Source organism: Vicia villosa, linkage group LG7 (genome assembly GCF_029867415.1).
Source record: "Vicia villosa cultivar HV-30 ecotype Madison, WI linkage group LG7, Vvil1.0, whole genome shotgun sequence".
Taxonomy (NCBI): domain Eukaryota; kingdom Viridiplantae; phylum Streptophyta; class Magnoliopsida; order Fabales; family Fabaceae; genus Vicia; species Vicia villosa.
This window is the reverse complement of record NC_081186.1, coordinates 100,248,149-100,522,097: the sequence shown is the minus strand read 5'-3', so window position 1 is coordinate 100,522,097 and position 273,949 is coordinate 100,248,149. Positions and strand designations below refer to the sequence as shown.

The 273,949-nt window shown below is 32.5% G+C and overlaps 23 protein-coding genes across 27 annotated transcripts; 11 read left to right on the top strand and 12 right to left on the bottom strand.

Moving 5' to 3' along the window:
- Positions 1 to 5,328: 5,328 nt before the first annotated feature.
- LOC131619830 (probable polygalacturonase At3g15720) lies at positions 5,329 to 12,591 on the top strand. The gene is made up of 10 exons (XM_058890880.1): positions 5,329 to 5,475; positions 5,597 to 5,728; positions 5,837 to 6,001; positions 6,141 to 6,348; positions 6,544 to 6,592; positions 11,618 to 11,647; positions 11,818 to 11,926; positions 12,178 to 12,279; positions 12,364 to 12,448; positions 12,509 to 12,591. Exons 1-10 carry the CDS (start codon positions 5,329 to 5,331, stop codon positions 12,589 to 12,591), a joined length of 1,110 nt encoding a protein of 369 aa, XP_058746863.1.
- Positions 12,592 to 25,172: 12,581 nt separating this feature from the next.
- Positions 25,173 to 27,410, top strand: LOC131619828 (probable polygalacturonase At3g15720). The gene is made up of 9 exons (XM_058890879.1): positions 25,173 to 25,319; positions 25,441 to 25,572; positions 25,681 to 25,845; positions 25,985 to 26,192; positions 26,388 to 26,469; positions 26,638 to 26,746; positions 26,998 to 27,099; positions 27,183 to 27,267; positions 27,328 to 27,410. The coding sequence occupies exons 1-9, from the start codon at positions 25,173 to 25,175 to the stop codon at positions 27,408 to 27,410; spliced, it is 1,113 nt and encodes a 370-aa protein (XP_058746862.1).
- An 18,385-nt stretch (positions 27,411 to 45,795) lies between these two features.
- Positions 45,796 to 49,117, top strand: LOC131618031 (probable polygalacturonase At3g15720). The gene is made up of 9 exons (XM_058889299.1): positions 45,796 to 45,939; positions 46,054 to 46,185; positions 46,307 to 46,471; positions 46,612 to 46,819; positions 47,043 to 47,124; positions 47,411 to 47,519; positions 48,665 to 48,763; positions 48,884 to 48,974; positions 49,035 to 49,117. The coding sequence occupies exons 1-9, from the start codon at positions 45,796 to 45,798 to the stop codon at positions 49,115 to 49,117; spliced, it is 1,113 nt and encodes a 370-aa protein (XP_058745282.1).
- A 9,450-nt stretch (positions 49,118 to 58,567) lies between these two features.
- Positions 58,568 to 61,067, bottom strand: LOC131618030 (probable polygalacturonase At3g15720). The gene is made up of 8 exons (XM_058889298.1): positions 60,855 to 61,067; positions 60,640 to 60,774; positions 59,933 to 60,097; positions 59,583 to 59,790; positions 59,362 to 59,443; positions 59,130 to 59,238; positions 58,924 to 59,028; positions 58,568 to 58,790 (listed from the first exon to the last, which is right to left on the bottom strand). Exons 1-8 carry the CDS (start codon positions 61,005 to 61,007, stop codon positions 58,575 to 58,577), a joined length of 1,173 nt encoding a protein of 390 aa, XP_058745281.1. The 5' UTR covers positions 61,008 to 61,067; the 3' UTR covers positions 58,568 to 58,574.
- An 18,724-nt stretch (positions 61,068 to 79,791) lies between these two features.
- On the top strand, positions 79,792 to 82,080 carry LOC131616166 (NADP-dependent alkenal double bond reductase P2-like). Its single transcript, XM_058887425.1, has 4 exons — positions 79,792 to 80,193; positions 80,739 to 80,916; positions 81,193 to 81,442; positions 81,578 to 82,080. The coding sequence occupies exons 1-4, from the start codon at positions 79,966 to 79,968 to the stop codon at positions 81,954 to 81,956; spliced, it is 1,035 nt and encodes a 344-aa protein (XP_058743408.1). The 5' UTR covers positions 79,792 to 79,965; the 3' UTR covers positions 81,957 to 82,080.
- A 1,197-nt stretch (positions 82,081 to 83,277) lies between these two features.
- LOC131618028 (2-alkenal reductase (NADP(+)-dependent)-like) lies at positions 83,278 to 84,904 on the top strand. The gene is made up of 4 exons (XM_058889297.1): positions 83,278 to 83,605; positions 83,695 to 83,872; positions 83,975 to 84,224; positions 84,359 to 84,904. The coding sequence occupies exons 1-4, from the start codon at positions 83,378 to 83,380 to the stop codon at positions 84,735 to 84,737; spliced, it is 1,035 nt and encodes a 344-aa protein (XP_058745280.1). The 5' UTR covers positions 83,278 to 83,377; the 3' UTR covers positions 84,738 to 84,904.
- A 5,717-nt stretch (positions 84,905 to 90,621) lies between these two features.
- LOC131618027 (2-alkenal reductase (NADP(+)-dependent)-like) lies at positions 90,622 to 92,392 on the top strand. The gene is made up of 4 exons (XM_058889296.1): positions 90,622 to 90,967; positions 91,205 to 91,382; positions 91,472 to 91,721; positions 91,856 to 92,392. Exons 1-4 carry the CDS (start codon positions 90,740 to 90,742, stop codon positions 92,232 to 92,234), a joined length of 1,035 nt encoding a protein of 344 aa, XP_058745279.1. The 5' UTR covers positions 90,622 to 90,739; the 3' UTR covers positions 92,235 to 92,392.
- A 4,191-nt stretch (positions 92,393 to 96,583) lies between these two features.
- LOC131616164 (2-alkenal reductase (NADP(+)-dependent)-like) lies at positions 96,584 to 102,881 on the top strand. 2 transcript variants are annotated; one of them, XM_058887422.1, is made up of 4 exons: positions 96,584 to 96,931; positions 97,019 to 97,196; positions 97,293 to 97,542; positions 97,678 to 98,228. In XM_058887422.1, exons 1-4 carry the CDS (start codon positions 96,704 to 96,706, stop codon positions 98,054 to 98,056), a joined length of 1,035 nt encoding a protein of 344 aa, XP_058743405.1. In that variant the 5' UTR covers positions 96,584 to 96,703; the 3' UTR covers positions 98,057 to 98,228. The 2 variants fall into 2 exon arrangements, with proteins under 2 accessions (XP_058743405.1, XP_058743406.1); XM_058887423.1 differs by lacking the exon at positions 97,678 to 98,228 and adding an exon at positions 102,250 to 102,881 and having other exon boundaries at positions 96,626 to 96,931.
- LOC131616163 (NADPH-dependent oxidoreductase 2-alkenal reductase-like) lies at positions 99,614 to 101,484 on the bottom strand. Its single transcript, XM_058887421.1, has 4 exons — positions 101,182 to 101,484; positions 100,846 to 101,023; positions 100,257 to 100,506; positions 99,614 to 100,151 (listed from the first exon to the last, which is right to left on the bottom strand). Exons 1-4 carry the CDS (start codon positions 101,407 to 101,409, stop codon positions 99,773 to 99,775), a joined length of 1,035 nt encoding a protein of 344 aa, XP_058743404.1. The 5' UTR covers positions 101,410 to 101,484; the 3' UTR covers positions 99,614 to 99,772.
- Positions 102,882 to 103,405: 524 nt separating the features above from the next.
- LOC131616165 (uncharacterized) lies at positions 103,406 to 106,473 on the bottom strand. The gene is made up of 6 exons (XM_058887424.1): positions 106,042 to 106,473; positions 105,879 to 105,955; positions 104,566 to 104,631; positions 104,362 to 104,436; positions 104,187 to 104,261; positions 103,406 to 103,999 (listed from the first exon to the last, which is right to left on the bottom strand). The coding sequence occupies exons 1-6, from the start codon at positions 106,361 to 106,363 to the stop codon at positions 103,634 to 103,636; spliced, it is 981 nt and encodes a 326-aa protein (XP_058743407.1). The 5' UTR covers positions 106,364 to 106,473; the 3' UTR covers positions 103,406 to 103,633.
- A 1,982-nt stretch (positions 106,474 to 108,455) lies between these two features.
- LOC131618026 (probable NADH dehydrogenase [ubiquinone] 1 alpha subcomplex subunit 12) lies at positions 108,456 to 111,201 on the top strand. The gene is made up of 5 exons (XM_058889295.1): positions 108,456 to 108,630; positions 108,824 to 108,850; positions 109,311 to 109,402; positions 110,571 to 110,680; positions 110,775 to 111,201. The coding sequence occupies exons 1-5, from the start codon at positions 108,539 to 108,541 to the stop codon at positions 110,931 to 110,933; spliced, it is 480 nt and encodes a 159-aa protein (XP_058745278.1). The 5' UTR covers positions 108,456 to 108,538; the 3' UTR covers positions 110,934 to 111,201.
- A 23,911-nt stretch (positions 111,202 to 135,112) lies between these two features.
- Positions 135,113 to 139,727, top strand: LOC131616162 (uncharacterized). The gene is made up of 9 exons (XM_058887420.1): positions 135,113 to 135,358; positions 135,447 to 136,041; positions 136,354 to 136,575; positions 137,320 to 137,386; positions 137,506 to 137,574; positions 138,099 to 138,190; positions 138,760 to 138,939; positions 139,077 to 139,213; positions 139,319 to 139,727. Exons 1-9 carry the CDS (start codon positions 135,234 to 135,236, stop codon positions 139,542 to 139,544), a joined length of 1,713 nt encoding a protein of 570 aa, XP_058743403.1. The 5' UTR covers positions 135,113 to 135,233; the 3' UTR covers positions 139,545 to 139,727.
- Positions 139,728 to 141,586: 1,859 nt separating this feature from the next.
- On the bottom strand, positions 141,587 to 142,400 carry LOC131618025 (uncharacterized). Its single transcript, XM_058889294.1, has 3 exons — positions 142,164 to 142,400; positions 141,898 to 142,041; positions 141,587 to 141,816 (listed from the first exon to the last, which is right to left on the bottom strand). Exons 1-3 carry the CDS (start codon positions 142,386 to 142,388, stop codon positions 141,640 to 141,642), a joined length of 546 nt encoding a protein of 181 aa, XP_058745277.1. The 5' UTR covers positions 142,389 to 142,400; the 3' UTR covers positions 141,587 to 141,639.
- Positions 142,401 to 154,487: 12,087 nt separating this feature from the next.
- On the bottom strand, positions 154,488 to 158,761 carry LOC131616159 (glutamate--tRNA ligase, chloroplastic/mitochondrial). Its single transcript, XM_058887416.1, has 12 exons — positions 158,454 to 158,761; positions 158,109 to 158,227; positions 157,881 to 158,002; positions 157,566 to 157,745; positions 157,115 to 157,233; positions 156,983 to 157,031; positions 156,772 to 156,873; positions 156,304 to 156,406; positions 156,143 to 156,206; positions 155,724 to 155,838; positions 155,504 to 155,604; positions 154,488 to 155,398 (listed from the first exon to the last, which is right to left on the bottom strand). Exons 1-12 carry the CDS (start codon positions 158,693 to 158,695, stop codon positions 155,017 to 155,019), a joined length of 1,698 nt encoding a protein of 565 aa, XP_058743399.1. The 5' UTR covers positions 158,696 to 158,761; the 3' UTR covers positions 154,488 to 155,016.
- A 1,043-nt stretch (positions 158,762 to 159,804) lies between these two features.
- LOC131616161 (uncharacterized) lies at positions 159,805 to 163,508 on the bottom strand. The gene is made up of 5 exons (XM_058887419.1): positions 163,289 to 163,508; positions 163,151 to 163,200; positions 160,401 to 160,506; positions 160,226 to 160,284; positions 159,805 to 160,139 (listed from the first exon to the last, which is right to left on the bottom strand). Exons 1-5 carry the CDS (start codon positions 163,418 to 163,420, stop codon positions 160,088 to 160,090), a joined length of 399 nt encoding a protein of 132 aa, XP_058743402.1. The 5' UTR covers positions 163,421 to 163,508; the 3' UTR covers positions 159,805 to 160,087.
- On the bottom strand, positions 161,144 to 163,126 carry LOC131616160 (cytochrome b561 and DOMON domain-containing protein At2g04850). Its single transcript, XM_058887418.1, has one exon. It carries the CDS (start codon positions 162,644 to 162,646, stop codon positions 161,441 to 161,443), a length of 1,206 nt encoding a protein of 401 aa, XP_058743401.1. The 5' UTR covers positions 162,647 to 163,126; the 3' UTR covers positions 161,144 to 161,440.
- A 2,866-nt stretch (positions 163,509 to 166,374) lies between the features above and the next one.
- LOC131618024 (uncharacterized) lies at positions 166,375 to 168,426 on the bottom strand. The gene is made up of 4 exons (XM_058889293.1): positions 168,221 to 168,426; positions 167,081 to 167,207; positions 166,884 to 166,956; positions 166,375 to 166,817 (listed from the first exon to the last, which is right to left on the bottom strand). The coding sequence occupies exons 1-4, from the start codon at positions 168,246 to 168,248 to the stop codon at positions 166,545 to 166,547; spliced, it is 501 nt and encodes a 166-aa protein (XP_058745276.1). The 5' UTR covers positions 168,249 to 168,426; the 3' UTR covers positions 166,375 to 166,544.
- Positions 168,427 to 175,359: 6,933 nt separating this feature from the next.
- LOC131619827 (hydroquinone glucosyltransferase-like) lies at positions 175,360 to 176,028 on the bottom strand. The gene has a single exon (XM_058890877.1). It carries the CDS (start codon positions 176,026 to 176,028, stop codon positions 175,360 to 175,362), a length of 669 nt encoding a protein of 222 aa, XP_058746860.1.
- A 1,456-nt stretch (positions 176,029 to 177,484) lies between these two features.
- On the bottom strand, positions 177,485 to 179,332 carry LOC131616158 (2-alkenal reductase (NADP(+)-dependent)-like). The gene is made up of 4 exons (XM_058887415.1): positions 178,936 to 179,332; positions 178,669 to 178,846; positions 178,330 to 178,579; positions 177,485 to 178,162 (listed from the first exon to the last, which is right to left on the bottom strand). Exons 1-4 carry the CDS (start codon positions 179,158 to 179,160, stop codon positions 177,784 to 177,786), a joined length of 1,032 nt encoding a protein of 343 aa, XP_058743398.1. The 5' UTR covers positions 179,161 to 179,332; the 3' UTR covers positions 177,485 to 177,783.
- Positions 179,333 to 181,364: 2,032 nt separating this feature from the next.
- LOC131616157 (uncharacterized) lies at positions 181,365 to 183,086 on the bottom strand. Its single transcript, XM_058887414.1, has one exon. The coding sequence runs from the start codon at positions 182,974 to 182,976 to the stop codon at positions 181,687 to 181,689; it is 1,290 nt and encodes a 429-aa protein (XP_058743397.1). The 5' UTR covers positions 182,977 to 183,086; the 3' UTR covers positions 181,365 to 181,686.
- Positions 183,087 to 187,976: 4,890 nt separating this feature from the next.
- On the top strand, positions 187,977 to 213,276 carry LOC131616155 (uncharacterized). 3 transcript variants are annotated; one of them, XM_058887412.1, is made up of 26 exons: positions 187,979 to 188,264; positions 189,023 to 189,103; positions 189,542 to 189,679; positions 191,171 to 191,281; positions 191,374 to 191,424; positions 191,512 to 191,612; positions 193,103 to 193,196; positions 193,848 to 193,979; positions 194,147 to 194,401; positions 194,502 to 194,580; positions 195,842 to 195,933; positions 196,039 to 196,122; positions 196,271 to 196,345; positions 197,091 to 197,138; positions 197,763 to 197,858; positions 204,536 to 204,765; positions 205,102 to 208,592; positions 208,701 to 208,777; positions 208,888 to 208,968; positions 210,190 to 210,261; positions 210,342 to 210,447; positions 210,612 to 210,666; positions 210,819 to 210,947; positions 211,040 to 211,157; positions 212,286 to 212,368; positions 212,530 to 213,276. In XM_058887412.1, the coding sequence occupies exons 1-26, from the start codon at positions 188,100 to 188,102 to the stop codon at positions 212,945 to 212,947; spliced, it is 6,462 nt and encodes a 2,153-aa protein (XP_058743395.1). In that variant the 5' UTR covers positions 187,979 to 188,099; the 3' UTR covers positions 212,948 to 213,276. The 3 variants fall into 3 exon arrangements, 2 of the variants coding, with proteins under 2 accessions (XP_058743395.1, XP_058743396.1); XR_009288016.1 differs by lacking the exons at positions 212,286 to 212,368; positions 212,530 to 213,276 and having other exon boundaries at positions 187,977 to 188,264; positions 210,548 to 210,666; XM_058887413.1 differs by lacking the exons at positions 187,979 to 188,264; positions 189,023 to 189,103; positions 189,542 to 189,679; ... (3 more) ...; positions 193,103 to 193,196; positions 193,848 to 193,979 and having other exon boundaries at positions 194,164 to 194,401; positions 194,495 to 194,580.
- A 1,911-nt stretch (positions 213,277 to 215,187) lies between these two features.
- Positions 215,188 to 217,951, bottom strand: LOC131616154 (uncharacterized). 2 transcript variants are annotated; one of them, XM_058887410.1, is made up of 2 exons: positions 217,681 to 217,951; positions 215,188 to 216,755 (listed from the first exon to the last, which is right to left on the bottom strand). In XM_058887410.1, exon 2 carries the CDS (start codon positions 216,691 to 216,693, stop codon positions 215,398 to 215,400), a length of 1,296 nt encoding a protein of 431 aa, XP_058743393.1. In that variant the 5' UTR covers positions 216,694 to 216,755; positions 217,681 to 217,951; the 3' UTR covers positions 215,188 to 215,397. The 2 variants fall into 2 exon arrangements, with proteins under 2 accessions (XP_058743393.1, XP_058743394.1); XM_058887411.1 differs by lacking the exon at positions 217,681 to 217,951 and adding an exon at positions 217,273 to 217,657.
- Positions 217,952 to 234,089: 16,138 nt separating this feature from the next.
- Positions 234,090 to 234,904, top strand: LOC131618023 (LOB domain-containing protein 9-like). The gene is made up of 2 exons (XM_058889292.1): positions 234,090 to 234,571; positions 234,656 to 234,904. Exons 1-2 carry the CDS (start codon positions 234,192 to 234,194, stop codon positions 234,786 to 234,788), a joined length of 513 nt encoding a protein of 170 aa, XP_058745275.1. The 5' UTR covers positions 234,090 to 234,191; the 3' UTR covers positions 234,789 to 234,904.
- Positions 234,905 to 273,949: the final 39,045 nt, after the last annotated feature.

Genomic DNA, 273,949 nt, shown 5'->3' with positions numbered 1-273,949 from the left:
AAAATAATTTTTAATTTTAACTTAAGAACAATTATTAACTACTCTAATTTTATCTCTAACATTATCTTTTAAACTAAAGTATATATGTATTACGCTTCTAATTTGGAAATTTTGAAAATATTGGACATGGCAAATTTTTCTATTTATATTTTCTTAAATTGTGTTCCATTAATCTTCATAAGAATTATCATGCATTCAAGTAAATACACCCATTTGAGTACACAACCTAAGTACCCAACATTAAACATTAGGTGTGCTCATAGACACGAGGTTTTGCATGTTATTGGGTCATCCACGGTATTGTTGAAGTTTTTTTTTATAAGCAAGGATATATTACAGAAGACCTAAAGATATTGTTGAAGTGATAACTGGATAGAAGAACGATAAAAAACTGATTTGGAAAATAATTACCATACACACGCAAGTTGAAACAATCAAACTTGAAAAATCACCTCAAATTCCTCGATTTAGTCAAAACAAGCTCAAAGGCAAACACACAACTATTAATATACACAAAATAAAGGAGCTGATGAAATTTTCTAAACAAATTTAAAAGTGAGATTTGAAATTTAACAACTGATCCTATCTAAATTTATTTAGACAATTGCATCACACTGCCTAAACTAAACAAAAAATAAAAAAGAATAAACATGCTTGTTTTATGTCGTAAGCTCGATGCCTGTTATTTAAGAACATTCCTTCAAGTTACTTCCGTTCGGCAATTCCTTACCACACACAAGAAAACGTAAAAGGAAATAAACAACAATATAAAAAATTCAGAAGTATAAGTATAAATATAAACAAGTAAGAATATACAATATGTGCGATATATACAAAACTCAAAACCAAAGAGACTATTACGATGCAAGTTAATAAACACCAATCCCCGACAACATTGTCATTTTGTTGAAGCGCTATAGCGGTAAGCAACAAAAGTTTTGAAAATATTTATCTGGAAAATTTATCGTCTCCATATGAATCTGTGGCATTGAACTGCCATTCAAAAATTTCTAAAGTTATGAGTTTGGATTGAATGGTTAAAGCATAAAAATGGAAAAGTAAATATTAACACAAAGATAATTCATTCCTCAGAGAGAAGCAAATTATAAGACATTGCATATAATCTACTTCTCACAAGTTTAAAATTATCCACGAGTTATACTCAACCTACAATACTCGTCAGTATCATCCAGTGTCGCTCAAACCTAAATAATATTTCAAAAGAACAATTATTAACTACTCTAATTTTATCTCTAACATTATCTTTTAAACTAAAGTATATGTACTTCTAATTTGGAATTTTTGAAAATATTGGACATGACAAATTTTTCTATTTATATTTTCTTAAATTCTGTTCCATTAATCTTCATAAGAATTATCATGCATTCCAGTAAATACACCCATTTGAGTACACAACCTAAGTACCCAGCATTAAACATTAGGTGTGCTCATAGGCAGGAGGTTTTGCATGTTATTGGGTCATCCACGATATTGTTGAATATTTGTTTTTATAAGCAAGGATATATTAACAGGAGACCTAAAAATATTGTTTAAGTAATAACTGGTTAGAAGAACGGTAAAAAATTTATTTGGGTTGTTTGTAAATAACACATACTCAAGGCTGATATATATGTCATTGATATATGTAACCCATGGAGTATTATATTTTCCTTAAATATTAAGGAGAGTCGACACTTAAGCTAACAAATATTTTAATTTATAGGTGAAAAAGAGAAAAACATGCATGTTGCATATTTGTCGTTTGTAATATCCATATATTTTTATATATAATAAATTTATCATTTTAAATAATTTTAATATTTATTAATAATTTGTTTTATGTATAAACTGATATTTTAATCATTTATTTTATAATGAATTTGTTTGATAAATTAGTAATAGTATGATTTATTCTAATTATTTGTGTATTTATTATTTATGGCTGTTATATATATATATATATATATATATATATATATATATATATATATATATATATATATATATATTCACTTATTTTTAAGAAGGTTTATTTTAACAACATGCACATGAGTGTGCATTTAACTATTTTTTTAGTTAAAATTTACTAAATCACACTTTCATAAAAATAAGTGTGTGGGGTTTGCTATAATACATCAACTTATTAAGATGCATTTAACTGTTTTATTGTTAAAGCTTGCTATAATAAACTTTTATAAAAATAAGTGGGTCTACGTTATCAAATCTTTATATATATATATATATATATATATATATATATATATATATATATATATATATATATATATATATATATATATATATATATGAGGAGGGATATTCTTACTCCAAGAGTAAGTTATCAAGACTTACTCCACATCTTGACCATTAATTCTACTCAATCTAATGGCTAAAAATAATAAACAATTAAATGTGGAAAGAGAAAATAATACTCATTAATTTTAACCATTTTTGTGTTAATATTTACTTTTCCATTTTTATGCTTTAACCATTCAATGTGAACAATTTTCATTTAAGTGAACTGGTGAGAAAAGAGAACACCGTTGAATAGATAAGATGGAAGAATTAAGTATTTTGGGTTAGTCATCTCGAAGTATGAGAATGGAAGTGGAGATTGAACAAGAACACAAATGTAATTTAATAAGTAGCATGAACTTATAAATTATCGTCAAAGAAGATAAATCTTTGTTTTTCTTAAATCTTGTTTTTCAAGAATTTTTTAAATTACAAGAAATGGTTAATAGTGGCGCCCATTCAAAGCACTACGACGCTATCAAGTGTAAGAGATAAAGCAGAGCACTTATAAGCCAACGACGATATCCAAACGTTCTTTTTAATTGTTAAAGTAAAAAATTCAATAAGGATGAATGGTTGGTTCTCTTAAATTTGGTTCTCTTTAAATTATTCAACGTTAAACATGTTATCTATGTATTCATGATTTTTATTGTAATGAATCTCAATTAAAAAATTATATGATTTTATATGCGTTTTATGCTTTCTTCTGTCTATGAAATTGGGAAAATTGATTTAGATGTCAATTGAGTCTTAACACATAGATTCACACATCTGATTGATAAACATGTGATCTATGTAATTCTAATGATTGCTCACACTGTGACATGAATAGTCTCAACTACTAGTCTAGTTTTATGCGTTGTAAAACCTTCTTCAGTTGCGATTGCATACTCCAATTACCTTGGAGGTTGCCTCCAACAAAGTAGGTTTTATTGCGATAAATACTCCTAATTTTTTTATAATTTTTTTTATTTACGTGATGTAAAATCATCCTCTGTTACAATTGGATATTCCCATAAACTAGGAGGCAGCGAGGCTATAAAATTATGTTTTGTAAAAGATTATAATTAAATAAGTCATTTTCGGTTTCAGTCATGAAATTTCTCACGTATAGGAGTAGATGATTCAAAATGGAACTTAACCATTTTTATAATTATATTTGTTACTTGACAGTATACATTTTTAGTTATATAAATTGCACAAAAACCAATCAATCGCACTCTGTGCATGCCCCGTTACTCATAAGTACATTTACATTGTCCTTATACAAAGCTAACACAATATCTTAGATATCATAGTGATTGTTTGGTTCTGTGTCCAATAACCTCTAACGCGCGTTTAGGGACTCTTTGGCCGTGATTTCCACCGCGATTTTGAACTTTTTAACACCCATATACTCATATGTATAGTCTCTCTGGTTTATGGTCTTTGGACACAGTATAATCTCTTTGGTTACTTAGTTACTACTCATATGGAAACTTTGGTTTCGCCTTTGTTTTAGAGGTTGAATTCATTTGCTTCTAATTCTTATTGCTGATGTGTTCCTTATATCATGTGAGTTACTGCTGCTGTAAAAATAAATGTTATTTTTTGTTTTAAACTCTTAAACTTAGGGTCCGTTTGTTTTGACTTTTTTAAAAAATGAATTTTATAGCATAATATAATTTTATGAAAAAAACAATTTACAAAAAAGTTTTCATAAAAGCTTCTGATAAAAATTTGGTTTGAATAACTATTCTTAAAATGTTATTTTAGATATTTCATCGAACCTTTTTTTGGATATCAAAATTTTAAAAAATCACTTACTTTTGAAGCTATTTCAAATAGTCTTTTATAAAAATCATTTTTGAAATACAACTTAAAAAAAAAGAGGTGATTTTGACTATATTTTAATCTTCAATAATATAAGTTTATGGTATAAGAAGTCAAAATTACTCTTTTAATTTAAAAAAAATGAATATAAAAAAACTTGTAATATTTTAAAAAACTGTGTAAAATTTAATTTTGACAATACAAAGAAAAATTCATTTTTTAAAAGCTAAAACAAATATTTTATTTTGACGTTTGGAGGAAAAATGAGATTCTTTAGAAAGTTTGCTTTTCTCATAACACAAAATCTACCTAATTTAAAAAAAGTTTAAAAAATTCTTTTAATAGATAATTATCCATACCCGTGCCTCTACTCATTTTACGAGTTTTTATCCTACCTACTATGAGCATTTTTTTGCGGGATTCATAAGATATGAGTCAAATTACCAACCCTAAATTCACGTGCTTCGTCTTCCTCTTCCCCTTAAAATTTAAACTCTTAAATTTTATTATTGAGTTTCGAGAAAAAGATGAGACATGGACTTAAAAAAAAAAAGAAAGATTAAGCCCTTAAAATTTAAACTCTTAAATTTTATTATTGAGTTTCGAGAAAAAGATGAGACATGGACTTAAAAAATAAAAAAAGAGAAAGATTAAGTGAATTGAATTGTGAAGTTTTAGAGTGGAGGACTTTAGAAAGTTTACTTTTCTCATAACACAAAATCTACCTAATTTAATAAAGTTAAAAAAATTCCTTTATAACACAAAACTAGGAGAATTTATTTTTCTTAACATAAAATCTACCTAAAAAATTATATTAAAAATTAGAAAGTCTACCTAATTTTTTATTTATTATGAATATAGTAAAGGCTACCATATATTGTAATAGAAGTAAAAATTTTTTAATTAAAAAGCAAATATGTTAAAAAAAATTTGTTTTTATATTTGAATATAATTTTTTTGATTTATTGACTTTTCAACATATTCTATTTTATTTTATTTTTCCTTACATAAATTTTTTTTTCATTTTATTTTATTTTCATTTTAAACACAAATATGTTTCCATTTTTTATACTTAAATTTATTATTTATATATTTAAATAAAAAAGTTGCATGCAAGTAATTTTCTATTTAACCTCCAAACCGGCCAGAACTATACTTCCATCACAAATCATCATAGTAAAACTTAGTTATTATCATTTGTTTCATTTCACTCTAGTCAACATGCAAGGATTCATTGTCTATGTTTTAGTTCTTTATTTTATTTCACCTTGTCTGTGTATAAGGTTCAATGTTAGAACCACATCTGATACTACTTATAATGTGATGCAATATGGTGCAACTGGCGATGGCAAATCTGATGATACAAAAGTATATGTTTTTATATTTTATCTATATAATTTTAATTTATATATACTTCATATGATTTTATAAATAATTAAATGACCTTATAAATATTTATTATGTATTATATTTATATATTGAATTGTAGGCATTTTCAAGTGCATGGAGCAATGCATGTAAAGCAGAAGGAAAGACAACATTAGTTATACCATCTGGAAAATCATTCTTGGTGAAGAAAGTAGATTTTAGCGGTCCATGCAATGCTGAAATTCTCATTCAGGTATATAATATGTATAATAATATTATTTATATAATAAAATTAATTTTAGGAGCTCTTTAAGATAATTAAATAAATCTCGTTTAATTTTTTTTCTATATTAAATTGCAGTTTGAAGGAAAAATAGTTGCACCTTCTAAAGACGCATGGGAAGCTAGACCATATTTGATTGAGATCGATAGTGTAAATGGACTCACAATTGATGGCAATAATGTAGGAGAAATCGATGGAAATGGTGCTACTTGGTGGGATTGTTCAGATTGTAAAAGACCAGGGGTATGTATATATTGTAATAATTCAAATTAATTATATTCTTAAGAAAATCAAGAGTTATACTTTAATATTTATAAAATAAATTTTTATCTTAAGTAATTGAGCTCTAAATTAAGACATGTATTTCTAATGCTAATTACAGGTGTTCCATTTTCATAAATGCGACAAACTTAATGTTAGTAATCTTGCGATTAGTAATAGTCCAAGATCTCATGTATCTGTTAATGAGTGTAATGGTGCAACAATCTCTAAAATATCCATTGATGCACCTGATTCAAGTCCTAACACTGATGGAATTGATGTTTCTGATTCCACTAATATCTTGATACAAGATTCCGACATAAAATCAGGTTATTAATATTATGATATTTTATTCTTTTAATATGTCTTAAAAAAGGATTGTGCTAGAAAAAATCATTTAAATATTTTTGAAAATTATTGAAAAATTATTTTCAATATCAACAACCATTATCCTTAAAATTATCTGGATTTTGTGTGTGTAATAGATCTGTATCTCTTTTATAAGCTTTGTTTCATTTAAACAGGTGACGATTGTATCGCTATCAATGGTGGCACCTCTTTCTTGGACGCTAAGTGTGAACTCACTACCTAGCAGCCATGAATGATAAGCTGAGAAGCTTGAATAGAGAAAGAGAAAGGCAAAAAACTTTATTACACAACTGAACTTACAACAATGCATAGAGCCAAGTATATATAGCAATACTGAGTTAGTTACAACTCAACTAACTACTATAACTAACTTAACTAACTATGCTTATGGCAGTTGCTAATACAATAAAAGGTGATTACTCTAAGCTTTCTTTACTATGCTTAACATCCCCCCTCAAGCTGGAATAGATGTTCAGCATTCCAAGCTTGCTCTGTAAGGTATTAAAAGGTCCAACATGCAGAGATTTTGTTAAAATATCTGCTACTTGATCTTTTGAAGCAATAGGGAGCAAGTGTAGGATTCCTGCCTGTACTTTATCCCTCACAACATGACAATCAATCTCTATGTGCTTTGTCCTCTCATGAAACACAGGATTAGCAGCTATGTGAAGGGCAGACTTATTGTCACAATAGATCAGAAATGGACCAGAATGTTTAATGTTGAAATCTTGCAGCAAGTACAAAATCCATTGACCTTCACAAGTAGCTTGTGCCAATGCTCGATACTCTGCTTCGGAAGATGACCTGGATACAACTGTTTGCTTCTTACTCTTCCAACTAATCAAGGAATCTCCAAGAAAAAAGCAAATTCCAGTTGTTGATCTCCTTGTATCTGGACATGCTCCCCAATCCGAATCTGAAAATCCTTTGAGTGTGAGAGTGGATGATGAGCTAAAAAACAAACCATTTCCAGGATTGCTTTTGAGATACTTTAGAACATGAATACCAGCAAGCATGTGTGCATCAGTAGGATTACTCAGGAATTGGCTAAGTTTACTAACTGTGTAGGAAATTTCAGGTCTAGAGTGAGTGAGGTACAACAGTCTACCAATCAGTCTCCTATATGCAGTAGGATCTGAAAGAGGCTTGCCAGATTCTTGATGTAATTGGAGATGAGGCTGCATAGGGGTATTACAAGGTTTGGCACCAGTCAGGCCTGCATCTTGTAACAAATCCAATGTATACTTTCTTTGACAAAGAGAAATTCCTTCTTTGGATCTACTTACTTCAAAGCCAAGAAAGTATTTGAGGGCACCTAAATCCTTGATGCTGAACTTGTTATGTAGAAGGGTCTTAATGTTAGTGATCTCATCAACATCAGTCCCTCCTAAGACCAAATCATCTACATAGACAAGAATGATAGTGAAGTGAGGACCATTGGATTTGCTGTACAAGGAATAATCTGACTTGGATTGGATGTAACCCGAGTGTAAGAGAGTCTCAGTCAGTTTTGTGTTCCATTGTCTACTTGCTTGCTTCAAACCATAGAGAGATTTTTGAAGCTTGCAAACAAGATTAGGATGAGGTAGTGTGAGACCAGGGGGAGGCTGCATATATACTTCTTCATTGAGATCACCATGAAGGAATGCTGTGTTCACATCAAGTTGAAACAAGGGCCATTGATGAACAGCTGCTATGGCAAGAAAAACTCTGATGGTGGTCATTTTAACAACAGGACTGAATGTGTCCATGTAGTCCAAACCTTCAGTTTGGGTGAAGCCCTTAGCAACCAATCGTGCTTTATACCTTTCTACAGAGCCATCAGCATGTTGCTTGAGTTTGAAAACCCATCGACATCCAATAGCTCTTTTATGTTCAGGTAGAGGAACAAGTGACCAAGTATTAGTCTGTGTGAGAGATTGTAACTCAGATTGGATGGCATCACTCCAATGCTGGTTACCTATAGCTTCCTCATAAGTATGAGGCTCAGGAATGGAGGAAAGATGCAAAATATATTGATTGTGAGCAGGAGATGTATGATGATAAGAAAGAAAATCAGAAAGGGGATACTTACTTTGGGAAGAAGATTGAGCATTGGCTGGATTGTTGAATTGGACTGTGTTCTCAATCAGATTGCAGTGAAAATCCTGAAGGTAAGTTGGAGCTTTGGTAGGTCTGGTAGATTTCCTAAGAGGGATAATGGGATCAGAAGCTTGTATAGGGAGATTAGGAGATGTGTTATGGGATGGAGAAGAGGATGGATGAGCAGAATTATTAGAAAAAGACTCATTAGTGGAAATATTGGGAGATGGAGAAATATTAGATGAAGGAGCAGACTCATGAATGAAAGGAAAGTCAAAATGTTCAGGTGAGGATTGAATAGATGGAGGAGAAGATGTAGGAGGATGTGGTGGATAAGGAAATAAATGTTCAAAAAAGATAACATCTCTGGACAGAAATATTTCTTTAGATTTTAGATCAAAAAGAATATGGCCTTTGACTCCAAGTTTGACACCTAAATAAAGACACTTTCTGGATCTAGAATCAAGTTTATGTCTATGTGCTGGTAAAGTAGTAGCATAACATAAGGAACCAAAAACTCTAAGGGATTTTATGTTGGGCAGGCTGGTATATAAAATTTCAAAAGGTGACTTGTTTTGTAAGAAAGGTGTGGGGAGTCTGTTGATAATATGAATAGCATGACTGACTGCATAAGACCAAAAAATTTTGGGAAGATGGGATTGGAAAAGAAGGGCTCTAGTGATGGCAAGTATGTGTTGATGCTTTCTCTCAACTATGCCATTTTGTTGAGGGGTACCAACACATGATGTGTGATGAAGAATGCCATGAGTTTGGTAGTAATCATGCATGAGAAACTCACTGCCATTGTCTGATCTTATGCATTTGATGGATTTGTTATGCTGAGTAAGGGCCATGGATACAAAATTTTTGATCAAATTTCTGGTTTCAGTTTTGTGTTTCATAAGGAAGATCCAAGTAAAACGACTCTTGTCATCTACAATAGTAAGGAAATATTTGTGGCCATTAATAGAAGGGATGGAGATTGGTCCCCAAATGTCCATATGGACCAAATCAAAGACTGCATTAGACACATGAGTACTATCAGGAAAAGGTAACCTTTTCTGCTTGGCATAAAAGCAAATGTCACAAGGAACATTAGAAGAATCAACATTGATAAAAGGAAAAGATTTCTTTATTTCAATTAACTTGGCATTGGAAATATGTCCAAGTCGTAAATGCCAAAGATTACATGCATTGGTAGGGCTAAGGTTTACAAAGTTATGTGGAGGTGCTAGAGAGTTAAGTGCTAGAGAGTGATGTGGAAAGTTGGGAATGACTGCAAGTGGCTGAGTGAGAATATACAGTCCTCCTCGCAATTCAGCTATACCAATCCTCTTCTTGGAGTAAGTGTTCTGTATGAAACAAGTAGAATTGTCAAAAAGCAGTTGGCAATCTAAATGTGAAGTGAGTTTAGGTACAGAAATGAGATTAAAAGTAAAGTGTGGCATATAGAGGACATTGGTCAGCACAAAATTATCATCAAATTGAATGGTGCCAGCATAATGAGTAGACACTAAAGTTCCATTTGGCAACTTTACAGTGATTTCAGGAATGCGTGTGATGCAAGAAAAAAGTCTTTTGGAAAAGCAAACATGATCAGTAGCTCCTGTATCTAGAATGAATGATTCATTCAAGTCCTGAGAAGGAATAGTACAGATAATACCTGAGCTAGAGTTAGGTTGAGCAACAACATGATTCACACTGTGAGAGGAGGAGGATTGCTGAAGCAAAGCCAAAAGAGCTTTGTGCTGAGCAGGTGTGAATCCATAAGTGCCCGATGCTGTGTCATTAACTTGGTCGTCAGGAAGATCATGTGGAGCTTCATCTTCAGGTTCTTGTTCAACTGAAACATTGTTGATATGGTTTTGTTGCTGCCAATGGGGAGGGTAACCATGCTTTTTGAAGCATGTGTCAATAGTATGATTAGTCATACCACAATGAGTGCATACCCTCATTCCTCTACCACGACCATTAGAGAATCTACCACCTCTTAAACCACGACCTCTAGTATGATTATGACCTCTGCCTTGAGATTGAGTAGCAGGAAAAGCTAAGACTTTTGATTCATCAATCGGAACGATCAACTGTCTTTCTTGTTGCACAAGTAAAGAGTAAACTTTGCAAATATTGGGAAGAGGATCCATTAACATGATTTGTGATCTAACAGCAGAATAGGTATCATTTAATCCTTTCAAAAATCTAATAACTTGGTCAGAATCATGGTAGCTACGCATCTTGTCAATAGCTATGCATGTAGAGGCACAATCACAAACAGGTATGGGGCGAAAATTATCTAGCTCTTGCCACAACATTTTCAATTTTGTGTAATAGGAAGATATAGAAGAATCACCTTGCCGAAGGGTGCAAATTTCTTCTTGAATCTCTGAGATTCTGAAAACATCTCCATGATAAAAACGATCTTTGAGTTCTTTCCATATGCTTGAAGCTGTCTCCATCCATAGCACGCTTTGAGAAATTTCTGATTCCACAGAATTGTTCAGCCAAGACATAATCATCGTGTTGCAACGATCCCAAGCAAGAGAGTCACGATCTTCATCAGGTGGTCGAGGTAAGGCACCATTGATGAAGTGAAGTTTGTTCTTGGACCGCAATGCCATTGTCATTGATCTAGACCAAGAATGATAATTGCTGGCATTCAAAAGAGGAGAAACAAGAACGAGAGCCGGATTCTCGTTGGGATGCATGAAGTAAGGATTAAGAGTGTCATTTTGATACCCTTTGTTGCCATGGTTGATCGGAGAGGAAGAAGAGCCATCAGAAGACATGATGCAAAAGAAGAAGAGGAAAGAAGATCGGGAAGAAGAAAGGAACTGAGTTGTGAATAAGATCGCAGCGGAAAAGAAGCAATAATGGGGTAGCCACAGGTCGATGATACCATGTGAACTCACTACCTAGCAGCCATGAATGATAAGCTGAGAAGCTTGAATAGAGAAAGAGAAAGGCAAAAAACTTTATTACACAACTGAACTTACAACAATGCATAGAGCCAAGTATATATAGCAATACTGAGTTAGTTACAACTCAACTAACTACTATAACTAACTTAACTAACTATGCTTATGGCAGTTGCTAATACAATAAAAGGTGATTACTCTAAGCTTTCTTTACTATGCTTAACACTAAGAGGATTACTTGTGGACCAGGCCATGGGATAAGGTTAAAAATATTGTTTCTAAATTTCATTTTTAATGTTAATATGATTTATTAGTAGCTAGAGTTTGAATTCATGACATCTCCAAAAAAAATTTTGTGTGCTTAAATTTTATATTGTTCATGTATTCATATTTTCACTGATATATCTTATATGTATTTTATGAACTCATCAGTGTTGGTAGCCTTGGTAAAGATGGAGCTAGTGATCAAGTTTCTAATATTTATGTACAAAATTGCACCTTTAAAGAAACTACCAATGGAGCAAGAATCAAAACATTTCCGGTGAGTATAATAATTTAAATTTAAATATATTTATACAGTTGATATACAAATATAAATTTAAGAAATTTTGTCCGTATTAAAATTTTATTTAATTCCTTTTGTACAAAAATTCGAGTCCTTTTGTGTCTATTGTTTAAAAAAATTAGAAACTATAAATAAATAACTTTTTATAGAGACTAAATTAAAAGAAAAATGAAATTTATAATAATTTAACACATATTTAACACCTTCATTGTGTCTTTTATTTATAGGGTGGATCAGGTTATGCAAAAAATATTACATATGAACAAATCATCCTTGAAAATGCTAAGAACCCAATAATCATAGATCAAGAATACAATAATTATCTGCAGGTACATATTTCACTCATATTATTTTTATCTTGTCATTTCAAAAAATATGTTTTAATTTCTTTTTTTTTTTTTTGTAAATATCAGGAAACATCTGTATCGGTGAGTTCCGTAACATTTCGAGGATTTAGCGGAACTTATGCTGGCAAAGTAGCTATTAATTTAGATTGTAGTTCATCCGGTTGTTTTGACATTATATTGGATCAAAACAACATTGTATCTGCTGAGAAAGAAAACGATGCTTCTGTTATTTGTAAAAATGCACATGGAAAAGCTACAGATACTATTCCAAATGTCCCTTGCCTGTCTAATTAATGTGTTATATGTTATAATGTAGTTCAAAAACTTCTTTATTGGATCTTTTAGGGGCTAAGATAAGACAATAAAGACTGAGTCACGATTTTACACTTAATGTTTAGCCTCATCTTTGCAGTCAATAAAAAATAATATAAATTTAAATTTATACTTTGTTTCATTGTTCGTTTATCGTTACTTTGTTCCTTTAAATTATAGAGTTTTTTTTTTTAATAAGCAACTGATATTAAGAAAGGAGTATTATAGATACTCCAACCGTCAAAAACAAGGCGGAAAGCTCCTCCTTTTCAAAATAATTGAGAAGAAGGATATTCCAGACATGAAAATTACAGTTATCCGAAAGAACATAATAAGATTGAAGCCAATACCAAGATAAATAAACTACTCCCGACATACACTCGGTGAAGCTATGCAGTTCATTTCTAAAAATGATCGCATTACGCCTAATCCAAATGTACCAAATCGTAGCAAGCCAAATGACCACTATAGTAGTCCTCTTGGCTTTAATCTTCACCCTTTTAGAAAAACCAAAGAACCCCACAAACTTCTCCAAAGATAAACCGTCTAATGAACCAATCCAATTGAACACTTTCCTCCATGTTCTATTGAAAACATTGCAGCCCCCTAAAAGATGTCCTAAACTTTCGTCCGTCACAAAACTCTACTTTAATTCAATTGTATATTATTATAAGGGTTAAATACGTTTTTAGTCCTTATAAATATGTGACCCTGCATTTTTAGTCCCTATAAAATTTTTCTTCAATGAATGGTCCTTATAAAATTTTTATGCATGCAATTTCAATCCCTACTATTTTCTAAAATTTTAAAAACTGTTTAATTACCCTTTAATTTTTAAATTTTTGAATAATTTTTTTTATATATATGTTTAGAATACTGTAAAATATTTATTTACCAAGTTTTAGAATTTTTAAAAACGAGAAGAATTAAATATGAATTTTTCAAATTTTGAAAAATAATGATAAAAGTAATGAAAATCTCAACTTAGAAATTAAATTTTGAGTTTCTTTTTTTTCCAAGAACTTTTTAAAACATTATGAACATGTTTGCAAAATAATCATTCTAAAATGCACATTGGTTTGACAGTAGGGACTGAAACTAGGTGCATGATAATTTTATAAGGACCATTCATTGAAGGAAAATTTTATAGGGACTAAAAATGCATGGTCGCATATTTATAGGGACTAAAAATGTATTTAACCCTTATTATAATTCTTGATAGAAATTATAAATGGATAATTATAATAAAAAATATATCAAAAAATGAAAAATGTTTTGGTACATAAAATGTATTAGAATTATATAATTCTTTCTCAAAAGATAAAATAATATCAATTTTAACTTAAGAACAATTATTAACTACTCTAATTTTATCTCTAACATCATCTTTTAAACTAAAGTATATGTATTACTCTTCTAATTTGGAAAATTTGAAAATATTGGACATGATAAATTTTTCTATTTATATTTTCTTAAATTGTGTTCCATTAATCTTCATAAGAATTATTATGCATTCCAGTAAATACACCCATTTGAGTACACAACCTAAGTACCCAGCATTAAACATTAGGTGTGCTCGACGATATTGTTGAAGTTTTTGTTTTTGTTTTTGTGTAAGCCTAAAGATATCATTGAAGTGATAACTGGATAGAAGAACGGTGAAAAATTTATTTGGGTTGTTTGTAAATAACACATACTCAAAGCTAATATATATGTCACTGATATATGTATCATATGGAGTATTATATTATTCTTAAATATTTATTTATGATTTTTTTAATTTTTTATTGATGAGGTTGTTCTATTTGACGAAATGATATATTTTAGTAGGTCGGAGTATTTGTGAAGAAAAGATGTCTGCAAATTTTTTTACTAACCCATAAAGAGAGTCGACAATTAAGCTAGCAAATATTTTAATGTATGGGTGAAAATGAGAAAAACATGAATGTTGCCTATTTGTTTTTTTCAATAGGCAATGAAATTAAAACCGGAGTATAAGGGATACTCCAACCACTTACATGAGTTCTACACCTCAAAACAAATGAGCGGTAAAATATTTCACACGCGGAAATTACAATTTTCCGTTAGCTTATAACTAGATAGAAGCCAATTCCAAGCATTAAAAATTACATCCGACATACATTTGGTAAAACTAAACAAATAATTTTTAAAAATAATAGTGTTTCGTCTAATCCAAATGCTCCACACCGTTGCTAACCAAATTACCGCAGTTAAGGATCTTTTGGCTAGACTCCTCACCTTCTCAAACACAAAAACAAAACCTTCGAACTCCTCCAAAGATAGATCGTCGACGGGACCAATCCACTCAAACACCTTTCTCCAAATACCCGCCACTACACAACAACCTCCTATTTATCGTTCGTAACATCCTTATATTTTTATATATATAATAAATTTATCATTTTAATTGACTTTAACATTTATTTAATAATTTGTCTTATGTATAAAGTGATATTTTAATCATTTATTTTATTAGGAATTTGTTTGCTAAATTAGTAATAGTATGATTTATTCTAATTATTTGTGTATTTATTATTTATGATTGTTATATTTCAAGAGTAAGTTATCAAGATTTATTCCACATCCTCACCATTGATTCTATTCAATCTAATGGCTAAAAATAATAAACAATTAAATATGGAGAGAGAAAATAATACACATTAATTTTAACCATTAGATTGAAAAGAATTAATGGTGAAGATGTGGAGTAAGTCTTGATAACTTACTCTTGGAGTAAGAATATCCCTCCTATATATGTATAATTTATTGATGAATAATTATATATCTAGTGCTACTAAAATAAGTGGTTGATATTTATAAATAAATAATTTTTAAAATAATAATATTGTTAATAATAAAAATAACAGCTTAGTTAAAAAAATGAAGAATACAAAAAATATTATTTTATACCACAAAGAATTGAAGAACTTGTGTGTGTGTGTGTGTATATATATATATATATATATATATATATATATATATATAATTTTAAGAAGGTCTATTTTAACAACATGCACCTGAGGGTACATTTAACTATATTTTTAGTATCAGACTTTCATAAAAATAAGTGTGTGGGATTTGCTATATTACATCAACTTATTAAGCTGCATTTAACTGTTTTGTAGTTAAAGCTAACTAAAATAAACTTTTACAAAAATAATTGAGTCTACGTTATCAAAAATATATATATATATATATATATATATATATATATATATATATATATATATATATATATTGTCAGTGTTATTTTTGTTAACTTTTATTCTTTAAGTATGAAATTGTTTTAATATAACTATTTTAAGAAATAATACTTTTATTTTATTTTTATTTTAACAAAAAAATCCATAAATTCAAAGAAGGAAAAGGAAATAAAAGAGGAGGGATTAGACCAAAACCCTTTTAGAGATTAACAAAACGATAACGAGGAGGTCCCAATTTGTTATGAATCACTAAAAGAATCAGGACCCTTGAAGACTCATCTTAAGATAGAGGCAAAGTAGAATTGATAGCCAAAGATGCTAACAAATTTTTAAATTGATTCCCTTCTCTGTATATATGAGATAAATAAAATCTAAAATGCCTCATTTTAGCTAAATAATTAAGTCAAATGCTATAAAAATTCCAAGGGACAAACTTAGCCTCATGAACAACCAACATCATAAAATAGGAGTTTGTTTCAAGCCAAATACTATTCTAGCCGAAATGATAAGCAAATTCATTGGCTTTAATAACCCCACAAAGCTCAACATGAATAAATGATTATCAATTAAACTTTTCAGCAAAGCCGAAAACAAAATCACCCAAAGAGTTTCTGAACAAACTACAAATGAATCCGAATCAATGGAGAAAGAGCCATTTGTATTGCATTTAAACCAACCCTCTGTTGGGTGCTTCCAAATAACTTCAATAATTTTCAGAGTCTTGGGCAGATGTAACTTAACATTGAAGGCTTTGATGATCAAGAACTCATGAATGGAGGAGCTAGCCATCCTGTAAGTAATGTTTCCTATGAAGGCCACCTCATTAAGAATTTGATTGAAAGTCTTCTTCTAATGCCTAAAGCCACTGCTTAGTCAAACATGATTATGGGTCATCCAAATGTCATTGACAATGTGAACAATGGAAGCTTGAATAATGACTTTGGCTTTACGACTCCAAATCTTGCCACAAATATCAAGAATACTTAAGATGTTAGACATAAGTGGAATCTTTTTCAGATTGAAAAACCACTGGAATTGATTCATGACGAGAGTTATAAAACGAAGGGATGTGACAACCACGCAACAAAATATTATCATTGGTTGGAAAACAATTATGAAAGAGCCTCCAGACAATGGAAGCCTTTGATGGGGGGATATCAATTTTCCATATCTGCTTGGGCCACAAAATAGGAGAAGTGATATCATCCTTGATGTAGGCATCTTTCAGAGTAAATTCACCAAAGTCATAATATGTTCAAACTTTGTTATCTGTAATATTATCAAGAGGGATAGTAACTTGTTCAACAATAAAAAAACAAATTAGGAATCATGTTGGTTATATGAGTAGGAAAATTCCAAGAACCATTATGTAAGAAATTAAAAACTAGAGTCTTAGTATTAATAATGTCTTAATCTTGAATGAGATTCAATAGGGGGAATGCACCGAGAATCCAGCCAAAAATAAGTGTTGCAACCATTAACCAAAACAATTATAGAATCAGAAGTAACATAGTCAATCTCACTTTTAATACTATGCCAAATAGAAAAAGCAACATGGTATTTTATGGGGATTCAATCTCTAAGCACTCAGGCCTTTAACAAGATAGCCTAATTTTTGCAAGAATTTAAAAGATCGCAGCATAATTTCATGTTGAAAGCTTCATTGAAGGTAAAAAGGGGCCTAAGACCTAAACCATCCTGCTCAAGAGGTTTGCACATTTTAGGCCAAGCCACGGTAATAAGCTTAGTCTTACTAATATCTCAGGACCTAGTGAAATTCTTAATGCTTATCTCTAAATATTTAATTAGAGACTGAAGCCAAGAATAGATAGTGAAGTTGTGAACAAGCATTGAAGCAATGAAGGATTTAACCATTTGAATTCTACCAGCAAAGATAAAAAGAGAAATCTTTCACTTGGCTAACTTAGACTTAACCTTGTCAAGAATGGGTTTAAGATTCCTAGCTTTAGGTTTTCCCTTAAAGATGGGGACCTCCAAATAATAAAAGGGAAGGTACCCAATCTTAAACCCCAACTGATTAGCAATGTGATGGATATGGCTTTTCTAGGGAATAAATTAGAAGAAAAAATATGTGAGATTTTTTAGGGTTAACAATTTAACCAGAAGACGTGGCTTTTCTATAGAATAAATTAATAACGGAGCCATTTGTTCTTTTATCACCTCTATAAAACACCATGGCATCATCCGCAAACAAGCAGAGAGTTGGCACTTCCAAAGCTCTGGGACCATGGATAAGCTTGATTTTCTTATCAATGACAAGGTTTGTTAAGATCCTGCTAAGGACCTCTTCAGGAATGAAAAAAGAGAGGAGAAAGAGAATCTCCCTATGTCACACCTCTTGCACACTCAAAGAACCCATGAAGCTTTCCGTTGAAATAAACTGAAATCTTAGAGGAATTTAGGATGATCCAAATCCAGTTGTTGAAAGTATCATTGAAAGCAAATTTTCCAAGAACCTGCATCAGAAAAAACCATTTAATAGAATCAAAAGCGTTTTTAATGTCCATTTTCATAACTAGACTACCACCATAGGATTTCTTGTGTATCAAATTAACAACTTTCGAGAAAAGCACAATACAATCTTTGATGCATCTTCCTTGAACAAAACTTTTCTGCTCCATGAAAATGATTGTTGACATAATGGGGGAAAGTCTATCTAGAATAACCTTAAATATAATTTTAAACTTAAAGTTAGCTAAAGCAATAAGCCTAATAAGCTCAATAGAGTCGGTTAGGGCTGGCAATGAACCAAACTAACTCGAAAATAGTTCGAAACTCGATTTGAAAATTAAATTGTTGAAATAGGTTCATGAACCAAATGAGTTGAGTATGAGCTAAAAACTAAGTTCGTTAACTAAATGAGCTGAACTTGAACTATACATAGTTCGACTCGTTAGGTTCATGAGTCAATTCGATTATATATGAGATGGATGATATTGTCTTTAAAAGTAGGTTTAAAGATTTGCTCTAAATCTTAGTATCATATTTTATTTTAATCTAACAATTTTAATTGATAATTTATATTCTCAAGTGAGAAAAAAATTTCAACAAATAATTATACAAATAAAATTAACATCGTATAAATTCCAATCTTATAACTTTTATTTTATTTTTATATTTTTTATTTAAAAAATATTAATTTAAAATGTCAAATATATATATATATATATATATATATATATATATATATATATATATATATATATATATGGAACATATCAAATGAGAACATTGGTTATTATGAGAACTAAGAACTTTTAATAATAACCATAATTTAAAATCAATGTCTAACAAGAGTCCGTGAAATAAGCGAGTTGAACCTAACAAGAGTAACCAAACGAGTTGAACCGAGATGTTCGTGCACTTCTAACAAGTCGAGTTTGAGATGAAAAAAAGTCTGTGATAAACTCGAACTCGAACTCAAACTCGATCAATTCTTAACGATTCGAGTTTGAGCTAAAAAAAGTCTATCTTGAACTCGAACTCGAACTCAAACTTGGCCAATTCTTAACGAGTCGAACTGAGTTGAGGCGAGTTCGACTCGACTCGACTCATTTCCAGCCCTAGAGTCGGTATTAGAAAATTTAGGAAGGAGAATCAGGGTATTAGCATTATAGTTAGGCATATTTCAAGAAGAGATAAAGAATTGTTTAACCGCCACAATAACATCCTGATGAATGATTGCCTAGTCATGCTGAAAGAAGAATGCTCCAAAACCATATGACCCTGGAACACCATATTGTTATTTAGATTGAAAATAGCTTCTTTGATTTCAAGGTCAGAGGAAACTTTGTGAGCATTTGATTAACTTCATGGCTGATGAGATTATGTATGTTATTTTTAAGGAAGTCCACACCAATATTAGTACCCATAGGAGAGGAGAATAAATTCTTGAAATGATCAACACATGAGAGCTAATGGCTTCTTGATTAGAAACAAGATCCCATCAATGATAAGAGTCGAGATATTCTTAGTAGCATTTTTTATCTTAGCAATTCTATGGAAGTACTTTGTTTTTCTATCCCCTACCAAATTTAATTTAACTTTAGCTATTTATTTCCAAAACAAGTTTTCCTTATGCAAAGCTTCCTCAAGATTATTCAAGTAAATACACCCATTTGAGTACACAACCTAAGTACCCAACATTAAACATTAGGTGTGCTCATAGACACGAGGTTTTGCATGTTATTGGGTCATCCACGGTATTGTTGAAGTTTTTTTTATAAGCAAGGATATATTACGGAAGACCTAAAGATATTGTTGAAGTGATAACTGGATAGAAGAACGATAAAAAACTGATTTGGAAAATAATTACCATACACACGCAAGTTGAAACAATCAAACTTGAAAAATCACCTCAAATTCCTCGAGTTAGTCAAAACAAGCTCAAAGGCAAACACACAACTATTAATATACACAAAATAAAAGAGCTGATGAAATTTTCTAAACAAATTTAAAAGTGAGATTTGAAATTTAACAACTGATCCTATCTAAATTTATTTAGACAATTGCATCACACTGCCTAAACTAAACAAAAAATAAAAAAGAATAAACATGCTTGTTTTATGTCGTAAGCTCGATGCCTGTTATTTAAGAACATTCCTTCAAGTTACTTCCGTTCGGCAATTCCTTACCACACACAAGAAAACGTAAAAGGAAATAAACAACAATATAAAAAATTCAGAAGTATAAGTATAAATATAAACAAGTAAGAATATACAATATGTGCGATATATACAAAACTCAAAACCAAAGAGACTATTACGATGCAAGTTAATAAACACCAATCCCCGACAACATTGTCATTTTGTTGAAGCGCTATAGCGGTAAGCAACAAAAGTTTTGAAAATATTTATCTGGAAAATTTATCGTCTCCATATGAATCTGTGGCATTGAACTGCCATTCAAAAATTTCTAAAGTTATGAGTTTGGATTGAATGGTTAAAGCATAAAAATGGAAAAGTAAATATTAACACAAAGATAATTCATTCCTCAGAGAGAAGCAAATTATAAGACATTGCATATAATCTACTTCTCACAAGTTTAAAATTATCCACGAGTTATACTCAACCTACAATACTCGTCAGTATCATCCAGTGTCGCTCAAACCTAAATAATATTTCAAAAGAACAATTATTAACTACTCTAATTTTATCTCTAACATTATCTTTTAAACTAAAGTATATGTACTTCTAATTTGGAATTTTTGAAAATATTGGACATGACAAATTTTTCTATTTATATTTTCTTAAATTCTGTTCCATTAATCTTCATAAGAATTATCATGCATTCCAGTAAATACACCCATTTGAGTACACAACCTAAGTACCCAGCATTAAACATTAGGTGTGCTCATAGGCAGGAGGTTTTGCATGTTATTGGGTCATCCACGATATTGTTGAATATTTGTTTTTATAAGCAAGGATATATTAACAGGAGACCTAAAAATATTGTTTAAGTAATAACTGGTTAGAAGAACGGTAAAAAATTTATTTGGGTTGTTTGTAAATAACACATACTCAAGGCTGATATATATGTCATTGATATATGTAACCCATGGAGTATTATATTTTCCTTAAATATTAAGGAGAGTCGACACTTAAGCTAACAAATATTTTAATTTATAGGTGAAAAAGAGAAAAACATGCATGTTGCATATTTGTCGTTTGTAATATCCATATATTTTTATATATAATAAATTTATCATTTTAAATAATTTTAATATTTATTAATAATTTGTTTTATGTATAAACTGATATTTTAATCATTTATTTTATAATGAATTTGTTTGATAAATTAGTAATAGTATGATTTATTCTAATTATTTGTGTATTTATTATTTATGGCTGTTATATATATATATATATATATATATATATATATATATATATATATATATATATATATATATATATATATATATATATATATATATATATATATATATATATATATATATATATATATTCACTTATTTTTAAGAAGGTTTATTTTAACAACATGCACATGAGTGTGCATTTAACTATTTTTTTAGTTAAAATTTACTAAATCACACTTTCATAAAAATAAGTGTGTGGGGTTTGCTATAATACATCAACTTATTAAGATGCATTTAACTGTTTTATTGTTAAAGCTTGCTATAATAAACTTTTATAAAAATAAGTGGGTCTACGTTATCAAATCTTTATATATATATATATATATATATATATATATATATATATATATATATATATATATATATATATATATATATATATATATATATATATATATATATATATATATATATATATATGAGGAGGGATATTCTTACTCCAAGAGTAAGTTATCAAGACTTACTCCACATCTTGACCATTAATTCTACTCAATCTAATGGCTAAAAATAATAAACAATTAAATGTGGAAAGAGAAAATAATACTCATTAATTTTAACCATTTTTGTGTTAATATTTACTTTTCCATTTTTATGCTTTAACCATTCAATGTGAACAATTTTCATTTAAGTGAACTGGTGAGAAAAGAGAACACCGTTGAATAGATAAGATGGAAGAATTAAGTATTTTGGGTTAGTCATCTCGAAGTATGAGAATGGAAGTGGAGATTGAACAAGAACACAAATGTAATTTAATAAGTAGCATGAACTTATAAATTATCGTCAAAGAAGATAAATCTTTGTTTTTCTTAAATCTTGTTTTTCAAGAATTTTTTAAATTACAAGAAATGGTTAATAGTGGCGCCCATTCAAAGCACTACGACGCTATCAAGTGTAAGAGATAAAGCAGAGCACTTATAAGCCAACGACGATATCCAAACGTTCTTTTTAATTGTTAAAGTAAAAAATTCAATAAGGATGAATGGTTGGTTCTCTTAAATTTGGTTCTCTTTAAATTATTCAACGTTAAACATGTTATCTATGTATTCATGATTTTTATTGTAATGAATCTCAATTAAAAAATTATATGATTTTATATGCGTTTTATGCTTTCTTCTGTCTATGAAATTGGGAAAATTGATTTAGATGTCAATTGAGTCCTAACACATAGATTCACACATCTGATTGATAAACATGTGATCTATGTAATTCTAATGATTGCTCACACTGTGACATGAATAGTCTCAACTACTAGTCTAGTTTTATGCGTTGTAAAACCTTCTTCAGTTGCGATTGCATACTCCAATTACCTTGGAGGTTGCCTCCAACAAAGTAGGTTTTATTGCGATAAATACTCCTAATTTTTTTATAATTTTTTTTATTTACGTGATGTAAAATCATCCTCTGTTACAATTGGATATTCCCATAAACTAGGAGGCAGCGAGGCTATAAAATTATGTTTTGTAAAAGATTATAATTAAATAAGTCATTTTCGGTTTCAGTCATGAAATTTCTCACGTATAGGAGTAGATGATTCAAAATGGAACTTAACCATTTTTATAATTATATTTGTTACTTGACAGTATACATTTTTAGTTATATAAATTGCACAAAAACCAATCAATCGCACTCTGTGCATGCCCCGTTACTCATAAGTACATTTACATTGTCCTTATACAAAGCTAACACAATATCTTAGATATCATAGTGATTGTTTGGTTCTGTGTCCAATAACCTCTAACGCGCGTTTAGGGACTCTTTGGCCGTGATTTCCACCGCGATTTTGAACTTTTTAACACCCATATACTCATATGTATAGTCTCTCTGGTTTATGGTCTTTGGACACAGTATAATCTCTTTGGTTACTTAGTTACTACTCATATGGAAACTTTGGTTTCGCCTTTGTTTTAGAGGTTGAATTCATTTGCTTCTAATTCTTATTGCTGATGTGTTCCTTATATCATGTGAGTTACTGCTGCTGTAAAAATAAATGTTATTTTTTGTTTTAAACTCTTAAACTTAGGGTCCGTTTGTTTTGACTTTTTTAAAAAATGAATTTTATAGCATAATATAATTTTATGAAAAAAACAATTTACAAAAAAGTTTTCATAAAAGCTTCTGATAAAAATTTGGTTTGAATAACTATTCTTAAAATGTTATTTTAGATATTTCATCGAACCTTTTTTTGGATATCAAAATTTTAAAAAATCACTTACTTTTGAAGCTATTTCAAATAGTCTTTTATAAAAATCATTTTTGAAATACAACTTAAAAAAAAAGAGGTGATTTTGACTATATTTTAATCTTCAATAATATAAGTTTATGGTATAAGAAGTCAAAATTACTCTTTTAATTTAAAAAAAATGAATATAAAAAAACTTGTAATATTTTAAAAAACTGTGTAAAATTTAATTTTGACAATACAAAGAAAAATTCATTTTTTTAAAGCTAAAACAAATATTTTATTTTGACGTTTGGAGGAAAAATGAGATTCTTTAGAAAGTTTGCTTTTCTCATAACACAAAATCTACCTAATTTAAAAAAAGTTTAAAAAATTCTTTTAATAGATAATTATCCATACCCGTGCCTCTACTCATTTTACGAGTTTTTATCCTACCTACTATGAGCATTTTTTTGCGGGATTCATAAGATATGAGTCAAATTACCAACCCTAAATTCACGTGCTTCGTCTTCCTCTTCCCCTTAAAATTTAAACTCTTAAATTTTATTATTGAGTTTCGAGAAAAAGATGAGACATGGACTTAAAAAAAAAAAGAAAGATTAAGCCCTTAAAATTTAAACTCTTAAATTTTATTATTGAGTTTCGAGAAAAAGATGAGACATGGACTTAAAAAATAAAAAAAGAGAAAGATTAAGTGAATTGAATTGTGAAGTTTTAGAGTGGAGGACTTTAGAAAGTTTACTTTTCTCATAACACAAAATCTACCTAATTTAATAAAGTTAAAAAAATTCCTTTATAACACAAAACTAGGAGAATTTATTTTTCTTAACATAAAATCTACCTAAAAAATTATATTAAAAATTAGAAAGTCTACCTAATTTTTTATTTATTATGAATATAGTAAAGGCTACCATATATTGTAATAGAAGTAAAAAATTTTTAATTAAAAAGCAAATATGTTAAAAAAAAATTGTTTTTATATTTGAATATAATTTTTTTGATTTATTGACTTTTCAACATATTCTATTTTATTTTATTTTTCCTTACATAAATTTTTTTTTCATTTTATTTTATTTTCATTTTAAACACAAATATGTTTCCATTTTTTATACTTAAATTTATTATTTATATATTTAAATGAAAAAGTTGCATGCAAGTAATTTTCTATTTAACCTCCAAACCGGCCAGAACTATACTTCCATCACAAATCATCATAGTAAAACTTAGTTATTATCATTTGTTTCATTTCACTCTAGTCAACATGCAAGGATTCATTGTCTATGTTTTAGTTCTTTATTTTATTTCACCTTGTCTGTGTATAAGGTTCAATGTTAGAACCACATCTGATACTACTTATAATGTGATGCAATATGGTGCAACTGGCGATGGCAAATCTGATGATACAAAAGTATATGTTTTTATATTTTATCTATATAATTTTAATTTATATATACTTCATATGATTTTATAAATAATTAAATGACCTTATAAATATTTATTATGTATTATATTTATATATTGAATTGTAGGCATTTTCAAGTGCATGGAGCAATGCATGTAAAGCAGAAGGAAAGACAACATTAGTTATACCATCTGGAAAATCATTCTTGGTGAAGAAAGTAGATTTTAGCGGTCCATGCAATGCTGAAATTCTCATTCAGGTATATAATATGTATAATAATATTATTTATATAATAAAATTAATTTTAGGAGCTCTTTAAGATAATTAAATAAATCTCGTTTAATTTTTTTTCTATATTAAATTGCAGTTTGAAGGAAAAATAGTTGCACCTTCTAAAGACGCATGGGAAGCTAGACCATATTTGATTGAGATCGATAGTGTAAATGGACTCACAATTGATGGCAATAATGTAGGAGAAATCGATGGAAATGGTGCTACTTGGTGGGATTGTTCAGATTGTAAAAGACCAGGGGTATGTATATATTGTAATAATTCAAATTAATTATATTCTTAAGAAAATCAAGAGTTATACTTTAATATTTATAAAATAAATTTTTATCTTAAGTAATTGAGCTCTAAATTAAGACATGTATTTCTAATGCTAATTACAGGTGTTCCATTTTCATAAATGCGACAAACTTAATGTTAGTAATCTTGCGATTAGTAATAGTCCAAGATCTCATGTATCTGTTAATGAGTGTAATGGTGCAACAATCTCTAAAATATCCATTGATGCACCTGATTCAAGTCCTAACACTGATGGAATTGATGTTTCTGATTCCACTAATATCTTGATACAAGATTCCGACATAAAATCAGGTTATTAATATTATGATATTTTATTCTTTTAATATGTCTTAAAAAAGGATTGTGCTAGAAAAAATCATTTAAATATTTTTGAAAATTATTGAAAAATTATTTTCAATATCAACAACCATTATCCTTAAAATTATCTGGATTTTGTGTGTGTAATAGATCTGTATCTCTTTTATAAGCTTTCTTTCATTTAAACAGGTGACGATTGTATCGCTATCAATGGTGGCACCTCTTTCTTGGACGCTAAGAGGATTACTTGTGGACCAGGCCATGGGATAAGGTTAAAAATATTGTTTCTAAATTTCATTTTTAATGTTAATATGATTTATTAGTAGCTAGAGTTTGAATTCATGACATCTCCAAAAAAAATTGTGTGCTTAAATTTTATATTGTTCATGTATTCATATTTTCACTGATATATCTTATATGTATTTTATGAACTCATCAGTGTTGGTAGCCTTGGTAAAGATGGAGCTAGTGATCAAGTTTCTAATATTTATGTACAAAATTGCACCTTTAAAGAAACTACCAATGGAGCAAGAATCAAAACATTTCCGGTGAGTATAATAATTTAAATTTAATTATATTTATACAGTTGATATACAAATATAAATTTAAGAAATTTTGTCCGTATTAAAATTTTATTTAATTCCTTTTGTACAAAAATTCGAGTCCTTTTGTGTCTTTTGTTTAAAAAAATTAGAAACTATAAATAAATAACTTTTTATAGAGACTAAATTAAAAGAAAAATGAAATTTATAATAATTTAACACATATTTAACACCTTCATTGTGTCTTTTATTTATAGGGTGGATCAGGTTATGCAAAAAATATTACATATGAACAAATCATCCTTGAAAATGCTAAGAACCCAATAATCATAGATCAAGAATACAATAATTATCTGCAGGTACATATTTCACTCATATTATTTTTATCTTGTCATTTCAAAAAATATGTTTTAATTTCTTTTTTTTTTTTGGTAAATATCAGGAAACATCTGTATCGGTGAGTTCCGTAACATTTCGAGGATTTAGCGGAACTTATGCTGGCAAAGTAGCTATTAATTTAGATTGTAGTTCATCCGGTTGTTTTGACATTATATTGGATCAAAACAACATTGTATCTGCTGAGAAAGAAAACGATGCTTCTGTTATTTGTAAAAATGCACATGGAAAAGCTACAGATACTATTCCAAATGTCCCTTGCCTGTCTAATTAATGTGTTATATGTTATAATGTAGTTCAAAAACTTCTTTATTGGATCTTTTAGGGGCTAAGATAAGACAATAAAGACTGAGTCACGATTTTACACTTAATGTTTAGCCTCATCTTTGCAGTCAATAAAAAATAATATAAATTTAAATTTATACTTTGTTTCATTGTTCGTTTATCGTTACTTTGTTCCTTTAAATTATAGAGTTTTTTTTTTTTTTAATAAGCAACTGATATTAAGAAAGGAGTATTATAGATACTCCAACCGTCAAAAACAAGGCGGAAAGCTCCTCCTTTTCAAAATAATTGAGAAGAAGGATATTCCAGACATGAAAATTACAGTTATCCGAAAGAACATAATAAGATTGAAGCCAAGACCAAGATAAATAAACTACTCCCGACATACACTCGGTGAAGCTATGCAGGTCATTTCTAAAAATGATCGCATTACGCCTAATCCAAATGTACCAAATCGTAGCAAGCCAAATGACCACTATAGTAGTCCTCTTGGCTTTAATCTTCACCCTTTTAGAAAAACCAAAGAACCCCACAAACTTCTCCAAAGATAAACCGTCTAATGAACCAATCCAATTGAACACTTTCCTCCATGTTCTATTGAAAACATTGCAGCCCCCTAAAAGATGTCCTAAACTTTCGTCCGTCACAAAACTCTACTTTAATTCAATTGTATATTATTATAAGGGTTAAATACGTTTTTAGTCCTTATAAATATGTGACCCTGCATTTTTAGTCCCTATAAAATTTTTCTTCAATGAATGGTCCTTATAAAATTTTTATGCATGCAATTTCAATCCCTACTATTTTCTAAAATTTTAAAAACTGTTTAATTACCCTTTAATTTTTAAATTTTTGAATAATTTTTTTTATATATATGTTTAGAATACTGTAAAATATTTATTTACCAAGTTTTAGAATTTTTAAAAACGAGAAGAATTAAATATGAATTTTTCAAATTTTGAAAAATAATGATAAAAGTAATGAAAATCTCAACTTAGAAATTAAATTTTGAGTTTCTTTTTTTTCCAAGAACTTTTTAAAACATTATGAACATGTTTGCAAAATAATCATTCTAAAATGCACATTGGTTTGACAGTAGGGACTGAAACTAGGTGCATGATAATTTTATAAGGACCATTCATTGAAGGAAAATTTTATAGGGACTAAAAATGCATGGTCGCATATTTATAGGGACTAAAAATGTATTTAACCCTTATTATAATTCTTGATAGAAATTATAAATGGATAATTATAATAAAAAATATATCAAAAAATGAAAAATGTTTTGGTACATAAAATGTATTAGAATTATATAATTCTTTCTCAAAAGATAAAATAATATCAATTTTAACTTAAGAACAATTATTAACTACTCTAATTTTATCTCTAACATCATCTTTTAAACTAAAGTATATGTATTACTCTTCTAATTTGGAAAATTTGAAAATATTGGACATGATAAATTTTTCTATTTATATTTTCTTAAATTGTGTTCCATTAATCTTCATAAGAATTATTATGCATTCCAGTAAATACACCCATTTGAGTACACAACCTAAGTACCCAGCATTAAACATTAGGTGTGCTCGACGATATTGTTGAAGTTTTTGTTTTTGTTTTTGTGTAAGCCTAAAGATATCATTGAAGTGATAACTGGATAGAAGAACGGTGAAAAATTTATTTGGGTTGTTTGTAAATAACACATACTCAAAGCTAATATATATGTCACTGATATATGTATCATATGGAGTATTATATTATTCTTAAATATTTATTTATGATTTTTTTAATTTTTTATTGATGAGGTTGTTCTATTTGACGAAATGATATATTTTAGTAGGTCGGAGTATTTGTGAAGAAAAGATGTCTGCAAATTTTTTTACTAACCCATAAAGAGAGTCGACAATTAAGCTAGCAAATATTTTAATGTATGGGTGAAAATGAGAAAAACATGAATGTTGCCTATTTGTTTTTTTCAATAGGCAATGAAATTAAAACCGGAGTATAAGGGATACTCCAACCACTTACATGAGTTCTACACCTCAAAACAAATGAGCGGTAAAATATTTCACACGCGGAAATTACAATTTTCCGTTAGCTTATAACTAGATAGAAGCCAATTCCAAGCATTAAAAATTACATCCGACATACATTTGGTAAAACTAAACAAATAATTTTTAAAAATAATAGTGTTTCGTCTAATCCAAATGCTCCACACCGTTGCTAACCAAATTACCGCAGTTAAGGATCTTTTGGCTAGACTCCTCACCTTCTCAAACACAAAAACAAAACCTTCGAACTCCTCCAAAGATAGATCGTCGACGGGACCAATCCACTCAAACACCTTTCTCCAAATACCCGCCACTACACAACAACCTCCTATTTATCGTTCGTAACATCCTTATATTTTTATATATATAATAAATTTATCATTTTAATTGACTTTAACATTTATTTAATAATTTGTCTTATGTATAAAGTGATATTTTAATCATTTATTTTATTAGGAATTTGTTTGCTAAATTAGTAATAGTATGATTTATTCTAATTATTTGTGTATTTATTATTTATGATTGTTATATTTCAAGAGTAAGTTATCAAGATTTATTCCACATCCTCACCATTGATTCTATTCAATCTAATGGCTAAAAATAATAAACAATTAAATATGGAGAGAGAAAATAATACACATTAATTTTAACCATTAGATTGAAAAGAATTAATGGTGAAGATGTGGAGTAAGTCTTGATAACTTACTCTTGGAGTAAGAATATCCCTCCTATATATGTATAATTTATTGATGAATAATTATATATCTAGTGCTACTAAAATAAGTGGTTGATATTTATAAATAAATAATTTTTAAAATAATAATATTGTTAATAATAAAAATAACAGCTTAGTTAAAAAAATGAAGAATACAAAAAATATTATTTTATACCACAAAGAATTGAAGAACTTGTGTGTGTGTGTATATATATATATATATATATATATATATATATATATATATATATATATATATATATATATATATATATATATATATATATATATATATATATAATTTTAAGAAGGTCTATTTTAACAACATGCACCTGAGGGTACATTTAACTATATTTTTAGTATCAGACTTTCATAAAAATAAGTGTGTGGGATTTGCTATATTACATCAACTTATTAAGCTGCATTTAACTGTTTTGTAGTTAAAGCTAACTAAAATAAACTTTTACAAAAATAATTGAGTCTACGTTATCAAATATATATATATATATATATATATATATATATATATATATATATATATATATATATATATATATATATATATATATATATATATATATATATATATATATATTGTCAGTGTTATTTTTGTTAACTTTTATTCTTTAAGTATGAAATTGTTTTAATATAACTATTTTAAGAAATAATACTTTTATTTTATTTTTATTTTAACAAAAAAATCCATAAATTCAAAGAAGGAAAAGGAAATAAAAGAGGAGGGATTAGACCAAAACCCTTTTAGAGATTAACAAAACGATAACGAGGAGGTCCCAATTTGTTATGAATCACTAAAAGAATCAGGACCCTTGAAGACTCATCTTAAGATAGAGGCAAAGTAGAATTGATAGCCAAAGATGCTAACAAATTTTTAAATTGATTCCCTTCTCTGTATATATGAGATAAATAAAATCTAAAATGCCTCATTTTAGCTAAATAATTAAGTCAAATGCTATAAAAATTCCAAGGGACAAACTTAGCCTCATGAACAACCAACATCATAAAATAGGAGTTTGTTTCAAGCCAAATACTATTCTAGCCGAAATGATAAGCAAATTCATTGGCTTTAATAACCCCACAAAGCTCAACATGAATAAATGATTATCAATTAAACTTTTCAGCAAAGCCGAAAACAAAATCACCCAAAGAGTTTCTGAACAAACTACAAATGAATCCGAATCAATGGAGAAAGAGCCATTTGTATTGCATTTAAACCAACCCTCTGTTGGGTGCTTCCAAATAACTTCAATAATTTTCAGAGTCTTGGGCAGATGTAACTTAACATTGAAGGCTTTGATGATCAAGAACTCATGAATGGAGGAGCTAGCCATCCTGTAAGTAATGTTTCCTATGAAGGCCACCTCATTAAGAATTTGATTGAAAGTCTTCTTCTAATGCCTAAAGCCACTGCTTAGTCAAACATGATTATGGGTCATCCAAATGTCATTGACAATGTGAACAATGGAAGCTTGAATAATGACTTTGGCTTTACGACTCCAAATCTTGCCACAAATATCAAGAATACTTAAGATGTTAGACATAAGTGGAATCTTTTTCAGATTGAAAAACCACTGGAATTGATTCATGACGAGAGTTATAAAACGAAGGGATGTGACATCCACGCAACAAAATATTATCATTGGTTGGAAAACAATTATGAAAGAGCCTCCAGACAATGGAAGCCTTTGATGGGGGGATATCAATTTTCCATATCTGCTTGGGCCACAAAATAGGAGAAGTGATATCATCCTTGATGTAGGCATCTTTCAGAGTAAATTCACCAAAGTCATAATATGTTCAAACTTTGTTATCTGTAATATTATCAAGAGGGATAGTAACTTGTTCAACAATAAAAAAACAAATTAGGAATCATGTTGGTTATATGAGTAGGAAAATTCCAAGAACCATTATGTAAGAAATTAAAAACTAGAGTCTTAGTATTAATAATGTCTTAATCTTGAATGAGATTCAATAGGGGGAATGCACCGAGAATCCAGCCAAAAATAAGTGTTGCAACCATTAACCAAAACAATTATAGAATCAGAAGTAACATAGTCAATCTCACTTTTAATACTATGCCAAATAGAAAAAGCAACATGGTATTTTATGGGGATTCAATCTCTAAGCACTCAGGCCTTTAACAAGATAGCCTAATTTTTGCAAGAATTTAAAAGATCGCAGCATAATTTCATGTTGAAAGCTTCATTGAAGGTAAAAAGGGGCCTAAGACCTAAACCATCCTGCTCAAGAGGTTTGCACATTTTAGGCCAAGCCACGGTAATAAGCTTAGTCTTACTAATATCTCAGGACCTAGTGAAATTCTTAATGCTTATCTCTAAATATTTAATTAGAGACTGAAGCCAAGAATAGATAGTGAAGTTGTGAACAAGCATTGAAGCAATGAAGGATTTAACCATTTGAATTCTACCAGCAAAGATAAAAAGAGAAATCTTTCACTTGGCTAACTTAGACTTAACCTTGTCAAGAATGGGTTTAAGATTCCTAGCTTTAGGTTTTCCCTTAAAGATGGGGACCTCCAAATAATAAAAGGGAAGGTACCCAATCTTAAACCCCAACTGATTAGCAATGTGATGGATATGGCTTTTCTAGGGAATAAATTAGAAGAAAAAATATGTGAGATTTTTTAGGGTTAACAATTTAACCAGAAGACGTGGCTTTTCTATAGAATAAATTAATAACGGAGCCATTTGTTCTTTTATCACCTCTATAAAACACCATGGCATCATCCGCAAACAAGCAGAGAGTTGGCACTTCCAAAGCTCTGGGACCATGGATAAGCTTGATTTTCTTATCAATGACAAGGTTTGTTAAGATCCTGCTAAGGACCTCTTCAGGAATGAAAAAAGAGAGGAGAAAGAGAATCTCCCTATGTCACACCTCTTGCACACTCAAAGAACCCATGAAGCTTTCCGTTGAAATAAACTGAAATCTTAGAGGAATTTAGGATGATCCAAATCCAGTTGTTGAAAGTATCATTGAAAGCAAATTTTCCAAGAACCTGCATCAGAAAAAACCATTTAATAGAATCAAAAGCATTTTTAATGTCCATTTTCATAACTAGACTACCACCATAGGATTTCTTGTGTATCAAATTAACAACTTTCGAGAAAAGCACAATACAATCTTTGATGCATCTTCCTTGAACAAAACTTTTCTGCTCCATGAAAATGATTGTTGACATAATGGGGGAAAGTCTATCTAGAATAACCTTAAATATAATTTTAAACTTAAAGTTAGCTAAAGCAATAAGCCTAATAAGCTCAATAGAGTCGGTTAGGGCTGGCAATGAACCAAACTAACTCGAAAATAGTTCGAAACTCGATTTGAAAATTAAATTGTTGAAATAGGTTCATGAACCAAATGAGTTGAGTATGAGCTAAAAACTAAGTTCGTTAACTAAATGAGCTGAACTTGAACTATACATAGTTCGACTCGTTAGTTTCATGAGTCAATTCGATTATATATGAGATGGATGATATTGTCTTTAAAAGTAGGTTTAAAGATTTGCTCTAAATCTTAGTATCATATTTTATTTTAATCTAACAATTTTAATTGATAATTTATATTCTCAAGTGAGAAAAAAATTTCAACAAATAATTATACAAATAAAATTAACATCGTATAAATTCCAATCTTATAACTTTTATTTTATTTTTATATTTTTTATTTAAAAAATATTAATTTAAAATGTCAAATATATATATATATATATATATATATATATATATATATATATATATATATATATATATATATATATATATATATATATATATATATATATATATATATATATATATATATATATATATGGAACATATCAAATGAGAACATTGGTTATTATGAGAACTAAGAACTTTTAATAATAACCATAATTTAAAATCAATGTCTAACAAGAGTCCGTGAAATAAGCGAGTTGAACCTAACAAGAGTAACCAAACGAGTTGAACCGAGATGTTCGTGCACTTCTAACAAGTCGAGTTTGAGATGAAAAAAAGTCTGTGATAAACTCGAACTCGAACTCAAACTCGATCAATTCTTAACGATTCGAGTTTGAGCTAAAAAAAGTCTATCTTGAACTCGAACTCGAACTCAAACTTGGCCAATTCTTAACGAGTCGAACTGAGTTGAGGCGAGTTCGACTCGACTCGACTCATTTCCAGCCCTAGAGTCGGTATTAGAAAATTTAGGAAGGAGAATCAGGGTATTAGCATTATAGTTAGGCATATTTCAAGAAGAGATAAAGAATTGTTTAACCGCCACAATAACATCCTGATGAATGATTGCCTAGTCATGCTGAAAGAAGAATGCTCCAAAACCATATGACCCTGGAACACCATATTGTTATTTAGATTGAAAATAGCTTCTTTGATTTCAAGGTCAGAGGAAACTTTGTGAGCATTTGATTAACTTCATGGCTGATGAGATTATGTATGTTATTTTTAAGGAAGTCCACACCAATATTAGTACCCATAGGAGAGGAGAATAAATTCTTGAAATGATCAACACATGAGAGCTAATGGCTTCTTGATTAGAAACAAGATCCCATCAATGATAAGAGTCGAGATATTCTTAGTAGCATTTTTTATCTTAGCAATTCTATGGAAGTACTTTGTTTTTCTATCCCCTACCAAATTTAATTTAACTTTAGCTATTTATTTCCAAAACAAGTTTTCCTTATGCAAAGCTTCCTCAAGATTATTCATGCAATTTTTTTCCTCAAACCTGAGAGTTTCAGAGTAACCATCAACTTGAATCTTGAGCAACACAAAATTCAACTTCTCTTCTACATTACTAACTAAGTGATGGACATTGCCAAAATCTTCTTTGTTCCAGACATTCCAGTGGTTTTAATTTTGAGTGGCTTTAGATATTTAGAAAGGATAAACATAGAGTAACCTGAAACTTACAAATTCCAAGCGGCTTTGATAACATCTAAACAAAGTGGGCGAGCACTCCACATTTGTTGAGATTTAAATTCACAAGCATTATGCCCTATGGTACTATTAAAATTTAGCATCATAGGAAAAAGGTCAGATCTTACTTTAGTTAGGGTGTAGCAAGAGTTATGATTGAAAAGATTCAGCCAATCCATGTTGTAGACAATGATATCCAGTCTCTTGAGAGTGCTAGTGCTACCAATTCTACCATTCAACCAAGTGTAATATGCTCCAACTTTGGGGAAGTGCAGCAGCTCATTATGATTGGTCTAATCTTGAAATTTCTAAATAGGCAGTCTAGCAGGAGAGGTAGATACAATGTGCTCATGGGCTCTAATGACCATGTTAAAGTCACCTAAGATCTCCAAGGAATTTTGCAATTCGAGATGATATCAGATAAATCATGACTGGGAAATCTTATCTTGATATAGCTAGTTGATGCATAGATGGAAATCAATCCAAAACATTTATTCTCAAAACTAGAAGTGAAAACAATATGTTGTTCACCTATATATAAGATAACATGATCAAAGGAACACTTAAAAAACACCATAAATTAGCAATATTATTATGCCTATCATTAACAGAAATAAGCTTTAAGCAAAGATTAGAAAACCAATTATCGGGAAAATCATCATAACTCATCCGAGGTTCAGAAATAAAAAGAAAATCAAAATTATTCTTTGTAATCAATCTTCTAAGAGCCAATTTAGTGGGATTATTAGCTAACCTTAGAATGTGTGATGTATCCACTAGTAAACTTGACCTTTTTCTTTTTATTCTTGCCTCTGATCAACGTGAAACATTAAAGACCAGAGGAGCAACGAGGTCAACATCAACCAGAACTCGATGACGTAGGAAGGCTAGAAGTGTGCATCGAAGAAGACATTTCATGTCGGAATGCTCTTTTATTATAATAAAGGGTTAAATATTTGGTCTTTAACCTTAAATAAGACTAACAAAATGTGATGTGGCAGTACACGTGTATATTTAAGTTAATTATTTTTTATTTTATTGTGATTAATGGCAATTAAAATTGAGCCATGGAGGATTAAACCCCTGACCTCTCACCAATTGGACATGCAAGCTACCCACCAAACTACAATGCTTCTTTGATAAATTAGACGCAATCATTAATTACTCAGCATTGCCTCATATTTTAAGTAAAAATGTGAAATAAGTTTGAGTGATTAATTTAAATCAAATGGTTATTATTAAAATTTCCCAGTTCTCATTTGATACGTCTCCATAAATCTTAACATCACTATCGTATTAAAATTAAATATTTGATATCATCAAGGTGTTTGAATTTATTGTTATTAAGGTTCTTCCATAAAACCTTTTTTCTTGTGTAATTTAAAAAAATTCTAGTAAACTTATCCTTTATTATAAGTTTGTTCTAACACTACTTTCCATATAATTTATTAAAATGGCAAGTCATTTTGAAATCAAATGAAACAATTTTAGAATTTAATGTATATAAAACTGAAAAATAAATCTATATCACCTATGAATCAATTTCTCTCTCTGTAAATTAGCAAATCATCGTTTACTATTTAAAAGGAAATCTTCCATAAACAAACCAACACGGGTAATTTCAGCATGATTTTAACCCCACAAACCAACACAGGTCTTTTCAGCATGATTTATCCTCACTCACACGCTTTCTAAGAAACTTCCCCGAAGGTCACCCATCCAATATTGCTCCAAGTCAAGCACGCTTAACTGTGGAGTTCTTATGGAAGAGACTACCGAAAAGAAGATGCATCTTGTTGGTATATATAGTACCCATCAATCCTTATAACCTTTCCTTCAACCTTGCAGTCACATATCTGCACGGCGTCAGGATCCCTCTCATTCTGATGCGGGATCCACTCTTGTCCTCTTCGGTCTCAGGTGTTACATGCGGCACAACCACCCATCGCCTTTTTCGACCTCGGGTGTTACAATTATTCTTTACCTTTTATCTATTTAAAATCTACCGTTGGATTGAAAATTATTATGATATAAATCATGTCTATAAAATTTGAAATCAATCTAAAATCATTTGATATGTCAACAAGATGCATATATAAAAACTAACGTCTTATAAAATTTTAACAAAACCGTTAATTTTGATCATTCTCTTTAACATATCAAACAGTTTTCGATTGATGTTGAATTTTATAGACATATATATATATATATATATATATATATATATATATATATATATATATATATATATATATATATATATATATCATAACAGCTTTCAATCCAAAGTTAGATTTTTTTTATACGGTTATGCGGTAAAAAGTTATTGAATGTGTCATGTTACTAAGTTTTTTATACGGTTATGCGGTAAAAAGTTATTGGATGTGTCATGTTACTAAGTTTGACACCTTAATGTCATTTGATCCTATATATATATATATATATATATATATATATATATATATATATATATATATATATATATATATATATATATATATATATATATATATATATATATATATATATATATATATATATATATTGAAAAATAATTAGCAGCCTTTTTTTGTTTTTTGGTTGGATCATATCCGATCGCATTAGTATAGTTATTGTTTTGAATTAATCAATATATTTTTGGTTTAGAACAATACAAAAGTTTTTTTTTCTAAAAGCAATGATATATTGATAGGAGAGCGACTGTTCTCAAATCTGAAAACATATAGAAACGAGGAACACCTCGAGAAGAAAGATAACAAGCCAATTAAAACCTAGGACATATGATAAAAATGATCTTTGTGAAAATCGTAAAAGTTACAATTGGGAATAGTAATTTTACCTACCATCTCCAAACCAAAACCTTCGAATTCCAAACCAAATCTCGAACATTCCAAATATCTTTGTTGAAAATGATATCGTCTCTTTATAGACTCCAAACCTCCCCATAAGAAATTACTTTGAATTTTGTTAGTCTCCTTAATAATCTTTTTCGGTGCTTTGTAAAAAGAAAGAGTGAAAATAGTAAGACTTCCCAACACTGACTTAATAAAAGTGATCCTACCGCCAAAACTTAGCATCCTACCCTTCCAACTAGAAAGTTTCTTCTTCATCTTGAGAATAAGCGAGCTCCACGTGGAAATCCTTCTAGGGTTGTATCCAATAGGAATTCCAAAAAGATTGAAATTTTTTTCTTCCAACCTACAAGAAAGAAAATTTGTGGCCATCTCCACAAAGTTAGAATTAATGTTGAAATTGATACCTAAAACCGAAACTAATTCAAACCCTCTTAACACCGATTTTAAGGCCCAAAGATGTTTCCAAGTTCCTTCCCCCACCATCAACGTATCGTCCGCAAATTGGAGGATATCCATAAAGCATTTATCGTTCACACTACAACCCAGATACTCTCCATTCTCTGCCGCCTTGTTAACTAACCCCTTAAAACTTTCCTCCACGATGACAAAGAGAAAAGGAGATAACGGGTATCATTGTCTCAAACCCCTTTCGACTTTAATCTCTTTAGTAGGACTACCATTAACCATAATCTACATATCGCTAGTAAATATCAAAGCCTCCATCCATCTCAACCACACATCCCCAAAACCCATCTTTTTCATCATAAAACCAAGAAAAGACCAACTAACCTTGTCATAAGCCTTTTTCGAAGTCCACCTTGAAAAGAAAGCAACCAATCGACTCCTTAGTCGCATAATCCAACAATTCGTTCGCCACTAACACACCATTCAGAAGTTGCCTCCCCGAAACGAAAGCGCTTTGACAACGCGAAATAATTGAGTTCAATACCTTTTATATTCTAACCGCCAATCATTTCGACAAAACTTTGTAAATACTACCAAAAAGACACATGGGCTTATAATCCTCCAAACCCAAAGGATTCAAATTCTTTGGAACCAAAGTAAAAAAAGACGATGTAATAGACTTTGTCCAAACAACCCCTGCATGAAAATCTCAGAAACAGGCAAAAAAATCTTCTTTTAAGAAATTCTAAAACTTCTTAAAAAAGAGGAGAGAAACCATCCGGATCCAGACTTTTAGATCAATCTCCTTCTCAGAAAAAGAAGCCTCTACAGAATTCCGATCTTCTAAACTCAACATCTTGAACAAAAATCCTTCCAACATCGGCCTACTCCTATCAACTTCGGAAAATTTCTTCTTAAAATGCTTCTTCACCTCTTCCTTCACCTCGACCACCGAATTTACCAAACCTCTGTTAGAGTTAATTGAACCAATATAATTACGCCTTCTCCTAGCTTTCATGATACTATGAAAAAATTTGTTGTTAACATCACCATCATTAAGCCATTTCATCCTAGATTTTTGTATTAATATGTTTTCCTTAATCTTTAGATTCAACCAAAATTATCTACAAGCCTTCCTTCCATTGTCTAAAATGATATCTCCCCCATCACATTGTCATCTGCTTCATTCATCTCTCTAACATTATCTTCCACTTCCACATCAATCCTTCCAAAAAACCAAATAGCTCCACCATTTGATCTTAGCTTTAATTAAATAGAGCTTCTCCTTTAGAATGAAATCCCCTCTACTGACCACATCCAAGTCCTTCCATTCCTTCTCGAAGAAAGGAAAAAAATCCTTGTTAGGAAATCATTCATTGTTAAATTTAAAAGGTTTTGGACCACAATCCTCTTTGTCCGCCACCAACCAAATTGGACAATGATCTGACATGTCTCTAGAGCCTGTGAATTGGCCGACCACCCCCATCTATTAATAATATTTTCATCCACAAGAAAATGATCTATCATGCTTTTCGCCTTACTATCCCCATTATACCAAATAAACTTTTTCCCTTTACAAGGAATATCCACCAAACTACTATCGTCGATGAATTCCGAGAAATCACTCCATTCTTAAGAACAATTCTGAACATTCCTCACAACTCTTTCCCTACTGTTTTTCATCGCGATAAAATCACCACAAAAGATCCACTCTCCATACTTAAACTTTGATTTCAAATCCAATAAATTGTTCCACTAAGCCCGTTTCGATGACATATCACAAGCCGAATACACATTCATAATATAAAACAAAGAATCCTACCATCTAACCTTCAATCCCAAAAAACCAAGACCATGAAAACTGCACTCCACCTCAACAGTATTCACAATTCCAAAGAATTATTAAACTACTTGACACTCCCGCCGACCTAGACGCCGTGAAATCTATCTCCTCTTTCCTCCAAAATCTATTAGCTCCCGCCTCCTACATAGAAATCATTTTACTTTCCTGAATGAGAAATAAATTAGCCTTCCCTTTGTGAATGATGCTACATATCCTCTTTCTTTTCACCTTACTTCCTCCCTCTCTAATATTCAAGGATCCGATAATCATTGGAACCATTTACTATTCACCTTCCATCCTTCCTTTCTCTTCTTATCGTCGATATCCATCTCGTCTAGCCTCCTTTTATAATCTCTCTTAGAATCCGTCGTTACTACCCCAAGATTGACTATGGCTTTCCAAAGGAAATCACCTGATTCTGAACCCAAGTTAACTAAATTCCTGCTATTACATCTTAAAATATTCGATTCCATTGAATTTTCGCCGTGCCAAGCAGATTTGGTGTTGGAAGTGAAACTTCCCTGTTGCAAACCTACAAAGGCCAAAATTAAAGCAATGGAAAAACCTCATTTTCCTACCTCAGATTTCGTACCAGCATTGCAAACTATACCATATTTCTTAAATAAATACTTAGGCCAATTATTTTGAGAATATAAAAGGACCTCCAAACTCCAATACTTTTTTATATTTCAGCTTCTTTGTTCTTCTCCTACTAACCACCATCTTCCTGTCAGTGGGATAAGAGTTATCATCCAAGGAACATACCACCCTAGTCCGTATTGAATCCAAAGACTGAACCTGATTCAAACTGGTGTTAACAGTGCCTCTGCCGCTGCAAACCTCCATTTGAAGATTTGACACCTCCTTAGCAAAAACAAAATCTTCCTCAAAATTCATCCTCACCTCATCCGAATCCTTCAGAACGGAACCAACAGGATCACTATTTTTAACCATGCTTGAGAAGAAATTAGAATTTTTCGGTGAAGAAAGCTTCTTGATATTCTTCCCCTTGCACTAACCCGTAGAATCTAGAGAAGAATTATGGTTGCCGCAATCATTATTCCCCATATCACTAGCACTATCATTATGAAGAGACCAATTATCATCAAAGCTAGAATCATAAGAAGCAACAGTCTTAGCTACTGAATTCCCTCGAGAAAGACAGATAGGCCCGTAAGTATCTTCTCTCAACACCAGATTAAATACAGCCCCATCGATCTCCACCTTTAAATTTTCTTTCAAGACGAAAGAAACCGAATTTCTAACCATCACCCTAGCAATATCCATGTTAGTAGCTTGCAACAAATTATCATCTACACAAACATACTCTCCCAAAAAATTGGCCAACATCACAAAGAAATCCAAACACCAAGCGTGGCAAGGAACACTATAAATTCGTAACCAAGTAACTCTAACATTGTCGACATCGTTATCCTTCCAAGGTCTAATAGAATGAAACCACTGTTTCCACCATGAATTATCCTCTATAATAGAGTCTCGGATAACACCTTCTTCTGATTCTTCTAAGAGACACAAGTTAGCCCCTAACGGTGTAACTTTAATAGAGAAAAAACCCTCAATCTCAAAACTTGTTTGAATGTTGTAATTCGATCCCGGGGAAATTTCCAGACCAACAAAAGCTTTAGCCATCCTCTCTTTGTCTTCCAACCTCGACCTATAAACCAAAGGAGGAATCTCTCCCACAACAGCTACCGCAGCCCCTTTAGTAACTACTTCTGCAACCCCTAAACCCCTCACCACTGATACCCTGCTTATCGCCCCCTTCCTTCCTGTCGAATCTAGGAGGATTAGCATGCATTTTTTTCAAGTCAATAATAACGTTATCCAATTTCACTACTAACAACCTCACGTCTCCCACGCCTTTAAACCTCACAAAGTTGTATCGCTTTCCCATTTTAATCTTCCTAGGTGGATTCACCACCTCCACAACATCCCCAATGCACCAAAATAATTCAAAAATATCTACAACTCTAACCCTATCCGGAATCTCAGAAAAGAAAACAGAAGAAATTACCTCCTCTCCGGCATCAGACCTGGCTCTCCCGACAGGGAAAGAGTCCCACCTTCAAACAACATGACGAAACTCTCTTTTGTATGCCTTCTGCCACTCCATCTGCAAAACTCAATTGACAAGTAACAATAACCCAGAGGAGGATGCGCCGTAATGGAAACGGCGACCGGAAAAACCCTTTTGATAGGAGGATGCGCCGTAATGGCAACGGCGACCGGAAAACCCCTTTTGATTGAAAGAAAGTTGGGCAGACGCAACACTAACTATGCTATTATCCTTAAAGACAATGTGAGTTATGGTTATAGTGATTATAAGATGAGTTGTAGGAGAACCTGTGGTTGCAATGGACTCCAAGAATATTCTTATAATGGAACTAAATGTATATTTTATTGATGAAAATCTACACAAGAAGTTGATTCGGAGAGTGTGGATAGCTTCTACATGTTGGAACCAGTAAAATCATACCCAAATCACTATAGTTAAAATCAATCAACACACAAATAATACCATTTTTTGTGCTAGCAAGCATTAAAAAAAATTAAACATGGATAAACATAGTCAATTTTAATTAAAACAATAAAAGAGACTCGTGAATTTGTTAGGAAAAAAAAAAGTACTCAAATATGAATAGTTATAGTCAATCTTAATTAAAAAATGAAAAACAAAATCAAACATGGATAATTAGTCAATCTTAGTAAAAATATAAAAACAAAATCAAACATGGATAATTATAGTCAATCTTAAATATGAAGGTTAAAACTATAATCATAATTTAAACCTGAAATGAAACATATGAGCATTCATACACACATAATATTAGGATCAACGACATATTGATTTATCAAGAATTATAATAATATTTGGGAGATCTGTCAAAAAAAAAATATTTGGGAGAAAACTCTTTATGTAGTGACATTTTTAATTATGAAATTTAAAAGTGTAAAGACAAGTTATTGAAACCGATTTGGATTCTCTGCAGCAATGTTCTCTGCCACCATTTTGTAGCTTAATAATAAGCATTTGATTGATTATTTATATTGAACAATAAATTCTATTAATAAACTAAAATAAATCTTAATTAAATTTAAATTTAATTTGTTTAATTCTTTTAATCATTAATAATTGCATAGAGAAAATACCTTTACATAAATTTATATAATAAATTTATATTCTTCTAAATACATTTTTTCATTTTCGAAATATGAGTTTTTATTTTTAGTTTATTTTGAAAAAAAATTGAATCTTTGATTTTTTTTTCAAAACTTTATGCTACTAATTTTATTAAGATTAATTTTTAAAAACAAACCCACATTGCATTTTTAATGGTATTTTAAGACATATTATTAGTATAAAGCTATATATTTATTTTATAATTTTATAATTTAATTTTATTTATTTCTCAAAGTACATGAATATTTAATTTAATTTAATTTGTAAAAAATTAAACAATGATTCCTTATGCTATTAAAGTTAAATTTTGTATTTTCTAAAATTTCATGATGCATGTGTCATATGATTTATTTATAAGTAAAATTTTACATTATATTTAGTTTATAGTTTAATTGTTATATATTTAATTTTTATTATTATGGCATTTTTATTTTTTTATAATGGCATATTATTTAAAAGAATCACTTGAAATGCATATAAACGTTTATAAATAATTGAGAAAATTTTAAAAACAAAAAAATTTAGAGGTATTAAAATTCAAAGAAAATTTTTAGATTAACTTTTTAAATAAGAGTTTTATTTCAATCTAAATAATCAATTCAGTATTTGAAATTAAATAAGGCTTATTTCAATTCTCTTAAATATTTTATTATTCAATCTAAATAACCTATCCAATGGGTAATATTAGAATGAAATGTAGAGATTAATATTAATAGCATAAGGATGGATGTTTATTTTTTTTAATAAACAAATTAAAATTGATGTATTTTGTGAAATTAATTAAAAATTAAATTATATAATTATAAAATAAATACATAGATTTATTAATGATATGCCATAAAAAATCATTAAAAAGTTAAATATTTATAAATAGAAAAATCTGATTAAAATTAATAGCATAAAGAAAAACAAAAAATCAAAGTTTAAATTTTCTTCCAAAATAAACTAAAAAAATAAAAATTCGTATAATTTCAAAATTAAAAAATGTATTTAGAAAATATAAATTTATGTAAAAATGTACAGTTTTTTTTAATCAATCAAAGTCTATTGGTTCAAAAAATATATATAAATTTATGTAAAAATACTATCTCTATACAACTTTACAATTATTAACTATTAAAAGAAATAAAAGAAAAAAAATACTTACAGATATGATAGTGTACGGAGTGTGGTATAGTAACAAGTTGAAAGAGCACATAGTTAAGTTGATATTGATGTAAGTGCTCTTTTTGATTTCATTTTTTTTAGGGATAAAACGAAACGATCGCTTTGTATTAACTATTTTTTGAAATAATTAAAGTTTAAATTTATTTAAAAAAAAAAGAAATAAAAGAATTACATTTAAAATTAATTAAGATTTATTTCAGATTTTTATAGAATATTTTATTTAATCTTATGGTTATCATTAGGCTGCAAAATGGTGGCACGGGAATATAGATATCTAGAATTCAAATCGTTACTGAAATTTACTGTTATGGATATTCCTCAATCAACGCTCTTAATGTCTTAAACACCCTTTACATGAGAGAATATATATATAATTTTTTTCTCGTACATTATATTGAAAACCATAATCTATATATTGGGTTACAACTAATTAGGGTTCTTGTTATTCTAAAGTGATCATATTAACATCCATTATATTTGAGTTTATATCTAAGAATTAATTAATTAATTATTAAATAAAAATATTATTTTTATTTTTATTTTTTTCACGACTTAATTGATTTAGACTCTTAATTTTATAAATCGTAGATATATTTAAATATACCTAATATACGCAAATAACGGCAGCAGAAACAATATACGCAGTTTGGATAAAGAGGAATAAAATTGTGTTTAACAGTGGTTATAGTGATAGTCATATAGTGGATAGTATTATATAGAAAATTGTAAATAAAATTTGGGTTCTATGGGCCGCTTTGTACTTAATTGTTTTTGGAAATATATATAATTATTATTTTTCCAAAAGAAAAAAATTAAATTTACCTTGATAATAAATATTAAAATATAAAACTAAATAATATTTAAATTTAAAATAATCCAAAAATATTTTATTATGATAGCCAGTTTTCTTTCATCTATGAATATAGTCAAGACTAAAATGATACTAGGCGAAGGAAAAAAATTTATTTATAAAAAATACAATAGTTTAAAAAAAATGTTTTTGAGTCTTTTATTTTTAATTTAAATAAAAATAATTTGACAAATTGACTTTTCACCATTATGTAATTTTTGTTCTAATTAAATAAAATAGTTTCATGGGTGTAATTTTCTATTTAACCTCCAAACCGGCCAACCCAATACTATACTTCCATCACAAAACATTGTAGAAACTCTTAGTTAACATGCAAGGATTCATTACCTATGTTTTGTTTCTTTCTTTCATTTCACCTTGTCTATGTACAAGGTTGAATGTTGGAACCACAAATGATAATTATAATGTGATGCAATATGGTGCAATTGGCGATGGCAAATCTGATGATACACAAGTATAAGTTTTTATGCTTTATCATTACAATTTAAATTTAAATTTAAATTTATTTCATATCATTTTATAAGTATTCAATATTTATTATTTGTTATATGTATATATTGAATTGTAGGCATTTTCAAGTGCATGGAGTAATGCATGTCATGCAGGAGGAATGTCAACATTCGTTATACCATCCGAGAAGTCATTCTTGGTGACGAAACTAAATTTTAGTGGACCTTGCGATGCCAAAATTTCCATTCAGGTATATAAAACTAATATATATATATATATATATATATATATATATAATAAAAATATTTTTAGGAGCTCTTTAAGATAATTAAATAAATCTCGTTTAATTTTTTTTCTATATTAAATTGCAGGTTGAAGGAAAAATAATTGCACCTTCTAAAGACGCATGGGAAGCTAGACCATATTTGATTGAGGTCGATAGTGTAAATGGACTCACAATTGATGGCAATAATGTAGGAGAAATCGATGGAAATGGTGCTACTTGGTGGGATTGTTCAGATTGTAAAAGACCAGGGGTATGTATATATTGTAATAATTCAGATTAATTATATTCTTAAGAAAATCAAGAGTTATACTTTAATATTTATAAAATAAATTTTTATCTTAAGTAATTGAGCTCTAAATTATGACATGATATTTCTAATGTTAATTACAGGTGTTCCATTTTCATAAATGCGACAATCTTACTGTTAGTAATCTTGCGATTAGTAATAGTCCAAAAGCTCATGTATCTGTTAATGATTGTAATGGTGCAACATTCTCCAATATATCCATTGATTCTCCTGCTACTAGTCCAAACACCGATGGCTTTGACATTTCTGATTCTACTAATATCTCCATACAAGATTCTATTATAAAAGCAGGTAATTAAAGTTTATATTATGATATTTTACTTTTTTTTTTGTCTTAAAAAGAATAAATAACCATAAAAGGTAAGTGAAACATATTATTTATGTAAAAGAGAATCGATTAAATACATTATTAGAACGACTAAATAAAATTTAAGAAATAGTAAAAAAAAATTTATTCTATAATTTTTTTTGTAATGATTGTGTAATTTGTTTTGGTTTTGTTTCTTTTAAATAGGTGATGATTGTATTGCTATCAATGGGGGCTCCTCTTTTGTGAATGCTATTCGAGTTACTTGTGGACCTGGTCATGGGATAAGGTTTGTAGTTTGATAAAAAAAATCAATTTTTATATATAAAAATTAAAAAGGTATACTTTTTTTAATACACATGTTTAGATTAAAAAACATAAAAACTAAATTTTTATTTTGAATTTAATTTAATTGTTATTTTTTATTTGAATATCAAATGTTTGTTTTTACTATGATATATTGGAGTTTGAAACAATTGCAAATTTATTTTAATGTGTCTGAATTTTATAATATATATGTATTTATATTTTTATCGAGATATCTCATTAAAACATATATTTTATGAATTTATCAGTGTTGGCAGCCTTGGTAAAAATAATGCAAGTGATCAAGTATCTGATATTTATGTAAAAAACTGCACTTTCACGGGATCTACTAATGGAGCAAGAATCAAGACAGTTATGGTGAGTAGATCTGACAAATTAAATGTGCTTATTGTTGATACAAATAGAGCTAATAATTTTTAAATCAAATTTTCACATATAATTTGACAATTAAAATTTATCTTTTTTTAATCAACTTTTAGTTCAAATTTTATGTAAATATATAGAGATTATTTATAAGTAATATCTAACAATATAATTATATATAAATTTATATAGTGTTGTCGATTGTAAATTTTAAAATACAATTGTTTTGATTTGATTTGCTATTTGGATATTCAGTGTGTTTTCTGTGAGTTGTTTTTTATTTATATTTTGATAACTTTTTAGATAACGTCTGCAGAATTTTTTTTTAGTGGGGATAAAATATTATATCAATACATAATAATAGTAATAATAATTAAATTACAGTGAATGAGTAACTCAACTTGTATGTGCTAATTGAGTTAAATATGTGTAATTTATTGATCAATAATTATATTTCTAGTGCTACTAAAATAAGTGGTTGATATTTATAAATAAATTAATAATTTTTAAAATAATAATATTGATAATAATAATAATAATAGCTTAATTAAAAAAATGAAGAATACAAATAGTATTGTTTTATACCCAAAAGAATTGAAGACACCTCCATATAATATATATATATATATATATATATATATATATATATATATATATATATATATATATATATATATATATATATATATATATATATATAATTGTTGTATGGTTTATTTTAATTTTAAAACTATCAAATATATATTTTCTTGTGCTCACACAATCATTAAAATTTATTCATCATATCATTTGTACATATAACCTTCAACAAGTAAAATAATTTAATATTCTTATTGGGGGCATTAATAAATTTTTAATAGAATGAAAAATATCAATTAGGTAAATAATATATAACAAGTTATCCTATGTTAGTGGGGGCAAGTGCCCCCAATGTGTAACATATAGATCCGTCCCTGCACGCTTGTGTTCTTTTGAATTATTTGTATTTTGGTATTTCTTATTTATTTTATTAATATATTATTTTGTAATTAAAAAACAGTTATATAATAACACTTTATTGTAAATAATAAATATAGTAAAATAAAAATAATTTGATCAAATTCTCTTATCATGTACACCTTGTGTCCATTTATTTGCAGGGTGGATCGGGTTATGCAAAAAATATTACATTCGAACAAATAATCCTTGAAAATGTGAAGAACCCAATAATCATAAATCAGGATTACCATGATTTAGAGGTACATATTTGACTCATATTATTTTATCTTGTCTTTTCAACAATGTGTTGAATTAATGATTAATTTACATACATAATTTTACAGTTATCTATGTTAATTTATTTTTCTTGTAATTATTAGGAAACACCATCATCTGTGTTGGTGAGTTCTGTGACATTTCGAGGATTTAATGGAACTTTTGTTGACAAAGTAGCTATTAAATTAGATTGTAGTTCATCCGGTTGTTCTGACATTCTATTTGATCAAAACAACATTGTACCCACTGAAGAAGGAGAAGAATCTTCTGTTATTTGTAGAAATGCTCATGGAACAGCTAGAGATACTATTCCACTTGTCCATTGTCTTTCTGAATAATGTGTTATTGGCCTTCCCACTCATATGTTGCAATGTAATTCAAAGCCTTCTTTATTGAGGCTAAAAGAATAAATACTAAGTCTAGATTTTACACTATTGTTTAGCCTCTTCATTATAATCAATAAAAAATAATAATATAAATGCATACTTCTTTTATCTATATTTTGTTCCATTCTTCATTTATCTCTATTTTGTTCCTCTAAATTAAAGTGTAACTCTACTCCAATTCAATTGTATATTATTATAATTCTTGATAGAAATTCTGAATGGAAAAATTGTAAATTGCAGATTAAAATATTTAAAAAATTATATTTACATTATTATAATTTTAATTATATAATAATATAATTATATAATAATATAACTATTATAAAATATTATTGTAAAATGAAAGAATAATATATATATATATATATTGCAGATTAAAATATTTAAAAAATTATATTTACATTATTATAATTTTAATTATATAATAATATAATTATATAATAATATAACTATTATAAAATATTATTGTAAAATGAAAGAATAATATATATATATAAAATTGGAGTAATAGTCATACATATAATGAAGACGTTGCGAAACCCTAAACCCATGGTCGACGGCGGCGGTGAACGGAGGAGGGGCGTAATCTATGGATCCCTTTCTAAGTGGTTTTGAGCTCACCATTCTTCTTTTTAGGTCAGATCTGTTTGCTTTCTTTTCTCTTCTTCCGGGTTACAGTAGCCAAGGGTCTTTCCAGTTCTGTGTTCTCCATTTTTGGTTTAAACTCCTGATCTTAGGATCAGGGACCTTGGTGGAGGGGCGGAATTTGGGTCCGTTGGTAGCTGTGTTCAGAGCTCTGGTTTGCCGTTTTGTTTTCGCTGTGGACTATTTTTTGGTTTTGTTTCTGTTCCGCTTTGGTCTGATGAGGCAAGCCGGTAATTTGAGGGGGGATGGTTGGGTGGAAGTCAGGAAGAAATCTTTTAGATTTTGGTCTGCGAGATGGGATGTGTTCCCATTCAACGGGGGTGCAAAGAGTGCGGGAATGGGGACAATTTCTTCTTTCTACATATCTGAGTTTCCGGACTCCATCAAAGCCAGTGACCTGTTTGGGTTGTTTGGATGCATTGGTATGGTGGTCGAAGTCGCAATCTCTCCCAGAAGAAACAAGTTTGGGAAGAGGTTCGGGTTTGCGAGGTTCAAAGAGGTTGTGGATTCGAGGTTGTTGGCAATTTCCCTGGACAATGTTCAGATTGGGGGGAGAAAGATCCACGATAACGAGCCCAGGTTTGAACGTTCTGTTTCTCATGCCCATGGTAATGTGGTCAATGCGGTTGGTAGGAGGAGATTCAGGGAACAAGCTATTGGGGAAGCAGATGGCTTCAAGAGGGCTCAATTGGTTACGGGTAGTAATGCTTATAGGAGTAGAAACAGATCATTCGCTGATGTGGTGATGGATAATAATCAGCGGCTGGAAGAGGTTTCTACAGGAACAGTGTCTTATTCTTCTTCCGTCGAGGCTAGACAGAGGCTCAATAAGGCTTTTGTTGGAAAAGTTAACATTCCCGGTTTCACTTATTGTTTGCAAACTAAATTTGAAATGGAGGGGTATTACAACGTAAAAGCAACACCGATGGGGGATTTTCTATGTCTGTTGGAAGAATCGGAGGAGGGTACGATAGATAATTTCATTTCGGATAAGGAACTGTGGTGGACTAATTGCTTTGAGTCGGTCTCCAAATGGGATGAGAGGGTGATGGATTCCTTCAGATCGGTGTGGATCATTTTTCGTGGTATCCCAGCTCACGCCTGGAATTTGGATTTCTTCATCTTGTTAGCTAATTCCCTGGGCAAGTTCCTATCTGTGGACGATCATACTGCCAGCTGCCTTTTTTTCGACTATGCCAGGGTGAGAATTTCGCTTCCTCTCGAAACTCGATTGCCGGATTGGATTTCGGTATTGGTGGACGGCATAGCATATCGTATCAGACTGTCGGAGGAAACAACCAGTAGAGTTAACCTTGCTGATTCTTCTGTCTCAGAAAAATCAAGTTCTGTTTCTACTTCTTCTGGTTCTAATATGTCGCATTTTGTTGTCGATTCGGAAGACGATATTGAAGAGTTTTCTTGCTCTGGGGGTATGAAGGGCAATGTCAGAAGGGGGGGCGGCAAAGACGCGCCTTTGGGTGGTTCTCAGCCGGAGGCGGTAGGGGATGTGAGGCTGCCGGCTGAGGAGGTTTCGGGTAAGGCTGCCCCGGAGAAGAGAGACCGTGCTGATCCCACTGTTTCTTTCGTTGCGGAGAGTTCGATATCACGCTCAGAACCGGTTGACAGAGGAGGGGCAGTACCTAGTTCCGAAGGAGATGCTGTTTGTGGTGATGCGATATGTTCTCAACCCGTTCTCGAGCCGAATCTGGATCTTAATTTAAAGGACAACCGTGTTTTGGTAGCAATCTCAGTCCCGACCGTGAATCCAGTGGGAGTTTCAAGCAAAGATGGCAATTCGGTTGGCGGGGTTAGATTGGCTTCTTTTTCCGATACTGTGTTACAACAGGGCAATGTCGACTCGAAGCGGGGGGCTGGTCTTGCAGTGCTTTCTTCGTCTTGTCCGAAGATTACTGGGGGCTTTTTAGAAGCTGGTTTGAATCCATTGGTTGAACAGGAAGGAACTTTCGACGACGCCGTTAAATTGATTAAAGTTAGTAAGAATAAAAGGAGTAGGAAGGTCATTTATAAAAATTTGTCCGAATGTGGGGGATCTCTTCACAGTAGAACATTGAAAAAATTGTCCAAGGCGAAAAGCAAGGTAGCAGTTCCTGTTTCAGCAAGTGGGATTAAACAGAGGTGTGTTCTTTCAATGGGAGGCAGCAGAGGATTGCTTCCTTGTAATTCTGGTGCATCTTCTGCCGGCACTTATGGTAATCTTAGTGGCAGCAGTGACATTAGTAGGAACAATGGTAGGCAGTGGGGTTATTTAGACAAGGAAGCCGGGTCGAAAATATGGAAAGACATGGCTGAGTTGGGGGTGGTATCGAAGGGGGGCGTTTCAAATGTCATTGAGAGGATTGATGTTCTGGAAAATGAGGCGGCGTTGAGAATTGACGGCTCGAAGGAGTTTAACAAGTTGTTATCATGATTTTAGGATCCCTAAACATTAGAGGGGGTGGGAATGCTCTTAAGAGAAGAAGAATTAGTTCTTTGGTGATTAAGAGCAAAGCGGATATTTTTTTCATCCAAGAGACAAAGTTAACAAATATGCATGACTTCGTGGCGAAGGGGTTTTGGAACGATAAAGGGATTGGGTTTTCGTATTCGAATTCTACGGGTAGATCGGGTGGCTTGATGACTTTGTGGAAGGAGGAGGGGCTAGAGGTTATTATGAGCTTTAAAGGTGATGGGTATATTGGTGTGAAAGTGAACAAGGATAACAATTTCTTTTACTTTGTTAATGTGTATTCATCGTGTGACATTGTTAAAAAAAGAATTTTGTGGAGTAAGCTGTTGGCTTTGAAAGAAGATTTCAACGATGGGGAATGGATTATAGGCGGTGACTTTAATGCTATAAAGTCAAGGGAAGAGAGGAAAGGTAGAGGAGTTTTATCCAATGCTAATGAGGTTATTGAATTTGCGGATTTTATAGAAAAAAGTTTGTTGGTAGATGTTCCTTGCAAAGGAAAAAAATTCACTTGGTATAGCGGCGACGGTAAATCTATGAGTAGATTAGATAGATTTCTTGTGTCGGAGAAAGTGTTGAATGATTGGGGGGTGGTTGGGCAATTGGTGGGGGAGAGAGATATTTCGGACCATTGTCCCATTTGGTTAGAAGTTGATAACAATGATTGGGGTCCTAAACCATTCAAATTCAATAATGAGTGGTTTTCTCATGACTCCTTTTTCCCTTTTGTAGAGAATGAGTGGAAAAGCTTCATGGTGGAAGGAAGAGGGGATTACATCTTGAAACAAAAACTTCATTTTCTTAAAAGTCGGCTTAAATGGTGGAATAAGGAGGTTTTTGGAAGAATCGACTTGGAAATTCAAGAAGAGGTGAATGAGATAAATCGGGGGGATGAGTTGTTGGAGTTGGAGGGAGAGGATTTCAACCCGGATACTTTATTTGGTAGGAAGGAAGCAACGAGTCGTTTTTGGATGAAATTGAGAATAAAAGAAAACATGTTAGTGCAAAAAGCTAATTTGAAATGGTTAAGAGAAGGAGATTCTAATAGCGGTTACTTTCACAAAGTCATGAAGGAGAAAAGAAGGTACAATCATTTAGGTCCCATCAATACTTCGGATGGGAGGTTGGATAAGGTGATGGAAATTAAAGATTTTGTGGCTAATCATTTCTCAAAAAAATTCGAAGAGGAGGAAGGGACGACATTGTTTTTAGAAGGCATTAATTTTGATCGAATTAGTGAGGAGGACAAGATTTGGCTTGAAAGACCTTTTCAAGAAGAGGAGATTAATGATGCTTTAAATAGTTGTGGGGGCACTAAAAGTCCGGGCCCGGATGGTTATTCTTTTCTTTTTATCAAAAGATGTTGGTCTTTCTTGAAAGAAGATTTCTTGAGATACTTTGATCACTTTTTTGAAGGTAAAGAATTGTCGAAGGCGGTTACTTCCTCTTTTTTGGCGTTGATACCGAAGACCGTGAATCCGCTTTCTTTGGATGATTATAGACCAATTTGTTTGGTGGGGTGCATGTACAAGTTCATGGCGAAGATGTTGGCGGGGAGATTGAAATTAGTGTTGAGTTCAATTATTTCGAAGTGCCAAAGTGCTTTCGTTCCGGGTAGGCAATTGCTCGATGGGGTATTGGTGGCTAATGAAGTGGTGGATTATGCTAACAAAGAAGGTAAATCTTGTCTCCTTTTTAAAGTTGATTTTGAAAAGGCTTACGACAAAGTTTCTTGGAATTTTTTGAGACACTTATTTGTGAAAATGGGTTTTGGAGGAAAATGGAGGAGGTGGATGGAATTATTGGTTTTTAAAAGTGACATGTCGGTGGTGGTAAACGGGAGTCCTACTAGAGAGTTCATGGTGAAGAGGGGTTTAAGACAAGGTGATCCTTTATCGCCTTTTCTTTTTGTTATGGTGGCGGAGGCTCTTTCGAGATTGGTTCGCAAATCCATCGAGATTGGTGAGTATGAGAACTTTGTGATCAACCGGTCGTGTTGTGTGGATATCCTCCAATTTGCGGATGATACTCTCTTAGTTGGGGAAGGTTCGTGGAAACATGTTAAGGCGGTCAAGATTGTGTTGAGAGCTTTCGAGTTGGTTTCGGGTCTTGGAATTAATTTTCATAAAAGCAAATTGATTGGGATTAATGTTTCATCCAACTTTTTGGAAGCGGCATCTTTATATCTTTCTTGCAAACTTGAAAGCGGAAAATTTTATTTTCTAGGTATTCCTATTGGATTTAATCCAAGGAAGGAGAGCACTTGGAATCCGCTTTTGGAAAAGATGAAGCTTCGCTTGTTGGGTTGGAAAAACCGGTTTTTGAATCTTGGAGGAAGAATAACTCTATTAAAGTCTATCTTGAGCTCTCTAGCTATCTTTACCATGTCCTTTTTCAAGATGCCGGCTAAAGTGGTGAATGAATTTACTAAATTGCAAAGCAATTTTCTTTGGGGAGGGGTAAGCGAGAATCGGAAAATTCATTGGGTTAGTTGGAGGAGTGTGACTTTGCCTTATTTAAAAGGAGGTTTAAATATTAAGGATTTAAATGACTTCAATTTAGCTCTTTTAAATAAGTGGAGGTGGAGAATTGCTAAAGGGGGGGAGGCTTTGTGGTTGGATATTTTGAAGGCGCGTTACGGTGATCTTAATGTGCAACTTTGCGGTGGCGAGAATTTAATCAAGGATTCTTCGTCCTCCTTTTGGTGGCGTGACTTGTTAAAGGTTAGTAAAACGTCTTCTCTTCATAAAGATCCCTTTATTGAGAATTGTTGTTTTAAAGTGGGTAATGGGTGTAACACACCGTTTTGGGAGGCTTGTTGGTTAAATGATGCTTGTTTGTCGGATGTTTTTCCGGAACTTTATGCTATTTCTTTGTTGAAAAATGTTTCCGTGGCGGTTATGGGAGGGTGGAATGATGGTATTTGGAAGTGGGGGGATTTGGGCATTTCGGAGGAAGAGGTGGTTGAGGTTGGATTATTTTCTAAGTTAATGTCTTTACGGAATTACTTAGAAACTTTTGAGGGGTGTAGTTCGGAGAAGGATTCCGTGTGTTGGAATTGTGAGAAGGATAAGTGCTTTTCGGTATCATCTTGTTATAGTCGGTATGCTAGCCGGCGTACTCCTTTTGGTCCTATCAATAGGAATGATGATGTGTTGGAAAAGATTTGGAAGATGGAGGTCCCTTTCAAAATAAAGGCCTTTGCTTGGAGACTTTTTGTGAATAGGCTACCAACCAAAGATTTATTGAAAGTTAGAGGTATTGCCTTGCCCGCTTCTAATTTATTTTGTGTTTTCTGTGGACTACATTTGGAAGATAGAGACCATATTTTTATTAAATGCAATGTTATTAAACTTGTTTGGAAAGACATTGGTGAGTGGGTGGATTATTCGGGATGGAAGGAAGAAGATTGCATTCCACTTTTTAAGGAATGGTATACCATGAGTTGCATGAGAAGAATCAAAGAAGGTAAATTGGGGGTGTTATGGTTGGCCACTTGTTGGATAATTTGGCTAACTAGAAATAGTTTTTGCTTTAGTCAGGAGGTATGGAATGTAAATGATATTGTGTGGAAAATCAAGATCTTAGTGTGGAGATGGTCTTCTTTTGGAGATATTACATATTCCAATTGTAACTTTTACGATTTTTGTAAAGACCCGGTGTCTTTTTTATCGTAATTGTAATTGGTTTGTAATATTGTTTTTTTTGTCGGACTTGGTCCGTTTTTGTGTATCAAAGTTGGAGAACCCTTAGTTCTCTCATTAATATATTTCTTGCTTACACAAAAAAAAAATATATATATATATATATAATATTGTAGAAATAAATTTAAATAAAACTACATCATTCATAATTAAATTTTCTCTAGAATATATACTTTCCCTAATTAACTTACTTTCTACAAATAATATTAAAATATATTACTAAACTATTTTATTATAAAAATATTTTATACTATGTTTTTTTGTAATTTTTTTAAATATATTGTTTTTAAACTGTTTTTTATTTCACTTATAAACATAATATTGTTCTATTATGTTTAACAGTATCTCTTCCTCTCTAACAGTGTTATATAGTGTAAGCGCCATTACCAACATGGTAGTGTTTTTATAAAAATAATAATGTTGAAAATATTAGTTTTTATTATTAAAACATAGTAATTTTTATTATGTTGTTTTAATTTTTTTTAATAATAATAAACCAACGAGACAGCATTAGGGGAAGCCAAGGATGGAATTACATGATGCAGCAGAACAAGTTCCAATGTACAAAGAATTTAATAAGGATCTACCACTAGTTCCATGGAGATCATTGTTCTACGGGAATCTGGTGAGGCCCAGGGCGAAAATTACTTTATGGATGGCGTGCAATGAGCGATTAGCTACAAAATCCAGGCTGCATCTGTTCGGGATGATCGATAGTCCAAATTGTTGTTTCTGCACAGAAGAAGAAACTCAACAACATCTTATGTTTGAGTGCAGCAGAACCAAAAGGATTTGGCAAAAAATTCTGATTGGCGTGGCTGCAACTCCAACACGGTTGGTGGCTGGAGTCAAGAAATTGAATGGATCATGAGATTTTCAAAAGGTAAAGGGGCGCGTGCAAAGATCCTCAAACTTGCAGCAACGGAGAGTATTTACGAAATTTAGAAGTATAGAAATGATATATGTTTCCAAAACAATGTACATACACAAAAAATAGAGGAAAAAGTTATAGATATGATAGTATATAGGGGGTGAACGAATAAGAAGTTACGCCAATACTTAGCTAAACTAATGTGTTAAGAGCTGAGACTTTATCATTAGGATTTCTTGGAGCTGGATCTTTTATGATCGCTTTGTACCTCTTGTTTTTTAATTAATCAAAAATTTCCATTGATTCAAAAAAATAATAGTTTTATTATAATAGAGAGAATGAAATATGAAACAAATGGAAGAAAATGGAGATCTGTTGGAAAATGAAGAGGAAGTAATAAATATATAACACAAATGGCGAGGGATTATCCCTCGCAAATTGTAAGCCCATTTTCAGACGCAACTGACACGCTGCACATGAAACGATTGATTGGACAAGTGCTCAGAATTTTGCGAGAGCTCTCCACGCAGGATTAACGTTCACATTTTTCTTGGGGCAATCCCTGTCAAAATATTAATTAATTTTCAGAGAATCTTTTAAGTTGGCAGTAGGTATAACATTTGCGAGGGACACCCCTTACTGATTATTTTTCAAATTTTGTGTTGTTAGGCCCTTGCAAAATGCAAAGCAGTAACAATTTTCAAAATTCAAAAATTCCTCCTTTTATTTTGTGAGGGGCACCCCCACACTGATTATTTTTTTATTTTATTTTTTTATTTGCATTTTACGACAGAATTACCTCCAAACAATGTCAAAATTTATTAATGGGTTATCCACCTCACAAATTCCCCTAACTGATTAAACTTTTTCTTGTAGTGCTCTTCCCTCTCTTTTCTTCAATGTTCTTACAAAACAATTGAAATTTAAATCTAAAATATTGCGAGTGCTGTATAATCATGTGTGAAATTTGATAGTTAAATGACCAATGGAAGCAAAGGTGCACTATAAAACATTATTGGGAGCATCTACAGAATATCAAGTTCACTTTTCATTAAACAACTTTACATTATTTATCAAAGCTTACTTTGAATGCAAAGGTTTAACATGATATATGCAATCAGATCTATGATAAGCTATTTAATTTTTTTTTTCCACTCATTTCTTCTTCTTTAATATCTTGTTCATATACTTTTCTACTCTCAATTTTTTTCTGTTTTAGTTTTGTTTTTTCTATTCCGAAATTAACCACCCAAGTTCAATCGTCACCTGTTGAAATCAAAATTTAAGAAAACCGAAACACTAACAGTCATGATTGGACATAAATTCTATAACTGTGGTTTTGTATGGATTGACATTTTTTCTCCGTCACCAACCGAAACCGACCGTTTCTCCACCCCTAATGTTATACTCTAATCAATATACTTGGCTTATAAATTTAAAAAAAAGACTCCAGAGAGTTTTCAATCAAAATATCAAATTAAAATGTGTTTGGTATAATATTTGATCTTATTCTGATTATCCAAACTAGTGATTGTATGAATGCAAGAAATTCAAATAATTAGTGGGTATAAAATATAATGAGAAACAATTTTTTTTGAGCAAGATATATAGATAAATTTCCTTATTACATTAACTTCATAATATTTTACAACTCCTATTGAAACAATACAAGTGATAAAAATTATGACATAACTTTTCACATAAAACAAGAAACTAACATTTTCAATTGCAATTGACTTTTGGAACAGTTGAGCCAATTTTTCCATGGAAATTTTGGCAGTAAGCCTGAGCCTCCTTTTTAGGTTGAGAAGAAACAATATTAATTTGATCCAATTCAACATTGAAGCAGCTCTCACACTTCAAATTAATAGCCAAGTCACTAGCAGAAGTTCCATTAAACCCATAAAATCTAACATCATTCACTTGCACAGCAGAAACCTAATAATTTCCACAAAATTCAAAACATAATTATCAATGTTATATTATCAAATCAAATTTTAGCAATAACACCTATAGTTGAAATCAAAAGATAGATATTATGAATGTAGAATCAAATGTATCAAATGTATACCTCCGAAAGTTTAATGCCGTAGTTTTGGTCTATAATTATTGCATTCTTAACATCTGTAAGTTGGATTTGTTCAAAACTAATCTTCCTTGCATAACCCGATCCACCCTATAAATAAAAAAATTTGATGAAGTGAGAGATGATTATAGAAAAAAAATTGAATATTTTTTTCATACATCTAGAGCATGATGTTAATATTAGTTACTTACAGGAAATGTCTTAATTCTAGCTCCATTTGTAGTATTAGTGAAGTTGCAATTTTGTACATGTACTTCTTCAACTATCTCATGAGAATTATCTTTACCAAGACTGCCAATGCTGATCAATTCACACATTTTTATGAGAATTTTCAAATATCAAAATAATAAAATATAACACTTCATAATCCTAAAAAAATCATATTAAGTTTAGAAAAAATATGTATATATTAAAGAAAATAACCTTATTCCATGGCCAGGGCCACAAGCGAGGCGAGAAGCATTGATAAATGACGAGCCGCCGTTAATAGCAATACAATCATCACCTATATATAACAACGTCAAACGGTTTTAAAATTATAAACATTTTTTTAAACGACTAAATATATCGGAAAAAAATTGATCCAAATACAAAAGTACATTAAAGAGAGCAAGAGAGATATAACAAATATAAATTTTGCTTACCTACTTCTATGGCGGAATCTTCTATCAATACATTTTTAGATAACGAAATGTCAAACCCATCAGTGTTAGGACTATCACCGGGAGATTGAACGTTCATGTGAGTGAATTTTACATTGTTGCAACCATTTATAGATATATGACCTCCTGGGCTATTAGTAATCCTCAAATTACTAACAGAAAGATCATTGCATGAATGGAAAAACACGCTCTGCACCATTAACATGAAATTAAAATAATTCATGTATTTAATCACTTAATATCTATATTTTGCGACTAAATTATTATAAATTTATTTTTTTTATAGGCAGAAAATATGAAAAAACATAACATTTATGTTATAGTAACCATACTGTAGGCCTAGGGCACTTTCTGCATTGCCACCAAGTAGAACCTTGGCCTGTGATTTCCCCTATGCCATTGCCATCAATCGTGAGATTGTTTATGTATTGGATCCTAATCCAATATGACTTATCCTTAAATCCATCCTGGGGAGGTGCAGTTATTTTTCCTTCAAGCTGCAATATGTATAAGATAGGGCAAAATAAATAAATGGACATGATAAGAACAAATGTATTGTAGAGCAAGAAAACCAAAATTTCTATTAAAAAAAAAAGTGACTATATTATATACATACATATTAGATTTTTATGAGATTTTTATCGTACATTTCGCCAAAAACCAAACCAATCTAATTGTTGCAAATTAGTGTGAATTAAACCGAATCAAATTTATTGGTTTGGAATACTGGCTCGGATTCAAAACTGCACCAAACCATTAGAAAATAGTTTTTCTTAAATCAAACCATTTGTTAAAAAATTAATCTATTATACATTTTTTTTAATTTTAATAAAAAAATTTAAATTGTTTTTAGCCTTTTTTTTAATTTTCAATTTCAATTCGGATTTGGCATCAATTTCTGTTCAATTTATTTATCATTTTGTTCAGTTCAATATCTATTTATGCAACAAATGTTCGGTTCTCTAACGAAACATAATAATTTGATTATTTTAACTTCAATTTAATTTGATTTTTTACTAGTGTTTGTGTGAGAGGATACCTGAATGAGAATACTTTTGGCCTTGCAATCACCACTAAGTACCATGTTGTTCACCAAGTATAATTTGTTTTGTGGTATAAGCAAGGTTGATGCACCTTCAGCTCCACAAGTATCACTCCATGCTTTTAAAAATGCCTACATTAATTCATTCAAATTATAAAAAATTAAAGTTTCAAATGATATTAAAATAATAGTTGAAAAATGCATATTCATACTTGTGTATCATCTGTTACTCCATCACCACGAGCCCCATAATCAATCACATTGTAGATATTATTCTTTGTTGGAGCTGCATTGATATTCCACCTATCACTTAAACAAGATGAAACAAAACCAAGAATCAAAATACAAAAGATTAGAACTTTCATATTTCACTAGAGTGGGAGATATATTTTGTTTTAGAACAAAAAAAAATCGTAGCAAGATCTTTTGTTATGGTGATTTGTGAATGGAGATAATAGTAGTGTAGGGGTTAAATAGAAGCTTAACTGGAGTATATTTAATTATTATTAATTAAGAAATTATGGAAGAAAAACATATATAAGCCAAGTTTTTTAAAATGTTATCTTTATAATAAGAAAGAGTATACCAAACAAAAGTTCAACGGGACATTTTCAATGGCACCAAAAGTTTCTGATTTATTACCATATGTGTTTATAAATTAACTATTGTTTGCATTTTATTCTAAAATAAAATAAAATAAAATAAAGGGATGCAATCAGTCAGAGAAAGAATATTCTTTTAATAAAAGGTTAAATATTGAAAAGGAAAAGAGACACATGAAAATAAAAATCAAAGGGATTATACCAAGACACTCTCAAAAGGAAGTAAATATGAAGAAAGAAAGAAAAAAAAAAGGCAACTCAGCCTATTGTTTACAAAGTTCTTTATATATCTTTCATAACGTACTTTCACCTTGGCTAAAGTTTTTAACATGATAAAATATATTTATTTAGGCGCTTTTCTTTCATTTTTATTTTTAAGTCATTTTTTATCATAGTCAAAGTTTCCAACTGTGGTGAAAAGTGGTGTATGGTCATGGGTTTGAATTTCAGTACCACTAGCATATTTGTGGTTTATTTATTTTAAGTCATTTTTAGGCACAGTTGGAATTTTTAACTGTGGTGAAAAGTGGCGTCTAGACATGGGTTTGAATCCTAAAAACAAGAGTTTTATTTATTAGGGTTAAATATGTTTTTGGTCCCTATAAATATAGCGGTTTTCAACTTTAGTCCCTCTAAATATTTTCTTCAATGAATGGTCCTCCTAAAAAATTTAATTTTATCTTTTGGTCCATCATGGCAAAATCGTAGCTAAAATTGTCTATAATTCTGTCGCTAAATAAAAAACCGTCGCTAAAACTGTTGCTAAAACTGTCGCTAATTGTAAAAACCGTCACTAAATTGCATTAGGGGACCAAAAGTTAAAATTAAAATTTTTAGGAGGACCATTCTTTAAAGAAAATGTTTAGAGGGACTAAAGTTGAAAACCGCTATATTTAGAGGGACCAAAAACTTATTTAACCCTATTTATTATTTATTTTTGAGTCAGCTTTCGCCACGGTTGTGATTTTCAACCGTGGTGAAAAGTGACGCCTTCCTATTTCCAAGATATATAACGCTCCATGTTCATTCACTTTTATCTTAGACGAACTTCTACCTCCAAACTTCATCTTCCATTTATGAAACTTTATTTCTCCGTTAAACCAAACTCGAAAACATCATTTCATCCATAAACGAAACTCAAAAAAATATCATTTATTTCATTAACAATATGTTTCAGAATCTATCATTTATTCTCCAACTTGAACGAGACTGGGAAAACATGGATTCAAATTGCCAATGTTTGTTGTTGTTATTGTTTTTTCTTGTTATTATTTTTGTTGTTGTTGTTGTTGAGATTTAATGTTTAACAATATTATCAATTTTGTTTTTGTCCTTGTAGTTGTTGGGATTTAATATTTAACGTTTCTATTGATTTTGTTTGTTGTTGTTATTGATGTTTGTGAGATTTCATGTTTAACGATTCTATTGGTTTTGTTTTGTTGTTGTTGGTGGTGGTGGTGGTGGGGGTGGTGGAGTTATTATTGTTGTTTTCGTTGTTGTTCTCGTTGTTCTTGCTCATGTTCTTGTTCTTGTTGTTTTTGTTCTTAGTCTTATTCTTGTTGTTTTTGTTCTTAGTCTTATTCTTGTTGTTGTTCTTGTTATTGTTGTTTTTGTTGTTATTGTCGTTGTATTAGAAATATTTAGTATTCTATATTATGATGGAAGTTCTAAATATGGTCAGTCAAAGCATGTGGCAAAAATGAAAAATTAGGCTGACTGGCTTTTCATCACGGACAGAACTACATAGTGGACTAACTGGAATTTTACCACGGTTGGAAGTTACAACTGTGGTGAAAAGTGGGCTGACTACATATCACTACGGTTGTTTATTACAATCATGGTGATATGTAGTGCGCTTTCTAGTTTATTCCCACAACCGATTACACAGTTGTTGTAAGTATCTCACTTACTACCACATGCTACTTTACCACGGACCATCAACTGTGGTTATATGTCTTTCACAACTGTTGTGAAATATGTAATTTGTAGTAGTAAGAATTGTCCCCTAAATTAGCCCCCAAAAATCAGCACACGTATTTCATTCTCTATATATGTGCGAAATAAATAAAAAATGAAATGTTAGACAATATGTTCATACACCGGGACCACCTCCGCCTGAGCTGCTAAGGAATCGAGTCACCCTTTAAGAGAGCTTGATGACTAAATGGAATATGTCTCAATCCACAACTTTGACCATGATTTTTCTCTAGCAATCTCAATGGCCTTCAGAACTGCAGAAATTTCAGCATGTAAGGATGAGTGAAAATTCATCGGGCATGTAAAAGCCAACAGCAAATCACCAAAATTGTTCCTAAAAATGCCACCACATTCGGTTGAAAAAGGGTGAGCCACAAAGGAGCTGTCAAAGTTACATTTAATCTGACCCATGATAGAAGGTTCCCACGCAACTTTTTTAACAGAGTAACACAACGAGGTCTCACAACAACAAAAATATCTTTCAAAATTCTAAAATCCTGAATAGAGCAGTAGTTGGCTTGAATAAAATTACTACCTGTTATAGAAACCAAATTAGATATGTGAGATATTGTACTTTGAACTTAAGTTGTTGATGCTTGGCTAACTTCCTGGTTTACCAAATGACTTTGATGGAGAAATTTATAGAAGTCTTAATAACTAGCACACTTTAGAGAGAAGAGCCATAATGAAAAGGAGCCACAGGTCCTCGGGACTAGAGATAGGAAAATTTACATTAAGCTTTTTGGCTAGCAACCTCCAAATCTTTGTAGCCAAAAAGCAGTGGAAGAAAATGTGATGCATTGTTTCTACCTAATAAAAAGAAGATCTTGCATCTAGATGCCATGTGACAACCTCTGAGCTGGAGAAAATCGCCAGTGGCCATTTTATGGTGCATTAGCCTCCATACAATAAAAGAATTAGAAATAGAGGGGGGATATCCAAGGCCCACGTGTTCACGGCCCAAGAAATTTTGCAAGAAGAAGGGGTTTTAAGAATGTAATCTTCTTTAAGAGAAAGGATCCCAAAGGTAGCATTAGTCCACACTATTTTATCAGAACCCCCATCAAAAAGAGATGAGTAAACTATTTGGAAAATATGGGGAAACCAGATATGCCAAGAATTCGAAAAATATCTCCGCCCACTCACCAAGTAATCAAAGAATTTTGCACTAGTATCAATTGAGTGTGCTTCCGAATCATCAGCTTAAACCTCTTGAAGGAAAGACATACCACACCAAGAATATCTCCAAAATTTGATGATTTTGACATGTCCTAGAAGCCATGAGGTATTGTAAAGGAGATTTCCAAACTCTAGCTTCAAGTTATTCCAAAGGGAAAAGAAAATGTGATGTTTGATGTGACCTTGATGCCTTAGAACTCTAGCCTACATAACACAAGCCCAAGGTTTTTGGCTACTTAACAGGTTCTAGTAAAGCTTCAAATTAGTGGAATTATTAAGATACGTGAGGGACTTAAGCCTTAAGCCACCATGAGACTGAGGCTAACAAACCTTCTTGGTATTGACATCACCACTCAAAAGAAAATTCCTAGCAGCCTTGTCAATGAGTTTGATAAGGGAGACTGGCCAAGAGTACACCATAATAGAATGGTTGATTTTATTTTTTAAATAGAGGAGATCAAGGTGCATCTTCCTGCAAAAGAAAACAAGGACCCTTTCCAAGTGCCCAACTTGCAAATCATCTTGTCTGCAATTGGTTTGAGATAAGAGGTAGAGCTGTGAAAATTGGCTACCCAGCCCATTTATGGCCAGCTCTGATGGGTTTGGGCTTTTTAGGGTTGGGCCAAAAAAGCCCTATTGTAATATGGGCCTCAAAATTACTACCCGAGCCCGACCCTAGATGGGCTTCGGGCTACCCGGCCCTAAACGGGCTTTTTTTAATAAAAAAAATAAAATAAAAAAATCCATTATATTTATTATAAATTAAATCAAAAATTACATTATTTTAAACATAATACATTTTTAAGTACTATATTATCTTTTATAAATACTATAATTTGTTTTTAAATACAATACTTGTTTAAATTGTAGAAAATAATACTCAAATATTTCATATAAGAGAAACTAATAGAATATGAGGAAATAATGTTGATTATATTAATGTATAATATTTAATAGAGAAAGATTGAATATAATAGAAACAAAATTTAGTGAAGTGAGAAAAATCAATGTTTTATTTTGGAGTAACACAATATAAAAACTAATATAATTTTTTAAAATGTATAGTTGTACGGGCCTTATAGGCTACCCATGGCCCATAAGGGCTAGCCCTAATAGGCAGCAGGCTTTTTAAGGCTGGGCTAAAAAGCCCTTAAAATATGGGCTCCAATTTGAAGGCCCAAGCCCTATGATTTTTCGGCTCGGGCGGGTCGGCCTATATGGGCTAGCCCAATTTGACAGCTCTAATAAGAGGCCATGACTCTACCTTTAAAGATAAGGACTCCAAGTTAATGGAAAGGAAGGTTACCTCTAGAAAATCTTATGACGTTATAGATAAAAAAAACAATTATCTTCTAGAGGACAGGGAGCCAGCAAAGAATATGGACTTAGAAGTACTAACAGACTGCCCTGATGTAATGGAGTGTTTTGAGAATAGGGTCTCTAGAGAGATAATGTGTGAGTTTGTGCCTTTATAGAAAATAATAATATTGTCAGCATAAAGAATATGGGAAGGAAAATCAATTTGTCTTATGGCCATCATAGGCTTGAAAGCACCAGAGCTGATAAGCCTAGCAATACTTCTACTCAAGACCTCCTCAACAAGGCTGAAAAGGAGGGGAGACAAGATATCCCCTTGTCTAACCCCTCTGAGACAGTATAAGAAGCCATGAGAAAAGCCATTAAAGCCAATAGAGAGCTTAGAAGAAGACAAAGTAGAAGAGATCTAGGTGCAGAACTTTCCATTAAAACCAAATTGAGTCAAGACCTTTATCAAGAAATCCCAGTTGAAGGTATCAAAAGCCACAAAGAACTCCACTTTGAGAGCAAGATTTCCATCAAGTGATTTAGAGTCAAATAGGTTGATTTCTTCAGAAGCCAAGCAAATGCACTCATGAATGTTTCTATCATGGATAAAGCCTCTCTGGTAAACAAGAATCAAGGACGACATAAAGCTAGCCATCCTTTCAGCTAAACTCTTGAAAATTATTTTGAATTTGAAGTTTGCAAGGGCTATTGGTTTAAACTTATTCATACACTCAGACTCCTTGGACTTAGGAATTAGAATGATGAGTTTTGTGTTAAAGTTGGGAAGTAACCATTGAATATTTAAGGATTGCCAAGCTGGTTTATAGACATCACTCACAATGATGGCCCGATAAGTTTGGAAGAATATGCCTCCAAAGCCATCTGTCCCAAGAGCACTGTCTTTATTAAAGCAGGGTTTGGTTACAAAAAACTTTGTCCAATCTCAGTTCAACTAAGGCATGGCCATGCCTACCATTAGACCGAGTTAAGTAAGCACCTTTGTTAAGAAGAACAGATCCACTGGTGGAAGTCATTTATGGAAGCACTATAGGGAGGGTAGGATCCTCTATGCTCATGAGAGCCAAGTATGGCATTAAAGTATCCTTGGAAACTCCAGGAGTGGATGGAATTGGAAAGAATATTGGAGAATTTAATTCATAAATATCTTCTTCTTAAGTAGCAAGTAGAGGAACCATGCTGGTCAGAAGTGTTTATGATAAAAGGATTAAGATCCAGGGTACAGATTATAACTGACCCAAAGGATTACTTGACAATTGGCCTTATTGTCAAGGAATCTGATTAGAAAGTGAAGGAAAGATGTTGGTCAAAAGTGTATGACAATAGGATTAAGATCCAGGGAATAGATACACGAAAGGTTTGGCAGGTTGTTTTGTCTGATGTTGGTGGCAAAAAGTTTTAGACCTAAGTTGTGAAGAAAATGGGAGGTAGTTTTCTAGACTCATTTAAGGCTTTTCAAGGAAGGAGAAGTCTATTTTTTACTTTTGTAGAATGTTTTTTAGAGCCAATATTATAGGGGCATTGGTTAACCCTCTAGCATTCTGAAAAATGCTCTTCATAATTGCTACCTATTAGGACCAGCTTGGGGTCTAATGAGGTAAGTTGATTTGGATAGGGGTTTTTCCTAAGTTTTTTCTTTTGTAACTTACAAATGACAATTTGGAATTGAATATTTTATGCCTCAATTCCTTCATAATCTTCAGAGTTATCATCCTAGATCAACAATATTAGCCCATGTCATTTGGAGAAACTGCTCATTTTTCTTCTGAGATTAGACATCTTTATCTTCCATTACTTGGGTGGCTTCTATAAACTCTGGTCCATCATATTTGTTACTTTACAAAGAGTCATCTGGTGATTGAGGGTTCAGTTCAATGTTTTCAACATTAGCATCAGGGGCGCCTGGGCCTATTTCTTGGTCAATTTCAAAGGGTATGCTTCCTACCCTAATGGTTGGATTCAATTTAATTGGAACCAAAATGAAATGTTGTTTTCTAATATGAATTGAATATTTTCTGCCTCAATTCCTTCATAATTTTCAGAGTTATCATCCTAGATCAACAATATTGGCCCATGTCTTTTGGAGAAACTGCTCATTTTTCTTCTGAGATTGGACATCTTTATCTTCCATTACTTGGGTGGCTTCTATAAACTCTGATCCATCATATTTGTTACTTTACAAAGAGTCATCTGGTGATTGAGGGTTCAGTTCAATGCTTTCAACATTAGCATCAGGGGCGCCTGGACCTATTTCTTGGTCAATTTCAAAGGGTATGCTTCCTACCCTAATGGTTGGATTCAATTTAATTGGAACCAAAATGAAATGTTGTTTTCTAATAGCACTGGTTTCCCCAACCAATCTTTCATTTTGATTTTTGTTACCAGTTTCCTCCACTTCTACTAAGGGTTCATTGCTTAGATGTTTGTTAACACATAAACCTTTTGGTTTAGATGTTTGTCCATCTATAGTTCATCAGTTCCACATTTCCTTCTATTGCAAATATGATCTTGGGCCTCTAGTATTCCTCAGAAAGGCTATGGATTCTTACTCAAACCAGGGCAGGAGTATAATGTACATCAAAGGGAACAAAGTCTCTAGACCAGGGAAATAATTTTAACACTATCGCATTAAGGTTCCAAGTTCTTCTGTCTCTAATTCTATGAACACCTTCTAAGCAAGTAAATAAAAACTAAAAAAATCTTTACCTAGAGACGTGACTCTTTGTTTTCCAATAGACTTCCACAGAACCGCAAGCTTTTCTCATAAGATGACCACCGTGAGCGGAGTGGTTCCTTTAGGCCAGATGATTCGGCCATGCAGATTGTATTTGCAAACTTCAAGCCCTAAGAGATATTCATCTTCCGAATTGGTGATTTCTAATTTGTCTCCTTTCAGGCAAAGAACTAGGAGCTTACTCGATGGAATATTTCAGACATTTGTTAAGGCTTCTACAAAGGATTTCGAGGGTGTTAGTATGGTTAGAGTAGGAGAAGAGGAGGTCGTACGTTTGGGATTAAGTTTTGTTTGGATTTGTGGTTGAACTTCAAGGAAAAGAAGGTTGGTGATTGAAATTCCAAAGCAAGGATTAAGGTTGAGGATGATTAGGTCAACAGCAATCTAAAATCCCTAATTGCTAGAGCATTTTTTTCTTTTTTCTAAAGAAAGAGTATGATAACAACAAACTTGAGGAAAATATATTGTTTCTAAACATGGATAATCATTTATGTATAAACTAAAAACATATTTAATTATTTCTTAAATGTTTAATAATGTTAATCAATTATAATTGGTATTTTCAACAAAACGTTAGACTTTGTTTATAACTATTTATAAAGTTACATACTCCATCCGTCTCACAATAGGTGTCCTCTTTCCTATTTTTATTTGTCTCAAGTCCATTTAGAATACCAATGTGATATTTATTATTTCTTTCCACTAACTTACCCTTATTTATTGTATTTTAATTTATTTAAGTACTTCACTACCTATTATTAATAAAGTTATTTTAGTAAATGAGACTCATTTTATCATTGAAATCAACAGAATTAATCATTTTCTTAAAAAGTGTAAAAATCTCTAAGAGGACACCTATTGTGACACGGAGGGAGTATATGATTTTATTTTCGAAGAATATCAAGTTCGATTCCTGGCGGAAACAACGTTTGGCCAGTGCACGTGCCTCCGTAGCACGAGCCGAATTAGTTAATATATTGTGTAGGTCGGAACCGGTGCGAAAGCAAAAAAAAATGATTAACTAAACCGTATACCTAAATTGAATTGCATTAAACTATAAAAATAAAAAACTAGACTTAATTAAATGGTTAATGAATTGAATCACATATTATAAATAATTTAGTTAACCAAACTTAAATTAAAAACTAGTTTAAACCATTAACTAATTGTTTTAAAATATATTATTTAAAAAATTTAATAAATATTTTTTAAAAAATAAGTTTTTTTCAAAAATAAAATAAAAAACTTTATGAAAATGAATAGATATATTTTTCTAAAAATTAAAAATAAAAAGGGTTAATAGCCATTTACTCCCTGTCATATAAGCGGGTTTTGATTTACCCCCTTTAAGAAAAAACAAAACTTCGAAATTTTGGGAAATTTTGAAATTTAAAAAAAAAACATTTTTTTTTTGAAAAAAATAGGTTTTCAAAATTTTAAAAATTTTTATTTCCTAAAAAAATACTTTTCTTAAAATAAAAATGACTGGAAATAAAATAATCTTAAAATAACAAAAAAAAAACATATTTTTTCTGATTACTTATTTTGAAAAAAATTTCAAATTTATTTTTTTCTGGAAATAAAACTTTATTTTAAAATTTACTTTTTTCCCAAAATAAAAACGTTAATTTTTTATTTATTTATCACTACCGATTTAGTCTGATTCGGGGATCAGTTCTGACATCAAATAGTTCGAGCCTCCTTCTAATTGAAATTGCAGCGGATCGAGTCTCCTCCCAATCGACTAAATCAATTAACGATTGGTAAAAATAAAAACGTTTAATTATATGGTAAATGTATATCAAACATAAATGGTATCTTAAAAACGTTAGACTTTAATTATACTATTTATAAAGTTACAATATATGTTTGATTATTATGTGCGCATATCATAAACTAAAAAGATATTTAATATTTTTTTATAAGCAATGAAATTTATTAATAGGGTGGAGCACAAATCATACACTCTCAATAATTACAAAATCAACTATTAAAAAAGTTGATAGGCGGATTGCACTATGGTATATAATTACAGTAAACATTTGTCAGAATTCCTAAAACGTTCTTAAAAAGATACTTAATTATATGGTCATTGTTAATCAATTACAATTAGTATTGCTTATTTTAAAAAAACTATACAATTGGTATCCTTAAAAACGTTAGAATTTAATTTATAACTATTTATAAAGTTTTATATATGATTGATTTTGATGTGCATACCATAATTAAAGTTGGTCTTAAAAAACATGATTCTGCTTAATGAAATATAAAAAGTTGATTAATAAAGTTATGAAATTGGTTAATAGACTGCCCAGACTTTTAGTATGTATGAAGTTGGTTAATGAAATTTAAAATGTTGGTTAATGAAATTATGAACTTGGTTAATCACATAATTTTGTTTGTGTACCCCTCAATAAAAACAATAAAATAATAAAATATGTATTTTTTTAATTTAAAAATATATATATTTTTATAATATTTTATTGTTCACTGTATTGATGAACATTAAAATACGATGTAGGTGTATGAAAGTGAAGTAAGAATAGCATTTTTCTTAACATTTAGAGAGATTCTAAAAAAAAAAAATCCCCTTGCCCCTTCACTATTTATCATGGTTGTTGAGAGTTTAAGTGGCGTGTTTGAGAGGGTTGTAGACCTTGACCTCTTTAAAGCGTTACTTCACTGTTTATCATGGTTGTTGAGAGTTTAAGTGGCTTGTTTGAAAGGGTTGTAGACCTTGACCTCTTTAAAGCGTTACTGAAGTGAACAATGTAAAATTTCTTGACCTAACTAGTTGTGTTTTTTTCTAAAATGCACTAAAAACATTAAAATATGATAGTCATTCCAATTGTTCCTTACGACCTACAGTCATTGCAAGCTTCAATTCAAAAGTGAGGAAGGTGTGTTTCTAGGTGTTTGTCCTCAACATAAGTGTTTTAAATGTCTCAACAGTTATGATAGAATCTTTATCTTCAAAGATGTGTTCTTCACTGAGTATAAATTTTTATACTCACTAGTACAAAAAGCACACTAGATAACTATTTTTTACTGCAGTCACACAACCAACTTAATATATGTTCATTAGACGTCTTTCATTTTTTAGTTACATATTAATTTTTATACTCACTACTACAAAAAGCATATTAAATAACTATTTTTTATTACGGTCACACAACCAACTTAAGTAATATATGTTCATTAGACGTCTTTCATTTTTTTTTAATTACATATTACCATAGTCACAATTAATAATCGTTGTGATAGGTTAACAGTGACACGCTTCAAAACTCAACACATACAATTTTTGTGTTTTTTTGTTATTAAAATGGTTTATTCCCTTAATTTCTAATTTAAAATAAAAATTAAAACATTTTCATCATGATCCTGGTTAACAACCGTGGAGAAATATCAGGACAAATTACCACGTTTGTTTTCAACAACCGTTATGAAATATATTACCTATATAAGCTAAGTTAATTCACTTTGAAACAGACTGCGTTGTAATGTGATACTCTAACTTCTCTCGTCTTGTCTCAATCTCTCAAAACTTCATCCTAACATTACAAAACTCCAACTTAACTTCTCAAACTAGTATGAATCAAGGTAAGGTGACTTGAAACAAGTAGATAGCTCATATCTTTATTTTTATTCTCCATGAATCACTACTATAATAAATACATTTAACCTAAGTTGGATATATGGTGTTACATCGGTTTCAAATGCGATTTAATGAAGGGCGTCATAAAAGTGTGCGACTTTACCTCTCAATTTTTGTTCCACCGATGGGTAATGTGTATAGATCACAGGTTTGATCCCCATGGAGATCCTTTTTAATGTTTAAATGGCGAAATCACTTTTCCCTCGGTTTCAACGTTTAACTGGTGGGTAAAACACGATTGAGTTTAATAAATCTAATGGTGGATTATTTATTTCACTAAGCCCCAACTTAACATATAACTTCTCAAATTGGTTTGGAAAATAATTATATGAAAATTATGTTATATTTGAATAACAGTTTATAGTAATCAATAATTTTCTAACATCCTATAACTCATCATTCATCTCACATTCTTGAATGGTTATAATTTCTTCAATGTTTCGAGTTATTTATTCAACACTTCTTTTCTACTAATTCATTCTTGAAAGCATAGAATTTGATGCTTTAAAAAATGAACATGTTTAGAAGAAAGTTGAACGAGGACTAAAATTATTGGTAACCATATAAGAACATAAGATGAATGAGGAGTTGAAAAATGGTAGAAAAACATTAATTCATGTAAGCTATGTTTCAAATACAATATATTTTTTCATATGATTATACCCAAAATTAATTTAATAGGTTATATGTTCAAAGAGGGGTTAGTTAAACAAACAATTGACATTAGATATAATAAACTTCACTGTATTTTCTATCACCATAAAATGTGCTTTTGACATGTTCGACGGGACAAGATGAGAGCTGCACAAATAATTACAAAAACATACTCTCAATCAGTGTTTTAAAAACCGGTTCAGACATCAAATCGGTGAGGATACTGGGTCACTAGTTTATTGGTCGAACCACTGGGTCACTGGTTGAAGCGTATGTCTAAACCGGGTTAAACCGAATAACTCGGTTGAATAGACTGATCGTTATAACAAAATTATATAGATATAAAACTTGTTGAACCGGATGATTTAGTCTCTATAAAATATAAATAGCACTTAAATTTTATGAAAATATCATATTAAAAATAAATTCTCAAGTTCATAATTTAAATTCAAATTTTAAACATAAGTATCACTCATAATAAAATAGTACAAAATTACAGGGTATAACTAAATTACAGGGTATAACTGCAAACAAAGTTTAATCGCAACATAATCTAATTGAATAATTTATAATAAAATAATTTCGTTGTTTACTAAATTTAATTTAAGAAAGGAAAAACTGTTTAAATATTGGGATCTCCTTCTTCAATATCAATCATCGGTAACAAAATCAACTGCATCTACAAAAAAAAAAATTATTTTAATTTTTCGTTAAAAATAATTAAAACAACGTCGCTTTAATTTTTTAAAATTAAAAAAAATTTAAAAAATGCATTTAAACCGCCGGTTTTAGCGGTTTTGACCGGTTCACACCGGTTCGATGACATTTCCGATCCAGCTATTGAACCAGACCGGTTACCTGTTCGGTTCCCGGTTCAATTGGTCCGATCGGCCGGTCCGATTTTTAAAATACTGCTCTCAATATCAACCTCAAACTCAAACTAAATATCTACAACTAAACTACAACATATATTTTTTCATAATTTTAGGAAGTAGAACAACTAAACAACAAAAAATATAACATCAACAACTCAAAAATAGCAACTTACATTAAACAACAACTCAAATACAACAACCTACATTAAGCAACAACTCAAAAAAATAATCTCTCAACAAAACTACAAAAACATCAACAATAAACCTATAATATTAATCTTAGTTTAAACAACAACAATAGGATTAAACCTCTAGGGTTTCGGGTCTCAACAACAACAACAACTACTATAACAAACAATGACAACAACAACAAACAGACAATAACAACAACAAAAACGTTAATGTAACATGAGTAGTGATGTTTAAAGTACATGATATGTGAAGGGGAAGTGAAAGAAATGATTTAGGCCTTTCATTTTAGTAAGTATCAAACGAGATCCCTAAACACATATCATCTTCATATTGAGGATGATATATGCTTAGGGCTTTTGTTGGTTAGGGCTCTTTGTTAGGGTTATGTGTGTTTAGTTTTAGGTTTAGGCATGTGAAATTGAAAGCTACAAGCTAAGCTATATACATCAGCGTAAAAAAATTCGTCTCGGTTGAATACCATAGCCGAGGTAGAAAAGGCTTATTTTTTTATTGAGAATAAAATATGTAGGAAGGCGTCACTTTTAGTGAAATAAAAACATAAACTGAAGTTGTTGGGATTCGAAACATGCACCCTTAATTAGTTTACCCCTCAATTTTAAACTAAAATCAACGAAATAGATTGTATATTTTTTAATGGAAAAAAAATATGGCGCGTCCAAGAATTATACCTTAATTTTTCTTTACGTTGGGTAAAATCGTTGTCATAAAATGTATTATTTATAGTAGTGAATATTTTTAAGTAAAGGTACATACGTGAAACATTTTATGAGTTATGATATCATGTTGTTGTTGTTCAAAATATTAGTCTTATTTATCTTGTTTTTATTGTTCAAAAGCTACGTCTAATATTTTTCTTTGTCCAACATAGGATTTATTCTTTTATTGTTGTTAAGATAAGATTATAGATTTAAATTATTGAGATAAATAAAGTGTTTAAGTTATTATTGAGGTTAGTTTATGATTTTGTTCATAAATGTTGTTGTTGTATTGTTTGTTCACAAATGGTTTTGTTTTGTTCATAAGTTTATAATTTAGTTTAAATATTTTTGTTGAAGTATGTTGATATTTTTGTTGAGGTATGATGATAAATGTTATTGTTGAGGTATGTTTGATAAATGTTGTTGTTTGTGTTATTGTATGACGTGTTTGCATAAGTATGTTAATGTTTATGTTATTGTTTATGATATTGTTAATATTATTACTTGTACATTGCATCTATCATTTTTTTCAGCCAACATATCCTAGAAGATTAGTTTATTATATCCTATGTGATTAGAGTGTTTTACCAACCCCTCATTTAATATATAACCTTTCAAATTAAATTAGAAAATAATACTATCTGGCCTCCATTCATTTTTATAAGAGACAAGTCACTTTTTAGGTTCATAGAATAACCAATGTATTTGATCTGTTTATAGATGAGATATATTGATTATTCAATAAACCTAAAAAGTGAGTTGTCTCTTATAATAAGGAACGGGGGTAGTTGTATGAAAAAATAAGTTATGTTAAAAAATAACTTACATTAATCAATGTTTTATGAGCTTTCTTCAGCGCATTATTCGTATGTCGCTCTTTAATTGTTAGAATTTGATTTGATACTTGTAGTTCTTCAACCAACACTTACTTTTATACTAGTTCATTATACAAAGTTAATACTTTTCATAATGAACTAGTAAAAAAGGAAGTGTTGACTGAAGAACTACAAGCATCAAACTAACTTCTAACAGTCAAAGAGTGAGATATGGATAATGCGTCAAAGAAAGCTCGTAAAACATTCATTAGTATAAGTTGTTCTTCTAAAATAACTCATTTTGTCATATTATTAATTTTTAAATCAGATTGAACGATAATATGTTTATTGACCAGTTGGTGAAATAAGCATTCCACATAATTTATAATAAACTTAAGTGAACATATAACAACAGTTGGTAGTTATAACCATGGTGAAAGGGTGTATGTTAAGTCTTTCACTACGATTGTAACTTTCAACTATAGTGAAATGTTGAAAAATCTCTATAAAAAAAATCGCGTTGGGTAACAATCATCTGACCTTCATATTTTACTACGTTAATTTCTACGATTGTAGTGATAATGTTTCGCGCTACAAGGTTTTTACGATGGTTACCAACTAGTGGTGGTAAATAGGGGCCATACTACCACACTTTATGTTACCACGGTTCATCATCTGTGATGATATCCCTTATTCAATTATAGTGAAAGACCCTTTTTGTAGTAGAGACTCCTTCATGTTTCCTTCTAAAATAAATTTCTTGCACTCTATCAATCTAATCTCCTCCCTAATTATGACAAAACCATGTAGTTCTATTGTTAACTTTCTCTTCCTCATATTTCTAGTCCAAACATTCCTCATATGAACCAGCATTAGAGTTACACGAGTCTGGTCCCTTCATGCCTAATAACACAAATTCTAACTCTAGGACCAATGATATGCCACTTTCCCTTGAGACCTCCAATGATGTTCCATTATCAAATATCAACTCACAACATTGTTTGTTAGGCCAAACATGGCTCTCATTCTTATTATTCAAATTCATGATGTGTCTCCCATGAACTTTTACCAGAGGTATTTAAGGGAACAACTCACGTAATGTGAGAATTTCGTATTATTTTTTTGTGAAATAAGTCATTAAGTACCAAAGTATTTAACAGAAATATAGAACTTATCAATTCTCCCCAACTTACCTTTTTTTTATGCTCCATCAAAATTATCACATGATTCAAAAAATTATGCATGTGTTTTTTTACAGGTTGACTGACCTTGGATCAAGAGTTTTTGAAATTGTAATTATGACATGGTGTTCTTTTTCACATGCAAATTCATAATCAATATCATGACAATTCATGAACCATATTATACATATGAATGTTTTTTCTTGACCAAAGTAAGATTTTAAAACAAGTTTAAATCAACAGTTAATAATTCGTCAGAATCATGACCTCATTGAATATATCTCAATGGTTAGTGTTTTCTTAATAAATTCAGACAATACATATATTATAGTAATACTTTGTATTTTTTTCTCAGCATTATCACAAAATATAACATCAATCATGGATCACTAAGGTCTTTCTTTAGGTTATAACGTGGATGGGCTTACAAAAATATAGGTTTTTTCTGGATTCAAAAACCTAAAGATAAGAAAGCATAAGGTATTTAATTTCACATATTTCTCCTTCTTTATTTCCACTTTCTTACAACCATTCTTTTGGTGCCTTTTTTCTTTATGCTTGACTTTTTTATTTTTTATTTTGGATTTTTGTCAAAGCATTTTTCTTTCTTTTTATGCACCAGTACTATCTGAGTTTTTCTTTGAAACTTTCGCATTTTCATTTTCTCTCCGACTTTCATTTTTGCAATACTCTTGCTTTTTTCTTTCTCTCCTTTCCTTATGATAAGGTGGTGCGTTTTTTTTCTTTTTAAATTTGGCTAAGGGTTGTACCTTTGAAAGAACAAAATAATTTCTCATTATACGGCTCAAAGGGGTTTGTCAAAGGATTCTCACCTTCACAAGGTAGACTTTTTATATCAAGTAATTTTTTTACTCAATACAAACAATACCTGGATCATATCCATGACCTTCAAACACATTGAGTAATTAGCAAGACTAATGCAATGTTTACTTAGTTATTATGCATTTCTACTCTCAATATTTAGTAAAACATGATGTTGCACACTTCTTACTTTGGTAGGCTTTACAATTCCTGACTCATGTCAACATATTTTCTCTAAATTGTAGAAAAATCAAACTTTGAATAAAGCATACATCTTGGTGCTAACCTCTTGGATGAGTTTTATGAGTACAACCAATCCCGGTTCCAATACGAAACATTTTCTAAGACTCGTCCCCAAATCTTCAACCTCTTATTTAAATCCTCTTTGAACTCTCCAAGTATACCATATGCAAAAAATATACATCTGAGTGATAGTTCTTGAATATGTTATGTGAGTACAATAGTGAAGTTTATGGTTGAACCTTGGTGCAGCTCTAGTGTAATGAGAAACTTGTTTGTCTCTCCATCACACACTAGTCGATATCTCCTCATATATATTTTGGGTAGCTCAACTATAGGAAATTCCTAACTTCTTTCTTTTCTATGACTTTCCACAAAATTACTTTAGAAATCATATGCTTCTCCTAATCGATAAAAATAAAATGCAAATCTTGTTGGTCTATAAATTATATTTTACTTACAATTTTTCTATTTTAAAATAATTGGCACTTTAAAATACTAATATAACACTTATTATTATTTTTTACTTATTTTACTTTTATTTATTAATTTCTGTTCTATTTAATTACTATATTTACTAAAATTAATAAAAAAAATATTTTAATAAATAATATTAATTTTAGTAAATATAGATTTATATAAATAATTATTTTTTAAAAACAGAGTCCTAATGGAAATAAAATATGACCAATATAAAATAATTTTCAAATTTAAAATATACTTTGCTTAAAAACAAAACACAAACAAACTAAAAAAACCATTGAACTTTCATATTGTGCTGAAAACTCACAAGAAAAATCCAACAAAGATTGTTAAAACCAATGTTATCAAACAATCTATAATTATTTTAGAGTGAATACCCATTTTGGTCCCTCACAAATATTACACGAGTCAAATTAGTCCTTCACAAAAAAATTGACCCAACTTAATCCCTTACAAAATTTAACCGGATCATATTAGTCCTTCTGCTAATATTTTTCTCAAATCGGTTTTTTTTCTAGTTTTAAACCGTGACTGGACTGCCACGTTGGATTTTACTTATTTTTCATTTTTTAAATACTAAATTGATTTTTATTTTTAATTTCATTTTTAAACAATTATAAATTAATAATATAAAAAAGCCAAATTGTTTCTTATAAGGAGTTGAACTCAGGCCCACGTGGTTAATCTTAAACAATTCTAAATTTAAAATAAAAAATACAAAATTTGTATCAATATGGTATCGAACCTAAGTCTCTTCAAATTAAATGACAATCAATTTAATACAATAGAAATTGATTTGTCTATTTGTAAATGATAGTCACTTTACTAACAATAGAAATTGATTTGTCTAGTTGTTATTGATAGTCACTTTACTAACCGTAGAAATTGATTTGTCTAGTTGTAAATGATAATCACTTTATTAACAATAGAAATTGATTTATCTAGTTGTAAATGATAATCACTTTACTAACAATAGAAATTGATTTGTCTTGTTGTAAATAATAGTTGATTTACTAACAATAGAAATTGATTTTTCTAGTTGTAAATGATAGTCACTTTATTAACGATAAAAATTGATTTGTCTAGTTGTAAAGTGAAAATCATTTAACTTGAAAGGACTCGGATTTGAGACCTCACAAGTAAAAATTTATGTATAAAATTTGTTAATATTAGTAGAAATCATGGAAATTACTTGTTTAAAAATTACTTTATAAGAAATAATTTTGGCTTTTTTGATATTATTCATTGATAACTGATTAAAAATGAAATTAAAAATAAAAATTAATTTAGTATTTAAAAAAAAATCTAACGTGTCAGTCCAGTCATGGTTTAGAAGTATGAAAAGAACCGGTTTAGAAGTAGAAAAAACCGATTTGAAAAAAATATTAGTAGAAGGACTAATATGATCCGGTTAAATTTTGTAAGGGATTAAGTTGGGTCAATTTTTTTGTGAGGGACTAATTTGATTCGTGTAATATTTGTGAGGGACGAAAATGGATCTTCACTCGTTATTTTAATACCATACAAGATTCTTTGTAAAATATAAAAATTCTTCCTTAAATAAAAACATTCATTTAACACCACACAACTTTTTCATTCATGTTCATACATACTTTTTGTTTGTTAAAGAAGGTTTAAAATTTGCAATTGAATGGTCCTCGAAATGTGGACAGATTAATATACCAGATTCTGAGTTTCATTTTCCCAAAAATAAAAAGAAATTAACAACAATTACATAAATGATAAATTGATAATTTTGGATTTTTCCCTATAACATCACATTTTTCACACGTAGTTTTATCTTCATAAATTTTTCTGAGTTCTGTGTTGTTGTAAACTGAATTCAGATTCAACAATCGAAAACCAAACATGGCAGAAGTTAAGAACAAGCGAGTGATTCTTAAGGATTATGTTTCTGGTTTTCCTAAAGAATCAGACATGAACATTGTTGACAGTACCATTGTTCTTAAGCTTCCACAAGGTTCTGACAATGTTGTTCTGGTTAAGAATCTTTACTTGTCTTGTGATCCGTACATGCGTACTCTTATGAGCAACCCACAAGGCTCTATCAATCCTCGTGCATATACTCCTCAATCTGTAAGTGTTATTATGCTTTTCTGGTTGAATTATGCCTTAAAGTTGGGTTTTTTATGTGTTAATTTGTCTCTGCGTTACATGGGTCTGCTTGATTTTGATATCATCCATTTCTTAACAAATTGTTGTACTTTTATATATTTTTTGTTCTGTTTGTTTTGTGAGATTTTGTTTTTGTTGACAATTTGAGGGAATTTTGATGATATTGTGAAGAGGTTATGTGATTTGTGCTAAAAATTCCTTGAAGTGTATGTAAGACCGACACCTCTGAAATAAGGCGTACCGTGTCCGTGTCAGTGTGTGATAGTGTCGTACATGACACCACACTCGTGATTACGTCTGAATTTATTTATTTTCTCAATTATTACCGTTGGTGACGTGTCAGGGTCGGTGTCGTGTCCGTGTCCATGCTTCATAGTTTGTTGAAGTGTAGTTTGTGTGATTGGAATTTGTGTTTTGTATATAAATTGAAATTGAATTTGATGAAAGAGTAGTTGCAACATTGAAATGGTATTGTGCAGCTACTGATGAATTTTGAGTAATTGCAGCCGATTGTTGGATATGGTGTGTCGAAAGTTCTGGAATCTGGGAACAAAGATTATAAGGAAGGTGATTTGGTGTGGGGAATAACTAATTGGGAAGAGTACAGCTTGATCCCTGCAGCTCAAATACATTTCAAAATTGTGAACAAAGATGTTCCTCTTTCCTACTATACTGGAATTCTCGGTATGTATTTCAACAATTTCACTTTTTTATGTTGAGTTATAGTGATGAATTCACTTGATTTTTGGATGATATGCAAGCCTCAAGTTATGTTTTCATGTGATAAATGTTTCCTTTTGTTTTCTATCATTCGGAAGCTATGAAACACTGACAAAAACTATGACACCCAACATGACATTGACATGAAGACGCAGTTACAAAAATGAAATGTCAGTTGCGTAGTTTTCTACCTCTCTGCTGTGCCTTTTTGACACATGTTGTATTTTTGTTTGAGCACAGGTATGCCAGGAATGACTGCATATTCTGGTTTCTTTGAAGTAGGCTCTCCCAAGAAAGGAGAGAATGTCTTTGTTTCAGCTGCCTCTGGCGCAGTCGGTCAACTCGTCGGCCAATTTGCTAAATTGCACGGTTGCTATGTCGTTGGAAGTGCTGGAACTAAAGAAAAGGTGGATCTGTTGAAGAATAAATTTGGATATGATGAAGCCATTAACTACAAAGAAGAGCAAGACCTCAGTGGAGCATTAAAAAGGTCAGTTTATAAGAGTTTTGCGGCGGAGATGTTTTAGTTCAATATGTTTATTTATTGACATAGAAAAGTATAGTTACCACGTTTAGTAATACAAGACACACTAATAACTGGTGGATATCGATTTATGTAATTCAGGCACTTTCCTGAAGGAATCGACATTTACTTTGAGAATGTTGGGGGAAAGACACTTGATGCTGTACTCCTGAACATGAAACTCAATGGTCGCATTCCTGTGTGCGGAATGATCTCGCAGTATAATCTTACAGAACCTGAAGGCGTCACAAATTTGGCACATATCATATATAAGCGGATTCTTTTGAAAGGTTTTATCGTAGCTGATTTCTATCATCTATATCCTAAATTCTTGGAGTTTGTCCTTCCTCATATCAGAGAAGGGAAGGTTGTGTATGTGGAAGACATAGCTGAGGGACTTGAGAAAGGTCCTGAAGCCTTGGTTGGCATCTTTAAGGGTCGCAATGTTGGCAAACAAGTGCTTGTTGTTGCTCGTGAATGAGTTTTCGTGCTGAATATCAAACCCTCTTTGTATGGCGTTTTGCAATAATTTTATGCACTCACCCTGATTGTAGTTGCTTACTTCAGTGACATTTTCTTATAAATAAAACCTCTACTTATGCTTCTTTGTAACTTGCATTAGTATATAGATAATTTATTTCAGTTTTAATTGAACTTAAGTATAATGGTATCCAAATGAAAGAAGAGAAAAAAAGCACAATGCTAGAACAAAGCATTTACCCAGAAAAGTATGTTGACTTACCGATTGTGCTCCTGCATCTGATATCTCTGCACAGTTACCGACTAAATTGGCTTAACGTGACAGATAGAGATGTTTTAACTGAACAAAATCGTTGGAACTTTATGGAAGCTTAAGAGTTATGGTACTGTCAATGATGTTCAGGTAGAGATGTTTTAACTGAACAAAATCGTTGGAACTTTCTGGAAGCTTAAGAGTTATGGTACTGTCGATGATGTTCACGTCTGATTCTTTAGGAAAACCAGTAACATAATCCTTCAGAATCACTTGTTTGGTCTTAACTTTTTCCCTATTATTACTTATAATTCAAAACTCAAAGAAAATGTGATGATTGTGATGTTAAAATGTGAAAGGATTATAAACTATTTTTTAGGATATAAAGTCTCCAAATCAAAAAGGATGAAAAAGTCTTAATTCAAACTGTTATATTCAAATATAGTAAGAAAGTGGGACAAGAATGTGCTGAATTTTGAAAATATCTAAATTGGAGGGACTAAACTACTCTCTCCCCATTTAGAGAATCACATTCCTTGTAACTAGGGTGTTCAGATTCAAGGTTTTTAGATAATGAGAAAGAAGAAAAAGCATTGGTGTAACATGGTGCAATTGCTTAAATTTGAGAGGGTTCATGATTAAAAATACATATAAATATTTATTCGGTATGAGTTTGAAAAGTTGAGAGGGTGTAGGCCCTACTGTACTAATTTAAAGTGTGTTTCAATACTAATTTAATAAAACTGTTTTTAATCAATATGAAACAAAACTCAAATGAAAGACTAATCAAAGAATAGTCAACAATGTTGAAAAAAGCTTCTGATGTTTTTTGAGTAATTGCAGCTAATAAATAATAGCTGGTGATTCTGTACATGAGAAGAATACAATTTGATTTCTTCATCTCAAATACTTTTTAAAATTGAGCATACTGATATCTCGTTTTCCCACAATAAAGGAATATAAAAGTTTAGAAGTTTTTCATCATTTTTTTGACTACGACACTTTTCATCCTTAACAATATTTTAAAATTCTTTCATAATAAATCCACACATGAAAGTTGACATTTATGTTCCTACTTTCTCTTTCATATTGCAACTTTTCTTTCAATTTTGTGTTATAAATAAACAGAAATCAGATTCAACAATCAAAAAACATACCAAGTAACTAAGATGGCGCAAGTTAACAACAAACAAGTGATTCTTAATGATTATGTTACTGGTTTTCCTAAAGAATCTGACATGACCATAGTTGACAGCACCATAACTCTTAAGATTCCACAAGGTTCCAACGATCTTGTTCTGCTCAAAAATCTCTACTTGTCTTGTGATCCTTACATGCGAGGTCTCATGAACAAACCACAAGGAACTGCCAATCCTCTTGCCTACACCCCTCAATCTGTAAGTCGATATACTTTTCTGAGCAAAATCCTTTTCTGTATATGCAAAATTAAGTCATAAAGTAGCTTTTTTTTTATGTGTAATTGCAGGCGATAGCTGGTTGTGGCGTGTCGAAAGTTCTGGAATCTGGACACAAAGATTATAAGGAAGGTGATTTAGTGTGGGGGTTTACTAAATGGGAAGAGTACAGTTTGATCCCTGCAGCTCAAATACTTTTCAAAATTGAGCACACTGATGTTCCACTTTCTTACTATACTGGAATTCTCGGTATGTATTCAACGATTTCAATTTATAATGACGTTGGTCGCGTAGTTTTCTGTCATTGTGTTGTATCTTTTTGACATATGTTTTGTTTTTGTTTGAGAACAGGTATGCCAGGAATGACAGCATATGCAGGTTTCTTTGAAGTAGGAAGTCCTAAGAAAGGAGAGAATGTTTTTGTTTCAGCCGCCTCTGGCGCTGTTGGTCAACTTGTTGGCCAATTTGCGAAGTTGCACGGTTGCTATGTGGTTGGAAGTGCTGGAACTAAGGAAAAGGTAGATCTGTTAAAGAATAAATTTGGATACGATGAAGCCTTTAACTACAGAGAAGAGCAAGACCTAGATGCAGCATTAAAAAGGTGAGTCTATAATCGTTTCGTGGAGGAGACATTTTAGTTCTATATGTTTATTTATTGACATAAAAAAGTATAGTTATCGCATTGATAACACCAGAGATGCTAGTGACTTATGGATACCAATTTATGTAAATCAGGTATTTTCCGGAAGGCATTGACATTTACTATGAGAATGTTGGAGGAAAGACACTAGATGCTGTACTCTTGAATATGAAGCTCAATGGCCGCATACCTGTGTGTGGAATGATCTCACAGTACAATCTTACGCAACATGAAGGCGTAACAAATTTGGCACATCTTGTGTATAAACGGATTCGTATGCAAGGTTTTGTTGTAGGTGATTTCTATCACCTGTATGCCAAATTCTTGGAGTATGTCCTGCCTTATATCAGAGAAGGGAAGGTTGTGTATGTGGAAGACATAGCTGAGGGACTTGAGAAAGGCCCTGCAGCATTGGTGGGATTATTTAGTGGTCAGAATGTTGGTAAACAAGTGCTTGTTGTTGCTCATGAATGAATGCTAGTGCTTTCATTTGATTGTTTTTATGTTGAATAAGCTCTCTTTATGGCTTTGTGCAATATTTGTTCTCCACTATCGTATTGACTGTAATTGATTGCTTCCATGACATCTAATGATATATAAAACCTCTGCTATATGTTTCTGTGTTACATCTAATAGTATTTTCCCAATTTAATTAAGTTTTATTTGAAACCATTAAGTTATTAACTATGGTTTTGCGTTTTTACATTAATTTCTCCCAAAATTTATGTAGCGCCAACACTTCAATTTAAGTGTGTTAGTTGTCTAACTTGTGTTGGCATTCGCAACACCGCCAGTGGTTTAGATTGTCCATTTAATGGTATGTTGGTCAAGTTCACCTTTGAAGACTTTGCTGAAGTTTTTTATCTTGAGTAGAAGGGACTGAAAGTGAATCTCACCAACCACACTCGAGATTTCAGATGTACTAGGTTTGTGGCCTCAATCTCCAAATTAGTTTTCAAAGCGCATATGGATGTAATGAATTTCCATATCAATCAGTTGAAATGTTACATGAGAATGTTGCATTAGATTACCTTGAAGATCCTTTATGCAAGTCGAAGAACTTTGCCAGAGGTGATGGCTCATCTAGAAGTAAATTAGGTGAAGTTTTTATTGACCAGATCATAATTTGCAAGCGTACCAAGAACAAGCCTTTGTCCCACACCTTCTTCATTCTACACTTGCATTATTATTCTATAACATCTTTTTCATCAATTGAACGATCATGTCATCTAATTGATACTCTATACTGTCAATAATTCTTGGCTTGATACTTTTCTCATTATTATTTCTCGTATATATAAAGGTTACAGGGCTATATCTGTAATTACACTAAATAAATACATTTAAACTAATTCCTATTCACATCCCCCCTCAAATTGATGCTGCTTGTCAATGAGCATCAATTTGCTAACAAGAAACTGATGACGTGGACGCGGAACAACCTTGGTAAGAATATCTGCAATCTGCAACTGAGTACTGACATGAGGAAGTGATATTATTCTGTCATCATAAGCGTCACGGATTGAGTGACAATCAACTTCAATATGTTTGGTGCGTTCATGAAAAACAGGATTCGCAACAATTTGGATGGCACTTGTATTGTCAGCATAAAGTGAAGTTGGCTCTATTTGAGGAAATCCAAGTTCAGCCAAAAGACCATGAAGCCAAATTATTTCAGAACAAGCAGCAGACATGGCACGATACTCAGATTCAGTAGAAGATTTAGAGACTCTCGCTTGTTTCTTACTTTTCCATGAGATCAATGAAGAGCCAAGAAACATGCACCAACCAGTGACAGATCGTCGAGTATCAGGGCACCCTGCCCAATCGGCATCACTATAAGCACTCAATTTAAGAGGAACGCCAGTAGGAAAGAATAAACCACGATGAGAGCTTCCCTTCAAGTAACGAATTATACGTCGAACTGCTGCCAGGTGTAGGTGGCGAGGAGAGTGCATGAATTGACTTACTTGTTGAACAGCAAATGATATGTCAGGGCGAGTAATAGTCAAGTAATTAAGGCTACCCACGAGTTGGCGATACAATAAGGGATCATGCAACAGATCACCATCATCACGATGATATTTAACATTAACCTCAAGAGGAGTATCTACTGGATTAGCCGATTGCAGACCAGCCATAGAAATTAAATCTGTGGCATACTTGTGTTGATGGAGGAATATGCCCTTGGATGTAGAATGAACCTCAAGACCAAGAAAATAATGCAAATTACCAAGATCTTTCATATGAAACACTGCTTGTAACTGCTGTTTAAGGCTTTGAATGGAAGCATGATCAGAACCAGTAATAATCATATCATCAACATACAGAAGAAGTAGGACAATTCCAGTAGATGTTCTATGAATAAATAGAGAAGAATCGTACTGAATCTGAGTAAAGGAAAACCCAAGTAGAGTGGAGCGAAATTTTTCATACCATGCTCTAGGCGCTTGTTTCAAACCATATAAGGAGCGTTTGAGCTTGCACACACCCTTAGATGACGGAAATAAACCTTGAGGAGGAGTCATATAAATATCTTCCGCCAGGTCACCATGAAGAAAAGCATTTTCACATCTAATTGATGAAGAGTCCACCCATTAAAAGTAGCTATAGAGAGTACAGTACGAACAGATGTCATTTTGGCAACCGGTGCAAATGTCTCATCATAATCAATTCCATATTCCTGCTTGTTTCCTAAGGCAACCAAGCGAGCCTTGAAACGGTTAAGGGACCCATCAGAATTCAATTTCACAGAATACACCCATTTGCAGCCAATGGGTTTAACATCAGGAGGGCAGGAGACAATATCCCATGTGAAATTCTTTTGAAGAGCTTGAAGTTCCTCATTCATTGCTTTTATCCAACGTACATCTTTAACAGCCTGTGAATAGCAAGTAGGAATAGATATGCTAGAGAGTGTGGCAGTCAGAGAAGTATGTGAGGAATCATACCTGTCTGGTGAATATCTATCTGGTGCTCGAGATATTCGACCAGAACGTCGTGGTTCAACCATTACAGGATCAGGTGGCGGTTCAGCGTCGGGAAGGGGTGTGGGAACCTGCTGTTTGTGTTTTCTGACATATACATGACCTGGTTTATAGCGTTCTATAGATTGATGCATAATAGAAAACTTAGGAAGAGTAACAATATCATTCATGACAGGAGAAACACATGGAAACATAAACTGATTATCAAAAAATGTCACATTCCTAGAAATACGAAAACGATGATTAGTGACATCATAACACACAAATCCCTTATGAGAGTGACTATACCCCATAAACGCACATTGAACAGACTGCGCTCCAAGCTTATGCCTTTCAAATGGAGGTAAGTGAACAAAACAAACACATCCAAAGGTATGTAAATCATTATAATTAGGCTGAATTTTAAAAAGACGAAAAAAGGGAGAATCGAGATAAAATAACCGTAGAAGGAAGACGATTGATCAAGAAGACAGCTGTGGAAAGAGCCTCCACCCAAAATCTGGGTGGTACAGAAGCTTGAAGAAGTAAAGTGCGGGTCACATCAAGCAAATGACGATTCTTGCGTTCTGCCATCCCATTTTGTTGGGGGGTATTGGGACAAGATCGTTGAGACAAAATGCCTTTTTGTTGAAGAAATTCTTGAAACTCACGAGACATGTACTCACCACAAGAATCAGAGCGAAAAATTTTAACACTTTCATGAAATTGAGTTTCAACATATGTCAGAAATTTCTTAAACATAGAAAACACTTCAGATTTAGACCGAAGAAAATATATCCAAGTAAAACGACTATAATCATCAATAAATGTGACAAAATATTTATAGCGAGCATGAGAAACTACAGGAGACATACCCCATACATCACTATGAATCAGTTCAAAACAAGAGGAAGCCCGATAAGCACCAGACGGAAAAGGAAGTGTTTTACTTTTAGCTAATTTGCAAACAGAACATGAAAGAGAGGCATTAGAAACAACACTTTTATTTCCCAATAAACCATTTTTAAATAAATGAGATAAAACAGCAGAGTTAGGATGACCCAATTTTCTATGCCAATCCTCATAAGAATCCAAGACATTTTTACAAACAAGAGATAAATGACTAGAAATAAACTGAAGTGGAAACAGTCTTCCCACTTTAGGCCCCTTCGCAACCACCTTCCCCGACACCTGTTCCTGCACAAGGCAACCATCACGAGAAAAATTTACATTACAATTATTATCAACCAATTGACCAACAGATAATAAATTGGAAGCAAGTCCAGGTGCTACAAACACATCCCGAAAATCAGAGTTGAGGTCACCAACATTCGTGATAGAGAGAGCATTACCATCCGCAATTTGAATTTTCTGATTACCATGGTAAGAATGTAAATTGTGCAAGTATTCAAAAGAGGCGGTCATGTGATTGGATGCACCAGAATCAAGAAACCACGGGCGGGAAACATTCGAAGACTTACCCTGAATTCCCAAGGTTGATAGAGCGGAAAGTACCATCTGTTGGATTATTTCAGGTTGGAGAGCAGCACCATTAGATGGATTGGTGATGGAAGGACCAACTGCAGAGCTTGTACTAGCAGAAAATGCTTGCACCGAACGTTGTGCTGATCGTGGAGGACGGGTGGGACAATCAGAGATAATATGGCCCCGCTTCTTGCAATAATTACAAAACTTCTTACTGCAACTCTGAGCAAAATGTCCAAATTGTTTGCAAGAGAAACATTGGACATGTCGAATATCACGACCTTTACCTCTACTATGAGGAGCATATGCAAACATAGCTGACTCAGAAATGACAACATCACGAGACATGGATCCTTGAGTAGCAAGACGTTGTTCCTCTCTGAGAAGTTCACCGACACATGTATCTAAAGAAGGAACGGGATTCCTATTCAACAAGGCACCTCTGACAACCTCAAATTCTGCACGAAGCTTCATGAGAAATTGATCTCGCCTACTAGTATTGTAGACCTCTTGGACATCCGCGAGAGAACTTTTGGGAACATCAAATTGCAGAGTGTTCTGTCCACAAATTCAAAAAACCAGAATAATATTCTTGAACAGACAGATTGCCTTGTTTGTAATTGGCAATGTCTAGCTCCAACTGAAAACATTTGGCCGCATTGTCTAGGTTATAGATACGCTTCAAGTAGTTCCACATTTCTTGGGCAGTGGAAAAAGATTGCAAATTATTAATCATGTGAGGATCAATAGTACCGAGAATCCAAGTGATAATCTGAGCATCTTCTATTTCCCATGCATCTAAGTCAGTTGTCTCTAACGGTGCCAAAGAGACATCGTCCAAGTGACTCCATAATCCTTTCCCTTTGACATACATCCGAAATTGAAATTCCCAAACAAGATAATTATTTCCGATAAAACGAACACAAATATGATCTATCTCTTCTTCGGAAGCCATAATATCAGAGATGACTTAAGAACAATTTTGTTAACGTAACAATTTTGTTAACGTGAAACAAGAAACACCAACGGAACACTGAAGAAAATACTTGTCGACACCAAATCAACACCCCAATTCAGGATACTCGCCGACACCAAGTCAAAACCCTAATTCAGAATAATTGCCGACACAGAGTCAAAACTCTAATTCAGAATAATTGCCGACACAGAGTCAAAACCCTAATTCAGAATAATTGCCGACACAGAGTCAAAACCCTAATTCAGAATATTTGTCGACACCGATACGATAACACGATCAAAGCAAACACGATTTGTAAGCACCCGAGATTAGAATCGCAATCTTGGAAGAGATTACCGAGAACCGAGATGATTTCAAGTACCGAGAAACGAGATCTACCGAGACGATTTCAAGAGCGACCCAGTGGGGTGTCGCTGAATAAAGCCAAGAGTAACCTAAAACTCACAGGTTTGATCGAAAACCTACTGATACCATGTCAATAATTCTTGGCTTGATACTTTTCTCATTATTATTTCTCGTATATATAAAGGTTACAGGGCTATATCTGTAATTACACTAAATAAATACATTTAAACTAATTCCTATTCACATATACTATTTCCAAAGAATTAATAACATTACTTTAATGAGATTTAAAGGGTCTTTGACCATCTGCATACTAAAGATCATCTATTCTTAAATGAGATTGAAAAGAAATACTTGCATGGAAACGCACGTAAATCATAAGTATTTTCCGAGATTGAAACTATTCGAAGAATAGTCTACCATGTTGAAAAAAGCTTCTGTTTATGACGCTTGTGATGATTTTATCTCGCTTTCCCACAATAAAAGTCTTGAGACTTTTTCATCATTTGTTTTGACTAGGAGACTTTCTCATCCTTAACAATATTTTAAAATTCTTTCATAATAAATCCACACATGAATATTGACATTTATGTTCTTAGTTTCACTTTGACAGTGCAACTTTTGTTAAACTTTTCTTTGAGTTTTGATTTATAAATAAACAGAAATCAGATTCAACAATAGAGAAAACATACCAAATAACTAAGATGGCGCAAGTTAAGAACAAGAAAGTGATTCTGAAGGACTATGTTACTGGTTTTCTTAAAGAATCAAACATGGACATGGTTGACAGTACTATAACTCTTAAGATTCCTGAAGGTTCCAACGATCTTGTTCTGCTCAAAAATCTCTACTTGTCTTGTGATCCTTACATGCGAGGTCTCATGAACAAACCACAGGGAACTGCCAATCCTCTTGCGTACACCCCTCAATCTGTAAGTCGATATTCTTTTTTGAGCAAAACTCTTTTCTGTATAAGCAAAATTAAGCCTTAAAGTGTGTTTTCCTTTATGTGTCAACTTGTTGGTTTGGGTATGTGATTTGAGCTAAAAACTCCTTGATGTGTAGTTTTTGTGATTAGAATTTCAGTTCTATTTTTAAACTGAGATGGAAATTAATCAAAGAATTGAAGTTTTAATATGCAGCTACTGATAACTTTTTAGTAATTGTAGCCGATAGCTGGTCGTGGCGTGTCGAAAGTTCTGGAATCTGGACACAAAGATTATAAGGAAGGTGATTTAGTTTGGGGGTTTACTAAATGGGAAGAGTACAGCTTGATACCTGCAGCTCAAATACTTTTCAAAATTGAGCATCCTGATGTTCCACTTTCTTACTATACCGGAATTCTCGGTATGTATTCAATAATTTCAATTTATATTATGTTATTTTGTCATTGTGTTGTGTCTTGTGACATATGTGGTGTTTTTGCTTGAGTACAGGTATGCCGGGGATGACCGCTTATGCAGGTTTCTTTGAAGTAGGATGTCCTAAGAAAGGAGAGAATGTTTTTGTTTCAGCCGCCTCTGGCGCTGTTGGTCAACTTGTTGGCCAATTCGCGAAATTGCATGGTTGCTACGTCGTTGGAAGTGCTGGAACTAAAGAAAAGGTAGATCTGTTAAAGAATAAATTTGGATATGATGAAGCCTTTAACTACAAAGAAGAGCAAGACCTTGATGCAGCATTAAAAAGGTCAGCTATAATCGTTTCTCGTAGGAGAAATTTTAGTTATATATGTTTAGTTATTGATATAAAACAATATTGTTATCGCATCTAGTAACATCAGACATGCTAGTGATTGATGTATATCAATTTATGTAAATCAGGTATTTTCCGGAAGGTATTGACATATACTATGAGAATGTCGGAGGAAAGACACTTGATGCTGTACTCCTGAATATGAGAATCCATGGTCGCATACCTGTGTGTGGAATGATCTCACAGTATAATCTTACGCAACATGAAGGTGTAACGAATTTGGCACAACTTGTGTATAAACGGATTCGTATGCAAGGTTTTGTTGTAGGTGATTTCTATCACCTGTATCCCAAATTCTTGGAGTATGTCCTGCCATATATCAGAGAAGGGAAGGTTGTGTATGTAGAAGACATAGCTGAGGGACTTGAGAAAGGTCCTGAAGCATTAGTGGGATTATTTAGTGGGCAGAATGTTGGTAAACAAGTGCTTGTTGTTGCTCGTGAATGAATTTTAATGCATCATTTTATTCCTTTATGTTGAATAAGCTCTCTTAGTATGACCTTGTGCAATATATTTTTTTCCACTATAGTATTGTAATTGCTTGCTTCTGTAACATCTTATGATAAATAAAACCTCTGCCATATGCTTATTTGTTATTTCTAATATTATATTGCAAATTTCATTAAGTTTTGTTTGCAGTCATTAAGTTATTAACTATGGTTTTGCTTTTTTACTTTAATTTCTGCAAAATTTATGTAGCAATGATCCTTCATGTAACTTATGGGTTATAACTTATAAGGTAGTGTGGTAGCAAATTCTGTCGAAGTCGAAGAGCTAGTGTAGTTGTCGAAATATGCTAGGTTGTTAGCATGTTGAGTTGGGTCACTCTGATGGCTCAATTGTTTAGTATGTTAGCTGAAAGTTAGGGTTTAGTTTTCTTATAAATAGCATAATAGTCCTCACTTCTTTACAATCCTGATTGAAGGAGAAAGTGGTGTGGTTGAGATTCAATTGTAAATATTGTTCCCAAATGTGTAATTGAATCAAGAATTCAGGGTTTTATACCACTATGAATTGTTTTTCTCTTCTTTTTTCTCTCTTGCTGATAAAGAAACCGATCATACTCTGTTTTTTGGGCATCGTTTTCACAACAAATTGGTGTAGTGAGCGTGATGGAGAAGATGTCGTCAACACAGTATGAGATTGAAAAATTTACCGGAGTGAATGATTTCAGTCTGTGGCGCTTGAAGATACAAGTCCTTATTATTCAATAGAGTTTGTTAGAAGCATCGAAAGAATCGGAAAAGATGGATGTTGCCCTAACGACGAAAGAGAAGAGGGAGATGATAGAGAAAGCCCACAGCGTCATTGTATTGAAGCTTGGTGATAAGGTTCTCCGGCAAGTTTCGAAGGAGAAAACTGCAGCTGGTGTGTGCGAAACTCGAAAGTTTGTACATGACCAAATCGTTGGTCAATCGCCTCTACCTGAAGAAAGCTTTGTATACATTCAAGATGAGTGAAGACAAAGTCTTGACTCAAAAACTAGATATGTTCAATAAGCTGAATCTTGATATGGAGAATATTGAAGTTACCATCAATGATGAAGATCAAGTGTTGTTGTTATTTGTTTTACCAAGATCTCGTACTCACATCAAAGAAACCCTCTTGTGCAGAAGAGAGTCCCTGTCTTTTGAAGAAGTTTAATCATCCTTGTACTTGAAGGATTTGAACAAAAGAAAGGAGTACAAGCCATCATCTATTGGTGAAGGATTGTCTGTAAGTTTGAGAAGAAAAATGGTAAAGGTCCACATAAGTCTTATGGTGGCGGTGTTTCTGCTATTATGTGTTACCACCATAATAAGGAAGGTCATATTAGAAAAATGTGTCCTGACATGTTGAAGAGTTATGGCGATGGCAAGGACAATGGCAATGCAACCATTGTTCAAGATTATTATGAACCAGCTGATGTACTGGTGGTTTCTAGCAAGGAATGGATTATGGATTCAGGTTGCACTTGACACATGATTCCAAACAAATATGTGTTTGAGGAATTATGTGACCAAGATGGTGGATCGGTGTTACTAAGAAACAACAAAGCCTGCAAAATTGCAGAAATTGGATCTGTCAAATTCCAGCTTCATGATGAGTCAATAAAGCTATTGACTAGTGTCAAGTATGTAATTGATTGTAATAGAAATTTGATTTCTCTGACAAGAAAGGATATGTTTTCAAAGGAGAGTAAAGAATCCTAAGGGTAATGAAGGGGTCGGAGGAAGTCTTTAGGGCAACAAGAGGCATGACCTGTATACCCTTGAGTATGAGGTTGTAAGTGGTTCAGCAGATGCAACATCCACAAAACCTGTGTCAAAGACTGAGTTATGGCATATAAGAGTTGGTCATGTCAGCAAAAGGGGCCTGGTCGAATTGCGAAAGCAAAATATGCTAGGTGGTGACGAGGTCGAAAAATAGGAGTTTTGTGAACCTTGTGTATTTGGTAAATTTTGTAGGGTGAAATTTAACAGAGGTAAACAAAGAACACATGGATTCCTTGACTATATCTAAGACGATCGTTAGGGACCTCCCTCACACTTAGGTGCAAGATATTTTCTATCTATAGTTGATGATTACTCACGAAAGTTATGGTGGTTGTGTTTCCGCTATTAGGTGTTACAACCATAAGAAGGAAGTTCATAATAGAAAAATGTGTCGTCACATGTTGAAGAGTTATGGCGATGGCAAGGACAATGGCAATGCAACTATTATTCAAGATGATTATGAATCAGGTGATGTACTAGTGGTTTCTAACAAGGAATTGATTATGGATTCAGGTTGCACTTGGCACATGACTTCAAAGAAAGATGTGTTTGAGGAATTATGTGACCAAGTTGGTGGATCGGTGTTGCTAAGAAACAACAAAGCCTGCAAAATTGCAGAAATTAGATCTGTTAAATTCAAGCTTCATGATGAGTCAATAAAGATATTGACTAGTGCCAAGTATGTAATTGATCATAATTGAAATTTGATTTCTCTGACAAGAAATAATATGTTTTCAAGGGAGATTAAAGAATCCTACGGGCAATGAAGGATCGAAGGAAGTTTTGAGAGGCAAAAAGAGGCAAGACCTGTATACCCTTGAGTTTGAGGTTGTAAGTGGTTCAGCAGATGCAGCATCCACAAAACCTGTGTCGAAGACTGAGTTATGGCAAATAAGAGTTGGCCATGTCAGCGAAAGGGGTCTGGTCGAATTGTGAAAGCAAAATATGCTAGGTGGTGACAAAGTCGAAAAATATGAGTTTTGTGAACCTTGTGTATTTGGTAAATTCTGTATGGTGAAATTTAACAAAGGTAAACAAAGAACACATGGATTCGTTGACCATATCTAAGATGATCATTGGGGACCTCCCTCACACTTAGGTGCAAGATATTTATATCTATAATTGATGATTACTCACGAAAGTTGTGGGTATTCATTCAGAAAACTAAGGATGAAACTTTTAAAATTTTCTAAAGTTGGAACACTCTGGTTGAAAACTAAAATGGCAGAAAAGTCAAGAGGTTGTGGACGAAAAATGGTCTTGAATTTTGCAATGAAACTTTTGACAGCTATTGTGTTGTGTATGGTATGGCAAGGCACAAAACTACTGCAGGTACTTACCAGCAAAATGGTTTATCTAAAAGGTTTAATTAAACCATTCTGAAAAGAGTGAGATGCACGTTGGTTAGTGCGGGTTAAAGAAGGTTTTTTGGATTGAGGTAGTCATGATGTCAAAAGGTATAGAGGTATGATTCGATCTCTCTTGTATCTTATTGCATCTAGGCGTGACATTATGTTTAGTGTGTGCATGTGCGCTAGACATCAATCCGCTCATAAGAAATTTCATTTAAAAGCTCTAAAGTGCATCCTTAGATATCTTCATGGTACTTCTAAGTATGGATTTTGGTATCCCAAAGGATGCGATTGCAATTTAGTTGGTTACTTTGATCTCGGCTTTGTCGGTTGCCAATTAGATAGGAAGAGTACTAGTGGAACTTGTCACTTATTTTCGAATTCTTTAGTTAGTTGGCATAGAAAGAAGCTAGTCTTTGTTGCCTTGTCAACTACTGAAGCGGAGTACGTCAGTGCAGGTAGTTGTTGTGCTTTAATTTTATTGTTTAAACAACAATTGCTTGATTTTGACATTAAACTTCAACGTATTCCCATAATATGCAATAATACTAGTGCTATTAACCTAATTAAAAATTTTGTGCTACACTCATGTACTAAACATATTGTGATACAATCATACTCAATCCAAAAAAAAAAAAAGGAAGATTTTGTCAAGAATATTTAACGGATATGCAATTAAAAAAATGTAGAATGTTGTTTAGTTACTTACTAATATGTTCACTCAAACATGTATCAAATAGTTGCATATTTAAATCATACAAAAATTGTTCTACTGATGGTATTAATGGAGAATTTGGAATGATGTTGAGATCAATCTCTTCTACTACACTGATATTTAAATCTAATGGGTGGTAAATTTCATTTGCATTTTATGGTTGGACATCACCATTATCAATTTCTTGATGAAGAGTTTCATTGTGTAAATCTATATGAAAAAATAAAGCTTCGTGATTTGAAATCATATTGATATATGGTTTGTTTAGTTTAAAACTCTAGATTTATAGTAGGAAGAAGAACCAACAATCAAAATTATTGGAAAAATATTTGGAGGGAGACTTGAAAAATTAAGCCAGCAAATTGGACTCATGTAGATAGGTTCTCCAACAAAGAGAGAGAGAAAAGGGAAACCATGAGTATTAATATTTTATTATTGATTTGAGACAGTGGGATTAAATCCACCGTGAACGTTGACATTTATGTTCTTAGTTCTCTTTGACATTGCAACATTGTTAAACTTTTCTTTGAGTTTTGTGTTATAAATAAACAGAAATCAGATTCAACAATCAAAAAACATACCAAGGTAACTAAGATGGCGCAAGTTAACAACAAACAAGTGATTCTGAATGATTATGTTACTGGTTTCCCTAAAGAATCAGACATGACCATAGTTGACAGTACCATAACTCTTAACATTCCAGAAGGTTCCAACGATCTTGTTCTGCTCAAAAATCTCTACTTGTCTTGTGATCCTTACATGCGGATGCTCATGAGCAAACCACAAGGAACTGCCAATCCTCTTGCCTACACCCCTCAATCTGTAAGTCAACATACTTTCCTGAGCAAAACCCTTATCAGTATATGCAAAGTTCAGCCACAAAGTAGTTTTTTTTATGTGTAATTGCAGACAATAGCTAGTCGTGGCGTGTCTAAAGTTCTGGAATCTGGACACGAAGATTATAAGGAAGGTGATTTAGTTTGGGGGCTTACTAAATGGGAAGAGTACAGTTTGATCCCTGCAGCTCAAATACTTTTAAAAATTCAGCATACTGATGTTCCACTTTCTTATTATACCGGAATTCTCGGTATGTATTCAATAATTTCAATTTATATTATGTTATTTTATCATTTTGTTGTGTCTTTTGAGTTTTGACATATGTTGTGTTTTTGTTTGAGTACAGGTATGCCGGGATTGACGGCTTATGCTGGTTTCTTTGAAGTAGGCTCTCCCAAGAAAGGAGAGAATGTTTTTGTTTCGGCTGCGTCTGGTGCTGTTGGTCAACTTGTTGGCCAATTCGCTAAATTGCACGGTTGCTATGTTGTTGGAAGTGCTGGAACTAAAGAAAAGGTGGATCTGTTGAAGAATAAATTTGGATATGATGAAGCCTTTAACTACAAAGAAGAGCAAGACCTCGATGCAGCATTAAAAAGGTCAGTCTAAAATCGTTTCGCAGAGGAGAAATTTTAGTTCGGTATGTTTAGTTTTTGATATAAAAAAGTATTGTTATCGCGTATAGTAACATCAGATATGCTAGTGACCGATGTATATCAATTTATGTATATCAGGTATTTTCCGGAAGGCATTGACATTTACTTTGAGAATGTTGGAGGAAAGACACTTGATGCTGTGCTTTTGAATATGAAGCCCAACGGCCGCATACCTGTGTGTGGAATGATCTCACAGTATAATCTTACGCAACATGAAAGCGTAACAAATTTGGCACATATTGTGTATAAACGGATTCGTATGCAAGGTTTTGTTGTAAATGATTACTATCACCTGCATGCCAAATTCTTGGAGTATGTTCTTCCTCACATAAGAGAAGGGAAGGTTGTATATGTGGAAGACATAGCTGAGGGACTTGAGAAAGGCCCTGCAGCATTGGTGGGATTATTTAATGGCCAGAATGTTGGTAAACAAGTGCTTGCTGTTGCTCGTGAATGAATGCTACCAGTGTTTTCATTTGATTGTTTTTATGTTGAATAAGCTCTTCCTTTATGGCTTTGTGCAATATTTTTTCTCCTCTATAGTATTGATTGTAATTTCTTGCTTCTGTAACATCTTATGATAAATAAAACCTCTTCTATATTCTTCTTTGTTACTTCTTTTACTTGCTAACTATAATAACATTAACTTTGCTGACAATAACAAAACAACAAACTTAATCATTTTACTTAACAATTAACATAAATAAGTTATATGCATATGGATAAAGTGATTGCCTCCTTTCATGAATCAACAATACCTCCAGAGACAATATTCTACATATATTTCATATCAGTTGTATCTTTTTTGTTACAGTTTCGTCTACAAATAATTTTTATATAGTGATTAATACACACAAAAAATAACAAGGTAGGAAAGTGCCTCCGCCCCCGATCTTCCTCTCATATTCTCTTCTATTATGATTCGTGGTGAGAACCTAGCTTCTCTAAGAAAACACCTTGAATTCCAACAAATGAGACCCAATCCTCTAGAATTGAATGAATTGAAAAATGATTGAATATCTCAAATGAAGATCTGAAACTCTTATTTATAGGCTTGAGAAAGGTATGCTCGTTAAGCGCACAGTCCTGGCTCGCTTAACGCGCCTAATCTCTCTTATAGTTTAAGTCATTCCAGCCACCCTAGGCTTAACCTTGCTGCCTATGCTTACTACGCAAACCTCCCAAGCTGGCTTAGCCGTCAAATCCTTGTTTCACCTTGAAGTAACTTAACCATGACGTCTTTGAATCGCCTATGATCGCTAAGTGCACATGTACTTCCCAGATTAGCTAGGCTGTACCTTTGTGAGTATTAGGCTCGACTACATTTTCGCTAGTGTCACAATCCCTACTGAATATCATCGTATAAATATGAAATGGAAAACAAAAAAGAAAGGAAATAAGGATATACATATAGTTAGGCTTCGTGACTAGATAGATGAAGGGAAATGGGTTTTCAAAAAGGACCGAATAGCAAGAGATAAGAGATTATCAGAGTGATTGAAGTATTTTATAGAAGATGCATCCCGATGAAGCGTGTTATTTAGTTCTTGAGCCAACAATTGTGAACATCCTGTTTTGACCTGGATTATTATATGATTAGGGGCATTTATTGGTTGTAGTTTTGTATGGATTCTGTTAGTTGGCTTTAAAGATAGTACTTTTGTATTGTGTTCTTGTAATCTTTTTCTGTCATGGCATGACCTTATGCCTATAATTTTAATTCTCCTTTTGTCTTTGTAAAAATAAAAACACTTTGAGCACATCTTATTTAGAGCTATGAATATCTGACATAGACACATACACCAAACACTGCACAGACAAATACTCATAATATGTGTTGGTGCACCGTTAGTGACAGACGCTAGCACAAGTTGCACAACATACATATCTTGAATCCGAAATATCAGTACTATATAAATTTTGCAGGGAATTAATAACATCAAACAATGGTCAATAACTTAATGGTTATACTTAAATTCAAATAAAGTATAATTAAACTATATACAATTGGAGGTAACAGAGAAGCCTATAGCAGAGATTTTATTAATCACAAGATATCACATAAGCAAGCAATTACAATCAACACTACAGAAGAGAAATGTTGCTGCAAAAGGCCATCATACAAAGAGAGCTTCTTATTCAACACACAAAAATCAAACGAAAGCATCAAAATTCATTCACGAGCAACAACAAGCACTTGTTTACCAACATTTTGACCACTGAATATTCCCACCAAGGCCGCAGGGCCTTTCTCAAGCCCCTCAGCTATGTCTTCGAGATACACAGCCTTCCCTTCTCTTACGTGAGGCAGAATAAACTCCCAGAATTTGGCATACAGGTGATGGAAATCAGCTACAATAAAACCCTGGATACGGATCCGCTTATAGATGATGTGTGCTAAATTTGTTATGCCTTCATGTTGCGTAAGATTGTACTGTGAGATCATTCCACACACAGGTATGCGACCATGGATTCTCATATTCAAGAGTACAGCATCAAGTGTCTTTCCTCCCACATTCTCAAAGTAAATGTCAATTCCTTCCGGAAAATACCTGATTTACATATATTGGTATCCATAAGTCACTACCATATCTGGTGTTATCAATGCGATAACTATACTTTTTTATGTCTCCTCCACGAAACAATTATAGACTCACCTTTTTAATGCTGCGTCGAGGTCTGGTTCTTCTTTGTAGTTAAAGGCTTCATCATATCCAAATTTATTCTTCAACAGATCCACTTTTTCTTTAGTTCCAGCACTTCCAACCACATAGCAACCATGCAATTTAGCAAATTGGCCGACAAGTTGACCGACTGCACCTGAGGCAGCTGAAACAAAAACATTCTCTCCTTTCTTCGGAGTTCCTAATTCAAAGAAACCTGCATACGCAGTAAGCCCTGGCGTACCTGTTCTTAGCAGAAAAACACAATATATATCAATAAGGCACAACTGAGTAGCAGAAAACTATGCGACAATCAAGCTTGTTGCTATTAGATGCTCACCCAGAAAATAATATCATCACTATCAAAACTATAAGCAGAGAATAAATTGTAAGTGGCTGTTATAAATATACAAAAGCTTTGAACAGATCAAACAAATAATTTAGTGAAAAAAGAGTTATTTGCATCCATAATATATAACCTGCATTGAAAACATCATAACTTGAGGCTTGCATATTATCAAAAATCAAATGAATTCTTCACTAAAAATCAACATAAAAAAAATGAAATTGTCGAATTACATACCAAGAATTCCAGTATAGTAGGAAAGAGGAACATCAGTGTGCTCAATTTTGAAAATTACTTGAGCTGCAGGGATCAAGCTGTACTCTTCCCATTTAGTAACTCCATATACCAAATCACCTTCCTTATAATCTTTGTGTCCAGATTCCAGAACTTTAGACACACCATAACCACCTAACGGCTGCAATTACTCAAAAATCATCAGTAGAGCTACACAACACAGTTTCAATTTTGCAACTTTGCAACAGAAACATCAATTTACATATAAAAAAACACACTTTAAGGCTCAATTATGCGTATACTGAAAAGGGTGTTACCCAGAAAAGGATATAGACTTACAGATTGAGGAGTAAAGGCACGAGAAGAGAGAGAGTCTTGTGGTTTGTTCATGAGATTCCGCATGTAAGGATCACAAGACAAGTAGAGATTTTTGACAAGAAGAACATCGTTTGAACCTTGTGGAATCTTAAGAGTTATGGTACTGTCGATGATGTTCAGGTCTGATTCTTTGGGAAAACCAGAAACATAATCCTTCAAAACCACTTGCTTGTTCTTAACTTCCGCCATGTTTGGATCTTAATAAAATTCAGTTACTATTTTGATAGATTTATATTGATTATTATTAGTTAGTGATTTAAAATATAATAATCCAATGGCTTTATGGAGCATGCATTATTACAAGATAAGTAGAGATATTTTTTGGAAGCATGTCATTGGAATATTTTAGAAGCTTTAAGAGAGTAATGAAGTCCTTACTTTTTTTAGAAGCTTTAAGAGTAATGGAGTCCAATTTGCTTTGTTTATCTTATCTCTCTTTGTTCTATATAGGAGCATGTTTGTTATGCAATTAAAAAAATGATTTTTTTTTATATTTTTTAAAATGATTTTTATGAATATTGTTATTCAAATTGTAGATTTTTTTTTAATAATAATATTAATTTTGTAAGGTCTAAAATGAATGAGCTAAGATCTGTTGATGTTTAATGGGCTCGGGCCATTATAGACTATTCGTCCATATTTCTTGAAGTACTAGGCATGTAGGGACGAAGTGATTAAATGAAATATGTGACGGTCCACATTCTTCAAGCACAAGGTCTATATACGCGAAGTGATTAAGCAATTTATTTGACATTTCTTAGTCCCTCATCATGATGCTTGAAGGAGCGAAGTGATTGTGGTAGGCAAGCCTTATAAAATTAAGAACATGGTCAATTTAAACCCTTTGACTGTTGAAGAACAAACTTGGATTTGATGAAGGTTTCAATTACAAGGAAGAGCCTGACCTTAATGCAGCGTTGAAAAGGTTTGTATTCTATACTTAACTGTTTGGTAATAGAAAGTTTTAGATGTTACTTTTTTTGTGTATTGGTAGCAACTATTAACTAATGTCTGGCAAATATAAATCAGGTACTTTCCTGAAGGCATTGATATTTACTTTGAGAATGTTGGAGGAAAGACACTCGATGCTGTACTATTGAATATGAGAATCCATGGCCGCATACCGGCATGTGGAATGATTTCACAGTATAATCTTACTCAACCGGAAGGTGTAACGAATTTGGCACATCTCGTATATAAGCGGATTCGAATGGAAGGTTTTAACAGTGCTGATTTCTTTCACCTGTATCCCAAATTCTTGGAGTTTGTCCTCCCTCATATCAGAGAGGAGAAAATTGTGTATGTGGAAGATATAGCTGAGGGTCTTGAGAATGGTCCTGCAGCTTTGGTTGGCCTTTTTAGTGGTCGCAATGTAGGTAAACAAGTGCTTGTTATTGCTCGTGAATAAGAAGCATTTGCTTTTTCTATATCAGTTTGTGTTCTGAATTTTATAGAAAATTTAGAAATCTTTGTACCATCTTTGCAGAGAACCATTTTCACATATGTAGAGTATATGATGATACTGTGTTCCTAATGGTGCATAATGCATTGAGCTGTGTAATGTATTATAGTGCTACGCATAAGAATAAAAGCATTTGCTTGCTTTTGTACATTGTCATTAAAACAATTTTTAGATTGGATAAATCTAAGTTAAATTATTGCAACTTTTCATTGTTTTACTATATGCTGGTATAATTTATCTAAATATTTACTTTTACACAATCTAAGTTAGAGGAAAAAAAAGGTTCCTTCAATTTTCACAGTATCTTTTCATGATAGAAATCATTCATGTAACTTTGGTACTTTTATATTTGAAATTTTTTGAAGACGTAGATTAGAAGTGATTGTGATCATTTCGATATTTGATTCACAATTCACCTTTTCCTTCAAATCAACACACTACTGCAATTGAAGTTCTAAACAACTTTGGTTGATGAAGATGATACAACTTTGGTTGATGAAGATGATACGCAAGATATTTAAGTAACCATATAAAAATAAAGCAACAACCTTATTACATTAATTATCGCAGATGCCTAGGGATGTTCTTGTTTTAGTAATTGGTATCATGCTTTCCCACAATCAGACAGCTACTAGTCGAACCAAAACATGTCCATCTATACCTTGGGATTTGACAACCACATTTAGTGAAGATGATCAGCATAAATAGTAAATACCAAACAACTGGAATCTGCAAATCAAATGTATAAATTTGTAAATTGCAATAAACAATGTATTGCCAATTTGGGGTCTTGTTTATGAAAACTAGCATCTGTCATAACAAATATACTGAGACTCAGTGGATAAGGTGCGTTCGACTACTGACTTTTTAACACTTGATACTGATCAGCATACTGCCCTAAGGACTGAGTAGGTCATATGCAATAGGGTGTGGTGGAGGCAAAGGGATGCCCTAGCTCTGCATTTGTTGGCCTGGAAAACCTTGTGGAGGTGGCATTGATGGAGGTCGAGTACCAAGGGCAGCTGGAGGTGGAAGAGGTGGCATTGCGCCAGGTACAGGTCTGGGACCATTTGCAGACATAGGAGGTGGTGGCGGCATTGATCCTGACATTGGAGGTGGAGGGGCCCGAGGAGGATTTCCCAAAGGTGCGCTGGGAGGAAGCCCTTGTGGAGGAGGTGGTGGTGGTGGTAATGGAGCTTGTGATGGTGGGGGCATTGGCCTTGGAGGAACACCAGGTGCTGTGGTGCCATTGGGTGTGGATGTGGGCGGCTGTGGTTTGGTTACCTCTGGTGGCTTGATTTTAAAATACAACTGCAGCTGCAGACATAGCAACAGTTCTGTAGTCAGTAGCTGCTAGTGGAAATAAAATATCATACACATGCATGATAATATGTATGAATACATATGCATGAATTATTAACTTATTCACAATCACACAAAATATGTACACTTGGATGGACAAACTTTTACATTATGGATATCTAAGAGGATTAAATATACTAACCGTAAACATCTTGGAATCTGGGTCCCAATGCGAGAAAAACTTTGGAGTGGACTTGTCAATCTCTGTGCTAGGGACCTGAAAACGTAGATTAACAAGTACAAATAAATAAATCTCCACAGCTCAACATACTTACTCAAGGCCTTAGACACGATAAATAATAAACTAGAGCAATTACCTTGAAAGAAATTGTTTCATATGGTTCAGCTGCAAACAAGAGATACTGATATCTTTTATCAAATGGTTGCACCCTCTGTACATATAAAAAACAGAAACCTTAAAACATGGCCTACGTGTAACAAATAATTTGACAACTTTGACTTCACAACACACACACGGAGAAAGATAGGAGGAGGTGTAAATCAATAAATTAAAAGTCTACCTGCTCATAGGAGGACATAAATCGATGCCTAGGCTTTGCAAGGTCTTCAATCTCAGGATATTCAATCTGCATCAACAGGAATTTTCAAAGAATTATCTCTGTTATCATATGATAATGTTCGAACAATTCAATGTTGAGAAAGTCACGAGGAGAAGTGCTATTGACAACAATAACCACCGACGCCACAATCTTTTCGCACATAGTCGAATATATGGACTAAGCAGCATCATGATCATCATAATGCCCTATCATGAACTGTATTCAAAGACTAACCATTTTAAAATCAACCAATATGCAACTTCACCTAATCTTTGTATGATCCTTCATCTAATTTACTCCCTTCACTAATGTTTCTCCAAGTCTTCTCCGCACATACCCAAATAAAACAACCAATATGCAGCTCCGCCGTCTTTTCCACAACAAAGCTACCCTGATTTTCTATCTAACAGTTTCATTCCAACCATAACATTCTCTACCCTAATACCCACAAGGAGAAGTGTAATTGACAACAACCACCATCACCACCAGAGTCTTCTCTTACTGAATCATATAAATGGAATAAGTAACATCATCATATCATAATGTCCTATCATAAATAAATTGTGCTTATTACAAACCATTTCAATCCAAATCCCTCTTAATGGGTGTGACCTATAGTATACCTAGTGTCCCTCTTCCCCTAATATATGTCGCAATGAACTATTCATTATCCAATCTACTCCACAGTCATTTCTAAGAGTTAACACATACCCAAACAACCCAACTATTATCAAATTTCTACTATTTGGCGCTGCACTGCCCTAGTTTTCTGTCTAACACTTCCATTCATAATCCTCTTATTCCTATTTTTTTTTGTATACTATAATTATTCCTAATCCTCCAAGTTTCCCCAAAATTGGTTAGAACTATATAACCATTAAAATCTAAGAAGTAAAAGGTTCTAGCTGATACGCAATGAAACACGGACACAAACACGGACACGACACCAACACATCCGACACCGGTAAAAAAAATTTTAAAAATGAATAAGTTGAACGCAATCACAAGTGTTGGTGTCGTGTAGGTGTAGGTGTCTGTCACGGACAAACTTATTTTCAGAGGTGTTGGGTACTTCAGAGCTTAAATAATTTAAGCCAAGTTGCTTTTACAGTCCTCACAGCTATTTAATTGTACCAAATAAGTTCTCAACGCAATTTTTTCCTATAATTCAACGTACATTTCAACACACGTTAATTTGTATTTGCATATCTAACAAACAAACTATCAATTTAAACTCTCAAAAATATAGATGTAGTTAAGAAAACAAGTAAAACCTGAAAAAGGAGTGATCTTTGCTTAGTATCAGGATCAAATTGCTTAGTCACACGATAACCAGGACGCCCAATCTTAACTGCAAACAAACAAAAACTATCAAATTATCCACTCCAATTAACAAATAAACAAAATAAACAAAAAAAAAAATCAAGGGTTTGATACCAGTTTTCTTAAGGTTAAGCTTCCGCTTATGAGGTTGAGGTTGAGTGGGAGCATCTTTAGCCTCACGTGCAGCACGCTTAGCGAGATTGGTTTGATGGCGTTTGCCCTGAGTATGAGCGAGGTAGTTTCCTTCGTTGTTGTGGAGAGTGAGACAGAGTTTGCACTCGTAGCTACCGAGATGATTGCGCATGAAATATGGATCTTTTGCTAGATCTATTGTTTCGAGTGCGAGTCGTCGGAGACGCTCACGGCGGTCTATTGCTTCGTTTTGCGCCGTCGCGGCTCCGCCGCTTCCCGGTTTTGAACCCCATTCTCTGTCCATTGGTTCGAGTTCGGAATTGGTTCGTTCTCTGCACAAATTTCTACTAGGAATTGGAATTGGAATTGAAAATTGAACAACGGAACACTACATTCCTATACCTCTGTTGTTGATACTGGTTTTCCCTTTCATTTTTGTTGGGCTGGGTTTGGCTTTGCTTTACAAGGCCCACTAGTCTTTCGCTATCACAATTGAAAAAAAAAAAATTCCTGTACCTTCTCCCAAACTCTTGGTGAAAATTAAAAAACGCTCTCAATTTTCTGAGATACATCTCCGGACGCACTCATATTTTATAAAATTTAACTCAAACGAGCGATTCACCCTTATTATATTTAATTTTGGAAATGCATATCCGAATAAATTTTATTTTTTACATAAAAAAAAAAAGTGTTTTTGGATAAGCATATACAAAAAGTTCTCTGTTGTGTTTTTCTTAACTTCATATTGAGAACACTAGTTGTTAAACAAGGTTGGTTGTGTGACTTTGGTTCGGTATGTCTTAAACTTTATCCTAAATTATTATATGTAAGTAGCTTGGCTACCTCAACCAACTGATAATTTTATTCATAAGATGACTAGGAATATTTTTGTGAAAAGGTAATTCAAATCATGGTGTGCATCTTGTTGGCTGGAATAAAATTACTAGGTCCAAAAAGTTGGGTGGTCTTTGAATTCGAAAAGCAAGAGAAGTCAATAATTCTATGTTGGTTAAGATGATTTGGGGTTTCCATATGGATTGTGAAGTCAATATTACATTAGCGAACAAACATTCTTTAATATGAAAAAGAAATCAGAATCAGTTACTTGGAATTCAATTATGAAAGCTCTATTTGTTCTTTAAAATGGCTTTAAATTTTGATTGAGAGATGAGAACTCTTTTGTATGGTTTTGCAATTGGTTTGGGGTAGGGAAATTAGAAGACTAGGTTCTCTGTGTGTTTATCCACGATCTAGGAATGTGAGTGAGCGATATTTACTTGGATGAGAATTTGAACTTGTATTCATTATAAACTAATATTTCTTCGGTTGTTTGTGACCGCCAGAAAGGGCTTCCCATTTATTTGAATTCTTCAATACTTGATCAATTAACTTGGAAGGGAAATTTATATGGTAGCTATATTGTTTTGGATGGTTATAGCTGGTTCAACACGTTTGAAATTGTTTAAAATACGACAGGCAATAACGGTAGGAAGCAGGTGTGGTATATTCTTGCTTTTAAGAAAGTGAAATTCTTCTTGTGGACAACTTTACATAAGTCTCTTCCTATGAAATCGATGTTGTGTCATCGTGGTATACTCTAGACGAATCTCTATCATATATGCAATCAGGACGCTGAGACGGCTTCACACTGCATGCGAGATTGTGAATTTGCTACTCGCTTTTGAAAATCTATTGGCTTCTTGGACCAACTATTCTTCCAAGGGTGTAATTTATATGATTGAATTAGACATTACATCGATGATGACTTTATCTTTTTGGCTACTTGTTGGTGATTATGGCACACTAGAAACAAATTATGTCTTGCAAATGAAGTAATATCTTCCTATACTTTAAAACTCATCATAGTGAATTATGCTAATCTGTTAGATAAATGTTTTCTCAAGCATAATTTGCATCACCCAACGAGAACGAACATGTGGAGTGCACACAAAACTAGTAATATGATTTTAAATGTTGATGGTAGTAGCCTAGGTAATCCCAACATCTCGGATTTTAGTGGATTGGTTTGAAATATTGATGGTGTTTAAGTTCACGGTTTTGCGGGTAATATTAGATATTTAAATATCCTTCATGTGGAGTTGTTGACTCTATATCATCAAAGACCTAGTGTGTTATTCTGGCTATAACTTTATTATTAAACTTATCTCGGAATCTGTTAATGTTTAACATTAATATGTCGCGATTCTTCACAATATTGAAGAATTTATCTCTAAGAAATAACAAATTCAAATATTTTATACTTTTATTTGCGATGACTATTAAAAAAACACGAAACTACATAACAATCTTTTATTTATTTTTTTCCTTTCCCCATTTAAAAAAATGTTTAAAAAATAAATTTTTTAGTAAAAAAGAATTATGTGAGAGATATTAATTTTCATTTGCCTTCGGTATTACATCACCAAACGCAGCCTTACATACAAACAACATCAAGAGAAAAGAACTCGGCGGTGAGATCATGGCGTCGTCGGTGGTGAAGAGCATCATAAGCACGGTGAAGGAGAAGGGTCTCGGCGGCTTCTTCCGATACCTCAAGGATGAAGGATACCGGTTTTTCCCTTTTCATTTCAATTCTCTCATTAATCGTTCAATTTCACAAATCGTAGTACCTTTTATTTTAGGGATTATTAATATTAACCCATCCATGATAATTATTCAGCTCAAGAACGTGTCAATTCCACTATTAGGGTTCATTGATTCGATTTGCTAATACTGTTTTTCGTTTTCGTTTTCAATTTTTCAGGAGGTGCCTTCCTGATGGAAACCTATTGTAAGCCAATTTTATTTTTTTTTTACCTTTTTTTTTCCCTGTGTGTATTCAAGTAGGAACATGAGAATGATGAGAGTTTTTTTTTTTTTTTGGAAGAGAATGAATTAGAGGGTAACATTTTCATTTTTAACCGAGTTATATAATATTCGGAAAAATGGTTGGGATTAGATATGGATTTTGATGATAATATTTGGAAAAATGATTGGGATGAGAAATGGATTTTGATGATAATATTCAGAAAAAATTGTGGTTCATTGCAATTAGACTTAGATTTCTTGTTTGGTGCTGCCATGAGCAGCTGGATAGAGACATTGTTTGTGTAAAGTTGGCAAAGTGAAGGGTTCGGCTTTTAATAGGGAAATATCTCAGCTGTTTATTTGCTTTTTACTGTGAGATTTGAATTCCCTTGTGATACTGCATTTTTTGTCTTCCACTCTAATTGCTTTATGAATTTATGCAGGCAAACCAAGATCCATAATATTGGGGCAACGCTCGTTGGTGTTGATAAATATGGTAACAAGTATTACGAGAAAACTGAAAACACACAGTATGGTTAGTGCCCTTTTCTCTGTGTCTCTATTTGTATGTGTGTGTCGGTTACTGATAAAGAGATATGGCTAAATTCAGTGAAAACTAGTTGCTTGAACCCAAGACATGCCGAGGTCACTTTGATAGCATCTGTTAACATAATGAACATGATAGGTAAACCCTTAAGTTAGTTAGGTCAGGCTCTGATATTTAAAAATACTAATAGTCATTTGAGAGAAATTAAGGCATTTAGGCGTTTGGAGGGTTCGCAGACCCTCAAAGTTCTACAGTGTTCTAGTTCTGTAATCCAGAGAATTATCCCTATTTTCTATTTAATACCGAGAAACAGTTTCTGTATGGCGTATACTACTACTAAGGGCGTAAATGTCTGATGTGATTATTGGAGTTACAACTATATACCAGAATCTATGCTGTAGTTAGTTATATTGGTTGTACTAGTTGTTTGTGCCAGCTGTATCCACGACAGTTGGTGTAGGATAGTCTCAGATTAGTGCAGGATTAGAACTGCTATATGTAAGGCTGTTAAAACCTGTAACAGAGTTAGAAAAAAAAACTATTCAATACACAACAGAAAATTTTGTTATTCTTTTCTCCCAAGTTTTACACTATAACCGGACAAGTAAGCAATCAATATCAAAAGACAATAATTACTATCTGGTCAATAAAGATAGATTTAGAGGTTGGAAAAACTGAGATCAGAGCCTGAACAATTGAGTATAATCCAAAGTAACATAATAAAAGCCTACAGTTGAGGGAGAGTAAATTACCTAACCTCAATGCCTCCATGACCATGACACCAATGAGAGGGGAACCTTGGGAGGAAATGGATGACTCTTCTGCAAATACGTGTCAAACAAAATTGTAGAAATTTTTGTGCCTTTCCTAGATGAGGTTGTAAATAAGCATTGCTTCTTGCTATGCATTTTTGTGTATTTCCTAGATGAGGTCGTAAATAAACATTGTTTGCGCCACTTTTTTTTGCATGTCCTATTGTTTTTACATTCAATGGCAATAAGACTTCACTTTTCCGTATGTAGTGTGATTCACTTTATAGGAGTCAAACTTCCATATTTCTATGATAAGTTGTCAAGACTCAAACTTAGGTCATTGTTTGGTTATTGGAACTCTGAAGACGTAATAACTCGTGATACATTATGCTAAACTTTGACAGGAAGGCACAGGTGGGTTGAATATGCAGAGAAGACTAGATATAACGCTTCTCAGGTTCCTGCTGAATGGCATGGCTGGCTCCACTTCATAACCGATCACACCGGTGATGAGGTAAATTTGTTTGTTTCCTAATTGTTACCTTGATAATATCATATGCTAAGAAAAATGAAGCCCTAACATAATATTTGCTATGAATTTGTTGCAGCTTCTCCTACTCAGACCAAAAAGGTACGGTCTTGACCATAAAGAAAATTTGTCTGGAGAAGGTGAGGAGTTTATCTATCATTCCAAGGGACATGCTCTCAATCCAGGGCAGAGAAACTGGACCAGGTACCAACCATGGGAATCCACGACCAAACCGTGAATATGGTTCAGCTTTCAGTTGCAGATGTATTGGGTCGGATGTTTGTTTTTCTTTCGTCCTGACAAATTGTTTGAATTCATTTCATGAAATGGAAAACAGTTTTTACTTTTTTAACAATAAACGAATTATTAGCTGTGATAACAGACAAACTCATTGGTAAATTTAAACATTTTCTATATACTGTTACCAATCGGTATGTATGAACTGTGATATGTTAAAAACAATCTTTTGCTTTATTATCTATAATTTGTTGAAGCATGTTCTTTAATTGCTGATTTTTTTGTTGTTGTAATTTTCCCACCTCAAACCTTATTTGAAAAATTATAGTCATAGAGGTTTACTTTATATCATATTCGTATAATAAAACATTTATTGATTAAGCTACACAATTAATACATTTGTACATTAATTAAGCTACACAATAATGTTGTATCAAAAATTATACTTCTATTACATTCACTTTTAGTTTTCTAATTTTCTTTCTACAACGGCCACTTGACTACCCTCTATTTGATCAAGTATTCTAACTACTAATCTACATAGTTTTTTTTATCTATAATTTAAGAAAAGTTGTCGTTATGGAAATCACAAAAATACCCTTTTATTATCTTAGTCTAAATTAATAATTTTAGAGAAAAAAATATCTTTTGTTGATTTTTTCTAACTCATTTTTTTCACTTTTTGTTACTTTATTTTTATTATTTTTGATAAATTATTAATCAAAATATTCTAATATATTATTTTTAACAAAAAGAGCATTATTCATTTTAAATAATTGTTAATTTACATTTAAAATAATATTTAATTTTTAAAAATCAACGTTAGTAATTGAATATTAATAACAAAGTTTGAAATAATTTTTATTTTATGATAAATATTTTTTAAGAAAATAATAATAATTTTAGTTAAAAAAATTTATTTCAATTAAAATGAATTAAAAAATATACTTGAAAATGTGTGTTATTGGATAAAATACAAAAATGTGTGTCACTTATCATTAACTTCAATTTATATGATTCAAAATATTATTATATTAATATATATTAATTAAATTTATACAATTAAAATAATATTTGCACAATTAAATATTAAAAAAATTATTTGTTATTGATGTCATTTCACAAATATATATATATATATATATATATATATATATATATATATATATATATATATATATATATATATATATATATATATATATATATATATATATATATATATGAGAAAAAGTATTACTTATTCAATTGTAACATACTACTATTATTTATAGTCAAATTCTATTGATCCAGATATTTTTGTAAATGATACCTAAACAAAAATAATATTTGTATACGGAAAAAAATATATATTATTGATCTAAATATTTTTATACATGAAAAATGATATTTATGATCCAGGAAAAATTTATTCAAAAAAGATATACGGGAAAAAAGTTATTATTGATCTAAATATTTTTATATACAAAAATTTACATTTCATTCAGATATTTTTGTAAATGATCTCTAAATATAAATAATATTTGTATATAGGAAAAATCTATTCATGATATAAATATTTTTATATATAAAAAATGGTATTTGTGATCTAAAAATTTTGATTAAAAAATGGTATACGGAAAAAAAACTATTATTAATTTAAATATTTTTATATACGAAAATTTAATATTGATCCGAATATTTTTCTAAATGATACATAAACATAAATAATATTTGTTTACGGAAAAAAAATTATTATTGATCTAAATATTTTTATATACGAAAAATGGTATTTATGATCCAAAAATTTTGATTCAAATTTTATTTTTGATTTAAAATAAATATTTTAGGTAAATAAATGCGCGTACCAAATCAGAATCCGTGCGTATGCATGGGTTTATTACTAGTTATTTATAAATGTCCAAATTATGTATCCTTTTTTCTAACTAATCTTTTTACTATTGTTATTGTTATTTTTAATCTTATCTCCTATAATTTTACTACATATTTATCTCACGATCTTCACCTAGATCAGTGCAACAATATTTAGATAGATGTTAATCACATATTCACATTGTGTCTCTAAAGATGTTCAAGTTACACTACTTTCTCCTAAATTTACACTCTCGTATCCTTTTATGTAAAATACACACTAACATTGAGAAATTTTGTCATGTTGAGTGTTGGGTGTGGACAAGACCTCTAGATGCATTCCATATTTATTCATTGAGGGAGAGATTCATATAATTAGGGTTGTAAATCGATACCAAATCATGTAGCCCAAAGATTGCACGAGTACTCAAACCACCACACTCCATGAAGATTTCATTCATGTACTCAAGTATCTCAAAACTGCCTCAAGCATCTTTCTTACTTCTATTTCACATTTTCACCTATTCAGGTCAATGTCTTTTGTGATTCTCAATAGGCCACCTACTCGACGCTAGAAAATATGTTTCAAACTTTTGCATTTTTCTTGGCAACTCCCTCGTTTTTTGGAAAGTCAAGAAGCAAGCTACTATATACAAAAGTTATTTTGAGGTTGAATACAAATGTATGACATCCACAGCTTGTTAAATCTAGTAGCTCTCTTATCCTCTACAAGATTTCAAATCGCACAATCTTTCCCATGATAGTTATGAGATACTTAAGTACATTTATTGGCTCTCTACTTGAGTAAACCCCTTATCTATTAAAAAGGTGACGCGTTAGTCCTTTCCGTCAATTTGATGGAAACGGACGTTAGACTGTGCATGTGTGGCATCTGACGTGGCTATGTTTGCACGCATGGCAGGATGACGTTGCATATGTTATCTCCAAGATCCTGAAAATTCTAAAAATTATTCCAAAAATTTGCCCTCGCTAAGATTTGAACTCATAACACTTTAATTATAGTACAAATGGGTGTACCACTAGGCTATGTTTATTTTGGTTGCTTTGTTTTCTTTCTGCAGCTACTTATTAGCTACTGCATTGCATTAGTTGATTTCTTTTGCTTCTACATTAATAATAATAATAATAATAATAATAATAATAATAATAGTAATACTAATAATGATAATAATAATAGTAATAATAATAATAGTAATAATAAAAATAATATTACTAATAATAATAATAATAATAATATTAATACTAAAATAATAGTACTAATAATAGTACGGATACTAATAGTACTAATATTCATAATAATGATAATAGTAGTAATAATAATAATAGAGATAATAATACTAATACTAATAATAATAGTTATAATAATAATATTAATAATAATAGTAGTAATAATAATAATAATAATATTAATAATAATACTAATAATAATAATACTAATAATACTAATAATAATAATAGAGATAATAATAATAATAATAATAATAATAATAATAATAATAATAATAGTACTAATAATAATAGTACTGATACTAATGATACTAATAATACTAATAGTAATATTAATAATAATAATAATAATAATAATAGTACTTATACTAATAATACAAATAATAATAATACTAATAATAATAATAATAGTATTGATACTAAAAATACTAATAATACCAGTAGTAATAATAATAATACTAAAGTAATATTAATAATACTAATAGTGATACTAATAATAATAGTAATCATAATAATAATAATAATAATAATAATAATAATAATAATAATAATAATAATAATAATAATAATAGTAATAATAATACTGAGAATAATAATAATAATAATAATAATAATAAAAAATAATAATAATAATAATAATAATAATAATAATAATAATAATAATAATAATAAAATGGCTGTAGTTAATAAGTAGCTTCAGAAGGAAAAGAAATCAATTGAAATTAGAATGGCCTAGTGGTACACTTGTTAACCCATTATTGTAATAATTAAGTTGTCTTGAGTTCAAGCCTTGGTGATAGCAAAATTTTTTAATAATTTTTAGAATTTTATGGACTTTGGTGATAACATATGCCACGCAACCTGCCATGTGTGCAAAACATAGCCACGTCACACGCCACACATACATAGTCTAACGTTCGTTTTCATCAAATTGACAGAAAGGACTAACGTACCACCTTTTTAATAGATAACGGTTCTATTTGAACGTTTTAAAAATTAAGGGGCCAAAATGGACCCGAAGTAAAGTTAAGGGACGAAAAAAGATATTTTGCCTAACTTAATTTATTGTTTCGCTTTAATCTCTTATGAAAAAACGTTACAATGTAGCCCCTTAAAACTATTCTATTAGCCTATTAAGTCTCTTTTGTTAAATTCTTTAAAAAAAAAGTTAAAAAACACATACGTGGCAGCTTTAATGCATTTTCTAATATGAAATGATATTTTGTTTGCTTTTTTTAATTTTATTAAGCCAGTTTGTTTAATTTGCAAATTAAAATCATTTCCAAGGTTATAAATTTCATTTTTAACTCTTCACTTACCGTTCAACTCAAGCTCTTCTCTAATACTCTTAAGATATGAACCCTATCGTATTGTTCACTTCCAAACTCTTCGTTAACAAAGTCCGAAATTGTGATACTTGGAGCAACGAAGAAGACGAATACAAAAAACTCTTCATTTTCACCATTGTTCATCCAGTTTTCCTTGAGGTACGATTATCTGTTAAATCTTCTTTAAAAGCAACCTTTTTTTCTTCAACTTATACAAAGACTGATTTCTTCATTATTTTGTTCGTTTAGGTCATGTCTGATAGGTTTCAGTGTGTCATACATCATAGGGGTGTGTTTGTTAAGTTTAAGAAATTAGATTACAAGGGTTCAAAGGAGGTATGGGATGTAGACCCTGATTACTGGAGTTAATTTGAGGTTCTTAGTGGTTTAAAGGATTTAGGGAACCCAAAAATGGAGAGTTTGTGGTATTAAGATGCAATGGATGATAAAGGGCTAGTATTGTTGAAAGATGATGAAGGAACAAATAAAATGAAAATCATAGCACTGATTAATCAAGTTGTGAATTTATATGTCATTCATTCGGTCTTACAACCTGATTATATAGAAGAGCCAATACTCTCTTAATAAATCAATGTAGGACCCAATGAAAGGAATGAAGAATGTGAGGTACGAGAAAATGATAGTTTGGGGGATTTGAATAGTGAAGAGAAGGACGAATTGTATGATTTGAATAATGGTGTAAAAGGTACTTTTGAAGATTTGGGCATTTTCGACGATTTGAATAATCTTAATGACAATTTTGATGAAGGAGAGACCACTGGCGTAGATGTTGCAGTTGACCAAGAAGATTCTTGTGAGGAAGTTAATTTGGAGAGGACCACTCAAGGCATTGACCAAAAAGACTTATGCGCATATGATACTTTAGGTGGGACCCATGAGGCTGAGGATGCAATAGTGGATATTACTATGGATAGGACCACTAATTTTATGGTAAGTGTTTAAGAAGTTGAAGTATTGGATGGTACGCCATATCTGATTCTTTCTGAAGAGAATGTAGTAGTTGAGGGACTAATCTTAACGATGATAAAGATGAAGGACTGGAAAGTTACAAAAAAGGTTGCAGTGATAGTGAAGACAATGAATTGAATGTGAACTTTGAGGATTCATATAATGATTACATAGGAGTTGGTGAGGAGATTGCAATTGATAATGAGGATGGAAATGCAAAAGATAAAGGAAAGGGAGAGGGAAATGGCAATGCAAAAGGTAAAAAAAAGGGAAAGGGCAAAGCAAAAGGAAAGGTGAAGGACCACATTTGACTGATATAATGGAAAAACAAAACAAAAGTAAAATGTAGGGATCAATAAGACACTTGCATACAGAGCAAAGTCACTTGTTGTTGACATTGTTGATGGTTCATTTAGGGATTAATATACAAGAATCCATGATCATGGTCATGAGTTGTTAAGGCCAAACCCTGCTTCTACAGTGAAAATTACAAGTTAACATATTCAAGGTGAAGTAGAAAGTAGTGAGCATCCAGAGAGGTCTTTGAATCCATATTTCTAGAGGATTTATATATACTTCAAAGCTTGCAAAGATAGTTTTTTCAAGTGCAGACCTATTATAGGATTGGATGGGTGTTTCTTAAAGGGCTATTATGGTGGATAGACACTACCAGTCATTGGGAGGGAACACATTTTCAAAGGATTTATATATGCTTCAAAGCTTGTAAAGATATCTTTTTCAAGTGCATACCTATTATAAAATTGGATGGGTGTTTCTTAAAGGACTATTATGGTGGACAGATACAACCAGCCATTGTGAGCGACCACATTCCAAAGGGTTTATATATGCTTCAAAGCTTGCAAAGATAGTTTTTATAGGGAAAACCTATTATAGGATTGGATGAGTGTTTCTTAAAGGACTAGTATGGTGCACAGATACTATCGATCATTGGGAGGGACCCAAATGACCAAATGCTTCCAATAGCATTTATTATTGTTGAGGGTGAAACCAAAGATTCATGGAGTTAGTTTTTGGAGCTGTTGATATCTTATCTGGGAGGTGTCAGACAATGTAATACTTATACATTTATAAGTGATCAATAAAAGGTACATAGATTGGGATGTTTTAATAATTTCTTACACATTTAGCAGTTTTAGACTTACACATTTATGATTTCCTGCTTTAATGGTAATGCAAGGTTTATTGCCAACACTCGATGAGTTGCTACCAGAGGTTGACTAAAGGTTCTATGTTAGGTAGTGGTATTATCATTAATGTGTAATTGTATTCTGTTTTCAGATATTGGTCCCTTTAATATGTAAAAGGTTGCACTTTTGTCCCTATGTTGTTTTTGTAAGCATTTATGCAACAATTTCAGCAAGAAGTTCCCAAGTTTAAAATTGAGGGAACTAATGCTACTCATGTAAATGTTTGGAAAAAAATATTCTTGAAATGAAGAGTGTTAATGAGAAGACATTATCTACAACCATGTGATGATATGCCAATGTTAAGATATTATGTACAACCATGACGTTTTTTCTGAAGTATACTTTGATGGAAATGGAGTTTGAGTGTTTGATGGAGAGTAAGATGCACACTAGTGGATTCTATGAATTAAAAAATATTTCAAAAAAAGGGAAACACTAGAGGAGGACAAACTGGAAAAAGCGTTAAAATTACTCAAAGATCATTCTCGCCAATGGTCACACTAGAGGGATTAACTCCTTCAATAAGTTAGTTAGCATACATTTTGGCTTGCATTTCATTGTTGTTTTAAATTAGAATATTGAGATATATCTTCTGATGGAGAAAACGACTACAAATTTGTTTGTTAATGAAAAAATTGTATGTATAATTTGAAAATAAAACTATTCCTAAATATGTATCAAACATATTTCTTGAAGAGGCGTTAATCCGTTGTAAAATGTTTTTAGTTGATTACATATAAAAATGTCCGGATGAGTATATTTTCATAGTAATTCCTTGAATATTTCTCAAACATCAAATAATATTTCATTCTCCCCTTACCTATGCTATCTCATTTCTCATTTTTCCATTCTTAACATGGAGAAAAATAATAGTTAAAAATTTCTCATCTAAGTCATTCCATTGAGTAATGAAATTAAGGTCTAATGAGTCGAACCAACTTTTTGTATATATTCCTATGTGAATAGGGAATCAAATTGAGTTTAAAAGCATTATCAACTATCCAATTTATCTTGAAATTACTTATCACATCCAAAAATTACATAAGTTGTAAGTGTGGTTCTTCTATTGCAACGCTAGAGAATTGCTTTTACAGTTTGTAACATGTGAAATATCATAGGATTAAATTCAAATTGGACATATGTATTCTATGGTTTTATGATTCATGTGTTCATGACATTAACGTAAGATATAACACAATCTCTAATGTTTTTGGATTCATCATTGAAACCATAAATGATAAATGGTTTTGCCATGTCACCTTTTGTCTTATTTACAAGTTAGTCTGTAGCAAAGACTCCTTTAAGAACATTTGAGTATTCTCTTTGAAATCTCCTTAAGATTCTTAATATTCTTTTACTTTCATGGTCTGCTCTAAATTATGTTGTAACTAATTTGTGCATACATTTGACACCAACAATCATAAGACAACTTAAGACTATGATGAATTGAAATAAAAAGTTGAATTATTTAATGACATTTTAAACCATTTAATTCCCGACCAAAATGTGAAAAATTTATTTGAATATAACACTTACAAGTGTATATAATCTTAACAAGTAATATAAGTTATATAATGATAAGAAAAAACTATTTTCATGAGGATTAATTTAAGAAATTTGATCAAACAAACAACAAAACATTTTAACTCACGTGGTACGAGGGCAAACAAATATATCATAAGATTAGTATTCTAACAAGATATTAAAACAGGATGAAATTCAAATATGGATAAATGATTGGAATATGATTCATTTAATATATTATAATAGAACACTCATATTTCAATTGATATCAACGACAAAATCAGAACAAAAATTTAAAATTCTATTAATAAAATTATAATAATTAATTAAAAAACAATTAAGTTACTATTGCAACTAACATTTTAAACCTTTGATTCGATAGATAAGTTAAGTTTGGGAAAATAACGTGTAAATTTTAAAAAACTAATAAATTTTTATTTGATAATAATCGCAAAAACATATTTATTTTATAAATATGCAATACATCTAGTCCATCTACGAATCAAACATAAACACGTGCAGCAGGGGGTTTAGGGTTATGAAGGGGGTTTGGACCAGATGGTACGTCTCTTAAAATACGACCAACATTACCAGGTTGCAACGAATGATGGTGACTTCGACGACGACCTTCTAGGATTTCTTTTGTGTTATAGTAACTATTATCAACCAAATCTTTCGAGCCTTGTTTTTTAAATAGATCAATTTTTTCATGTAGCATGAAATCACTATTTGCTTCAAGTATTGTTAAGGAAAAGCGGGTTGCACTTATTTTCCCATTATTAATTAACAATACGGATAGAGAAACATTGATCAAGAGAAGGTAGGAGAAGATGTTGTGCAACTTCATCATCTCTATTATATATATATATATATATATATATATATATATATATATATATATATATATATATATATATATATATATATATATATATATATATATATATATATATATATATATATATATATATATATATATATATATTGTAACAAGTAGAATATTATTTTACCTAATATGAACTTTTAAAATTTCCCTTCATATAAAAATGTATCAATTTTAGTTAAAAAAAAGGAATTTTATTAAAATGAAAATAGAAAATAACTATATATTTCTTTTTTTACATTTTAATAAAATCATTAAATCATTATTGTATCTTGACCAAAATTATACCATCCAAAATATTAAAATTTTATGAAAATTAGTCCTTTTTTAGATGCTATAAAGTTAATAATATTTACCAAATTTTCATTAAATTTTACTCTTTTGGATGGTTGATAAATAATATTTTGAATGGTATAAAATAAGTCATTTTAATAAAGTTAATAATACTTTACTAATTTTCATAAAACTTTAAAGATACAATAATGATTTAATGATTTTATTAAAATAAAAAATAAGAAATAGAGACTTATGTGTGTGTGTATGTGTGTGTATGTATGTGTGTGTATCATGTATGTATGTGTGTCTGAATGTATGTGTGTGTGAACACTTAAGTTATATTACAAAGTTAGAACCATAATCTAATTACGTAATAGAGATGATAAAGTTGCACAATATCTTTTCTTACCTTCTCTTGATCAATGTTTCTCTATTGGCATTGTTAATTAATAATGGGAAAACAAGTGCAACTCGCTTTCCCTTAACAACGGTTGAAGCAAATGGTGATTTCTTGCTACCTAAAAAAGTTGATAAACATAGAAAACAAGGCTCGAAAGATTTATTTGATAATATTTACTACAACACAAAAGAAATACTAGAAGATCGTGGTCGAAGTCGTCATTATTCGTTGCAACCTGGTAATGTTCGTCGTATTTTAAAAGAAGCACCATCACCTTCATAATCCCGAAGCCACTGGTACATGTGTTTGTGTTTGATTTCTGAATGAATTAAGACGTATTGCATATTTATAAATTAATAAAAGTTTATTCATGATTATTATCAAATAAAACTTTATTAGCTTTATAAAGTTTACATATATTTTTCTCAAACTCTAGTTATCTAATAAAAAAAAGTTTAAAATGCTAGTTTCTATAGTAACTTAACTATTTTTCTTTAATTATCACAATTTTATTAATAGGATTGTATAAATTATGTGATTTTATCGTAGATATCAATCGAAATATGAGTGCTCTATTTTTTTTATATTATTCTCAATATTTTTATTATATACTCTCTATGGTCACTATTAGAAATGAAAATAGTAAAATATAATTCACTTTGGTAACATGGGCGGATCCAGACATTATATATTAGTGTGGCTAAACATGAAATAAATTATGCATTAAATTATATTAAAAATAAGAAATAATATTATTTATAATAAAAATCAAATATGAAGGATTAGTAAATATGAAAGTGAGAGAGAAATTTGAGAGTTTGTGACAATGTTTCAAGAACCGAATTAAACTGGCCAATTGAAACGAGAACTGGATGGGGCATCAATCTAATTTGATTGTTGGATGGATCAAATACTACTCCAGTCTTATTTATAAACTAAAAAGACAACTATCACGCTTAATTAAATTAACATTCACTAATAATATTAAGTGATTAATACAAAGGGAGTAATGTCAGAGGGAGTAAGTTATTAAACCATTAAAAATCGACCAAAATCGATAAAAATTGACGAAATGGCGATTTTGAAAATCAACAGGTTAAATACTTAATTTTTTTCCTCAGACAAAACGACGCTGTTTTGATAATTTAAGAAATAAAAATGAACTAAAATATAAATAAACTTTGTTCAAAATTCATTTGGAACAACTTTACCACTCGAAAATTAAACTTATTACACAGTGCACTTATTTTGTTATTCAATTTATGCTACAATTAGATTTTGTTCGAAATTTATTTAAATTTGCATTTTATACTATTTTGTTGTGTGTGATAATTATATTTAGAACATTGGAAAGAGATAAAAATAAAATATATATTTTGTTGTTATACGCTACTGAGTAGGTTACTTGAGTGCATGGCCTCGGAGTTAGACCACCATGTTAGTACTACCAGACAAGTATAACGCCGCAGTATCGCTATCATGTACGAGGCGCGTCAATCGTCCTTTCTGACAGATATGGGACAATGATGATCTGGAACTCAAGGTAGGATAAGATTGGTATTTGTGAGATGCGGATCCAAATTCTCATAAGGTAGGTGGAATAAGAATCCATATGTCACGCACCATGATTGAGGATTATGTGAGCGGGTGCCAATGAGGTGGATTAGATTCTAATTCTACGCTTATGAGGAGACCTTGGATGGTCGGGACCATTTGAGAATTTTAGACTCTACATCGTAGATGCTTCTTGTTTTGTTGGAGTTAGTGAACCTTTTTTTTGCGTAGTGTCCGAGATGGGATGTGTTGTAATCATCATATTTCGACCAACGCATTGTGTAGCCATTCTTCAACATTGGTGATTAGTGTTAAATAGATGGAGTATATCTTGGATTAACTTTACGTGAGTTATATCTTGAGGAATATTGGTAGATCCTCCGAAATGACAGAATGTCAGTCTTGGTAAAGTAATGGCACATTCGTTTTTTAAATGCTGAGGAATTCAAAGGGGAATGTCCAAGGTGCAAAGTATGAATCCTTACATTGTAATATACACTTTAACCTTTTGAAAAAATGCATTAGGGTAGGCATCCAAGGAATTCAGTTTAGTGTCAGATTCAAAAATGAAAGGGCATTAGATGACTGTGTGATTGAAGCTCGATTGTGAAAGGATTGTTATACCGATTAAGCCACATGAATTATTGGAAGAGTTGCCATAACAGTTATACGATGGGGAAGTCGGTAAGGAAATACGAACTTATGTTCATTAAGTATTCGAATTTAGATCTTTTGTAACCGAAGCGTGTGGCTAAGTGCATTCAAGTGGACCTAACATAGAATGATGGGATAGTTAGTAACTTGATTTTAGGAATTACTCAACCTCGAGGAGTAGTTTTCCGATAAGTGTGTTTAAGATTCTAGCATTTGTCGTGTTTGGACGAATGCCGAGAAGAATTTTTGTTGTTGTTAAAAGTAATAAGTATTGTAGAGTAATGGAACTAATAGGATGCTAGACATAGCATGATTAAGAGGATTTCAAGAAGTATGCGGCCGATTGAGATCAGAGTAGCGCAACGGATAAGAGAAGGACCAACTAAGCCTATAGTAGGTGTGGGAAGACAAGTTGTACGACTGGGTTGAGTAAGGATATCATCCTTAGAGAAACTCGTCAAAACAATGCTTTGTTCGTCTCAAATTCTCAAGGATCCACCATAATCTAGAGAGGTATTAATGATGGATCGGTATATAAAAAGCATCGTAATTGGTGTGTGATCAGATGTTCATAGGTCAACGGTTGAGCTTATAAGTGTCAAGGGTTAGACGGGATATCGTGACCACATAAATTATAAAGATAAGTAAAGGATTCCTTTTGGCGTAGGCTCGTTGTGGCTATGCCTTGTGTAGTTATAGGCGTGCATGGAGACTCAAACGATCGTAGAAGGTTGACTGTTAGAGTTCACCTTTCGTTGACAGGAATTTGTGTGAAGTTGATTGGATATCAAGACCATTGAAGAATTGTACACCCTTATGACTTGCAGTGGCAGATATTTATCTAAGACTGAAAGGAGGATCAAAGTAAGAGTTTTGTTATACAAAAATGATAGACTTGGAGCAGGTTAATTTGAGCAACTAGGAATTAGAAGCCAAGACCAAGGAATTCAACAAGTATTTGTATGACACTGTATGAAATCATGTAGAAGCGACTATGGAATCTCGTCATGAGATAGAGACGCTGCATTAGAAATGTGTGGATTTGAGATAAAGCAAAAAAGCCAAGAAAAAGAAGTGGGAATCAATACCATGTGGTGAGCAAGGATAAACTTGGAAAACATTGAGGATGAGAATTATACAACCAGAAGAGATTGCTAGGAATTCTAAAGCTACACAAACTCGGTGCAAGAAGTAAAGGTCAGAGACCTTGGAAGGATCTTTTCCCAGGTATGTCAAGACAGAATATTAGAAGACATGTGTTCTGTGAGAACTAAGATTTTCAGTCAAAGATGTTAGGACACAAATGTATTGGTGAATTGTGTTTCTTCGGATGGAACAAATTTCAGACAAAGTCGATAGGTTTATTAAAAGGAAGAATGTAAGGAATATTTCATCCCCTCATTGGATGAATATGAAGAGTTTGTTGTCCTGGTGATTGAAAGGAATTCAAGGGAGAATTCTATTTAAGGGGGGAGAATGTTATACCTCAATCCTCCGACACCGGTAATTATCATTTAAATTGGTAAAATGGTGATTAGAAGATATTTTGGCCAAATAAATATTTATATATCCTAAGGACTTTGTTAGAAGTGGAATAAACGGCAAGATTGTAAATATGGCTTAGTTGGAGGGTAAAATGGACATTGACTTTTTACTGCATGGGCTTAAGGCTTTTTTGGTAGAGACATTATGTTTTAAAATAAGATTTTTAGTATAAGAGAAAGAAGAAAGAGTTTAAGATCAAGAGAGAAGAAGAGAAACTCTTGTTCATCATCTTCAAAACCCATTTTTGCAACTATGGTGCAACTTTCACTTACCAGATCCTAACCTTTTACTTGTAACTCCAACTTAATAAATTCTTAAAGTTCTGGAATCTACACAAATTTCGTTTCAATTTGCATATAAAATTCGCGACCTGGATGTTCTTGATGTAGGAGAAAAGCGAGTTTGAAGAATGGTGATTCTTGCTAAATTTGAGTAGAAGTGAGCTACGGGTTTGGTAGTGTTGGAAGAGGAAACTTGGCCAAATTGGTAGCTCAATGGCATAATAGAAACCTCTAATTATCCATTAAATTCAAGGTGAGTTCCATTAATTAGTTCTTGGGTAGATGGTCGGGGTTTTATGATAATGGGGATTAAGGTTTGAGAGTTGATTGCATGTGATTAGGTGTTGTTGATCATATTGATTGATTGCATGTTCTTATATGAACCTGTTTAATATATTGATTGGTTGCATGTCCTTATAAGAACTTGTTGATTATGTTGATCGATTTCATATCCTTATATGAACTTGTTAAAATTGTGTTGCTTGATCACATGTTCTTACATGAATTATGAAATGATTTGATTGTTGATGACATAAATATGCATGTTGGATTTTTTGTTATTTTATCTGCAAAATCATGTTAAGTATGAATATGCCATGTCTGGGTTAGCTTGGATTGAGAGTGGATTGTTTTGGAACTGATATAATGCAGGAAATGTAGTATTTTTAGCTCTGGTTCAGTGAGCAATCAATTGCTATAGTGGAGCAATCGATTGCACTATGCTCAAAATATGTGATTTTTACTTCTAGTTCAGTAAGCAATCGATTGCATGAGTCGAGAAATCGGTTGCACTATGAAAAATTGCCATTTTGTACATTTTGTTCAGTGAGCACCCCTAAGGGTTGTTGTAGAGGTGAAGACTTGGGTCTTGAGAGTGTGCTCCTCTTAAGATCCTGAGTTCCAATCCTGTTAGGTGTTATCAATTCTTGTGTTGAGTCAGTCTATACAAAACTTTTTTCTAGCTTTAAAGGGGCCCCCTGCTAGTGGACAGTAGGATTGGTCTCTCTTGGATTAGTCGGTCGTAAGTTCAGATACCAATATTTCCAAAAAAAATATGTTCAGTGAGCAACCGATGCACCATAGTGTAAATTGATTGCACCCAAAAGTAAATTACCCCTTTACAGTTTCAACCATAATTGAAGTTCCGTAACTCAGAACTAGGCGTCTTCGGAGGCATTGGAAATCTAACAGAAAGGGTTATGAGATTCCTAAGCTTCCATAACTTTAGAATACTCTTAATTAATAATAAAATCAAGTGTATGTCCATGTATCTTGATTAATAAAGATAAAAACTTGGTAAGGTGAATCTTAGGAAGCTTAAGCAAGAGTCGTGGATGGAAGTTGTCTGCTTTTTCCCTTTTATGTAACGCCCCGATATTTAATTATTTATTTAATTAGATATTTTGGAATATTTTTAATTAACTGGAATTTTATCGTCGAATTCGGAATTATTTTATTAAGTCGATATATTAAAATAATCGGATTTTATTTTAATGGAATATAAGTGGAAGTATTATTTTAACATTAAGTGTATAAATGACATTGGGCTTAAGTTATAGTATCATTAAGTATTAGGGGTGTGTTTCTATTAGACCCATTATGTGGTAGTGACTAAGAGGTAGTATCATTTGTCATTTTGGAAATTGAAGCATAGAGCTACCCGAGAAAGAAGAAAGAAAAGAAGGCTAGGGTTATGTAGGGGAGAAGAAGGAGACCAAGGTGTTGCTTTCAAGTGTCATTTTTCCTAAAGTTTCTATTGAAATTCCTTAGAGATGCACTCAATCCAAGGTAAGGGTGAGATTTTTACTACCTAAATGGGAATATGATGGATTGTATGTGGGTTTAGGGTATAGATTGGTCATTGTATTGTGTTAATTGTTGTTCTGTCTCTGTTTGCATTTGTTGTGTTGCTGTTGATTGTTAATGGAAATGAGAAATTGAATTTTGAAATAATAATATAAATTTGTGCGTATGAATGAAATGATGGATTTTGGTTTAATATAAATGCATTGCAATGACGTCGTCATGTTAATTTGGACGACCGACAGTCTTTGTGACGTCCAACATGGTTATCGACGGTCGGCAGGGGATGTTGGTTGGTGGTGTCGGGCGTCACCCTTGGTGTTGGGGGAGGGAGTTGTGCTGATGGGAACACTCACCATTGTGTCGAGTGGAACTTACCAAAAACTTGTCCCTTCTGTAATTATTTCCTATTTTCTTTTACGAACAGTAAATTATTAATTATTTGGATAAGGCATAATGGTACCAGAACTCAATATATACATTTTGATACAAGGAGTTAGTTGTGGAGTTATTATGCATAGACACATATGTATATGCAGTAAAGACTATAGTAGCGTGATGGTTCCCTGTTTCTTGTATCAAAACAGTAGTATTTTTAGGATGTTGGCAAATAGAAAAAGAGACAACTATTGTTGGTAAAACTATTATTTTGATTAATGTAAATTGTTTGGTGATAAATAACATGATATCTAATTTAGTTAGATGTTAATTGGAAGTTGTTTTGGCTTACTTGATATATTGGCATATTGTGATTATTTTGCAATTTGACCGAAAATTGTGATTTTGCTTTGGATGCTTTTGTTGAGGTTAATGTTGTGATTTGCCAATATGATTATTATTGTGCATTGTTATGTGGATGGCCTTATGGTTTGAATTCTAGCAAATTTTGATATTGTGTATATGTTGCTATGAATTGATAAGTTGTGTTGTGAGCCTTTGGCTAAAGTGGAACGATGTGATGTTGATATGTGACTGTTGTTGTGTTGTTGTTATGTCGTTGTTTCGTTGTCAAATTGTGGTCGTTGTATGTTGCCGCATAGCATAGCATAATATAAAGTTGAATGGTGTGATGTTAATATGTGACCGTGTTGAAGGCTTTGCCTTATGCCTCAGAATTACTGGCAATTTTCTAAGTTAGGAGTTTTACTCCAATGGTACCACATGCATATGCACAGTTGAGTCGCATTTGAGTCGTCGTTAGTTGTTGTTGGTTGAAGTCGTTGTTTATGCATTGTGATGCTTAGGTGTTAATTTGTTGAAGATGTCTATGTGTTGATATCAAGACTATTCTTTGATGATGTTCTTTGGGCTGTTTATGTTGATGTAGTGTGGGTGGTGATTCATTTATATTCTTTACCTAATATATGGTTTATCATAATCCTGGTTATATAGTTTAATATCTCACCCCCTTTTCTGTTGAATGTTGCCTCTACGTGGGTAACGTGCAGGTATTCCAGATGAGTAGCCGTTTCCGCTTATAGTCGAGTCTTGGGTGTCATTGCTCTGATACGTAGCACTTAGGGAGAAATGAACACTTACTTTATGCTGTTATTTGTTTATTGAACCTTATGTTGTATTTGAGGAGATGTTGGTATTGTTGCTATTTCATTATTCAAAGATGCTATGTCTTAATTGTTGAATCATTGAGAATCCATTGCATGTTGAACCTAAGTTTGGAACATGCTATGTGATCAATACATTTTGATGCATGTTCCTTTATGTTTTTACTTAGACATTTCTTTACTTTATTTTGGTTATTCTTATGTTTTATTATGTTTTTATATTTTACTTTATTTTTACCTTTAATTGATTTTCATACTTAATTTTCAGCTTCAGCAGCTTTCACGGAAACGATCATAACTGGAGTTCCAGGAATCCGATTGAGACGTTCTAATAATCGCCGGAAAGCTAAGAGAGAGAGAGAGCTACGACTTTCGTGTTGGAGTCGAAGTCATATTCGGAGCCTAAATTTTCTAAATTTGCGTTTGAAGCTGCAACACTAGTTTATTTTCAGTTTTGGGTCGTTAGTAGTGGGCCTGAGTTTTGTAATTTGACCCAGTTGGGTCATAAACGGTTTTGGCTGATTCTTTCTAGTACCTAGGTATGTCCGTACTGTTAATTCTGACTTTTTTACTTTTCACGAAATAATTTTGAATGCTTTGTACGAATGATGAGGAACTAATCCCCGAAGGCAATTTCTGCTGGTTACGGTTTCCAATACTTCGAGGTTTTTAATCTTTAATTCATTTTCTTTTCCCTTTCGATATTAATATATATGTCTTGTTTGCTTAATTCGAGTTATATAGAATATTATTGATTTATACCGATTGATTTATGTTCCTTGACCTTTATCGTACTTTATCGTTGCTTAATCGTTAAAGTGTGTATGTTAGAATCACGTTTGCTTAATTCGTGATTGTTTTTAATCCGTTTGCTTTATTCGGAAAATAGGAATGAAACCTTATAATGTCAATTTCGCTTGTTAATTGGTGTTGTAATCGGTAGGGGAATAGAATCCGCTTAGGGGATTGAAGTTTATTGAACCAGTGATAAGTCGGTAACCGAATCAGTAGAGTTGTCGTTTTAGCTTATTTACATAATCACTTATTTTAATCACTTTTTCACTTTGTTTTTATTAAATTGATCCTAAACCAAACCCCCCTAAATCGATTTTGATTAGTTAATATAATACAAGGATCCTTGCGATACGACTCGAGCCATTGTCGCTATACTATGCTTTTTAAAGTTACTCGTTTTGATTCGTGTGCGACAGCGGATCACTATGAATACTATGTTATTCATAAGTTGAGATATATGTTATGAGTTTTATTCATTTCAATCCTGATAGTGTTATGTATTAGTTTAAAAAGCATGACTGGTTTATGTTTGTTGAATGTGTGTGACATCCTGATTCTGTTGAGAATTTTTATACTCTGATATTTTCCGCATAAATGCTTGGGGTATAATTGGGGTGTTACATTTCCATTAAGTGGATACTTCCAAAATCCTACAATTTAATGGTGGTAGTAAATATGGACAAGGGGTTAGATAACAAACATAAGGACAGTAACCGCGGGTAGGAACGTTACATATATGTTGGCTACTTCTTATGAACAAATTTAAAGGATGCCCCTGTGCCACATATATTGCAGGCGTTCTCGGGCTTTGTTATGGGGAATGGGCCGACTTCGTAGTTCAAGAGCTATTCTTCGGGGATGAACTCCCAGTGATGTGTACCTCACCTTCTCCTTTTGTCGTTTTCCTTACGGGTGAAATTCTATGTGAGATTCGGGCCCTGGAAATTAGAGGAGTTGGATCATAGTGTTGATTCAATGTCGATTCCATAGTTCTCTATAGTCCAAATTCATTATTAACCTGATAGATTTAAATGTGTGATTTGGGACTTGTTTTCGACAACAGATAGGCAGGTAAACCTGGAAGACCAGACCTTGAGGGTAGCTTCCGACAGAAGGCTGGCAGGTAAACCCAGAAGACCTATTCTGGAGAAAACATGTACCTAATATATGAATATGTGATATCAAATTAGAGTATTCCATTGGGTGGTCAGTGGACACTTAATCGTGATGCTACGAGTTGATAGGCTCTCCTATACTAGATAGTGAGGAAACCTTAGGATCAATGATGGATTCGTAGATGATGCATGTATCCTGTAGAGCCGAGAGGACCCATAAGATAGGGGAACTCGCTGAGATTTAGTAATCTAATCCCATTCATCTTATTTTTTAGGTAGTATGCAAGATTGGGGTTTCGCTAGATGATTGGATCAAGAGCGTTATGGTCGGATGACGTGAAGATCGTACCTGATCATTTCTTCCGCTATGTATTATTATTTTTGTAGACATACTTATTGTATCCATCTTCGAGATTATTTTAAAATGTATACAGTTTATGTCATTAATTCTGACTTTTGTATGTACTCAGTACCAATTTTTAATATTTTACTGATATGATTCTAGATGCATATTGGTAGGGTATTAGAAATATGTACTATAATATCTATCTTTTGCAAGTTCAAAAAATTACAAAGTTATAGTTTTTTTTCAAAAATATATTGACCATTACTCAGATTATCAAAGGTATTCATTCCATCAATGTCAAGTCCAAACCTAAGGTTTCTTCGCTTATGGAAAAAATCTTAATAGAACAAATCAATTTTCTTCCACTTTAAAGAATCACATACATGATAAAATGTTCCATTGCATTTTCTTAATATTACAAAACATTCTCTTGATCCGCATAATTATTTGCAAGTACCGTGACACTTTGGTAGAAAGACTCTTCTTGCTTACATCTTCGTTATCACCACCACCATTGTCTTTCACCTTGTACCACAACTCCTAACACTCTGGAATTTAATTTAGTTTTTCATACTTTTTCCTTTATAATATGCAATCATTACGATATCCAAGTACTTTGATATAATTCAAACCAATGGAAACAATAACTTATTGGTCTCATAACTATGGTCTGACATCTTGTTACCTTCAAAAAGCATCTCTCTCAAAAATTCAAGAAATTATGTGAAACTTTTTTCTATCCACCCACTTTTTTCCTTTAGATTAAAAAGATTTAAAATTGCACACAATCATGTAAAATTTATGTACCCCTTACATAATGACTAATCCTTCTCACTATGTAAAGTATCATACATATGGGCTATCCCAAAATATTTTTCTCCAATTTCATTGATCATGTCTTATAGTCGATCATCCATATCTACATTAACTCTATGTCTTTGTGACAGTGCAGTTTGATTTTTATCCATTCACCATGCCACATCCATGTTGTATTATTTTGATTAATTCTATCACAATATAGGTGATTGAAATATTACTTTCTTCTCATGTTTTTTATATTGCCACATATAACATGAGGACCATAAAATATTCCGTTGTTGTTTGGATCTTTTCCTTTTGCGAATTCAAGAAACTTAAGTATTCTTTTCTCATACACCAGAGTTGATCCACTAGCTTTCATCCAATTACGATCCATAGTATATTATAAAATTTATATCAAATGCTTGTAAAGTCATGTCTCTTAAATTTAAAATTTGCTAAGTACAAAAACTTTAATAAGTTACATTTTAAAAAAAACATTACTACGATATATTAGCAATACAACAACTACAAAACAACATATAATATTCTCAACAATACAAAAACACAAAATGATTCTTAATCTTTTTCACACTCTCAGTAACAACAATATAAAACTTTAAAAACTTTTCTATATTTCAAAAACTAAACACTGCCTACAACAAAAGCACAACATCATGCAACATTAAAACTTCGGGTTGAGGATCTTAAGAACAATAACATCAAAATTAATATAAAATTAATAGTCGTCAAATATTTCACGTATTGTAAAAGTGAAATAGAAGATTCCAAGAAACAAGTTATGTGATTCCTTCTTGTGAGTTTTGTTTTTCCTTCCCTTGATTCATAGCAAAAATGAAGGAGGTTAATGAAGAAATGAGATTAGTGAAGATGAATTTTCGCTAAGGTTCTATTCGATTTTAAAGGATTTTTGCTAGGGCGTTACTTTGTCACGAGGGAAATAAACTTTAACTAGTTATGTTTTAATTTAAAAGGAATTTTTTTGACGATGTGTAGTATTAACAACCATGATGATTTCTTAAAACATTTCACCATCGTTACTTTTACCAACTGCGGAGAAAGGCGCACTTCTGTTTTAATATATTATAATATATTTGACGTAAATTGTCATCTAAGTCGAAAACTTAACGTGATATGTGTTGTCAAAGACGTTAAGTTTTCGACTATTACTAAACGGGTCTAAATTATCATATGAACTTATAAGACATAAGACATAAGCTATAAGCTCGAAAACATGTCTTACCAAACAGAGCCATTTGCCAAAAAAAAAGTCTTTACAAGACATTAATAATCTTTCAAATATAGACAAGTCTTAGTTAGATTACTCACTACTTCTAATATGGAGAAAGTTCACAAAGATAAATTTATCTGGGACAATGTTTTAAAAATCACACTGAACTGGTTGGTCGGACCGAGAACCGGAGTGATAACCGATCTAGTTTGATTATTAGACCAGATATGCTATTGAACCGGTAAGAACCGGTCAAAACTGGTGAATCGACGGTTTTAGAAAATCGACGGTTCAAATGCATGTTTTTTTTATCTTCACAAAACAACGTCATTTTCATGATTTTTTAAAATAAAAATAAAAATAAAATATAGATAAAGCTAACCTGTGCCCTATAGGCATAAGTTAAGAAACTCATAAAAAGAAAGTTTGTATTGAAAAAAGTAATAAAAAACATTAATTATAAGTTTTTAATGAAAAAATACACAATTTTCAAGTAACTTTTTATATATCTAACTCTCAACTTATGCCTTTGGAGCACAAGTTAACATTATCCTTAAAATAATTAGATTTTATTCAAACCTTATTTAGAACAATTTTTTTCATGTTTGCAATTAGACCTCATTTAAAATTTATTTAAATTTATATTTTGTATTATTGTGTTGTGAGTGATGATTATATTTAAAATTTGAATGTAAAGAACAAACATGTGAAATTATGATATTTTGAAATTTTACAATTTTGTAGGTGTTGTGATATTTTTTAGAGACTGAGTCATCCAATTCAATCGATTTAATAAATATATAGTATTGTAATAGAGATTGGTTTATTCAACGGAGTTATCCGGTTTAATTCGATTTAGTCATGCGGTTTGACGAGTAACCCAGTTATTCAACTAATGAATCAACGACTCAATATCCTCACCAATTTGATGACCGGTTCGGTTTTTAAAACACTAATATAAAATTCAATGAATAGATACAAATTTGCTCATTGTTGGAAACTGAGCCACCCTATTTATCTTCATATGAAAGAAAAATCTAAAGAACACTTGTTTTTGTTATCCATTCAAATTCTTTTAAGTTAATTATTGCAAAATGGTAACTAACCGTGTTATGTTTAATTAATTCAATTAACATATTAATTAAAATTAAGATACTTCATATAAATTTGAACTTAGCCTAGACATGACAACAAAATCCTTATATGTGGGTTTTCACCCGAATCTGCCCCGAAGTTGATGAGAAAAATCCGTTTTGACTGAATTTGGTTCGGGTTTGGATTTTCCTCGATTACAAAATATGAAGACGGGTCGGATAATGAGGACACTAGTATCCACCTCGAACCCGCCATGTTTATTTCATTGTGTATATTATTATATATTTTTGATAATTTTGAATATTAAATACGTGGTAAAAGTTTTGATATTTTGATATTTATTTATTATTTAGAATATTTGAAATGTATGTTTGAATTTTTTTAAAATTGTTTCATAATTGCTAGTATTTATAAAGTAATTTTATTTTGGAAAAAATAAGTATTTTTATTAAAAAAAATTGATTTTACTAAATGGATGGTGGCGGAGCGGGGATACCTGAACCCGTTTGGGTTTGGTTTGAGTTTTATTTTTTCATCTCCGTTTGAGTTTGGGGCGGGTAACGAGGATTGTTTGGGGAATTCGGGTTTGGGTTTGGGGAAGGTAATAATCGTCTACGACCCGCCCCGTTGCCATCCCTACTTGAGCCAGTAACTTAGGATCTGACATCCCTCCATCTCTATTACTAATAGATATCTCTATTCTATTATACTCCCTCGTCTCAAAGTAAATATCACATTTGAAAAAAAAACTGTCTCAAAATATTTGCCACTTTAGATTAGTAATGCAATTTTACATTTAATTCTCCAATTGTACCTTCTACTAAATAGTCTTAATTTATTATTTTCTCACTTAACATTAATGCTAAGTTAAATACACCAATAGTTAATCAGGATGGTTCGATAAATTTACTATTCTCTCTTTCATTTATTATGATTTCTTAATTTGTAAGAAATGGTAAATTGCGACAAATAATATGAGACAAAAGTAGTTTGATATAAGAGTATACAAAAGAAAATAATAAATTGAAAGAAACATTCACATGTAGTGATGGTAATAGATAGAGCTTGGACAGAGTACTATAATACCCTTCCCCATGTCTATAGTACCCGTCCCCATATATGTAACTTTAAAAAATTTTCATTCTCGAACCCATACTCGAGTGAGCATCAGCGTTTGTACTTGTACTTTATTGATACCTAACTACTCATACCCATTCCTGTTTATTTTATCTACATCTCTAATAATAAAATAGATCAATTATAATTTATCATGTTATTTTAAATTTTTTCAACAATATTAAAAATATTTCAAGGATGTTATTATTGAGTTAATAAACATATAAATATTTATATTAAAATGAATGCAAATTTAACAATAATATATTTAATAAAATTAATAAATTAACATGTCTACGTAATAATAAAAATAAAAACATATAAATATATATTATACGAGTATATGCAACGAAATTCAAGTACCCGTGTCATTATCCACTTATTTTAGTAGGTATCTACCTGAATCCATACCTATACCCAATTTTAATAGTTTTTATCTTATCCATCGTGAGTATTTTTGAATTGCAATCCTTATTCACATGTATTTGTAAATCACATAAATATTTTTAAGAAGCAATAATAAATTATAATAAATATTTAATCACAATTAACCAAAAAAATATAAAAATTAAAATTCAATTTCATAACATTCTTCGGAAGCAACACATTATTCATCCAAACCCAGAAAAAGAGAACTCGATGACTCAGATCTTACAGTAGAAGAAAACCACACTCTCAGAGCTCAGAAGAAGAAGAAAATGTCGCAACCGCAACAACATCTCAACAGCAACATCCCTGTAAGCGAGATTTTCTGGACTCTCGTCGACAAAGCGGACAAAAAATTCTCCAAAATCAGAGACTTACCTTACTACCAACGCTCCAGGTACACTTCAATCCAAAACCCTAATTCCTCATTCATTCAACATATTTCTCCAATTCTTCAACAATCGCATTCTGTTATTTATTCACAGGCACGATACGTATTTCTCCAACGTCTTCAAAGTCTACACTCAGTTATGGAAATTCCAACAAGAGAATCGCCAGAAGCTAATCGAAGCCGGCTTGAAGCGCTGGGAGATCGGAGAAATCGCGTCGCGAATCGGCCAGTTATACTTCGGACAGTACATGAGGACTTCTGATTTTAATTACTTATCGGAGTCTTATATTTTCTATGAAGCTATTTTCACTCGTGATTATTTTAGAGACGGTTTGTTTCAGGATGTGAATATTGCGAATAAGCAGTTGAGGTTCTTGGCTAGGTTTTTGACTGTTTGTTTGCTGTTGAATCGGAGGGATGTGTTGCAGAAGTTGGTTGATCAGCTTAAGGTGTTGGTGGAGGAGTGTAAGAGAGTGTTTCAGGATAGTGATTTTAAGGAGTGGAAGGTTGTTGTGTTGGAAATTGGGAGGTTTTTGAAGGCGCACACGGGTTTTATGAATGTTAGACCGTTGAGATATAGTTTGGTTTTGGATTCTCATCCGGATAATTTGCCGCATGTTCCTGTGGCTGTTGCGAAACGGAATTTGAAATTGCGAGATGCTGTGTTGAGTAGCTTCCATCACAATGAGGTAAAAATGGGTACATTACAATTTACAACACAAATTTTTGTTTGAAAATGATTATGGAAAAAACTGACATGTTTATAAGTTGCTTTTAGGCTCCTCTAATTAGCTTGTAGAAATAGCCTTTACAGAGATTATGCAGGGTTTTCTCTTTGATTGTAAAAAGAGTTTATACTTAAGCACTTATACAATAAACTTAATTAAATTGTTTACCATCATACCCCAAAATCAATAAGTTAGGTTTCTTACTGTAGGTAAAATATTATGGATTTTCATTACTATTGGTTTTAAAATGTGAATGTGATGAATTCTGAACAGGTTAAGTTTTCGGAGCTCACTATTGACACTTTTAGGATGCTTCAATGTTTGGAATGGGAACCTAGTGGCTCGTTTTACCAATCTAGTGGCTCAAAGCTTAGTCAGAATGGGGCGACTGGGACTGGTCGTGTTAGTTACTTACAAGATATTGCTGATCCTACGTTACCGGCGAACCCACGGAAAGCTATATTATACCGTCCTTCACTGACGCATTTCGTAGCTGTAAGTATGAAAAGATATATGTTATTCTTTATTTGCTTTTCCATGGACCTATAACCATGTAGTTCTTGGATCAAATCAGGCTTCTGGTTCCATTCGATAATTGTTCAGCTATTTGATGTGATATGTCCTTGAATGCTCAACATTAAGTTTATAGCCTATTATACTTGTAATCTAGGTCAAGTACAAATAGTGCAAACGGTGAAGTGTCTCACAAAACCATGTCGACTTCCTGGCAAGAGTATGATGTTTGTACAATGATCTCCTCCTCATGAGGCTGTTAGAACCAGGGCCTGAGATTCTAGTTGTAAACTAATAATATTTTTCTTTATGTGTTGAAAGAATTAAGCAATATGTTGAAGTTGAAGCTATTTAATTTTTTTAAACAATAAATACAGAAAGAAGCTGACCACCTCTAACATGAAATGTAGGGACTTGTGTAGCATTGGTTACTTTTTTGTTCATCCTAAACATTTGTGTGAATTCAAAAGCATGCTTTCTTGGTTTAAACACGTGGGTAGCATTTTACTCTCTTCGCATCCTCCCAAAATTTCATATGAGGGATGGAGGTGTTAAGAAAATTTGGATCAAGCCATTTATTCTGTTAAGAAAATACTGGCCTTCCCTGCTTTTTTGCAACTAGTAGAAAAGGGTTCATGATATCAGTGTGACTTTTCTTCAATTCTTTTTTTCCCTAGATCACAAGTTATTTGAGTATATAATATTGTTTTTCATTTTAATGGCTAGGTTCTTGCCACAATTTGTGAGGAGCTTCCATTGGATGGTATTCTCCTTGTATATTTATCAGCTTCAGGTTAGATATCCTCTATTAACCAGGATTTCAAGAATGACAATGTGTTAGTTATATCATACTTTGACATCATTATAGTTCCTCTACTGAAAGGTGAACTCTCTTTTCTACATTAAATGCAGGAGCAGGATCTAGTGGGGCTGGACATAATGAATCTGGTTGTTTAAACTTTGGCTCCCGTGGAGATAAAGGTACATTTTAATTTTTCATGTACTTACATTCTTGTAAATCCTATTCTTGCTTTGTTAGTTTAGTTATTGCAAATGATAGCACTTATTGTCAGACACATTTCCCACTATAAAAGGATATTATTTCTTGACCAAGAAAACACATGTATATGTTTTTTATATATGACATTTTAATTGTCACTAGTGGCCTCCCCTTGGATTAATAGTCGTAATAGTTATGTAACTTATGTTTATGAACCCATGCAATGTTTAAGTGTCCTGATAGTTACTTGTTTAAATTGGTTCTTTCCATGAGTAGCTTGGAGTCACTTGGTGTGCTAGTTGGCTTAAATAGGTTCAAGCATATTGAAGAGAGGACTTAAAACCCAAGGATTTAACATTAGTTATGGGCTCACTATCGATTGAAATATAGTGTCATCTTAACTGTCCTCCAGTGCTTGAATCTGTATTATGATGATATTACAAGTTTTCTTAATATACATGGTTTTATTAGAAAATTAGACTACTTTAACTGAATTCCTTTTCAGGATCAAACTGCATATATCCATCTGACTTTCTACCGTTTACTAGAAGGCCACTTCTTTTAGTCATTGATAATGAGAACAGCAAAGCTTTTAAGGCAAGCCTTACCACTTCAGTCATTTTTTCTTGATTGTTTGATAAAATAATTTATTGAATTTACCACTTGTATTTGTAAAAGTTTATTAATGCCCACTTTACCCTATTATTTGGTAAGAATTAATGGTACTGCAATATCATACTTGTCGCAAAAAATATTAAGTTATTGAGTGCTAGTAACATATGGATTTAGAAAAGATCGTACATCGACAGCTAGGTGGTTTGATTTCCCAATTCAATTGCAGTTCCTAGTGCCTACAATGATGTGACATTAATGATGTCAGAGGAACACCAAATATTTATTGAAAAATCTATGGCTGTCACCTTTTCTTTTTTATATATTTTATAGGTTCTCCCGGAAATGGTGGTTATCCTTATCCCACTCTTTTCCATCACTTTTGGGGGGTTGGCCGCAAGGCACCTTTATCTGGAATTTTCAAATATGTTTTTTCTTAGAGTATTGTACAATTGGTTATTTCAACTATGCTTAACTAATTTTGTTTTTTGTGATCAAATTTGCCTTTTTCACTTCTTACAACACACTTGACAAACAATCAATAGAATGTGCAGGTCATAGCAGAGGCAAGTAAAGGAGAGTCAGTGGCAATGCTCCTTTCTCCAAGCCGTTTGCCTCCTATGGTTTCTGATTTCTCACATTCCTCAAATGGGAGCTTATTCACCATGTTTCTTACAGCTCCGCTGCAAGCTTTCTGTCTGCTGCTAGGATTTTCAGGCACTGAAATTGATTTGGTATGTCTTATTATTCCTTCATGCTAGCTGAGTTCCTTGTTTTTTTTTGTTTTTGTTTCAGTAAATTTTTTTTATTTTCTGGAAGTGGGAAATTTCTATGCTCGGTCCTTCATTCAGCAACTTAAAATTGATTTCAGGACTTGTACAATAAAGCTGAAACCCTGCTCTCGTCATCATTAAATAACTGGGGATTGGCTTTGGCATCATCAGACACGCTTGATCCAGTTTGGGGACAGGTTTTAGGCGATCCCTTCATAAGGAGACTTCTTTTGAGGTAAAGTTTGCCTTCATTTTTTTTCTGATGTTTCTCGATTTTGTTATTGTAATTTCCATAAGTTCTCTAATAAGCATGTATCTTTATGATTCCTACCTTGTGCAGATTCATTTTTTACCGACAAGTATTGACCTTGTATGCACCAGTTTACAATGATAACGAATTTCTTCCAACATGTGTCCCTTCTCTTCCGACACCTGTCCTGCCCCCAAGCTACTCGTATCAAAGTGTAATTCTGCATCTAGCCAGCATTTTTAGTGCAACTAAGCACTTCATATTTTCTGATGATGTTTCTCCTGAAACTGTATCTACAAATGTGGATCAGTTGTGAATTGTGTAGTCTTTGAATCAACAGGGGATCCAATTTCCAAGATAAGCAAGAACTTCACTTAAGAAGCACATAGTGTACATAGCAACTGAGAACTGATTTCTATCAACATGTGTCAAAATGTTCCAATTTGTGGAATTTCTGATTAATGCTTTTCAATGTATGAAGTTTTTTCTTGCTTTAAAATTAGAGGTGGACAAAATATAAAAATACAACAAATCATGATAATTTGAATTGCACAACATTAATGCTTTTCAATGTATGAAGTTTTTTCTTGCTTTAAAATTAGAGGTGGACAAAATATAAAAATACAACAAATCATGATAATTTGAATTGCACAACACAACTTTTGAACTAATGAATTAAATTAAATTTCGAAAAACAAGTTTGAATTTTTTTAAACTCTTGATCCTTTTTTTTTGGGTACGACTTTCCATTCAAAATTATAAAAATACGGAAGGAAAAATTGTCTAACTGCTAATTCTTTTTCTACTACAAACAAATTTAATTAATTAATTAATATTTTTCTGAAGATATTTCTGAAATGCTATATTACTTTTAAATTCTACAAAGTGTTGGAAAATTAGTATAGCTCAATTCGTATGTCAGTTTCGGGTGTTGCTCATACAACCCTTACTAAGCTCAATCTCTATGTCGATTTTAAATGGATTGTTCATTTGCACCCTTACCAATTCTATTCCATCTTGTTAAAAAAAATTGAATTTAAATTCGGATGCACTATAATACAACAAATCACTTGATTTGAATTGTCATTTGTTTACAAATATGTTGGATAATAAACTCTGGATTTCCCCTTTTGACACACCTATTTAAATTATGTGATCAATCTTTCCCTCCCATATTATCTTACATTTGAAATCAGCTATAGAAACACCAACAAACCTCACCTATTTAAGTTATGCCGTCAATTTTTCTTTCTCATATTCTCTTTTACATTTGAAATCAGCTCTAGAAACACTAACAAACCTCTCAAAAAGCTGAATTCATCATTCTTTCAACCATTCTCTACATTTCTACTCTTGTTCATTCAAGACAAGCAAGCAACTTCATTAATTTCTACTCCAATACATTCAAGACAAACACCTCCATCTCTTACATTTGATAAGTTTTCCACTTTTATTTTTTCTTATTTTGATACATGCAATACAATTCTTTAATACCTTCTAGTTAAGCTACATTAGATTAATCAAATAAAAATGCAATACATTATTTCTCCTACTTAAAATTGGTTTTAATTTAGGTCCTTTGAAGTTTAGGGTTCATACTTGACGCATTTCTGTTTTGATTTATAACCATGTACACAAATAACAAAATCCAGATTGCTTATATATAACTTGCCATTCTGTTTGTTAATTTTTAAAATGCATCCTAATATTATGATTATGACATGCCATGTTTGATTATAGAAAAATAGTTGATGACATTGTAAAACATCAATCATCAAACATCCTTGTCATGCCAGAATATTAATCCAACCAACATTTCCAAGTTCAACAAATGCAAGATTCTTTGCCAGCCAGCAGACATGGTTGCCACAAGATCAATTTAATCAAGATTTGCAGTCTCAAATGGAAGAAGGTTATGGTAATCATAGGCAGCCAAGAAACTGGCACAAAACTCTGAAGATATATCTAAACTAGCTAACTTAATCTTGGTAGGTTCCTTCTAGCAACACTTTCTCCTTCACTTCAATTCATATTGTACCAAATAGCAATGCATCTTGAGGTATATGAATAAGTCTCAGTCTCTTACATACACTAATAACCTAGAAATTTTCATCTCCAAATATAGAATCAAATAGTTGCTAGCTTTTTGTTCTTTTTTGTATAATAACGTTCATTCATGCATGTGTTTTGGAATTTCAGCTTGAAACTTGAAAAGTTTTGGTTGCAATTTTGTACCACGCAAGCATAGCATATAGTCTTGTTGGTAATATTAATAGTATTAAAAGACATGAATAGAGTTAAAAAAAAAAAAAACAAATTCCTCATTGGAATTCATAGCAAACATCCAAGAACAAATGATTCAAAGATAAAAGATATTATAAAAAGCGAGGTCTAAAACATTAACACCATGGTTAGTCTTTTTTGATGGTACAAGAAAAGACCTCAATCGAACCATCAAAGTGGTGCCTAACATGGGCCTGGAAAATTGTTGGGGAAGCATCTTGTTTTTTTGCCGTAAAGGTAATATAATAGATTCTAGGGTTACCATGGGTTGACTTGACAACGTCAACAAAAACAAATTCTGGATCCTAGATGAATAAGAAAATTACAACATTAATATTTAATAATAATAATAAAATTGATGAATGAGTTTTGGAATGGTTTGAAACCTGTTTATTGTTTTTGTAATTGTTGAACTTTTTCAAAGCAACTTTACAATATTCATTGAGACTAGGGCGAATTGATCCGTTTATGTCAATGGGCCAGACACCACCAAAGTAGCCTCGTGGAGGGCCAACAGTAAGATCATATATCTGTTATAGAGATGATGTGAAAGACAAAATTAATCATCAAAATTATTATGAGAGACAATAAAATTAATGATTAAAATTATTAACCAAAAATAATCATCTAAGTTAAAGAGAGAGATACATACAGTTTGGTTTCGAGTGATTCTGTCATATTCAGCCTTGGTAATTCTATCAGCTACAAATTGTTTTTTTCTATCAGCTTTTTTTCTGGAGTTTCTATCTGATTTCATAACATGGTTCCGTGAAGGTCCTCTTTTAACAACATCCATAACATCACCTTCAACATTTTTCTGTTTCCGTTTCCGTTTCGATTTCACCCGCCTACCTCTTTCAACACTGCTTTCCGGCATCGATATGCAAACAATCACTGATCACGCCTCTACAAAATAACTTACGAGTAGTACTGTTCTCCTTATTTATAATCACTCACCCGCCACCATAACATAACAAACCCTATAAAATACTCTCTGCTCTATTTATAAATAAATATTATTTTTAATACATATATAGATATATTATTTATTCAATATATTTAAAAGTAAATTTTTTGTTTTCATAAATTGGATTTATTCAATATATTTAAAAGTAAATTTTTTGTTTTTATAAATTGGATCGGAGGTAATATTCTCACTGACCATTTTAAATCCAAATCTTAGATATATCTTATCTATTTTTATATAATACTAGTACTTAGACCCGTGCATGACAGGGTTAAATTTGGGGTGGTAAAACAGGCCGTCCGCCCCGTTTCGTGTAAAAAGCGAGCGGGACGGACAAACCCGCCAAGTAAAATGGACATGAAAATCATGTCCGTCCTGCAAAGGTGGCGGACTTGCCCGCCTATTTTATTTTTTATTTTTCTTTTATTTTTTAATAGATTTTTTTCCTTTCAATTAAATTTTTTACTTATTATTTAGAACAGTTTTTTATAAAGCATCTTTTAAATAAATTTTACCTAAAAATATATGCAATATATGTTTAAATAAATGTCTAAAATAAAACCATTAAAAATTTGAATTACTAGAATTAACTAAATAAGGGCAGACTTAAGACAAACAAACAACAAAACATTTTAATTCATGTGCTATGAGGACAAACAAATATATCATAAGATTAATATTCTAACATGATATTAAAACAAGTTGAAATTGAAATATGGATAAATGATTGGAATATGATTCATTTAATGTATCATAATAGAACACTCATATTTCAATTGATATCAACTAAAAAATCTGTTAAATTTTTAAAATCCTATTAATAAAATAAGGGTCATGCTAACGAGTGCCCCAGGGGCACTCTTTAAGCATTCCATATAAAGAATATATTCCTTAAATAAATTATTTATCTCAATTTCTAATGTATTGAATATAAGTATTTCAATAAAACAAACTATGTTATTATTTAAAAAAATCAATTATTTCCATTTCTAACACATTAAATACAAGTATTGCTTACCTTTTTAAACTCTTAACAAGTGCCCCTGGGGCACTCGTTAGCATTTCCCATAAAATAATAATAATTAATTAAAAAGCAATTATGTTACTATAGCAACTAGCATCTTTAACATTTTATTCATTAGATAACTTAAGTTTGAGAAAAACAGATGTAAAATTTTATAAGGTAATAAGGTTTTATTTAATAATAATCGTAAATAAATATTTATTTAATTTTTAAATATGAAATACATCTAGTCCATCCACGAATCAAACATAAACACGTGCAGCAGGGACTTCGGGGTTATGAAGGGGATTTGGACCGGATGGTACTTCTCTTAAAATACGACCAACATAAACACGTGCAGCAGGGGCTTCGGGGTTATGAAGGGGATTTGGACTACGACCAACATAAACACGTGCAACAGGGGCTTCAGGGTTATGAAGGGGATTTGGACCGGATGGTACTTCTCTTAAAATACGACCAACATAAACACGTGCAGCAGGGGCTTCAGGGTTATGGAGGGGATTTGGACCGGATGGTACTTCTCTTAAAATACGACCAACATAAACACGTGCACCAGGGGCTTCGGGGTTATGAAGGGGATTTGGACCGGATGGTACTTCTCTTAAAATACGACCAACATAAACACGTGCACCAGGGGCTTCGGGGTTATGGAGGGGATTTGGACCGGATGGTACTTCTCTTAAAATACGACCAACATAAACACGTGCACCAGGGGCTTCGGGGTTATGGAGGGGATTTGGACCGGATGGTACTTCTCTTAAAATACGACCAACATAAACACGTGCACCAGGGGCTTCGGGGTTATGAAGGGGATTTGGACCGGATGGTACTTCTCTTAAAATACGACCAACATAAACACGTGCAGCAGGGGCTTCGGGGTTATGAAGGGGATTTGGACCGGATGGTACTTCTCTTAAAATACGACCAACATAAACACGTGCAGCAGGGGCTTCAGGGTTATGGAGGGGATTTGGACCGGATGGTACTTCTCTTAAAATACGACCAACATAAACACGTGCAGCAGGGGCTTCAGGGTTATGAAGGGGATTTGGACCGGATGGTACTTCTCTTAAAATATGACCAACATAAACACGTGCAACAGGGGCTTTAGGGTTATGAAGGGAATTTGGACCGGATGGTACTTCTCTTAAAATACAACCAACATTACTAGGTTGCAACGAATGATGGTGACTTCGACCACGACCTTCTAGGATTTCTTTTGTGTTATAGTAAATATTATCAGCCAAATCTTTCGAGCCTTGTTTTCTAAATTGATCAATTTTTTCAGGTAGCCTGAAATCACTATTTGCTTCAAGTGTTGTTAAGGGAAAACGGGTTGCACTTATTTTCCCATTATTAATTAATAATACGGATAGAGAAACATTAATCAAGAGAAGGTAGGAGAAGATGTTGTGCAACTTTATCATCTCTATTATGTAATGAGAATACAATGTTAACCTTTCAATATAATTTAAGTTAGACATACACTCTATATATATATATATATATATATATATATATATATATATATATATATATATATATATATATATATATATATATATATATATATATTAGAATATTATTTTACCTATTATGAACTTTTAAAATTTCCCAACATATAAAAATGTATCAATTTTAGTTAAAAAAAGGAATTTTATTAAAATGAAAATAGAAAATAACTATATATTTCTTTTTTTACATTTTAATAAAATCATTAAATCATTATTGTAACTTGACCATAATTATACCATCCAAAATATTAAAATTTTATGAAAATTAGTCATTTTTTAGATGCTATAAAGTTAATAATAGTTATCAAATTTTCATTAAATTTTACTCTTTTGGATGGTTGATAAATAACATTTTGAATGGTATAAAATAAGTCATTCTAATAAAGTTAATAATACTTTACTAATTTTCATAAAATTTTATTATTTTGGATGGTATAATTAATAAAGTTAATAATACTATATGTATGAATGCATGCATGTATGTATGCATGAATGTATATATGTATGTATGTATGAACACTTAAGTTATATTATAAAGTTAGCACCATAATCTAATTACGTAATAGAGATGATAAAGTTGCACAATATTTTTTCTTACCTACTCTTGATCAATGTTTCTCTATTGGCATTGTTAATTAGTAATATGAAAACAAATGCAACTCGCTTTCCCTCAACAACACTTGAAGCAAATGGTGATTTCTTGCTACCTAAAAAAGTTGATAAAAATAGAAAACAAGACTCGAAAGATTTAACTGATAATATTTACTACAACACAAAAGAAATACTAGAAAGTCGTGGTCGAAGTCGCCATTATCCGTTGCAACCTGGCAATGTTCGTCGTATTTTAAAAGAAGCACCATCAGGTCCAGATCACCTTCATTTGAAATAGCGTCTGAAAAATAAGCTATATGCTAGTAAAATAAGCTATAAGCTCGTGATAAAAAGACTATTACTAAACGAGTCTAAATTATCATATGAGTTTATAAGATAAGACATAAGCTATAAGGTCGAAAACATGTTTTACCAAACATAGCCTTTGTAAAAAAAAGTCTTTACAAGACATTAATAATCTTTCAAATATTGACAAGTCTTAGTTAGATTACTCACTACTTCTAATATGGAAAAAGTTCACAAAGATGATTCTAACATACCATTTAATATTATTTTGTGAAGATTCAAAATACGCACCTATGGAAGATAATATAACTAAAATTGAGTGAGAGAATTAAAATTATAAATTTAAAATACAACATAAAATATTAATTTGTCTTTAGTTTATAACTTAAACTCATTTGCACTTTTTAGGTCTTTTACAAATAATATATTTATTTTATAGGGAAACATGTTTATATTTCTGGCCAAATTTCAGTTTGATTTCAATTTATAGGTCAATAATAAGATTCACATGTTTTTTTTTTTGTTGAGGTTTTGCATTGAATATTTCTACAATAATCACATTCATGTTCTTGATGACTTATTTTTTAAGTGCTTATGTTGTAGGGATTCATAAACTATTGTTACTTAATTATCCAATTTTGCATAGTTTTTTAAAGTTATCATTCCTCTCGCCTATTTGTCGTTAGACAAACATTAGTTGAAAACTGCTTATCATCTGTGCGAGTTGTTAGATTTTGCATCAAAAAAATTATTGTATTTAATCATTCATGTTCATGTTATTCGAAACCATGCACTTGTGATTGTTGTAACACCCATTTTCTAACCTCAAATATATCATACAATCTCACAGAGTAATCATGCATAAGAAAAAAGGGCGCCATATGTTGATTTCCATAAAATGAAAACCCCAAAATAACATACATACAACATTCATAATATGTAAAGATCATATTGTAACAAGTAGAATATTATTTTAACTAATATGAAATTTTAAAATTTCCCTACATATAACAATGTATCAATTTTAGTTAAAAAAAAGGAATTTTATTAAAATGAAAATAGAAAATAATTATATATTTTTGCTTTTACATTTTAATAAAATCATTATTGTATCTAGACCATAATTATACCATCCAAAATATTAAAATTTATGAAAATTAGTCATTTTTTAGATGCTATAATGTTAATAATAGTTAGCAGGGCCGGCCCAACGCGTTTGGAGGCTCAAGGCGAATTTTAAAATAAATAAAATCATTAAAGTTTATATATATATATATATATATATATATATATATATATATATATATTTATATATTAAAGTTTATTATAACCAATTTTCTTTTATAATTTTTATTTGTTAATAAATCCATCTTATTCAATCTTAATTTAAAAAATTGTGATCTTACAGAAAATTTTAATTAATTTAATTTTAACTATAATTTTTTTATTTGGACTATTATTAGCTACCTATTTTCACCATAATAATATAAGATTAAAGTTTTCTATCCCGGATCAAGAAAAGCTTCTCTATATACATCAATTAATTTTTCTTGGAAATCGTTTACTTTTATTTATTAACCTTTTTGTTAACATTTCACACTACCGTTCACTAGGCACTAGCACTAGAAGTTGTCGAAAACACAAGTAACAGTTAGCAAGCTCCTGTTAGGACAAACATGAATTGAAAAATAAAATTTGGAGGCCCAAGGCAGCGGCCTCGGTCGCCTACCCCTTGGGTCGGGCCTGATAGTTACCAAATTTTCATTAAATTTTACTCTGGTTGATAAATAATATTTTGAATGGTATAAAATAAGTTATTTTAATAAAGTTAATAATACTTTACAAATTTTCATAAAATTTGATAATTTTGGATGGTATAATTATATAAAGATACAATAATGATTTAATGATTTTATTAAAATAAAAATAAGAAATAAAGACTTATTTTCTATTTTTATTTTTAAAAAGTTTATTTTTTTGACTAAAATTGATAAATGTTAACATACAAATTACTTTTTAAAAGTTCATATTAGATGAAAATAAATCGACTAGTTACTGTATGTATGTGTGTATGTATGTATGTATTTAAGACTGTATGTATGTGTATGTATGTATGTATGTATGTATGTATGTATGTATGTATGTATGTATGTATGTATGTATGTATGTATGTATGTATGTATGTATGTATGTATGTAAGACTGTATGTATGTGTATGTATGTATGTATGTATGTATTTATGTATGTATGTATGCATGCATGCATGTATGAACACTTAATTATATTACAAAGTTAGCACCATAATCTAATTACGTAATAGAGATTATAAAGTTGCACAATATCTTTTCTTACCTTCTCTTGATCAATGTTTCTCTATTGGCATTGTTAATTAATAATGGGAAAACAAGTACAACTTGATTTCCCTTAACAACACTTGAAGCAAATGGTGATTTCTTGCTACCTAAAAAAGTTAATAAAAATAGAAAACAAGGCTTGAAAGATTTAACTGATAATATTTACTACAACACAAAAGAAAACTAGAAGGTCGTGGTCGAAGTCGCCATTATTCGTTGCAACCTGGCAATGTTCGTCGTATTTTAAAAGAAGCACCATCAGGTCCAAATCACCTTCATTTGAAATAACGTCTGAAAAATAAGCTATATGCTAGTAAAATAAGCTATAAGCTCGTGATAAAAAGACTATTACTAAACGAGTCTAAATTATCATATGAGTTTATAAGATAAGACATAAGCTATAAGGTCGAAAACATGTTTTACCAAACATAGTCTTTGTAAAAAAAAGTCTTTACAAGACATTAATAATCTTTCAAATATTGACAAGTCTTAGTTAGATTACTCACTACTTCTAATATGGAAAAAGTTCACAAAGATGATTCTAACATACCATTTAATATTATTTTGTGAAGATTCAAAATACGCACCTATGGAAGATAATATAACTAAAATTGAGTGAGAGAATTAAAATTATAAATTTAAAATACAACATAAAATATTAATTTGTCTTTAGTTTATAACTTAAACTCATTTGCACTTTTTAGGTCTTTTACAAATAATATATTTATTTTATAGGGAAACATGTTTATATTTCTGGCCAAATTTCAGTTTGATTTCAATTTATAGGTCAATAATAAGATTCACATGTTTTTTTTTTTTTGTTGAGGTTTTGCATTGAATATTTCTACAATAATCACATTCATGTTCTTGATGACTTATTTTTTAAGTGCTTATGTTGTAGGGATTCATAAACTATTGTTACTTAATTATCCAATTTTGCATAGTTTTTTAAAGTTATCATTCCTCTCGCCTATTTGTCGTTAGACAAACATTAGTTGAAAACTGCTTATCATCTGTGCGAGTTGTTAGATTTTGCATCAAAAAAATTATTGTATTTAATCATTCATGTTCATGTTATTCGAAACCATGCACTTGTGATTGTTGTAACACCCATTTTCTAACCTCAAATATATCATACAATCTCACAGAGTAATCATGCATAAGAAAAAAGGGCGCCATATGTTGATTTCCATAAAATGAAAACCCCAAAATAACATACATACAACATTCATAATATGTAAAGATCATATTGTAACAAGTAGAATATTATTTTAACTAATATGAAATTTTAAAATTTCCCTACATATAACAATGTATCAATTTTAGTTAAAAAAAAGGAATTTTATTAAAATGAAAATAGAAAATAATTATATATTTTTGCTTTTACATTTTAATAAAATCATTATTGTATCTAGACCATAATTATACCATCCAAAATATTAAAATTTATGAAAATTAGTCATTTTTTAGATGCTATAATGTTAATAATAGTTACCAAATTTTCATTAAATTTTACTCTGGTTGATAAATAATATTTTGAATGGTATAAAATAAGTCATTTTAATAAAGTTAATAATACTTTACACATTTTCATAAAATTTGATAATTTTGGATGGTATAATTATATAAAGATACAATAATGATTTAATGATTTTATTAAAATAAAAATAAGAAATAAAGACTTATTTTCTATTTTTATTTTTAAAAAGTTTATTTTTTTGACTAAAATTGATAAATGTTAACATACAAATTGCTTTTGAAAAGTTCATATTAGATGAAAATAAATCGACTAGTTACTGTATGTATGTGTGTATGTATGTATGTATTTAAGACTGTATGTATGTGTATGTATGTATGTATGTATGCATGCATACATGTATGAACACTTAATTATATTATAAAGTTAGCACCATAATATAATTACGTAATAGAGATTATAAAGTTGCACAATATCTTTTCTTACCTTCTCTTGATCAATGTTTCTCTATTGGCATTGTTAATTAATAATGGGAAAACAAGTGCAACTTGCTTTCCCTTAACAACACTTGAAGCAAATGGTGATTTATTGCTACCTAAAAAAGTTAATAAAAATAGAAAACAAGGCTTGAAAGATTTAACTGATAATATTTACTACAACACAAAAGAAAACTAGATGGTCGTGGTCGAAGTCGCCATTATTCGTTGCAACCTGGCAATGTTCGTCGTATTTTAAAAGAAGCACCATCAGGTCCAAATCACCTTCATTTGAAATAGCGTCTGCAAAATAAGCTATAAGATAGTAAAATAAGCTATAAGCTTGTGATAAAAAGACTATTACTAAACGGGTCTAAATTAACATATGAGTTTATAAGATATAAGCTATATGGTCGAAAACATGTCTTACCAAGCAGAGCCTTGGTAAAAAAAAGTATTTACAAGACATTAATAATCTTTCAAATATAGATAAGTGTTTTAAAAATCGCACTGAAGCGGTTGGTCGGACCGAGAACATGAGTGGTAACTGGTCTATTTTGATTATTAGAACAGATATGCTATTAAAAAATTTATTTATGGTAAGATTACTATTGTATAGGTAAAGTGTCATTGTTATTAATAGCATACATAGAAAAGTTAATTTAACTAATTTTTTTTTTGTAAATTATAAAACAATTTGGACATTTCTAATTTATTAATAATTTGTGTAAGTTAAAAAAATTATCTTGTTAAATAAAAAATACCACAAAAACAAATAAAATCATTTAGTTTATTAATAATTTAATCATATAAAAATTACCCATGATAAATCATATTATAATTTTAGTTTATTAATATCTTTTATTTAAAATCAAATTAATAATTAAAGTAGAAAATAAGAATAAATGTGAAATTAAAATAGAAAAAACACAAATTTTATAAATGGTAGAAGATAAATAAATTTAATTAGATAGCTATATAAATCTGAGAGTTGAGGATGCAAATACTTCGATTCATCTTTTAAATTCCTATCTTTAAAAATGAAAATACTATTTAAAAATGAAAATACTTCTTTTAACCCATCCTCTTCTATAATTCAAGTTATTCAATGTTAATTTCTAATGCTTTAAAGTATCCACCTAAAAAACATAATTAAGAATTAGAAAATAACAAAATTAGAAACACAAAAAAAATATAGCCAATAATTTTAAAAACAAAACTAAAGATAGAAAGAAAAAGAAAAACTATAAGTTAGAAAGAAAAAGAAAAACTATAAGTTTAAAGAGGAAGATAATTCTTATATAAAAAAAAAGAAGATGATTCTAACATACCATTTAATATTATTTTGTGAAGATTCAAAATATGCACCTATGGAAGATAATATAACTAAAATTGAGTGAGAGAATTAAAATTATAAATTTAAAATACAACATAAAATATTAATTTGTCTTTAGTTTATAACTTAAACTCATCTGTATTTTTTAGGTCTTTTACAAATAATATATTTATTTTATAGGGAAACATGTTTACATTTCTTGCCTAATTTATTTACCATCAATCCTTAATTCAATATGTTTATTTATTTTTATTTGTTCATATTTATGATATACTCATGTCATTGTTTTGTTGGAACTGTACATAAATATGATTTATTGTGTTTTCAAGATGAGGAAGATATCAACACTAAGGATGAAAGTAATATTGAGGTGACAATGACTCAACATACATTTAGATTGCAAGATTGAAGTGGAGAACAAATTTTAGTGCCATATACTTTATTGTGTTTGTTGAATTGATCTTTTAATGCCTTTTTGGTTGAATTGGTGTCTTTGTTTATGAGATATTTGGTTTATGTTTTTATTATTTTTCTTCAATTTCGAATTTCGAATGTCAGGAGTATTGACATATATTTTTTTGATGATATGTTTATGGACTATAATGTTTTAGTCTGTAAAGTATGATGCATAATATTGTTGCTTGAGTTTGAAGAAAGAATATAAAGTCCTATACTCAAGTGTGTGTGTGTGTATATATATATATATATATATATATATATATATATATATATATATATATATATATATATATATATATATATATATATATATATATATATATATATATATATATATATATATATACTAACAAGTCACATAATTAAACTGGATTTGTGTGATATGTTTTCTTTTCTTCCTTATTTTATAATATGCAAGATATGATTTTAAGAGTTTTTTTAATTTTTGGAATTTTTTGTTGAAAAAAGTACTTTTAATTTTTTCATAAAAGTTGTTTCTTATTTTTAGAATTTTTTTATTTTTTTGGTTGAAAAAACTTTTTTTATTTTTTTTTTTAAAAGTTGTTTTTAATATTTTTAGAATTTTTTATTTTATTTGAAAAAAACTATTTTTCAAATAAAGTTTTAATTTATTTATAATTTTTAACATATATTTTTTATTTAAATTTATTCTTTTTTGAATATTTTATTATTTTTTTCAAATTAAATTTTTATTTTATTTTATTTGGGACTTAATGGTCCCCTTTAAAATTTTAGGGCCTTTTAACTTTGGGCGCTTTGTATTTGAGGACTTACTATTCTTGGATTTTTTTTAGGACAACTTCTTTGTACACCTATATAGGGTGAAAAATACCCCAGAATACCATTTGGAGATGCATCTCCGAAAGCACCCATAATCAGATTTTCAATGATTTTGGATATGCATATCCGAACTCAACAAGAAGCTGTTTCGGAGATACACATCCGAAATATGGCCTGATCTGAGCGAGTCATTTTTTCCAAAACAACAACATAGTAGAAATAAAATTAAAACCTCCTACTATTCGATAAAATGTAACGGAAATAAAAAAAATAGGCAAAGTATATTGAAAAATCGATACTATAATATGAAGTAGTTGTTCGGATTAGTGCACAATGTAAAAATATTACAACACCGGATAAAAAGTCATAAATAAAACATAAATAGACATATATTATTGAGTATGCCTAATACGAACTCCCTGCGACCTACTCTGCCTCCTATACCCCACTATACTGGACGCCTCACTGACCATCCTCTGCATTATGGCAACCGCCTCTGGACCGCCCTGCTCAATCCCTCTCTCCAATGCCTCATGCCCTATCGAGTGTATTTGCTGACAGATCAACAAGAGATCAGTGGCATGGTCATCCTCGGCCTACTAATTCTCCAAGAGCTCCTCATATGCTGGCCTAGGTGGATGTCCATGAGCATTGGGTGTCATGATAGGATGTGACACCTGATAGAACCATGTCACATACTCATCTATACAGTGCCATCTCTAGGTGGCTCGCGTAAGTTGATACTCCTTTAGGACAAAATGATGCGCCCAATCCTCTAAGATAGCAGTGAGCTCTCGACGGGTAACGGTGTCAGGAGCAACCTCAAATGGAGACCTCGGTATCATCTACACACGTCCAAGTTGTCTCATGTACCACTCCGGCAGATATCTGACCATGGTGTTGGCCTCACATGCCAACCATCCAGAATATAATGCGGTGTGGTCGAATGGGACAACATTACCGTAATTACTGAAGGGCGTCCACTGGATGTCATCGGGAGCAGTACGATCAAGGTATACACAATATGACCCAACTTTCCCTCCTCTGTCTAAGTCGAGCGGTCGATGCCTGGTTGTCTGCCATATTCCTTGAAAAATTGCAACTGGTAAGTCTTTGAAACAATTTAGAAAATAAATAAAAAATCAGTTCAGACCACATTTCAGAAATGCACTTCTGAAACTGGTCAAAGGTGATTTTTGAAATGCACTTCCAAAAACACATGCGAACAACCATTTTTAGCGCACCACCATTTCTTGCCCTAACTCATTCGAAATCTAATTTTTACCAATTAAACACTATCTTTTACCTACAATAACTTCAACCTATAACATTTTTTCTAATTTCTAAAAACTCTAATAACATTTCCAAGCTAGAGTTCAAAGTTAAGGAAACTTAATTTGTTGAAGCTTTGAGTTGATGTTGAATGAGACTTTGAATGTTTATCAATGCTTAGAATGAGTTGTAGAACAAGAATACTTTGTGTAGAAGTTGGCACAAATGAGTTTGTGCGGAAATAGTTTGTGTTGAGTAGAATGAATCAGAAGGGGGTGTCTGTGTCTGTTTGGGTTATGTGAAAACCACAACAGTTTTCGAAGATGCATCTCGGTAATTTTATTTTTTTTAAAGATTATTTATGATATGTATCTCCAAAATCATTCTTTTAAAAAAAAAAAAAGTGTTCATGCATATCCCAAAAAAATGTTTTCACCACATGTCTCTAAGAAAGTGTATGGGTGTAAAAAGGAAATTGTCTTTTTTAGGCCCGTAATTGACACCTCTAGCCACAAGATCAATTTAATCAAGATTTGCAGTCTCAAATGGAAGAAGGTTATAGTAATTCATATGATTTTGTAAACTATGAATATGATCCATTTTTGAACAAGTTCCATGTTACTAGAATCAAAATATGTACCACAAATATAGTCCTTTTACAACAAAGTTAAGATATCACCTTATTTCTATGATAATTTTCATCTTCAATTTATAACAAAGTTCAAACCAAAATTACAATAGGAAATATATCTAAGCACCTCCCAAGAAATAAATGAAACTCAACATCCCTCAATAAAATTACAAAATCAGACTTTGATTGTAAAAAAAAAAAAAGTCTAAAAACAAAAATGAAAGAAGCCTCTGAATAAATAGAAGTAGTGCAAAAAACCATATTGTTATGAGGAAGACCTTGAAGGTGGATTCTCAATTAGACAGTAGAAGCAGTTTCCTTCACAGCTTGATCTTTGGACATTGTTTCCCAATTAATTTGCCTAAGAACTTTAACTCTTTCATCAATTGTCACAAAACCAACTTCAGGAGCTATGACATCAGTAGTGCCAGCTTTATAAAGCAATACAACAGTAGCTCCGATATCTGGTCCGTGGAGTTTTCCGGTCAGCAGAAGCCGAAGGGGCATGAAGAGTGATTTTCCCTTGCGTTTGAGTGATTTGCCGAAGCCTTTGACCCAGTTTTTCCAGCCAGCTTGGCCTTCTTCGAGCGCACGTAACAGGTCACCGCTATCATAGGCAGCCAAGAAACTGGCACAAAACTCGGGAAGATTATCTTGTATGACAGATTCGGCTTCGTGGCTGCAATTAAGCAACACGTAGAAAATCGCATAAACAATAAAAGGATAAGGGCATAAGGCCAATGATACAATTAGGAATATCCAAATAGAAGAATATGAACATCACCTTTGTAAAGTAGATTGTAGAGGATAAGAAAGCAAATTCGAAAGTGCAGTATCTGCATCAGTTATCAACTCAATTCCATCCTTAAGTAGTTGAATCGATTCCTGTTAGAAGATGTGATAACACCATACAAAATAAACCACAATGCCTCAGAAAAAATATGAATCGAAACCGATTCTTTTATAAAGAAACTGAATCAAGAAAGCATGGAATTGGATCTCACATCAACAAAGGGCCCTTCTGATATTGTGAGCATGCCAGATGTTTTCCAGCGCTCTGCGATAAGTTTGTTCAAATCTTCTGATGGACGTGCCCTTAAATGTTGACCATTCATCCATCTAATTCAAAAGGTATGAAGAAAATTACAAGGTCATAGAATTATAATTTTGTTGTAATAGCAGCAAAACTTTGTAAGGACTCCTCCTAATATTAGAAAGCACTCAAATTCTAAGGTATGAATAAATTTATTATTAATGGACACAGAAATTGTATGCAAATGAATGTAGCATATATCCTAATATTTGTAATAAGCAAATGTAAGATTTTTTTTTTTAAAATTTGACCTTGCTATAGGCATCGGATAACGGTGTAAACCAACACATAGGATTCATCCATATAAAGTAGGCAAATTGTAACGCTTACCTTAACTTTGTGGAATCAAAAACAGCGCCACTTTTGTTCACACGTTCAATAGTGAATCTTTCAACTGTTAGACACCAGAAAAGCATTTTAAAGTAAGAAAGTTGCAAAACTGTATGAATAAAAAATCAGAAACGAGGAGTTCAAACAGAAAATTCACTAACCAAGTTTATCGAGAGTGAAGAACTCATTTTCGGTCCCATCGCCCCAACCTAATAATGCAAGGTAATTCATCATTGCCTCAGGTAGGTATCCCATTTCCCTGTACTGCAAGACAGAAGATATTGAAGTTTTAGAGCTAATCACCTTTTAGAAGAGCAGAAGCTATATTAGAATTTACAATACAAAATTAACTGTTAACTAAGTTCAGTCCCTAAACGACTTTTTAACGTTACTTCCTACATAAAACTTTCAAGTTTAGTCCTTCTAATAACTTTTTACAAAACCAAAAATGTTTTTAACCGTATAAGGACTAAAATTGGACAATTTATGTAGGGACCGATTTTGAAAATTTGTGAATTTTACAGGGACTAAAACATATTTAACCCTAAAATTAAAAGGAAAAAAGAGTCAAGTCAGACGTCATAAAACTTTAAGAAATATGTAATCTTGAAATGATGGATGAACTTTACCTGACCGACAGATGTTGCTCCATGTCGTTTTGACAATTTACTCCTATCAGGAGCTAAAATCAAGGAAACGTGTGCAAAATTAGGCATGGGAAATTCTAGTGCCTGTAAACAAATTCATGCACAGATGCAGAACAAACCAAAATCAGTGACCAAGATTATTGCATGAACCGATACGACAAAAAGCATATATACTTTCTGGTTTGCACCATACCTTATATATTAATGCCTGCCTTAGAGTGTTCGGTAAATGCTCCTCTGCTCTGAATTAAAAATATTTCATGGAATAAGATAGTGAAAATATGTCATCAAACAGATTGATTGAATACGAAAAATAAATCATTACCTGATAACATGGGAAATAGCCATGGTAGCATCGTCAACAGTCACACAAAAGTTATAAACTGGCTGACCATTACTCCTCATTATCACAAAATCTCCAAGTGTATCCAAATTCCAACTAACCTTCAAAGACACTACCAGAGAAAGTTAAGAGCTAGTCAACATGATTTGAAAAAAATATTATATTCATTTGCAAATTGCCATATTTTATAAATGAAAAGCACATCTCAAATGTGTAAGAAAATGATTCGTTTATGCAATTACATGGTGAGGAGGAGGGTAATATAGAATTGGATATTTATTGTTTAAGAATTTCTAAAGTGCAGGCTTGGAATTGATTGAGATCAAAAGCTCCGGGTTTCAAATACACATTGTCATATTATATTTGTTATTGAGCTCCGGCTATGCAAGGTAGTATAGCAAATAGGTAGGCTAGAAGGGAGGAAAGAACTCACCTCGCCTCGTATTAAGTCGCTAATTTTTAGACTTCCTTTCGGGACACGAAACCGGAATGTATATGGAGTTCCTTTTGCCAACTCTTCTTCTACTTCCTTATCAGTTGCGTAGGCCCATTTACCCGTATATACTGGAGGCAATTGCTTTAGTTTAGCTTCCTCCTTCATTTTCTCTAGTTCCTGACAAACAAAAAAGCAACAATGAACCTTTAGAACACCGTAATCAAAGATATACAAGATGACATGACAACAAAGGTTTTCATTTCATTCAATTCCATTACAAGTTCGAGAGGTTGTTGAAGAGATTGAAAATACCTCATTAGAACAGAAGCAACGATAAACTTGACCCGACTGAAGAAGTTTCTCAGCATATTGTTTGTACAAATAATTCCTCTCAGATTGCCTATATGGACCATAATCTCCACCAACACCCGGCCCTAACAAATTCACAACCACATCGCTCAATCATCAACCAAAACAAATATCACCCAAACAAATAAACTAATCATACAAAACACAACAACAAAATGCATAATGTTCTACCTTCATCCCAATCAAGACCAAGCCAAGAAAGATCTCGAAGCACCGCCTCCTCAGATTCCCTAGTAGACCTCTCCAAATCAGTGTCCTCAATCCTCAACACAAATTTCCCACCTTTAGACCTAAATTAAAAAACCCATAACATAAAAAATCAAAACCAGACAAACCCAGAATAAAAAATTGTCTTTTCCCCCAAATTAGAAAAAAAAACATAAAAAAATCAAAACAAACTAAACCCAGAATATAAACCTGACACCCATGACAAAAAAAAAAACAAAACAAGCCAAACCCATAAATAAAAATTGAATTTTTATCCTAATTAGAAAAGCAAAAACAAAAGGGTGTCACCTGGCAAACAAGTAATTGAAGAGGGCAGTTCTGGCACCACCGACATGAAGGTTTCCAGTAGGAGAAGGAGCAAAACGAACACGAACAGGTAGGGATTGTTGTGAAAGAGCATTGACAGAGAATTTACGTCGAAAGGATAAGATTCGTGAAGTGTAAAGATGAGATTGATGAAGAAATTGAAAGGGAAAAGATGGTGTAACAACCTTTGTCCATGGAGTCCCATTACTCAACACTGCCATCATTTCACTCTAAGAAGAAGAAGAAAAACACAATACAATAGAAGAAGAAGAAGAGTAATAGATAATTGATTTTCTTTTTTTTTTTCTTACACATTTAGGTTATTGAATTAATTAATAATTAATGGTAAAATAAAGAAATACTAAGATATGTTTTAATTTAGTAACCGGTTTATAGGTTCAGTTTCTAAAAACCAGACCATTTTTCATCAAAACCGGTTTGGGAGTGTGAAATGGTTCAAAACCGGTTTGGATTGAAAACTGGTTAACTATGTCTTATTTATTCACTTTGCTCCAACATGATTTTTTATTCTTTAATTATGACACGTTTTGTAATAAAATTAGTTACAAACTTTCAAACCAAAATTATAACTCATATCTACAAATTTTTCAAAGTTATAACTCAAAACAAAATTAGTTACAACTCAACTCATATAGTTAGAAATTTTCATATCAAAATTATTACTCAATACAGTTTAGTTTAAAATTATTACTCAATACAGTTTAGTTACAAACTTTAAGACCAAAGTTATAACTCAAGACATAGTTAACCAACCTCATGGCATTGCGGTGACAAATTTATTTTAGATTTTATGTAGTGTTGGAAAGTTTGGAGAAGATGATAGCACCAACAGGACCAATGCTTAAAGAGGACATGAGAGGGAGACAAAAACTTTATAGCATTAGGTAAATAAATATTTTTTCTTATAAATCTAACATTTCACTCATTCTGAAGTGATGTGAGACTTATACTATGTTTTTATTTACAGATTCAAATAATGAAGTATGATTATATACCCCCTCCATTCTATTCTTCCATTTCATCACATTCCACCAATTAAAACATATCTTTAACCACACACTTATACTAAACATGTAGTATCTCATAAAGATTGTCAATTATTTAGCTTTAGTCATTATAACTTAAATATATTTTGAATCATTTCAATTCTCAAAAAGAATATCAATAAGCTTCCGCATTGAGAAATGCCTAACACGCATGATAGTAAATTGTTGATTATGACAAATTTGTGTCAAGTAAAGTCTTACCATTAAAGCTTGTAATTAATAATCATATGCAATAATCCAAACAGTTGCATGCGAAAGATACTTGGTTCGGGCCAAAAAACAAGTCTCATCTTTGAGAGACCAAGTTATACATTATTGGTGCTGGCGCATTAAACTAATTTAACCGTAAGAAATGTATATCGAACAAATCAACTTGTATACTACCGTATCCGTCTTGAAGGTACAAAACTAAGGCAAGGCGCTTTGCAAGTTTCTACTGGATTTCCAAGAACACATAATTGAATATCCTTAGTTTAATCTAAATGAAGTTAATTATAGCATATATATATTCACCAAAACCTCATCGTCAATTCACAAGTTTTGCATTGATTACTGGCCAAACGCACCCTTAACACCCTCGAGGGTCTCTCCCATGGACAACCTGCAAGGTAAACACATATTGCTATGAATGAACAAAAGAACTAAAACTTCAATGTAAATTCTGAGCATCAAGTTGCAGCAACATACTTATGCATGCAGTATTTGTACTCTTGGCTTCGAATGAAGTCCTTTTCTCCTTCTTCAAGCTACAAGGTAAAATATGCAGTCAAGTTGAGTCTCTCCAAAAACGTAAGAACAGGTAAAACAAAGCTATTAATCTCAATCCTACTAAAAAGGATATGATACGCAAAAATTGCCTTACTGGGTCACTCTCGTAGATAAGCTCGTAACAAGATGGTGAAAGGCATCGCAGAACACAGTTCTCCCTTGCTATCATTGATGATTTGCATTGCCAACCCCACAACCCACTATCCATAAAAAGATTACAAATGTGCATAGCAATTGTTAGACTTAGAGCAACAAATCCAACTCTTAAGAAAACAGATAAATAAACTCACACAAGAACAAAAAATTATTGATCACGGAATTTGACAAATTGTGCCCACGTCTCCATCGCTAAATGGTTGCTGTAGTTTTTCTCTTACGCAATGCTTACTGATTTATATTGGATTTTCAAGAATATATTTTTGAATATCCTCACTTTAATCTAAAGCATTCAGCTCCACTTGCTACACTATACTCGGACGTGTCTACCCACTTAATAGTGAATATGAGCCATGCTTCCAACGAAACACTGACACAAACACTAACCACGGACAAGACAACGACATTGACACGTCGACACCGGTAATAATTTGGAAAAATGAATAAGTTAAACATGATATATGCACCAGTGTGTCAAACATTGACACATGTCAGACACCGAACACGTCTTTGATCAGAGGTGTCGGTGCTACATAGCACACTTCACAAAAAAAATTCCAAACACTATGTATACTGCACAGCCCAATTAATTTTTCAGAGAAAAGAACACAAGACATGGATATTCGAAAACCAAGTGCAAGTGTGCAACTGCCAAAATCACGATATATAGCACTGAACCAGAAGCAAACATATCTGAGTTATAACGATGGAAAACAGGTTAATAGAAAATCTGTAACACTGCATCAACTACAGTTTCCAAACATTACATATAACTTTCAATAAATATAACTTTGTTCCCAAAACTCTCCACCCAATAACAAATTCATCTTATAAAAGAAACTTTCGGGACTAAAATAACACAAGCAGTATTTTTCAGCATCAAATTAAACTATTTACTCTTAACAAAAAGTGGAGCAACATTATATATTCTCTTCCACAGTTTTTCAGCTACAAAGTATGTGCGTATGTATTCTCCTCTCAGGAGTGAATGCCACTACTCCCTTTGTCAGAAGTTCCAATAAGTCCCTCTCTCCTCATTTTCTCTTCCTTAGATTTCCTACAGAACACCACCCAAGAGTTCACCTCCAAAGCTATGGAAACACCAATCAGAGTAGAAAGTCCCAAACAGTAACTCAACTTGGCATAGGACCTGCTGGCCCCCATCACTTCAAATCCCTGAAACACATTCACAAACCCAAGCACCACGCAAGAGTACCCAACAAAGTGGTGGTACGATTTCCAATACTTCCTGAACTTGTTCCTAGTGTCTGGCCTAAATAACAATGCCAAAGTCTGCAAAGCTCCAAGGCAAAACACGGCGATTCCAAGCTTCCTATGGAGCTTGTACTCCACTCCCGGAGACAATTGCCCAAGGCGAATGCCAATGGCGAATCCCACAGTTCCAAGAACAAAAGCAAACAATTGTATTCCTGCATGAGCATAGAACCATGCAGGACCTAGTGCTTGAATGGGTCTAAAGTAACGTGCAGTTATGGCTCCCATTGGCAAGAGAATACCCCATGAGATGGCATTCATGGTGCCGTGGATTACTCTAAGCATTGTGAGGTCTGTGTGTTGAGGAGCTGAAGAACCTGACAACACATCAAAGGTGGCAATGGAAGAGAGGTCAATGGATGTGGTTGGATGAATGGTAGGCGAGTAGCCTTGAACATAAAGCCCTCGGTTCCAAATAAGGTGGATTTTGGTTTTGTTTGATTCAAGTTTGATTGTGGCGTAGATTTGGATGGGGGCGCCGTTGTGTATGGTGGCCATTTTGCCACCATACATAGCTGCCGTGGAAGAGACAAGGCCAATGTCCAAGGGTCGAGAGAGTAATGGAGATTTTTGTAACTTCACATTCGGGTCTAGAATGTAAGGGAGTAAGACTATTTGACCCGTGGTTGGGTCGGAAAAGGCTATTAAAGCACGAGTTCCCGTCATCTCCGGTGAAGTCGGGTTGATCCCCCATCCAACCCACCCAGAAGGCGAAATGAAAGTTCCAAAGAAAACTACTTCCAAGGTGGAGTTATGAGGGTAGAAAGTCCATGCTATAGAAGCCTGTTGAGTAGGAAGGTTCATACATTTTTGAAAAGTTTTAGTAGATGTTTCTGTGGTACAATGAGATGAAAAACCAATGTGAGGAAAGAAACACAATTGGAGGAGAAAGACAAAAACAAGAAACATGGTGGAGGGAGAATTGCAGTAGTGGATGGTGGTTTATGTGGTTTGCTAAAGCTTTATGTAAACGATTTGTGTCATGTAATGATGATGTCTTCAAAAGGAAGAGTGTAATGTAATGCAATAAGTCATTATAGATTTTGAAGTCATTAGTAAATTTAGTTTATGCTTAACTTTGAAGGAAAGCCATATAAAACAATACTCTATGCGTTTGGTGGTGGACACAACCACAGACCAAAAACATAATACAATTTCACTAAGTATAAGGTTAAAAAAACATGTCTCTAAATACATCCATCATTTCAAAATTCAAATTACTAGCTACTTTTACCTCGATCCGAGAAAGTTTATTTTTTTTATTCATTCAATAATCAATGTATCTGATCAGTATAATAGACCGTATATATAAATTTCTTTTTACAAAGATACCCCCTCAAAGTTGAAGAGATCTGTATGCGCAAAAGGGTATTTTTAAGAACATTTATATACAAAGTGGAGAATGGTGAAAACCTGTCAATATCAGCATAGCATTGAAGCTTGTTGCTCCTAACTTGAACATCCTGCAAAAAATTGAACAATACCCAGAAATTAAAATCCAAAAGGGTTAAAGAAACTGAAATCAAAAAAGGAAATTGGTATGATACAGACAGAGATTGGGTGAGGAGAAGATTTGGCGAGGAGGGGAGAGATACAGAAGAAGTCAAGTGAACATGAAATTAGAAGAAGAGATATCAACAATGAATTTCGATTTCCAAGGGAAATTGTCGTTGCAACTGTCATTGTGTTGTTCTTCTTGCGTTTGATCCAAAGTTGTGATTTTTGCCGTGGGAAAATAAATAATGGGTGAAAAAACGGTAGGATTTCTTATATATATGTTCATGAATTCATGAAAACATTTATAAAAAATATTAATTCATGCTTCAATATAATTTAAATAAATTTTAATAATGACAACTAATGTCTTCTAATAAGTCAAGTACAAATAATTAAGCGGATAAAGATACAAACTTAATTATCTGATGATAGCAATTAAATGGAATGTAACTAAAATTTTATCTCAAGCTACTCAAGTGAGTGTCTACAAAAGAGAAAACATCTGACAAATATAACACTTCAAGAAAATATCTTCAAAAGTGTCTTGAAGTTATGCTAGATGAATTAGGAGCTATTCCAAAATAGCTATGAAAAATTTTTCGACTCATCTAATCGATTAGCACTTTTGTCTAATCAGTTGGCTCAATTCAAAATTGAGTATCAAGCGATTAGGACATCGGTTTAATAATGTGCAACAACGAGATATCTTTTTTTTTTCATCCTATTTTGAACTTACACTCGATTATATTTCGAACTTCTAATCGATTGTAATAATATATTAATCGATTAGATTTTCATACATGCATTTATTTGAAATTCTTTTTTGGGCCAACCTTTATGCTATAAATAGAGGTTCCTTCCCATATTTCATTTCATCCAGAATCGTGTTTTGGCACAACTCACTCTCTCCATCTCTCTCAAAAACTTCTTTTTTTTTACTTTCTTTCACTAATACTTTAGCCTTAGTGTCTTTGTGAGAAAAGTCTTTTTGTGAGTGAGAATTAAATTGTAATTCTGGAATGGTAGTATTGTAAGTTCACCAAGGAACCTTTGTTTATATCTTGGTTGAACATAATAATTATTTGGAATTTTTTGTTTGGGTTAGAAGGTACACTCGTAAAAGCTTTGGTTTGGGGATTGTGTGATCAAGCATGTGTTTAGGTTCAAGATTAGCCCATGGTAAAACCAAGATTAGGTTAAAGTTTAACATGTGGTAAAAGTTTGGATAAGATTCGAGATTAGCCTGGTATTAAAATCTCCCAGGTTATTGGTTAGCCCGTGTAAAATCAATGTTTAAGGTTCATGAGCTCAGCCCGTGATAAAAGTTTGCAAGGTTTAAGAACTTGAAGACTAACCACTTTAAGATTCTTGTTTGTGAAAATGAGACTAACCGCTTCGATCTACCGTTTGGAAGAGAATACTCAAACTGCCATATTCCGAATTCTTGTATTGTTTGGTTGAAGGTCAACCATCTTTCTTTGAATAAGGGGGTTCGTGAGTACATCCTATTAAAAACTTTCAAGTCTATTGGAAACCCAAGATATGTTCTTTGGGAGAGGAGTTGGTCATTTTGTTTTGACCAAACCTCTATAATTTTTAGTGTTCTTTTTTCCCTATCCTTTTAATTTCTACAATTTATATTCTGCATTTCATTTTCGCTGCTAAGTATTAAAAACTGTTTTTAAACTTTGATTTTACTCCGAAAAATGTTAAAATCACTTTTTTCTAAACCACACAATTCACCTCCCTCTTGTGTGTGAAGTCTCATGTCCAACAAGTGGTATCAGAGTCTAACTCTTGTTTAAGGACTAATCGTCTCAGGAGGAAGATAACTTCTAACAAAAAATCTTTTCTAAACACACCACCACTTTTTAGTGATAGTAAATTTAATATACGACAAGCTAGGTTTAGATTTTTTTTCCAAAATTTAAATCATGAATTGTGGAAAACAATAGTCAATGGTCTGATTATACCTACTCATCATGTAAAGGAAAGAGAAAAGTTTGAAATAAATTTTAAAACTAAGAGCCTTATAACAATGTCTCCAAATGATAGCAAAATTTACCATGTTCTTCATTGCAACACCGCCAAAGAAATGTGAGATACTTTTGTATATATAGAGTTTCTCCAAGTATTGAATAAGAGAAGATGAACACACGAGGTGAAGTAGATACCACTCATTGATATTTTTCAAAGTTAAAAAATATTGGAAATTATGAACTGTATCACTAACAAATATTTAAGAATTCAAAATTCAAAATTTAACTCACTTTTAAAATCAAAAGATAGGAGCCTTCATGAATATCAGGAAAAACTAAGAAAGAAGAAAACTGTAGAAAAGTTGATCGAACTAGTTCAATTACTTAAAGATCAAAGAATCCAAATTAAAGAATCATCATCCTCATCATATTCCTATCATACAACTCCTATGCAATTCTTTGAAAGAACATACTCAATAGTTGAACTATTTTTGGAAGATTCAACATCAAATGAAGGAGTCTCTTGTTTAAGAAATGACAATGAAGATGAAGAAATTTCTTCAATATTCGAACGAAGAAGAGGAGAAAAGACATCAATTTAGAAAAATATATATAAAAAAGCCGTCTACCAACAAAGAAATATGTGTGCTTCAATCCCTTCTCTCTTAAATGTAACTTAAGTTTCATAATGCTTAATTATTATGCGACAATTTTAAGCACAATCTTTTTGACAAACAATCAACTCTCCATAGAAGAATAAAACACTTGAAGCTTGACATATTCCATGTCAGAGATAAAACAATGAACAAAAGTGTAGTAGTGTCTCATGAACAAATATTCTCACCAAACATTTGTTTACATCTTATTTCATCAATCTCAAAAATAAACTTAGAGTCTTTGACAAATCTATAGTAAAAAATATCCTCTAGTTTCTAAGGTGCTATACTAGAGACTTTTTCAGTCAAGTCTCACAGAACTTGTTGAATTCATGAATTATTTCCTTGATTTGTATTTCAGAATTAGACTTGTGTGTCTCTATAAAAGTTGTAGTTTGTGGAACAATTTTGAGTCTTAATTTCTCGAAACTTCTGTCACAAGCTTCATGATCTCCTCTGAATTCAAATAACACTAATTCAATGTTGGCAATAAGTCTTCACATCATTATTCACAGAAAAGTCGAGACTATATTTTTTGTTCAAAATGTCGAATACAACCATTCTTATTCAGGACAGCAATTTTATAACTAAAATGCAAACAGTGATAATGATATGTACAATCATGATAATTCTATGGTTTTCTTTATAAGAAATGATGAAAAATGATAGTACTAATCAGATTCCAGACTGATCTCCCATCTTTTGGAACCACACAACTGCAATGGTAACAAGGGATGCATAGAGTCCATTTGGTAACCTTTGCACAATTTTTCCGACACCAGGGACACCTTCGGTGGCTCTTTTTGTTGCCATTGCAACACTTGGTGCTACAACCAATGTCAAAATAAGTTTTTGACTAACAATGGTGAATGTATCAGCAGTCATTTTCTGGATGAAGTCGCAAAATTCTTCGTGATCGATTGTCCCATCCAAGTTTATATCACATTCCTGCGCATCGTTATATGAATTATATACTAACAATTATTATATCACATTCCTGACACAACAAAGTACCTGCATGACTTGTCTGACGTTTTCTTTTGGCGGAGGATCGAAATGGGGACCAGGAATAAACTTGTTGATATCACTATAAGATAGAAACAGATCACTATTAGAAGATCTATTCAAATCTATTCATTATTCAAAAGAACATTCTTATCAACTAAAATGAAATGTTGAACACAACTAACTATATGAAGGAGATTCCTTACTTGTAAACAAGTAAAACAGCAATATACAGATCTTCGAAACTCAAATTTTCCGTTTGAATTTGATTCCTCACATTCTGAAAAACTCGATCGGTAATCTTCCTAATTTGTTTTTTTCTCCATGCTTCACCTGCATTAAATGTCATAGCATAAAAATTGCGTTATCATTCCAACCAGATAGATTCTCAAGTTCACGCAGAATGAAATAATAATTCTTTTGACAATCAATGAAGTGAGTTACCAATTATGCTGAAAAGGATCTTTAATAATTTAGGGGTAAGTTTACATAGTTTTTGAAAAATTTAGAAAATAGCTCCCTAGTCATTGCAATTGGCCATGATTTGTCTCAGAAACTGAACAAGTTTAGATTTCTATAGTCCAATATTAAGCAACAAATCCAAAAGATAACAAATCAATCAATCAACCCAGCCTTCTGGAATTCTCCAAGCTTAATTTCCAGCAAAAATCAAACTTGAGTTGATCAATTAATGTTCCAAGCCGCCCATAAGGCCTAAAGATGCGGAAGCCCAATAACGATGAAGGGCGACATTTGACAGAATAAGTGGGCTCTTTTTCCCCACCAAGCAGGTAACTTCTCTCGTAAACCCTATCCCAGCCATCCAGATTGATCGATGACTGACCGCATCTCACATCTCATCCCACACATTCAGTTCCTAACCAATTCTCCTATTTAAAGAGGAGAACACGCCAATTCTCACTTTTCACTCTCTTACTGACTTGAGCGTTAGAGTGTTAATCTTGCATGTTAGCCCCCTCCTCACCGCATCAGAAGCCTCAAATCAACACAACAGACTATAAAATAAATCCACTCTTTTCGACCATCTCTATTAGAGTATATTAGAACAGTTAGCATAACACAAATTATATTAATGGAGTAACCACACTCAGATTTAATCCACACTAGACTACAATACATGAATCCAATTTTCCTAACTTGATGATAAATTTTGTTACTTACACTATCAAGGATTAAACTTTTATAAAATTAAGTTGTTGCTGTAAAACACACACATAGACACAGAGTATAACAAATTGTGAAAATGTCAAAATCCAACAAATTTCCATGTTTTTCCCCTCTGAAGAAAGCAAATCGTTTGCTGAAGGAAAGAAAGAGAGAAATACCTTGAAATTTGTCGAAGATTTGTCCCATGAAATTGAATATTGATGGAACCAAAGTTGTTGAGTCTCTTGTGTTCGAAGGTTGGGAGATGAAGTGGAGTGAAAGTGGAGAATGATATATTATTATTGAGATTGAATGAATGAAAATTCAACGCTACGGTTTGCCGTTGGATTTTGGATTTGGCTTCTCGATCACTTTCACATGCGGTGTATTGTGAGGAAGAAACAGTAAAAGTAACAAACTCAAAATATATAGTACTAGTATTTAACATGGTACGTTTGCAAAAATATGTTTCAAACTCAATTTTGGAAAGGAGAAAAATTAAGTCACTCTAAATAGAACTGATTGTACCTGATCAGAAGGATCGTCACGGCCTGCTTGGAACTGGATCTTTGAGAAGTGAAGGGGGTGTACCTGCAAGGTACTCCGATGTTAAAGTAAGAAGACGAGTAAAGGAGTGCAAGTACGAGTTAATGAATACATGACCCTAGCGCGAGTACGAGCTAGAGGGTATTTATAGCCCCCAGCGCTGGGCCATGATCTCGCTATTTGGGTTGGACGCCCAGGCCCAATTAGGAGACTGTCAGGTTTCCTGGGCGGAAATATCGGAGTTGCGTGAGTGCCCTCTGTCCTGGTTAACCGCTCCGAAGTTTAAGGGAGAGGCGGTCTCTAGGGACCACGTGGACTCCGCATTATTCGGGGGGTCGGATATGAAGGAGCCCTACGAGGAGCAGGGTCCTCGGCGGAAAGGATGCTCGCGGGGAGCATCCATGTCGGGCGCTAGGCAGCTCGCGGGGAGCAATATGCCAGACATAGAATGGACGAGCAGTCTTTGCTCTTCATGGGCCATGAGATAGTTTGGATCCTCAAGGTTAAGTGGGTCGAATCTTGACCCAGTACAGAACAAAAACAAAAATAGAAATGTGTTTTTTTATGTGAACTTGTAAGGTTGATTGTTTGATCACATGATGTAAAATTTTGGTATTGGTGTCATGTTTAGATTTTCTAGTATTTTTCTCGCACATTTCATCAGCAAGTGATGGCGTGTAAATACGAAAAATTCGATGATAAAGTAAGATGAAGTTTAAATTGTTGTGTGAAAATACACTAATTCAAGTGTTGTAAAAGTGTTAATCAATTACAGTGGGAAGAAAGTCATTTCTAAACAATATAAAACATAAATCATAGTAAGTGTAACTGATTAATACAATTTTGATTTAATTGTTGTAACAACAGTAGCCAATTACATGTCCGAGTTTTTGTTTTTTCTATTATTAGGATGATGTGTTTTGTGTCTCAATCATTTTATAACACTGGTATAAATGTCTTGGAGGCATTCTCATCTCAAGTAATGAAAATTATCTCTCTCTAATTCTTTCATATCTCACTGTCTCTTTCTCCACAATTCAGGTCCGGCCCAAGGGGTAGGCCACCTATGTTGCTGCCTTGGCCTCTAATTTAATTTGTAATATTATATGGATTTTATAATGTTGTAAATACTTGTAATCAAGTGAAATGGAAAAAAGTGGTTTCTTTATTACTATTGTCATTGTGTAATCTCTTATTCTCTCGCATTTCTTATTTTGATTTTTGCATTTTGCTGTTTAGCGATAAGTATATGTGACGTGCATTTAAGATTTTTAATGCTAGACAATTTTTGTTCTTACTTATAATTCTTTATTTTTTTACGGTTTGTTTTTAATTCTTTAAAAAGTACAATTGTTTGTTGTTTAAGGATAATGTGAATGATAATAAAAATGGATAAAATATATTTTGTTTTATCTTATCATTATATATTGACAATAATGGGAATTTATATACTACAAATTATATTTTATTTACAATAAATTAATATAAATTAAATAATTTTTATCTTAAAATAAATGAATAAATTAATTCTAAATTTATAAATTTTGTATTAAAATTTGCCTTGGGCAAATATATGTGTCGGGCCGGCCCTGCTCCACATACTCATAGTTTGCCAATTTTGTGATTGAATGTTCCAACATTTGGCATCAAGAGCATGATTCAAATCCACAAACACCTAGTGTGCAACATGAATTATGTCTCTAATGATAAAGTCCCTACAAAACCTACCAACCCTTGATACCAAAAATTACTGCAAATGGTGCAATCAAATGAAGGTGTTGTTTGGCTACCAAGATGTTCTTAAAGTGATCGAGAATGGGGTGAATCCCTTTGTCAAAGGTGCAACAGATGCACAACGAGCAACACATAAGGAATAGAAGAAGAAAGACTTCAAAGCGTTGTTCTTGATCCATCAATGTGTGGATAGTGACAACTTCGAAAAAAGGTTGGTGACTGTGAATCGTCGAAGCAAGCGTCAGAAATCTTGGAAAAGGCATATGCTGGAACTGATAAAGCAAATGTGGTGAGGTTACAAACTCACAAACGTCAATTTGAATGGATTCAAAAGGAGGAAAAGGAGACAATCAACGATTACATGACATGAAATATGCGATTGGTGAATCAAATAAAGCCTTGTGGTAAAACTGTTTCTGAGCAAAATATTGTGTCAAAGATCTTAAGATCTTTGACTGCAAGATTTGACAACATTGTGATGGCGATAGAGGAATCGAATGATCTTGCAACATTGATCAAAGAGGAGTTTTAAAGCTCTCTTGAGACTCACGAGCAAAGGATGTAAGAGAGAAATAACGACAAGGCAAAGGCAGAGATCGCTTTGTAAGCTCAGTTCAATGAGAAGTACAAGAAGTCGAAAAAATAATATCATAAACACCCATTAAGACGACGAACAATTCAGTGTGATACATGAATGAGGTAAAATAAACACATCGTTCGAATACGGAAGATGATGCAAGAACGCGATGTGAGAGGGATTCCAAGACCGTTAAATTTGGTGTTGAAGGGTCTCGCGGCTAGCGAAAAATGAACTTGGAATAATATTTTGCATTTGTATGCAACTTGGAGGGATCACATCACAGAAGGTAAAGTCCTTAAGTAACATGAACCAAGAACACTCTCAGAGCATCTTGTTTGAGCTATTTGTGTGGAATCAAATTGCCACATTGCATTTAAGCTATATCTAAGCAATCTACTTCAATGGTAATTTCAATAGGCTATTTATATGTGGCTCAATCTATTTATATTTGGCCTTACAAATTATTAAGATTAATATTATTTAATGATAAGCAACACACTTTTTGGACTGCTTCATGAAACAACTTACACAAATATTTCAGCAACATGAACACGTGTATGTATTTCAATGATAAAAATGTTAAGCTTCGGAACTTTTAAATCCTAATGTGCGTTAAGCATTCTCTATTGAAAATGCTGTAAGTGTTCCTTTCACACAATTTCCCCTACCCAAACCATAATTCTTAATCAATTTAGCCATATCAGCATTTTCATACCATAAACACAAATAGTTTAAAAGCTTAAATACAACTACTATTCAATGATAAAATAAACATAATTAAACCATTTTAGTTATTTTAGTTTGAGCTTCGAGAAACTTTGAATGGCGGTAGAGTATTAAATGTAAGGCACAGATAAAATCACTAATAACAGGTAAACATAACGGGTAAAACAATAATAACAAAAGAATAAAATGTATCGCAAAATTGAAAATATTGAATTAATTAGAAAAAAAGAATGATTACATAATATCCCATATTATTTAATCATAACAAAAGTGAATAATATTTTTTGCGTCGACACTTGGGTGTCCTTTATCAATATAATACATGCGGCTGCACACTTTTTACTTGTGCCTCTGCTTTAGAAACTATGTGTAGTATCACAAAAGGGAGAAGGATTGCTATTTCAAGACTATATATTTTAAACCATGTATTTAATACTAGAAGAAAAAAATAAAAATAAAGGTCATAGCATAGTTATTTCTTTGCATTTCAGCTATAGGAAAGGGTTGTTCCAGATGAATCTTTTCGGAGGAATAGTTCTTAAGGAGATTCACCACTTGCTATTGACATTTATGACACTAATCGCATCAATTTTGTAGAAAGGGTGTAGAATTCTTGAAAGTTTTCCTCAAATGTGTTTTTTTGGTGAGTAGTTATTGATTTGTTGGTTCTTGGTGGAGGCAAAACCGACAACAATGCCTTCTTTCTAATTTGTAGGGACTAAATGTAAAAAGGTCTTTTTGAATTTTTGAGTATTTTTTGATTGGAAACAATTGAGACATCATAAAAGAATAAAAGAGTGTTAAAAGAGAAAAATGAAAAAATAATTCTACATCATTTAATCCTGTCAACTTTTTTAACATAAGACTAACTAGAAGAGGAAATTAACAATTAGGCACTTCATAAAAAAATATTTAAGGACTGAAATAAAAAACACATAACTTATTGGGATGAAAAGATTATTACTTGATTTTTTATATGAAACCAGAGGACATTTTATTAAAATAAGTTACAGCATGTTATAAATATAAAATTTTAAATAAGTTGCTTATTTAGCTTCATAAATACTACACATTCCACTTAAATAATTTATTTAACCAAAAATTATTTATTATAACATTCATAAATAAATTCTAAATATGAAAAATAATTTTTTTAGTTTTTTAACAACTTTAAGTGTAAAGTTTTTTATATAAATTTTTCTTTTTTCAATAAAAATAAAGAAACAATATATTAAAAATAAATATTATAGCTAACACTATTTATTTAACATTTTCTAGTAAAAAAATAATAAAGCATTAGAATATGAGAAATATTAGTAAGACATATGAGAGATGGGGATAGTATGTGAAAAATGAAGAGTAGAAGAGTGATATTTATAGAATTGAGAGAAGATATGATAGTAATGAGATGGTTGAATAAAAAAATTGATAATTATGAAGTGGTTGAATGAAGATGTTATGATAGAAATGAGGTAGTTGAATAAAGAAAAAATGATGGTAATGAGTAGTTGAATGAAGAAGATACGATAGAAATTTCTCGTTGAATGAAGATGAGATAGAGCATAAAAAACGTTGATGAATTTTGCATGCATGCGGATAGTTTGTCGCAAAAACATGTGACACCCCCTTTAAACTACAAGGCTCTTCCATTGAGTTCTTGCCACTTAATTTGGCGTCTCCTTTCAAACTATAAAGAGTCTGCCTAACCAACTGAAGAAGCTAGCAATTTTTTTTAGTCAAAGCAACCCATGTTAAAATAAGCTCTCACTGTAGGGGTCAACCCATCAAAAGCAATGAAAGATGAAGAAGCAGGTGATTTCCAAGAAATGAATCCCTCGGGAGCTTCCACAGCAGTTTTAAGCCTATCCTAATATATCACATGTAATGTCTCAGGATGCTTTTAGGATTATCGACCGACCCCATAAATCAACACTGGTATTTTGAGCATGCTTTGTCTTCACTCACACGCTGAGAAACTTTCTAGAAGACCACTCATTTAAATACTACTCCAAGTCAAACACACTTAAATATGGAGTTCTTATTTGTTAGGTTACCGAAAAAAAATGCATCTTGTTGATATATGTTGTACCAATCAATCCTTATAAGCTTTTCTTCAATCATTTAGTCACATACCTACACACCCTCAAGATCCCTCTCATTTCAATGTGAGTTCGATTTTTGCATAGAAGCTGCCAAGAGCCACTTATTGTCATGTCTCGTGCGCTAACAATCACTCTCATCCTTTGTCGGTCTTGGATGTTACATGCCCACCAGTGTCCCTTGGGTCGTCCCTAAACCACATCACACTGGAAGAGGTCTGCTCTGATACCATCTATAACGCTCCAAACTGCTTTCAGGATTACCGAATGATCCGACAAACCAACACGAGTATTTTCAGCATGCTTTGTCCTCACTCACACGTTTTCTGGGAAACTTCCCCAGAAGGTCACTTATCCAAATACTACTCCAAGTCAAGCACGCTTAAATTTGAATTTCTTTTTTGTTGGGCTACTGAAAAAAAGGTACATCTTGTTGATATATGTAGTACTAATAAATTCTTATAAGTCTTCCTTCAACCATGTAGTCTCATACCTACATTGTCTCAGGATCTCTCTCATTCTGATGTAAATTCAGTTTTTGCCTAGAAGTTGTCAGGAGTCGCTCATTATCATGCCTCGTGCACTGTCAACCACTCCCCGGCCTTGTCGGCCTTGGGTGTTACATCACACACAACTTATCTTATTAGTAATACTAATTATTATCATCTCGATACTAACGCGATATGATAATTAAACAACTTCAGAGCTTTCAAAAGCTCATACTCAACAGAAGAGATAGTGTTCCTCTCAATGATAGTATGAATCAAAGATGTGTAGAAAAAGAGGACAATTTGCATTCGCTTCATAACATTTTATTTGGATGATGATGAACTTTACCCATTTGACCTTTTAATGGGTGAGTAAAGTCCAACCGATTGAGGCATAATTAGGAATCTTTTATTTGGAAATCAACGAGCATTTTACATTAAAGTAGATATTGACTATGAACTAAAAAAAACAATAATAAGAACTTTAATAATATTTATTTATTTATTTATTTTGGTTTATAACCATCGGTTTAGTGCGGTTCGGGAGAACAGTTCTGGCATCAAGTGGATCAAGTCCCCTCCCGATCTTAAAACGTAATTACTGTTAATAGAAAAAAAAAATTAAGAGTCTATCTTCGACATGACTATAAGAATCAATTACTTCAAAAATTTAATTGGACAAAAATAAAGGATTGAAAAATTAGTTGAAATCAAACTATCAACTGTAATTGAATTACATTATAACAAATCAAAAAAAAAATCTACTCCTTAACCTGACTGACACTTTGTGAACTGTGTACTGACTTTTGTTGCGGTTGCAGAGGTTGATGGATGCATTTCTTGAATTTCGCATGCAGCTACAAACACTCCAGAGATGAATCTTCTTTATAATTTAATCAACATATTAACATTGTTAGGAACACAATTAATTATTGCAATTTTTTTTTTTTTAGTTATTGCTAGGAACATAGAATGTACAGTAAAAAATCCTTCAAAGTTTCACATATTAGGTCAATGAAATAGGACATACAGGATTAGCAAGTTCATCAACAAGCAATAGTAATGAGATGTATATCCTCAAATTCAGCTTCCAATTTTGTCACCATAAATATGCTAGAAATTAGGACCAAATTGTGATAACTAAACTAACATCCCTGTGTTACACAAACATAGAATGTGTCATCAATAATAATGAGCTTAAACTTGCAAATTATAATCATTATTTCATTCCAAACAAGAAACAGAAAAACTAGAGTAGGAGCATAAGCATAGAGATCTCTCCCGTGGAGTGGTACGCAGCCTGATATTTTGACAGGTTCTGTTAAATCTCTGTACTCACATGATGTTTCATCATCCAACTTAGGCAAATAAAGGCTCAAAGAAAGTGTAGTAGCTGCTCCAGGATAGTATATATAGGACAACAAGTTGAATTCCTTAGCCAAGTCTAGTGCTTCAACAGCAAAAGAATCAACTATCAAAGCAACAAGGGGTGTCCTTAAAACCAATGACTTCAAAGCCTGATGTATAGATGGCAATGAGTGAGAGACTGTGAGCTGGAGTTGCGTTTCTAAGGTAGTGCCTAGTGGAAGTAGGTCCTTGGAGTGTAATGGATGAAGAAAAGTGTAGTTGATGTTTGATGGAAGAGTTTGAAGAATGGTTTTTGAGGAAGTTGGGAGAGAACCAAGGGTGGGAATGAGACATATGACATGAAGATATGAATGAAGCTTAACAAGCAGCTTTGAGAATTGAAGAATAGGAAGCAAGTGGCTATATCCAACACCAGGAACAACTGCAATGTTCATTGTTTTCTCCATGGAAGTTTGTGTTCAAGTTCATCATAGCTTTATGAGAGGTATGTAGAATATGTCAATTGTAAAAGTAGAATTATGCATCTACTACAACATCATTATTAACTATATGCTTCTACATTTTAAGAAATGATGAATATGAACCATTCATGCTACAAGGAAAAGATATGAACCTATGTTAGTTACTTAGTTGCCATAAAACAAAAGGCAGACTATACAATTATAAAATTTATTTCAATAAAAACTAAATAAAGATTTAACACAAAAATCTGCATTGATTCACTTATGAGCAACAACCACAGCTTGTTTACCGACATTGTGACCACTAAACAAGCCGATCAATGCAGTAGGACTATTTTGAAGACCCTTAACTATGATGATATGATTTTTTTTCCGAAATGTGAGATTGCTCTCTTCTCATTAGAAATAATATCCTAAAAATCCAACCATCTCACCTCTCTTCCTAAAAATTCCAAACTAACCCTATCAAACTCAAATTGAAAATTCGTAATGCAGTCTGAAAATTAATGGTCTTATTAGAAATAATATGTAGGACTTGATTCCACGATCTTGTAATGTTAACATTATTTGTTGTATATGAATTTTCCGTCATAAAAAAGAAATCTAATTGTTGTTTTGAGCATTAGAAAGCTCGTCTTGTAGGTGATGGCAAGTCACAAATTATAGGTGTAGTTTGTGATGAGACATTCAATCTTGTGGTCAAACCTGCAACTATTCGCACTACTCTCGCCATTGCTTTGTCTAAATCATGGCCTATGTTCATAATGCATTTCTACACTGGGATCTTCATAAGACAAACTATATGCATCAGCCATTGGGTTTTCGTTATCCTCATCATCCAAGTCTTAAGCAAGCGCCTCATGCCTTGCTGATTTTGTAAACACCATGAATTTCAACACAACAGCTCTAATCACTCACTCTTCATCTACCATCGTGGCTCCGACTTGACTTACATCTTAGTTTATTGTCGTGTGCTGGTCTCTTGAATCTCCACAAAATCATTCCTCAAAGCTAGTTTTCCTGCCTCGAATATTCTTTGGGGAAAGCTCATCTTCTTTGAGTGCATTAGTAGCAGCTACTTGTAATTCCTTCATATTTGCGCACAATATCACACATTCTTCCCCTTCCATGAGACAGTTGATCAACTCAACAATTTCTAGTTTTCTACCCTTTCCAAAATGTCATTTTCATGAACTCTTGGCCTAAATCCCACTTTTAGGCCCTCACGGTTGGGATACTTCGAGATCAATAATGCATTTCCTCATGGTTGGGATACTTTAGGAGATAGAATTAACTTTTCCTCATTGTTATGGTTGGAATACTTTAGGAGATAGAATTAACATTTCCTCATTATTATGGTTGGGATACTTTGAGGGTTTTGGTAGCAGGTGTTACATTTTAGAATGTAGTTTGCTACTAAGTAGGAGAGGATGCACTATAATAAGGACAATTTTTTTACTATTTCAAACAACAATTACTGATTGTTCATCTTCATAAAGAGAGCTCCTTAGGCATCAATAATAATGAGCTTAAAATTACAAATCATAATCATTATTCCATTCAAAAGACTAGAGTGGTTTTAAATCAAATAGAGGCTAAAAGACAGTGTAGTAGCTACTCCAGCCAGGGTAGTATATATAGGACAACAAAATGAATTCCTTAGATAAGTCTAGTGCTTCAACTGCAAAAGAATCAACTATCAAAGCCACAAGGAGTGTCTTTAAAAGCATCTCCATTGATTCACTCATGAGCAACAACAAGAACTTGTTTACCGACATTGCGACCACTAAAAAGGCCAACCAAAGCTGCAGGACCATTCTCAAGACCCTCAGCTATGTCTTCAACATACACAATCCTTCCTTCTCTTATAAGAGGCAAAACAAACTCCAAGAATTTCGTATAAAGGTGATAGTACTCAAATACAACAAAACCTTCTATTCGAATCCGCTTATATATGATATGTGCCAAATTCGTTACACCGTCTGGTTGAGCAAGATTATACTGTGAAATCATTCCACAGACAGGTATGCGACCATGGACTCTCATATTCAAAAGTACAGCATCAAGTGTCTTTCCCCCAACATTCTCGAAGTAAATGTCAATGCCTTCTGGAAAGTATCTAATTTGCATAAATTAATATCTGTTAGTCATTAGTATATCGCGTTACTAATCTATGAAGCACTAACACAACATTATAGATGCCATTATAGATACCAGTAATAATTTAGAAAGATGCAAGTGATGGTGATGTGTCAGACACACCTTAATATAATGTTAAAAACATACCTTTTCAAAGCTGCGTCGAGGTCTTGCTCTTCTTTGTAGTTAAAGGCTTCATCATATCCGAATTTATTCTTCAACAGATCTACCTTTTCTTTAGTTCCAGCACTTCCAACCACATAACAACCGTGCAATTTAGCAAATTGGCCAACAAGTTGACCAACAGCACCAGAGGCAGCTGAAACAAAAACATTCTCTCCTTTCTTAGGACTTCCTACTTCAAAGAAACCTGCATAAGCAGTCATTCCGGGCATACCTGCACTCAAACAAAAATACAGCATTTGTCAAAAGACACAACACAATGACAAAATAACATAATATAAATTGAAATTATTGAATACATACCGAGAATTCCGGTATAGTAAGAAAGTGGAACATCAGTATGCTCAATTTTGAAAAGTATTTGAGCTGCAGGAATCAAGCTGTACTCTTCCCATTTAGTCATACCCCAAACTAAATCATCTTTCTTATATTCTGGATCCCCAGATTCTACAACTTTAGACACTCCAAGTCCTGTCATAGGCTGCAATTACTCAATGCTTGAGATTATTTTAACAAAGTAATGGTGAATGTGTAATAAGAATTGATGGAAGAGTTAGTCTTATGACATACCGAACCAGGGGTGAGAGCACCAAGTCCAGCAGTAGTATCCTTGGTCATGAGAATCCGCATGTAAGGATCACAAGACAAGTATAGATTTTTGAGTAGAACAAGATCGTTGGAACCTTCTGGAATCTTAAGAGTTATGGTACTGTCAACTATGGTCATGTCTGATTCTTTAGGGAAACCAGTAACATAATCATTCAGAATCACTTGTTTGTTCCTCACTTGTGCCATGTTTGGAACTGTGTAACAAATGTGTTCACTGTTGATTGTGTTGTTGTGTAGTGTGGTGTGGTGTTTGTGTTGTACTTTCTGGCTCTGTAGTGTGTGTATGTAAGAGTCATGTACACGGTACGCATGTATCTCCGATAATAACACTGGCCACACATTCTTATGTATATTTATCTAACCAATTTTTATTGGTAACGAAAAAAGTTCTATAAAAGAGGTGTTTTCAACGTGGAGAGATACTCCACCAGCCAAACCTGGTTCAAAAAGTATAATATAAATAACAAGTGGAAAGAAAAAGTGGCAAGTCATATTTTCATAAAACACACCTAAGTGTAAGATAATGGAATGTGTTCCTTTTTCTCATTCATCTTAGTAGTATAAATATACATTAAAGTGTAATGTTAAATCAATTGTCTAATTATGATACATTATGGCAAATTACAACTCAATGTTCTATTCTATTTTATCTAGTTATGATACGTTATGACAAATTATGATTCAATATTCTATTCTACCACACTCCCGCAGTCAAAGCGGGAAGGTTCACGAACGTTTAGACTTATCCGAAAATCATTAAAGAGAATATGAGGAAGTCATTTGGTGAAGATGTGGACTGAATTAAAGGGTTGGTAATCATTCATCGATTGTGATCATTCATCCGGATCTGCAACAAAGTTGTTAATCACCACAAGAGACAATTTTTCTATCACTCCTTATGCATCATACGTAAGGATCAACTAAAAATATTTTGTTTTCCGTTGTGTTTTGAATTGATTTTTCCTTTCAGAGCCGTCTCACAGAAATTAAATTTTTAGTAATTTTTGGGGGCATGCATGAGATGGTTTAAGTGAAAAAGTTGGTGAGATGTGACTATTTGTGTGTGTCTGGTGTCCTAAATTGGAATTCCATGGCCACTACCGACAATAATTTTCTATTTGAATTACTTAAAGGAGAATAAGACAGGAGATTTCCTTGTGATGATCTCGTGTGAGATGTTGCGCCAGTATCCATGTACCATTGGTTGTTTAGAGTGTGGACATTGGTTGTTTAGAGTGTGGAGAGACATGGTGTGCATAGTTGTCTCAAGGCATGTTGGTGTCTCAAATGATGTAGCAGCTTCAACTGCAAGAGAATCAACTATCAAAGCCACAAGGGGTGTCCTTAAAACCAATGACTTCAAAGCCTGATGTATAGATGGCAGTGAGAGAGATTGTGAACTGAAGTTGCATTTCTAAGGTTGCCCCTTTTTGTATTAGGTTCTTGGGGTTTACTGGTGGAAGAAAAGTGAAGTTGATGTTTGATAGAAGAGTTTGAAGAATGGTTTTTGAGAAAGTTGGATGAAGCTTAACAAGCATCTTTGAGAATTGAAGAATAGGAACCATGTGGCTAGGGGTGGAAATAGGCTAGGCTAGGCTTTATAAGGCCTGAGTCTGGCCTACGATAAACTTAAAAGACCTGAGTCTGGCCTAAGGCCTATCATAGGCTCAGTTTTTTGGCCTGGCCTGGCCTTTTTAAAAGCCTGACCTGGCCTGAAAGCCTATTTAAAAAGCCTGTATTTCATTAAAATTTTCAATTAATCTATATAACTTAAGAAGTCTTGTAGGTCGGCTTATATATACATATATAAGTTAACCTATTTAGCATTTGTTATTTATATATATATATATATATATATATATATATATATATATATATATATATATATATATATATATATATAGGGTAGCCTATTTAGCTTTTTTTTTAATATATATGCATACATGAATCAACTTATTAAACATATCTCTAATATATATATGAAAATATAGGCCGGCCTATAAGGCTTCATAGGCTATTTAAGCCTGGCCTATTTAATAAAATAGGCTTTTAAAAAAGCCTAAGCCTGGCCTCTTTATTAAATAGGCCTGACCTGGCCTATGTAGGCTGGGCCCTAGGCCCCTGTAGGCCGGCCTGGCCTATTCCCACCCCTACATGTGGCTATACCCAACACCAGGAACAACTGCAATGTTAACTGTTTTCTCCATTGAAATCTGTGTTCAAATTCATCATAGCTTTATGAGAGGTATGTAGAATATGTCAATAGTAAAAGTAGAATTATGCATCTACCACAGCATCAATATTAACTATAAGCTTGTACATTTTAAGAAATGATGAATATGAACCATTCATGCTACAAGGAAAAGATATGAAACATAATGTTTTATGACCCACACTCCAATGTTAGTTGCCATAAAATAAAAGGCACATTATACAAATATAAAATTTGATTTTGCCTAACATTAGGTATCTAAATAACTTATATCACTATGAAATGATAAACAATATTTTGATATTTTGCCTATAGAGAACAAATCTAAAGCTTAAAACAGAGTACATTTGAATCAGTAAACAACATTATAACCAAAACTAAAACCCATTAAATACCAAAATTTTCAAAAATCAAAATCTGCCAGAGAACTCATCAGGCAATACAACACAGCCACATCAAGCAATAAACAACTTTCTTACTTTTCCTACCCTTTACTACCTTCATACAACTTTCTTACTTTTCCTACCCTTGGCTAACTTCACATCAGCTCTCTTTGTCTTCTTGTCCGAACCAGTGTCCTCGGTGAACAATTTATCTTTGCCCTTCTTGACGGAAACTTCTTCTGCAGCATTTCCATTCACATTCACAGTCTCTAACACATCTTTCTTCTTCCTCTTAGCAGATCCCTTCAACGATTTCACACTTCCCGCCTCACTCAAAACCTCTTTCTTCCCTTTGACTCCTTTCTTCCTCTTCTTAATCCTAATCCCTCCACTCTCAATCTCACTGTTCTCGTGATCATCATCTACCTTATCACCACCACCAACAGCATCATCATCAACATCAATATCAGCAACATCAACATCACTACGAACATCACCCTCCTCACTCATTCTATCATCCATATACTCAATCTCATGAATCCTCCCCTTCTTACTCTTCTTCCCATCCTTCCCATCACGAACCTTCTTCTCATCCTTCACCAGCGCAGCCTCCAAATCCTTAACCCCCTCAATCTTCAACCTAACATCCGGCACCACCTGATAAACCGGCAACGCAACTGACTCCAACAACTTAACATGAAAAGACCTAACAACCCCCCATTTCTTAGGAAAAACCTCAACAACCCCCTCCATCGCCGCAGCCAAATTCTCCACAATCTCATCCCTCTCCATACTCATCTTGGCCACCTTCAAAACACTACAAGTCCCAGTCCTCAAAAACAGCAGCGCCGAAGATAACGCCCTGTCAATCTGCTCCTTCCAGTTCTTCTTCTTCAAATCAAGCTGCACCGGAACCTTCCTCTTCTTAAAAAACTGCTTCCCAAGCAACCTCGGCAACAACGGCACAACAGTCTTATCAGCAAAAAACAAATCATACGAATTACACAGCTTACGCTTGGCCTCAAACGGGCGATAATCCGTGGTGAGCTTCGAGAGCTTGAGAATCTTGGAAATAGGAATGGACTCAGACTGAATCTTCTTCTTAGCCTCATCTTTGGTGAGTCGAGCGGGCTTGTTGGCACGATCGTCGATGATGAGACATTGCTCCGATGACGGCGAGAGGAGGGAGTGAGGGATGGGGATCTTGTGAGGGTTAACGCGGCCGTTAGTGGGAATCTTCTTTAGGGTTAAGACGAGGTAGATGAAGTCTTCTTCTTCGAAGAGTTTGGGTTTTTCGGTTTCTGATCGTGATTTGTGCCATTTCAGAAGAGAATCTACAGCTTTGGTTATTGCCTCTACTTTTGAATTCTCTAGCGCGGTCTCTGATTTCGGGTTTTCGGACGCCATGAAAATGTGTTGGGTTCTTTCAACTTTGAAATGGCGATGAAAGATGGAGAATATTACAGAATGAAATTATTCCCAGGGCTATTAGGGTTTCTCTCGTTAGGGTTTTGCATGTTGTTGGGCTCAACTACTACATTTTGGCCCAAGTTTTAATACTTATCAAAAATATTTTAAAAAATTAGTATTATTAGTAATTTCTTATAATTAATTATAATATTTATTATAAGTTTTATTTTTATTTATGACATAAAACATAAAATTTAATTATTTATTTATAATAAAGAAATATCTAATATATGAATTTAATAGTATATATATCTTTGTATCCGACCTTGCGATCGATTAGTTCAAGAGGACAAATTCCACCGTTCACTAACGGAGGACTCATTTAGAACTAGAGCAAAATTTTGTATGCACTGACTCAATACAATAATTGTTAGCATATAGCAAGATTCAAACTCAGGACCTTGAGAGGAGTACACTCTCAAGACCCAAGTCTCAACTACTAGACCAACCGTTGGGGTTAGCTTTTGACCATGATAACCAATAATACATATGGACTTAAGGGCATGACACGACAGAGGATAAATTACTACGATCCAACAACACAAATCTTCATCATGTTTAACTTTGGAGATATCCCAAACAACATGGAAGATGGCGCATAATACTTTAAGTTGGGGCTTTATGTGATGATGGACACATAAATGCTGAAAAGATTTGATATAACTCCAAGAATGAGGAAAAATTATTAAGGGGGCTAACCTCAAAATTGACACATATATTACGTTCAATAAACAAAAGTTTCAAAAGAAAAAGAAGAAACTAAAGGCCTTTGTAGTTATTGTGGTGTTAGAGTTTGCTCACGATGGCGAGTAATCCTGTTCGATGGTGCTTTTGGTTATGTAGAAAGCAAACTCACGTGAGGTGAGAAACTCTGTGGTTAATGTAATATTTTGTGTGAATTATGATTTGTCCCCTCAAGAAAGAAATAGAAAGGTTATTGGGTTTAAGGTCCAGGGAACTCCCAAGAAGTGGTAACCGCTTCCTCCTGATTGGGGAAGTCGTTGACTGCCTACTTCTTAGGGAGATGCGTCATTGACTTCATATGTGCATTTACAATCAGACAAATGTCATCATCCACATTTATCTTTGAGGCGACCCCCCCGCCCGTGAGCGTTATACCACAAGCAACGAGTCATAGGGCATGCACCTCCTGAGGGACATATGTCGCCCCAAACACGAGGGCTTGTAAAAGGGTGTTGTTTTTTAAGCTCCTCGTATTTTTTGGTTGATCCTCACGGTTGGAGGGTGACTCCCTCAATTAGAGGTGAGCTCCTCAATTAGAGGTGAGTCCCTTAGTTAGAGGAGATTCCCTCAATTAGAGGGGAGTCTCTTGAATAGAGGTGAGTCCCTCTATTAGGGTGTGTTTGGTTCAAATGAGGGGAGGGGAGGGATTTTAATGGAGGGGAGAGAAGGGGAGGGGAGGTGAGGGGATTTTTTTAATCAGATGGATGTTTGGTTCAAACGAGGGGAGGAGAGGGAAAGGGAGGGATTTTAATTAAAAATATGTTTGGTTCAGAAGGGGAGGGGAGGAGTTTTATTAATAAATTACATTTTTTATCCTTATTATCTTATATAAGTGATACAATATGATATTCAAATGTGAAAAATCTATACATATTTTTTTTTAATAAAATTTCTAATATTGAGTGACTAAAAAGTTATAATTTACTACATAACGTTAAAAAATTGAGTTCACTTAATTCAAATAAAATGTTCAAAAACAAATTAAATTATATGTTGATAACAACTCTGAAATCGTAATGAATTATTTAACACATAAAATACATAAAATAATTTATTATTAAATATAAATGGTTTAAATCTTTTAATAAAATAAATAAATAAATAAAAATGAAAATTTTAAAATTTGATATAAAAGAAAATATGATAGGATACATAACAAAATTAGAAAAAAATATAAATAAACATAAAAGAGTTATAAAAAAATCAAAAAAGTGAAATGATTATGATTTATATTAAAGACAAAAATTTCAAAATAATTTGAAGGTGGAGAATAATTATAATAAGTTGATAGAAGCAATCGAGAAAAATCACACAGAAGATAAATAATTTTAAAATATTTAAATTAAACTGAGGATATTATAGTAATTATAATAATTTTTAAAATATTAAAATTGAGATTCCCTCCCCTCCCCTCCAAATCCCTCTGATTTGGAGGAACGCAAAAAGTGTGTTTTGGAGGGGTTTTGCTCCCCTCCCCTCATAAAATTTGAACCAAACACATTTAATTAAAAATATTCCCTCCCCTCCCCTCCCCCCCCCCCCCCCCCTCCATCTACCCCGAACCAAACACACCCTTAGAGGCGAGTCCCTCAATATAAAGCGAGTGATTACTCTCTTTCCAAGTGTCTCTTGAGCAACCAGTGTGTTAGCGGAGGATGTCAAACATCACTCGAATGACCCTAAATACATCAAAACATCAGTGAGTTACGAAAGCTTAAACATTTAATGAGAAAGGAGCGTAAGTGGCATTTAATGCAACTCATTGTGATTTTCTGGGCACAACTAGCCTGACCTCTTTTCTTACACGTGTCCTTAACGTGTGGGAACCCTTTTATTTCTTGTATTAGTTTCTCTATCAAGCAGGTATGTTGCTTGTGCTATTGGCATTTTCATTTATATAAAAGACCTTAATATATTTTCAAGGAAAATATTATCCTTTCCTTCCCTTTTGGAACCTCAGGAAAAATTTAAAGGCATTGGAAAGCTCTGGAGAGGAAAAAGGGATTATGAGGTTCGTCTTTCTCTCAAGGCCATAAGCACTGCTATTTCTTAGCCCATTCCCCTTCTCTGAGAACTAGTGTCTGAAAAAAATCCAAATTTATTCATGTTCAAGACATTACGTCCCTATATTTGAGTTTTGACATGATTCAACAGTCCCGTCAGGGTATTATATTTTTCAGCACGAGGCGCAATGTGGTCGTAATTCTGGAGTCTTGTTCATAAATGAAGAGAGCCAACATGGCCACCATGAGTGGTTCATATGCTCCTTATATTTACTTCCATTTTTCCGTCATTCACGAGTTAGGAATTATGATTCCTTTGACGCCTTTTGAGGCACATTTCTTAGCGACTATTAATATTGCCCCTTCTCATATCACGCCCAATGTGTGAAGCATTCTTAGGGCTTTCCATATTATTTGTTATAGTATGAGCGTCATCTTCACACAATATGTATCTAAGCAGCATAAAAAGAAAAAAAAATCAAATTAGTAAGAAGTGTCAGTCAACCTTACAACACCTGTTCAGAAGGTGTTATTGTAATAATGAAATTCATTTATTGGAACATGATATATACAATGAAGGTAGTTACTGTGCTGACAAGTTTGCAAACTATGATCGAGAAGGGTCTGAAACCACTTGATGCCAGAACTGACCCCTGAACCGGACTAAACCGGTGATGATAAACAAAAAAAAGTTTGCAAACTATGGTGATTCAATTGCATCTTCCATGCGGTGGAATATTGTTCCTTCTTTCATAAAAAAAATTCTCGAGGGATCAGTAAGGTCTACCTTATTATATATTCTCGTTAGGGGTGTTCAAAACCAAACCAACCCAATAAAAAAACCGCAAAAAACCGCATTTGGTTCGGATTAGTTTGGGTCATTTTTTAACAAAACCGCACGGTTCGGTTCGGTTTGCGGTTTGTATTCTGTAAACCAAACCAAACCGAATCAAACCGCATTATGTTACTACCTAAATGTTACTTAACTCACATCCAATCCAAACTTAAACCTATTATACATTAGCCTTATGATTACGAACAATTTTCTCATCCTTACACATATAATTTCAGTCCCGATCTTCTCAAATCTCTAATAACATTATCGCACCTTCTTTGCCACATACATCTTTCCTCTTCTTCTATAATCTCTACTCTCTTATATTCTTTCTTTTTCACCTTCACATTTTTATGTAAATGTTTCGTATTTCAGTTTCGTTTTTATCACACATCTTCTTCTCTAATCTCTAACACTTTTTTTTCTTTTTCACCTTCACTAATCTTTCTTCTCTTCTATTTTTTGTTTCATTATAATAATTTTTATATTATTTTATGCTATTATTTTATGTTTAATATTCCACTTTTGTCTAATTTAATTTTTACATATTAAATAGAAAATTGTTGTCAAAATACGACGAGTTTTATTGTTATTTGATAGTGTATGAATGTCTAAATACAAAATTATGTTGTCATCTATATGTGTATGTATGACTCAATAAAATATTTATGAAAAACCGAACCGAACCAAACCGCATTAGTTTGGTTTGGTTTGGTTCGGATTTTTTTTAAAAGCCAATCGAACCAAACCAAACCGCACTATTTTTTCTCTTGCGGTTCGGATAATTTTTTTCGTCAAAACCGCCCAAACCGCACCGCGAACACCCCTAATTCTGATACTGTTTCTTTTTATTTTTTTTTATTTTTATTTTTTTTGAGGTAAGAGCTCCTGTACATACTTTATTTATTTATGAGATATGAACACACAATGAGGGAGAAACAGGACGCTAACATGGTTAGAATATTTAATTTCTCATCTCATTAGTACGAAATAATTGATTTTAAATTTAATTTCCTTTTTAATAAGAATTATGGGGTTGTGATGATAATGAATGAGTTAAGATTTATTTTTGCATTTCTTGTTTTCATATTTTATAACTATTAAACATTTTCGCATCGCAAATTATTAGCATATGGCAGTCAATCATGCAACTTTATAACTAATTATAATATCATAATATAATAAAAAAATAGTATAAAAATAGATTATTTTTATGAATTAAATTATTATTTTTTTATCAATTATAAAAATTATAACAAATGAAATGTCAGTAACAAAAAATGAAGTACAATCTGGATTTACTAAACAGTCCTTTTCCGCTGTGGCTAAGCTAGTATATAGCGAGTTTCATTTCTAGTCTTCTACTAGTGCTCTGCAGTGTGGTAATATAAAAATATAGTGAGTGAGATTCATATTCAGACGGAGACGAGACACTATAGTGAATGTGATTGATCAATCAACTAAACGAAGAAGAAAAAATGGAGGTGGAGTTAGAGCCTCGCGTGAAGCCTCTTCAATTCAAGGTCAAAGCCATGTCCAGAGAATCTCCCTCTCAGAAGGCTCTCAACGTTCTCGACTCCGACCTCCGTTCTCACTGGTCCACCGCCACCAACACCAAGGAGTGGATTCTACTCGAACTCAATGTTCGTTCCTTACTCTCTCTCATTTTCGTTCTCGCTTGTTTTTTGAATTTGCTTAGGTTTTTTCGAGTGTTCGTGCTGAAATTTTAGTAATTGATTTTAATTTTGTAAAATCAAGTTCAATTGAGTTTCTGGAACTGTAATTTTAGGTATTTTGCTAGTGTTGATAGAGTGATGAAGTTGAGAACGATGAGATTGCTGTAATATTTATGATATTAAGCTGAAACATTATAGTCAAATTTAAATTAACTGAGAGAGGATTCTAATTGAATTTTGAGAAGTTAATCATTTTTCAATTTAGTTATGTTTATTTTGCAAGTGTTGATTGATAGAGTGATGAAGTTGAGAAGGTTGAATTTGCTGTGGTAAGTATGATAATAGGATTGATATCATGCTGAAATATGATAATCAAATTTAAACTGATTGAGAGAGTATTCTCGTTGGATTTATCGAGTATATCGTTTTTGTTTTAATTATAGTTATTTTACTAGTGTCGATTGAGTGTTGAAGTTGAGATATCATGCCGAAATATGACAATCGGATCGGGTTTTAATAAACTGAGGCATTCTGAATGGATTTTCTGGAATATAATCATGCTGAGTTATATTTAATGAACTGAGAAAAACTATAGGATTTTTGCAAGTGTCAACAACATAGTGGGGTGAAGTCAAAAAGAGTTTATCATACCATGCCGGATTAATATGATTAATTAAATAGTAGTTATTTATTTAATTGTATTTGTGTTGTTTTCTTTATTGTAGGAGCCCTGCTTGTTGTCGCATATACGGGTTTACAACAAGTCTGTGCTCGAGTGGGAAATTGCAGTGGGTTTACGGTACAAGGTTAGTGACTGATAGTTTGTTAAATTAATTACCACTGCCAATTGATACAATTCTTCTCATGTGTAGTTTATAGATTAATAAAACTTCGGGACCATCTTTGGCTTCCTGTCAATGCTTTATAAGGGGAGGGGGGGGGGGGGGGGGGGGGGGGGGGGGGGATTAAATAAAGATTAGCAAATAATTGATTGTGAAAAATAATTACACTTGATGTGCATGCCATTTTCTTATCTACACTGTTCAGTAATTTCTTTTGTTTTTAATAAAATTGCATTATTAATGTCAATATATGCTCCAACAATATTTTTTTTTGTTGCAAATGATTCTATTGATTATTTTCTCTCTTTTATTAGATATGCCATGTTTATGCTTTTAATTATGCCTTTTCCAAGTTGGATAATATCGTGGTACATGTTTTACTGGTTCTTCTTTGCTTTCTAGCCAGAGACATTTCAAAAAGTTCGCCCACGTTGTGAAGCGCCCAGACGTGACATGACCTACCCTACAAATTACACTCCATGTCAATACGTGAGAATATCTTGTTTGCGAGGAAATCCCATTGCTATTTTCTTTGTTCAGGTATACCATTATTTCTTTTTCATATTTACTCTTCATCATTTGTTATTGTTCTGAAGTTAAATTCTATAGTAACTGTAATGTTAGAATATGTTAAATAAGATAGTAAGTAATGTTAGAACATGTTAAATAAGATAATAAGACACTGATGATTTTTAAAGCATCAAGCTTCTTGATCTGAGTTTAAATGCTGTCGTGTAAATTTAAAGAATTGTGAGAGTTCCAGACTCATAATGGATTTTTGCAATGTGATTGGTATGATTTCTTGCTCCGTTTAGAATTAATTCTACCCACTTCAGAATTAATTTTATCAACCATCATTGTGTTACCCTCAAGTCTTTTAATAAATATAACATTTTGATTACCTCCCAGAAATGGTTTCACGTTTACTTATATTTCATGATTTCTTTCCATTTATAATCTCAGTATAATAAGTCTAGTATTAGTTAAATAGGAATTAGCGATGATATGTCGATGCAATGCAACAAACAATCCAAAATATTTTCACTTATGTTAAAATCAACTTTACTCATCATAGAGTAATTGATTTTGAACACCTAAAATATTATCCAAATGAAATCTAAAAAGGAATATCTCTAAGTCTTACCAAAAGATCCTCCCCGAATCTAATGTGGGACCACTTTCCTAACTTATATGAATTCAGTTGTGTAAAAGAGAGTATTCTTAACAAATGGATTTCCTAAGGCTTGAGTGAGATAGGGTGATGATCAGGTTGTAACTCCACCACTCTGGTGTTTACCGCTAAGGTATCCAATCGAAGTAGGTTTTGTAAACACCAAGTTCCCTCGACCAAAATCTACTTTTTCTTGGTCTGGACTGAACTTCCTAGCTTGCTAAGCTGAATTGGCAGTTTCTCATTTTCAAGTAAGGAAAGTGTTTTCATGGCATATTGCGTTGCACTTTCTCTGTGCTCATGAGTATCTTCTCTTTGTGAAATTTCTTTTACTTTTTAACATAAAAATTCGGTTTCATACTTTCATAAAATGATAAAAAGAATATAGTTGGGCTGAAGGAGACTCTATATATGGCAAAGTGCCATCACATTTGAAGAAAATCAATGCAAAGCTGCACTTAAATTCTCTGATGATTCAAAATTGATGCACACCTAAAATTCCATGATCATTTTATTGAAAATACCACATATTATATCCTGCCTCAGAACTAGAAACATCTTAGACAATAAAACTTCTCATGAAATACATTTTGACTAATTTTTGGACTGTTTGCTACTCCAAAGCACTTGAAATGATTCTTCTGTTGCTCTGATCTTGGACAGCTCGCATTGTTTAGTTTTATATGACTTTTGTTTCTCTGTCTTTGTTTTAGTTCCCTTTATCTATTTCAAGTATTCCTTATCCTCCATTTTTTAGTTTTCTCTTTCTATTTCTGATACAATTTCTTTTATATAAAAACAGTGTTCCAAGTGTCGTCATCTGTCATTTCTAAGGTTGTTTTTACCATCTTCTCTTGCAGCTAATAGGAGTTTCTGTGGCTGGTCTTGAAGCCGAATTTCAACCAGTTGTTAATTACTTGCTACCGCACATTCTATCACATAAACAGGATCCTCATGATATGCATCTCCAGGTTGATTACATTTAGCTTTCTTCAACGTGCTTATACTGTAATTTATTTCTGTTATTATTATTTGGGTTTCATTTCGGATGTTTTATTTGTAGTTGCTGCAAGACATGACAAACCGGTTACTAGTATTCCTTCCTCAACTTGAGGTAAACATGTTTAGTCTGGTTAATTTATTCATAATTCTACCTTTCCAATTTTTTTTATTCCATTCAGCATTTTATATAAAACTGCAGACAGACCTTGCAAGCTTTCCAGATGATCCTGAATCTAGCCTACGATTTCTTGCCATGCTAGCGGGTCCTTTTTATCCCATTCTTCATGTTGCGAATGGAAGGTTTGTTTGCTTTTTATATCCTCTTCATATCCAATTATTTGTCACCAGCAGGAAGTTTTATTTAGTTTGGATTTGTTTTTGTTAATTATAATTCCTAATATTTGTTTGCTATTCTTGACTAATGACATGTACGTTCATTACTTTTAGCAATGAAATATTCTGTTACATACAAACACAACGAGTATATGTGTTGGTTCATGTTGTCTTTGTTTTTGTATGTTTTAAACTAGATTTGGGGTCATTGTTTAGATGTAGAAATGGTGATTCTTGAATAGTTTCTCACCAAAAATGTTTCTAAAGTTCATGTAATATTTATTGACCATTATTCTAAAATTATATTGTCAATAGCGGTCTGGGGTGGCGTGATTGTGGTGGGTGGATGCAGATAGTGCACGGACTCCCCCACATGCGGCGGTGCAAACCAGACTAAAGGTGCAGCTGTTTTGGCCGCCATTGCATCCCTAAATTGCGTTTAGTTTCGCGCTTGGAACTCAGCGACAAGAACAGACCGCAGAAGTTTAGGTGAAACCTCTAAAAGTGGTCTTAGTTGTAATGCTTTAATTGATAATATGGCTTATAGTAGAGCCCAATGGTATCAATTATCCATGCAGTTGGTTCTGACTAGCAAGATATTGCTTGGTATAGGTTCATTGTGGAAAATAATAATTGATGTTTTTCAGGAAAGACTTGGTAAACTCAATGGATCTGTAAACTACTATGTATGGGTCAGTAGATTTGCAAAAGAGAAAAATAAGGAAGAGATAGATAGCAGAAAATAGGGAGAGAATTTTTATGGATGGGACCTAGACCTAGCAAAAAAATCTTTTAAAAATAGGCGAGACGCGGAAAGAAAGAGTGGGCATTTTCCGTTTTTCTCATGTTGCCTTTCTCCGTACTGCACTTCCTTTTTTGTTTCCCCTTTCCCGCATCCACTTACTGCATTTGCTTTTGCATTGCACTATGAGCTGCATGATAGTGAGGTGCAATTAGATTGCCATAAATGAGTATTTAAGAACTGGTAACTAGAGGTGCCTAAAGGGAGACATGAAGAGTAACTAGATAGAGTTAATATATGTTTTAACTTACCGGTTGACAGTTGAAGTTGCATAATTATAGACGGAAAATGTGGAATCCTGTTTGAACAACGTAAGTTATCCGTGACAATTATCAACTACATGTATTTAAATTCCAGTCACAGAATAAATTTGTCATTTGTTATTTTTAGTTTGTTTCTACTCATTCAAATAAGTGAGTTTTAGTAAATATTTTTTTTCTTTTTATATTCATCAAAACAACTCAGATTTCATCTTCTATTTTCCTTCTCTTTCATGTTACTCTCTTTCATGTTACTCTCTTCCATGTTTCTTTTGGCATCCATACAAACAGAAGCTTCGGAAGTACAAATCCAATTAGTGTGTTTGTATTCACGCGCGCATTGACCATTTTTCTATTCTGATTTGCTTTAGCACAAACTATTTGTGTATTTACAGGACAACTTCAAAGCATCCAGGCAATATCACCGACTCTGAAGTCTACAAAAGTAGTCAACTGTCACCAGCCCTAACTGTTTCCTCTAACTTTGAGGTATGCTTCTACAACCTTTTATTTTCTCTAATATATAATTGTATGTGTCTCCCCATAGCCTTTTAATGTTAGTTGGTCACATTGAAAAGCAAAATGCATTTACAGTATGTATTAATCTTGCTATTTTGATTTCTGAATCCCATCAATGTTTTTTGTACTTCTATTCATGTTAATCAAATTGAGGTTCATATTGTAATTTGGGGAAACTATTTTCCATATCGTGAATCAAATCTTATGAATTGTTAGATACATACTAAACAAGTGACCTAGCTAAATTATAAGCTGATATATATGAACCTTAAGAGTAATTCAAAATCCAAGTCATAAATCAAGTGACAAAGGAAAAGTGGTTGGCTATACAAAGTTGACAAAAAGTGGCTGACTACCCTCAGTTTAGATAGAGATTAATATAATGGATCGATATTCATCATGTTGAATCAAGATTCAAGATTTGTTTCAAGTCCCAAATAAGTACACACCAGGGACTCATATCCGTTGCGATCAGTTTTCTACAAAATCAAGATACCACCCACATGTATCATAATAACCGTGCTTCTATTTGCTTTCTAATACTTGACTTTTTCTATATGTATTGTTAAGTGTTTGTCTTTCTGTATAGCTCACCTCCTCCCTTATTTTCTTTAAACACAGCCAAGGAGATCACGAAGTGCATCATCTTTCAATTTGTCTGCATATCGTTCCATGGTTTTACGGCCAGATGCAATTTTTATGCTGCTGAGAAAGGCTTACAAAGATTGTGATCTGAGCTCTGTCTGTAGGATGGTATTATCACTCTCTTAATTATCTGTATATTTAAACTCAATCTTATTTTAAACTTTTATTTACTGGGTAAATGTCTATCTTTGTCTTTATGCATTTGACAATATGTGTTTAATCTATCCTTATGTGTTTAATCTATCCTTATGTGTTGTATGTTTCCTTTATTCCAGGCATCTAGAATCATGCAGAAACTCATTGATCCTGAGCAAAATGTGTCATCCCCTCAAAATGAACTTACTGACCCTTTGGAGGAAAAAGCTAAGTTGGAACTTACTAGTCCTTGCACTTTAGTTGATTACTCAAACCTCTTTGGCGAGGAGTTCACAATGCCAGATGAGCATTGGGATTGCAGCTATCTTAACGTATTGGATATTGGGGCCGTGGAAGAAGGGATCTTACATGTTCTTTATTCTTGTGCAGCTCAGGTTTGTACCAAATTAAATGTTATATAATTCCCCTGTGTCAATTTTAATGTCAATGTTTGCAGCCTTTTATGTACATTGTTTAACACTCTGCAGTTTGCAGCCTGTTCTTTGTAGCAAGATGGCTGAGAGAATTTCAGAATTTTGGGCGGCTCTGCCGCTTGTACAAGCTCTGCTGCCAGGTTGAGTTTTATTACTAAATTGCTCATGGGTTCAGTAACAGGGTCACAGCACAGCATAATGAAGTCACTGTGTGCATCATTATGAAATACTAATAATTTTTGTAATTGAGTTGTCCATCCTAACTCCTTAAGAAAATCATAGTGTTTGCAAATCACTCATTCTGTTCCAAAATAACTATCGCTTTAAAATAAAAAAAATGTTCCAAAATAAGTGTCGTTTTACTTTTCCAATGTGGTTGGCATTAATAATTTTTTTCAAACTCTACCTCTAAATGAATATTTTTTTCTCTACTTTTAAGTGATTATATCCCTCTATACATTTATGTCCTACTTTCAAGCCAGTATATCACTATACATTTATGACAATGGCTAAGAACCAATAGTTAATAGAGATTATTTTGTAAAACTGCTATGTTTTTTAGTTTATTTATAACTTCCCTTGATATGTATGGAAAAAAAACATAGGACGGCAGTTATTTTGAAATGGAGGGAGTAAAAAGAAGCATTGATTGCCACGGTTCTAGTGCTGTATGCTTATCATCATGCATGGGAATGCCATGTTAGTGTAAGTTGATCTTGGAAATGGAGGAGAGAAGGTAGGGGGGTTTTTCTTTCCATTTTTTTTGGGAGTAAAGGGTGAGTGGCGAGGCCGAGATGTTGGAGGTCTATAAATTTTGCATTGCATTTAAAATATCGATGTGAAATTCAAATGGAGCTCTAAGTAGTGAAAAGGCAAGTGCGATGCATATTTGTTATTTTCAAAACACCAAGTGCAAAGGCAAGGGCGATCCATTAATATTAGGGCAACATCAAGTTTCTGTTGTTTGGCATTGTGATATAGACGATCTCGTTAGTGAAAGTAAGAGATTTGTGCTCATTCTGAATTTAGTTTTTCATATGTAAATTATACTTTCGTAAATCAGTTGTGCGAACATTGAGTTTCATTTGTTTTACATTTCGACGTCGAGAATCACATGTGAGAGTGAGGGATTTTTGTTCATTTGAATAAAGTGCTCTAAAAATGGAATTATGATTGAGTAGTTGTCAGTTCCATTCATTTCGTATCTTGTTCAAACAATGTAGTTCTTAATCAGGGAATTTGATTATTTTCCTATAAATTTTTATTTTACTTTCATGAAGGAACAAGTATCTAGCTAGATCTTCACTTTTCTTATCAGTAAAATTGTGTCCTGCCATTATTTCGTAGATCAAAACCATATTATTTGATGTTTGGTTTTTGCTTTGTTGGATTTTTTTATAGCTTTACGCCCATTGTTGAGCAATTCTTTTGATGTTGTGGACAACTCGTTTTCTCAGTGGAATCAACCTATTGTACAACAGGCCTTATCTCAGGTTATATTTGAAAATCTTTCATAGACCCGCCTAACTAGATGTTTCTAATGCGTTCCTTTTGATTTATTAAAACACGATTTTCCTGCTTGTGTTTCATGTGTGCAGATTGTTGTTACAGCCACATCAGCGACCCATCGCTCCCTTCTTCATGCTTGTGCTGGTTATCTATCTTCGTATTCACCATCTCACGTTAGTTAACCGGCTATTTCTTAACTTTAAATAGGAATGTCAACTTATTTATTTTATGTTACGTTATGCTTGATTTGTAATCCGCATATTTGTATCACATCTTATGTCAACTGGGTTTGTAGCTGATTTGGCCATAAATTTTGTGTAGGCTAGGGCTGCTTGTGTGCTGATTGATCTATGCTCTGGCGTACTAGCACCATGGATTACTCAAGTGATTGCAAAGGTATGCTAGAACTTGATTCATATCTTAAGATATTCTATCAATGTTTCGTCCCTGATAGTGTTTTTCGAATATTACGTTTTTATCAAGATCACCACCATTATCATCTCCATCATAATACTTGCATGTTTTATTTGGTGCTTCCTCAAAATAAGTTACCCGTTGTTCTTACATATTTTCTACTGGTTTTTCCTTATGAAATACATTGTTGATTGTTCAGCCTCATGGTGAATGTGAGGCGTGCTAGTGATCATTGGACCAATTTTGGCAATTTCTTTAATAGTTTTGTAAGAAGAAGGGTAACTTATGAGGCGGCATGAAATCTAAGATACTATATGGTTTTGGTAGAACTGTAGGATTGCAATGCTCATTTTGTTAGGATGGCTTCTTTTTGGCTTAGCATCTGGTAGTTAATATGAATCTATGTTGGGTTTCTATTTGGGGTTGAAGTATACTGTCTATTTAAGTGTGATTTGTCAACATACTTGGCTCCATTGGCATGTTGGGTTTCTATTTGGGTTGGAAGCATACATGTTTTATTTGCTCCTTTGGTGTTTTCACTTTTCTTTACTTTGTTTTATTTTTGAGGATCCCATACTTTGCTCCTTTGGCTACTATGCTTTTACTTAAAGTTCTTTTATATCAAAATTGACGTAGAAAGCAGATTGCCTTGAATGCACTTATACCTAGTCATTAATTATTATTCAAACATTGTCTGCTTTGTCATCTGTGGGCTTAATTTGAACAGGTTGATCTTGCTATGGAGCTTTTGGAGGATCTTTTTGGTATAATCCAGGTTCTTTTATTTCTCTTGCTCATATTTTGTGTTGGACAAGGGTGAAAAGAGAGAAATGGTAAAATCCATGTGGTTTTTTCTTGACAACATGAAATCCATGTATTAAGCTTCTAGATACTATTCACATGCTTCCTAACACATCCACTCAAAGTGAGTGGCAATGTCTTTAGATAAAATTTTCACTCTAATGAAATGTCAAGTTATCCCTGCATTTAAGGCAATGTCCAATGTAGCTTGACAACTTTTTGAATTAATGTTCGTGATTACTTGCCATTTTATAACAAGGGCATTAGAATAAATTGGGTAGGGAGCATAAGAATATCACAATTTTTCTTGTTACTATGTTTATGTTTACATGATCGTTGTTAACTTGTATACAATAAACTTTGTATTTACACTATTTCTTACATACTTTCTGTCATCATGCATTTGATGAATACTACTAATTTTTATTTATGCTCTGCATGTTCGACCACATTGCTCACGGGTATTGATAATATGTAATTTTCAGACATTGATCTTTGTGCACTGCACATTTCCCTTGCGTTGTGTCTTTGTTGACTGATTTGTTTGTCTAAAATTTTCCTAGTTGCTGATTATTCTTAATTCTTCCTTGTCTATCAGGATGCTCACAATTCACTCATTCGTGCTCGCTCTGCTTTGAAGTATATTGTGCTAGCTCTTTCTGGGCATGTGGATGACATATTGGGAAAATATAAGGTACTAATTTACTCCATACAAGAGTAATAACTACTGCTTTCTCTCTTCCTTTTTTTATTCTCCTTGTAATAATGTTGATTTGTTCTCTAAATTGAAGTGTCTAATCAATGCAGAACTTAAGCTATAGTAGACGGGAAGGGAATAATTTGTCATCTCATACACTTTTAGTTGAGAGCAAATGAATGGTTTATATCTTTCTCAACCTATACATGAAAGCACTTTGGGCCAGCCATGTGGACAGAGAATAGGGCCATATAGTATCTTTGCTTGAAATTGAACTTTTTTATTTTAAAAAATGGGGGAACAAGGATCTAACTAACTACCACATGGTAATAGAGACTATGATACCATGTCACGAAACTATTAATCGAAAAGCTTACGCTGTTGCGGGAAAGTACATGAATGTTTGTATATTCATTTTTTAATCCCTTAAATAGCCCCTCATGCAAGAACCCATGTAACTTTGTTCTTAAAAGGGAATCTTTGAAACAATTATGTCTTATATCCTTTAAACGGAAGAGTACTGCTTCGACTAATGGACCTCCTGAAAGGGGTCTTAATCCTACTTGAACACTTCTGGTGTGTTGGTAGTTATATGTTTTCGCTTACTAGTTCTCTCGTACTTTTTGGAGAGAATAGATAATAGAGTACTAATAAAGTAGTAGTTTATATTCTGTCAATATTTTTCTATTATTTTAAGTTTCCCTTAAGATAGTATTGCTGAGCTGTCAGTTTGTTACTATTCTCTCTCCTTATATATAGAGAGCACTCCCTTGTATTATAATTCATGAAATACAATGAGAGTTTACATCATTCTTTCAATTCTCTCACTTCTAACCGACTCTATCATGGTATCTTGAGCTCTTTTTTTTTTTCTCTCTCCTTTTTTTTTCTCGATCCATGGAGCCTCTATTTCCGTCTTCTCAGGTGAAGCTTTCTCACCTTATCTCTGTGAAACTAGACGACAAAAATTTCAAACAATGGAAGCAACAGATCGACGGCGTTGTTCGCGGTCACCGTCTTCAACGTTTTGTTACTGTTCCGGTCATTCCGCCGCCGTCTCCTTCAGATCCTGCATCTCACAATGCGTTTCTTGAATGGGAGCAACAAGATGCTCTGATTTGCACCTGGCTTCTCTCCACCATCTCCGATCCTCTGCTCCCAAAGCTTGTTGAGTGTAAACACGCGTGGCAAGTTTGGACGGAGGTTCACCGTTATTTCAACACTCTTCTCTCCACGAAAGCGCGTCAACTACGCTCGGAGCTTCGTCATCTTCAGAAAGGCACGATGACAATTGAGGAGCTCATGGTTCGCACACGTGAGATCAGTGAATCTCTCGTTTCGATTGGGGATCCTGTTCCTCTTCGTAACCTAATTGAAATTGTACTTGATTCGCTTCCTGAGGAGTATGACTCCATTGTCGCCGCCGTTAACAGTAAGGAGGAATTGAATTCGCTAGATGAATTGGAGTCGTCTCTTCTAGCTCATGAGTCGCGTCTGGAGAAACATCGGAAAGCAGTGGTTACGGAGCCGGCGACGGTAAATCTTACTCAAGCAGCACCACCGTCTGCGCCGGTCGCCACTGATCAGTCTGTTTCTGACGTGACCCTTCCTCAAGGAACGAGTCACGTGACGGCTAATGCTGAGAATCATTCCTATGGTTCAAGAGGTGGTCGTTCTGGCCGTGGAGGCGGTCGTTTTGGTCGCGGTGGAGGACGTTTTGGCAAAACGTCGTGTCAGATTTGTCACAAGGCTGGACATGATGCTTCAGTCTGCTACTATCGTTATTCCAATTCAAGTGGTGCTGGTTATCCACAACAGAGAGCTTCCTTCAATCCTTTTCTTGTAGCTCCTCGTGCTGTGTATCCTGTGCAGTTTGCTTATCCCTCTCCTAGAGCTGCTACTCCCAGATCCACTGCACCACAAGCTTTCTTTGCAGGTACTGAAGCTAGCTTCAACAATCAGTGGTGGTATCCTGATTCAGGAGCTTCTCATCATGTTACTCCTGATGCCTCTAATGTGTCTGATTCTGCTTCTTGGCCTGGTACTGAACAAGTGTTCATGGGGAATGGCCAAGGTTTGTCCATAAATTCTGTTGGTTCTATGTCTTTTTCTTCACCACACAAACCTAACCTATCCCTTACACTTAGCAATCTCTTACTTGTCCCTCACATTACCAAAAATCTAATGAGTGTGAGCAAGTTTGCTCAGGATAATAATGTGTTTTTTGAATTTCACCCTAAGTTCTGTGTTGTCAAATCCCAGGCTTCTTCTGAAGTGTTACTTCATGGTCTTGTTGGAGCTGATGGCCTCTACAAGTTTTCCAATCCAGCTGCTTCTCAACTGTCCAAGTTCAAGCCCAGTCTTCATACTTGTAGTACTAGCTATAGTTCACCTAGTTCCTTTGCTATAAGCAAGTGTAATAGCTCTATTAATTCACACTGTAATACAGCCACAAGCAATTGTAACAATTCAAATTGTGTATCACACTGTCTGTCCAATCTTATGCCACATTGTAATGACTTTTTCAATATTAATAATACTAGTATTTCATCCAATTCTTCTCTAAATTCTGCTACTGCTAGTACTGCATTGTCTTCTTCACACTCTAATAGCCCAAATTCTATAGCCAATAATAAGTATGTTCTTTGGCATACTAGATTAGGCCATCCCAATCACCACGCTCTTGTTGAGGTTTTCAAACTGTGTCATCTTTCCATTCCTGCTAAGCCTCCTACAGATATGTGTCAAGCTTGTTGTGTTGGTAAATCTCACAGGTTACCTTCCTCATTATCCACCACAGTTTATACTCATCCTTTTGAGTTGGTTGTCTGTGATCTTTGGGGGCCTGCTCCCATGAAATCTTCTAGTGGTTATACTTATTTCCTCACCTGTGTAGATGCCTACTCTAGGTTTGTTTGGGTCTTTCCTCTCAAGCTTAAATCTGACACCATACTTCAGTTCATTCAGTTTAAGAAAATGGTGGAACTGCAATTCAATTATCCCATTAAATGTGTTCAAACTGATGGGGGAGGAGAGTTTAGGCCTCTCACCAAGTATCTCACTGAGTTAGGTATCATTCATAGACTTGTCCCCATACACATCACCAAAATGGCCTTGTTGAACGCAAGCATAGGCATATTGTTGAGACTGGTTTGACTCTTCTTGCCCAATCCACTCTACCTTTAAAATTCTGGGATCATGCTTTTGTCACAGCTGCCTATCTCATCAATAGACTCCCCAGCCCTACCCTTTCCAATCATTCCCCTTACTTCAAACTTCTCAACAAACCACCTGATTACTCTAACCTTAAAGTCTTTGGCTGTGCTTGTTATCCCTTTTTGCGTCCCTATAATACTCATAAGCTTGCCTATAGGTCTCAACAATGTATCTTTCTTGGCTATTCCACAACACATAAAGGTTACAAATGTCTTGCTTCAGATGGTCACATCTACATCTCTAAGGATGTTGTGTTCCATGAATCTCTCTTTCCTTACTCAACCTTATTTCCCACTTCCCCCCAATCATCTTCTTCTGGTCCCAGTTCTAGTGTCCAGTCTGTCCCTCCTATATCCTTCTCTACTGCCGACAATCATTCAGCTTCTCCATCACCTTCATTACCTCCATCCCTCTCTCACTCTACTTCTTCTGCTAGTTCTAATTCTACTCCCAGTTCTGTCCCTGCAAATTTGCAGCATTCTGCTTTCTCCAATCAACCCTCTCTTACATCAAGGCAGCAGTCTCCCTCCCCAATACCACAACCTATCACTGCTGTCCCTTTCTCACCCTCTCAATTTGATTCCCCAGCCTTTATTCATACTGACCCAGCTGAGGTCAGCACCATATCACCTTCATCCTCTCCAAATCTCTCACCTTCAGTTGCCCCTAATACTAGTTCTCTTCCAAATCCTACTGTACCTTTTGTTCACCCTCAAAATGTGCACCCTATGCAAACTAGAGCTAAAAGAGGTATCACTCTTCCTAGACTTCACCCTACCCTTCTTTTAACCCACATGGAACCAACTTCTGTTGCTCAGGCCTTGGCTGCTCCTCACTGGTTTCAGGCAATGAAAGAAGAATATCAGGCACTGATGAGAAATCAGACCTGGACATTGGTGAAAGCTACTGAATGCAGAAATCCTATTGGCTGTAAGTGGGTTTTCAGAACTAAGGAAAATCCTGATGGATCCATTAGCAGGTACAAGGCTAGATTAGTGGCTAAAGGGTTCCATCAAAAGGCTGGAACTGATTTCCAAGAGACCTTCTCACCAGTCATCAAACCAGTTACTGTTAGAATTGTGTTAACTATTGCTGTCAGTAACAAGTGGACCATACAACAAATAGATGTTAACAATGCCTTCCTCAATGGCACTCTTGAAGAGGAGGTATTTATGCACCAGCCTCCTGGCTTTGAAGTAGCTGACAAGTCACTGGTTTGCAAATTAAATAGGGCTATTTATGGTTTAAAACAGGCTCCTAGGGCCTGGTTTGACAAACTTAAGAGTGCTCTATCTCAACTTGGGTTTAAGGCTAGCAGGTGTGATCCTAGTCTCTTTCTACTGAGTCAAGGGAAGCTTCAGATTATGATTCTAGTGTATGTTGATGATATAATCATCACAGGCAATTCTGTTCCTTTTATCACAACCTTAATCAAGCTACTTAATGACAGATTCTCACTGAAACAGTTGGGACAGCTTGATTACTTCTTGGGCATTGAAGTGTCTCATCTTCCCAATGGCTCACTGCTCCTATCTCAGACCAAATATATCACTGACCTACTGTCTAAATTGAATATGGTAAATGCTAATGGCATGCCTACTCCCATGGTTTCTAGTAGCAAGCTGTCCAAAGTGGGCTCAGCTGCTGTGGAAGATCCCACTCAGTTCAGATCTGTTGTTGGTGCCTTACAATATGCTACTCTTACTAGGCCTGAGATTTCTTTTTCTGTCAACAAGGTTTGTCAGTTCTTGTCCAACCCTTTAGAGGATCATTGGAAGGCTGTCAAGAGAATCTTAAGGTACCTAAGTGGCACTCTTCATCATGGTTTGCTCATCCAACCTGCTTCTGTTCAGCAGCCTATGCAATTGTTAGGTTTCTGTGATGCTGATTGGGCATCAGACCCTGATGATAGGAGGTCCACCTCTGGGGCCTGTATCTATCTTGGTCCTAATGTTGTGTCATGGTGGTCAAGGAAGCAGCCACTTGTAGCTAGATCCAGTGCTGAAGCAGAGTATCGTAGCATGGCTCAGTTAGCTGCTGAGCTCGTTTGGATTCAATCCTTACTCAAAGAACTTAACTGTCCATCTCAGGTTCCTAGAATTCTGTGTGACAACTTGAGCACTGTCACCCTTGCCCACAATCCTGTTCTCCACAACAGGACTAAGCATATGGAGCTTGACATTTTCTTTTTGCGAGAGAAAGTCCTCAGCAAGCACCTATCTGTTGCACATGTTCCAGCTCAAGACCAATGGGCTGACATACTAACCAAACCTTTGTCTGCTGCTAAGTTTGTTCCTCTGCGTGCCAAGCTGCGTGTGCTACACAAGACTGATCTCACAAGCCCACCAGCAGTTTCTAAGGGGGACTAATAGAGTACTAATAAAGTAGTAGTTTATATTCTGTCAATATTTTTCTATTATTTTAAGTTTCCCTTAAGATAGTATTGCTGAGCTGTCAGTTTGTTACTATTCTCTCTCCTTATATATAGAGAGCACTCCCTTGTATTATAATTCATGAAATACAATGAGAGTTTACATCATTCTTTCAATTCTCTCACTTCTAACCGACTCTATCAATAGATGAGTTTCTTCGTCAAAAGATTTTAGTTTAAATCTTTGTTCTACAGTTATAATTACATAGTCAGTTTTGTGGAATAAACATCCATCTGGTTTGTATAACTCTTTTAGGGATATATTGGTATATCCCAATTATCTAATTCTTGATTAGTGCCTTCTGATTTTTTTTTTTAAAGTCTTTGTTTAAAAAAAGTTTGAAATTGGTGTTCAGTGAGTGATAAAGAAGGTTGTTATCACTTAAATGAAAGAGAGGAGGAGGAAAACGAACAAAGCGTGATTACACATACACATATATAGAACAATAGTTTATATTACGAAATGTGGTTGAGCCTAACCCATCCCTACAAAACCGGCTAGTAGGGTAAGGATTGCCCTCACTTATAAGTACATGTTCAGACCATATATTGTCCGAAGTGAGACTCTTAACACATATTCGATGTGGGACTCTTAACAGTTTAAATAGAGGCCATCTCGCTACCCCAGTTTTAAGGTCGCGGTTCCGTGCTGCTCTATGGGATGCTGACAACTACGGTTTTATTCCATAGATAATTTCCCCATTCTTTGTAATAAAATACGTGGTTTCAACAGATATATAAGGAGATTTGTTATTCCATTTTATTAACTACAGTGCACTTTGATTCTGCAAAGGGCCTTTCAAGTAGTTTTTCTTAGAATAAATTAAGTTGTGTAAGGAGTTTATATATCTTATTGGTCAAAAAATATTTGTCTTTTTATATTTCATTATGTTCATGTTGTATCCTTATCAATATGCAGGAGATCAAATGATTCAGCTCTTCATTTGTTAAGATGGCACCTTTAATTTTTCCAAAAAAACTAAGAAGTGAGTCAAATAATGTTCTTTTTTTTAATGTGCCTTTACAGGAAGTTAAACACAGAATCCTCTTTCTTGTGGAGATGCTGGAGCCTTTTCTTGATCCTGCTATTGCTGTATCAAAAAGCAAAATAGCTTTTGGGGATCTATCTTCTTCATTCCCCGAAAAGCAGGAGCACAATTGCATGATTGCTCTAAATATCATTCGTGCTGCAGTACAAAAGCCGGCTGTTCTGCCTTCTTTGGAATCAGAATGGAGACATGGGTCTGTTGCTCCTAGGTAATGCACGGTGTCACATATCTGAGCTACATTATTTGTTTTTTGGGATCATTATGCAGTTTTTCTTTCATTTGTATATGTAATGAAGTACTAACTATATGTTGTTGATCTTTCTCTTTCTAACTGGACCAAGAATGAATCATATTATAGTTAAATATTCGATGCCAAAACATGACAATTTGGATCCTTATTTGATTATTATAAATTAATGTTAAATGGTGACTTTAAACTAGTATTGCACGTTGCTTGTCCATTCATCTGGTAAAACATGACAATTTGCCAGAACCTAGCTAGATTTCTTTTGTTTTACACTTCTTACTTTTTTTTCTTCTGTAGTGTTCTTCTCTCGATACTGGAACCACACATGTTACTGCCACCTGATGTTGATCTTTGCAAGTCTGTTTTAAGACCAACTGAAAATGAAGCTGCATCTGTTTCACTTCTGTCTTCTGGGGTTAATGGAGGAAGTACTTCTTCCAAGTTCAATAATCAAGATGAGTCTGATGGCAAAATGGAGGTACCAGAAACAGCAGGAAGATCTGATTTTGTTGAAGACCGTAATCTACTTTTTGCTCCACCAGAATTGCAGGGTATTTCATTGAGAAGCAATTCTAATGTTCCTAACCATAATAGCTCTGATTCTCGCGATGCGGATGTGAGATTGGAATCCAAACACGTGGTGGATAAACATTCCACCCATTGTTTTTTATCTAATGTTCTCAGAGATTCCGGCCTTGGTTTTGAATACTTCAACCTGCAGGCAGATTATTTTCAACTTTTAAACCATCATGACTGTGAGCTCCGTGCTTCTGAGTTTAGGCGCTTGGCTTTAGATTTGCATTCTCAGAATGAAATCACTGTTGAAACTCATGATGCTGCTATTGATGCTTTTTTGTTGGCAGCAGAATGCCATGTAAACCCATATTTTATGTTTTCTATTGGAGCCTCTTCAAAACTTCCAGACCTTTTGAACGTAAAGGAAGGTAAAACCGAGCAGTCTCATGCTAATGTGGATGCAAAAGGGGCTTTTGGAAAAAATAAACCTAACTTAGAAACAATAGCGCATATAGAGAGAAAAAGAGATAAACTAGTTTTTCATATTCTGCTTGAGGCTGCAGAGTTAGATAGGAAGTATCATTTAAGAGTATCTGATGGGGGAAGTGGTTCTTATTATGCTGAGGGTTTTGATGAACAGGTTATCAAGATGTCTTCTCACGATGAGCAACACGCAGATGCTTTAACCTTAGTTCGCCAAAACCAAGCTCTACTCTGTAACTTTTTGATCAAACGTTTGCAGAAAGACCAAATTTCAATGCATGAAATTCTCCTGCAAAGCCTTGTGTATTTTTTGCACACTGGCACTAAACTATTTTGCTCTCCAGAAAGTGTGATTGATATCATTCTAAAATATGCTGAAGACTTGAACAAGATGCTGGCATCTTTTCATCATGAGCCGAAGGAAGGTAATTTGCATTTGGCAGAAGAAAGAGCACGTGGGGTAGAGCGACGTTGGTTACTGTTACAACAATTGGTTATTGCTTCAAGCAATGGAGGTGAAGAGGAAAATTTTGGAACTAGCATCCAAAGTGGTTACCTCTGTGGAAATTTAATTCCCCCTTCAGCATGGATGCATAGAATTTCTCATTTTTCTTGTTCTGTATACCCTTTGGTTCGATTTCTAGGGTGGATGGCAGTATCTCGTAATGCCAAACAATATATGAAAGACCAAATTTTCCTTGCATCTGATCTGTCTCAACTGACATATTTACTTTCCATTTTTGCTGACGATCTTGCTGTTGTTGATAATGTGATCAATATAAAGTATGAAGAGGTTAAGATTGAAGATTCACAGGTTGAACATAGTTCCTCTGCCAAGAAAGAATTTGAGCGAGGCAACCAATATCATGAAGAACAATCTTTTTATGCAGTCTACCCTGAACTCTGGAAGTTCTTTCCAAATATGAAAGGGAAGTTTGAATCTTTTGGAGAAGCCATTCTAGAGGCTGTTGGTTTGCAGCTAAGATCGGTATCTTCCACTCTTGTGCCTGATGTTTTGTGTTGGCTTTCCGAGCTGTGTTCATGGCCATTTTCTTTCACTTCTCCGATTGGTAATGATAATTTGAAAGGTTATAATGCAAAGAATGCCAGAACAATAATCCTTTATATACTTGAAGCTATTATTGTTGAGCACATGGAAGCCGTGGTTCCTGAGACACCTAAGTTGGTGCATGTGCTTGTGTCACTTTCAAGTTCTTCATACTGTGATGTGCCATTTCTTGATTCTGTGTTACGTTTGTTGAAACCAATTATTTCTTATTCATTGTCCAAGGTCTCTCATGATGAAAGGTTATTGGAAGTTGATTCCTGTCTGAACTTTGAGGAATTATGCTTTAGTGTTCTATTAAGTAAAATCAAACAGAAAGATGAAGAATACAATGTAGCACTGGGTATTTTTATTTTGGCTTCAATTTTCCCTGACTTATCTATTCAATTTAGAAGGGACTTTTTGCAGTCTTTATTAAGTTTGGCGAACTTTGCTGATTCAGAGCCAACAGCTTCTCTCTTTGATTATCTCAGTGCATTTCAATGTGTTATGGATAATTGCAGATTACTATTAGTGAATGCATTAACATCATTTGGTGTTATTCCTCTTCAGTTGCCCCCTTTTCCCCGTGAGAATGTTGATGGGCTTTCTGATGATGAGATACCAAATCCATGGTTTCTTAGTGATATATGCCACCATTCATTTGAGAATGATGCCCATAATGTAGAACACAACAATAACAATTCTGCTGCTGATGATGATCATTGTCATTTTCCTTCTAAAGATTTAGAAGGGTTTTCTAAAGACATAGAGGTTCTCATATCTGAACTTACTCCAGCTATTGAACGCTGTTGGAATCTTCATCATCAGATAAGCAGAAAACTGACAATATCATCAGCAGAGTGTTTTGTCTTCTCAAAATGTTTGACATCGGTTTCTCCAAAATTTCATAAATTTGAAGATGATGATGATCAAGTTTCTTCACCGGCTAAATCATCTGACTTGTTTTCTCTTCATTGGAGAATTGGTGTTCAAGGCCTCTCTGAATTGATTACCGTCCTCCAAGAAAGCAGTTGCTGGGAAGTTTCTTGTATGATGCTTGATTGTCTACTTGGAATACCGTATAGCTTTTCCCTGGATAATGTGGTAGGCATTATATGTTCTTCCATAAAGAAAGTTGCCTGCAGTGCACCTAAAATCTCTTGGCGTTTGCGTAGCGATAAATGGCTGTCTTATTTGACTGCCAGAGGCATCTATAACAATCGAGAAAGCGAGGTTCCTCTCACAGATCTATTTTGTACATTCCTAGGACATGCAGAACCTGAACAACGTATTATAGCAGTTAAACATTTGGGAAGACTTCTTGGTCAGTGTATGAATGGTGAAAGAGCATCGATAAATTTTAGAATTTGCACCGACTTTGTTCCAAATAAGTTAGTTTTATCTGTTCCTGATTATGTTCTATCTCAGCTGGTTTCAAATACTTGGGATGAGGTTGTTGTGCTGGCATCATCTGATACATCATTACAAATAAGGGTTCATGCAACGATTCTTCTTTCAAATTATATACCATTTGCTGAGCGCCATCATTTACAATCTCTTCTTATAGCAGCTGATAGCATTTGTTGTTTGCGTAGTGCACAACCATCACATGATGGTTCTCTCCGTCAACTTTCATTGGCAGTTATCGCTTATGCCTGTCTTTGTTCACCATCCGAGGATATTTCTTTGATTCCTCAAACTGTATGGGAAAATATTGAAACTTTAGCATCAACAAAATATGGTATACATCTTCATCCTCGTCATATCTGTATGAAATGGTCATATTATAACTTTGGAGTGTGCTCTGCACGCTGTTGACTTTAAAATTTGGTTTCTATTTCTTTTCTAGATGGAAATCTTGGAGACCTCGAAAAGAGAACTTGTCAAGTTCTATGTAGATTGAGAAACGGAGATGAGGCCAAAGAGGTATCTTTTACAATGAAACTAGTCACTCCTGCCAATTAAGATAAACCATATATTACTGTTTTTTGCTTGTTCTTATCCCATAACAAATTTCAAAATTATGCTTGTGTAAGGCCCTTAAAGAAGTACTTTCTTCAAATTCTTCAAAGCAGCATGATCCAGATTTTGCTATCACGCGTGAATCTGTGCTCCAGGTAATATACTTAAAACTATCTCATCATCTTTTTTAATTTGTGGAAACCCAAATATTGTTTGTATTGAAGTCTGATATATTTTGACCTCTTATAAAAAATATTTATAAGAGGAGAGGAAGAAATTAATATGAGTAGTAGGCGGTTATTTATTTTTATTAGCAGTTACTGCTTTTTTATAAGGATTTATTTGATATGCACCGACAATATAAAGATATTTTACACTGTCAAGTAACGACAGCAGTTAGATTTTTAAAAATGTTCGACTTTTATTTTAATCTCCTTAAAAGTAATCCATATGAATGGTTATGATGAACTGCCACTATAAAACTTTTTACATTGATAGTGCATAGCAGTTAAATTCTTTTTTTAATTAATAATTAGTAGTAGTTATGTGTGGTGTGAATAAAATAAGGAGACAGCAGGTTAGAGGGTTATCCTGAAAATATTTGAGTGGTTAATTGGAAAGCGAGAGACCCAAGGCTCTTGAAATCTTGTTATCTGCGTAACATTTCAATTCTGCAAGTGTGTTTGTACTCTGTACTTAGTCTCTGTTTGAGATCTTTTCTCGAGTGAATATGCAATGAACTTCTAATCTTATTAAGTAAATACATTCTTGATACCATGCAGCATATTTGTAATCACATAGCTCTATTTTGTGTCTGATGCCAACATCAGGTCACATGTGAACCTATGTGAATGGCTTCTAATTAATTTATTGACATGCAATCTTTGTGCCCTGCCTAGGAATGTAGACACCCAAGTAAATAGACACACTTCTTTTCTTTGTGTTTGGTTGATCATGATGTGTTTTTGTCTATTTGTATTTGCAGCTCTTATGCATTCTAAAGTTCAAGAAAAATGATATCATTTTTCTTTCTTCTTTACTTTAATTATGGGGTTTCACACTTAATATATTGCCAGACCTGCTTAAGTTACCAGGTCTGCCAAAAGCATATGCTGGTAGCTGAAGGGCCGGGAATGCTTTTATATTTAACAGTGACTGTCTTATCTTTGTCTTGTTACAATAACAGAACAGCCTCAAAAATTTAAATCAAAACCTTCCTCTTCCAGTTTATGAATACTTAGTTTGGTTTGTTTCATATATGACCATCCTGTGAAACATTACTGGCTTTCCCTTGTCAGACATTTTACTTGGTCATCATTGTCATATCATCTGTGACATTTTATTTCATCTTTTTTAACATAATTTTTTTGCAATAGGTCCTTGGCAACTTGACAGCGGTTCACTCATACTTTGATGTATTCTCAACAAAAATTAACCAAGATGATAAGGTATGAGAAGTCACTAACCCTAATAATTCATTATTTTTAAATCTAATCAGATTTGTTACATATATTTGAATAATTTCTAGGAGCTAGAGGAGGCTAAGTTGGAACTAGACATCATACAGAAGGAACATGCATTACCAAGACAAATGGAGGATTCCAAAGACTGGAATCCAATTCCAAGTCTACCCTGTAAGTTCTTTCTGCTCTATGAAAAATGAAGTTTTTTGCAACTAAGGCAAAAGTTTCGTAGCTATTTTGGGGTCATGTGGAAACATTTTACAATATTTAGTTTCGGAGAGTCTCCCACCACCCTTCTTCCAGTTTACATATTTTAGAAAATGTGAACTTCACAGCCAGCGGAAAGGATGTTTCAAGGCTTCAGCAGATCAGAGAATGCATTCGTACCATGTAAGTGATTATAAATTTCCCCTTTTCTACTTGGTAGTGAATGCTAATTGTTACCTTCATACACTTACAGCATTTGTATGTCCGTAGGTATGAAGTGTTTGAAATCTTGTGGCTAAAGTATTTTAAATTTTGTTTTACTTGTGTGTTATCAGAGAAAAGTCCAAACTTAAAGAAGATATCCTAGCCCGTAGGCAAAAGAAACTACTTATGAGACATGATCGTCAAAAAATTTTGGAAGAAGCAGCTTTACGGGAAGCACAAATTCTGCAAGAACTTGATAGGTATTAGCTCCTTGCTGAGAAATTTTCTGCCTGTTTCTAGTTGTATTTATTTTTTGCATTGGCAAACTGAGCATTGTCCAATAAATAAATAGGGAGAGAATGGCTGAAATGGAGAAAGAGATGGAAAGACAAAAGTTATTAGAAATAGAGCGTGCTAAAACAAGGGAACTGCGTCACAATCTAGATATGGAGAAAGAGAAACAAGCACAGGTAATCACACTTAAAACAGGAATTTCTTCTCAATTGTGTTATAATTCTATTGATCTCAAAAACCTAACTAAACTACTAATTTAGTTCTAGGTGTTGCACTACTAGTATTAGCTTGGCTCATTGAGACTTGCCAAACTTGTGTTCAAATGCTAGTATGCTACCAGTCAAACTGAATGCAGTTCCATGCATAATTGAACCAAGGAGTTCCTGATAAAAATTTATGGCAATTGATCATTGGAAGTTACAAAACATTTTCACAATTTCTAAGCTTGAATAACTGCTTTTTAAATTGCTTCAGAGAGTTGATTCTAAATTTATAATCAGTAATAACTAACAATTTCCTCCGGAGAGACAAGATAGATGCATTTTTCATTAGATGCGGTGTCACTTGAAAAGAGTGAAAGATTTCTAAAATCCCTCGAAGAGTTCCTTAGCATGATCGAATATATAAAACATGATTTTCAACTTTCTAACTACAGGAATCTAGGGAAATGGGAAAAAAATTCAAATAAAATTTTAATTATTAACTGCAAATGTGCAGTCCCAAAAGTGGATGTTTTTCAGAATAGAAGATACTTTCCAACAATTTTATTAGAGAATATGCCATTGCTTAACCAATAATGCTGAAGAAGTAAAACAAAGCTAGATGATACTACTAACTTTAAGCCACATAGAGGATAATCTGTATCAATATCTTAGCAGCCCGCAGAAGTGGGCACCTGATCTGCAATAAACCGAGTGGGTTGCTCTATATATAAACTCCCACGAATCATAATGAGAGGGATTTGTTGATATCAAGTTAATGAAGAGATCAGCGACAGGTAGCAATGATAGCAACAATTTGTGCCATTGTATGATACATTTATCGGTTCAATCTATCACTTTGGAATGTGGAGTCGGTCTAGCAATCATTACAATCCAATCCACTTGGCGGTCTTTAAAGAGGGTGTAGCATTCTTGCATTTTTGACATATGCCATACACTCTGGCCTCTGCTATTTCCACAAGCTTCTTTACAAAGAGCGTTGCTGAAGGGAAAAAATGGAGAATCTTTAAGAAATAGTTTTTTTTAGTTTTTCTGCTTTGCAGCTTTTGAAATATCTCTACATTTAATACATTTTATATGCAGAGGGAACTCCAGCGTGAAATAGAGCAAGCAGAATCAGGAATCCGGCCTTCTCGGCGTGACTTTCCTTCCTCGACTCACAACAGGTAAGCTGTTAATTAGTTCCTTTAATGAATCTTTAAAGAAAAGTTATCCTTGCCCTGAATGTTCTGGTTACATCTTGCAATTCTCTTGGAAAAGATAGATGTTATTTCATCATTTACTTTATTTTTGGTTTACACTGTTTTGTGGGTTTCTCATCTTGTAGTCGACCTAGGGATAGATTTCGGGAAAGAGATAACGGAAGATCTGGTAATGAAGGGAGCATTAGAGCTGGCACTGGAAGCTTACAGCCTGAAATTCCTTCCACCAATTCATCAATGGCAGCCTCACAAACTATAGTTCTTTCTGGCTCACGGACATTTTCAGGCCAGATGCCAACTATCTTACAGTCGCGTGACCGCCAGGATGACAGTGGCAGCATATACGAAGAGAATATTGATGGAAGCAAGGATTCCGGGGATACCGGCAGCATGGGAGATCCTGAATTGGCATCAGCATTTGATGGCCCATCTGGTGGATATGGATCCCAAAGGCATAGTTTAAGGGGAAGCAAGTCAAGGCAGCTTGGGGAACGTAGAGACAGAGAGAACAGACGTGAAGGGAAGTGGGAAAGAAAACACTGATATCTATTGATGGCCACTGCTATACACTTCGACTATATCGTGTATATATACATGTATACAAGCATCAAGAATTGTAGCTCTATTACTGGAGAAAAGCTTGGAAAATTCTTTGCAGAACTATGGAGATTTTGTCTCTTTGGGTCTGCTACTTGTTGAACAGTGTTGTAACTTTTTATGGATAATTAGACTAATGCTAGGGAACTGTAACAATAATTCTACAATACTGTGGATGATTGTCCAATAGATGATTCACATGGCTGCATAAAGGATGAAACGACAGCCTTTCAACTATAATAACTAAAGTGATATTGCTTAATCATTAATCTTTCCCTAATGCTTGTAATCATAGGAATTTGATTTTGACACGGCTTGTTTGATAACTTATCATATATCTATTATTATTTCACCAATTCACATTTTATTGAGAAACATATTAAAAGATAAAAACTAATCCGGGTAGATAGGTTTAAAAAAATCTCTACGGCAGATAAGGTTTTCATGCTTGATATTTAGAATTAAATAATTTTATTTAAAAGTATAAAATCACGAGATTAATTGATTGTTTGAATCAAATTATGACACTGTTAGTCGAATTAAAATGACTCTGTCTTTAGAAAAATACAAACTTAGGACAATGTTTTTGTTCAAGATATATGCACAAAGTTTTTGGAAATGCATATCTGAAATAATGATCTTCAAATGTACACAAAAGTGTTTTTTAGATATGCATAATTGGATATACTTCATAAAAGTTTCGTAGATGCATATTCGGATAAATAGTTTACAGTAAAGGAGTGACTACTTGATTATTAAAATTGTCATTGGATACGCAAACCTATATTATTTTCAATCCACAATCCACATTTTATTTTAGCAGGGAAAAAACTAATCACTATGCAACAAGACACAGTGACACACATCCTATAAAAAAAAACTATCAAGAACACATCGAGAAGAGAATTTAACCTACCAAACCCCAGCTATATCTAACACCCCATATTTTTTACTATTTCCCAAAATACTCAGACACATTTTATTTTAGTAGGGAAAAAACTAGTCACACATCCTATAATTTTTAGAACACATCATAATAAAAAAAACGATCCAGAATACATCGAGAAGAGAATTTAACCTACCAAACTCCAGCTATATCTAACAACCCCGTATTTTTTATTATTTCCCAAAATACTCATAGACAAATTTGAATTAAAAGTGAAAATGAAATTTCTGGTAATTCTTGAGAAATTTTCGGGCCAAATTTTTGGTAGTTTTTTAATTTTATTGGAATTTTCAAAATTTTTGATAAAACTCATACATTTTGAATTTTTTTATAAGAATACAAGAATTTTTTATCCAAAATTTCTGGTAAAAACTACAAAATTTCTGATAAAAAATACAAGAATTTTTATCGGAAATTTAGATAAAAACTCATGCAAGTAATGGTTTTTTACATAAAATTTAAAAAATTTATGGTATTTATTCAAAAAATTGGTGTAGTTTTGAAATTTTCGATATTTACTCATACTTTATAAAATCAGTAACTTTTGACATGAGTATAACGGTAAAAGCACGCAATATATGGGGTGTCGGGTATAACTCGGGGTTTGCATTTATATCCTCCATCAAGAAGTATGTACAATTTTTAAGTATGATAGATCTTCAACTTGTTACCATTGTTGACACATACTAGTTAGAACCCTTGAGCACATTTTTCAACAATGTAGTTTTATAATTTAGTACTATCCTTTTTAAAATTCTATATGTATGTCGTTACATGTTTAAAATTGTATACAATTTTTATTATTATACATGTTTTTTATGTATATAATTTTCCAACAATTTTTCATATTAATTCATAAGTTATTTAAAATTATATTAAAAACGTAGTACCAAAAATTTGGCCTGTTACTGAAAATTTCTGGTCATTTGGGGGTGATCTATGTCCTATAATCTCATTATATTAAATTATATAACAAATAGTTTGGTGATTTGAATGTGATCTATATCCTATAATCTCATTATATTAAATTATATAACAGAAAATTTGGTTATTTGAGTGATCTATATATATCCTATAATTACATACAGGTTCAAAAGGCATTGCATATTCACTTTTTGTTGTGATTAACCAGTTACAAATTAACAACTCTGTTATGTATATCATGAACCCAAGTCACAGCAATAATGAAGCAATGAGTGGTAGAAGCTTTTCTAGATGTGGTCAATTTTAGAGAAGTTCATTAGCTTAAGTGCTTGTTTTGTGCATCTTAATTAATAGTACAAAAGTTACATTGTCATGTAGCCAAATACATCATCACATTGCTAATGAGTTGAAGAATTTTCAAGAGAGCAATGTGTGACAACTTATGCTGTACAATTTTCTAAACATTGCATCAATGAAAAGCATTCACATTCATTCATGATATTGTTTAATCATCAATTACCCTTGTTTATGTGTTTCGAAACCCTCTTCTGATCTTCCTTCGGAAAGGTTTACACGCCTCAATACTGAGGTCAACGGCTGCTGCAAGTGCCATGAAGATTGCAGCATCCTCCACGCATGTCACGTGTCGCAATGCCAGCTGTACTAACGGTTTGCTACGCTTTCCTTCACCTTGAACTCTACAGCTCATGACAAAGCCTGCGACAACTGGACTCAGTGCACCAAAGTCTCCGCTACTTTGTGGACTAGGAACTGGACTTGTCGCAGAAGTCACAGTTCTCATGTGTTTTTCGGTATCTATGAAAAACTCGCCACCCTTTTCGGCATTTATATGTATTTCAGACATAAGAAAATTGTCTCTGTCTTGTGGTTCGGATAGAAGATGGAATTTGCAGCATATAGTGTCTTTAATGCCGCGCTCGCGCCATGCTTCAAGTTTTCCCCACGGCTGCCAGCTCTCAGATCCACCAACATCGGGTCGAACAATCAACCAAGCTCCAGGGTTGGATCTGGCAACCCAATCACAACCTGAAGATGGAACAAAGGGAGTTGTTATAAAGGCTGCAGCTACAGCTGAACCAGATAGATCATGAATCTTCACCTTCCATCCTTTTCTCTCTCGCCTCCCACCCTCTAAGTCAGACTCGTCGTTTGAACCCGACCAGAAAGTGCTCAATGAGTCTATCTGAGAAACCCTGTCTTTACTAAACTTGCAACTAAAGATTGGCTGTTTGATTGATCCTTGCAGCAGAACGACCTGAGGACTCGATGTTGTTATATCTTCGAACCGGAATACATATCTAGGGTCAGGATCTAGTTTAACTTTCAAATGTAATTCAGCACCTGGTTTTCCATTTTCATGTTTGTTTTTGCCAATACCGATCCACCCGTTAAAAAGAATCAAAGATTTTCCTTCACACCATTCAGGACCAACCTGCATTTTAAAAACGCCAATTTGCTGTCTTTTGACACTAACTCCACAATGTGATCCCTTCTTCCCCGAAAACACGATGATCTCCAAATAAGCATGAGGGTTATAGAAACAACCAGGAGCTAACAGTGCTTTTAAATCAGATTCCTCGAGATAAAAGCTTGAAGTGCTGTTCTGTGTATGTAAAACGTCTGCTGAGGTTATCAAGGGAACTGGCGACGTTTGAACAGGAAAACCTCTAAGCCGTATCTCACAAACATAAGATGAAGAAGAGAGTCTTTGAATTCCGGATTTTCCAGTGCTCACTTCAATTCCGATATTTCTCAATCCCAGAGAGCCTATCGACAACCTAATAAAGGCTTGCGGATCCATATACTTGTCACAACTGTCTCATCATTGTATCTAACACATTATTTTTGCAAAACAAAGATGCCCTGCAAAATATAATACATAAATTATAATCTTATCATGAATAAAACAAAATAAACGACACACTTGTTCAAAGTTCAAAGTTTTGATGACTTGGTCATTAAGGTAGCCATAACATGTCTAGAAAACAACTCCCACTAAAAAGGCCCATTCGAGGGACAGAGCTCAAATCTGTCAGGTCCAGTTGAATCAGCTTGATAGTTGTGCAAGGACATCAGATGCATCGAACCCGGGCATCCCACATGTTCACCTATAAGAGGTGAAATTCTAGCCACAAGGCTACTAGACCAAAAAAGAGGGAAAAATTGCGGGAGCAATCTATTAAATTCACCGGTCACATAAGCTTTCTCAACCTTTAAAGAAAGATAGATGAAACAACATGAAGTTGGTAGAAGAAAAAGAGAGTCAAACAACCTCTATCACAGTTTCAAATTAAACCCCTTTTTCAATTGAGTAATCAAATGACTAAGTCAACTAAACCAATCTAAACAAACTCTATAGAAATTCAACAAACTCAAGTACCCTAGAAATCAAGGAATTGAGCAAATCCAAGCAGTTGAGAAACCTTTGTAATGAATCCAAATTGTAGCAGAAGACAAAAAAGCAAGTGAAAAATGAGTGTTAACAATCCAATCCATATATAGCATAAAACAAAAGCAACAAGTGAAGCACAAGAACAAATCATGTATGAACATAACAAAACAAAAGTCAAAGTCATAGTCAGATAATAAAGCGTGCCAGCAAAATGCAAATTGCAAACCCAACTCACAATAGTTTTCATATAATGCACCACCAACCTTTTAAACAAACATATACACACATACATACATAAATACATACATATACATAACATGTATAGAAAAAGTTACAGTGTAAGAAAAGAATTGATTTTTAGATGAAATAGAGAAAACCCAGGTAGAAAAATTTAACCTTTTTTTTTGCAGTGTTCAAATTGATGGGATGGGTGGGTGAGACTTGAAGAAGGGGTTTTTGAAGAAAGAAAAGAAAGTGAAATGATAAATGGATAATGGAGTAGTAACAGTTTGAGCTGAGAGTGCACAGATCACGAGAAGAAGAAGAATTAGCGAAAAATCAGTGAGATGTTTGCGCTAATAATCTGTCTTTATTGTTGTGTTTGTTTCTTTCTGTGTGTGTTTTTTCTTGCTGCAAATGCTGTGTAGGAGAGAGAGAGAGATTGAAGTTAGAAATAGTGTTTCTAAATATAGAGTTCTTTTTTTAAAGTTGTAGATTTTTTTCTTTTTCAAAATTATTCTTAATCAATATTCAATAATATTATCACCTATCTTAAATATATATAATGAAATAATGAATTGATTAACAAAAACCACTTCTTTTTTATTTAAATTATTTTATTACTTTCATAAATATTATGAAGAGAAAAGTAAATATTTAAAAATATAATAAGAAAAACAACATTAATAATTTTAAAACAATTTAAATTTTTGTATACTTTTTTAAAAGTGGATTTGATTGAAGGTTTTTAGAGGTGAGGGAATATTTTAAAGAAAAAGTGTTTTGTTTGATATTTTGAGAAAGAAGGGGAGAGAAGAGAAGATAAAAATTCCTCCTACTTTTTTTCTTCTCCAAATCAGAGAATTTTTTGGAGTAGGAGAGGAGAAGAAAGAGATACTAAAATATAATTTATCATGTTTATGAAATTGATCTCTGTTATTTATAAAATTATAATTTATAAATGAATTTGTGATTATTATTGTTTTCTTACAAAATATTTTGTTAATGAATTTGTGCTCGAATGATGAACGGTAAATATCATGATTCTTATGATAAAATTACGAGGATAAAAAAGTAAATTAGTTTTAAAATATCTTTCCCATTTATGAACCAAACGTTTGTAATTAAAATCTCTCTCCCTCTTTTATATTTTGATGCAAACATATATTTAAATCAAATATTTATCCTCCTTTCTCATCCTTTTGATAAACCCCTCTCCCATTTTATATTTTGAATTAAACATATATGTAAATCAAATATTTCTCCTCCCTTCCCTTCCATTCCCTTTCCCTATCCCCCCTTTGATAAAAATCTCCTTTCCCCTTCTCTCGATTGAACGAAAAAGACTCTAAAGTGATATAAAAAAAGGCTACAGAAGGATTATTAATCATATTATGACATAATATGAACTTTTGTTTTAAATAAAGTGAAACTTCGCAAGATCTTCTTTTCGACTATGTTTTTGCTTCTTATTTGTGGTTCTTGTTTGCTTTCATCGTCAATAACAAATAGCCAGATCTAACCCATTGATGGCTTTTGATTCTCTTAACTGGGTGTTCGTAATGCATGTTCTTAAGGCTTTTGGCTTCAATGACAAGTTTAACAATTGGATTTGGACCATTCTTGAATCCTCTAAGATTTCAATCTCTTTCAATGGAAAGTTCAAAGGTTTCTTCAACTGTGAGAGAGGTCTCAGACGGGGTGACCCTCTTTCACCCTTTCTCTTTTGCATTCTTGAGAAAGTTCTTAGCAGAAGCATTTCAGTTCATATTGCTCAGGGGAAAGTAAAGTTCATTCCTGGCCCTGGGGGATTTGTGGTGCCTTCACATTGCTTGTATGCTGATGATGTAATGATTCTTTGCAGAGGTAACAAGAGTTAAATCAGGGCCCTCAAAAACCTGTTTCAAATGTACTCCAAAGCTTCATGGAAATTTGTGAATCCTTCCAAATCTCAATTATTCTCAGGATCTATGAATGAATCCATACTTCATCATATATCAGCTTTACTTGGTTTCAAAACTTGATCTCTTCCCTTTTCTTGCCTAGATGTCCATATCTTTAAAGGTATGTCCATGGTAACCTTTTTCAAGCCAATGGTGGATAGAATCATAGCTAAAATGACCACATGGAAATATTCTATCCTCACCTTTGTTGGCAGAGTTTAACTTGTAAAATCACCAATTCAAGCTGTGTTGATTCATAACTTCTTTCCGTACTCCTGGTCTGTCTTTTTAATCAAAGAGCTTGAGAAATGCAACAGGAACTTCATCTGATCAGGAAACTTTCTACATATGAAGTTGGTCAGAGTTTCCTAGGACAAAGTACGTTTCCCTTACAATCAGGGTGGTATGGGTTGTAGATCCGCTGTGGACTTTAATGCAACATCAACTTTGTTGCAGTATTATCGCCTCTAAAAATCCTTGGGCCTTGATCCTAAAGCTAGAGTTATGAAAAAAGGTAAGCATGTTTCCCATCACATCTTTTATTTGGTGCAACATTAAAACGTAACTCCACTAGTTGATTTAAGAGTCAAGGGTCATCAATGGAGATGGTCAGTCCATTAATTTCTGGTTGGATCCCTGGCTTGATCAACCCTCATCAATAGGGTGCATCAACAATTTGAGGTCAACACTAGTTTGGTTTTTTTTGATTTTATTAACCAAAGCACTAGGCAATTTCATGAGTAGATCATTGACATGTGCCTGCCATCCAATCCAAAGTTCTTCAAATCACTATTCCTTTGGACCTCAAGGAAGACACTAGAATTTGGATACATACAACTAATGAAGACTTGTCTCTTAAGGGTGCTTATTCCTATAAAGTGTTTAATAGGCCTCTGCATAGTTGGGCTGGAAACCTTTGGAACCAAGACATACCCCTTCCAAAGCTTTTACAGTTTGAAGGATTTTCCATAAAAATCTCCCAACTGATGAAATATTAAACAAAAAAGGATGCTTTGGCCCTTCACGGCGCAGTCTACGTAAGCTGCATGAAGAAACAACATCTTTTTTCCCTCCAGTGTCCTATTGTTTACCATCTCTAGTACTATTTTATCACGAGGATCAAAGTCTCCTTGCCATTTGATACCATTGAAGCTCTCAAGATTTGTGACAAGAATTAGAGTAAGTAATGTTAGGTCTTCTTTTAAGCAGTCATCATTTAAATCTTCGATACCATTTAGATTACTATAAACAATAAGAGATTCAAACAATCTAACTTGCATTGGAAAAAATCCTTGAGTTTAATCCTGTCTGAAGTCCCCTTCGTTGGTAAAAATAAGAGTAAAGCTGCTAACTCATTAATTCATGACTTCACCATAACAAAAACTTTCAAGTCCAGGTTGAATCCTTCAAAGGCTACAAATATTATTGAAGTATTTGGCTGACTCCTTCTTGGGGATGGACTAAGTGAAACACATATGGTTTGTCTGTTAACTCCTTAGCTTCTTGTGGAGGGCTTTTTCGCAATGATATAGGTGAATTCCTATATGGCTTCTCTGAGTTGGTGGAAGGAAATTCTTTCCTTCATGATGAGCTTTTTGGGGTCATTAGAGTTATAGAGGTTGTTGATAACTTGAAAACGTATCACATTTTGCGACTCGATTTATATGCTATCGTACTTTATTTTTTGCATATTTATCACTTTTTATTAATGTTTTTATTGTGTTTCAGGTAATTTTCTCGTTAAAAGAGAATTGTGCATCGAAGATGGAAAGAAGCAAAAGAACAAAGAAAATGCAGAAAAATTGAAGATTAGTTGAGATGGCGGTTATTGTTTGGTGAATGGCGGTTGCCATTTCCTTTGATTGGCAAAATGTTGGAAAACAGCAGCTGACCCATTCTTCCCCACTTTTCCTTACCTTTCTCAACTGTATTGCACACGATTTTTGTAGGTTTTAAAGAAAGTGACATTTCATTTTACAATAAATTTAATAATTTAGTTTTAAAGAAAGAGTGTAATTGTTTTTACTATTTAAATGTGTAAAAGGAATTTTTATTAAAAAAAGTTGCTTTTTAATTGTGGGCAATTAAAGTTACAATAAACATTAAAGACTCGCGTTCAATTTTATAACATTCACATTTGTGAGTTAGACTTTAACTATTGGGAGTTTGTTTTGATAGAATACTTTATGTTCTATTTATCATAAGATTCATGTAAGAAAGTTCGAGGAGTGCTGAAAGTGTCAATGAACTAAACGTTAAGTTTTCAAGAGATCTTAACAGTTAACACCACATATTCATATGAAACCTTCAAACACTAGGAGTATGAATCATTTCTCTTATTTATCCAGTATTAACTTCATTTTTAGTCGATATGAAACTTTAGCCACACACACTTGAAACCCAACAGTCTCTCCCATTCTCTATCACAAGTGCGAGTCACCCACATCACTTACCGTGATCCATACTAGGATCCATTTTTACCCTCCCCCCACTGAGCCTAAGAATGACTCTAATACAACTTCATTAGTTATTGTTTAAGGGAATATAGGGTCCTTTTCGACAAGCACACATGGTCTTATTTCCTCTTCTCTTCAAAACCTTTCGGTTGTCTCAACAAAATCCTTTCTTCAAGCTTGCCATGAAGAAATCCCATTTTCATATCCACCTGTTCTAAACATGGAGCGAACTTGGTGAGACTATTCATATCGAGATGTGTTTCACAACCGGTGAGACGATTTCATTGAAATCTAACTTTTTTATTTGTGGAAATCTTTTTGCTACAAACCTCGCCTTGAACCTAGGCAGCTCCTGGTCAGTATTTTCTTCTTTCCTTTTATAGACCACGTCATCCCGCAAGTCAGGCTCCCTTTGGCTTTGGTAACAACTACCATATCTGATTTTTGTACAAGGAGATCATCACCTCTTCTATGGATAGTTGTCATTCCTTATGGTTTTTTCCAAGTGATAACTTATTCGTATGTCTTTGGGTCTTCACTTGTAAAAGACATGGTAAACTATAGAACATACGTGATTAGGTTTTCTTGACCATACCAAGATGGAGGTCGGATGAACCTCATCTCTCTATTCGGGATTAGTAGGTGGAAGAGTCACTACTAGAGTCTTCTTGGTCTTCATCAGGAACATCAGCCTCCTGATCATAATGATTAGTTTTTGGCTTTAGTCCAGCTCCACTTGAGGTGGGCTTCACCTCAATGTGGGTTGATCCTATCATTGGACCTTATTCATTTTTCCTATGAATCATTCTTGTCATATGAATCCTTTATGTCTACCATCTCATCTTCATTGAATTTCACATCCATGCTTATGATACACTTCTTAAGTTCCTTGGACCATATTATCTATCCATTCACCCCGTATGGATATCTAAGAAATATACTCTCATTGGCATGGGGTTCAAGCTTACCTTGGTTAACATGGTAGTAAGTCAGACACTTGAATATATGGAGATTGTTGTAGTTGGCCAACTTCTCATTCCACCGCTCTTAAAGTGTCTTGCATTTTATTGATGTGGACGAGCTTCTATTAATGAGATAACATGTAGTGTTCCTTGTACTAACTGAACCTGGCCCTTCCTAGAAACATGTGATAGGAGCATCCCGAATCCAATACCGAGTGCTTAAAAACCTGTGTGTTAAACATCACCAAAACATCCGAGCTCTCGTACTCATCCGATGCACCATTGCTCCCTTCTCTGACTTTCTTGTTCTTAGTTGAACAATCCCTCTTGAAATGTCCTTCATTATGGAAACTAAAACATTTCAACCCGAGCTAATCACTCTTAGATCTCAACCTTAACTTCTTACCTTTACACCCCCTCTTCGAACTTCTTCCCATGGCATTTAGGTTTTCCCCAACATCCACTCCCTTAAAAGCCACATTCTTAGACAGTTCTTTGGCCATCAAGTTTGCATGAACTTCCTCCAGAGATACATAATCTCTTCCATAGATCAGAGTATCTGCAAGAGTATGATTTGAGTTGGTAAGAGACCGAATCAACAATAACGTTTAATCCTTATCAACCAATTTAATTTTTTATTCTCTAATTCGAGAATAATCCTATTAATTTCATCAAGTTGTTCTTTTATCAATGTCCCCGACTGCACCTTCAATGTATAAAGATGTTGCTTTATATATAATCGATTTTATAGAGTCTTGGTCATATATAGGATTTCAGACTTCAATTGTAATTATAATTTGGCACTTGTTTTCTCCTTCGAAACTTCACATAACACCTCATCCTCCAAACTTAGAATGATCACACTATGAGTTCATCTTAGGATTTCTCATTTATCCTGCTCATTGAGCGAGGCTGGAAGCTTCCTTTTCCTTCCAATGCATTATCTAGTTCTTGATGCATGAGCAACACCTGCATCTTTTCCATTGAACTTCATCGTAACTAACTCTAATTCAATTTGTGTTAACTCTTGATTAAATCACCTCTACTAATGCTAACACGATCACACCTCCTAATCAATCACATTTTCTTCTTCGATTATACTTCTTTCCTTGGATCGGAATGAACCGGAGCTCTGATGCCAAAAAGCCATACTAATTTTTACTTTGTCGTCTTCAATGATGTCTTAGATTCAATACACCATCACGTCAATATGCTTAGTCCACTCATGGTAACCTTGATTCTTACAAAGATGAATTGCACTGAGATTATCACAAAACACACTGTCATAACTTTATGAGATTCCAAACTCTTTATAATCTTAAATATTTAGCCCACTGACACTTCAGACGATCTCCTCAACAATTCACATAATCAAATCAATTTATTAACTATTAATCTTTATATATTAAATTCAAATAATTTTAATTATTTGACATTTTCACACTTATAAATAATAATTTATTAATTTTGTAATTATGTATAATTTATATAATTTATTTTAAAGTTTTACAAAAAATTATACTATATGATAATTTATTATGTTTTACAAGTGAAAAACTTCATATTTAAGTGAAAAATTCTTTGTTTTAAAAAGAATTAATTTTGTGAATCACCTAAAAGGTAATTAAATAAAAATTTAATTATGTCAAAAAATAATAAAATATTCAATATAATATATTTTTTTAAAAATATAACAATATTTTTTATTCTAATCAAGAAACTATCATGTTTTTCTTACACACCAACCAAATGTAGTATTCAAATCAAAACATGTCCAAATTAAAACAAAGACTATGGGTTTGAATGAATTTTAGTTTTTATCTTTTAATAAAAACTCTTCTGTGAATCAATTTCAAAACATATCAATTTTAGTTTCTATCAAATAATTTTATTATTTTTAAATTTTTAAAACTAAAATGTTTTTTTACAAGACCAAATCAGTCAGACCCTAAACATTATTGATTATATTTAGATTTTTTTATTTGAAAAGCGCTTAGATCATATTTTAAATTTATTTTTTAAAATTAACTAAACCAAAATTTATATATATTTAATTAAAAACATTTTATTTATATTATTATTTTATTAATATACTATTTTTTATTTAGATAATAATATTTATCAGTTTGATTTACTCTATTTTTTATTATATATATTTCAAAATAATCAGCTATTATCATTAAATAATATTACTAATTTTGCATGTAATATATACATAAAATTCATTATTTTATCTTATTTTATGGTATTAATTATGTATAATATTTTAAAATATTAAACTTATTAATGAAAAACTCATTCAAATTAAATTATATTAATTAAATTGGATCAGAACGAATTAAATTTTATATGACTCTTTTAGTTGGACCACTTTTTATTCATGTGATATTACGAATATTTCTAATATAAATAATCAACCTTTTCAAATTATTGTCATACTTTATATAATGAAAAGATGATTAATGTCTCTTTTCTAAAGATGATCATCTTTTATATGTGTACAACTTTGTTTATTTGGTCAAACAATATTTAATGTTTTTATTATCCTAATATTTTTTTAACTTCAACATGTGTTAAAGAATTTCAGAATCTTATTTTCTATATAATATTTTAGTTTCTAAAAAAAATTCAACTTTTGAAAAAGAAAACAGCTGTCTTTTGGTATTATGAAAAAGAAAATAATAGCACCGCTACATAAATAATAAGACTATAGGAGGTGTATGAAGACAGAAGTAAGTATATGAAAATAAAAAAGATTATCTGAAATAAGTATAAGAAATTGAAATAATTAGTAGTTGGAATTTGAATAAAGAAGAATAGTAGGATTAGTGAGTAAGTAACAGAAAGATGGATAGAAAGAAAGAATGTTGTGAATACAGCTGTAACCAGTAAGTACATATGTTACCAATTGCTATCACATACATGTGCATCACATGACCTCATCCCTTTCCTCATCTTTTTCCACTCCATACAACCTAATATTTTAATTCAAATATAAACATTTTTTAGTAAGATTTTAAACAAAGCTGACTAACTATATATATATATATATATATATATATATATATATATATATATATATATATATATATATATATATATATATATATATATATATATATATATATATATATATATATATATATATATATATATATAGAGCATATCAAGTGAGAGCATTTTTAAATGAGAGATGAGAGGAAGAAATATCAACCATTGAATTCATCAAGAGAAAGAAATTAATAGTCTCATTAATGTATTAACATTCTCCCTCTTGATGAATTCAATGGTTGATATTTCTTTCTCTCATCTCTCATTTAAAAATGCTCTCACTTGATATGCTCCCTATATATATATATATATATATATATATATATATATATATATATATATATATATATATATATATATATATATATATATATATATATATATATATAATTAAACAAAATCAAATTGAATCGAGCTGTTTTAATTTAGTTAAAATTAAATTAAACTAAATTTTGATTTGGACTCTGTTTGGTAAAAATAAAAGTTGAATGATAAATTAGCTAATAGCTTATGACTGATGGCTAATAACTGATAGTTTATAGTTTATAGTTGATGACCGGTGACTGATAGCGTATAAGTTAATTGAAGTGTTTGATAAAATTAGCGGTTCAATTAGCTAATAAATATAAAATGACATAATTATTTAGTATTTTTGCATTTAATACATAATTGATTTATTTAAAACTAAAATAATTATAAAGAGTAAAAGTGAACTTTAGTTAAAATAGTAAAGGTAAAAGTGGAAGAAAATATGGTAAGCTATAAGTTCTAAACTAAAATACTGTTTAAAGTTAGTAAAATAAATTATAAGTCCGTGATGAAAAATTTGTTATCAAACAGGTTTTTTATTATCACATGAGCTTATAAGCTATAAGATATAAACTTAAAATATGTCTTAACAAACAGAGCCTTGGTATATTATTTTGGAGTTTCAAATCGTAACAAACTATTAAAAATGATATTTTTCTTTTTAAAATCGGACACTTCGTTAAAAACTCAAATTATTATTATTTTTCCAAATTTTTAATAAAATTTTTTAATTTCTTTTTTAACAATTTTCATTTTCAACTTCAGTTTAATTTTGATTTAATTTATTTATTATTTAATTAACTTTTAGAATTATTTGTATAATATATATTCGATTCACTGATCAGTACATAATATTTTAGTTTTTTTTTCAGTTTTTCATTCAATTTTGTAGTTCCTTCTTTTTGACCGTTTTCTTAACTATCATAAATGTAGGATTTGTTTGAATGTGAAACCTAATTGAAGGGTTAATTTTATAAAGAAGACGTTAGCAAGAGCTTCACGTTTGTTAAGAATCAAGTCTTTTATTATAGTATTCTTTGTATGGAGACTAAGATTTTTGATGGAAAGATATGTGTGTTCCTTTCACATTAAGAAACATATAATGTAATGGTCTCTTTTTATGTATACTCATTTACGTTTTATATCCTATTATTATACAAATACAACTCATGCATGTTTTATTCTAATATTGAAAAAATAAATACCTTATATAATTATGATAGAATTTTTAATGAAAAGAAAAATGCTTCATTTTTCTTAAAAAAGAAACTCATTTAGAGACGTCTCAATATTTAATTATTTTTAAAAATAAATTAGAGAAGAATAAGTTAGTATTATAATAATTATAAAAAGTAAAATAAATAAAAGACGATAAAAGTTGTTGAGATTCGAAAAGAGAGATTGATAAAACGTTTTCTCTCGACTGCGAACTCAATCGGAGAGTAAGTTATAAATAAATAAAAAAAATGACGTTAATATACAATTATTTGGATTCGAGAAGAGATTAATCCAAATTTTTTCCCTCTATTACCAACTCAACTAAGAAAATAATTTATAAATAAAAAATTAATAAATAAAAAATAATGTATTTATTAGAATTTGAATGACGATTAATTAAAACTTTTTTTTTCTCAATTGTCAATTCAATCGAGAGGATAGATAATATTATTTTAAAATAATAAAATAAAATGTGTGGTATCTATGATTTACACTTCAATTGGTTGATGATTAAACTGAAAAATTTATGTAAAATCTATTAGTGGTTGAGTTTTTTTCTTCTTCTTCTAATATTTGTTATAGTAATGGACTAACTTAAAAAAAACCCATCCAATAGTACGCTAGTGAACGGTCCAATTAATACAAGAACAAATTATGTATAGACTAACCTAATATAAAAATTAAAGGCATATAGATATTCCAATCTAATCTAAAACTTAGAGATAAACATACTACAAAACCAAACCCTAATTCACACATGAAATGTTAAAAAGGTTTACGTGCCTCCAAATAGTATTAGATTTGAAGTTCCAATCAAGTGAGAAAAAGAAATAGCATAGTGCATGATGCCCTTCATTTGAAGAGATTAGTCCTCATCTTAAGTGATTTTTTACGTACATGTCATGACTATATTGAAGTTTGGCATTTCTTTTTTTATGGTGGGGTGAACTTCTCCTTATGAAAATGCACAAGTTCGAAATTCTTAGAGGATTTGCAAAATCTAAGAGAGAAGACATCAAGTTAAAGAAAATCCCTTCTACAAACATGCGAGAAGACATACAAGTTAAAGAATATTCCTTCTACAAACATGATTAGTGATGACAGTGGTTATTTACAATGTGAGAATAAAGTTGAAGATATAATGATTACTGAGAAATAAGTGTGATTTGTAAGTCTCACATTATTTTATAAGTGAGAGGACTCATACACTTATCATCTTAAGGTTTTGGATTAATATGTGGTATCTCTCACTTATTTGAATGAGTTTTTTTACCCAATGTGAATGCCTCCTTCTCATGATGACCCATTAGTGGTTTCAAAGTCGACGGTTCGAGTAAAAGACCAATCCCTTGTGTCGAAAATCTTCTCGACATGATGGTCAGGGGACGTGTCCTGCTAAAGTGCCCATAACGAGATAATGGTGTCTATCAATGGCGGTATAAGCATATGGATGACAGAGTTTTTGCTTGAGGGGGAGCATAGTGGATGAACTCACACTTAAGGGGGAGATTGTTGAGAAACAAGTGTGAGTTCTATGACTCACATTGCTTGGAAAAATAAAGATTGTGAATTTTATAAGTGAGATGACTACACATCAATCACCGGAAGGTTTTGTGTAAATATGTGGTGTCTCTTTCACTTGTTTGGGTGAGTTTTTGAGCTTTAGGTGAGTATTTGATCCAATTTGAATGTTTCATCCTCATGATGACCTATCAGTGAAGACATATGAAATAATGGACAAAGAAAGGTTATGTCATCTCAAAATGGATAGTCATTCAAGCCCCACAAGTCAAATATCAAGCGTAAAAAAGAAACAAAGAAGTAGATCCTCAAAAACTTCACCATAAAGGCATGCAACTCCCTTAAGAACTTAAAACATCGGCGGACGTCATGACCTCTAACTCACCTTTAGGTTAATGCTGGCCCTAAAACGGATCCCTAAGAAGACCGAGCATTAGCCCTATAGACCACCGACCAAGCGAAAATCCAATATTTTTCATTTGAAACTGTGATATGTGCCAATTCGACATCAAACAGGCATCAAACAAGTACCGAGGTGCATCCTGCGAATATAATAGGATTTCCTCTGAATGCACTTAGGGCTTCCACCTACTAGATAACTAGTAAGGATCCACTAGGAATACAAAGCAATAAGCATCCCAGATACTAGCCAGTGGGAAACCTTTCGATGTTCCTATTCGGGTACTGTCCAACGTTACCGTTGGACAAAATTTGGGATATGTTCGAGAATGGGGTGAGGAACACGGAATGCATCATCCCTAGATCTACTTGAAAATGCACAACAAAGGCTAGACATCATACCGAGTCAAGGGCCTGGCTCTCCAGATCCGTCGACCATTAAGTCACATGGACCACACGTCTAGGTCGAGCGCTCACCAAAGAGCTTTTGTCTTGCAGAATGTTCAGACACACTAATTCGCGTGAGTATCTATTTTCCTTTTATTTTGCTGAAAGGAAAGTAATCGTCGGGACCAAATTCTTCTTCATATCCGAGCACTTTATACAAAATATATAAATCCTCTTTCATTTTTACTCCATCGGGAGATAGATGAGGAATCCAGAATGATAAGAAGAATTAGACCGATGGAAATGACTTTTAGACATGTACTTCTGACAACCCCCTCTGCAATAGTGGGCACTTTCTACCAGGGCCGGAGATGAATAGAAGGCCAAATGCGCCTCAGAAATGACGAGCTTCACCAGTATGAAATGGTCCAGGAAATAAACTCAATCAGAGGCAAAATAGATGAACCAAGGTACCTGAGGTCGTTAGTTCCTTTTGTTAGAACAAGAAATGTTCTAATCAATATTCTTTTTTTGATGATAACATTATGTATGAATTTTGTATAAGACAATGTGGTACTCTAATCCTTTACGTTTTCCATTTCAGGAGAAGTATTAAAGAGTATGCACAAATCAGCGTTCAGAAGCACTGACCCAGAAACTCTGGATGGCTTCATTAGAACGTGGTCTGGCAAGACATCAGAAAATGATCCTGCAGATTCAGAACATGATCTGGAAAGCATCAGAAGATGGCAATCAGAAGTACAAGCTCTGAAGCTCTGATGGTATCACGCTCAAAGTACTTCAAAGTCTGAAGACAGAAGTTGCATTTGCACCAAAATTGAAGACTCTGATATTCAAATGTTGTTATCTACAAATCTGAGTCCAGAAGAAAGTACAAGATGAAAGGCTATAACGTCAAATCTATAACTGACAAAAGGAATGTTAGAAGTTACAAAAGGCAAAGTCAGTAAAAGCAGGAAAAACATGGCTCAAGGTAGTTGACAAAAGTGTGAAACATTAAATGCAGCGTTGTGCTATTCACGCAAAGCATTAAATGCATCCCAACAGTCATTTCCTCTCAACGTCTATATATAGAACTTCCATTCAGAAGCAGCAAACAACACTGTTGCGCAAAAGAACAGAAACGTTGTCAAACTGAAAAATAAAAAGAACTTCATTTTCAACCTCACAACTTTGTAATATCTTAGTGAGAGTTAAGAACTAAAACTTAAGAGAAATATCACTTTGTGATTACAACTTTATTAGAAGCAAGTTATACTCTTGTAAACATTTATTTTACATTGATTGTAAAGGAATTCCTAGAGTGATCAAGTTGTGATCAGGATACTCTAGAAGACTTAGAGGGTTTCTAAGTGGATAACCATTGTAATCAGTTTGATTAGTGGATTAAATCCCCAGTTGAGGTAAATCACTCTAAAGGGGTGGAGTGGAGTAGTTTGGTTAACAACGAACCAGAATAAAAATCACTGTGTTGATTATTTTTATCTACCATGTTTTTGAGTTACACTTATTCAATCCCCCCATTTCTAAGTGTTTTTCTATCCTTCACCTTTCGATATTGATTTTTAAATTTTGTTTGTCTTATTTTACTCTCATACATTGGTATTTGATCAAATTTTCTTTTGGATAACTTCTTATTTGATGATGTTTATGATTAGCTTTAACCTATTCTATTTTCATCAAGAAAACCTCATAATGCTTTAACCTCCATAACATGTAGAACCATATTATTCCAGACATCACATATCTTAGTTTCTTTTATAATGACATCACATATCTTAGGGAGGTGGTAATGCAGAAAAACAAATGAAGTAGTTAACTCTCTTTCACATATAAAGAGAGTATTCTCTAACCCTTTCACATATAAAGAGAGTATTTTCTAACCCTTTGAGAGTATCCTTATCTTCTTTTTCTTTGTAAAAAAATGTGAAAGATATGAGATAAACAAATAGACAAATACACCAAACAACACATAAAACACATATGTCATATTTTGAGCAATTAGGTGTATCATAAAATAGCATTCATTTATTTAAACCAAGGATTACAAAATGAAACAAAAACACATAAAACAAACAAATAAAATAGAAGAGAACAAATACAATAAGATAACTACTATTTGTTTCCATCATTATCATTATTAAACAGCCTATAAGGAATCAAAATTCTGGTGCTATCTAGGTGATTTGCAAGGAAGGTGATAGGATGCTAAATAAGAACCCTAACAAAACTACTAAAAACTTGAAAATATAAATTATGAAGAAGATAAAATAAAAGAAATAAAGATAAATTTTATTTGATTTCTTTGATATTCCAAATGTGTCAAAAACACTACATTATATAACATCTATAATGGATAATAAATTAAAGTCCAAATATAATTAGAGCCCAATAATAATAACAATAATATTAATAATAATACTAATAAATAATATTATTATACCCTCTATCAGAAGGCTACTTGGAATTTCATCTGATTGAGAGTATTGGTGTTATTTTGAGAATCTAGTTGTTATCTTGAGTGTTTGCAAAGATGGATTTAAGTGTGGCTTCAGCTTGAGAGTATTCTTGCCAATAATTGTGTAGCCAATATAGGAATCTTCCCCTCTAGATTGGTTCCAACAAATCAATTTTTTTTTTGCTTAAGTCACCACATGGTAACCACAAATTACCCCTTCTTCAAAAATCCAATTTATGTTGAATTATCCCATTGGCCTAGTTGATCTCAATGTTGTGGGCTAGTATCCAACTATCCAAGTCACTATAACATTGATCTTCAATAGTTGCACGTGGTTGGATTTCCTCGGGATTAACACACGGATAACAAAATAATGAATGAAACAAGTAAAAATAAGTCATAACCTTTTTTTTTTTAAAATAAGGCAATATATCATAAAAGAGAAAAGATGGTACAAAAAGAGAGGCAAGAAAAAAGAATAGTTTATTCAAAAAAACCCTAGTATATATTAAAAATATAGATATATTAATTGAAGTCCAAATTTGAGTTTAACATTTAAGCTGATTAATATAAATTGTTATGAATTGCATATCATCTTGAAACAATTAATAATTTTGATTTCAATTCCATATTCAGGATTCAAACATTACTTCTCCTCTGTTTTTTATTATAAGTCGTTTTAAAAATATATTTTGTATTTTAATATAAGTCGTTTTACAATTCCAATGAATAATTAATGCTATTTTTCCTATTATATCCTTAAATATTTATTATTCTCTTTCATTTCAATTATATAAATTTATCTTCCACATGTCGTTAATGAAGGATAATTTTGTAAAAACCTTCATAATTTCTCATTTTCATGCAACAATTATTATTTTTCTTAATCTGTGTGAAAAGTCTAAAACGACTTATAATAAAAAACGGAGGGAGGGAGTAATACTATATATTTATATCTTCCACCAATGCTATTAAAACCCCATAAATAAAAGTCATCATAAGCCATGTATTTTTATGTCAATGGAGACAATTTTGTAGAATATTTGGTCAATGATATATTTACTACATAAAGTTTTGGTGAAACTTTATTTATCCAACACAACAATTTGTGTACAACTACTCTAATTAAAATGCTTTGAAAAAAATTCAAAAATTATATAAACATAAAATGTAATAAACTTAAATGCTACTAAACGGGCCCTCAGGGCGATGGTTAAACATTCCAAAAAAAGAAAATATTTTATAAAAAGTTTAATATTTTAATTTTCAAGGCATTAAATATGCAAATTACCGAGATAAATTTACTATTTTGGAATGCTTAATCATTGCCTTGAGGGTACTGGTTAGCATTTCCCTACTTTTTATGATGGACCAAAATAGTTGTCCCCTTAAATTTTAATTTAGTTATAACTATTTTTTAAAATCATATCTATAAATAGTTATTCAAAAATCAAGAGATCATGTGACAAATTATTATGACGTTCTTCGTTACTTCGTCTCTGTAATCGAAGTTAAATCAACTTTGCTTTCAGAATTAGTTGTGTGTTTTGTAGTAGTGTTGACATGTGTCATTGCATCATTCATATTCATATATAGTCATAAAGACACAATTTCATTTTATTTATTGATTTTCACAACTCTTTATATGTCATGCACACACAATAATTCATTAGTTATTATAACTTTTTCTATAATAATCATATAATATCAATAAATAATGAATACCATAACTTTTTCTATAATAATCATGTAATATCAATAAAACTTTTATAAGGTGAAAAAGGTAAATATTTTGTTTAAAGAAATTCTTAAATTTTTAGAATCTAATTTTATTTATTTAGATGGAGTAATTTATATATATGGCTTATCAATTAAAGTACTTTCCATATGTATAAAACTATATTAGATTATGCTCATTTATATTCATGTATAAATATAACTATTTGTGTGTCAAATATAAACAATGGAACCAATGAATAGAGGTGCAAATACATGTCTAGTGTGTAGACGTTTGAGAAGAAGATGTCGTAATGATTGTGAAATTGGCCAATACTTTCCATCAAATAGGAGTGATGATTTTCATAGTGTCCTAAGTCTTTTTGGGTTAACTAACCTTAGGAAAATCATGAGATCTGTAGAAGAACATCAAAGACAAACTCTTGCAAATTCTATTCTCTTGGAAGGCAAAGCTTGGAGACTTTATCCAGATAGAGGATTGTTGGGATATAAGATGGAGTTGGATGCTCAAATTTCTTCTACTTTGAATGAAGTAGAAATTGCTGAGAAGTTTTTGGCATATTTTAAGGATCAAACAAATCTAAACAATGAAAGAGGAGAATCAAGGTATATTATTTTTGTCTTATTTTCTAGAATCAATTATTCAAATATTTTATTGAGTTTTTACTATATTTTTTTTTGTACATATAGCAATATTGCATTCAAGAGAAATGAAGTTATTGAAGAGAAAGAGTTAAAGAAAGATGAAAAGGGAAAACAAGCTATCATTGAACAAAATGAACTAGAGATATATGATGAGGATGAAGACTTTGCCCCAAAGTAAAATGGAGAATTTGAATAGTGAAAGATGATACCCATGTAGTTAATTACATGGTATTATTATTATTATTATTATTATTATTATTATTATTATTATTATTATTATTATTATTATTATTATTATTATTATTATTTTTATTATTATTATTATTAATATTATTAATATTATTAATATTATTATTATTATTATAATAATAATAATATTTAACCATTTTTTAAAATTTGTATTTCAAATAAAAAGTTTGTATCTTAATTTATATACTTTAATAATTTTATTTTGACTTTGTGTATGCTTTAGACTTTATTTAATAAAAGAACTTAGCTAATAGTTTATATCTTAATGGCTGATACTAAAGTATAGGGCTGGTGAGTTGGTATGATGGATTATACCCATTTGGACAGTTCTAAAAAGCACATTCTGTCAAAAAAAAAAAAAAAAAAAAAAAAAAACACTAGAAAGTCCGCAAGCCGACCATCAACAAAAATGAGGATAGATAATCACACAACTCGTTTTATTTACATAAGCACTTGAGTGGGTTTTGTTCTCAATCTAATGGTGGAAAATCAATGTTGGTTTAGGCAGTAGAAATCATTTAAAAGACAATTAATCAAACTCATTTGATAATTTACCAACCATCTTTCCTGACATACAATATGCATATGTACTAAAAATCAATATTGTTATATTATACGTTTTCATCCAAATTTGTGTTCTAGATTTTTTTTATGAGTTTTAGTAATTATTAAAAATAGAGGGCCTTAAATATTAATATTATATAAAATTAATGATTTTAACAAGCATTAGGAAACTATAGGGTGCTTTAGGAAACCTTTGATAAAAGAGAGTATTAGTTTATTAAAGAAAACATAAATGACAACTCTTTCAAACTTGTTCTAGACGCTTTCAAAGATTCCTAATGTAAATACGCACACAAATATCTAGAGATATCGTTATACATACAAAAAAAGTTAAATCAATCCTAATTTTGACATCATGCAAAACATGTAAAAGACAAATGTGTTCATATTATTTACTTTAATTAAAGACCTTATGGATCGTTGTCAAGAGAAATTCAGACACATAAAAATTTAAAAAATCATTTTTGAATAAAAACAAATGCATTAAAATCTCTTCAAATTCAATATGACGATTTAGAAAGAAGTCAAATTGTTCAGGTGTCTGATAAACATCCAGACGAGCATGACTTTCTCTTAAGGAGTTTGTCATAAGTGGCTTTAACATGACAAAACTTGCTTCCATGATTTATGGTGTTAGCAGAAACAAAGGAGAGGACATTGGTTATTCATAAAAACCTAATAATACAAAGATGAATACCTTGAATAAACCACGTGAACCTTTCTTCTCTAGCTTTGTTGAGTATGTGCTATATTCTCATTGGATGCTAACAAAGCAAAAGGTGTGAACAAGTCAAAATCAAATATTGTAGAGTTCAAGGTTATGAAGAATTCAGAACCTAGTACTTCAAAGTCAAAGATTTTAAAGAAAACAGAATCATAGACTCAGAAGTCAAAGGTTTTAAAGAAGTTAGAACCAAGGATTCATAAGTAAAAAAGTCTGAACAAAAAGATTTTGGTAGAAAAAAGGTGAAAGCTTTAAGATAAAGAGGTGAATTAGAAATTGGGTGTGGAAGAGAAAGAGGGAAAATGGATGCCATCAATTGAAATGAGAAAGTGAAAGTGAGTGTGGAAGTGGATGAAACAAAGACAAGCCTATGTTTTTTAGGCAGATCTGGAAAGTGATATTTCAGAAGTGCATCTCCAAATTCACCATTTTTTCTTAAAAATAAGGTGTTTTCAGAAGTGCACTTTCGAAATCTACTTTTTTTTTTCCAGAAAAATAATAATTTTGGAGATGCATCTCCGAAATATAGATGTGTTTTTGGAGATGCATCTCAACGTCTATGTTGTTGACAATTTAATCATATCCATGGCGCAACGGTATTCATCTTCAGAAATGGGTGTTTTTAGAGATGAATCTCCGAAAACACCACAAAATGGGTGTTTCGTAGATGCATTTCTGAATTCTAGGAAAATCTGAAAAAAAATACTTCAGAGATGCATCTTCGAAGCAGAGGTATTTTGGGGTTTTCGGTAGGGGTTATCCCATAGGGGGTCTAAAAAGAAATAGTCTTAATTTTTTTAACATTCCTTCTCCTCTCCACACGACAATTAGAATTGGGTTTAAAAAAGGAGTCATCTAAACATTCAACCTTAGTTCCATTAGAATCAGATGTTGACACCATTGTTAAAATCATGAAGCTTCTTCTCCTTTACCTTCCCAATAGCCTCGTCAAAAGAGCCTTGTAATGACAAGTTATCAAACTTTTTGGATGTGTCAGATACTACACCCCTATTTTCTTTATTCCTTATACTACCAACACTGTTCACCTTCTTCTCTCCATCCCTTACACCTGAAAACTCCTCTTCCGCATGGGAAGAGAAATCCTTAATGCTACCATATCAATGTCAATATCTCTCTTACCTCCTGATAAACTATCAGACCAAAGGAAACAATAATTGTTTTTGCCATAGTATATGAAAACTTGCAATAAAATGTTTGGAAGTTTATTCAAATCTATACAAAGTGCAAAGCAATGGATATAGAAAATGGCCCACATCAACATGATCTTAATTGTATTGTCTACAAGCCTATGAAACAGGCTATACTAACAACCCAACGTGAATAAGAGTTTAGCTGTCACAAAATCAACAACATTTACAAGGCATGCGAACCAAGCTTCTATCAAAATTGAAAAAAGAATACTAATAGTAGATAATATATCCAATTACTAATATATATCATGTTCAATAATCCTCTATCTTTTCATATTAAACCATTATTAAGAAACTGAAAATACAATTTGTTTGCAAAGAAAAAAGGTTTAGAATTCTAAATACATATTTGATGTAATTTCTATTATTATATTAGTATTATACATCATCTAATGATGTAAGTTGTCAACTACATCCTAAAAAAAATTGTTACTATTAATATCTCAGTTCCTCAGGCTCCGGCTCACCGCTCCAATCTCAGTACTATTCTAATTTATAATATTTCACTCATCACCAATTAATCCGTTGTAACAATATCGTAACGAATTATAGAGACACAAATTATAATTAGGTATTTTAAAGAAGGAAGGAAATCAAATGAACAAAGGAAATCAACAATAGTCTGAAGTGTGTACATATTCGTAAATATGTAGTACTAGAGCCAATGATACGAGCTCCAAAGAGATCCAAAGTTATCAATCCAGTCAAACCTATACAAGAAATTAAATTCAATGTATGATTATAATAAGAACGGGTGAATAGTGCAGATTCCATAAAACACAGTTTCAGAATTTGAGTTTTCCCATTGATATAGAAAAACACAACATAGTCATGTTTTATTTATATATAGTTAACTGTGTATCTTCCACAAAGATACATATCAATACTCTAGCTTCAACTCTTAAAATAATAGGTGTTTAGATTCTTTCTATATAATGAACATTTTTATAATTACACGGTGGCATTTGGTATTGCCAAAATCCTATTTGATTAACAAATTCACCTTGGACACTAGATAACATGTCTAACATTACTGAGGCAGACAAGTCTAGTTTCAAAACTTGATTCTAACTTCCTAAATAATCAAAGTATTTTCAATTCCATCCTAACATTACTGAGCCAGACTTGATATTTTCAATTGAATGCTTAGTAATTCCAACTTCCTAAGCTACATACAAGTGTGAGGGATACCAAAAACATGACATGTACCTGGTGACGACGAACCATAGGCGGAGGGAGAACGACGAACCAGAGGCGGAGACGGTCGTAGCTGCAACTGAAGATGAAGGTTGTGGCGGAGGGACGACCAGAGTAACTGTAGATGAAGGTCGTGGCGGAGGGACGATCGGAGTAACTGTAGATGAAGGTGGTTAGGGTTTCAGACGCGGGGAGAAGAAGAGAGAATGAGAATTTAATTAGGGCAAAACGTGTTTTTGTGTTAATTAGTTTAATTAATTTTATTTTAAAATAGCTACGAGAGCGATTTTGAAAAGCGCTTTAGTCGCACCCCCTATACCAGCGCTTTTTAGGAAAAAAACACTTTCGTATCCTACCCCTATAGCAGCGCTTTTGAAAGCGCTTTCGTAGCCCACCATATACCAGCGCTTCTATAAAGCGCTTTCGTAGCCCAACCTATACCAGCGCTTTTGAAAAGCGCTTTCGTAGGACCCCCATATACCAGCGCTTTTTCCCCTTGTTTTATAGTTTTGTCTTTAGCGAAAGCTATAACAGCGCTTTCTCTCAAAGCGCTGTCGTAGATGCGCTGCTAAATGTAAGATTTGGCGTAGTGTCACCATACTATTCCATTTTCTCCTCCCCCTCACCAATACTCATTGTACTATTTTGATTTTTAATGTACCCATTCTTCTATTTTTCGGCTTATTCCTCCCCCTCCTCACTACTCACAATACGATATTCAATATCTCCCTATAAATACTCACTATCTTTCTCATTATTTTCAAAAATAAATCTTCAAAATTGTAGTAATATGGATATTAACATTCCAACACAACCACTAACACCAATCGATGAAAACACTTCCTCTCAATCAAGAGGCAGGTGTTTTCTTTTTTTCTTTTGGGATTGAAACGGGTCAGGTAACTGCTCTAACAGCCAATGAAAAGTTGTCTCTTGAAGTTGCAATCAACAACCACTTTGGTAGGCTTGTGGATCTCTTGATGCGTCTATATCTCGTTTAAGGGATGTTTGGGACGGTTAAATTACGGTTGGAAATAGTAGATATTTTCGAAAAATATACTGAGCTAAAAGACGTGTTTAATAATTTACGTTTGTTGAGTGATTGTTCCTTTGTTGTAGCTTACTTAATAATTGCTATGGAGCATCTTGGTTATATGTTACCAAGAGGCTCCATAGCAATTATAAAGTAAACTATAACATCAAGTTAGTTTTATAATTGGTTTTGTTTACAAGACTAAAAAAGAGGGAAAAAACATCTGGTTTGTTTTTTAATTGGTTTTGTTACGAGATTTAAAGAGAGGGAAAAAAAGCATCTGGTTTGTTTTTTAACTGTTCTTGTTTACGAGACTAAAAAAGAGGAAAAAAACATGTAGTTTGATTTTTATTTGGTTTTGTTTACGAGACTAAAAAAGAGGGAAAAAACATATGATTTGTTTTTTAATTGGTTTTGTTTGTGAGACTAAAAAAAGGAAAAAATATCTGGTTTGTTTTTTAGTTGATTTTGTTTCCGAGACTAAAAAAGGGAAAAAAACATCTGATTTGTTTTTAAATTAGTTTTGTTTACGAGACTAAAAAAGAGGAAAAAAAATATCTAGTTTGTTTTTTAATAGGTTTTGTTCATGAGACTAAAAAAAATATTAATTGGTTTTGTTTACGAGACTAAAAAAAAGGGGAAAACATCTGGTTTGTATTTCAATTTGTTTTGTTTATGAGACTAAAAAAAAGGTAGAAAAACATCTGATTTGTTTTTAATTGGTTTTGTTTTTTAGACCAAAAAAAGGGGGGGACATCTAATTTATTTTTTAATTGGTTTTGTTTACCAGAATAAAAGAGAGCGAAAAAGAAGCAACTAATTTGTGTCTTAATTGGTTTTTATTTACAAGACTAAAAAAGAGGGGAAAAGTATCTGGTTTATTTTTTAATTGGTTTGTTTACGAGACAAAAAAAGAGAGAAAAAACATCTAGTTTGAATTTTTATTGATTTGTGTGAGATATTGGATCGAACTCTAGCAGGGTCGAAGGAAGTCTTGAGAGGCGTGATGAAACAAGGCTTGTATACCCTTGAGGCTGAAGTTGTAAGTGGTTCGACAAATGTTGCATCCACGAAACCTTTGTCGAAGATAGAAATCTGGCACATGAGATTGGGCCATGTCAGTGAAAGGGGTCTGGTCGAATTAGGGAAACAAAATCTGCTTGGTGGAGACAAAGTCGTGAAGCTAAAATTTTGTGAACCCTGTGTACTTGGAAAATCTTGCAAAATGAAGTTCAACAAAGGAAAACAAAGAACACATGGATCCCTTGATTACATCCATACTGATCTTTGGGGGCCTGCAAGGTGTGCATCACATTCTGGAGCGAAGTATTTCCTATCCATAGTAGATGATTATTCCAGGAAATTATGGGTATTCATCCAGAAGACTAAGGATGAAACTTTTGAGAATTTCAAAAGTTGGAAGACTCTGGTTGAAAATCAGACTGGCAGAAAGGTCAAGAGGTTGAGAACCGACAATGGCCTTGAATTTTGCAATGAGGCATTCGACAGCTTTTGTGCTGCCTCTGGTATTGCAAGGCACAGAACTACTGCAGGTACTCCACAGCAAAATGGTTTGGCTGAAAGGTTTAATCGAACTATTTTAGAGAGAGTCAGATGCATGTTAACTAGTGCTGGGCTAAAGAAGGTGTTTTGGGCTGAGGTTGTTTCGAACGTAACATATCTGATAAACAGATGTCATTCGACAGCGTTAGATATGAAGACACCTGAAGAAGCTTGATCGGGACATCCACCAAATCTCGATAAACTGAGAGTAATTGGCTGCGTAGCCTATGCTCACATTAGGCAAGACAAGGTCGAACCTAGAGCTCTGAAATGCATGTTCATGGGATAACCTGAAGGAGTCAAAGCTTATAGGCTATGGTGCCTAGAGCCAGGTCACAGGAGGTGTATCACCAATCGAGATGTAGTTTTCAATGAAGCTGAAATGGCTTTTAAGAAAACTGATGATGTTGGTCGAAATACAGAAACATCTGACGAAGAGCTGGAACAGGTAGAGATTCCTGTTAAGGTGGAGCATGTTGATGCTGAATTGCATATCCCAGATGAAGTCGAAGAAGAAGCAGAAGATGCTGAGAATGAGGAAACTGTCGATGACTACCTATTGTCGAGAGATAGGTCTAGAAGAGTCATCAAGGCACCTCAGAGACTTGGGTATGCAGATCTTATAGCTTATGCCTTAATATCTGCAAGTGAGGTTCTAGACGAAGAACCTAGAGACTACAAGGAAGTTATGAGGAATCGAAATAAGACTGAATGGTTGAAGGCCATGGATGATGAGATGAAATCTCTTTATGATAATCACACTTGGGAATTGATCAAGAAACCTGCTAGGGCAAGGTTAGTCAGCTGTAAATGGATTTTCAAAGTTAAGGAAGGAATCAAAGGAGTGACGTCGAAAAGATACAAGGTAGGGTTAGTTGCAAGGGGTTTCACTCAGAAAGAAGGTGTCGACTTCAATGATGTGTTTTCTCCTGTTGTGAAGCATAGGTCCATTCGAATGTTGCTTGCCATGGTGGCACAGTTCGACCTTGAACTGGAACAGATGGATGTGAATACCGCGTTCTTGTATGGTGATCTAGATGAAATGATCCTGATGAGGCAACCTGAAGGGTATGTCGAAAAAGGAAAGGAAGATTATATGTGCAAGCTAAAGAGATCTTTATATGGGCTGAAACAATCTCCTCGACAGTGGAATAGGAGATTAGACAAGTTCATGTCACGCATAAGTTTCAATAGAAGTCAATTCAACCATTGCGTTTACTTCAGATTTCGACCTGGTAATTCATTTGTTATTTTGTTGCTTTATGTGGATGATATTCTTATAGCAAGCAACAATGTTGAAGATGTCACGAGGGTGAAGGCTGAACTCAATAAGGAGTTCGATATGAAGGATCTGGGAGCTGCTTCCAGGATTCTTGGAATTGACATTCGAAGAGATAGAAAGAAGTCGAAGTTATGCTTATCTAAAGAGGCATATCTACGAAAGATTCTCGAAAAGTTTAGTATGTCAAATTCGAAGCCAGGTGTGACTCCAACAAACCCTCAATTCAAGTTGAGTATTGATCAGTGTCCCAGTACTGATGTTGAAAGAGCCTATATGAATAGCATCCCATATGCTAATATAGTTGGTTCTTTGACGTATGCTATGGTTTGTACTAGACCCGATATAGCATATGCAGTAAGCCTTGTAAGCAGGTACATGGAGAATCCTAGAAAGGCTCACTGGCAAGCATTGAAGTGGATTTTAAGGTACATAAATGGGTCTCTGAACAGGGTCCTAATTTATGGTGGAGCCTTGGGTGAAGATAGTAAAGCAGCAATCGAAGGATATGTCGACTCTGATTATGCAGGTTGTATGGATTCTAGAAAATCTATTTCTGGATATGTTTTCACTATGTTTGGCACAACAATTAGTTGGAAAGCAACACTGTAGGAGGTTGTTGCTCTATTAACCACTGAAGGGGAGTATATTGCCTTAACTGAAGTTGTGAAAGAAGCATTGTGGCTTGAAGGTTTTGCAAAAGAGCTGAAACTTCAAGGTCGAGGTATCACTGTTAAATGTGATAGTCAAAGTGCAATACACTTGTCGAAGAATTCAACCTATCATGAGCGAATTAAGCACATTGATGTAAGGCTGCATTTCGTCAGAGGAGTAACCGAGCGTGGAGAAGTCCAAGTGCTGAAGATTTCGATTGAAGACAATGTTGCTGATATGATCACCAAGACATTGCCGAGTTGCAAGTTTTTCCACTGTATGCAGTTGATAAAGCTGCATGAGGAAAGCTAGTTTGTTCCCCTGACGTTGTAGAGTTGAATCCAAGGTGGAGCTTTGTGAGATATTGGATCGAACTCTAGTATGGTCGAATGGTAGCTTCTTAGTTCGACAGTTCGACAAAGTTAAGCATGAAGTTGAAGGTTGTTCACATGCTGGTGTCGAAGTGTGCATGCTGTAGTCGAAGATGGGTCTAGCATGCAGATGTCGAAGATGCTAGGGTTGTTAGCATGTTAAATTAGGTTTTAGTGTTTAAACCCTAATTTGTTAAGTTATCTTGTTAATAAGTTGGCTTGTGTAATGGGCCTTGCTGAAAAATCCCATTAGTTAGTATGTTAGGTTTTATTATAAATAGCATACTAGTCTCTCATCATTGTAAGCTGCAAATCCTAATTTAGGGTGAGAGAGGTTATTTGTTATTCTTGTAAACTTGTAATCTTGTTTTAATAGAAAGTAAAAGAATACCAGTTATAACCAATTCTTGTGTTCTTCTCCTCCCTAATTCCCTATTATACTTTGTTCTTGACATCATTTTTCACAACAATTTGTTTTACGAGGCTAAAAAAAGAAAAAAAAACATTTGATTTGTATTTCAATTGGTTTTGTTTACGAGACTAAAAAAGAGGGGGAAAATATATAATTTATTTTTTAATTTGTTTTATTTACGAGACTAAAAAATACTAAAAAAAAAAGAACCTGGTTTGTTTTTTATTGGTTTTGTTTATGAGGCTAAAAAAGAGAGAAAAAAAAGCATCTAGTTTGTTTTTAACTGGTTTTGTTTACGAGACTAAAAAAAGGGGAAAAAATAGTTGGTTTGCTTTTTAATTGGTTTTGTTTACGAGACTAAAAAAGAGGGAAAAAACATCTGGTTTGTTTTTAAATTGGTTTTGTTTACGAGACTAAAAGAGATATAGACGCATAGAGAGATCCACAAGCCTCCCAAAGTGGTTGTTCATTGCAACTTCAAGAGATAACTTTTCATTGGCGGTTAGAGCAAGCTACCTGACATGTTTCTATCCCAAAAGCAGAAAGAAAGCGCCTGCCTCTTGATTGAGAGGAAGTGTTTTCATCGGTGATGTTGGGGGTTGGGTGGGAATGTCCCTATCCACATTACTATAACTTTGAAGATTGGTTTTTGAAAAAGAATGAGAAAGAGAGTGAGTATTCTCAATCTTTAGCCATGATGGATTAGAGAAAAAGGTAATGTTAATCTAGGTTGCCTTCTTTCTCTTGCATTTATTCACTAGGAATATTGGAGTTGCCATATCATTTGGTGAAGGAGATATTGTGCAGCAACTGCTGCTGCTCATGCTTTTTATTAGGGGAGGCAAACGGGCATGCGCGCCCCATTTAGGCCTGCCCCGCAAAAGCGCGCAAGAAAAAGGGACAGACATATTTGAGAGTGGGGGTCTAAAACCTTGCCCCGCCCCACAAAAAGTAAGGGCGGGGAGGGGAAAGCCCACGGGCATTGAACCTTATAGGCCTAAAAATAGTAAAATTGTATGAAAAAGTTCATGCCCGCAAAACTCGCAAAAAAAACAAGGCGGGACGGGACGGGCATATGAAAGGGAGCTAGGCTAAAACCTTGTCCCGTCCGCGAAAAAGTGCGGGTAAAACATGATTTCCCCGCGGGCCGAGCCCATTTTGCCACCCCTACTATTTATTTCTTTGGTGCTCACGCTTCTCATGGCTTTGGTCAGGTTTCAGCAACTGCTTCTCCTCCGGCTTCGCGACTCTTGCTTCTTGAGCTTTGCTCAATTTTCTACCATTGTTGCTCCTCTTACTTCTAATGGCTTTGGTCAGTTTATAGTAAGTGCTTCTACTCCTGTTTCTCAGGGCTTTGCTCAGTTTGGCAGCATTGTTGCGGATACTGCTTCTCAAGAAACACAAGTGCTAGTGAATCCCTAAAAGAAAGAAAAAAATATCTGATTTGTTTTTTTTAATTATTTTTGTTTACGAGACTAAAAAAGACAGAAAAACATTCGGTTTGTTTTTAACTTGTTTTTGTTTAACAGACTAAAAAAGAGTGAAAAAAGTATCTGATTTGTTTTTTTATTGGTTTTGTTTACGAGACTAAAAAAGAGAGGGAAAAAGTATCTGATTTGTTTTTTAATTTGTTTTATTTACGAGACTAAATAAGAGAAAAAAAGAATTTGGTTTGATTTTAATTGGTTTTGTTTACGAGACTAAAAAAATACGGAAAAAGCATTTAGTTTATTTTTTAAATTGGTTTTGTTTACGATACTAAAAAAGATGTGAAAAAAACATCTGATTTGTTTTTTAATTGGTTTTATTTATGAGACTATAAAAGAAAAAAAAATCTGATTTGTTATTCAATTGGTTTTGTTTACGATACTAAAAAAGAGAGAAAAAACATTTGGTTTGTTTTTTAATTTGTTTTTGCTTACCACACTAAAATAGAGTGAAAAAAGTACCTGATTTATTTTTAATTGGTTTTGTTTACAAAACTAAAGAAGTGGAAAAAAAAGCATCTGGTTTGTTTTTTAATTGGTTTTGTTTACGTGACTAAAAGAGATATAGGCACGTCCAGAGATCCACAAGCCTCCCAAATGGTTGTTGATTTCAAATTCAAGAGACAACTTTTCATTGGCTGTTAGAGCGGGTACCTGACCTGTTTCAATCCCAAAAGTAGAAAGAAAGTCTCTGCCTCTTAACTGAGAGGAAGTGTTTTCATCGGTTTGTGTTGGTGGTTGTGTTAGAATGTTTGGAATGTTAGTTTTCATACTACTACAATTTTAAAGATTTGTTTTTTAGTAAGACTGAGAAAGAGAGAGAGTATTCTCAATCTTTATCCATGATGGATTAGAGAAAAAGGTTATGTTTATCTGGGTTGACCTCATTTCTCTTGCTTTTATTAACTAAGATTATTGGAGTTGTCATATCATTGGTGAATGAGATATTGTGCAGCAATTGTTGTTGCCAAAGCTTCTCATCGCTTTGGTGCTCATGCTTCTCATCGCTTTGGTCAGGTTTCAGCGGCTGCTGCTCCTTCTGCTTCTAATGGCTTTGTTCAGTTTGCAATAACTGTTGCTACTCTTGCTTCTCGAGATTTGCTCAATTTTCAGCAATTGTTGCTCCTCTTCCTTCTAATGGCTTTGGTCAGTTTGCAATAACTGCTGCTACTTCTGTTTCTCAGGGCTTTGCTCAGTTTGCCAGCATTGTTGCGGATACTGCTTCTCAAGAAACTCAAGTGCTAGTGAATCCCTAAAAGAAAGGAAAAAAACATCTGATTTATTTTTTTAAATATTTTTGTTTACGAGACTAAAAAAGACGGAAAAACATTCGGTTTATTTTTAACTTGTTTTTGTTTAACAGACTAAAAAAGAGTGAAAAAAGTATATGATTTGTTTTTTAATTGGTTTTGTTTACGAGACTAAAAAAGAGAGGAAAAAAGTATCTGATTTGTTTTTTAATTTGTTTTATTTACGAGACTAAAAAAAGAGAAAAAGAATTTGGTTTGATTTTAATTGGTTTTGTTTACGAGACTAAAAAAATACGGAAAAAGCATTTAGTTTATTTTTTTTAATTGGTTTTGTTTATGATACTAAAAAAGAGGTGAAAAAGGCATCTGATTTGTTTTTTAATTGGTTTTATTTACGAGACTATAAAAGAAAAAAAATTCGATTTGTTATTCAATTGGTTTTGCTTGCGATACTAAAAAAGAGAGAAAAAACATTTGGTTTGTTTTTTAATTTGTTTTAGCTTACCACACTAAAATAGAGTGAAAAAAGTATCTGATTTATTTTTAATTGGTTTTGTTTACGAGACTAAAGAAGTGGAAAAAAAGCATCTCGTTTGTTTTTTAATTGGTTTTGTTTACGTGACTAAAAGAGATATAGGCACTTCCAGAGATCCACAAGCCTCCCAAAGTGGTTGTTGATTTCAACTTCAAGAGACAGCTTTTCATTGGCTGTTAGAGCGGGTACCTGACCTGTTTCAATCCTAAAAGTAGAAAGAAAGTCTCTGCCTCTTGACTGAGAGGAAGTGTTTTCATCGGTTTGTGTTGGTGGTTGTGTTAGAATGTTTGGAATGTTAGTTTTCATATTACTACAATTTTAAAGATTTGTTTTTGAGTAAGATTGAGAAAGAGAGTGAGTATTCTCAATCTTTATCCATGATGGATTAGAGAAAAAGGTTATGTTTATCTGGGTTGACCTCATTTATCTTGCTTTTATTAACTAAGATTATTGGAGTTGTCATATCATTGGTGAATTAGATATTGTGCAGCAATTGTTGGTGCTCATGCTTCTCATCGCTTTGGTGCTCATGCTTCTCATCGCTTTGGTCAGGTTTCAGCGGCTGCTGCTCCTTCTGCTTCTCATGGCTTTGTTCAGTTTGCAATAACTGTTGCTACTCTTGCTTCTCGAGCTTTGCCCAATTTTCAGCAATTGTTGCTCCTCTTCCTTCTAATGGCTTTGGTCAGTTTGCAATAACTGCTGCTACTCCTGTTTCTCAGGGCTTTGCTTAGTTTGCCAGCATTGTTGCGGATACTGCTTCTCAAGAAACTCAAGTGCTAGTGAATCCCTAAAAGAAAGGGTGTCGCCCTCAATTTTTCACCGTACCTCTCGTGGAGAGATACACGAACTGACTCTTCTCTTCTGCTTTTGTGTTTTTGAAAATCAGAGAGTCGCCACCGACTTTTATTTTATCCAATTAAGGAAAGGTTTATAAAAGAAACAGAAAAAGACCTTTAAGAGATTTTGGGTAAGGGGGTAGGTTATACAAAGGGAAGGTGTTAGCACCCTTTGTATCCATGGTTATCCATGGGCTCTTAATTTGCTTAGCTCACTTGTTTTGAATCATTTTTTCTCTTGCCTTGACATGCTTGTATGTGGTTTCAAATACCTTTGTAAATTGACTTTGTAATGATCCTTGTGTGGATCCTTGTGTGGATGTATACAAAGTATTTTATCTTTCAAAAGATGTTTTGAAAAAAAAGAACGCTAACTTCGTAATGATCCTTGTTTGGATATATAACAAGTATTGTCTTTTTTGAAAGTTTTATTTTGAAAAACAACGGTATATGAGACATTTGTTTGTTTTGATTTGAGCAAGCAATTAGGAGGTCTACCCTGAGTTTATAAGGTATTTTCCTATTTCCTTTAGAAAATTCTCCTTTTATCGGATATAGACAAAAGTTCGATTTTGCATTTAAAACAGTAGAATTTGATTTTGATTTTGAAAAGAGTAAAAGAGGGATCACCCTAAGAGGTGCAAGTGTGATGGTGTTTTGATTCAGATATTTTATCTTTGAAGTTAGTGACTTAACGCTTCAGTTTTTATCTTTGACATACACGCAGTTTTATATATACTGGAATTAAAATGCGGAATATAAAATGCGGAAAGTAAATCTACGCTATTTCATCGATTGTGCGGGAAATGTAAACTACACTATTTACATGAATTTGACAACCTATACACTTGATCTAGGAATTTAAATTGCAATAAGATAAAAGAAATATTTTTGGATTTTTTGATGAATTGATTTTAATTAGAATTAATGCATGATTAATTTAATTAAAATGAGAAAAAGATAGAAATAAAATTTAAACCTAAAAATTAAGTTTAAAATATGTTCAAAATGCTTGTTAATTAATTTTAAAACAAAACTAATTTTTTTTTTATTTTTTTGAAGTTTGTTTTTTGAAATTACTAGTAAACTACTCGTGCTGCCGCACGGGTACATTTTTCTGATATTATATATATAGTTTGTTGAGATATTTAGAATATTGAATGATAAGTATAATTATATAAAAAAATTAGATTTTCATGAGTTTGTATAGGTTAAAATAATTTTGTATAGTTAATTTGTATTCAAATGCTTATTGAAAGCAATTTTTATCAAAAAAATTTTTGTGTGACTTTAACTAATCGTGTTCCGTTACAAATAAGAATTGTTAATTAAAATAAATGGTTATTTAATTGATAGTGTCCCGTGAGAAAAATAAAAAATTTTGACATTTGAAAATAAGAATTTTGTGTCTCAAATAAGTATAATGTCAACTAAAACAAAATATGTATTTTGTTCATAGTGATCCGTGAGAAAAGTAGAAATTTTGACATGTGAAAATAATTTTTTTTAATAATTATGAATAATTTTGACATTTGAAAATAATTTTTTTAATAATTATGTTAAGTCAATTTATTAAAATTGTGAGCGAAAAAATAATTTATATAAATAATTAATGATATTCATGAGTTTGTACAGGTTAAAATAATTTTGTATAGTAAATTTGTATTCAAATGCATATTGAAAGCAATATTTATCAAAAAAAAATTTGCGTAAATTTAACTGATCGTGTCCTGTTACAAATTTATTTAATACGATATAGATTTTATTTAAATATACATCTAAATTTGATATGAGTTATTTAATTATAAAATGAATAATAATAATTTAAATTTAATTTGAATATTTGAAAATAAAATTTTTGTGTCTCAAATAAAGATAATTATTAATTAAAATAAAATGATTATTTTATTGATAATGTCCCGTGAGAAAAATAGAAAATTTAGACATTTGAAAATAAGAATTTTGTGTCTCAAATAAGTATAATGTCAACTAAAACAAAATATGTATTTTGTTCATAGTGATCCGTGAGAAAAGTAGAAATTTTGACATGTGAAAATAATTTTTTTAATAATTATGAATCATTTTGACATTTGAAAATAATTTTTTTAATAATTATGTTAATTCAATTTATTAAAATTGTGAGCGAAAAAATTAAAATAAAAGTGAAAATATTGGAGAGAAAAATGCAAGAGAGAAAGAGAGAGAAAAGTAAGTAGAAATGAATGAAAAATAAATGTGGAGAGAGAAGTGAGATAGAATAAGAGTAGTGTAAGAAAAATAAGAAAATAAATATGAATAAGAAAGTTGAAATGTAAGAAAGTAAGTATAAGAAAAAGAAATGTGGGGGGAAATTTGAAATTTGAATGAAAAGAAGAAAAGGAAAATGTGAGGATATGTGGGAAGTGTAGAAAAATAGTTGGTTTATGAAATGACCAAACTAACCCTTAAGTAGAAAATTAGTTAAAAAAGAAGGGCAATAATGTAATTGTGCAGGACTATTGTTTTGATTGCTAGATAGTAGATTAAGTTAATTAATATATAATTATGCAAATAATTATACAAATAATTAAAACTTAAAGAGAAAAATATTCTAAATATGTACAAAATTAGTCTATAATATATAAACTAAATTTAATATAAAGAACAATTTTTTTTTGATTTTTTGATTGGTTGAAATAATTAAAAAGCAAATATATAAATATATACTAATTAATTAAGCAAAATATTTTAATTATTAAGAAAAATAAAATATTTTTATGTCAAAAAATAATAGATTATTTTAGAAACCTAAAAATATTTTTATTATATTTTTTTGATTTTTGAAGCTATTTTAAATTAATTTTGTAAAGAAAACAAAATAAAATAGAAAATATATAAAACAATGATCATGTGTGGCAAACCCCTAGGGTCTATGGTGAACCTGAAGGACAACAAGCGTTAGATTAGAGAGTCATAATGATCTGATGGACACGGATGCGTGGTGCATGGCAACAGTCTAATCAGCGGAGCACCAGATCCAAGAATAAAACAAAACGCGCGTTTTTTCAAACTGGCCAATCAGATGGCGCCACGCCTTCGTCTTCAACCTCCATCCAATACTTTTAATAGCGTTTTTTGCCAAAAAGCGCTGTAATAGAAGAAACTCATCCCTGCAAAATAGCGAATAGGGGTAAACATGCATAGAAATTTTTCGCGACATGTCCATTTGATTCGTCATGATCTACTGAGTTCAACCATGCCCTTAATTTTGTCTAATTTCGCCTCTAGCAAAAAATCCTAAAATAAAGTTCAAGAACCCTAAAATGGTATCTTCATGGATACATGTTCAAACTTCAATTAACCATCCAGAAACGATCAGAACAATGAACTAAATTCAAATATATGATTACATCGTGCTAGGTATACGTGTATGATGAGATTTTGTTAAGTTTTTGTTTGCACAAAGCTTGAAACAGATTGGAACAGGTTCAATGATGCTCAGAGATGATGTTTGAGTATTTAGTTTGGACTAAAAATGAATTAAACTGAAAATTCGAATTTCAAGTTTCTTTGAAAATTTCAATTTGATTCAAGAGTGTTACAAGCAAGAGTCTGGTTCTAATTTCGTGTCCCCTCCATTGATGAAGTGTTATACTTCATTTATAGGCAAAGAAAGTGCTTAAAAACTAAGCTAGGAAGCATTGATGACTTTGTTGAATTTTTTAATATTATAATATATGTAGCTTTGAATTCAAGCAACCATGGCTTGATTTTTCTTCAATCTTCTGCTGTACCAGCCTCTTGTAGCAGAGTTGAATGTTTCTTGATGACCTTAGCTTAATATCCAAGCCACATAACATTATCCTTCCATTTCTTTTTTTCAATTTAATCTTAAATGTAACAAAATTAAACCAAAAAAAGAAATAAAATGTTATGGGCCTTAGGTTGATCATGGTAGGCCCTTAGCATTGTTAGAAACATGTTTGGATCATGGAAATTGGGTCTCTTTTGGAAAAAAAAAACATTTTTGATCAATGTTGATTTCATGCATTTTCCCAAAAAATGGCCAACTTCAACAAGGCATAAATCCCTCAATTTTTATCATATGAAGGAGTTCTTGTACTTTTTGGAAACCTCAAGATGTCCTCTACAAGCCACTTTAGAAACTTTTTTTCATTTGGAGAAGTTATCTTGATGTTATGGCCTTTGACAAAAAACCACTTTTTGTTGACTTTGAAAATGACCTGTAATGTCTTGGTTCATATTTTTCAAATGGTGAATCTAATGACCATGGGACCAATTGCATTTGAAAGATAATTGAATTTCCTTCAAAATGAGCTTTGGTTTGAATTTTTTGGATGAAGGATGAGAGAGTTATGACCAGTCAAACTTCAGTTGACTTTTTAGGATAAAACCCTAATTTTGAAACTTAGGGTTTTGTTGATTTTTGATCTTTCCTTGATGAATTATGATCAAACAATGATCAAATGATGAATCTTTTGACAAAATATGGATGTTGACAAAAAATTTCATTTTTGACTGTCTGTTGACTTTTTGGTCAAACGGGTCGTTTGTTGACTGTTTGAGCTGCTGACTGTGCGTCTGAGCGAATTGAAGTTTGAAAATTTGTATGGTGGTACTTTGAGATATATGGAGGTCTATGAAATCCATTTGAGGTCTCAAAAACTTTTTCTCCTGAAAAAAAAACAAGAAACCCTAGTTAGGGACTGTTTGTGTAGGAGACAATTAAGCGTACCTGGTTTTTGTGCAGTACTGAGTCTCTGCTAATCATGTGATATTCAGAAGACTTCTAGAACAAAAATCTTGGAATTTTGAAATGCAAAAGATTGCTTTGATTGATGGTACAAAACACGGAGAATTGCACTGTCAGCGGGTTTGACTGTCAACTGAATGTTTAGGTATTAATGTAGCAGTTAAAGTGAAAAATTCAACAGTCAAAGTTAATTTTTCTTTTTTGTTGTTTGTTGTGTTAATGGTGAAAATTTATTTATATGACTTGTTAGAAAAACTTAGACGTAATAAATAAATAATATATACTGTATGCGAGTGAAATTACCGATAATAACCCTGAAAAACATTTAATGCACAGAAAAATAAATATTTAACTGGCAGAAAACACACAAAATATTATCTTAATTATTAAACAACAGTACGACAGATAATACGACATTTAATACTGACAGTACAAATATTACATACTATAATGAACAGTGCGACGAGTGAACGGTACGTTAATAAAAGATATGACAAACTTTAAGAATGACGATTAATAACCCGTGCTACAAATAATAACATATAGATGATTGGGAGTGTAAACAACCCAGGTCCACATTTTTCAGGACTATGCAGACAGAAGAAGGACATGATTACCACCACGACGGTGATGACCATAAGAAAACACGTTTCCATCTGCTTCGCCATTTTTACCGGGGAAGAAGAGAGAATGAATATGAAGTAGAAATTTGAGAGATGAGTTGAAATTGGATGTGAGATTTTAGGGAAAAAATGAGAGGTATTTATAGAGTGAAAAGAAAGATAGAGACGTTGGGGAATGAAGTGATTCCGTACAAAAAAGGAAAATTTGAGTGGAAGTAGGATTTGAAAGAAAGTGTATGGTAGGGTTTGAAAAGAGAGATGTATAGAATAAAGTTAGGATTTGATTTTGAAAGAAAGAGATTTGAAAAGAAAGGAAAAGATTTTCGAAAATAATAGAATATAGTACAAAAATTAGTGGGAAACAAGAATTAATAATAATTTACTTGTTACCAGTACCGTCTGAATCTTCGGACTCTGTGCCTGTAAAAGATTTAATTATGTATCAGTTGCGTCAGTACTATTTATCTGTAAATAAATATCAAATAAACAGCGTGTGTGAAATGATAAACAGTAATTGGCGTTTGTGTAAGAATAAACTCAACAGCGAGCCAAAATACCGTATAAGAAAAATTCTAAAAACTGAGTATTCATAAAATCAGGATATTTATGGAATAAAATCCAAGATTATATGAAACTCCCAATTTTTAGACAGGAGTCTGTTATCTTCTTTCTGAAAAAAGATGCGGGCAAATTTTGGGGTATAACAAAGGGAAAAAACATCTGATTTGTTTTTTTTTTAATTATTTTTGTTTACGAGACTAAAAAAGACGGAAAAACATTCGGTTTGTTTTTAACTTGTTTTTGTTTAACAGACTAAAAAAGAGTGAAAAAAGTATCTGATTTGTTTTTTAATTGGTTTTGTTTACGAGACTAAAAAAGAGAGGAAAAAAGTATCTGATTTGTTTTTTAATTTGTTTTATTTACGAGACTACAAAAGAGAAAAAGAATTTGGTTTGATTTTAATTGGTTTTGTTTACGAGACTAAAAAAATACAGAAAAAGCATTTAGTTTATTTTTTTAATTGGTTTTGTTTACGATACTAAAAAAGAGGTGAAAAAAGCATCTGATTTGTTTTTTAATTGGTTTTATTTACGAGACTATAAAAGAAAAAAAATCGGATTTGTTATTCAATTGGTTTTGTTTACGATACTAAAAAAGAGAGAAAAAAACATTAGGTTTGTTTTTTAATTTGTTTTTGCTTACCACACTAAAATAAAGTGAAAAAAGTATCTGATTTATTTTAATTGGTTTTGTTTACGAGAATAAAGAAGTGGAAATAAAGCATCTGGTTTGTTTTTTAATTGGTTTTGTTTACGAGACTAAAAGAGATATAGGCACTTCCAGAGATCCACAAGCCTCCCAAAGTGGTTATTGATTTCAACTTCAAGAGAAAACTTTTCATTGGCTGTTAGAGCGGGTACCTGACCTGTTTCAATCCCAAAAGTAGAAAGAAAGTCTCTGCCTCTTGACTGAGAGGAAGTGTTTTCATCGGTTTGTGTTGGTGATATTACTACAATTTTAAAGATTTGTTTTTGAGTAAGACTGAGAAAGAGAGTGAGTATTCTCAATCTTTATCCATGATGGATTAGAGAAAAAGGTTATGTTTATCTGGGTTGACCTCATTTCTCTTGCTTTTATTAACTAAGATTATTGGAGTTGTCATATCATTGGTGAATGAGATATTGTGCGGCAACTGTTGTTGCCAAAGCTTCTCATCGCTTTGGTGCTCATGCTTCTCATCGCTTTGGTCAGGTTTCAGCGGCTACTGCTCCTTCTAGTTCTCATGGCTTTGTTCAGTTTGCAATAACTTTTTCTACTCTTGCTTCTCGAGCTTTGCTCAATATTCAGCATTTGTTGCTCCTCTTCCTTCTAATGGCTTTGGTCAGTTTGCAATAACTGCTGCTACTCCTGTTTCTCAGGGCTTTGCTCAGTTTTCCAGCATTGTGGCGGATACTGCTTCTCAAGAAACTCAAGTGCTAGTGAATCCCTAAAAGAAAGGAAAAAAACATCTCATTTATTTTTTTTAATTATTTTTGTTTACGAGACTAAAAAAGACGGAAAAACATTCGGTTTATTTTTAACTTGTTTTTGTTTAACAGACTAAAAAAAGTGAAAAAAGTATATGATTTGTTTTTTAATTGGTTTTGTTTACGAGACTAAAAAAGAGAGGAAAAAAGTATCTGATTTGTTTTTTAATTTGTTTTATTTACGAGACAAAAAAAGAGAAAAAGAATTTGGTTTGATTTTAATTGGTTTTGTTTACGAGACTAAAAAAATACGGAAAAAGCATTTAGTTTATTTTTTTAATTGGTTTTGTTTACGATACTAAAACATCTGATTTGTTTTTTAATTAGTTTGTTTACGAGGTTTTTCACTTAGTTTTGTTTACGAGACTAAAAAGTAGGGGAAAACGGATATGATTTGTTTATTAATTGGTTTTGTTTACGAGACTAAAAAGAGAGAAAAAAACATCTAGGTTGTTTTTAATTTATTTTACTTACAATACTAAAAAAGAGGGGAGAGAGTATCTTATTTTTTTTAATTTTTTTTATGAGACTGAAAAAGAGGGTTCATGTTAGTTGGGCTTTGTGAAAAATTTTGTGTGGGGCCATGTTGTTTTTGTTTCTTGCCTTGCAGTTTCTCTATTACTCACTATCTCTAATTTTTCTAGTTTCAATCACATATGTTTCAGAAGCACTTAAATATTTTTCATGGTGATTCAAGGAATTAGAGATTCAGAAGCACTTGAGTTGTGGCGGCCGCAACAGTGGCTGCAAATCCATGAGAAGCAGTTGTTGAAAAATGAGGAGCACCCATTGCTGATACGTGACCAAAGGTATGAGGAGCATGAGCACCAATGTGATGGTTCCCATGAAAAGCAAGAGGAGCACCCATTGCTGATACGTGACCAGAGGTATGAGGAGCACCCATTGCTGATACGTGACTAGAGGTATGAGAAGCATGAGCACCAATGTGTCGAGAACCATGAGCAGCAGCAGTCGCTGCAGAATATATCCTTCATCAGTGATATCAAAACTCCAATCATCCTAGTGAGTAAAAGCAGGAGAAAGAAGTCAGCCCAAATAAATATCACTTTTTTTTCTATTCCATCGTGGCTAAAGATTGAGAACATTGAGAATACCACGTAGGAAATGCATCCATTAAGTGCAAGCAGAAGCAAAGAACTTAATAAATGCATGTAACCAAGAGGCTCCATTGCAATTATTAAATAAACTACCGCAAATGAACACTCACTCAACAATCCTAACTTGTTAAATGCCCCTTTTCAGCTACGGATGTTTGTTGAAAACAAGGACTAATTCCAACGGTAATTTTACAGCCCCAAACATTCCATAAACGACATAGTGACGCAGGGAGAGATCAACCAGTCTCCCAAAATGGTTGTCGACCGCAACTTCGAGAGAAAGCTCTTCATTTGCTGTTAGAGCAGTTGCCATTATTGCACCCCTTTCAATCCCATGAGCAACAAGGAAGCGCCTCTCTCTTGATTGAAAGAGAGTGTTTCCATCTGTGGATTGAGAGGAAATGTTTTCATTGATGGGTGTTGGTGGTTGTGTTTCAGTGTTTTGAATCTCCATGTTACTACAATTTTGAAAATCCGTGTTTGAAAAAGGATAAAAAACAGAGCAAGTATTTATAGGGAGTCTTAGTATTGTGAGTAGGGATGTTCAAATAAACCGGTTATTGGACTTATCCATATCCATATCCATAACCGGTTAATTATCAATATGGTTTTAACCAAATCCATATTTTGGATATATTATTAATATGGTTTTAACCAAATCCATATTTTGGATAACCATATCCAACATAAAAATTTAATTGGTCTATTATTTTTAAATCACAAAAAAATATAAATATTTAAAATATTTTACAGAAAGAAAAAAAAACATAAAAATGAAAATTCGAGTTTTTCGAAAGTTCGAAAAAATCGAATTTTCTGAAAATACCAAAAAAATGAGTTTTTTTGGAAATACGAAAAAATCAAGTTTTTTTTTAAATACAAAAAAAAATTGAGTTTTTCAAAAATACGAAAAAAATCGAGTTGGTTGGAAATACGAATAAATTCAGTTTTTTGGAAATACGAAAAAATTGAGTTTTTCTAAAATAGATGATAAATCGAATTTTTTTCGAAAAAAAAAATGAAAAATTGAGTTTTCGGAAACACGAATAATTGAGTTTTTCAGAAATATAAAAGAACGAGTTTTTTTTTGAAAAAACGAAATAATCGAATTTTTTTGAAAAATCAAAAAAATCTAGTTTTTTCGGAAACACAAAAAAATTGAGTTTTTTCGGAAACACGAAAAAATCGAGTTTTTTTTCCGTAAAAACAAAAAAAAACGAGTATTTTGAAAAAACGGAAAATTCGAGTTTTTTTTGAAAAATCGTGTCTTTAAAAAATATGAAAAGTCGATTTTCCAAAAAAAATAATATTTTAGTAACTTCATTTTAAATTCAATTTTTAAAATGAAATTTTTAAATTTAAAACTGGTTATAAAATTTGGTCATGGATATAGCCGGTTTATAACCGGTTTTGAACAAATAAATTCGGTTATGAAAATTGGTTTTAAAATCCGGTTATACCAAATGGATAATATATAGATATGGATTGGTTATGGACAAAAACCGTCCATGAGCATCCCTAATTGTGAGTGGTGAGGAGGGGGAACAATAAGCCAAAAAAATATAAGAATAGTACATTTAAAATCAGAATAGGTGAGTAGTGGTGAGGGAGCGGAAGGAAGAAAATGGAATAGTACGGGGTGAGTGGAGTGGTGAGGAGGGGGCGGAACAAGCCGGAAAAGAGAAAAAACGGTACATTCAAAATCAGAATAGGTGAGTAGTGGTGAAGGGAGTAGGAGAAACATGGAATTGTACTGTGAGTGAGACATTAGGAATTTGAGGTTTTTAATTTTGATATTTTGGGGTGATTGAAATTTTGTTCTGAGAGTGATGAACACCGTGGGCGTTTATGCAGAGTGGGAGGGTGCACCCCTCATATATTAAAAAAAAAAATATTTTTTTAATATAAAGCGGTGGTACCATTTTAAAATAAAAACTACATTATGTATTGGAATCAATAATATGAGTAATATTAGTAAAAAATGCTATTTTATTTTTATTTTATTTTTTTTGACAAAATTGCTATTTGATGTTAAAGGGTGAGGTGAAATGAATTGAAGTGGTGTAGTGTTAAATATGGCAAAGCTTAGAGAAAGACAAAAATAATTTATTTAAATATAAAATTAAAAACTAGAAAATTGATGTTTCAAAGAATATTAATCTAGATAATTGATCAGTCACCATTTCTATTAAGTTTCCGTCGTTTATCCGACACAAATTCATCATTTTGGTAACACATTCGGTTGTTTTATTGCTTTTATGTTAAGTTTATCATGTTTATTAATTTATAGTATTGCATAGCATTTTGTTTAAAGTTTATGTCAAAAGAGCATCTTTATGCCTTTGTTTGGTAGTGTTAGTGTTTCAGGTTGACGTGTTTGATCAGAGGAAACAATGGACGCAATTAGGGGACTCTGGAAGGCGAAAAGATGGAAGTTTATGAAGAGGCAGGAGGTCAACACGGACACCCGTGTGAATCAACACTGCCCGTGTGGAAAATCCAAGGGAAAGCACAAAAAGACACCAAGACAGTGGATAAACACGGGCACCCGTGTGAAAAAACAATGCCCGTGTGGAAAAACCAAGGGAAAGCACAAAAAGACATCAAGACAGTGGATAAACACGGGCACCCGTGTGAAAAAACAATGCCCGTGTTTTTGGGCCTGATGCAGAATTCTAAGTCACGTGAATCAGAAAATCGACACAAGCACCCGTATAAATAAACACGGCCCGTGTAAATGGATGCGTACAGAAACTTCACTTTTTGATCTATTTTACTCTGTCTTGTATTAAGGGTACTATGGAATTTTTGTTGACACTGAGACTGATACTGAGGCTACTTAAACGAAGTTTATGTAAGGAGAAGGGGACCTTTGACGTACGAGAGAAGAGAATACAATAGAAGATTGGAGAAAGCAAGGGTTTGGGCGAGAAGATGATCTTCATGAACGAGCACAATTGAAGATTCAATCTCCTCCAATTTCTTGTAATGTCTTTATTCCGTATTTTGTTTTCTTTGAATACTATGAGTATCTAAACCCCCCAATTCTGGGGGGTGGCCCTGATTTCACTTTGTAATGACTCTGAGTTTGTAATTGCAATAACAATCATGTTTTTCGATGTTAATTTATTCTCTTGATGTTTTTAATGCTTTTCCTTTCGGACAAATTGGAATTGATGTATGATTATCATTTAAGTCAGACCACCATTGATAATGCTTTCATGAGAATATGCTATAATATATATTACCTAGGTGGTCAAGTTTTTGGCGCCATTGCCGGGGACTGCCATAATATTGAGTTTAAGTTGAGTTCAGTTAGCATTTTGTTGCTCTCCAACTAAAATTTTATTTTTCTGTATTGTTAAATTTTTATTTTCGCTAATCCGTTTCTAATACTTGTATGCGAGGAAAGCCCTCAGCTGATTTACCTTTTGATGCAGAACCAGAAAGGACTTTACGAGCAAGACTCAGAAGAGCTAAGCAAGAAAGACTGGCAGCATCCGAAGGAAATCCAACAATACTAGAAAAAGAGGAAGAAGTTTCGGTTCATTTAGAGCATTCCGATTCAGACGTCGAGACAATTCCTGAGACAATGGCAGCTGATCCACCCCCACCAGTCGAGAGGCTTCTTGGTGACTACGGTGAAAATAATGCACTGACTGGTAAAATGACAATTGTGAACCAACCGGTGAATGCGACACACTTTCAGCTGTATCCCAGCACTATCAATCAACTGGAAAGACGGTCTTTTTTGGGAAGGGTGAACGAAGATGCAAATAAACATCTTCAAAGGTTTCTGACTATGAATACCACTCTGAAGATAGATGGGCATAGTGAGGAAGCAAAGATGTTACGTATGTTCTCTTTCACCTTAACTGATGAGGCTGAAGAATGGTTCTATTCCCTACTGTAACTCGGTTTTTTGAGGCGAACTGACTCCTTGCTCTTTCTTTTTTTATTTTTTATATATTTTTTTTTTTGCAAGAGTCGCCACCGACTTTTATTTTATCCAACATTTAGGAAAGGCATAAAAGAACAGGAAAGACCTTTTGACAGATTTTGGGTTCGGGGGGTTGGTTATACAAAGGGAAGGTTTTAAGCACCCTTTGTATCCATGGTTATCCATGGGCTCTTAATTGCTTATCTCACTTTTTAAATGCTTTATTGATTTAAAAATAGAGGAAGTGAAGATGGACAATAGGTCACATAGGTCTCTGAAGAGTTTCACCGGGAATAATGCCCTTCAAATACCAGATGAAAGTTTTGAAAATAGATGAGAAGTTTTGAAAATACGTTGTTTGAAAATGAAAGCGTTTGAGCAAACAATTAGGAGTTATCTACTCTCAATTTATAAGACCTTTCCTATGCATTTAACACTTTTCTTAAATGATGGTATGATTAAAAAAAAGCAATAAGAGGGAAAACCATAGAGGTGCAAGTGTGCAAAGTGCTTTTTTTTTTAAGTTTTATCTTGATTATTAATGTTTTAGCTTAAAGGTAAAAATATGGTCCAAGTGGACAAAAGGAAGATGACGGAAACATAAACAATGCGTCCAAATGGACAAAGAAAAAATAACGGAAGCATAAATAATATGTCCAAAGGGACAAAGAAAAATAGCGGAAACATAAATAATATGTCCAATTGGACAAAGAGAAAATAGCGGAAACATAAATAATATGTCCAAATGGACAAAGAAAAAATAGCGGAAACATAAATAATATGTCCAAATGGACAAAGAAAAAATAGCAGAAATATAAATAATAAGTCCAAATGGACAAAGAAAAAATAGCAGAAATATAAATAATATGTCCAAATGGACAAAGAAAAAAATAGCAGAAATATAAATAATATGTCCAAATGGACAAAGAAAAAATAGCAGAAATATAAATAATATGTCCAAATGGACAAAGGAAAAATAGCAGAAATATAAATAATATGTCCAAATGGACAAAGAAAAAATAGCAGAAATATAAATAATATGTCCAAATGGACAAAGAAAAAATAGCAGAAATATAAATAATATGTCCAAATGGACAAAGGAAAAATAGCAGAAATATAAATAATATGTCCAAATGGACAAAGAAAAAATAGCAGAAATATAAATAATATGTCCAAATGGACAAAGAAAAAATAACAGAAACATAAATAATAAATAATAAAATAAAGCATAAAGCAAGAAATATAAAGAACAATATAATAAAATGCGGAAATTAAAGTCAATTGTTAGTATGTTAGCACGTGAATCATCTTGAAGCTAGTTAAGTATATTCACGATGTTAGTGAAGATCGATGGTGAGTGAATGATGATCTCGGATTTAAAGTTAATGAAAATTTATCAGAAGCTTGATAGAATCATAGCGACTACACGATAAATTTCCAAAAAAAGTCTTAAATCAACTGCATACAATCTCTGCCATATTTGATCTTTTATTCTGATTCGGGACAAAGGAAAAATATAATAAATAATATTAAATAATATACAAAAAATAAATATAAAACAAATTAAACTTAACTCATTCTTTTTGTGATTTTTTTTGGAATTGATTTTAAGTTAATTAACAAGCTAATTAAACAAATAATTATACAAATAATTAAACTTAACAAGAAAAATATTATTTTATATGTCAAAAATTAAATTATAAAAAATATAAACCTAAATCTAAAAGGAAAATATTTTTGGAGTTTTTTGATTGGTTGAAAATAATTAAAAAGCAATATTTACATAATTACTAATTAATTAGGCAAAATAAATTAATTATGAAAAGAAATAAAATATTTTTATGTTAAAAATTAATTAAACATTTTATCAACTTAAAACTAAAATTAAAACATTTTTTTGAGAAATTGAAAATATGCATAAATATGGAGTTTTTAATTCATGAACTCCTAACACTACTACATATTAAAAATTACATTGTACTTACTCTATGATGTTCCAAGAGTGGAAAAGAGTGGTTGAAATTGATTGAAAGTGGCTATTTGAATGAGCCTTGATTTTTACAAGTTTATTGAAACTTTTGGAAAATATAAAACTTATGCTATGGCTTTGGTGTTTGTTGTTGTGCTCTCCTCTTGTTTCTCCTTTTTTTTCCTCCTCTTTGAATGAAGAAAATGAAGTTCTATTTATAGGAAAATGATTTGATATGGAAGCCTTGCAAGTTGAAATTGTCATGATTAATTTGTGGAAAAAGAATGGAATATTCTTTCAATGAGTGCATTTCTTTAACCATGGTTAAAACACTCAAGTGTTATTCTCTTCAATCTTGCAATAATATCTTTAAGCATCTTGAATTGGTCTTGATTGGCAACCATAAGCATCTTTGATAATATCTTTGAATTATCTCACTTTAATTAAACTTTAAATGAATAAAATTTAATTAAAATGAAATAAAAATGTCATAAATCATGGATGGGTCGTGGATGCCCTTTAGACATATGGGAATCAAGATTGAATCACAAAAGAATTGGCCTTTTTGAAAAAGAATCAAGTTTTGGTCATTACTTGTTTTATGCATTTTCCCAAAAAAGGTCAACTTCGTCAAGGCATATATCCCTCAATTTTGATCCCATGAAAGTGTTCTTGTACTTTTTGGAAAGCCCAAGATGTCCTCTACAAGCCACTTTGGAAGCGTTTTTGCATTTGGAGAAGTTATCTTGATGATATGGGCTTTGACAAAAAACTGCTTTTTGTTGACTTTGAAAATGACCTGTAATGTTTTGGCTTATATCTCTTAGGCGGAAGCATTTCTTGACCTTGGTCCCAACATCAAAGTTGTAGAGAATTGAATTTCCTTGAGAATGAGCTTTGGTTGGAATTTCTCTGATAAATTATGAGAGAGTTATGGTCGGTCAAAGTTCAGTTGACTTTTAGGTAAAAAACTCTAATTTTGCAATTTTGAGTTTTGTTGATTTCTGAACTTTTCTTGATGAATTATGATCAACCATTGATCACATGATGAATCTTTTGACAAAATATGGATGTTGACAAAAAATTGCATTTTTGACTGTCTGTTGACTTTTTGGTCAAACTGGTCGATGAACCGCGGTTTTGCGATCTTTCAATGAATCAAGGTTTTCTCCATTAAATGACATGAATTGAATATAATGTTGATTTGAAGGCCTTTGAATCATATTTTGAGTCTTGGAATCATATCCTGATTAAAAGTCAACCCTCTGGTGAAATTAGGTCAAAACCCTAATTTGGCGCTTTTGGCGATCTTGAGAGTTGTCTGCCTTAAACTGAGTCATCCTTGGACTTGAATATTGATTGAAGGAACCTTTGAATCTTGAGAGAATGTTGAACCTCTTGTGGGCCTCAAACCCTAATTTCTTCAGCTTTCTCTTGATCATTCTCCTGTCTTTTTAACACACAAGCAACAAACTTTTTTTCTTTTTTTTATTTTTGTTAGTAAATAAAAATATGCATGATGATAAATGATAATGATAATGATCACGATACTTAGAAAAATGATGGGATCTCAGAGGTCAAAAATTGGGGTGCAACACCTACCTGCAGGGAGTATTACTACGTGGAAAGAGATGAAGAAGGCTTTTTCCGAATGAATACTTTCCTGCATCAGTGTCATTGAGAAAAAGATATGAAATTCTAAATTTCAAACAAAAAGAGGGTGAGTCGCTAGGGGGTACTTATAAAAGATTCAAAAGAATCCTAGTGGCTTGTCCTACTCACAATATGGATGAAACTGAGGAGATGCAGATGTTCGTTAATGGTCTCAGACTCAAGACAAGGCAAATTTTAGATTCAGTTGCTGGTGGCTCATCCAACTTTGCAACAGCCACTGGTATGAAGAAGATCATTGAAGCAATCGCTGCAAATGAGTATTTGGAGCTATATGACAGGGTCACAAGAAAGCCTAAAGGAGTGATTGACCTAAAACTAGAAGCTAACAAGCAGGTAAAAATTGAAGAGACAGTTGCTGCAGAGGTGGAAAAAAGGCTGAAAAGGCACTGAACATTGGTACTGAGAAAGTGGCTCAAGTCCAATAAACACCAAGCGCTATTTGTGAGATTTGTTATGGACCACACAAAATCGTTCATTGTCTTGCAACTCCATTAAATATTGAGGAGATTAAGTTCTTGAAGCAGAACAATCCTTATTCTAACACCTACAATCCGGGGTGGAAGAATCATCCAAACTTCTCGTGGAAAGATCAACAACAGCAAGCTCCGTAGAAGGCGGAATGGGAAGTGGCTATATAGAATATGGTACTTATAACTCTCAATTCTAAGAAGAGACAAGGAACAACCACAAGAACACAACTGCGTCAATGCGAAATTTGGAGGTTCAAGTGGGTCAGATAGCACAACATATATCTCTACAGGCACAAAGTACTCTTCCGAGCTCAATTGTGATAAACCCGAAAAATCAAGAGAATGTGAATGCTGTCACAACATGAAGCAAGAAAATACCGAAATCTGAAAAAGATGATGAAACAGATGACAATATGGTCATAGAGGTGGACTTGGAAGTGAGGGAAACTGAGAAAACAACCAAAGAAGTTGTAACACCGGTAGAGCCAGATGAAGAAAAAATTAAAAAAGAGGCTAAACCGATGATCAAGTTGCCATTACCTACTAGAGTGGCAAATAAGGATTCAAAAGAGAAAGAGTTTGAGAAGTTCACTACATTGTTCAAAAAGTTAGAGATAAATCTGCCCTTCTTTGAAGTACTTGAGCAAATGCCGTTGTACAGAAAATTTATGAAAGATGTAATTGCAAAGAAGAAGCCAACGGGAGATGAAAAAAAGGGAGTAACTGAAAAGTGTGTGAGAATCTCACTGGAAAGGAGAATCCCAATTAAGAAGAAAGATCCTGGAGCGGTTACAATACCATGCACCATCAACGACATAAATTTCCCCAAGGTTTTGATCGATTCAGGTGCTAGTGTGAATTTGATGCCTTTATCCATTTTCAAAAATTTGGGTATTGGAACAATAAGGGAAAAAGGAGAAAAGCTGAAATTTGCGGATCACACCATCAAACAAGCATACAGGGTGGCTGAAGACGTGTTGGTGGAAATTGACAGATTTATTTTTCCAATGGATTTTGAGATCATGGATATTCGAGAAGATGAAGAAATGCCTATCATTTTGGGTCGACCATTCATGCTTACAAGTGGATGCAACATTGACATTGAAACAGGTGCTCTGACCCTGAAATATTTCAATGAGAGGGTAACTCTAAAAGTGTCTGACATCAAGAAACAAATTGAAGGAAAGGGATATCAACCTACAGTTGGCATAATCAAGCTTGGGGAAGGAATGAAAAATTCAACACCAAGTCCAGAAAAAGTTTCAGCCACAGTCTCCAATAAGGTATCCTATGAAGCTTTTATTCCTAAGTTCACGCTCAAGGTGAAGGCTAGAAAGGGTGACAAGGTTGGAAGTGACATAAATAAAAAAGTTTCCCGAAATTTTAAGCTTCATGAATTCTTGGTTGCTGAAAGGAAAGGAGACAAGGTGTGGAAGAGCAAGTACCCTCCCTAATAGGGAAGGACCGTCGAGCCAGGCGACGTTAAACGAAGCGCTACGTGGGAGGCAACCCACATTTTTATTAACACAGTTTTCCGTTTTTTTTTGTTTTGTTTTCAGGCGATAAATGGGGCATTACTAATGAAATCTATGAAGCGGAAATTGGTAGGGCATCACCCTCTGTAAGTCACCCTTCTTACTCTTGTTCGTAAAACATTGAGGCCGATGTTTAGTTCAGGTGTGGGGGGGGGGTTTCTTTCATTGCTTTTGTTTCATTTTATGCATTTCTTGTTTTTGGTTTTGGTTTTGTTTTTGTTTTAGCCAGTGTGTTACAAATTGATCGATACTTGCTGGATGAATTTGGGATTAATAGATAGTGGATGAAAGATCCTCTCCGTACTTGATCTCCCGAGGCACCCCGGAAGTTGATACATCCATGAAATGATAAAATTAAAGGTTGGACGCAATTTGGTAACAGCGGACCGAAATGGTTGTATGGTATACCCGAGTCAAAAAAGAAACCACATGACACGAAGAGGCTTTAGAGCTTGTAAGCTTAACCAACATGGTGAGAGTACAAAGGCCAAACACTAAAATATCATCATGAGATTTCAGTCAGGTATGACCTTATCACTCTGATTTTGCATATGTTCTTTTGACGCATCACAACATGAGGACACACACTGAGGCATGTTGTTTGTTTAACCCTTAGCCTTTCTAGCCATCCTTTTCTTTATGTTTATCCTTTGTGAACCCCCGTTGAGCCTTAGCCTTTTTGAAATAAACCCATGTTCACCCGTAACCATACACTTCCTACCCTGTTCGGCATGATTGTTGTAAATTATAAAGTGTGTGAAAAAGATAAGTTTGGGGTGGTAACACGTAGAGAAAGGGTAAGTGCATAAAAAGAAATAAAATAAAAAAGATACAAGCACTTGTCGTGACTAAAGAATCTAACATGCTCATAGAAAATATGAAGAGTCAAAGCTGAATAAATCCCCAGGTTGAGTTAGGCACAGAAATGAGAAAAACAATATGAATGCCGAATCCAAACCCTTTTGTGATCCATTTGTTTATCTACCCTACCATACATAAACCTCATTACAACCCAAAAGACCTCATAAAGTGTGTGGAATCTATTTGTATAATAAAGATATAATACATTCAAAATTAAGAGTTGATATTGCATACTTTGATACTGCGAGTGCAAACACTGTAACCCCGAGAGATTTGGTGAGAGTGTGGAAAAGTTTACAGGTACAAAAGTCCTCTGATGTGAAAGTGTGGTAGATAGTTCGATTTTGGAAGCCAGACGCTTGATCGGGAAGGAAGGAAGTGGATTGCAAAAGACACAGGCTGTGTTGTGGAAAAGAGAAATCTGTGGGTGACCTCTGTTTGGTCTCAATACATCACTTGAGGACAAACAATGAGATAAGTTTGGGGTTGTGATCGGTCACCATTTCTATTAAGTTTCTGTCGTTTATCCGACACAAATTCATCATTTCGGTAACACATTCGGTTGTTTTATTGCTTTTATGTTAAGTTTATCATGTTTATTAGTCTATAGTATTGCATAGCATTTTGTTTAAAGTTTATGTCAAAAGAGCATATTTATGCCTTTGTTTGGTAGTGTTAGTGTTGCAGGTTGATGTGTTTGATCATAGGAAACAATGAACACAATTAGGGGACTCTAGAAGGCGGAGAGATGGAAGTTTATGAAGAATCAGGAGGTCAACACGGGCACCCGTGTGAATCAACACTGCCCGTGTGGAAAAGCCAAGGGAAAGCATACAAAGACATCAATACAGTTGATAAACACGAGCACACGTGTGAAAAAACACTGCCCGTGTTTTTGGGCTTGATGTAGAATTCCAAGCCACGTGAATCAGAAAATCGACACAGGCACCCGTGTAAATAAACACGGCCCGTATAAATGGATGCGGACAGAAATTTCACTTTTTGATCTATTTTACTCTGTCTTGTATTAAGGGTACTTTGGACTTTTTGCTGACACTAAGACTGATACTGAAGCTACTTAAACAAAGTTTATGTAAGGAGAAGGGGACTTTTGACGTACGAGAGAAGAGAATACAATAGAAGATCGAAGAAAGCAAGGGTTTGGGCGAAAGATCACATCTAACATTTTGGTACATATAAATTAGATGCTTTTTATATAATTGTTATTTTTTAATAACAAAACTTTATACTACTTTAACATATAATTTAGTTACATGACGTACTTATACTGTATTGACAAAAAGTTTTATATAATTTTTAAAAAATATTTATTTATATTTGTTAAATTCTATTATAACTATCCCATTATAAAAAATTATTTTAAAATAAATTTTACTTTTAATTTTTTTAATGTAATTTTTATTGTATAAGTTAGTTGATATATCAATAGTTGATATAAATAATTAAATACATAAAAAAATATTGTGTAAATTTATTTTATTTATGATAAAGAAAATATATCAATAATTAAATACAAAAAACATTTAAATTTTTAAAATATTAAATAGTTGATATCAATAGTTGGTTAAATACTGTGTATATTAATAGTTAATATAAAAATAAGTTATTGTGTAAATTTATTTTATTTATGATAATCAAAATATATCAAAATAGCTATTTTATTTGTTATTAGATTACTTTCTCTTAAGCGGCATATACTGGGGCAAAAAATTGTTGGTTCACCCTCCCCAATTAAATAATCATCACCGCCGAAAAGAAAATATGCACGCTTGGGAACCTCTATTCTTGAAGACATCCACAACTGAAATCACCCCTTCCACTTCCAATCATCCTCGGGTCCTTCGTAAATTAATGCTTTCTCTTTTCCAATTTCTGGTTCTTCAAATTTTCGATGTTTTCAAATGCATCAGTGAATCGATTAACTACATCTGGCATCAATTGGGAAGCTATTTCTCATGAAGCAGAAGATTGATATTGTGGTGTTTTGGGAGGGAAAACAAGTAAGTGCAGACCGGAGTAAATTGCTCACTGCCCAGGTTACTGCAGAGGAAATTTACTATGCCCTGAAGAAGATTAAAAACCTGACTGCTCCAGGGGTGGATGGGTATGGTGCACAATTCTACAAAGCTACTTGGCCTATCACAAAGGAGGATATTGTTGCTGCAATCCAAGACTTCCTTGATAATAAGAGAATGTACAGAGTTGTTAATAACACTCTGGTTACAATCATTCCTAAAAGTACTAATGCTTGTATGGTGAAAGATTATAGGCTCATTTCTTGTTGTACTGTTTTTATAAACTAACTAAAGTTTTGGCTAACAGATTATGAAAAGTTCTTGGTGGTATCATTGATGTGAGTCAAACTGCTTTCATCACAGAACAACATATTCAGGATCATGTGTTGCTTGCATATGAATTGATAAGGGGGTACAGTGCCAAAGGTGGCCCGCCTAGATGCATGATACAAATGGACATCCAAAAGGCGTATGATAGTTTTGATTGGATAACATTGGAGGACATTCTTACTGAATTGAGTGGGTTATGATCATGGTAAAAACTGTCTCTTACAGGTACATGGTTAATCATGTGATTACTGAGTCCATCCAAGCCAAGAAAGGGTTGAGACAAGGTGATCTTATGTCTCCCTCCTTTTTGTCTTGGTCATGGAGTACCTCCACAGAATCTTGCAGAAAATGGGGAGGAATACCAGTTTTAAGTTCCACTCGAAGTGTGAGAAATTGATAATTGTGAACCTTAGTTTTGTGGATGACCTATTATTGTTTACGCGGGGGGATAATGGCTCCATTAATTTGGCTGTGAATACTATGAAGGATTTTGCTGAGGCCACAGGTCTTCATGTCAACCCTTCAAAATGTCGTGCCTATTTTGTAAGTGTGGAGGATGAGGTGAAACAAGAGATTCTCAGAGTTACTACTTTTGAGGAGGGTCCCCTTCCTTTTAGATACTTAGGTATCCCTCTTAGCAATAGAAAACTCTCCACTAATAATTGTATGATATTGGTTGATTATGTTGTTAGTCATATTTTCCACTAGAGTGCCCGGTTACTAATATGGTTAGTAGAATTCAGCTGATTAAGAGTGTTTTTTTTGTTGTTAGTAACTTTTGGCTGCAATGTATTCCTATTCCTAAACAGGTCATAAAAAAGATTGAGTCTATATGCAGGTCCTTTATGTGGGTTGGGACTGATGTTGTTACTCTCAAATCTTCTATTTCGTGGAAGCAGCTATGTTCTCCTAGAAACAAGGGTGGGCTTAACATTATTGGTTTGCAAGATTGGAGTAAGGCTAGTATGGTAAAGAACCTATAGAACTTACATAAGAAGGCTGATAGCTTGTGGATCTGTTGGATCTACAAGTAATACTCTAAGGGAGCGGACATCATATAGGTTCTTGTTAAATAGTCAACCTTATGGATTATGAAGAATATTCTGAGTATGAGAACAAAGTTGAGCAATATGCAGGATTAGCAAAGTATCATGAACTAACAGCAGTTCCATACAGGAAAGGTGTATAGAATGCTTAGGGACTTGGGTCCAGATGTGCCATGGAGGAAAATGTTGTATGGAAATTTTGCAAGAGCTAGATTTACACAGGTGCTATGGATGGCTTGCCATAGGAGGTTGCCGACAAAAGCAAGATTGAATAGACTGGGATGTTAGCTAACATTGATTGTGTGTTTTGCCGGAACATTGAGATCTCGATCACCTCCTATTTGGATGTGCTGAGAAGAATAAAACCTGGGACAGTATCCTTAGATGGCGTGAAATCTCGTACCACCCTGAATAATGGAAGGTGGGGTTGCTTTGGATGATAAGCATGTGCAGCAAGAAAGGTTGGAGAGTAAAGATTCTCCAATGTGCGTTCACAGAGACGATTTATGAATGTTGGAGATTTAGGAACCAAATTTGTTTTGGAAAAAAATGGGCCATGATGTTGTCGTCTCGAAGATTATATTGATGCCATGGTGTATCGGTGCTGGGGGAAACCTAAAATGAGTGTCCCACTTATTAGAATTCTTATGCCTTAGGTTTCTCCTTATTTTGGTTTATCTAGCTTGGTTTGTTGGATCCTAGGGATCATAGTTGTAACTATTTTTTGAATCTACAATAAAATTATTTCTTGATTAAAAAAAAATTAAAATGTAAAATAATGAATATGAATTAACTATGAAAATGTGTGAATCAAACAAATTTTTTAATTTTAAAAATAAATTTATTTAAATAAATAGATTTTATAAAAAGTAAATTTGAAAAATTAAAAATAAAACTCTAACATGCCCTTAATATTTATTTTCAAATTTTTTTAACATTATATATATCACGTTGTATACCAACATGGCCATATGTTCGCTGAAGGGAAAATACTTAGATAGACACAACCCCAACACCTGTACTTACACACAACCAATCACATTTTTTTTATTAATTAAAAATTAAAAATAAAATTGTCTCTCTCCTCTTTTATCTCAACCACCCCATGATGCCATTTAAGAACGAAATTAAAATTTTAAAAAATTTATATTCTCTCTCTTTTCATTGGTTGTTCCTAAAATTTTGGATTTAGGTTCGTATCCATGCAAGTATTTCTCTCGCTGAAGTCATCTCTCATATTGAATTAAGAATTGAGAAAAGATATTCCTACACTGCTTTTCACACCTACACCGTAAAAGTATAACAAAACTCTACTACTTTTAGTTTTTTAAATAATTTAATATATATTGATTTCTGTGCAAGAAGGTTTTGCAGTGTAGGAATATACGGTGTACTTACTGGTGTATTGAAAACCGGTGTACAAATAGCAAGCCTGTTTAGAATTATAAACCTTTTTTTTTTTTGGCAAATAAACTGTGTTTTCAATTTTTTTTAATATGAGAATATGAATATATATAATTGACAATCAATATAAATATATAAAAAGTAAAGTACCTGGAATTTACAAGTTAAGCCCACTGTTTAAATGTTTAACCTAATTTGATTTCAAGGGTATAAATGACTAATTGCACTGTGCTGCAATTACATGCATTTGATCATAAATGCAGCTGATGTGTCATGCCAACAATTTTTGTTACATTTTATAATTTTTTTAAATCCATACTATTATTAACTATCATCAACCATAATTCCATATTCCATTAACGTCTTTTGAAGAATGAAAAGTCACATTGATTGTAGAAGCTCACAACTTCCCATTCAAACCACTATTTCCCAAATAATTTTTTTCCTTCTCTCACGTGAAACTTTTCAAAGCTACATATATCCACCCATTCCATTTTAAATCCTAAATATCTCATCTTCCAAAAACCCTAAACCCAACTGATATAAATATTACGATTCATGTATATATAGGGAAATGAAGCATCTGAAAGTTTTGATTATCAGTTTGTTATTTCTGCCTCTTTTATTCCTTGATTTGGTTTTCTAGACATGGTTTGTCAAAATTCTGTCCCTTCCATTCAATTGATGATTTTTTTTTCAATTTTTCAACTTTACTGTTATTGGTCTTTATCAAAACCCCATTTTTTTAACTGTTAAATTAGAGCAATGATTTCTTTGGGATTTAAAGTTCAAAAAGGTAAAATTTTATTTTATTCTTATTAGAATTGATTCGTTTCCAATTGTGAAATTGTTTCCACTTCTCAAATTGTTTACTGTTTCTGTTTTTTATAATTATTTTGATGACTTCATGATTTTTTATTTATTTTAAAGTAGAGCACTATATTTTCTCTGTTTTCTTGGAGTTCAACCATGCAGTTCTTTCCGAATTTGGTTTAAAGGCAATGGATGTGCTTTTGTTGGGGTTTACCTCGTGATATGTTTTCTTCCATTTGTCATTGATGCATAATTGGATGGGACCGTATTTATAAAAAATAGTGTTGGAAGTAGTTGATTTGTGTTTGAGAATGAGACTACTTAATTTGTTGTGTCTCCCTTTGTTTGTGATAAATTTTTTCTTAAAAAATATATAAAATAATATATAACAATTTGTAATTTTATTTAATTGTGATTTTCTTTTTAAAAATTTATGCAATTTATGAACTATAATTACAAACACTATTAAAGTATAATAATTTATATTAAATTATTATTTTATAAAAAAACTTTGCAAATATTTTAATATATTATGTCATAATTTTCTTTCAAGTTTTTTTAAAGAAGAAATATGACAAGTTTATCATTACCAAATCTCCTAAAATATAATATTATATATATTATTTTAGGAACTTTATTGATTCAATTTATTTCACATTTATTCTACTTATTAATACTTGATTGATTGTTATTATTATTTATTATTTTTATAGCGTATATTAGTATTTATTGATAATTGATGATTAATGGTATTGTTTTTTTATTTTAATGACTTTAATAATAGTTATATTGAGATTTTTTTTTATTAAGTCTCTCTATCTATATTTGACTCTTATTTTTTTTATTCACTTAAAATTTGAAATAGTTTTATTGACAAAAAATTTAAAATAGTTTTAATAGATTTTTTTTATGTCCGTATTAGGATTTTTTGGTTTACCAAATTCATATACCATTATGTTTGGGTTGAAATACAAATCATAAATCCTATAAATATATGATCATGTGTAATAAGTATTTTTGTTAGAGTTTATGTATGAAAATTTATTAATTATAATTTTTTTTTTGACGTTTTGAGAAAAAGATTATTTATAATAAATGACAGGTTATAAACTAAATTTCTGGAAAACTACGAACCATATTTAACTATACTTAATAAAAAATTTCAATTTTGCAAGCACAAAGGTCATTTAAACCAAAGTATAAAAGAAAAAAAACAAAATGGAAGTGTAATATTAATTTAGAAAATATTAACATAATTCTAATTATAATTTTATATAGTTCTAATTGTTTTAAGTTAATTTTTTTATTAAATGCATTTATTGATAATTTAATTTATTCTTATTATTATCAGATTTAAGGGGCCATTTTAAATATC

Coding starts and splice junctions, on each gene's coding strand:
- LOC131619830 (XM_058890880.1), top strand. CDS start 5,329: ATGCAAGGATTCATTGTCTATGTTTTAGTTCTTTATTTTATTTCACCT. Junction 5,729..5,836: donor ATGCTGAAATTCTCATTCAG/GTATATAATATG, acceptor ATTAAATTGCAG/TTTGAAGGAAAAATAGTTGC. Junction 6,002..6,140: donor CAGATTGTAAAAGACCAGGG/GTATGTATATAT, acceptor TGCTAATTACAG/GTGTTCCATTTTCATAAATG.
- LOC131619828 (XM_058890879.1), top strand. CDS start 25,173: ATGCAAGGATTCATTGTCTATGTTTTAGTTCTTTATTTTATTTCACCT. Junction 26,470..26,637: donor GGACCAGGCCATGGGATAAG/GTTAAAAATATT, acceptor TGAACTCATCAG/TGTTGGTAGCCTTGGTAAAG. Junction 27,268..27,327: donor AGCTATTAATTTAGATTGTA/GTTCATCCGGTT, acceptor CTGCTGAGAAAG/AAAACGATGCTTCTGTTATT.
- LOC131618031 (XM_058889299.1), top strand. CDS start 45,796: ATGCAAGGATTCATTACCTATGTTTTGTTTCTTTCTTTCATTTCACCT. Junction 45,940..46,053: donor GCAAATCTGATGATACACAA/GTATAAGTTTTT, acceptor ATTGAATTGTAG/GCATTTTCAAGTGCATGGAG. Junction 48,975..49,034: donor AGCTATTAAATTAGATTGTA/GTTCATCCGGTT, acceptor CCACTGAAGAAG/GAGAAGAATCTTCTGTTATT.
- LOC131618030 (XM_058889298.1), bottom strand. CDS start 61,007: ATGAAAGTTCTAATCTTTTGTATTTTGATTCTTGGTTTTGTTTCATCT. Junction 60,775..60,854: donor GAGTAACAGATGATACACAA/GTATGAATATGC, acceptor GAATTAATGTAG/GCATTTTTAAAAGCATGGAG. Junction 59,791..59,932: donor GAAAGTGCCCTAGGCCTACA/GTATGGTTACTA, acceptor TTAATGGTGCAG/AGCGTGTTTTTCCATTCATG.
- LOC131616166 (XM_058887425.1), top strand. CDS start 79,966: ATGGCAGAAGTTAAGAACAAGCGAGTGATTCTTAAGGATTATGTTTCT. Junction 80,917..81,192: donor CTACTATACTGGAATTCTCG/GTATGTATTTCA, acceptor GTTTGAGCACAG/GTATGCCAGGAATGACTGCA. Junction 81,443..81,577: donor CTCAGTGGAGCATTAAAAAG/GTCAGTTTATAA, acceptor TATGTAATTCAG/GCACTTTCCTGAAGGAATCG.
- LOC131618028 (XM_058889297.1), top strand. CDS start 83,378: ATGGCGCAAGTTAACAACAAACAAGTGATTCTTAATGATTATGTTACT. Junction 83,606..83,694: donor TTGCCTACACCCCTCAATCT/GTAAGTCGATAT, acceptor GTGTAATTGCAG/GCGATAGCTGGTTGTGGCGT. Junction 83,873..83,974: donor TTACTATACTGGAATTCTCG/GTATGTATTCAA, acceptor GTTTGAGAACAG/GTATGCCAGGAATGACAGCA.
- LOC131618027 (XM_058889296.1), top strand. CDS start 90,740: ATGGCGCAAGTTAAGAACAAGAAAGTGATTCTGAAGGACTATGTTACT. Junction 90,968..91,204: donor TTGCGTACACCCCTCAATCT/GTAAGTCGATAT, acceptor TAGTAATTGTAG/CCGATAGCTGGTCGTGGCGT. Junction 91,383..91,471: donor TTACTATACCGGAATTCTCG/GTATGTATTCAA, acceptor GCTTGAGTACAG/GTATGCCGGGGATGACCGCT.
- LOC131616164 (XM_058887423.1), top strand. CDS start 96,704: ATGGCGCAAGTTAACAACAAACAAGTGATTCTGAATGATTATGTTACT. Junction 96,932..97,018: donor TTGCCTACACCCCTCAATCT/GTAAGTCAACAT, acceptor GTGTAATTGCAG/ACAATAGCTAGTCGTGGCGT. Junction 97,197..97,292: donor TTATTATACCGGAATTCTCG/GTATGTATTCAA, acceptor GTTTGAGTACAG/GTATGCCGGGATTGACGGCT.
- LOC131616163 (XM_058887421.1), bottom strand. CDS start 101,409: ATGGCGGAAGTTAAGAACAAGCAAGTGGTTTTGAAGGATTATGTTTCT. Junction 101,024..101,181: donor GTGCCTTTACTCCTCAATCT/GTAAGTCTATAT, acceptor GAGTAATTGCAG/CCGTTAGGTGGTTATGGTGT. Junction 100,152..100,256: donor CTCGACGCAGCATTAAAAAG/GTGAGTCTATAA, acceptor TATGTAAATCAG/GTATTTTCCGGAAGGAATTG.
- LOC131616165 (XM_058887424.1), bottom strand. CDS start 106,363: ATGGACAGAGAATGGGGTTCAAAACCGGGAAGCGGCGGAGCCGCGACG. Junction 105,956..106,041: donor GCTTAACCTTAAGAAAACTG/GTATCAAACCCT, acceptor GTTTGTTTGCAG/TTAAGATTGGGCGTCCTGGT. Junction 104,000..104,186: donor CAGATTCCAAGATGTTTACG/GTTAGTATATTT, acceptor CTATGTCTGCAG/CTGCAGTTGTATTTTAAAAT.
- LOC131618026 (XM_058889295.1), top strand. CDS start 108,539: ATGGCGTCGTCGGTGGTGAAGAGCATCATAAGCACGGTGAAGGAGAAG. Junction 108,851..109,310: donor CTTCCTGATGGAAACCTATT/GTAAGCCAATTT, acceptor GAATTTATGCAG/GCAAACCAAGATCCATAATA. Junction 109,403..110,570: donor AACTGAAAACACACAGTATG/GTTAGTGCCCTT, acceptor AAACTTTGACAG/GAAGGCACAGGTGGGTTGAA.
- LOC131616162 (XM_058887420.1), top strand. CDS start 135,234: ATGTCGCAACCGCAACAACATCTCAACAGCAACATCCCTGTAAGCGAG. Junction 135,359..135,446: donor CCTTACTACCAACGCTCCAG/GTACACTTCAAT, acceptor ATTTATTCACAG/GCACGATACGTATTTCTCCA. Junction 137,387..137,505: donor TGTATATTTATCAGCTTCAG/GTTAGATATCCT, acceptor CATTAAATGCAG/GAGCAGGATCTAGTGGGGCT.
- LOC131618025 (XM_058889294.1), bottom strand. CDS start 142,388: ATGCCGGAAAGCAGTGTTGAAAGAGGTAGGCGGGTGAAATCGAAACGG. Junction 142,042..142,163: donor GAATCACTCGAAACCAAACT/GTATGTATCTCT, acceptor TCTCTATAACAG/ATATATGATCTTACTGTTGG. Junction 141,817..141,897: donor ATTACAAAAACAATAAACAG/GTTTCAAACCAT, acceptor TTATTCATCTAG/GATCCAGAATTTGTTTTTGT.
- LOC131616159 (XM_058887416.1), bottom strand. CDS start 158,695: ATGATGGCAGTGTTGAGTAATGGGACTCCATGGACAAAGGTTGTTACA. Junction 157,234..157,565: donor GCGACTTAATACGAGGCGAG/GTGAGTTCTTTC, acceptor GTGTCTTTGAAG/GTTAGTTGGAATTTGGATAC. Junction 157,032..157,114: donor GCTATTTCCCATGTTATCAG/GTAATGATTTAT, acceptor TTTTTAATTCAG/AGCAGAGGAGCATTTACCGA.
- LOC131616160 (XM_058887418.1), bottom strand. CDS start 162,646: ATGTTTCTTGTTTTTGTCTTTCTCCTCCAATTGTGTTTCTTTCCTCAC.
- LOC131616161 (XM_058887419.1), bottom strand. CDS start 163,420: ATGACAGTTGCAACGACAATTTCCCTTGGAAATCGAAATTCATTGTTG. Junction 160,285..160,400: donor TTATCTACGAGAGTGACCCA/GTAAGGCAATTT, acceptor TTTACCTTGTAG/CTTGAAGAAGGAGAAAAGGA. Junction 160,140..160,225: donor TACAAATACTGCATGCATAA/GTATGTTGCTGC, acceptor TTTACCTTGCAG/GTTGTCCATGGGAGAGACCC.
- LOC131618024 (XM_058889293.1), bottom strand. CDS start 168,248: ATGGGACAAATCTTCGACAAATTTCAAG. Junction 166,957..167,080: donor GCTGTTTTACTTGTTTACAA/GTAAGGAATCTC, acceptor TCTATCTTATAG/TGATATCAACAAGTTTATTC. Junction 166,818..166,883: donor ACGTCAGACAAGTCATGCAG/GTACTTTGTTGT, acceptor AACGATGCGCAG/GAATGTGATATAAACTTGGA.
- LOC131619827 (XM_058890877.1), bottom strand. CDS start 176,028: ATGGAGAAAACAATGAACATTGCAGTTGTTCCTGGTGTTGGATATAGC.
- LOC131616158 (XM_058887415.1), bottom strand. CDS start 179,160: ATGGCACAAGTGAGGAACAAACAAGTGATTCTGAATGATTATGTTACT. Junction 178,580..178,668: donor TTACTATACCGGAATTCTCG/GTATGTATTCAA, acceptor GTTTGAGTGCAG/GTATGCCCGGAATGACTGCT. Junction 178,163..178,329: donor CTCGACGCAGCTTTGAAAAG/GTATGTTTTTAA, acceptor TATGCAAATTAG/ATACTTTCCAGAAGGCATTG.
- LOC131616157 (XM_058887414.1), bottom strand. CDS start 182,976: ATGGCGTCCGAAAACCCGAAATCAGAGACCGCGCTAGAGAATTCAAAA.
- LOC131616155 (XM_058887412.1), top strand. CDS start 188,100: ATGGAGGTGGAGTTAGAGCCTCGCGTGAAGCCTCTTCAATTCAAGGTC. Junction 208,593..208,700: donor TTTAGCATCAACAAAATATG/GTATACATCTTC, acceptor TTTCTTTTCTAG/ATGGAAATCTTGGAGACCTC. Junction 212,369..212,529: donor CCTTCCTCGACTCACAACAG/GTAAGCTGTTAA, acceptor CTCATCTTGTAG/TCGACCTAGGGATAGATTTC.
- LOC131616154 (XM_058887410.1), bottom strand. CDS start 216,693: ATGGATCCGCAAGCCTTTATTAGGTTGTCGATAGGCTCTCTGGGATTG.
- LOC131618023 (XM_058889292.1), top strand. CDS start 234,192: ATGGAACCAATGAATAGAGGTGCAAATACATGTCTAGTGTGTAGACGT. Junction 234,572..234,655: donor AATGAAAGAGGAGAATCAAG/GTATATTATTTT, acceptor TTGTACATATAG/CAATATTGCATTCAAGAGAA.